Here is a 280,252-nt window from a genome sequence, read left to right as displayed (position 1 = left end):
ATACTGTACACCATTATAACATACCCAGTATGTTGTTTGTCCATATACTGTACACTAGTATGACATACCCAGTATGTTATTTGTACATATACTGTACACCTGTCTGACATACCCAGTATGTTATTTGTACATATACTGTACACCAGTATGACATACCCAGTATGTTATTTGTACATATACTGTACACTAGTATGACATACCCAGTATGTTATTTGTACATATACTGTACACCAGTATGACATACCCAGTATGTTATTTGTACATATACTGTACACCAGTATGACATACCCAGTATGTTATTTGTACATATACGGTACACCAGTATGACATACCCAGTATGTTATTTGTCCATATACTGTACACCAGTATGACATACCCAGTATGTTATTTGTACATATACTGTACACCAGTATGACATACCCAGTATGTTATTTGTCCATATACGGTACACCAGTATGACATACCCAGTATGTTATTTGTACATATACTGTACACCAGTATGACATACCCAGTATGTTATTTGTACATATACTGTACACCAGTATGAACATATCCCAGTATGTTATTTGTACATATACGGTACACCAGTATGACATACCCAGTATGTTATTTGTACATATACTGTACACCAGTATGACATACCCAGTATGTTATTTGTACATATACTGTACACCAGTATGACATACCCAGTATGTTATTTATCCATATACTGTACACCTGTATGACATACCCAGTATGTTATTTGTACATATACTGTACACCAGTATGACATACCCAGTATGTTATTTGTACATATACGGTACACCAGTATGACATACCCAGTATGTTATTTGTACATATACTGTACACCAGTATGACATACCCAGTATGTTATTTGTACATATACGGTACACCAGTATGACATACCCAGTATGTTATTTGTACATATACTGTACACCTGTATGACATACCCAGTATGTTATTTGTACATATACTGTACACCGGTATGACATACCCAGTATGTTATTTGTCCATATACGGTACACCAGTATGACATACCCAGTATGTTATTTGTCCATATACTGTACACCAGTATAACATACCCAGTATGTTATTTGTACATATACGGTGCACCAGTATGACATACCCAGTATGTTATTTGTACATATACTGTACACCAGTATGACGTACCTAGTATGTTATTTATCCATATACTGTACGCCTGTATGACATACCCAGTATGTTATTTATCCATATACTGTACGCCTGTATGACATACCCAGTATGTTATTTATCCATATACTGTACGCCAGTATGACATACCCAGTATGTCATTTGTCCATATACTGTACATCTGTCTGACATGCCTAGTGATTGACGAGACCATCCCAGGAATGGACCAGCCCTCATAACTAACTAGTTTCCAACTCTTTGAAATTTAGAGGTGCTCGTCACCCGAGAGGCCCCATAAGAAAACGACTTACTCGGTGCATTTCTGCCATCCATTCCTTTCTGAGGACATACTTGGAAAGCATGCATAAAATATAGTATAAAGATAGCTTTATCTTATGAAAATATTGATAAAGTTGTATCATACGGCTGTTTCGTCCATCTAGTACCCCGTCGGAGATTCTAAAATCTAAAAGTGAAGAAATCCAGAACAGAAGTTGGGTTACTGAGAAAAACTAAAACAGTCCTAAACGAGTGTTAGAATATAGAAAGAAAGTTCCCCATAAAAACAATTTGTACGGTAACATTTGACTTTTAGGAACATCAAACTACGTTTTCTGAAGCTGAACCACGACTTCAGTTAGCATAGGAACTTGGCATGTCTGGTAACCCCGGCGACACCCAACATCAGAACTCAGACATGACATGGCCGGTTACCCTGGCGACACCCAACATCAAAACTCAGACATGACATGGCTGGTTACTCCGGCGACACCCAACATCAGAACTCATGTATGCCATGGCTGGTTACCCCGGCGACATACAACATCAGAACTCGGACATGACATGGCTGGTTACCCCGCCAACATCCAACATCAGAACTCGGACATGACATGGCTGGTTACCCCGCCAACATCCAACATCAGAACTCGGACATGACATGGCTGGTTACCCCGGCGACACCCAACATCAGAACTCAGGTATCCGGCGACATACAACATCAGAACTCGGACATGACATGACCGGTTACCCCGGCGACATCCAACATCAGAACTCAGACATGACATGGCTGGTTACCCCGGCGACATCCAACATCAGAACTCAGGTATCCGGCGACATACAACATCAGAACTCGGACATGACATGACCGGTTACCCCGGCGACATCCAACATCAGAACTCAGACATGACATGGCTGGTTACCCCGGCGACATCCAACATCAGAACTCAGACATGACATGGCTGGAAACCCCTAACATCCAACATCAGAACTCGGACATGACATAACCGGTTACTCCGCCAACATCCAACATCAGAACTCAGACATGACATGGCTGGTTACCCCGGCGACATCCAACATCAGAACTCAGACATGACATGTCTGGTAACCCCGGCGACACCCAACATCAGAACTCAGACATGACATGGCTGGTTACCCCGGCGACATCCAACATCAGAACTCAGACATGACATGTCTGGTAACCCCGGCGACACCCAACATCAGAACTCAGACATGACATGGCTGGTTACCCCGGCGACATACAACATTAGAACTCAGATATCCGGCGACATCCAACATCAGAACTCAGATATCCGGCGACATACAACATCAGAACTCAGATATCCGGCGACATCCAACATCAGAACTCAGATATCCGGCGACATCCAACATCAGAACTCAGATATCCGGCGACATACAACATCAGAACTCGGACATGACATGGCCGGTAACTCCGGCAACATTTGACACAAGAACTCAGTCATGCATGTCATCTTGTTACTCCGGCGACAACCGCTAAGGGGACGTAAACAATGGTATCCTATATACGTAGGTATTACTGCATTTGCGACCTAAAGGCCTAGAAAAATACTACATTATTTTTGATTTGTTAATAAAACACAAATTACAGTAATCAGAAAGTATACTCGTTTTCAGTGAGATATAATATAGGAGTCAATAAGATCCGGAACAGAGGCACCGTGACGTATAACAGACATGTATAGAAAATCATTAGCATTTTATACATTGTTAATTTAACATTAGTCTTTAATGACACACTAAGCCTTCAGTTTTTTTCATATATAATAGAACCCTTTCCATAGGTTCGTCAGAGGTTATACTTGTTGGCTATAGGTAACGGCTGTATAGTAGGTTGAATGTGGGTGTACAGTACATCTACTGCCCAGATGCGGCACGACGATTTACCCAAATACACCCAAATACATACTCCAAAACACCCCAAATACATACTCCAAAACACCCCAAAACACATCTCTAAGATATATGTTATAGATGAGAACGAGAAATATAAATGTTTTTCTTGTATAAGATATCATTAAAGTTGTTTATTTCCCGGACTTACCGTCGTACTGCAATCTAATCAAAATCTAGATGGTCATTCTCACTACGTTACATGAACATCTAACAACTCCCATAAGGGGTCAAGTCAGGGTGACCTTTTGGAATAGCCAAGCAAATGACTACTTCCAGAATCTTGGAAGTGAATTTTATATGATAGCTTCTATCAATTTGTTTCAAGTCATTTCGTCCGATAAAGCATATAGCTATATACTGTGCCGAAATGGTTTGCTTCAGATGTATGCTGTGACGAAATGTTTTGCTTCGATGACATCGACAAAATGCCAATTCGCCCTGAAAGTGAAATACAGACATCTCAGAGGTCATCAGAACGTGACCCCTATGGGATGTTGTTAGATGTTGGTGTAACGTAGTGAGAATGACCATCTAGATTTTAATTAGATTGCGTCGTACTGTGGATGTTAACCACTCCACGTGCGAAGGGACGTAACTCTAACAGGTCAGCAGCACAACATGATACATAAACGTACATTAGGTAAAGTGATCGTAAGTCGGACACGATCTAGAGTCGGACATTTTCAGCACGTCATCCCGTCTACCCCATTATATACACTGCCCTATTTATACACAATAAATCCTCCACTTCCCAGAGTTGTCTCTCTTTGAAAACTCGCTCGTTTTCTGACCTTTGCAGTGTTTGACCCCGGCAAAGCAGAAAAGCGCCAAAATACAAGGAGTGCAAAGATAAACTTTTGTGATGTCAAACTGATATGAGCAGACAATACTTTGAATTCGTACGGCTTACAGCTGAGAGCTTCATTTCAACTGTAAGATTCGTTCATAATACATTCAAATATATCTTTATTTTATCAAAAGGCATTATTTTTTCATTTGAAATTTAGCTTCGAAGTCCGCCATATAATTTGATCTTGAGTCGGACACCAAAAACATACAAAATGATCATAACTCGGACAGTATCCAGCTCTATATCTTTTTGTATTAATCTAAAATACCTAAATAAGTTTTCAAGTTTTATTATAAAACATTACTTTTTTATTAATATTTTCATATATCTTATATTTAAAGTTATTTTCAATCATTCTATGTTTCTATACGATCCGCTCGATCATGGTAATCTCTCTTGGTACAGTCAAAGAAGTCATAAATCTCTCCTATGCGGTCAATCTGTGGTCCACTTGAGCGATTTATAACTATCCTAAAATAAGTGGTCATCTAGGTAACATGGCCAGCGGTCACAAAACGTTGGTCCGTTTTGTAAAGTAATTGGCATCAAGAATATCACAATATTTTCACATCTCAACAGAGCCAAGCTTATTACAAGATATTATTGAAATCCACAGGTAAGGTTTTGACACGTTAATTCATAATTGACAAATTGCTTACAAAGTGATGGTCAGCTTCCAAATTGGGACAAATCCTACAGACTAACCAACAGGGTTTATCAATCAGTTTGTGATTTTCAAAACATGTATGATTTGTTGTGGTAGCGGCCCCCTGCATGACTTCTATTGTAAATTTGATCTATTTTACAACATTTGCGAAACAACTTATATCTTCCCATCCCATATGAAATATCTGTATGTATTTTAAAGAGGCTTACCCGCAGACGGACCGGTAAACGGCACATCTCCGATCACTAAATAAACTTCAGTACACGTTTCTATGTGACAAAATTAGAGGCTTTCCGACTTTATTTCTTGAAAACAATTACAGAATATGTATTTAAAAGACGTTTTAAAACTCAACCTGAGAGGGAAATGTATGGAATATAACGGCAAATCTTCTTTGTAAATCGCCGCTGCCTTTGAAGTTATCACTGTGCGGCACTGTGCACGTGCTTGTTTCTTTGATGTGTCAATCAAATTAGACTTATTGCGGGTTGCGATTAAATAAATAATATTTAAAAATGAGGTTTTAATATCACTTTTCAGCGTTTTATAAGGAAAATGAAAACTCAACAATTCCAACAATCTGTCATGTGTAAAAAATCTTTTTCTATTAGCCAATTTTTCTGATCTCTCTGCGGGCAAGCCTCTTTAAGTATTTTGAGTATTGAATGAAGATATTGTTTAAACTAACTTATTTTAATCACCGTCGTTGGCCCAGATCGAAGCACACGAGAGGATTTACTGTGACATGCAGTGGACCGTTTAATGTTCAATCGGGGAATCGAACACCGACCACTTAGGTGAGAGGCAAGTGTGTTAATTACCACTGTGCCGTCCGATCAAGCTATTTAGTGGGCATTGGAGTGACTAAAATAGATCTTCTGCTTACATTACAAAACTTCAGATATAAAATCTTTCCTCTCTGCTCTTTCTTACTATACTTCTTCTTACTCTTGGTGTCTCGGTGAGACCCCTCCCCATATAAATATATGACACTGAGGACATTAAACCCAAAAGGAAAAGTTGTTTTTGTACATTGTGATTCATTTTCTACATTATATTTATTTGGTTTGTAAGAGGACATTCGTGTTAACCTTTTCATAGGTCACATAGGTGTTGTGAATAAAAGTATTCCTACGTTAGGTTGAAAACACAAAGATTCTTGCAAAGCTCTACATTTATTGAGCGATTTATTTATGAGTTAAGTAAATATCATTCCATTAGGAATTATTTAAAGTACATTGATCAGACTGCATCACAATGCAGATTTTCAGGTAGATGTTGATTCCAGTACCAGTGATCGTTGTTACAACTATCTGGTAGCACAAAAATGTATGTTTTGTACCCAACCAGTAAGATCTTCATTTCAAGAAATCAAACACCAACACATCTTTTTTTTTATGTTTATGCAACCAGCATATTGAGGTATCTAAATATTTAAGTATGAAATATTTTAATCATAGCCTTGTTGTTGAAGTAGGGACATACATTTTGTACATGTATATGAACGTCCCTGGTTTAAAGTAGAAAAATAAAGACTGAAATAAAACAATAATAATAACAAATAACATTCAGTAACCCGTGCTTAGAAGCTTTGTTTGCGATTTTCGGATGGAACAAGTTTTAGCAGACGCCAACATTATTTTCTACTTGATGGTGTTCCGAGAGGCATCATAAATACGATTAAGTTTGTGTTATTTATCAGATACATTATAACCGTTTGCAGATTGATCTAAGAAACACGTTATAACTGTTTTTATTATCAAAGATTCAATTGTTATTAGTTAAGAGTTGCACAAGAAGTTAACTCCGACTAACTGTCCGACTTAATATCGAAGCAAATATGAATGTCCGACTCAAAGTCGAACCCGTCCGACTTTCGATCGAATTGTTGGTTATGTACTTTATTCGCTCTGTATTGTATAATATGGAAAAAGACGAGAGTTTCAGAACGTTAACACGAAGAAGAAAGTGTAATCTCTCGGACGATACCCATTTCGTAAGCAGCGACCTTCATAGAGAGGGTGTCCGACTTACGATCACTTTACCCTACAATACATTTGGACAAGAATTGAATACGCGTGTCATTGTAACATATACGTTGATTATTTAAAAGTTACCATTTGTCTTTACATACGTGCTCAGAAGGAACTAGATGTGCAGACATACTGAGACATCAACCAAACAATAAAAGAAGATAGATATTGTTTTATTCTTTTCACAAATCTTACTTATGAGTGACATAAGATACATGCGATATACATTACAACATATTGTGCGGGTATTTAACAACACAATTAACAAATGTACAAGAAATATTCTGAACATCATGTATCTTTTTTTTTCGTCAAACATTTTTGAAATTTTTAAGTAAAAGACATGTAATATACTATGGCGTGGGAAGGATGTCATAATTAAATATTTTTGCCTTGGCAGAAATCAAGTTTTGCCTAGGCAAAAATAAAATATTGCGTAGGCAAAATTCGATTTTTGCCTAGGCAGAAATAATTTTGCCTGTGCAGAATTCGAATATTGCCTAGGCTGAAATATTTTTGCCTAAGCAATATTCGATTTTTGCCTAAGCAAAAATATTTAATTATGACATCCTTCCCGCGCCATAATATACCTATAACAACATTAATATGTACGTGATGATAGAGGTATTTTGCACCAAAATAACAAATGCGAAAGGAAAATATGCTGCAAGTAGGGCCTGAAATACAATACTCTAACCATGACTTAAAAAACAGTCCAGATCACAAAAAAAGTACTTCCTAATACCCGCATCTGAGAAGTCCACAGTCTTCAACCAAATCTTGACGATATTCTATGTAAAAAATACTTTGTTATTATACTAATCGGCTGGGTATTGAAGTGGTAACCCAACAGTGTCTGTGCCATAAGACTTCAAGTCCGACATCATCCGGTCTGGTACGGAATCAGTCCTCATGCCACCTTTCAAATAAGAATAAGAAGAGAATTTAATTTGAGTTGAATTATACCAATCAAATTATTCCTTTTGTAAAAAATGTTGTCATAAATACGTAGCAAATTTTCACACTGAAAATATTGGTCAAAAAGCAGAACAACAGCCAATTCATATTACTCACTATCATCTGAAAACGAGCTAGGTACAATATTTTTTAAAAAGATGGAATTTTCGGTTTTCGAACCGTGTGATCCACAGCCAGAAAAAAAACCCACTACACTACAAGCCAACGAGCTCACATTATAAGAAAAGGGTAACAAAAATCACTGCAGCACCAACTAATTTACAACACATCAAAACCTCGCAATTATAGAATACTCGGGACACAGGGAATCGGGGATTTCAAAACCACATGGCAATTCAAAAGCAGAGACCAACTATATAAGGACAGGGTCTCGTGTTCTGGACGAGTGTGCTTCCCTTGCTAAAAACAAACCAGCAACAGAAATGTGCTACCTTTTGACAAAAGACAACAGCATTCAGGGCCCAAAAGCAAGTAGACAAATTAGGGATAAAGTATAAAGGGACGAAAAGAAGAGCCAAAACGTAACAAAACTGGCAAACAATAAGATAACAGACGGCGGTTATTTCCGAATTACATTCCAACATTTTATACATTGGATGCATAGATAGATTGTAGTGTTGATCAAATATTTTAGCTCCATTCTAGAAGAGTTCCGACTGTTTACAGAAGGATACGCATACACGTGGCTTCTGAATCATCCGACAGACGCTACAGAGTAGTTTCGTCAGACTGTTCTTACGAAATATACAACATCCGTAATATTTAACCGGTTCCGACTTCTTCGCGAAGGATTATAATAATACTACAATATCGCCTAAACGTTTCGTGTATTTTCTGTTAGCGTTCAAACTTCTTTGAGACCCTGTATAAGGTCAGGTGATGATATCGAACGGGAGCACGACTGACGAAAACATCGGACGATCATTTTTTCGAAATCGGGTGATTCAGGTCTTTGGACAATCTGACTAAAGCTGGTATTTACACAGTAATTGTGACACTGTTTTTTTTCACGAAGGCAGCATTGACGCTGAGAAGTTCCATCAAGGTAACGGCGATTGTAATTAGTTGACCTATATTCGACTGGGTCGTGTTGACATTTGATTCTTGAAGTTGAACGGTAAATAGGCTACATGTTTTTGAATCATTTGTGATTACATTCTACTATAAACTATCCATACGAACTAAATTAGATTATTACTACAATGCCAATATTCCCCGTCCTTGTCTTAGCCTATCTCCATACCAACTGACCAAAAATACCCAATGTTGACCTGTGGCAGTATTGTGGGGCGAAGTGATCATGACCTGTTTCATTGACCGACATTTAGAATTATTTTCAAAACATCATAAGTTCTAATACTAGTCTAGAGTATATAACACTGTAGATAATCTACTGTGTTCTTTTAATTGTGCCAATTTAGTTCGGTTAAAGTCGGAAAAGCATACAATATTAATTATTTAAGACAATAATAGTAACTTAGTAAGTGATGATATTAGGCAAAACATGTAAGTTGAATAAATATCCTGTTAATGTACATGTTTACAGCCTTAATTAGAATAACCTGATAGTCATAAATTTTCAGAGTAATAATATTAAAGTTCATTAAATATAATATAAGATTATTTATTAACATTATTATTAAACATTGTTAATTGATAACAAAATAGCATATTTATTTATAATAAGTTTATTTTGATTCCGACATAAAGTACATTTGTAACTGATATTTAGTGATGTCAGATAGTAGATATATATGTAACCCAGGTAAATGCTAGCCGCAATATACCGCTTGACTAGAGAGATCTTAATTCTCTTTAGCTTGAACGGTTGAGCGTAAGACTAGTAATATAAGCCAGAGGTCCCGGGTTTGATCCCTAGCGGAGGCAGTGATTTATAAATTTAATTGATCATGCATGCGCTCTGTTACATATATATCTGATCTGATTCCTGAATGGAAGATATATGGACTCTAGCATAATTTAGAGTAATTTGTTATAATATGTGCTTTAATACATCTGCTTCAGATTCCACACACATAGTGACTATTTGAAACAAAATATAAGAAGTGACTGTTGTTGCAGTGTTGGAAAACAAACAATAGAATCTCGACATCACATTGAATATAGGAACTACACAAAAGATCCTGGGAACTGGTACACCAAAATACAAGTATTGACCATGAGTCAACTCAGTAAAGTAGATGCTGCTTTCCGTAGCGTCATTGTCTACAAATTCTTCAAAAATGGATGGGGGACGCCAGAGAATCTCAAAAAGTAAGTTTAACCCTTCAATCTCTAGTACAGATCCTGGTCAATTTTAATATATTTGTTTGAAATATGAATTTGTCATTCATCAGTACTTGGGAGTTACTTAGAAAATCCAGATATGTAAAAGTGTTAACAAATTGGTTTGCATTGATCATAATCCATGTTTCAGATTTCCTTCCTGGTTCACTTTCATGTATTCTTTAGTTTCTCATATGTATACACTATACTCTTGTTAGGCCTAAGAAAATACCTGTGTTCCCGCTAACCCTACCAACACTGTATTTTTGTGTCTACCTTGAATTTTTTTTGACCATTTTCAAGGAAGGACTATTTAAGTGAAGTTTGCGTGCCTATATATAACCTAAGTAAAAACTATTTGAAAAATAAATTAAAAAAAAGAAGATTTCCCTACCTAATTACCTTATTTCTGGCATATTAGCGGAAACATGTATTATTTTTTTAAGCCTTAGTATACACGGGTCACTGTGGAAGTTTATGAAATGTTGCATTGTACACGTGTAGGGATAAAAGTACGTAACCATAAAATGATTTTTTTTTCAGGATTTTTGATTTCCGTAAGAAGATCTCCAACAGAGATACCTGTAAATACATGGTGAACATGTCATTAGACAAAGTTATCATTGACAAGGTATGTGCATGTGTGTCTTATGTGTAGATGTTATTTGAACCCAGATAGATTTACAAAAAATCCCAATATATGAATAAAATAAAGCAGGACTGGAGGGTAATAATTATATTAATATTTCAATCGTGGAGTCAAAATTAAATTATACTTTTAGTGTTGACAAAAATTTAGTACCATATGTATACTGCAGATATATACATGTATACAGAGTTGTTGCCCTTGGTGTATTATTTCAAATCTGTCAAGACCATTGTAATTAATCTTTCGATGTGTTTGGAAATGAACTGTTGTATAATATATGACTTGACCATATGTAAGACGAGTCATTGACTCAGTAGGTTATCAAGTTTAAATAAAGCCTATTATTATAATCAACGCTGAGTTCTGTCATCAGACAACTCAGAATAAACATGTTTAAATTGGATCTACTCTAAATGGACGCAGTCTATAGACTTCATTAGAATATAATTTTCATTAAACATAGCACAATTTATTAATGCATTATTATATATCTACAAGTTCTTGCAGCTTGGTTACTATCTGTCATCTTTAAAGCATGAATAATATACATGTACTTTATGTTAAAGGAGGAAGTTGTGGAAAAGAAAAACATGAAAACCATTGAAGGCCATTTCACGTCACCATTTGAAAGACACTTACCTGGAGTGATGCCAGAGAAAGTGAGAACAGCTAAGTAAGTATGGAGCAGATACGCTTTTTCTCTCACCCTGGACAGGGATATCCACAGTTTTACCAGGGTTCTTATCTAATCCTAGGGAAAAGACAAGCTACACATGCTCTTTTCATGTTCACAACAATTGTATTTCGTCACATCAACAATACCACAAAGCTGTACTTATCTGCGTAGACATATTTAGGTAGATAATATGTGTTACTGTAATATTATATCAAACAAAGAAATGTATTGGTTTTGTAAAATATGGCAAATCAATTAGAGTTAGTTTCTTACTTCCCCATACTTCATCAAAGTAAAACTACAGGTAAATACAGTTAAATTAATCTGAAATCAACTGTAATCCCTCTAACGGCATTCCACCCTAAACAGCGACCTTAGGTCAAGACTGGCCGATTCAGTGCTATCACAAATGGTTATGAACCTTTCATTGTGTAATTTTGTTGTTTTTATGTTATTTTGTTGACAAGAAATGAAATGTATGAAAGGGATATTCCGATTGTCTTCTGCAGACACCCAACATTTCAATCCTTGATGGCGAGTGATTATAAACGAGGTCACAGAGCCCTGTTAGATTACAAGCTGCTGCTGAGATCTTGTTGAAAAACAAAGATCAACATTTATTTTTATTCTTAAATAAAATCTGTGTTAGATCAGCTAACATTTAGTTTTATGTAGGTTATAACAGAAATGCTGTATTCAATCCCATTATCAAAATTGTTCCAAACCCACACAGACCTATTTTTGATTTATTTTTGATCACCTATTGTTCGCATATTCCTCTGCATGATCCAATTGCCCCATTTATTATGTTGTGCATATTTCGTGCATACATCATGTGCACACCACACATGTAACAATGTACAATCTCACAACTGTACCAATAGACCAGAGAATATCGTAAACGTTATCTCACAACTGTACCAATAGACCAGAGAATATCGTAAACGTTATCTCACAACTATACCAATAGACCAGAGAATATCATAAACGTTATCTCACAACTGTACCATTAGACCAGAGAATATCGTAAACATTATCTCACAACTGTACCAATAGACCAGAGAATATCGTAAACATTATCTCACAACTGTACCGATAGACCAGAGAATATCGTAAACGTTATCTCACAACTGTACCGATAGACCAGAGAATATCGTAAACATTATCTCACAACTGTACCATTAGACCAGAGAATATCGTAAATGTTATCTCACTACTATACCAATAGACCAGAGAATATCGTAAACGTTATCTCACAACTGTACCAATAGACCAGAGAATATCGTAAATGTTATCTCACAACTGTACCAATAGACCAAAGAATATCGTAAACGTTATCTCACAACTGTACCAATAGACCAGAGAATATCGTAAACGTTATCTCACAACTGTACCAATAGACCAGGGAATATCGTAAACGTTAACTCACAACTGTTCCAATAGACGAGAGAATATCATAAACGTTATCTCACAACTGTACCAATAGACCAGAGAATATCGTAAACGTTATCTCACAACTGTACCAATAGACCAGAGAATATCGTAAACGTTATCTCACAACTGTACCAATAGACCAGAGAATATCGTAAACATTATCTCACAACTGTACCAATAGACCAGAGAATATCATAAATGTTATCTCACAACTATACCATTAGACCAGAGAATATCGTAAATGTTATCTCACAATTCTACCAATAGACCAGAGAATATCGTAAACGTTATCTCACAACTGTACCAATAGACCAGAGAATATCGTAAATGTTATCTCACAACTGTACCAATAGACCAGAGAATATCGTAAACGTTATCTCACAACTGTACCAATAGACCAGAGAATATCATAAACGTTATCTCACAACTGTACCGATAGACCAGAGAATATCGTAAACGTTATCTCACAACTGTACCAATAGACCAGAGAATATCGTAAACGTTATCTCACAACTGTACCAATAGACCAGAGAATATCGTAAACGTTATCTCACAACTGTACCAATAGACCAGAGAATATCATAAACGTTATCTCACAACTGTACCGATAGACCAGAGAATATCGTAAATGTTATCTCACAATCGTAAACGTTATCTCACAACTGTACCAATAGACCAGAGAATATCTTAAACGTTATCTCATAACTGTACCGATAGACCAGAGAATATCGTAAACGTTATCTCACAACTGTACCGATAGACCAGAGAATATCATAAACGTTATCTCACAACTGTACCAATAGACCAGAGAATATCGTAAATGTTATCTCGCAACTCTACCAATAGATCAGTAAAATCACTATTACGATTACAGATCCTTATAATTCTTGATAATAACAAGATAAAATAGTATTGTAGCTGATAGCAGTGTTCATATTGTAGGTATGCTTTTTGTGTTACATAAAAAAAATCAAAAAATAATTTCATATCATCAGAATCTGAATCTATACTTATTGCATTTTTTACCTTATACAACTTTTTGTTGTTTGCATATATACAATATGATTAATATCCAAAATAAATATAAATATTCTTTATCACTTTCAAAATTAGTTCATTGCTTTAAAATTGAGTAAAAATGTTGATATTCATGTCGCGCACAGATCTCCCTTATTTTAGGCAAAACTCCCTTAAAATAATCATCAATCTCCCTTATTGGTCTCCCAAAAATATGGCATGTATGTGATCATGATCAATAGAAATAATAAAAAGATAATCAATGACTGTTTAACTCTACATCACAGTCTAATGTATCTACTGTTTAATTTAAGTTTATACCAATATTCCACACTTTTGACTTCTATTTTCTCAGATTCAAGTTGATTCTTCCTACGAACTGGCAGACAGAAAATTACAAACCTGTTTGTTTACAACTGGCCGGTACAGGTGATCACGTAAGTACCCCGGTAGTTGTTACTTCACCTGGTCGGTACAGGTGATCATGTAAGTAGTTGTCAGTACACCTGGCCGGTACAGGTGATCATGTAAGTAGTTGTCAGTACACCTGGTCGGTACAGGTGATCATGTAAGTAGTTGTCAGTACACCTGGCCATACAGGTGATCATGTAAGTAGTTGTCAGTATACCTGGTCGGTTCAGGTGATCATGTAAGTAGTTGTCAGTATACCTGGTCGGTACAGGTGATCATGTAAGTAGTTGTTGGTACACCTGGCCGGTACAGGTGATCATGTAAATAGTTGTCAGTACAACTGGCCGGTACAGGTGATCATGTAAATAGTTGTCAGTATACCTGGCCAGTACAGGTGATCATGTTAGTAGTTGTCAGTACACCTGGCCGGTACAGGTGATCATGTAAGTAGTTGTCAGTACACCTGGCCGTACAGGTGATCATGTAAGTAGTTGTCAGTATACCTGGTCGGTACAGGTGATCATGTAAGTAGTTGTCAGTATACCTGGCCGGTACAGGTGATGACATAAGTAGTTGTCAGTACACCTGGCCGGTACAGGTGATCATGTAAGTAGTTGTCAGTATACCTGGCCGGTACAGGTGATCATGTTAGTAGTTGTCAGTATACCTGGCCGTACAGGTGATCATGTAAGTAGTTGTCAGTACACCTGGTCGGTACAGGTGATCATGTAAGTAGTTGTCAGTACACCTGGCCGGTACAGGTGATCATGTAAGTAGTTGTCAGTATACCTGGTCGGTACAGGTGATCATGTAAGTAGTTGTCAGTACACCTGGCCGGTACAGGTGATCATGTTAGTAGTTGTCAGTATACCTGGCCGGTACAGGTGATCATGTAAGTAGTTGTCAGTATACCTGGCCGGTGCAGGTGATCATGTAAGTAGTTGTCAGTACACCTGGCCGGTACAGGTGATCATGAAAGTAGTTGTCAGTATACCTGGTCGGTACAGGTGATCATGTAAGTAGTTGTCAGTATACCTGGCCGGTACAGGTGATGACATAAGTAGTTGTCAGTACACCTGGCCGGTACAGGTGATCATGTAAGTAGTTGTCAGTACACCTGGCCGGTACAGGTGATCATGTAAGTAGTTGTCAGTACACCTGGCCGGTACATGTGATCATGTAATTATAAGTAGTTGTCAGTATACCTGGCCGGTACAGGTGATCATGTAAATAGTTGTCAGTATACCTGGTCGGTACAGGTGATCATGTAAGTAGTTGTCAGTACACCTGGCCGGTACAGGTGATCATGTAAGTAGTTGTCAGTATACCTGGTCGGTACAGGTGATCATGTAAGTAGTTGTCAGTATACCTGGCCGGTACAGGTGATCACGTAAGTAGTTGTCAGTACACCTGGTCGGTACAGGTGATCATGTTAGTAGTTGTCAGTACACCTGGTCGGTACAGGTGATCATGTAAGTAGTTGTCAGTATACCTGGCCGTACAGGTGATCATGTAAATAGTTGTCAGTATACCTGGCCGTACAGGTGATCATGTAAGTAGTTGTCAGTTCACCTGGCCAGTACAGGTGATCATGTAAGTAGTTGTCAGCACACCTGGCCAGTACAGGTGATCATGTAAGTAGTTGTCAGTACAACTGGCCGGTACAGGTGATCATGTAAGTAGTTGTCAGTATACCTGGTCGGTACAGGTGATCATGTAAGTAGTTGTCAGTTCACCTGGCCGGTACAGGTGATCATGTAAGTAGTTATCAGTACACCTGGCCGGTACAGGTGATCATGTAAGTAGTTGTCAGTACACCTGGCCGGTACAGGTGATCATGTAAGTAGTTGTCGGTACACCTGGCCAGTACAGGTGATCATGTAAGTAGTTGTCAGTACACCTGGCCGGTACAGGTGATCATGTAAGTAGTTGTCAGTACAACTGGCCGGTACAGGTGATCATGTAAGTAGTTGTCAGTATACCTGGTCGGTACAGGTGATCATGTAAGTAGTTGTCGGTACAACTGGCCGGTACAGGTGATCATGTAAGTAGTTGTCAGTACACCTGGCCGGTACAGGTGATCAAATAAGTAGTTGTCAGTACACCTGGCCGTACAGGTGATCATGTAAGTAGTTGTCAGTACACCTGGCCGTACAGGTGATCATGTAAGTAGTTGTTGGTACAAATGGCCAGTACAGGTGATGACGTAAGTAGTTGTTACTTCACCTGGCTGGTACAGGTGATTACAGATAGCTGCCAGTACTGTACAACTGGCAGACAGAAAACAATAAATCTGTAGTTGTCAGTACACCTTGAAGTTAACACTCATGCTGAATATTTTGATACTTTACATGAGTTCTTTTAGATTAGCACAATTGAAAATATAAGAATATGAAAAAGGAATCTGTGACAGAAATATTCTGATTAAAGGAATCCATTCTTATTACTGGTATTAACTTAGAATAGAGTTAGATAGATATGCAGGCATCAAACACATACTCGAGTTACGATTTAATAACTCATTTTCCATTTCCAGGGTTTTAAAAACCGAGAAGAGAAGATGGCCATGCCTCTGTTACAGAAAGGGATCGCCTCCCTACTGTTGGAGAATCCTTATTGTATCCTTCACAGTGGATTAGTATTGTAGCATGTTTCTGTCATATTACCCAGGGATCACCCTGACAGACCATCGGTCATATTACCCAGGGATCACTCTGACTGACCATCTGTCATATTACCCAGGGATCACCCTGACAGACCATCGGTCATATTACCCAGGAAACACCCTGACTGACCATCGGTTATATTACCCAGGGATCACCCTGACAGACCATCTGTCATATTACCCAGGGATCACCCAGACTGACCATCTGTCATATTACCCAGGGATCACCCTGACAGACCATCTATCATATTACCCAGGGATCACCCTGACAGACCATCTGTCATATTACCCAGGGATCACCCTGACAGACCATCTGTCATATTACCCAGGGATCACCCTGACTGACTATCTGTCATATTACCCAGGGATCACCCTGACAGACCATCTGTCTGTCATATTACCCAGGGATCACCCTGACTGACCATCTGTCATATTACCCAGGGATCACCCTGACAGACCATCTGTCATATTACCCAGGGATCACCCTGACAGACTATCGTTTATATTACCCAGGGATCACCCTGACAGACCATCTATCATATTACCCAGGGATCACTCTGACTGACCATCTGTCATATTACCCAGGGATCACCCTGACTGACTATCTGTCTGTCCTATTACCCAGGGATCACCCTGACTGACCATCTGTCATATTACCCAGGGATCGCCCTGACTGACCATCTGTCTGTCATATTACCCAGGGATCACTCTGACAGACCATCTGTCATATTACCCATGGATCACCCAGCTGACTGACCATCTGTCTGTCATATTACCCAGGGATCACCCTGACTGACCATCGGTCATATTACCCAGGGATCACCCTGACAGACCATCTGTCATATTACCCAGGGATCACCCTGACTGACCATCTGTCATATTACCCAGGGATCACTCTGACAGACCATCTGTCATATTACCCATGGATCACCCAGCTGACTGACCATCTGTCTGTCATATTACCCAGGGATCACCCTGACTGACCATCGGTCATATTACCCAGGGATCACCCTGACAGACCATCTGTCATATTACCCAGGGATCACCCTGACTGACCATCTGTCATATTACCCAGGGATCACCCTGACTGACTATCTGTCATATTACCCAGGGATCACCCTGACAGACTATCGTTTATATTACCCAGGGATCACCCTGACAGACCATCTATCATATTACCCAGGGATCACTCTGACTGACCATCTGTCATATTACCCAGGGATCACCCTGACTGACTATCTGTCTGTCCTATTACCCAGGGATCACCCTGACTGACCATCTGTCATATTACCCAGGGATCGCCCTGACTGACCATCTGTCTGTCATATTACCCAGGGATCACTCTGACAGACCATCTGTCATATTACCCAGGGATCACCCTGACTGACCATCTGTCTGTCATATTACCCAGGGATCGCCCTGACTGACCATCTGACTGTTTAGTCATTTTCCACATTATTGTTTGTCAAACTGGGCATATAGCGTTTTATTTTTTATAAGAAAATATCACGATTACAGTTGAAACTTGATAACGGAAAACGAGGTACAATACACAGCATGTTTCCTTAACAGAGTTACAGATGGCTCAAGGAAGCCAAAGACACAAACGTAAGTCAGTAAACCAGCCGTCTCCTTCATACTTCACTCACTTTAATCAGATGTTGTCTTGATTTTTGTCGACATCATATATGTTTAGTTAAGAAATATGTTTTTGCTATAATAATTCTTGATGTTACAGGCGATCTTTCCTACTGCATGTCAACGATCTGTTTGTGATGGGGGCTGGCTTGACCCTGGAGTCGCTTGTCCTATTACGATGGTGTGAAAGTAGAGGATATGGACCTCTGGGTATCACCGGCATCTCGTTGGGAGGACATGTATGTAGTTACCATGAGGGGGCAAGGCATAAACTCTCAAATACCTCCTATAATGATAAGATGGCGGCTTTGTACTACCGTGTATAAGCTTTAGTGATCCTGTACAATTTTATATCTATTTATTAGCGCAAAAGTGTTTTAATGACAATGTACTTTTCCATCTTTCAATCTCTTGTGCTTCATTTCCATGTAAAAACTGCAACAAATGTTAACAGATTTTCTGTAAACTTGGTTACAAGATTTAAAGTCTTAAGAGCATAGCCAAGTTCAATTGCTACTTATGCCTGACTTTAGGAGTTATGGTCCCCTTGATTAAATAAAAATGTTGTTTTGTGTTGTTTCCATGAAGTATCTGGAAAGTTGTTAACAGATTTTCTTCAAACTAGATAACAAGGTTAAATGACCAAATTTAATTGCCACTTCTGTCCGACTTTATTTGACAGAGTTATGGCCCCTATGTCATGAGTAAAATAAAAGTAAAATGAAGATTTAAAAGGTGATGAGAAATGGGATCAATTGATCACATGTTTTTGTTTTTCTGACATTGTTGTGACTGTTTTCGTCCATAGATGGCGTGTTTAGCGGCTACTAACTGGCACAAGCCCCTTGTTTTGGTTCCCTGCCTGTCCTGGACCACAGCTTCCTCTGTCTATACCAGGGTAACTAGCAATTTACATGTATATCAAAGTACAAATATAAGAATTTGAATCATAAAGTCTTTACAAGAATTAGTCATTTAATTAGTTTTCTTTTCATTTTTGATAATTTTTTACCATTTTGCCAATATGCCAGTCTTTAAGAGCATTTTCTATACAAATTGGGTCACTCGGGCGTCTCAATACGCTTTCTTATCTTGTTTGATGGCTGGAGAATTATACTGGAATCAGGTTGTCCGTCCGTCTGTCCATCCGTCTGTAGACACATTTTGTCCGGACAACTCCTAAACCGATGGGCCGACTCTAGTGAAACTTCACACACATATTAATGATCATGTGTAGATGTGCATGCCACTTTCTTTTTTTCAAAATTATGGTTGCTATGGCAACTGGTCACTATAAACAGGTTTTCCGATAAGAACCATATCTTTAAGTTTGTTCGGACAACTCCTCCTAAACCGAAGGGCCGATTTCAATGAAACTTCACACAAATATAGAGGACCATGTGTAGATGTGCATGCCACTTTCTTTTTCTCAAAATTATGGTTGCTATGGCAACTGGTCACTATAAACAGGTTTTCCGATAAGAACCATAACTTTAAGTTTGTCCGGAACAACTCCTCCTAAACCGAAGGGCCGATTTCAGTGAAACTTCACACAAATATAGAGGACCATGTGTAGATGTGCATGCCACTTTCGTTTTCTTGAAATTATGGTTGCTATGGCAACTGGTCACTACAAACAGGTTTTCCAATAATGTATCGGCGCTGGGGAAGTGCCACTGCTAATAATAATGTCACTAATGGGTTACATATAAACTCAATCCAAAACACGTGTGACGTTTCCTCCTGTTTATTAACAACTAAAACATAAGCCAGATCCGGAAACATCCAGATTCCGGATATTTAGTAAAATATGAAAAAATAATCAATTGCCGGTAACGATTATCCGGAATATTATATACCCATACCACTCCACTCCTGACCAGTAAATAACCCATAATCATAACAATAGCAACCATAACTTTAAGTTTGTCCGGACAACTCCTCCTAAACCGAAGGGCCGATTTCAATGAAACTTCACACAAATATAGAGGACCATGTGTAGATGTTCATGCCACTTTCTTTTTCTCAAAATTATAGTTGCTATGGCAACTGGTCACTATATTACTGGGTTATCTTAGTTAGCCTCTAATTAACAGTTCCAATTCACCATTGACTTGTGCAGATTGCGGGGGTATTAGTCAGCCATCCTGGTGACAGTTCTAGTTTATTCTGACAGGTGTTTTGTGATAGTTGACATTCTCCTCTGTACATGTGTACACAACATTAATCTATGAAGTGGTTCAAACTAAATGTTTAATTTCTCATGTATTTATATCTAGGTAGTACCGAATGTTTTATACTTTTTTCTGTACAGGGAGTGCTAAGGAATGGTATCAATTGGAAGGTGTTGGAATCCCAGTACAAAGACGAAACAGAATATAAAGAAATGGTGGACCTCCTTACACAAGACAAGGTCAGTTATCACTCGGAGTTGTTCCCTGATGGAGGCCATACTGGTAATCCTTCAAAAACATCGTCATCTTAATAAATCATCCAAAATCCTTACAGTTTTCAAAATTCTCATGACTTAATCATAAAAAACAAGGTGAGACATGCATGTATTTTGATTTTGATTTTTTGAAGTAAATGACCTTGATCTAGTATTATTATGTGAATGAGTTTGACCTAGTTTTAAAATCACCAGGCTCATATCATCATACTATACTACTTAGAATCATGATGTCCCTAGATGTGAAAAAATGTGTGTTAACACAGATAAAACTAAAGTTATGTTAATCACATCACCAAGATTGAAAATCTCCAAAAACGTGCTGCCAGGGTTATTATGAAATGTGATCTAAATACAAATTCAGCCAATATGTTTAAAAAAAACTGAAATGGCTTGCTTTTAAAAAAAGGAATTTTATACAACAATTCTTTTCTGATGTACAAAGTCCTTAACAACGTGGACACTCTACTTAAAAAACTGTCATCCGAAATTCAGACACGATCATCAACACAGAATGTATTCTACATGCCATCTTTTAAAACAAATATGTTCTAAAAAGATCTTTTACATACCAAGGCCTCACATATAGAATAGTTTACCTTCTTATGTACAAAACTGTAAAAATGCCAAACAGTATTTTATGTTGAAGCAATGCAACATGTATATATTTTTTTTAGAAATGTAATTACATTGTATGCACATGGCTGAGACTATACAGTAGCCTCTAGTCTTTTAAAAATAGTGTTTCTAATTTAGGCTGAAATATTAAAGGTTGTATTATTTGTTATACATATTTAATAATTGGTTTAATCAATGTAGAAGGTGGTTAATCATGCTGATGATTCAGTGGACGCGGCAAGGGTTGATTTGACAAACACAGAAGCTGAGCCCTTGACAAAATTGATCAGGCTACCATGAACTAAGATATTAGTACAATATGTGATACTCTTTGCATAGAGGTTCTTTGGGTGTTGTTGCATTACTTTTGTACAGTTAAAAATGATTTTTTTTTTTTTTTTTTATAATTTTTGCGGTATTATGGACTAACTGTTTTTGCTGTATATATTCTTGAGGTTAAAGTTTTGGTTAAAGTTTTATAATGGCACACCATTCACTTAATATTGGTATTAGGATGCTGATTCTTTGCATAGAGGTTCTTTGGGTGTGTGGCATTACTTTTTGTACAGTTAAAAATGAAAAAATTATTTTCATTATTTGAATTGTTCTCTTGTTTATATTTCAATCCAAGGCTGTTATTACACATTTCACTTTAAATTCACTTTAGATTCTTTTACTCTGTACAGTAGACATACCAAAAGAATACCTGAATATCTTTTAGGGGCAGGAAACATTGTTTATTCGACCCAATAGAGTTGAATTTACACATTGTTTGGAATGAACTTATTTTCATAAAATGATCATGTTTCAGTTTTGGCTGAACTTTTTTACTCAAATTTGGCTGAAGTTTTAACTTGAGGGCGCCGGTAGGGGACATGTATTGGTTTAGCAATACTCACAGAATGCTTGTTATTTAAGTACCACTAAGTAGTGAAGATATTGATCACTAAACTTTTTCTTTGTAGTGGGATTTGTCTGCTTATTCAGAAGGTCGAAAAGCTGTATTTGATATAGAAAATCCTGAGGACCTGAAAAGAGGTTACGAAATGGCAGCAAATTATGTGTTAAACAATCATTCTCCTCCGGAACAGGAGAGCATTCCATCAAGTATCGAGGAGCCAGTGGGTGAGGAACAGGGTATTTGGAAAAGAACTATTCTGCCCGCAGTTTCCTCAATTAAAGCCCCAGACATAAGTCTGGAGCCCCTGTACCAGTCTATCAGCGACAAATGGATGGAAATAGGCAAACGAGATGAAGCTTCGCTCGCCTTCATGATTGGTGTCATGGATGAGTGCACACATCTAGGACATTATACAAAGCCAGTGGACCAGAACCTAATCATTATAGTGACAGCAAAACATGACGGCTACATTCCCCGTGATGAGGTGTTGGGTTTGGATAAGATCTGGCCGGGCGCTGAGATTCGTTATGTAGATGGGGGACATGTTGAGGCCTACATCCGCCACAAAGGAGTATTTATGTAAGTAAATCGAAGGATCTTGTAGAGTTACTGGTCTTAAGAGTTTCATTATCTCATAAAACATTTCATTTGTTAGTATCAAACTTATCTGTTTGGTATTACTTGAAAAAGGCAGTATTTAGATCGGTCAGTTAGCTTACGTACAATTGTTTTTGGTTTTCCTAGATGTGGCATAACTACAGTCCTGAAGCAGGTATAATTAACAGTAGGGAAATTTTCCTGTAAATCTTGATATTTAGTCAACCAAGCACTTTAGTAAAACATAACTTTACAGCTACAAATCTACTGGCCGTTCACTAGCCACATCTCTCATAACTGGTTCTGTTGATGTTGATTACATCACGTCTATTAAGCTCACTAAATTATTTTCCTTTCCTTACAGAAAAGCAATAACTGATGCATTTGACAGAAGTAAAGAGAAATTTCACAGTTGACGACGTGGTACAAGCGGACGTGTTGCCGGCAGACACAGAGTAGTTATTAATTCCGGGACGTTAAAGCGGAATCATGACTTTGTGATATCAAACAATTACTGTGTTGGATGATGAGAGCAGTATATACCATATCTATTCGACTAATACAGTGGAGATCAGTAATTTTCAGACTGGTACCTTCCTCAGTTACCTCCCTTACATATACTACACAGAGGACTGGTAGCGAACTAACCATCTTTGAGAATAAATTCTAGCATTTGCTCATCTTTATTGTGGATGTCATGTCATCATGGAGATGGTTACTTCAGCTGAAGAAACAAACGTCAGTAGTGTCATTGTCATTAGCTAATTGGATACTGTTTGCCTGAAGTCATTTTAAAAAGCAGAACTTAAATATCATCTTCGTTTATTTATATCAAAGGATATATTTACTCTTGACACTGAAATCCATCACTTCTTGTGTTTTGTGGGTTTCTGTGTCTTAAATTAGCGATACGTACATCACCGGATAATCCGATATAGAAATTAACCAATGAAATAATCAACAGGGTTACCCACTACCAGTCCTTTGTGAACAGAGCGCAGCCCTGGTGGAGAGTATAGAACTAAGGGAGGGAACCAGTCTTAAATAATTTTATATTTTTGCCAGCAATTCTTATATCAACTTTTTTACAGCTTTGTGGTATAGAAATGGCCATGAAGGCTTTAATCATTGAAGTGACTTGAGATGTTTTAATTTATTGATTATGAGTAACTTGTTAATTGGTTTTGGTTGTTATTATACTACATCCTGATATTGATTACAGTTTGTGTACAGAGATTGTACCTCCTTCCTTAATCCTATATTGATGGTTACTCAATACAAAAATAGATTGAAATTAAAAGATACAATATACAGCTGTTGTTGTAAGTCATAAATCTCATCATCCTATTGAATAGAACTTAAATAAGATCATCATATTTATGACTTCCAACAAACAGTTCAATATAACCTTCATAAATTCTTGAAGAGCTACAAGTCTATAAATAGGAATGACATACCTCAAGCTATTTAACAGTAAATGATCTGTAATCAGGTAGATGAGACTGCTGTACCTGGAATTTATATCCATGTTGTTAGAATGAACCACAAACTTGGAGACAATACCTATTGTGATACCGGTACCTTATATTGTTTTACCGGTACCTTGTATTGTTTTACCGGTACCTTGTATTGTTTTACTTCCTCAGGGAGCCAGTATTATTTGTATGACCAGTCATCATAACTACTAGGTTGTAGATTAAGATGTTGTGTAGCACTAAGTGGGCTATAGAATATGTGTAATATATTAATCAAATATCCACAAGTATCCCAAGAATTATTTGTCACTGAAAGGTTAATAAGGTTTACATGTTTGTATTGTTTTGATGTCTAACCAGATCACCTCTACAATTAATATTATACCGCTAGAGAAATATGTCACTAGAGCCTTGTTGTGTAGCACTGTGTCTCGGTCATTTGGACCAGGTTAGGTAGTATTGATGTAGTGTATGAGGTCTAGTCCAGATTATTATACTGAAAGCATTTCCAACTTTTACCTGTAGTACAGGTATATAATTGTATTACATGTTGATATGATGTATACCTCACTCATATTGTCATTAAGATTTCAATAGTAATACCCAAATGTTGACCTTGCTGTATATCAACGATATACCTCCCACCTGTAGTGCTAAAACACCCAAATTGATGACATCATCTTGCCAGTTCTACGAGTCAATGTTGAGCTCAGGAGATATTCTAGTCTGGTGTGGATTTTGTGCTGGTTTGTTGTTAGTCTGACTGAGAATTTAAATGTTAGGAACTTTATAATTGTGTGAAACAGAGACATTACAAAAGACTTGTCAAAAGATTTTTTTTTCTAAGTTTTTAGGAACGTGTGTAACAGTTGTGAGAACTATGTGTTATTGTGTTAATGATTCCAAACGAGTGATGGTGGATGATGGTGTTTATATATCGATCACAAGCGGATCCGTAATGATAGATGGTGGATGGTCGTGTTTATATCGATCACAAGCGGATCCCTAACGAGTGATGGTGGATGGTCGTGTTTATATCGATCACAAGCGGATCCCTAACGAGTGATGGTGGATGGTCGTGTTTATATCGATCACAAGCAGATCCCTAACGAGTGATGGTGGATGGTCGTGTTTATATCGATCACAAGCGGATCCCTAACGAGTGAGGTGGATGGTCGTGTTTATATATCGATCACAAGCGGATCCCTAACGAGTGAGGTGGATGGTCGTGTTTATATATCGATCACAAGCGGATCCCTAACGAGTGATGGTGGATGGTCGTGTTTATATATCGATCACAAGCGGATCCCTAACGAGTGAGGTGGATGGTCGTGTTTATATATCGATCACAAGCGGATCCCTAACGAGTAATGGTGGATGGTCGTGTTTATATCGATCACAAGCGGATCCCTAACGAGTGAGGTGGATGGTCGTGTTTATATCGATCACAAGCGGATCCCTAACGAGTGATGGTGGATGGTCGTGTTTATATCGATCACAAGCGGATCCCTAACGAGTGAGGTGGATGGTCGTGTTTATATCGATCACAAGCGGATCCCTAACGAGTGATGGTGGATGGTCGTGTTTATATCGATCACAAGCGGATCCCTAACGAGTGAGGTGGATGGTCGTGTTTATATCGATCACAAGCGGATCCCTAACGAGTAATGGTGGATGGTCGTGTTTATATCGATCACAAGCGGATCCCTAACGAGTGATGGTGGATGGTCGTGTTTATATCGATCACAAGCGGATCCCTAACGAGTGAGGTGGATGGTCGTGTTTATATCGATCACAAGCGGATCCCTAACGAGTGATGGTGGATGGTCGTGTATATATAGATCACAAGCGGATCCCTAACGAGTGATGGTGGATAGTCGTGTTTATATCGATCACAAGCGGATCCCTAACGAGTGATGGTGGATGGTCGTCTTTATATCGATCACAAACTCCCGGTTTCACCAAGTGTCTTATACTTATATTAGGTAATACATGATATAGATATAAACCTGCCGTCATGAGATTAAGGAAGTTTTGCCCAGAACTTTATTATATGTTCTTGTTAGAAATCTATTTACGCACAACTTTCTAAATTCTAGCCTTGGAAAAATATCATCAAATAAAAACAACAGCATTTTAATGATGTGGAAATTGAGTGTACACATAGTCTGTCCTCATTACCGTAATTGAGTGTACACGTAGTCTGTCCTCATTACTGTAATTGAGTGTACACGTAGTCTGTCCTCATTACTGTAATTGAGTGTACACGTAGTCTGTCCTCATTACTGTAATTGAGTGTACACATAGTCTGTCCTCATTACTGTAATTGAGTGTACACGTAGTCTGTCCTCATTACTGTAATTGAGTGTACACGTAGTCTGTCCTCATTACTGTAATTGAGTGTACACGTAGTCTGTCCTCATTACTGTAATTGAGTGTACACGTAGTCTGTCCTCATTACTGTAATTGAGTGTACACGTAGTCTGTCCTCATTACTGTAATTGAGTGTACACGTAGTCTGTCCTCATTACTGTAATTGAGTGTACACGTAGTCTGTCCTCATTACTGTAATTGAGTGTACACGTAGTCTGTCCTCATTACTGTAATTGAGTGTACACGTAGTCTGTCCTCATTACTGTAATTGAGTGTACACGTAGTCTGTCCTCATTACTGTAATTGAGTGTACACGTAGTCTGTCCTCATTACTGTAATTGAGTGTACACGTAGTCTGTCCTCTAGACTCAGAACTTTCCTGATGTACCCGAGTGATGTATATCCAAAACCACTGATCTGTTGGTGATAGTTGGAAGAACACTAATTGCTGGTATACTCCGACCAGAATGACCTGTTGTGTTGAACTTTGATTAGTTTATTGAATGTAGATGAGTCAATAATCATACAGGGAAATAGGTGCATTACATACTTGTATATAAGTAAGGGTTTGAAATGATGTACAAGACCATTCATGGGCTAATTAAGTGGTACGTTCCCGATGTACTGGTGACCCCAGTATAATAGGTTCGAATCCCGTAAAGTACTTTTCTCATTTTAAGAGATTTTTTGTTTGCATGTTGTTTCAAAGGGGCAGTGTGTATTTTTTTTTTTTTTTTTAATTCTACATTCAGTTATCATTGCCCTTCTGGTAACTTCACTATTTAACTTAACTGTTGAAATGTCAGACAATGATCAGTGAGATACGTTCTACCTTTTTTACGACCGAGAACATTTTTACAGGTTTTACAAATTTTAATAATAACAAGAAATATCTTTAAAAAAGATTAACGGCATAGTATTAATGCTGGTGGTTATAATGTAAAACTGCTGGTAAAATTAATTAACAAACTAATGCGTTTCAGCACGGATAACAAAATGATATCAGTTTGAATCATTTTTGGAGATAACAAGTCTGCATTTGAATCAGGAATATAATTTCATTAATGTGTCATTTGAAAAGATACATTCACTTATTCAGCTTACATTCAATCTTAACTTTGTTTTGATTTTAACTGCATATCTGCATTTTGCATTTACCTCTACATTGACCAATCAAATACTTCATCTTGACCAGTAATGCCACCTGTCGCGTCATATCTGGGTCAAAAGAATATTATACGGCTATGCCGAAAAAAAATTAAAATAGATAAATACATTTGCTTAGCTTAACTATTCAATGTTATTCAATACTGTAAATACCAATCTAAGACCGCATCTGTGTTGTTTTTCTTCAGTTTACCTTTTTGTATAGGAAACATTGAGCATTTGACAGAAAGACATGCTCAGCAATTATATTGTAACTTTTATTAGGCTTCTTATATTACTGTTAGCAGTTGGTTGCCCCGAGTTTTGTGAATAATTAGAATACAATATGCAGTATCCACAGAGTGTACACAGGCATTATGTACTTGATGCATCGAAACATCAACTAACAATTTGATATATACACCTATGCAAGTTCGACTACTGTGAATATTTCATGAAAAGTCAACAGGACAGGTCATTTTTATCAGACGATATTGTTGTTGCAGTTATTACTATTTATTTATTAAGTTTTTAATCATGTTTGTTTTTCACAGTAATGAAGCCAATACTTGTACAGATCTAGTGTATTCTGCTGTATAGAATCCTCAGGAATGAGGAACAATTTTATCTTCTTGAATATTTATCAACTTTGTTCTGACATTCATCAGTGTTTTATTCAGGCATTTTACGCTTTGTTATATTTGAAATTATTTTTATTTAGAGTTTTGTCCTCTTTTTGTTCTGTCATATATAAGTAATGCTATTCTTTACCTACTGGCTTAATCTTTTAGCTTAACACTGTTTGGTGAGTTGATGAGTTTTATTTCCTATCAGTACAGATATCATCGTGTGCCACAAATGTGGATATTAACTAACCCAAATGTTGTGATCTTAACTGAAAAAAGCGGAGGTCAATATCATAATCTCAGGGTTGATAAGTACTCGTATTCACCTCATGATGATTTTTTTATATGAAGTAATAATGGATATACTGTTCATTTCATGATGTCTTTAGAAAAGTATCTAAATGAATGGCCGTCATCCAATTACAAATGATAATTCCCAATGTCCTAACATCAATGACTGACGAGTCAAACCGGACAATTCTCCATCAGAGTCCAGGAATACTAGTCTAACATACCAATGGTAGCTATAGATATCTAACAGGGAGACACCATACAGTTAGTAATAAAATCATGAAATATATTTTATTTTCACAAACAAATTTTTGTATGATCACAATGAGTGCCAAAGTATGAAGTATGGATGGTATTACCTATGTATATTCTGTGTTGTAGATTGTTGTCTGTACAACTATTATGTATTTAAAATTCTAAAAAAAAACACCTAGTATCAAATTAAAAGTCAGATGTCAGTAATAAGAGATGTCAGTAAAGTCAGGTATCTGTAAAGTCAGGTGTCTGTAAAGTCAGGTATCTGTAAAGTCTGGTGTCTGTAAAGTCAGGTGTCAGTAAAGTCTGGTGTCAGTAAAGTCAGATGTCAGTAATAAGAGATGTCAGTAAAGTCAGGTGTCTGTAAAACCAGGTGTCTGTAAAGTCTGGTGACAAATCTATAGATCAGTGTGAAATTAATTTTATGATGATGGTATGAATTGGTGCATGTACACAAATTTGACATAATTTAAGCTTGTTTGATAAGTGCTAGTGTTTATATCTGTAGTGTCTATAATGAAGTCTTCCCAATGTGATCCCGATACTTAAATAGTGTTGTTCCTCTCTGCTCTGTTTAGGCACTGTCTTATCAGCTGTGAGAGGGCTGTCAGAGTCAATATGACATTAATAGAATTGCACCTCTCTTAGAAGACCTGGACTTGTTAGCAGTGCAAGCCTAAACCACTGTGACATTCCATGGTTCTACTGTAACACACTGGCCCAGAATGTGAACCTTATATTTTGGTGCTGATGAAGGTATTGATTTGTATGTTACATGTGTATGTGTACACATGTGTATAATCTGTTATATTTGTGTTAAGATGATGAGAGAAACTATAAAATGTAAAACAAACAAAAAACTGTTCTTGTTTTCTATTGACTATTGTATTAGCAGTAAAACCAAAATTGAAACCATAAAATGACAGTTAAAGAGCAATCTAAAAGGGACAAAATGTGATGTAGACAGGAAGTTGTAGGAACCATCTAAAGGAGGCCCAATGGGATGTAGACAGGAAGTGGCACTGGTCATCTAAAAGGAGGTCCGATGGGATGTAGACCGGAAGTGGTATAGGCCATCTAAAAGGAGGTCCAATGAGATGTAGACCGGAAGTAGTAGGAACCATCTAAAAGGAGGTTCAATGGGATGTAGACAGAAAGTAGTACAGGCCATCTAAAGGAGGTCCAATGGGATGTAGACAGGAAGTGGTACAGGCCATCTAAAGGAGGTCCAACGGGATGTAGACAGGAAGTAGTAGGAACCATCTAAAAGGAGGTCCAATGGGATGTAGACAGGAAGTGGTACAGGCCATCTAAAAGGAGGTCCAATGGGATGTAGACAGGAAGTAGTAGGAACCATCTAAAAGGAGGTCCAATGGGATGTAGACAGGAAGTGGTACAGGCCATCTAAAGGAGGTCCAATGGGATGTAGACAGAAAGTAGTACAGGCCTTCTAAAGGAGGTCCAATGGGATGTAGACAGAAGGTAATAGAAGCCATCTTAAGAGAGGCCAAATAGGATGTATACAGGGAGTAGTAGGGGCCATCAAAAAAGAGGGCAAATGGGGTGTAGACAGGAAGTAGTGGGGGCCATCAAAAAAGAGAGCAAATGGGGTGTAGACAGGAAGTAGTGGGGGCCATCAAAAAAGAGGCCAAATGGGGTGTAGACAGGAAGTAGTGGGGGCCATCAAAAAAGAGGCCAAATGGGATGTAGACAGGAAGTAGTAGGGGACCATAAAAAAGAGGCCAAATAGGATGTATACAGGGAGTAGTAATATTTAGACAGAAAGTAGTAGGGGCCATCAAAAAGAGGTCAAATGGGATGTAGAGAGGAAGTAGAAGGTGCCATCTAAAAAGAGGCCAAATGGGATATGGGATGTAGACAGGAAGTAGTAGGGGCCATCAAAAAAGAGGCCAAATGGGATATGGGATGTAGACAGGAAGAAGTAGGAGCCATGTAAAAGACGGAAGAAGTAGGAGCCTTCTAAATGGAAGCCCGATGAGATACAGGAAGAAGTAGGAACCATCTAATTTGAGGATCAATGGAATGTAGACAGGAAGTTGTAGGAACCATGTAATTTGAGTTTCAACGGAATGTAGACAGGAAGTAGTAGGAACCATCTAATTTGAGGGTCAATGGAATGTAGACAGGAGGTAGAGGCCCCAAATGGGATGTAGACTGGAAGTAATAAGAGACATCTAAAGAGGCCCAATTGGATATATATAGGAAGTAGTAGGGGCCATGTAAGAGGAGGGACAGGGTGGATATATAGAGAAAGCAACAGGGGCCATCTAAAAGGAGGTCCATTAGGATGTAGACAGGAAGTAGTAATGGCTATCTAAAGGGAAACCCAATAGGCTTTAGACAGAAAGTGGTAGAAGCCATCTAAAAGGAAGCTAAACGGAATGTACACTGTAGACCGGAAAAAGTAGGGACATCTAAAATGAAGTTCAAGGGGATGTGTACAGGAAGTAGAAATCTCTTAGCCCACAATCTGATGATGGAGGGCTTATCAAATCTCTCTTCCTCCGGTGTCCCTCTGTCCTTGAACAATTGTTATTATTGCTATTTCTCAGAAAATCCTTGATAGATCTTTCTTCACCTCTACGTTCCCGTTTGTTCCTGGTTGTCCATTTTGAGCTTTTCATTGATATTTCTCGAATTTCATTTAAAATTTCTCTTATGTTAGTTAAAGTTTGTCATCCTCATCTCTCAGAGAGTTCTTCGATGATCTTTCTTGGATTTATTATGTAGGTTCGTCTTGTTTTCAAATGATTAAGGGAATATATCAGTCTTACAGAGATCCAATAAAGGTCATTCGATAGTTGGCGCCAAGATCCCTTTTGGATCTCTTCAGTGTTAATTTGAGTCACGTGACCTTTTGTTTAATTCCAAACTCAATTAATTCAGGAAATCATAACAAAATAATTGAGCTGGAAATTTGACATGTGATGAGTTTAACATTCCCTACATACGACTTATTATCTGATAATAAGCCGAGTTTTACTTCTAACCATACATGTTTGTTCACTAGGCGATCGTTACCAAATTCACAGGTCATATGACTTTTTGTTTGATTTGAACAAGTTTTGCCAAAGATTACATAAAATCATCAATAAAAATACGAAGGGTGGTTATATCTCGATGACCTTGACCTTTGACCGTGTAACAGCCTTATGAATTGTACTCTGACTTCAATATGAATTTATCTTCATCATGTCATTAATCATTTACCTGTAATTCATTATTTCGTAAAATATTTACCAGTAAAATTTTGTATTCTGATAAAAATATCATTAATCTTTGATATGCTAACCTTGACCTTCAATTCATGTGCCTATGTTAGTACAGCGTTTGATTTGATGACTTTGACATTTGACCACTTTTACGTAATTTCTTGCTTTATTCGAACTTTGTTTCTGAATGTCACCAAAGTATTTGCTGAATTTATCATTTGATTTTGTGTGTCATTTATCTTTAAAATGTCTATCATAAAAGCTGCCCAGCTATTAGTAATCTACAACTGTAACCTTGACCTTTCAAATCTCTAAAACACGAACTGCGTGGAAATGACTAGTGGTTCTGTGGGATGATGTCTAGATTACTGCTGGCATATATAGACTTCAGAATAGAGTTGGTCGTTCGATTTGTTAATTAACTTCCGGATTTACGACCTATCAGTATATGAACCCAAGTACATTTAGATGATAGCGAAAAGTGCTGTACGGAATACATGGGAAAGCACAATGATATACGAGGACATTGTATATATGTCAGTTAAAAAATTAGAATTTAATACATGATGAGTATTTAGCTGACTAGCGCGTACGGGAGTTACTATATTAAATTGACATGGGCGCTCAAAGGTTCGATTTACTACATAGCGAAACCTCGTAGATCAAGTTTACTATGCATGGAAACGGACGCTTCTCGACTCTGACGGTGCGTTTTCACTACCATAAAAGCCGCCTGAAGTCCTATATTGTTAACGTCACAATAGTTTTAAATATTACACTCAAACTGAATGATTTATTTAGAATGTTGTGACCATGTAATTAAAATAGTATAAACGTTACCCCTCCGGTTCTTAGTTATGTGAGCAGTCGTGATTCGCGTCATACTTACGTTATTAAGTTTTTCATGTATTGTTTTGTCACGTGTTTACCAAATGATCGTACGAACAATGCTGGACTTTACAGTATTTTTACATTACATATTGATAACCCCATCAGTTTATGAACAATTGCATTATCCTATTATATAAGTAAATTGAACAACACATCATAAAATGAAAACTCGCGGCTTGTTATAGCTGACAGAATAATCGGGATGTGACAGTCTACCTGTTAATGTACTAACATAAACCACTAGAGAACATGACCAGGTATATAACATAAACCACTAGAGAACATGACCAGGTATATAACTTAAACCACTAGACAACATGACCAGGTATATAACTTAAACCACTAGAGAACATGACCAGGTATATAACTTAAACCACTAGAGAACATGACCAGGTATATAACGTAAACCACTAGACAACATGACCAGGTATATAACTTAAACCACTAGAGAACATGACCAGGTATATAACTTAAACCACTAGACAACATGACCAGGTATATAACTTAAACCACTAGAGAACATGACCAGGTATATACATGTAACTTAAACCACTAGAGAACATGACCAGGTATATAACATAAACCACTAGAGAACATGACCAGGTATATAACTTAAACCACTAGAGAACATGACCAGGTATATAACTTAAACCACTAGACAACATGACCAGGTATATAACTTAAACCACTAGACAACATGACCAGGTATATAACTTAAACCACTAGACAACATGACCAGGTATATAACATAAACCACTAGACAACATGACCAGGTATATAACTTAAACCACTAGACAACATGACCAGGTATATAACTTAAACCACTAGACAACATGACCAGGTAAATAACGTAAACCACTAGAGAACATGACCAGGTATATAACTTAAACCACTAGAGAACATGACCAGGTATATAAATTAAACCACTAGACAACATGACCAGGTATATAACTTAAACCACTAGAGAACATGACCAGGTATATAACATAAACCACTAGACAACATGACCAGGTATATAACATAAACCACTAGAGAACATGACCAGGTATATAACATAAACCACTAGAGAACATGACCAGGTATATAACGTAAACCACTAGACAACATGACCAGGTATATAACTTAAACCACTAGACAACATGACCAGGTATATAACATAAACCACTAGAGAACATGACCAGGTATATAACTTAAACCACTAGACAACATGACCAGGTATATAACGTAAACCACTAGAGAACATGACCAGGTATATAACATAAACCACTAGACAACATGACCAGGTATATAACGTAAACCACTAGAGAACATGACCAGGTATATAACGTAAACCACTAGACAACATGACCAGATATATAACTTAAACCACTAGAGAACATGACCAGGTATATAACGTAAACCACTAGAGAACATGACCAGGTATATAACTTAAACCACTAGACAACATGACCAGGTATATAACTTAAACCACTAGACAACATGACCAGGTATATAACGTAAACCACTAGAGAACATGACCAGGTAAACTTAAACCACTAGAGAACATGACCAGGTATATAACTTAAACCACTAGACAACATGACCAGGTATATAACATAAACCACTAGAGAACATGACCAGGTATATAACTTAAACCACTAGAGAACATGACCAGGTATATACATGTAACTTAAACCACTAGACAACATGACCAGGTATATAACTTAAACCACTAGAGAACATGACCAGGTATATAACGTAAACCACTAGAGAACATGACCAGGTATATAACGTAAACCACTAGAGAACATGACCAGGTATATAACTTAAACCACTAGAGAACATGACCAGGTATATACATGTAACTTAAACCACTAGACAACATGACTAGGTATATATAACTTAAACCACTAGACAACATGACCAGGTATATAACATAAACCACTAGAGAACATGACCAGGTATATAACATAAACCACTAGAGAACATGACCAGGTATATAACATAAACCACTAGAGAACATGACCAGGTATATAACGTAAACCACTAGAGAACATGACCAGGTATATAACATAAACCACTAGACAACATGACCAGTTATATAAATTAAACCACTAGACAACATGACCAGGTATATAACATAAACCACTAGAGAACATGACCAGGTATATAACATAAACCACTAGAGAACATGACCAGGTATATAACATAAACCACTAGAGAACATGACCAGGTATATAACATAAACCACTAGAGAACATGACCAGGTATACAACATAAACCACTAGAGAACATGACCAGGTATATAACGTAAACCACTAGAGAACATGACCAGGTATATAACATAAACCACTAGAGAACATGACCAGGTATATAACGTAAACCACTAGAGAACATGACCAGGTATATAACGTAAACCACTAGAGAACATGACCAGGTATATAACATAAACCACTAGAGAACATGACCAGGTATATAACTTAAACCACTAGAGAACATGACCAGGTATATAACATAAACCACTAGAGAACATGACCAGGTATATAACATAAACCACTAGAGAACATGACCAGGTATATAACGTAAACCACTAGACAACATGACCAGGTATATAACATAAACCACTAGAGAACATGACCAGGTAAACTTAAACCACTAGAGAACATGACCAGGTATATAACTTAAACCACTAGAGAACATGACCAGGTATATAACTTAAACCACTAGACAACATGACCAGGTATATAACTTAAACCACTAGAGAACATGACCAGGTATATAACGTAAACCACTAGAGAACATGACTAGGTATATAACATAAACCACTAGACAACATGACCAGGTATATAACTTAAACCACTAGAGAACATGACCAGGTATATAACTTAAACCACTAGAGAACATGACCAGGTATATAACTTAAACCACTAGAGAACATGACCAGGTATATAAATTAAACCACTAGAGAACATGACCAGGTATATAACATAAACCACTAGAGAACATGACCAGGTATATAACTTAAACCACTAGAGAACATGACCAGGTATATAACTTAAACCACTAGAGAACATGACCAGGTACATATAACTTAAACCACTAGAGAACATGACCAGGTATATAACTTAAACCACTAGAGAACATGACCAGGTATATGACGTAAACCACTAGAGAACATGACCAGGTATATAACATAAACCACTAGACAACATGACCAGGTATATAACGTAAACCACTAGAGAACATGACCAGGTATATAACATAAACCACTAGAGAACATGACCAGGTATATAACGTAAACCACTAGAGAACATGACCAGGTATATAACGTAAACCACTAGAGAACATGACCAGGTATATAACATAAACCACTAGACAACATGACCAGGTATATAAATTAAACCACTAGAGAACATGACCAGGTATATAACTTAAACCACTAGAGAACATGACCAGGTATATAATTTAAACCACTAGAGAACATGACCAGGTATATAACTTCAACCACTAGAGAACATGACCAGGTATATAACTTAAACCACTAGAGAACATGACCAGGTATATAACATAAACCACTAGAGAACATGACCAGGTATATAACTTAAACCACTAGAGAACATGACCAGGTATATAACGTAAACCACTAGAGAACATGACCAGGTATATAACTTAAACCACTAGAGAACATGACCAGGTATATAACGTAAACCACTAGACAACATGACCAGGTATATAGCTTAAACCACTAGAGAACATGACCAGGTATATAACTTAAACCACTAGAGAACATGACCAGGTATATAACGTAAACCACTAGACAACATGACCAGGTATATAACTTAAACCACTAGAGAACATGACCAGGTATATAACGTAAACCACTAGACAACATGACCAGGTATATAACTTAAACCACTAGAGAACATGACCAGGTATATACATGTAACTTAAACCACTAGAGAACATGACCAGGTATATAACTTAAACCACTAGAGAACATGACCAGGTATATAACGTAAACCACTAGACAACATGACCAGGTATATAACTTAAACCACTAGAGAACATGACCAGGTATATACATGTAACTTAAACCACTAGAGAACATGACCAGGTATATAACGTAAACCACTAGAGAACATGACCAGGTATATAACTTAAACCACTAGAGAACATGACCAGGTATATAACGTAAACCACTAGACAACATGACCAGGTATATAACTTAAACCACTAGAGAACATGACCAGGTATATAACTTAAACCACTAGAGAACATGACCAGGTATATAACGTAAACCACTAGACAACATGACCAGGTATATAACTTAAACCACTAGAGAACATGACCAGGTATATACATGTAACTTAAACCACTAGAGAACATGACCAGGTATATAACTTAAACCACTAGAGAACATGACCAGGTATATAACGTAAACCACTAGACAACATGACCAGGTATATAACTTAAACCACTAGAGAACATGACCAGGTATATACATGTAACTTAAACCACTAGAGAACATGACCAGGTATATAACTTAAACCACTAGAGAACATGACCAGGTATATAACATAAACCACTAGAGAACATGACCAGGTATATAACGTAAACCACTAGGCAACATGACCAGGTAAATAACGTAAACCACTAGAGAACATGACCAGGTATATAACATAAACCACTAGACAACATGACCAGGTATATAACTTAAACCACTAGAGAACATGACCAGGTATATAATTTAAACCACTAGAGAACATGACCAGGTATATAATTTAAACCACTAGAGAACATGACCAGGTATAATTAAAATGATTTTTTATTGGGGGGGGGGGGGGGGGGGGATATTTCAGTTGAACTGATTAACATGCGATTTTTAGAAGATAAAATAACATTTATAAAGTCATAAAAAATCGAGTTGTTTAACTAATAGCACAAAGAAAGGGACACAACTAAATATACCTCGATTTTGTGTTGGTTTTTCAAATGTTTTCTGTTTCTTTGAAACATCTAATGGTAGTCAAGTTTACTAATCAGTTCAATTACGATAAACGAAATATCCAGAATGAAAAATATTTTCATCGATAACGATTTAGACCCCTGTGGTATAGTATTTCTACTTATTATGTATAGAACAAATTTAAAGATTTCATTATAGAAGTAAAAGTGTATTTGTGCATCTCATACACTACAGTATTATTCCAGAACCTTTAAAAAAAAAGGGGGGGGGGGGGGGGGGGGGGGGGGGTACAATCGAGACCCGAAAATCGCAAGAGATAAATGTAATAGGACAGACATAAAAGTGCTTGGATTGATTTTTACATTTGGAAATGGAAATCAAAATGTCGAAACTTGTGATAATTGTATAGTTCTATTCTATGTCTATGTTGGATGTTTATCGGACGATTAACGTTATGCCTTAAATAACTAGAATATGATTTGAAATTATATTCCTTATTTCATTCAGGGTTGGGAATGTTAGTTGGAATGATGGGAAAAGAAGATGCCATTAAGGTGATTTTTTTTCTCAGTTGAAGCTGTACAACTCGGTTATTATGCTGTTATTCAGCTCAACTTACGTGTCATGTTGTTCGTGGCAGATGAATATGTTATGATATATGGAGCGAACCACTTCATTGTAAAACATAGTAATTAATTACAAATTATTTTTCTAATGATATTAACTTAAAATATAATTGTTTAATCGGGAACCTATATACGAGCGTACCAAGAAATATAGAGAAAATGATTTCATATCTTAACAGAAAAAGTAAAATAAATAGTCTACATCTAGTCTAATTATAATAGTCTATTATGATCCTTAGAAATCTAGTAAAGAATGTGTGTTTATCATATTTCATCTATAAATTCATTTACGGTCGGCTTCAATTTTAATACAAAAATCCTTGTCATGTGGGAGAGGGCTACGTGATATATTTTTTGAACACCCTCTATTCCCAACTTTCGACGTAAAGCCCTTTTTTTTTATCAAAAACCTTGTGTCAGTGTGTGATGCAAGAATAAAGTGAGACAGATTGAGCTCTGAAATGACGTTGATGCAGAGTTACACATGCGCAGTCCTTTCCTCTATGGTAATGGCGACATGTGCTCTTTGAGAAATTGCCTGATTTCTCATGCCATGTTAGCCAGAGGGTATCTTTGATATACAATACAAGACTACCTCCATTACGTGTCTGCAGCTGTGTAGTAGGTTTTTGCAGTACCCTAATTTTCGGACGACATTGTTAAGAGGTCGCACAACGGACGTAAACATCGGCTATATCGGACAACGTGGCCTGGGTCACGAAAAGAGCCAGTTTGACCCGAGGATCAGTTGATAACAATTTCACTGTTTTGAAGGTATTGTATTCAGTATGCCAGTCATAAATCCGTATATATAGGAGACCTTTCGCGGGTTGCCAAGATAACTGACGCAAGTCTGCACCAATTTTCGAGTTCAAATGGACCAGACTTATTGCATATGGTCATGATCTAAATCGAGGCTGAAGCCTGGCGTGACAATTTATTTGAGGTGTTGTTTACAAATAAATTTGCATCATTTTTCGATAATTTGTTGTTCTGACACTGATGTAAGACTAATTGTGGGAACTGTTATTGTTGAAATTTCTTTGTGTACGTGTTTGAACGTCACGACGTGTGTATTGAGGTCGTGAGTAATAAACAGCTGTTCGACAATGGCTGCGGCCGTTGGTACCACGACGAGGAGTGAACACTTTCAGTCGGATTCTGCAGAAATGCAAAATTCGGACAGTACAAGAAAGAGTTCTGAAGAAAGCCCAGAAAAACATGATTCCCAAACTCAACCACCCACATCAGATAGCAACAATTCAGATCCCGGGGCACCCGATTCAAATGAGGGGAAAAAAGACTCTGATGATAAATCTCAGTCAAAGGTCAAAAAATTTGACAAGAAAAACTTTGTTGAAGCACCAATTCCCAAAACTAATCCATGGAACAAGGGGAAGGGTCCAGCAGCAGCACCGAAACCAGTCTCTGTTGCTCCAGTAACTAAGGCACCTCCTGTTCCTGTGCCAGTGTCGCCTGTACAAGCCCCTGCCATTAAGAAAGAAAGTAAGTACAAGTGTATTTATCACTGTGTGTGAAAATTAACACCTGTCTGCCATGTCAAGAAGATCAGGTAAGTCTAGGGAACATTTGGTGACTTTCATGTTTCCTAGGATTATATAGAAACAGGTAACTTGTATATTTTATTTCTGAAAAAGACACTTGTCATTCATTTGCTATGCATATAATGAATATGAGATTGTAAAATTGTTATTCTGCTTCAGATATTCCTAGTACAATTTATCCTATATCATTTAGGTTGAGCAGAGCTATAGTACTACTAGTGCTATACATGTACTAATGGTGGATTAATATAGTTAGCACCATTTGTAATAAAGAATTTTAATTAAAGTTTAGATAATAATCACCAGTAATTCAGTGTGAACAAGCTTTAGGGGCTAGCAATTTCACAAGGGCTGATGTTTTTATTGTCTTTGTTGAATTGAAGAAGGCCCCATCCCAAATGTGTATGTTTATTTTTACTCAATGAAATCTGAAATTTTCTAATGTAGATATATAAAACATAATAACTGATGCTTCCCTCCTTCTCCTCTCCCTGAATTTCACACTTTTGCTTCAATTTCCTAAATTCCACCTAGTGACATTTTGCCTAAATGACCAAGATATTCTTGTACACACTGGCACTGCCCATGTATACACTGGTACACACTGCCCTTGAGTCTATGACTGTGTTTATATTTTTATATCAGAATCTTGTTTAATTTGTTCACTATATTGAAAGCTGATATATTTGATGATAAGATAGAATACAAAATATAGTGAGCTAAGTGAACCTCCTACCCTATAAACATTTATCCCAACAGATGAGTATGATTATTTTGGAGTTTCATACAGAGAAAAGTAGAAAAGCTGCTAAAGAAAATACACTTAACACATATATGTGGCCCGTTACTTTGGCCATATGACAGTTTTTTGTTTGTTTTTTTTGTATGAAATTTTCATTATATTTCTGACAAATCCTGAGCATGAACCTGAAAATCGCTGATTATGTCCATATAGATAATAATAATTATAAATATACATGTATGCATACATGTATACTCGTGATTTAATTGAAATGATTTAAAACGATTTGACTGACATTATATTTAGTGACAACTTGGACCTCTACCATTAACAGGGATATTGTCTATAAAATGGTATCAAAATCAAAGAAGTACATAACAAGTGGACAATGAATATGCACGGTGTTCAAAATAAGCCAGCGACCGGCGCATTTCACCGGCTACTTTGCTCCCGGCACCGGCTACTTTCAGATGTCTACTTACATATTAAAATGTTGTGAAACGTATTCTGACTTTGGGGAGTTCGGGAAACAAATAAAACACAACCTTATTTATATAATATTCAATGATTACTCATCGTCCACTTGTCCATGCTGTCAAAACACCGTCGGAAGAAAACAACAAGCTTCTTCACGACACCGATCAATGTTAATCTAGGTATTGTGTGTGATGCTTTTTTCGCGCTGTGATAAAAACGTCTTGACTGACCATGAGTTACAAGCACATGCTTCCGGTCCATCATGAAACGAATAAATGACTTTTTTGAAGTCTCTTCAAGGAAAAAACAAAAGGGTATGTTATTTAGATGCATTTGAACTGTTCATCGTCGCACAACGGTACAATATAACCGTATGATTAACTATGGAGTGCGATCCTCTAAAGAGAGATGATTACCAACGTCTGACGTGATTGACATGTAGTTTGGTCACACTACATTGTACGTAACTTACTGACACAGAATCGGCGTAATGAATTAAAATGATTACGCACACAACAAAGAAGTAAAATCACAGCCTTTAATAATGTATTTCGTGTTTTATATATCATTTTTCTTTAATTTGCGTTTTTGAAGTTGTTCAGTTACAGTTACGTGTTTTGGAACTGACCTTTCTATTAAAAATGACATGACTGTACAGCTATCATTAATTCTTCACAAAAACTTCTAAATAAAACAAAAACACCAGTTGGTACACTCAGAAGTTTTACAATACATATATATATATAAAAAATGTACATGCAAAAAGGTAAAAAGTGCATTTTTTTTATTGCTGAATTATTTCCAAAAACTACTGTTATATAGTGGGAAAACCCATATCTGGCCTCTTTGATTTAAAATTTTCCTGGGGGAGACCCCCCATACCCCCCTTATGAGAGGGGGCCATGCCCCCTCTCATACTCTCCCCCCACGACGCCTTTGGCGTCGCTGTTGGCTGCGTGCCAAAGGCACGCATGGTGCCACCTACTATTTCTATTGTGCCAGCTACTCTAAAATCTACTGAACACCCTGAATATGTATTGTATTTACAAAGGTACAGTTGCTCAACTTAGTGAATTTTTCTTTTGAGTGTTCTTATAAAAAAGTGTCTTTGTATTTTATCATTCCTGGTTTTTTTATTTGCTTTTTTCAGTGACTGAATAAATTATTGAAAAAATAATATTACCTTATTTTTTAAAAACTCATAATATGGTCGAACATGAATCCTGATTTTTTTTTTATATATTCCTTAAATTATTTTTGTAAGCTGAAACCCCAGGTAAGTGATCATGACTGTTAATTGACACCTGCACAATTCCTTTGCATCAATAATTATCAACAGCAGGCTCTGATCATGAGGTTGCTTACAGTCCATCAGTGCAGGTAATATTTCACACCTGACCTCTCAATCAAAACCGTAGAGTTCAAATCACCTACCTTTGCTGGTTGATAAGTTTCTTCATTATCAATTCACTTCAAATACAGACTAGACTTTTAAAAGTTAATTCAAGTGTGGTGATAAGAATTGTGTGTATTGAAGAGTAATGGAGGGATATTTCTCAAGCTTTACATAATTGTTAATTTGACTTGATCCTTCATTGTGCCCATTCAATTTTGATAGATAAACCAAAATGGCCTACATGTGGTCATCTTGGATTATGGAAAAAGAAATTTATTATATCACTATTTATTGAGAAGTACTTAAAGGATATTTTTCAATCTTGATATATAATTCCCCTTAATCAGTCCCTATAGCCAGTTAAAAACATTGTACCCATTCAATTTTGAGTCTTGAGAAAAACAAAAATGGGAAAACAAAATGGCTGACAGGCAGCTATCTTGGATTTTGACGTTTAAGTTTGTTATCGCTATTTCTCAGGAAGTTCTTAGATCTATCTAAATTCTTTCTTAGTAAAAAGAGGAAAGGAAGATATCAGTCTTATACAATTACAATACATGGAACCAATATATGTAAAGACCATTTTCAATGTTGGGTGCTAAGATCCTTCATGGATCTCTTGTTTACTTTTCATTGCATGAATGATCTGTTTCTTTTTATTGTGTCGCCTTGAAAAGGTGACAAAGGTATCAGGGCTTTTTTTGGGGCCGAATTTTGGCCCCATTCCCCACTGCAAAATTGGTTATTTTTCCCAATCCAACCAGAGTCCCAATCGAATGATCTATAAAAAAATTTTGTCTTTGAAAATCCGGGTGGTGCCATCCCGCCTACATTTTATTGGTTATTCTGGCCTGATAAAGGGAGATAATGCTCTAGAGTCTAAATAAATATAGCATAGATCCGTATTTGTGTCTACTTGTTATTTTTACCATTATGTCCTTTTACTATGTCGGCATCAGCGTCGTCCGTATAATGGTTTCTGTGCAATAACTTGAGTTCCCTTTGGCCAATCAAACTCAAAGTTCAAACAGTGCTTCCTTACCAAAAGTGCTTGCTTGGGATTGCTTTTTCAGGTTCAAAGGCCAAGGTCACTGTTATTATTAATATAAAATTGGTTTCCATGCCATAACTCAAGTTCCCTTCAGCCAGTCAAACTCAAACTTCACACAGTGCTTCCTTACCAAAAGTGCTTGCTTAGGGTTGCTTTTCAGGTTGAAAGGTTAAAGGTCAAGGTCACTTAGTATTAATAGAAAATTGGTTTCCATGCAATAACTCGAGTTCCCTTCAGCCAATCAAACTCAAACTTCACACAGTGCTTCCTTACCAAAAGTGCTTGCTTAGGGTTGCTTTTCAGGTTCAAAGGTCAAAGATCCTTGCCACTATAAATAGAAAATAGGTTTGCTTGCAATAACTTAGATCCCTTTGGCCAATCAAACTCAAACTTGATGCATTGCTTTCTTATAGGAAGTGCTTGCTTGTTTAAAAATTAAAATTCTAGCTTGCTTTGCAGGCGACACATCCACTTCGGTGGAATTCTTGTTTCATAAAACTGGAACATTTAGTCCAATATTATTTTGACTAATCCTGAAATCATGCCTCAGAATTAGCTGAGGTCTTGTACATGTCCAAGTGGCCACGTCAGCTTACAGCAGTTGCAATGTACGGCATCTCTCCAATATAAGTTTCCTTTTGAATGTTGGTATTTAGTTGGATGGTTCATTGGATTGACATCCGAAAAAGTTTGTGAAAATAAATGACTTGCGATGTCTTCACTGTATAGTACTGGGTCCCATTAACTACTCCATTGGCAATGTGTTTTAGCTTTTATTAGAAGTCCTTGGAGTGTTTTAATTTGACCTTTGACATGTGACCTTGAATATGGATCAAGGCAGTGTTTTTCCTTGGTAATTTTAGGAAGTCCAATTTGGCAAATACAGGAAAAATTACAGTGCAAAATTATTCTTTGTATAGTCTTAACTGGAAAAGGTTAACCAATTTTACTATCCAATTAAAATATAGAAGCTCATTCTCACTACGTTACATGAACATCTAATGACATCGCATACATGGTCACGTTCTGGTGACCTTTGTTATCTCACTATTTCACTTTCAGGTCGAATAGTCAATTTTGCAATGTCATCGATCTCACCCATTCGTTACATGTATCTAACCATTTCGGTACAGTTGGACGAAATGACTTGAGACAGATTGACACTGACAGGTTATACAAGCTACACTACACTACACTCTAGTCATGCTATTTCGCACATACAAAATTACTTCCAAGATTCTGTAACAGTAAGTAGTAATTTTAGGTCATCCTGACGTGACCCCTTAGGTGATGTCGTTAGATGTTCATGTAACAGTGATAATGACCATCTTGATGTTAATTAGATTGCCAATTTTATACTGTATAGTGTAGATTCCAGCTTTATGGAACACACTGATTTTGTCCCTTGATTCTCCTTACTTTCCGTTTCATGTAATATATACTGTTAATTTCTTAAAACAATATCACTGAATACTTTAAGTTTGCATTATTACTGGTCCATTTTTCCTGATTTTCCTGGATTTTAAAGTTCACTTTGGGTAAATAAAAGGCTTCTAGAGTAAAGATATTTAGCTGGTAGGTTCCCTGGATGCACTTGTATATATTTGCCTGACAAAGTTACAAAAAGAGATGACCTTGACAGGCAATACAGCCTTTGACACTAACTTTCCAGGCCTTGGAGACCAACGGTCTCCTGATACTTAAATTCTTGGTGCCCTCCACAGAATCTTGGAGCCCACATTTTCAACAACAAAAAATTATAAAAAGAAACTTATTTCACTTGTTCAAATATTTTATTATATTATTTCCATGAGGAGTTTAAAAGACTTCCGTTGAAGTTCAATAAGGTCCTGGTTATTGGCCAGTTTATCCTCCTCCTCCTGTAGTAAACGACCCGGTTTCTCCATGTTTACGACACAGTGTACAGTACATGTGTACATCGTCGTAGCCCAACCAATTAAACTGTGTTTGCAAGGAGTTCTGGAACTTTCTTTTCTTTCTCGTATTGATGCTGTTGAACCCGTCGTTCCTTCGATGTCTTGGCTTTTTTCGGAGGAGGCGACAGCCCCAACCACCGATGCATCTCTGTATGTACGTGTGTTGTTTACCCTAGGTCAATGCAAGTGAAGGTCACTTTCGCTTCGCGCCGACTTACCTTGGTCATATAGACGCTTGAAATAGTACTAGTTTATTGTCTAAAATTACAAGCGTTCCAAATACTCTGGCGACCGGAAAGACGGGAGTACACAAGTGCAGTTTTACATGCGTGCAACACATGGGTATAAACGACTGACGAATATTGAAATTAAATTGACAACTTTTTGGGTACATTTTACTAAAAATTCCTACATTTTAAGAACACCTCAATGTAAAAATCTCAGTGCCCGACGGTCTCCAGGTAAGTGCAGTTTTTGGAGACCTCCAAATATTTTGGTGGACTCGGGCACCAGGTCTACCGTTAGTGTCGAAGGCTGCAATATGCAACTTCTTAATGTTAGATTTATATTTATTACGGGTAAAGTTCACTTAGTCAAATGTCTTGTTCTGATTGGCTAAAAGACCTAGAGTGAAGGTATATATGCAGGCTTGTAGGTTGCTTAGTTGACACCCAACAAAATTTCTGAAAATGAATTATCTTAGTCCTGAAAAGAAGAAAACATTAATGGCTATATATTAATCCTACACTACTTGTCACAGGAATTCCATATTTTTGTATGGGTTACATTGGACTTCTAATGTTGCCTTCATAAATCATTGATATTACCAAATTTATTCACATTCATAATTTCATACCACCAAATGCAAACATTCATTAAGTCCAATTAGTTTCAACAAGAAATCATCTGTGCATCCTTGCATTTTTTTATATGATCTCATATCTTATGAGGGAATGTACCGGGTATAATATGCCGAAACAATCTGTTTTAAATGCCTTTGTCAAAAATATTACAATTTTTCAAACAAATTACATTTTGAGTAAAGGGAAAAATCTAGCTTGTAAGGTATTATTGTCCTTGAAATTGACTGGACTTGACCTTGGTAGTGACAGGACTTGACCTTGGTATTGACTGGACTTGACCTTGGTATTGACTGGACTTGACCTTGGTATTGACTGGACTTGACTTTTGTATTGACTGGACTTGACCTTGGTATTGACTGGACTTGACCTTGGTATTGACTGGACTTGACCTTGGTATTGACTGGACTTGACCTTGATATTGACTGGACTTGACCTTGACCATCTTGACTTTTGTGGTCTTTTATTGTCACTTTGATAATGAATTATCAATCTGAAATAGCCAGCAATGCCACTTATACCTTTTAATATTAGGTTGCCACAACATAGACTTCCTTGTCCTTGACCAGAGTTGTCTAGTTTTCCTAGTAAGAGTTTAGGGCTATGGCCTTTTTACCTTACATTGAAATGGGGTGTACTAACATTGTAGCATTTGTAGTTTGCATTAAACTGAAGTGACCAGCTGCTGTAAGGCCTTTGGGCTGTGGCACTTGTACCTTTCGTTAATCTGATTGGTCAGTATATATAGTCTTCAGGCTGTGGCACTTGTACCTTTCATTAATCTGATTGGTCAGTAAAGTCTTTAGGCTGTGGCACTTGTACCTTTCATTAATCTGATTGGTCAGTAAAGTCTTTGGACTGTGGCACTTGTACCTTACATTAAGCTGACATAGTATATAGTGTTTGGGAACAATTGCAACATGAAAGGCATTAAGACAAAACTGAATAAATAAAGCTAGCATATATTCATTGATTTTGTTAGTTTCGTATCCTGTTCTGTAGACTGGCTTGTATAAGCGTCATACAGTGAACATACACATACTGTGTCGGATGAGAAGTAAACTTGTGTGGGTGTGGCATGTACGACCAGTAGAAGCTACATTGTGACAGGTGTTTTACTGGCTCAGTGGGCTGGTGATGATGATTGTGGTGGTGACAGTCTGAAATGATGATGGATATTACCAACAGGTAAACATATGGCCAAGAAAACTTGTACCATACTTTATATACTGGTTACTGCAACAGGTGCATAGAAAAGTTTCCTTTGAATTTCAATAAGGGATTAACACATTTTGGTTCAAATCACAATACATGTCTGATGTCGGATCGTCTATGATAAGTAATTTTAACGAAAGTCTGTTTTGTGTGTGGACTGATTATTTCATAGAAATAATTAGATTGCTTGACCTTGTAACTTATGTATGTGTTTTGTACACCTGTATTTTTACCTGATACACAGCTCAGGTGTATTGTTCTAAGTAAGCTACATGTCAGCCAGCGTAAGGAATGTCAGATGTCATTTATACATTACTCAATAGTAATTAGGATCATTGTACATGTGGCTTAAGTTGGAATTTCACTATCAGGAATGTTATTGTCTGCATCAAATAAAAAGTTGTAAAACATTAATCCTTACGATATGTATAAGATATATATTATGACTGCACATGGTACGTATACATTGTAATTGCAAATGAAGCATTTTAAATGACTGACTGTGTTGTGTGACGAATGTAGATCAAGTCTTAATTTAGGAAACATCGTGAGCAGATCGTACAAATATAGATATAATGCACATGTATGTATGTCTAGTACAAAAAATGTATATAAAACTTATTTTAGTGTGTTGTGTTTTGATGATATAAGGTGTTTTATGCATTTTTCATCATCTGTCTACCAAAGTTTGATGTCCAGAGTGCTTCAGGAATGATGCATTTTTCATCATCTGTCTACCAAAGTTTGATGTCCAGAGTGCTTCAAGATTTATGTATTTCCAACTGACATCTGACAAGTTTGATGGTTATTCACTAATGGACGATTATTCAGTAATATACCTTGACTTCTTCAGTGTCGATGACATTGACCTAAAAATAGTTTTTCAAGCTGCAGGATTCAAACAAAAGATTAATAAACTTGTTTTCTGATCAGTAATGGATCCATAGTTTTTCAACATAAATCAGAATTTAGTGCTATTTTCTACATGGTTTCCAGTAGAAGCCAGTTAAGTGCATTAATTAAAAAAGATTATCAATTCTATTTCTTGCTCCTTTGTTCTACATTTTTGGAAAACTACACTAGGCTTTTTTGGGGTGTAGCCAAACGGCCTGTTTTAAAATCTATAGCATGATATAGAGATTCCATAATTTAATATTTATTTCTTATCAAAGCATATCTATGTACAATTCAATGCAATATTTTGATATATATATGAATAATTTGTTTCTGATTTTGAAAGTCTACAATTGTTATGGAAACATTAGCTATAGTGTTTGGACAGCAAATTTAAACTCTGGTTTGAGTGGCAATCCCAATATACCTCAAAACTTGTTATATCTCCAAAATCGCTGAAAACAGAAGGTGGCGATATAGCGAGGTTTTACTGTGTAGAGATTCCATATCCAAGCCAGTTATAGTGATAGTTAAGGCTATCACATGTACAGCATTTAATATGTCATGTCTACACTGTCTATAATGTTGAGTCTAAGTCATTAAGTGTCCATTTTGAGGTCTTTATAAGGTTGTTGTGCACATGATACACATTTGTATGCATGTGTTCTGTATGATTTAATATGAGATTAATGTTATGCTCCTCATTAAAGACAAGATAAATTGTGTCATACAGTTCAAAAATTACTCACGTGTGGTGAATCACATTTTGTAGAGTTTTTATCATTTTCATGAAAGTTTCCTGTACAGCCTGGAGACACATCATGTTCTATTAAACAGTGTAAAATAGAAGTCTAATGGATTTATTATTTGAACATTCTGGGGATTATCTTCCTATTCCCAGATATCAACAATGATTATGAAGAAATCATGCTCAACCTGTAATCTGAGATCTATAATGGGAAATACATGATGAATGATTTGGTTTATTATTAGAATCTGTGACTGTCATCAGTTGTAGTCACAGAATTATTCTGGAAATCAGATACTTTACATATAGTATTGTTTTGTATTTTCAGGTTTGTCTGTGGAGTCCAGGCCACTTAATGTGACAACAGAATCTACTGAGGCAAATAAGCCACGAGTAACCACACAGGTAAGGACTGGTTACCATAGAAACCACACAGGTAGAGACAGGTTAGCATAAAAACCACACAGGTAAGGACTGGTTACCATAGAAACCACACAGATTAGGACTGATTGACTACAAACCACACAGGTAGAGACAGGTTAGCATAAAAACTACAGAGGTAAGGACTGTTTAACATAGAGACCGAACAGGTAAGGACAAGGTGTTTTAGAAACCACACAGGTAGAGACAGGTTAGCATAAAAACCACACAGGTAAGGATTGGTTACCATAGAAACCACACAGATTAGGACTGATTGACCACAAACCACACATATAGGGACAGGTTAGCATAAAAACTACAGAGGTAAGGACTGGTTACCATAGAAACCACACAGATTAGGACTGATTGACTACAAACCACACAGATAGGGACAGGTTAGCATAAAAACTACAGAGGTAAGGACCGGTTACCATAGAAACCCAAACAGATTAGGCCTGATTGACTACAAACCACACAGGTAGAGACAGGTTAGCATAAAAACCACACAGGTAAGGACTGGTTACCATAGAAACCACACAGATTGGGACTGATTAACTACAAACCACACTGATAGGGACATGTTAGCATATAAACTACAAAGGTAAGGACTGGTTAACATAGAAACCAAACAGGTAAGGACAAGGTGTTTTAGAAACCACACAGGTAAAAAAACTGGTTACCAAAGAAACCACACTGGTAAAAACTGGTTATCAAAGAAACCATACAGTTAAAAACTGATTAACATATAAACCACACTCGTAAAAACTGGTTACCATGGAAACCACAGAGGTATTAAGGACTGGTTACCATAGAAACCACACAGATTGGGACTGATTGACTACAAACCACAGATAGGGACATGTTAGGATAAAAACCAGAGGTAAGGACTGGTTAGCATAGAAACCACAGAGGTAAAGACTGGTTAACATAGAAACCACACTGGTAAGGACTGGTTAACATAGAAACCACAGAGGTAAAGACTGGTTAACATAGAAACCACAGAGGTAAGGACTGGTTAACATAGAAACCACAGAGGTAAAGACTGGTTAACATAGAAACCACACTGGTAAGGACTGGTTAACATAGAAACCACAGAGGTAAGGACAAGGTGTTTAAGATTGGGACTGATTGACTACAAACCACAGATAGGGACATGTTAGGATAAAAACCAGAGGTAAGGACTGGTTAACATAGAAACCACAGAGGTAAAGACTGGTTAACATAAAAACCACACTGGTAAGGACTCATTAAGTAAGGGGTGAGGGTATGTATTTATCACTTTGTCTCTGATGTTTCATTCTTTGTAGAATTTTCTGTATAACCCCATTGACATATATCTGTCATTGTGGAAATACTATGAAATCTTGTTCACACATACAAAGATCCTAAAAGGGTTGAGTTTTCATTCTTTCAGCTGGTTATCATATATAGCTAACAGTATATGATATGTATCGTATCATGATATTAAGTTGCAATTCTTTTATATAGTGATACATATTTAAATAAGAGATAAGCAAGGCTATGTCTGATGAAAATTTTATTACAAGTTTTCTTAATCAGGTTGTTTTAAATCAGGTTGTTTTAAATCAGGTTGTTTTAAATCAGGTTTGACTTGGTCTTAAAAATAAACTTAAAACAATAATAAACAATTGCAATACAAATTGTGAATGCACATTTAAATATCTCCTTGTTTTCAATGCTGCCTTATGTCTGATGTTTGCTTTACACAAGGAATGGACATAGCTGTGTTGATCTTAATCTTTTAGGTGACACATCTCAATTTTCACAACAATACTGATAAGGGGAAGTAACAATATAATTATCAGAAAAATAAGAAATCCATATTTATGATATATCAATGAATTATTATAGCCTCTATGTATTATGACACTTGGTAAACGACTTGTAACTATGCTGTCCGTAACCGTAGAGACGGTAAACCTTACGACTTGTAACTATGCTGTCCGTAACCGTAGAGACGGTAAACCTTACGACTTGTAACTATGCTGTCCGTAACCGTAGAGACGGTAAACCTTACGACTTGTAACTATGCTGTCCGTAACCGTAGAGACGGTAAACCTTACGACTTGTAACTATGCTGTCCGTAACCGTAGAGACGGTAAACCTTACGACTTGTAACTATGCTGTCCGTAACCGTAGAGACGGTAAACCATACGACTTGTAACTATGCTGTCCGTAACCGTAGAGACGGCAATGCTTTGTCTGTATTTAGTGTTGACATTTGTTTCATTTCCTTTCTTTGTGATTTCAGAAGTCATTGCCACTAAGTGATGAGAACTGGCCTGCTCTCAATGAAGCTACAGAGGTAAGAAGCTAGAAGTGCTATACTAGTGAGTTAAACCAAGGTTTACATAAGGGATTGTAGTTGTATATAATATGTAGCTAAGTAGCATAGTCTATTGCAACAAGCTACAAACCACTACTAAAGAACATAATTCTACAAATGACCTCATTGGCAGCAGTGGGAGGGGGGGTGGTATGGCTTGGCCCCTGGACAACAGTTCTTGTTTGGAAAAGATGTTTTGCACAAGTTTTGACAAAGGGGCATTGTGACAAGTGTCAACTTCAAAAATAAGGTTGTTTTACATGATATACAGAATGTGAATAATATTTTTTCTGATGAAGGATGCTATCGTGGAACTTATCAAAAGAAGTAAATTTTCTGCTCGAATACAGTAATATAAAACCACAACTAGGTAGGGACAGGAGTAAAATGGTTTATGTACAATTCTGTTGATCCATACTTTTAGTCACCTGGCACAAAGAAACCTGTACCAATGAAGTCACTGCCGGGATTACCACAGGGCCAACAAACCCCACCTACTCAGCAGGCGCCCCCTGCTCAGGTGGATTCAGGAGGAGACGACTCTGCCAAAGAGAACAAAGAGAATGCAGAGGGACAAAAAACACCAAAGAACAGGAAAGGAAAGAAAGGTACTAAACATCAAAGATAGAAAACACTCTTGAAAAAATATTACACTATGGGAGGGTACTTATTTGAGGATAAATGTGGTACTAGACTTACACTAGGGGTAGGGGGCTGATTTATTGATGTACTTGCACTAGGAAAGAGGGTTTATTTGAGGATAAATACAGTACTAAATTTATACTAGGGGAAGGGGCTTATTAATGATAAATAATGTACTAAACTTATACTAGGGGAAGGGGCTTATTAATGATAAATCATGTACTAAACTTGCATTAGGGGAGGGGGCTTATTAATGATAAATACTGTACTAAACTTACATTAGGGGAGGGGGCTTGAGGATAAATACAGTACTAAACTTACATTAGGGGAGGGGGCTTGAGGATAAATACTGTACTAAACTTACACTAGGGGAGGGGGCTTGAGGATAAATACAGTACTAAACTTACATTAGGGGAGGGGGCTTGAGGATAAATACAGTACTAAACTTACATTAGGGGAGGGGGCTTGAGGATAAATACAGTACTAAACTTACATTAGGGGAGGGGGCTTGAGGATAAATACAGTACTAAACTTACACTAGGGGAGGGGGCTTGAGGATAAATACAGTACTAAACTTACATTAGGGGAGGGGGCTTGAGGATAAATACAGTACTAAACTTACATTAGGGGAGGGGGCTTGAGGATAAATACAGTACTAAACTTACATTAGGGGAGGGGGCTTGAGGATAAATACAGTACTAAACTTACACTAGGGGAGGGGGCTTGAGGATAAATACAGTACTAAACTTACATTAGGGGAGGGGGCTTGAGGATAAATACTGTACTAAACTTACATTAGGGGAGGGGGCTTGAGGATAAATACGGTACTAAACTTAAACTAGGGGAGGGGGCTTGAGGATAAATACTGTACTAAACTTACATTAGGGGAGGGGGCTTGAGGATAAATACAGTACTAAACTTACATTAGGGGAGGGGGCTTGAGGATAAATACTGTACTAAACTTACACTAGGGGAGGGGGCTTAAGGATAAATACAGTACCAAACTTACATTAGGGGAGGGGGCTTGAGGATAAATACTGTACTAAACTTACATTAGGGGAGGGGGCTTGAGGATAAATACTCTACTAAACTTACACTAGGGGAGGGGGCTTAAGGATAAATGCTGTACTAAACTTACACTAGGGGAGTTGGCTTATATGAGGATAAATACAGTACTAAACTTACACTAGGGGAGGGGGCTTGAGGATAAATACAGTACTAAACTTACACTAGGGGAGGGGGCTTGAGGATAAATACAGTACTAAACTTACACTAGGGGAGGGGGCTTGAGGATAAATACAGTACTAAACTTACACTAGGGGAGGGGGCTTGAGGATAATTACAGTACTAAACTTACACTAGGGGAGGGGGCTTATTAATGATAAATAATGTACTAAACTTACATTAGGGGAGGGGACTTGAGGATAAATACAGTACTAAACTTACATTAGGGGAGGGGGCTTGATGATAAATACAGTACTAAACTTACACTAGGGGAGGGGGCTTGAGGATAAATACTGTACTAAACTTACACTAGGGGAGGGGGCTTATTAATGATAAATAATGTACTAAACTTACACTAGGGGAGGGGGCTTGAGGATAAATACAGTACTAAACTTACACTAGGGGAGGGGGCTTATTAATGATAAATAATGTACTAAACTTACATTAGGGGAGGGGGCTTGAGGATAATTACAGTAGATAGGTCTTCAATACTGTGATATATGAACCAAGATTTTGTATTCATTTGTGATAGATATTGTTAGAACCGAGAGTTTCACAGACATATTGTGATAGATATTAACATGTTAGAACCGAGAGTTTCACAGACATATTGTGATAGATATTAACATGTTAGAACCGAGAGTTTCACAGACATATTGTGATAGATATTAACATGTTAGAACTGAGAGTTTCACGGACATATTGTGATAGATATTAACATGTTAGAACCGAGAGTTTCACAGACATATTGTGTTAGATATTAACATGTTAGAACCGAGAGTTTCACAGACATATTATGATAGATATAACATGTTAGAACCGAGAGTTTCACAGACATATTGTGATAGATATAACATGTTAGAACCGAGAGTTTCACAGACATATTGTGATAGATATAACATGTCAGAACCGAGAGTTTCACAGACATATTGTGATAGATATAACATGTTAGAACCGAGAGTTTCACAGACATATTGTGATAGATATTAACATGTTAGAACTGAGAGTTTCACAGACATATTGTGATAGATATTAACATGTTAGAACCGAGAGTTTCACAGACATATTGTGATAGATATTAACATGTTAGAACCGAGAGTTTCACAGACATATTGTGATAGATATTAACATGTTAGAACCGAGAGTTTCACAGACATATTGTGATAGATATTGTTAGAACCGAGAGTTTCACAGACATATTATGATAGATATAACATGTTAGAACCGAGAGTTTCACAGACATATTGTGATAGATATAACATGTTAGAACCGAGAGTTTCACAGACATATTGTGATAGATATAACATGTCAGAACCGAGAGTTTCACAGACATATTGTGATAGATATAACATGTTAGAACCGAGAGTTTCACAGACATATTGTGATAGATATTAACATGTTAGAACTGAGAGTTTCACAGACATATTGTGATAGATATTAACATGTTAGAACCGAGAGTTTCACAGACATATTGTGATAGATATTAACATGTTAGAACCGAGAGTTTCACAGACATATTGTGATAGATATTAACATGTTAGAACCGAGAGTTTCACAGACATATTGTGATAGATATTAACATGTTAGAACTGAGAGTTTCACAGACATATTGTGATAGATATTGTTAGAACCGAGAGTTTCACAGACTCATGTCAGCTAATCTACCCTCCTTATCATGTCCAGTACTATATTACTATTACCATTACTGTTTGTCCAGGTTGATGTATATATTATTATGTCTCCAGAATCGAAACAGAAATGGGTACCTTTGGATATAGAGCCTCCAAAGTCTGGCCGTCGAAGCAGAAGTCAGGGGAGACTACCCCCACGTCGAGAGTCTGCCAAAGCTCAGGAGAGGATGCTCAAGGGAGGTGATAAGAGGGAAGAAAATCGTGGAGAAAACAGTAAGTCTTAGGTTTGGAATAGGTGACACAATAAAGACCAGTTTATTAGCTCACCTGGATTGAAGGTCCGGTGAGCTTATGTATCAACTTCTTTTTAGGTCATCTGACCCAAAGGGTCAGGATGACCTATAGCCATCGTGTTCCGTCTGTCGTCGTCCGCCTTGGGCCATGCGTAAGACTTTCTTTCAAAATGCCACTCCTCCTTAACCCTTGGGTGGATTATTTCCAAATTTGGTTTGAAGCATCATTGGGGGAGGGCAATCATATTTTATATAAATGAGGCTGGTTTGACCCTTGGGGCCTGAGGGGCGGGCTCCAAAAGGGGAACTTTGGTAAATATTTGCTATGAAATCCTACTCTTCCTTTACCCTTGGATGGATTACAACTAATTTGGTGTGAATCATCATTGTAGGAGGGCAGCTATATCTTATATAAATGAGGCTGGTATGAGCCCTGGGGCCAGAGGGGCGGGAGCCCCAAAAGGGGAACTTTGCTGAAATTTTCCTTTAAAATCCTACTCCTCCTTAACCCTTGGTTGGATTACATCCAAATTTGGTTTGAAACATCATTGGGGGATGGCAATTCACAATTTTTATAAATGATGCTTGTTGGGCCCCTAGGGACAGAAGAGTGAGGCCCCAAAATGAAAACTTAACAAAAATTTTGCTTTGAAATCATACTCCTTCTAAATGGCTTCATTGATTACAACCAAATTTGGTTTGAAACATTTTAAGGGAACAGCAATCATAATTTATATAAATAAGACAGGTCTGAGCCTCGGGGAAAGAAGGATTGGGCGCCCAAAAGGAGCACTTCGGTTAAATATTGCTTTAAAATGCTACTCCTTATTAATGCCTTAATCGATTACAACAATATTTAGTATGAAACATCATTGGGGAAAGGAAATCCCTAATTGATATAAATGAGGCTTGTCCGACCCATTGGCACAAGGACATGCCCCAAAAATGGGAACTTGGCTGAAATTTTGCTTTAAGATGCTGCTCCTCCTTTAAGCAAAGAGAATAAAAACCAGATTTGATCTGAAACATAACTGGCTGGGTATAAATAATTTATGGTTATTATATAATGATGCTGGATTGAGGGGTGTGTCCCAGCTGTAAATGTTTGCCAGATGACCGTTAAGGCCCATGGGCCTCTTGTTATAAATCAGTACTAGTCCTGAACACCTGAATGGATTTGAATAAAATTTGGTCTTGAGCAATATTGGGCAAAGGGGATCAAACGTCGTATAAACAGAGGGTGTGGCTCCCCCGGGGCCAGAGGGAAATTGAGGGTAAGTCTTTAAATCCCTACTAGTCCTGAACTCTTGAATGGATTTTGATGAAATTTAGTCTGGAGCATTATTGGGCAAATGTGATCTAATGTGGTGTAAACGGATGGTGTGAATTATATAAAAATGTCCATGTTATAGTCGAACCATGATCGATCATAGAAATCATGATTGATTAGTCAAAATCAGAGGTAAAATGACTAATCATCGATTAAATTGATTAATCGGAACAACACTATGGCTTAGTGAGGTAGATGCCAACTACTACAAAGAGACCCCTGGCTGTTTATGAGGTGATAAAACCCAGTAAACAACCATACCGGATAAGAGAGGAAAGTGGTAAACAAAAGCTGGTGTCATATGAAGCCAAGAGGCCAGAACGGTATAATAGTATGATAATACTGTTAGTGAAATAGTGATAAATTACAAATGTTTGTCATACTTTATAATTATAAACACATTTGTGTTGGGACATACTGCTCATATTGAAGCATTTATGTAAAAAACTCGACCAGAATCATCGTGACTGGTGTGTTACAGTCTTTGATTTACTTGGAGTTATCCCCCTTATTATGATATTTTGTGTAATTTCTTAAAGCCACTTGGTCACAACACACATGGTGTCACTACCTAATAGTACTTGTTAATAATGATGAGATTTTATAAAAATTATTTCAAATGTTGGCTTGGAAAATACTTATGATGTGACAGATTCGAAGGTTTCCAAGTCTAGATTCAAGATTCTATAAAAAATAGTGAAAATCTTCCAAAAAATTCATTGATAAAACAGCAAAAATAATTCATTGATAAAACTGCAAAAATGTCAGGTAAAAGATTTTGTGAGGTGATTCAGATTGATAAATCTCTACTTCTATCATCATTTTTGCCAATTTTCACTGTCATTCTGTTTTATGCTTTTTATCTCTAAACATATACTGTTAATATATAAGTCATAATTAATGAAGAGCAGTTATCCAGACCCCTTAGGCCTCTTGTTTTTCACTGAGGATACCATTGACAAGAATAATATTAATACTGTACAGTATTTAAATAGTGAAACCCAGTGGAGGAGAAAACATTTACCACAATGTTTCTTGGTTTTAAAATGGTAAAATAAGCAAATGAGGTGTTTCTTGGTTTTAAAATCTTGAAATAAGCCAATGAGGTATTTCTTTGTTTTAAAATCTTGAAATAAGCCAATGAGGTATTTCTTTGTTTTAAAATCCTGAATAAGCCAATGAGGTATTTCTTTGTTTTAAAATGGTGAAATAAGCCAATGAGGTATTTCTTTGTTTTAAAATCTTGAAATAAGTCAATGAGGTATTTCTTTGTTTTAAAATCTTGAAATAAGCCAATGAGGTATTTCTTTGTTTTAAAATGGTGAAATAAGCCAATGAGGTATTTCTTGGTTTTAAAATCTTGAAATAAGCCAATGAGGTATTTCTTTGTTTTAAAACCTTGAAATAAGCCAATGAGGTATTTCTTTGTTTTAAAATCTTGAAATAAGTCATTGAGGTATTTCTTTGTTTTAAAATCTTGAAATAAGCCAATGAGGTATTTCTTTGTTTTAAAATGGTGAAATAAGCCAATGAGGTATTTCTTGGTTTTAAAATCTTGAAATAAGCCAATGAGGTATTTCTTTGTTTTAAAATGGTGAATTAAGCTGATGAGGAAATATTTATCCATGTTTCTTAGCTTTCAATCTGTGAAATAAACTAATGAGGACAAATTTATCAAAAACACAACCACTAAATTTTGTAGCATTCGAATGATGAAATAAGTTGATGAGGAAAATGAAACCAAAATTCAACCGTAAAATTTTAATTGTAGTTTTCCAATGATCAAACTTTGCACCAAAACGACAACTCTTTTAATTTGAACACTCGGATAACTCAAAATTTGTTCTTGGTCCCGTAGAGTTCAAGTTAACAAAGTTCCACTGTATTTAAACTGTCCTTGTCATTTTAGTCAATTTTGAAAACTGAATCAACAAAAACCAGATAGTTTTATAGAGCTCTGGCAAATGGTGAAATAAGGTGTTGAAGAAAATGTAACCAAAATGCAACCAGAGAATTTCAATTGTAGCTTTCAAACAGTGACAACTTAAACTGATATGGAAAACATAATAAAAACGCAGCCACAAAGTTCTCTAGCTTGCAAACAGTGAAAGAAGCGAGGAAAAGGTAACCAGATAGATTTGTAGTTGGCAAACAAAGAGATAAGCTTATGAGGAAAATGTAACCAAAATGAAAGTGGAAAATTTTTATTGTAGCTTTCAAATGGTGACATTTTAAGCTGATGAAAGGGAAAATGTAACCAAAAAGCAACCAGATAGTTTTTTTGCTTTCAAACAGTGAAATAAGCTGTTATGAAACCACATCTCTTTATGCCATTCAAATGGCAATGTTAATGAAAACAGCAAAAAGTGACAGTCTAGAGGTCATCCTTCAGGACAGAGTTACTGTGTATTGCCCTGACCAGACAGTCAGATCACAGCAAGCTTATGTAACGTAGATAATGACATGTGGAGGACCTGTGTATATAAGAGCTAATTAGTGTAATCTGATTCTTGACTCCCTTAACCTGCCTAGCTGTAGGTCAGCATAAGCTCATTTCTATACCTGCTGTCTTTTATATGTGAGGTGACATACACGTTTCACGACAATATGTGGGCAAAAAGTGCAGGCTGTGGGCCACGAGAGCAGTTCGAGTAGGAGAGTTAGTACACCATTAGTCTGTGGAGATTTAGGTCATTATGGAAGCCCTGATGCCCCAGGCCATAGCTCTGGTTGTTACCTGGCGGCCCAGGTGAGAGGCGTTCATGCGTGACCAATGATGGAACTTATCATGTACATTTGTTTATGAATGACAGCTCGATGCCGCAATCATTCAGGAAACTGCTTAACTAGGGACTTACATGTGTGTAGCATGTGCGGACAGAATCACACGTCACCATATGTTGCAGGGTTTTATTGCTGTTTGATTAACAACCAAAACATGGTCTTTTAAAGACTTTGATTTCAACTGGTTGAAGTGTATGGACTATTGTGCTGGCACAGTTCCTAAGACATTTTATTGCTTGTGATTTAATGTGGTTAACGAGGACTGAAGATTTGTTATTTGGTAAAGTGCATAGATCAGTGAGCTGGCGTAATAAAACAGATTAGTGAGCTGGCGTGATAAAACAGATTAGTGAGCTGGCGTGATCAAACAGATTAGTGAGCTGGCATGATAAAATAGTAGACATTTCTATTGGTTAAGCAAAGTGCACAGATTAGTGAGCTGTTGTGATAAAATAGTACAGACATTTCTATTGGTTAAACAAGATACAAGGATTAGTGAGCTGGCATGATAAAAAGTGCACAGACTAGTGAGCTGGTGTGATAAAACACTAAAGACATTTCTATTGGTTAAAGTGGACAGATTAGTGAGCTGGCGGGATAAAACAGTACAGAGTTTTCTATTGGTTAAATATGGTGCAGTAAGCTTATGTCATTACCCAGACTCCAGATTTTCCGTGTGTTAAGTCTATACTAGTGTGCATTTTTGATACACAACTGTGAAAGTCTCGGGACTAGTCAGCAGGAGTGGTTACAGAGGAGATTTTCATGTCGGTTTAAAACCACAAACTATAGATTGCTGGCCTGGTTACCAAGGACAGTGGCTTTGTTGGTTACCAAGGACTGGAGATTTTATTTGTTGGTTAAAATCCAAGGACTAGTGAGCTGGCGTGGCTACCTGGACAGGAGCTGGACGACCTTGGTCAGGTCACTATCCAATGTCCAGTGGTTAATATGTGGATAGAAGTGACCGTGGTCCAGCCGATGTTCCCATCACACAAAGGTTGTATAAGATAAGACATAGAACAGAATATATCTTATAAATATAATTGTTATAAAGGTCAAACTTGTTTATGAAGGTCACATGGTTTATATGTCAAGCCTATTATGTGAAGATCACACTTCGTGTAGTTGTATAGGTAGTAAAATTAAACCAGTTTATATAAAGGTCAGAGATGATATAAAGGTCAAACCTGTTTAAATGAACGTGACAGATACAATGTAGTTTAAAGGTCAAGTCTGTTAATGGGTAGGTCAGACATAATATAAAGGTCAAACCTATTTATAGGAAGGTCAGAGATAATATAAAGGTCAAGCTTATTTACAGGAAGGTCAGACATAATATAAAGGTCAAACCTATTTATAGGAAGGTCAGAGATAATATAAAGGTCAAACCTATTTATAGGAAGGTCAGAGATAATATAAAGGTCAAACCTATTTATAGGAAGGTCAGAGATGATATAAAGGTCAAGCCTATTTATAGGAAGGTCAGAGATAATATAAAGGTCAAACCTATTTATAGGAAGGTCAGAGATAATATAAAGGTCAAGCCTATTTATAGGAATGTCAGAGATAATATAAAGGTCAAGCTTATTTACAGGAAGGTCAGACATAATATAAAGGTCAAACCTATTTATAGGAAGGTGAGAGATAATATAAAGGTCAAGCCTATTTATAGGAATGTCAGAGATAATATAAAGGTCAAACCTATTTATTAGAAGGTCAGAGATAATATAAAGGTCAAACCTATTTATTAGAAGGTCAGATATAATATAAAGGTCAAACCTATTTATAGGAAGGTCAAAGATAATATAAAGGTCAAACCTATTTATAGGAAGGTCAGAGATAATATAAAGGTCAAATCTATTTATAAGAATGTCAGAGTTATTAAATATAAAGGTCAAACCTGTATATAGGAAGGTCAAATATGTTTATATATATACTGGTCACAGATAATTTGTAGATAAAAGTTATTTATAGGAATATCACTGCAGGTATGTCACTATAATTTTTCTTATCAGCACATAAGTTATCTCAGGATACTAATCAGTAATATGCTTATCATGTCTCCAGTTTTCCTTCCAGTTTGCCTACCAGTATGTTTCGGTTAATTTGTATAGCTGCCATTGCCAAAAAAAAATGACTCAAACTGGAGATTTCCTTTTTAATCTTAAATTTCAACTTATCTAAAATGTTTTATCCTTCAGTTATTCAGATTGAATTAAATTTACGAACAAAAAGTCTCCAGTTTTGAAAAAAAAACCATCCCAAATTGGAGGTTTTGAGTTTTCCAGTTTTGGCCCCTTGACAGATATGCAGTGAGCCTTTATTACTTCAATTGTAGATTGAAGGAAGTGTTTTGTTATTTTACAAGACCGATAAAACTTATAAGTAAAATTAGTACTGATATCTACAGGTGAGGACCTGGTGCCAGCTATAAGGTGTGGAGATTCACTCCAATAACTGGTACTTACACAAGCTGATGACAGTAAATAGCTGTAAGGATATTAGGTGTTTACTGATCACAGCTGGATGTCAACATTAGAGGGAAGTGTTCCTGACTTGTGTTAGGTTGCCTGCAGATACAGTTATATTGGTGTCTGTCACCTAGCACCACACAACACTAACATGACTTGACCTCAGTACAGGTCAGAATGGGGGTTGTAAACCTCCATATCTAGGCCAACTAGCTATATCTATAAAGCAGCTAAACTGTCCGGCACATCTAGCTGGGCCATGACTATATCTTAGAGAACTTTCATCAAGGTCAATACCCCTGACTCCACAATGTTACCCTGAGAAAACTTATTATGTAGACATCTACAAGATAGTAAACCAGAGTTCCTGTAACTTATGTTACATGCAAATATTCTATAATTGGATATTGGAGCTGGTTTAAAAGGTTAATAAGATATACAGTCGAATCTGTATTAAGCGACCACTCAAGGGAAGTTGAAAAACGGTCTCTTAATGGAGAGTGGTCTCTTAATAGAGATGGTATCTTAAATTTAATGAATGTTCATAAGCTTTTTATTCGCTTTATAAATTGGCAATAATGATTTATAATATATATGAAAAATGAACCACCACTTTGAATAAAACAAAACAAATTTTTTTTTTTTTTGTATTTTTTTTTAATAATTATTACTGTGCTAATTTTTCATCACTATATGTATTTTTTGAAATTCTTTCAGCATAGCAAAATACATCGATTTAACATGAGAAATATATTTCATTGGTTAATTAGAATACTTTCAAATTATTTATATATATTTTTTTTAATTCCTGAAATCTTGGTCCGAATTTCCGCTCCGATTATTATTTACGTTCCTGCATTTCCTACTTTAAAAACGGCGACTTTTTCACTGGCAAATATCTGTTTTAATGTCTCAAAAAAGATAACAATTCACGATTTAACAGTAAGTTAACTGTTTATGCATTCCTTCATTGTTATATTTCGCATGCAAATTGATATATCGTATATAAAACGTCTGAAAATCGTCAGAATTCCAGACGGTCACTTCGCCTCATCTCCCGTCCTTTTGCACGAAAAGTAAAAATACTTGGGTGTTATTATTACGAAAATGGTTATGGAGACTTCTGGTCGCTTATTGGAGAGTTATTTTTATCACGGGAACGAAAAATTGTGGTCGCTGGTCGCGTAAAGAGAGGGTCGCTTAATAGAGTTAAAATATATAGCGAAAACGCTCGGGAGGAATTGAAATGGTCGCTTAGAACAGAGGGTCACTAAATAGAGATGGTCGTTTGGACAGATTCGACTGTAGTTTGGTTCTATAATTGGATATTGGAGCTGGTTTAACAGGTTAATTAGATATAGTTTTGTTCTATAATTGGATATTGGAGCTGGTTTAACAGGTTAATAAGATATAGTTTGGTTCTATAATTGGATATTGGAGCTGGTTTAAAAGGTTAATAAGATATACCGTATTTATTCTAATAAACGCCCCCACTCTAATAAACGCCCCCCCCCCTTTTTTTTGGAAAAAAAATTCCTCAATTCGAGAAAAAGAACTTACCGTGGCACAGTTATATATCCATCCACATGTGTCCAGAGGTTATTATTTAAAGGATATCCAACATAAAACTAACACAAACCACAAAACAAAGTTTCAGTAACTATATACACAGTACCACTACATCGTATCAACAAACGTCAATGTCCCGGGCTGTCATACGCGCCACTGTCCTCGCTGTCATCATCACTTCCGGTGGATTCACTTTCGCTTTCACTGAGTTCAACTGCACATGCACCTCCCATTAAATTTTCCAGTACATCCTCAGCTTCCTGGACGTCACTTTGGTCAAATCCGTCAAATTCATCCCCACTGTCATGCTGGAATAAGTCGTCCTCACTGCCGTCAATGGCATTCGTGATTCCGCATTTTTTGAAGGAATGCTGGATGGTAGTTGGGGTGATACTGTCCCATGCAGCTTTTATCCATACGAGCATTGTAGCCTTAGAGGGGGCTTTTCTATTCCCACCTTTGGTTTTCTCAACGGGACCGCTAAAGCACCACTCATCGTAAAATTCACTCAACTTTTGTTTGAATGGTTTGTTCCATGAGACATCTGCTGGTTGCAGTTTACAGGTGCACCCGCCCGGAATCACACACATGTCTGTGTTGTATTTGCCTCGGAGTAGGGACTTAACATGCTGAGTAAGATGTCCCCGAAAAGAATCCCACACTAGCAAACGTTTGTGGGTATTATTGACACCCCAGATTTTATTTAACCAAAATTTGATACTTTCTTCGTTGGCCCACGACTTAGCTCCGGCCCCGCACATGTAGACGACAACCCCGCTGGGTATATCAGTTTTTGGTAGGGGACGAATACCAGGCAAATGTACAAGTGGAGCCATTTTAGTTCCGTCACCATACGCTGCAAGTGTTACAGTTATTTTTTGTTTGTCGTGACCAGTACTGGTCACACGGACCTCCTTTTCACCCTTTAATGCCAATGTTGATTTCCCAGGCATATCGAACCATACCGGGGTTTCGTCCATGTTTGCTATATACATATGACGGTACTCTCGTAGCCTACGCATTCTTAGAACGAAATTAAGGAATCTGTCAACACGGTTATCAATTAAGGACACCGAATGTTGGGCGACATGTGTGGATCGGCGGAATGAAATGCCGTGTCGTCTTTTAAATTTTGTGAACCATCCAGCGGAGGCCTTAAATGACTGGCTGCCATTTTCTTTATGCATTCGCAGGGCCTCGTAGCGCAAGGCTTTCCCAGTCACACGGACACCTGCTTCACGGCGATCTTGAAGCCATTTCATTAATTCCGTGTCAATATTTTGGAATTTTACTGGCCTTCCTCCTCCCTTACATCGTTTTGATGATTTAGAAATGTTTTTTAGTTTTTCTTTGTTTTGGCACCAGTCCCGCACTCGTTTCCGGTCAACTCTAAACACAGTAGCTGCTGCATGTTTTCCCTTTTGCTCGGCGTAGTTTACAACTTTGAGTTTGAAATTTACCTCATAACTTCGCTTCAAACCCGACATGATTGATAGCAGATATGATAAACTACAAGTGATGAGAGTAAACTGGATCATAACCGATTTATGACGCAATTTAACACACTCGACCGCGTGTTTCAAACAATGTTCATGTATAATATATGTTATAGATCTACGTAATGTACAACTACCGTAGGTATAAATAACAAAGTTTATATTTCTTGCAATTTCATACACGGGTGTCAAAATGTTTGTCACTTAGTTTTACAATGTTTTGGATACATATACACATGTTTCATGGTGTGAAATGAGTACATACAACAGATCTCACAACTTACCGACTCTGAAATTTTGATCTCCATTAAACGCCCCCCCTTGGAAAAATTTCACGCCCCCGGGGCGTTTATTAGAATAAATACGGTAGTTTGGTTCTATAATTGGATATTGGAACTGGTTTAAACAGGTTAATTAGATATAGTTTGGTTCTATAATTGGATATTGGAGTTGGTTTAACAGGTTAATTAGATGTAGCTATATATAGTTTGGTTTTATAATTGGATATTCCTTAATAAGAAGCATTTTTTTGAAATTAATCTGGACATATTTAATAATTAGGCAGCTGACCTTTATTCTATCTACATATTATTATTATTATTATTTTAATTGTCTCAATGTTTAGAATTTAAAGCTAGAAGTACAAAAAATTGTTCACTTTAAATGTTCAGTTTGGATGTGTTATACATGTATAGTTAGTTGTGTATTGCCAACAGCTGTTGTGATGGCCTGAGGGTGTCCTCACAAAAATCAATACAGACATTACACAACCACTCATAAATCACCACTCCTACATGTCTCAAGGTGCAATGTATGTAAAAGTTATTCCTGTTCTAATGGTGTCTAATTGGCTGCATGTGTTACCGACACTACCTATAGATACTAGTGTACACTTGTCATTAGTACCCACACTACCTATAGATACTAGTGTACACTTGTCGTTAGTACAGACACTACCTATAGATACTAGTGTACACTTGTCATTAGTACCCACACTACCTATAGATACTCATGTACACTTGTCATTAGTACCCACACTACCTGTAGATACTAGTGTACACTTGTCATTAGTACCCACACTACCTGTAGATACTAGTGTACACTTGTCATTAGTACAGACACTACCTATAGATACTAGTGTACACTTGTCATTAGTACCCACACTACCTATAGATACTAGTGTACACTTGTCATTAGTACCCACACTACCTATAGATACTAGTGTACACTTGTCATTAGTACAGACACTACCTATAGATACTAGTGTACACTTGTCATTAGTACCCACACTACCTATAGATACTAGTGTACACTTGTCATTAGTACCCACACTACCTATAGATACTAGTGTACACTTGTCATTAGTACAGACACTAACTGTAGATACTAGTGTACACTTGTCGTTAGTACCCACACTACCTATAGATACTAGTGTACACTTGTCATTAGTACCGACACTACCTATAGATACTAGTGTACACTTGTCATTAGTACCCACACTACCTATAGATACTAGTGTACACTTGTCATTAGTACCCACACTACCTATAGATACTAGTGTACACTTGTCATTAGTACAGACACTACCTATAGATACTAGTGTACACTTGTCATTAGTACCCACACTACCTATAGATACTAGTGTACACTTGTCATTAGTACCCACACTACCTGTAGATACTAGTGTACACTTGTCATTAGTACCCACACTACCTGTAGATACTAGTGTACACTTGTCATTAGTACAGACACTACCTATAGATACTAGTGTACACTTGTCATTAGTACAGACACTACCTATAGATACTAGTGTACACTTGTCATTAGTACCCACACTACCTATAGATACTAGTGTACACTTGTCATTAGTACCCACACTACCTATAGATACTAATGTACACTTGTAATTAGTACCGACACTACCTATAGATACTAGTGTACACTTGTCATTAGTACCCACACTACCTGTAGATACTAGTGTACACTTGTCGTTAGTACAGACACTACCTATAGATACTAGTGTACGCTTGTCATTAGTACCCACACTACCTATAGATACTAGTGTACACTTGTCGTTAGTACCCACACTACCTATAGATACTAGTGTACACTTGTCGTTAGTACAGACACTACCTATAGATACTAGTGTACACTTGTCGTTAGTACCCACACTACCTATAGATACTAGTGTACACTTGTCATTAGTACCCACACTACCTATAGATACTAGTGTACACTTGTCATTAGTACCCACACTACCTATAGATACTAGTGTACACTTGTCATTAGTACCGACACTACCTATAGATACTAGTGTACACTTGTCATTAGTACCCACACTACCTATAGATACTAGTGTACACTTGTCGTTAGTACCCACACTACCTATAGATACTAGTGTACACTTGTCATTAGTACCCACACTACCTGTATATACTAGTGTACATTTGTCATTATGTTTCTTTATATTACAGGAATATGACTGGTTTCTGTTATTGTTTATTAAGAAATTTGGCTCCAAATTTCCTTTCAAGTCATCTGAGACACTAGTATACCAGAACTGTAGTATACCCCTCCCCCCAACAGAATTACTCTTATTTCATAGGAAAATTTACAACAAAAATCACCTTCCAGGTATTTGTGAAACACCTGTGCAGTTTTGCAGATGGCCACATGCACTCTGTATTGGTAAACTGATTTTTTCGGTGACAGGTCACTCTGGTTAGTGTGTATCCTTGTTGACCACTGTCAGTGTTGGTGTATCGTTGTTGACCGCTGTCAGTGTTGGTGTATCCTTGTTGACCGCTGTCAGTTTAACCTTATGCATTAATGTCAGTTTTATCTATTGGAGATCACACTGTATACCATCTACATGAATGGGTTTGTGTGGTGTGACATGTGTTTTTTTTTCTCCTTTTATTTTATATCCAGACCTAGTAAAGGAGGGTAGTAAACCTTACCAAACTTGGAAGTTCTCATCCCGCAAAACTTACCAAACTTGGAATTCTCATCCCGCAAAACTTACCAAACTTGGAGTTCTCATCCCGCAAAACTTACCAAACTTGGAATTCTCATCCCGCAAAACTTACCAAACTTGGAGTTCTCATCCCGCAAAACTTACCAAACTTGGAGTTCTCATCCCGCAAAACTTACCAAACTTGGAGTTCTCATCCCGTAAAACTTACCAAACCTAGAATTCTCATCCCGCAAAACTTACCAAACTTGGAATTCTCATCCCGTAAAACTTACCAAACTTGGAGTTCTCATCCCGTAAAACTTACCAAACTTGGAGTTCTCATCCCGCAAAACTTACCAAACTTGGAATTCTCATCCCGTAAAACTTACCAAACTTGGAATTCTCATCCCGTAAAACTTACCAAACCTGGAGTTCTCATCCCGCAAAACTTACCAAACTTTGATTCTCATCCTGTAAAACTTACCAAACTTGGAGTTCTCATCCCGCAAAACTTACCAAACCTGGAGTTCTCATCCCGCAAAACTTACCAAACCTGGAATTCTCATCCCGCAAAACTTACCAAACTTGGAGTTCTCATCCCGCAAAACTTACCAAACTTGGAGTTCTCATCCCGCAAAACGTACCAAACTTTGATTCTCATCCTGTAAAACTTACCAAACTTGGAGTTCTCATCCCGCAAAACTTACCAAACCTGGAATACTCATCCCGCAAAACTTACCAAACTTGGAGTTCTCATCCCGCAAAACTGGCTGCCAGTGCACTTTCACATTTAGAATACAGGATTTCACGAAAGATGATCTAGTGATGACTTTAAATTTGTGAAACATGAACTAGTAGGGTCATGAACTCTACAAGACTACACTATTAGTAACCAATGGAATAGCTGTCATGTCAAGGTGTTACAATTTAACTCGTTTATGACGAACTTAAAGAACCTGGAAATTTAATTTATTATACCCGTAGTTTGATGTATAGATAGAATGAATGGGAAAAAATTGATACAAATTTCATTGTGAGTTTAATGAATAGCATTAGTCCAGATATAGTTAACCTCTGGTCAGTTCAAATCGATGGATAGTTCAAACATTCTTTTCAATAAAAACAATAATTTGGTAGGTAGTCCTAGTTTTGGACTATGACTGACCCTATTTTGGCTAGTTTGAACTTGAACTTGTCAAATGAAGAATGCAAAGTAAGACTTTTTTGGCAAACTCCATTGAAAGCTTGCGACAGTCGTCACCAGAAAACTGCTAAGACATGTAAAATGTAATGGGTTATATGTGTGATCTTTGCATTACATATGTGACAGAAAAACCTTAACTATATGGGTACGTGAGTATTTTGTCTTCAATCAGTATCTGTTGTATTTCAGGAGCTGATCATTCCAAAAACTGGCGGGATGACATGAGACCCCTGAGTCCACGTGACACCCGAGGGGGCTACGGAAACTTCAACAGAAGGGGTGGACGAGGTGGACGGGGCAGAGGAAGGGGCCGTGGAGGGGGAAGGAGTAGAGGAGTGGATTCTAACGTAGAAAACTTCACAGGTAAAAGTGATACATATACAGGTAATAGATGGGGTGAGGGAGTGATACATATACACAGGTAATAGATGGGGTGAGGGAGTGATACATACACAGGTAATAGATGGGGTGAGGGAGTGATACATATACAGGTAATGGATGGACTGAGGGAGTGATACATATACACAGGTAATAGATGGGGTGAGGGAGTGATACATATATACAGGTAATAGATGGGGTGAGGGAGTGATACATATACAGGTAATAGATGGGGAGAGGGAGTGATACATATACAGGTAATAGATGGGGTGAGGGAGTGATACATATACAGGTAATAGATGGGGTGAGGGAGTGATACATATACAGGTAATAGATGGACTGAGGGAGTGATACATATACACAGGTAATAGATGGGGTGAGGGAGTGATACATATACAGGTAATAGATGGGGTGAGGGAGTGATACATATATACAGGTAATAGATGGGGTGAGGGAGTGATACATATACAGGTAATAGATGGGGTGAGGGAGTGATACATATATACAGGTAATAGATGGGGTGAGGGAGTGATACATATACACAGGTAATAGATGGGCTGAGGGAGTGATACATATACAGGTAATAGATGGGGTGAGGGAGTGATACATATACAGGTAATAGATGGACTGAGGGAGTGATACATATATACAGGTAATAGATGGGGTGAGGGAGTGATACATATAAACAGGTAATAGATGGGCTGAGGGAGTGATACATATACACAGGTAATAGATGGGGTGAGGGAGTGATACATATACACAGGTAATAGATGGGGTGAGGGAGTGATACATATACAGGTAATAGATGGGGTGAGGGAGTGATACATATATACAGGTAATAGATGGGGTGAGGGAGTGATACATATACAGGTAATAGATGGGATGAGGGAGTGATACATATACAGGTAATAGATGGGATGAGGGAGTGATACATATATACAGGTAATAGATGGGATGAGGGAGTGATACATATATACAGGTAATAGATGGGGTGAGGGAGTGATACATATATACAGGTAATAGATGGGGTGAGGGAGTGATACATATATACAGGTAATAGATGGGGTGAGGGAGTGATACATACACAGGTAATAGATGGACTGAGGGAGTGATACATATACACAGGTAATAGATGGGGTGAGGGAGTGATACATATATACAGGTAATAGATGGGGTGAGGGAGTGATACATATACAGGTAATAGATGGGGTGAGGGAGTGATACATACACAGGTAATAGATGGGGTGAGGGAGTGATACATATACACAGGTAATAGATGGGGTGAGGGAGTGATACATATATACAGGTAATAGATGGGGTGAGGGAGTGATACATATACACAGGTAATAGATGGGGTGAGGGAGTGATACATATACACAGGTAATAGATGGGGTGAGGGAGTGATACATATACAGGTAATAGTAACACCACACTTGTGTGGTCCACCACAAGACATAATAAAAACATTTAATATTTTAGTTATTTCTACATATAATTAGTTGTAACACTTTCTGTCACTGACACAAACCTACAATGATACAGGATTTTAGATACATCTAAGTTAGCTAACATTATTTTCTCTTTTGATCTATTAACAGGCCAGGATTTTAAATACTTCTATGACGAGCAGTACTATCAAGATCAGCCCCAGCCGAGTGTTGTTACCCCTACTGGAGGTTTTGGCACTGTGTACTTCAACACACCCTTTGTTGATGACAGCACTCTCAAGGATTTCATTAAAAAGCAGATGTAAGTAGGTGAAGGAGAAAGTTTAAATTCTTACAAAGTGCTGTCATAATCAAACCTGGATTATACTTTCATGTAAACATGGGTATACTTACACACATTTCAGATTTTGGATATTCTACAGATGACTGTTAATTGGACACTGTTAATTTACTGTACATTGTTTAAATTTTTCTGTTAATTTACTGTACATTGTTTAAATTTTTCGATTAGCTTGTGTTTGAGCTGAATTTCTCACTTTTTATATTTGGAGAAATACATTGTAGCAATAAAAAAGACTTAAAAAATCTTAAGGTATTTACAACAATAAATTTCACATGTTGAATTGATTTAAATGATATATAGAAATTGAGACATATAATTACATGTAATTGTTATAATGACAATGTACGACTTGCTGTATTATTGCTATACTTGACAATGTACGACTGGCCGTGTATTTTATGACGATAACATGTTGTTTTACAGTGAGTACTACTTCAGTGAAGAAAACTTACAGAAAGATTTCTTCCTGCGACGAAGAATGTCCAAAGAAGGCTGGCTCCCAATTAGCCTCATTGCCGGTTTCCATCGCGTCCAGAATCTGACCCGAGATATTCAGGTCATAATTGATGTAAGTGTCGCGCACATAACTGCTCTGTATCTGGAGATAGGAGGTAAGGAACGAGCAACTAAATTATATGTTAATTTACATTTCCTATCAAATATGATTACTATGTGTGATTACGCTTTAATTCAGTTAAATCTATATTACTCGTCTGTCAGAAATATATTTGTCAAATGACACAGTTCTGTCACACTAGTTGTTAATTAGATATTTACAATAAATCATGTTGCTAACCCAAACCCAGATCAACATAACAGATAAAATCTGGCATTCCCCAGACAAGTACATACATCTTAAGGGTACAATTGATACTTGGACTAAAATCTAATATCAATAAAATCTGGCATTCCCCAGGCAAGTACATATATCTTAACGGTACAATTGATACTTGGACTAAAAGTGATGTCGATTCCACATTAGCCACTTGGTCCAGATGTTGATGTGTTTCTTTATTGTTTGTTTCTGATAATTTTGATGTTACAGAACAATTACATTCTATATTTCTTTATTGCAAAAAGTGCCAAATTTCTTCTCATATTAAACCAATACTCGGTGCTAATCCTTTCACATAAAGGACGTCTGGATTTGTCTGTTTCAGTCTGTTTCTGGCAGTACAGCAGTGGAGATATCAGAGGATTTTACAAAGATGCGTAGTGGTGTGGACCCAGAAAAATGGCCGCTAGAAGGCCAACCACTGGATCTTACTGTGTCCTCAACACTACATGCAGATGTGCCAGAATTTGTTCCCGGCCAGGCCTACACTGGACCCAGTATTTTAAGTGGTAGGTTTCCATGTTTATTATCAGATGGTGGGCTATTTAAATCGCCTTCATCTCCATGGTTTGTGGTCTGTCTGTCAATCGGTAAACATCCTTGTTATCGCTATTTCTTGAATAGTAACGGAAGGATATTTCTCAAACTCTGTACCAATGTTTACCAGAACATATGGAGAGGTAGGTAAGAAAAAAGTGAGAGGTAAAGAAAATGAATATTGAATATCGTCTTCACAGCCCTAAAGTGTTTGTACTATTAAGATTGCCTTCTACCAGATATTTGAAGCAAAAATGGTTGTAATTTTACAAATACTATAAAACAGACCCTAATTTTCTCAGTGTTTTTTCAATGTAAATATTCTCCAGAATTGTATTCTATTCTCAAAAATTGCCAATAAAACCCTTTAAACATACAACTGTTAGAGTAAGCAGTTGTCATACTATTGGTTTGCTGAGAGTTGTCTTTATTTCTGTTTGTAAAGGTACCACTAAATATGATGAGGGTGGGGACCACAATAAGACCTATGACAGTAGTAACATCCAGTCGGAGCAGGATGATGAATTCAGCTTCATGGCTCTAGGACTCAGTACCGGACTTCTGTCCTCAAGTGCCCCCCAACTCCAGGGTGACTGGCGGGAGGTCAAGCGCAAAATCAGAATACCTAAAAAGTCGGAAGAAAAGGTTGGTAGACAGTAACAGTTACAAAGGTCTGGAAGGAAATGGAAGTGGATAATAAATATGCCCACGTTATATCGATGATAAGGATGCCCAGATTATATTGATAATAAAGCAGCTGTAATCCAACCACTCTAGGCACTGATATGGCTTCATGTTATTTCGACAATCTAGCAATGCTACAATATGGTCACTTTTGGCTGGGAAACCACTTATCCTGCTATTTTCACAATTCACAAACGTTTCATAAATGTACTTTGATAAAGCTGACCTTTTAATGCTTACTTACTGCAAAACCTCATAAAAACATTCCCTTTCAAAGTAAAGATTAGCTTTACTCACGCTTGCCCAACATTGATCATCTTCAATCATTTAAGTCGTAATCTCACTGTTCTCTGATGAAGTTGTCCAAGATCTGACCTTGAATGACTTTTTACAGAAGGCCGAGGTTGATGTCTCTGTGGACAAAGAGGAGAAAGAGGAACTTGACTTCATGTTTGATGAAGAAATGGAGGAACTCAACATTGGACCTAGGCGCAACAACTTTACAGACTGGTTAGTAAAGATCTGGGAGGGGAACAGTGAATTAGGGTATTAATCTCGTACTTAAGGTACCAGAGGAAATTACATAAGTTGTTTATTTTCTGATTTTGAATGATTTATATATCATATGAAGGGGAAATTATGTTGTTTGATATTAGTTTCAGCCGATAATACAATCATTGTAAATATATCCAGGTCGGATGACGAGTCTGATTACGAGATCTCTGACAGTGAAGTCAACAAGATTCTGATAGTGACTCAGACCCCACCGTCCCTACGGCGTCATCCACAGGGGGACCGGACAGGTGACTACACACCTCGCTCTAAGATCACTTGTGAGATGACCAAAGTGATCAACGATGGCCTCTACTATTACGAGAAGGACCTTATTGATATGGAGGTACGTCAAACGGGATTCAGAGTGATTGTTGGGATATCTGAACTTTTCTCTACCAATTGTTGAGACATTTGAACTTGTCTCTACCGATTGTTGATACATTTTAACTTTTCTCTACCAAAGTAACGGTGTGATGTAGTAAATAAACTTAATTATTACATTTTTTACCATTTCTCTGGTAAAAGTGATTACCATTAGTTATGATATTCATAGATTTCTGTACAAATCTACAGTCATACTCTTTGAAAATATATCTATATGTTCAGTGGGAAACATTGATTATCCTCTACATATTGTACAGTGAAAGTGGTTTTCATATTTTGTATTATGTCTTACAGGATGACTTCAAAAGCTTCAAGACTGTGACCATGATAAGTAAAGAGGAGTTTGACAGTATGACACCATCACATGTGACGACGTCCAAACAAACCCCTCCGCCACCTCCTCCCCCAGTCTCTCTTCAGTCAGGTAAGTTACCTCCCCTTACCATCCAAATAAACTCTTCACCACCTCCTCCCCCAGTCTCTCTTCAGTCAGGTAAGTTACCTCCCCTTACCATCCAAATAAACTCTTCACCACCTCCTCCCCCAGTCTCTCTTCAGTCAGGTAAGTTACCTCCCCGACCATCCAATAAACTCTTCACCACCTCCTCCCCCAGTCTCTCTTCAGTCAGGTAAGTTACCTCCTCTTAACATCCAAATAAACTCTTCACCACCTCCTCCCCCAGTCTCTCCTCAGTCAGGTAAGTTACCTCCCCGACCATCCAATAAACTCTTCACCACCTCCTCCCCCAGTCTCTCTTCAGTCAGGTAAGTTACCTCCCCTTAACATCCAAATAAACTCTTCGCCAACTCCTCATTTAGTCTCTCTCTTCAATCAGGTAAGTTACCTCCCCGACCATCCAATAAACTCTTCACCACCTCCTCCCCCAGTCTCTCTTCAGTCAGGTAAGTTACCTCCCCTTACCATCAAATAAACTCTTCACCACCTCCTCCCCCAGTCTCACTTCAGTCAGGTAAATTACCTCCCCTTACCATCCAAATAAACTCTTCACCACCTCCTCCTTCAGTCTCTCTTCAGTCAGGTAAGTTACCTCCCCTTACCATCCAAATAAACTCTTCACCAACTCCTCCTTCAGTCTCTCTTCAGTCAGGTAAGTTACCTCCCCTTACTACATATCTGAACAAATATATTTTGTTAAAACAAATTTTGTTATGGTAAAACATCAGCCAGTGTTCTGGATACTCTATTGATGTCAAAGTTATCTGTTGACATCACAAGATACTTTAACATCAGCCAGTGTTGTCCACAGTTCTGGATACTCTTTTGATGTCAAAGTTACTTATTGACATCACGACATGGTAAAACATCAGCCAGTGTTTTCCACAGTTCTGGGAACTCTTTTGATTTCCAAGTTACGTCACAACTACATCCCAATGTTGTTTACAGACATGTATTTTAATTTTTTATGTCATAAATGTGTTACAGAATCTAAAAAGGTACAACTACCACCAGCTGCTCAACCTAGTCACCCTGACATCGCCCGCTCACTGCCAGCGTATGTCCCTAACACACCCGGCACAGGTAGTCGTACACCTCGCAGTCGGAAAGAGGACACCGCCCCACGTTTCTACCCTGTCATGAAGGACTCTACACGACCTCCAGATCCACAGGTATGGGGAGACCAGGGCATTAACACCAGTAAATCAAGGGGTATTAGATATAAATAATATATAAGGAAACATAATTACTGTAGTTGACCGATGTATTTGATTTAAGTTTGGTCTTCTACTAGCAAAAAGTTATTCTCTGTACGTAACACCAAAATTTGATGGTGCTCTAGCGACAATATTCCTCGAGCTTTTTGGATCAAACTTCAGGTACTTGTTAAGACCTTAATAGCTAGTAGTAGTCGGTAGGCACTGTAAGTAGACCTTGTAAGGCAAAATGAAAAGTTCTACTTCTAAATTGTAATTAATATGTAGATGTTGTCTATTATCAGATTATGTAGCATTTATATGATCCTGATGAACATATTTGACAGACACCACGCAAGTGGAAGACAAAACATTCGAGTAATCCACCTGTGGAGAGTCACGTTGGATGGGTAATGGATGCCACCGAGCATAGACCGTCACGATCACACAACAACTCAATGTCTCAGAGGTAATGTCTCCCAACTCAATGTCTCGGAGGTAATGTCTCCCAACTCAATGTCTCGGAGGTACTGTCTCCCAACTCAATGTCTCGGAGGTAATGTCTCCCAACTCAATGTCTCAGAGGTAATGTCTCCCAACTCAATGTCTCAGAGGTAATGTCTCAGAAGTAATGTCTCTCAACTCAATGTCTCGGAGGTAATGTCTCCCGACTCAATGTCTCCCGACTCAATGTCTCCCAACTCAATGTCTCCCAACTCAATGTCTCAGAGGTAATGTCTCCCAACTCAATGTCTCAGAGGTAATGTCTCCTGACTCAATGTCTCGGAGGTAATGTCTCCTGACTCAATGTCTCAGAGGTAATGCTCCTAACTGGATAAAAACCTCAGCCCCTGGTCATCATACAATTTAATGTCTCCCCACAGTCTCACTAAATCTCGGTCCCCTGGTCATCACACAACTTAATGTCTCCCCACAGTCTCACTAAATCTCAGTCCCCTGTTTTGTATAAGAATGATGGAATCAACCGAGTCTTGTATGTGATTGACTTGGTGATCGTTATGTTATAGCTACTAACTTGTTGAGTTTTGTTTACAGTCCAACAGACAGTGCACTGTCTACGAGTTATGGCAGCTACAGTTCAACTACTCATGCATTCCCCAACTTCCAGCATCCATCACACGAACTGCTGAAAGAGAACAACTTTGTCTGGCATGTTTACCATAAATACCATGCCAAGTGTCTCAAGGGTATGTCGTTCATAATGTCATATATACCACCAAGTGTCTCAAGGGTATGTCATTCATAATGTCATATATACCACCAAGTGTCTTGAGGGTATGTCGTTCATAATGTCATATATACCACCAAGTGTCTCGAGGGTATGTCATTCATAATGTCATATATACCACCAAGTGTCATGAGGGTATGTCATTCATAATGTCATATATACCACCAAGTGTCTCGAGGCTATGTCATTCATAGTGTCATACCACCAAGTGTCATGAGGGTATGTCATTCATAATGTCATATATACCACCAAGTGTCATGAGGGTATGTCTTTCATAATGTCATATATACCACCAAGTGTCTCGAGGTAATGTTTCATTTGTAATACTATAATAGATGTAGATAAATAGAATCTCATTTGGATCTATCTCGCATCTTTCATAATGTCATATATACCACCAAGTGTCTCGAGATAATGTTTCATTTGTAATACTATCATAGATGTAGATAAATAGAATCTCATTTGGATCTATCTCGCATCTTTCATAATGTCATATATACCACCAAGTGTCTCGAGGTAATGTTTCATTTGTAATACTATCATAGATGTAGATAAATAGAATCTCATTTGGATCTATCTCGCTGACAGGAAACTTCGACCCAAGTGTAAGAGATTGGTTAGTAAGCATGAAAGGGAAGTGACTTATCATGTTTGATTTTTTTTTTTCCCGCATACTTTCAAATAAACAAGTTCCAGTCAGAGTAAACATTGCTGTAATTTGTCTGCCAAAAGTCCAATGGTTGAGATGGAATATTCTCCATTCACAACAATTGTAAGACATCATGAAAACTATCCATTTTTATAGCGTCATATTGCTGGTTGTCGACTGTCTTTACCTACCTTTTCCCTAGCAACCAAGGGATCACCTGGTGAAATATTATGATCGCTCGTGTCTCTGGAGATATTACTCAGTTGTGGGAATAAGGTCAATTTGAAGTTATAGTAAAATTTAAATGCAAAACTGGCAGATTTCTGATGTTATACAACTACATATCATTATAATTATACTGTTTGCCTAGGTATACTGTATTAGTACTGGCTATTTATTTGACTACAATATTCATGTTTAAAGCATTCATTACAGTTGATGTTTTGTGTATTTCAGAACGCAAGAAAGTTGGTATTGGCCTTTCACAAGAGATGAATACCTTGTTTCGGTTTTGGTCTTTCTTTTTGAGACAACATTTCAACAAGAAAATGTACCAGGAATTCAAAGCTCTGGCTGTCGAGGATGCCAAGTCAGACTACAGGTAACTACGGTTACTGTTGTAATAACTGGTTACCATGGTGATCAGGTCATCATTAGCCATGGTAATAGGGTCATCATTAGTCAGGGTGATCGGGTCATCATTAGTCAGGGTGATCGGGTCATCATTAGTCAGGGTGATCGGGTCATCATTAGTCAGGGTGATCAGGTCATCATCAGTCATGGTGATCAGGTCATCATCAGCCATGGTGATCAGGTCATCATCAGTCATGGTGATCAGGTCATCATCAGCCATGGTGATGGGGTCGTCATTAGTCAGGGTGATCGGGTCATCATCAGCCATGGCGATGGGGTCATCATCAGCCATGGTGATTGGGTCAACATCAGCCATGGTGATGGGGTCATCATCAGCTATGGCGATGGGGTCATCATCAGCCATGGCGATTGGGTCATCATTAGCCATGATGATGGGGTCATCATCAGCCATGATGATGGGGTCAACATCAGCCATGGCGATGGGGTCATCATCAGTCGTGTGACCAGGTCATCATCAGGCACTTTACCAACCCTTGTTTACATGAATACCTAGCTATATATGGAAGGCACTTTACCAACACCTTGTTTACATGAATACCTAGCTATATATGGAAGGCACTTTACCAACCCTTGTTTACATGAATACCTAGCTATATATGGAAGGCACTTTACCAACCCTTGTTTACATGAATACCTAGCTATACATGGAAGGCACTTTACCAACCCTTGTTTACATGAATACCTAGCTATACATGGAAGGCACTTTACCAACCCTTGTTTACATGAATACCTAGCTATATATGGAAGGCACTTTACCAACCCTTGTTTACATGAATACCTAGCTATATATGGAAGGCACTTTACCAACCCTTGTTTACATGAATACCTAGCTATATATGGAAGGCACTTTACCAACCCTTGTTTACATGAATACCTAGCTATATATGGAAGGCACTTTACCAACACCTTGTTTACATGAATACCTAGCTATACATGGAAGGCAGAAACTTTACCAACCCTTTGCTGAGGCACACAACCACCTCAGCACACACTGATTGATTTCTATTGTCAGCTCTCTTGAGAAACACCAACTACCAAGGGAAGGGAGTGTCAAACATCTCAGATCTTCACCCGCTATTAAATACTATAATTTGAATTTTATGTATGAAATGTAATAAGATATCTGTAATTGCTAACAAGTGTTTTCTGTTTTGTACTAGATATGAATAATTTGAATTTCAGGGAATAATCATTACTTGTCAAAGCATTAAGTCAAACAAATAGCCTATTTCATGTATGTAAACTTTGGTCACAAACTCCACGAAAAAACTTTTTTATTACTTTAATTAACTAGACTTAAAAGTAGTTCTAATGCAAATGATCAATGTTTTCCAAATGGGAAAACAAATTGTTATTGGAAATATAGTTTATTTTTAAAAAGATGTATTGCAAGGCATTTTACATTTCATTAAAATCGGGCTGTGTAGAGAAATGACATTAAGAACAAAGAATTACATGTATGTTCTATGTTTCAGATATGGCTTGGAGTGTTTGTTCCGGTTCTTCAGTTATGGCCTTGAGAAACGTTTTAAACCCGACCTTTTCCAGGACTTCCAGGAGGAAACCATCAGAGACTATGAAAGTGGTGAGTATGTCGGCCAACACCATCGATACCAAATTCAGTGTCGGTATTATGATCAATTAAATTGGATTGTTCGTAATGTGCAATAGGGTTTTTTTGATTGTTATAGGTAGTAGGTTTTTTAAAAAGACTTTAACGAGACTTTAAAATTGCACCAGAATGATTGATGTACCCTGTTCCCGTTATAGGTCAGCTGTATGGACTTGAGAAGTTCTGGGCCTACCTGAAATACACCCGTAAACATATTGACGTGGACCCCAAGCTACGTGGCTGGTTGTCCAAATATAAACGTCTGGAGGACTTCAAAATAGATGTAAGTTGTTTGTCACATTCAAACAGATTTTTACTGCCACAGAAAGGACATACCGTAAGAGAATTTGACAAGCGAGGAACCAGCTACAGATAATGGGATAATTCGAAGTCGGCGGGACCAAGCAAAATATTCGTCTTATATGATGGTTCGACTTATCTGTGTTCGTGTGTATACAGAGACAGAATGACATTTTACTGACCCGAGTATCATCGGCTGTATGCTGAATACATGCTCCATAAGATGGTCTAAAAGAAATGATAACTAACAAATTAGATTTACATGATAAGAAATATTTCCTTATTTTATAAGCAATGTTATGCACGGATACAGATGAAAACAAAGTACATGTATACAATTATTTTTGCCGTAGACACGTGATTTACACATCGATAGTCATACAGACTCTGTACACATTACAACATAATATTCTATGAAAATGATACATATGGAATAAGAATGTATATGATATGTTTATATTGCGCTCCTATTATTTATCTTAAAATCCGTCTATATTGTTCTACAATTAAACAATAAGAAACAATAAACAGTTCGGAAAATTTGATCAACCTCACTGATTTTGTACAAAAGGTCGTGTCCACTGAAGCATAATCAGTGATTATCGGCTGCATGTAGATTCTTAAATAAATCAATGGCAGACAAGTATTTTAAATGTACCTGTTAAGGCATGATATGTAATTTATCGTTTATTTTTTCCTTCTATTTTTCAGCGGCCATGTGTATCAAAACAGTTAATGTGAAAAAACCATGATGTTATGGTTTGTAGATTAAAACGTGTACATTTTATTCTAAGTTATTTACGCCTTAACGGTTTACTTCACCTGTACACTGTCTAAATAAAGGGATGATGTTCGACTGACAGTCAGAAACTAACAATAGGCTCTGGTAACACCGTTATGGCTGATCAGTCACACTCATCCGCATTTAATTAACTAAGATAGAGAAGGGGGGAAATCAGGACTGAACAAAACATTCGACTCGGATGAATTCGATTCAAGCATGTTCGACACAAGTGAGTTTTACTGTTTATGTTCAAATAGTATCTCTTTAGGTCAAGCTTACTGGTGACGTTTCTAAAGATAGAACGGGAATCCCAAAGGATAGTCAGACACACTACGTTGACATGTCCGTGTTCTAACATAAACATTGATATATTGGTTGTATTTATGTTAGTAATATCACACATTGGACATTTCACTGATTCTATTTTCCAGAACGTGGAGGAGCAGAGAGGAGCTCGAGGACGACAGAGACATATGTCAGGCCCCCGTGAAAGGCATTTATCTGGCTCTAAAGGGTCCAAAGGCCAGTCTCATGGTGTCAAGCATGGCCTCGCACGACAGACATCTCGGGAATCCAGCCATTCACATAGTACAAAAACAGACTCAAATAGCCAATCACAGACATCAAAGCATAGTTCGTCAGATAACAGCCAATCACAACAAGTGACACAAAAAGTTGATAGTGTTGTGAAAGATGCTGTGTCTAGTGGAAAAGCATGAAACCTACAAAACTGGACTAAAGTGACTTTCAACATGATTTTTTATTGAGTAACAATACCAAATAATTCTTGGTATTAAAAATTTGGATCCAGAAAAAAGAATGATTGAAAACTTGCATTTTCTGGGTACTTTAAACAAGAAAAAGATAACTGCCTTGATGGATATCTGACAATGTGATGATGGATTATCTAATATTGGAGTTTCCCGATTTTTGTCCCAAGGACACTCTTTGGATTTTATAGGCTGTGAGGCCACACCAATTGGCTTCCTTTGCTGTCTAAGTGTGACAAATGAGTCCACCCATTAACAGGTTGGCACTAGTTGATGGCAGCAATGCAGATATGGCTGAATTAAAATGGGGAAAAAAAAGAGCTGTTTTGTTTCTGCTATATAGTCGAGCCATGCTCAACATTTCACTGTACTAGAGACTGCATGCATCATCCCGCTGATCCGTTTCGAACCTCGCCCAGATTTTGTGTAAATTCAAACCTCTATGAGGCGGCACATGACCTGAGAAATGACAGCTAATGCAGGGACTTTTCTCCGGTGGTATAGGCATTTTATTCGGTGTTTCCAGTCACGGACATACTATGAGTGTTTCCGATCACATGCGGAGGCACAGTATCAAACCCAACTGACAAACAATCTGTGATTTATCTCATTAATTAATTGGGTATTTGGCACATACATGTATCATTAAGATTTGTATAAAGTCTTCTATAAATAAATATATATATATATATCCACATTAATCATACCAAGTAGTTAATTTGTAGTTAGCATGTGTAAAAAATCATTCTGGTTTTATCTGCCTTTAGGTAGAACTCTGTAATCTAGATCTTTTAGCACTTTATACAATTTCTTACTACTGTTAAATGGAAAAACAGAAAAAAAAATTACATTGATTTTTCAAGCAACTTTCAACCAAATACCAGGTACATAACTTATGTAGGTTTAAATTAGGAATTAATTTTTCTCTTTTTTTAAAAAAAATTAATTATGAAGAGATGAATTGTTGTATTTTGTTGATTGAAAAAAATATGTGTATATGCAATATTTGTTTTCAGACTAGATAAAGCTTGATGGGTTCTGGATCTTAACATTATAATTAAATCTGTTGTTTAGACATATTTTACTGTTTTTACAGATTGTGAAGTTTCTATTTTTTCAGATGGAATTATTTTAAGTCTTCATTGTTAAGAATTTGCTGATATTTTACAACTTTTTGTATACACTAGTACTGATTCTGGTGTTTGATTTTCTAGGGCATTCAAGTGCTAAACATAACAACAATTAATCCAGGTTTTATGTTTCTACAATCAAGTGTTCCAGCTTAAAAGTAAGGATATCTGTGTTGTTTATTCAGATGTTTTGTTGGAATTGACACTGCGAAATTTTGAAATGTGTTTTTGCCTTATATTGAGTTAAGTTGAAACAGAGGCAAAAGAAACCCTGTACTTAGAGACCAGCAAGTCTAATATAGTGCTGCTCAGCTGCTGTAACTTGTATTTAAACACATCAATTTGACCCTTCCTGGACGAACGATTCATATGGTTGGTTAATACCTGATGTATTTCAAGTTAACCCAGCCGAATGGTAACAAGTTAACCCAGCCTAATGGTAACAAGACAGAATTCAGTACAGATGTGTGTTACAGGGAGTACATATATACAAGGACAAGTAACTGACAGTCGGTCCAAAACAATGGTAACCATGCAACTATGAACTGGCCCAAACTATGGTAACCATGCAGTTGACCCAAAACTATGGTAACCATGCAGTTGACCCAAAACTATGGTAACCGTGCAACTGGCCCAAACTATGGTAACCATGCAACTAGCCCAAACTATGGTAACCATGCAGTTGACCCAAAACTATGGTAACCATGCAGTTGACCCAAAACTATGGTAACCGTGCAACTGGCCCAAACTATGGTAACCATGCAACTGGCCCAAACTATGGTAACCATGCAACTGGCCCAAACTATGGTAACCATGCAGTTGACCCAAAACTATGGTAACCATGCAGTTGACCCAAAACTATGGTAACCGTGCAACTGGCCCGAACTATGGTAACCATGCAACTGGCCCAAACTATGGTAACCATGCAACTGGCCCCAACTATGGTAACCATGCAACTGGCCCAAACTATGATAACCACGTTCACACACTTTTGTCCTAAGGAATGCAATAAGTTATTGGCGAAAATTACTGACAGTTGTTGAAAAACCTTTAACAGACTTCCATGATATTTTAAAATGATACCTGGGTTATTTTGAATTATTTTAAACCTAAATGTGGCACCACATTTGTTGATGTACCATACACTGTGTTCATATCAAACCACATATATTTTGTTAGGTAATGAGACTGTAGTCATGTGAGTGACCTATACACATAGTTACGCGTGTGTAGAGTTATATTGACACTAGTCAGTCTGGGTCTTTCACTTCTATACCTCCAGAAAGAGTTATTTAAAGAATAGAGATTCTTGTGTAAATTTGATTCTTTTTGACCAGAAGTGAAAAGAGAGAACTGTCTGTTAAAAACCAGTCATTATAACTGTAGTACTGTTATTTTGGACACTTTTACACCTGTTAGATACTTTTATGCACAAGTTGTTCACTTGAAGTTTTCACCCTATTTACTTACCAATAGCCCTGTGTGTCTGACCATTGACCCTCAATTTAGTAATCATGTTTGCTTTACCTTTCAACCTGAATTTGCAAATTGCTTTCTTGACCTTTGAACCTTATTAACATTTGAAGGTGTCTTGTGATATCATGCATTTATATGCCAAATTTCCAGTCTCCTCAGTTTTCTCCTTTCTCCCAAAATTATCTCCCATAACTGAAACATTTAAAATAATCAATTTTTTTGTGATCAGTTTGATCTCGTACCTATTTCGTTCATATAAACTGTTGTCCGTTGCAACATAATTTTGTTTCTCTTCTATTAACAGAAACAAATGCTATTTGTGTGAAATATTACCGAAAGTATAACAATATTTGAATGTGCTTGATTTTGATGTCAACAGCATTTTTTTTCAAATATATAAAATGATTAAAAAAAAAAGAAAACATTTGAGTACATATGTACTCTATTATATTATTAATTATGTTAAATACGGAGTTTGCTATCTTAAATAAGCTATTTAAATGAGTGTGTGAATCTTAAAAGTTATAATTTTTATATATTATTTGTGAAACATCATCATTTAAACAATGTGATTATTCAGGAAAAACAATAGATTGGAGGATCAATTCAAGTCTTAATGTCTGTATATAGTCTGATTAGTGACAATTTATAATTTATAATTCATCTTTCGCTACTCTTTTATATCTCAAACCTGTCTGTTTTATATATATAGTACCCCGATCATCAAGTCAGTCGGCCCAGACCCCGATCATCAAGTCAGTCGGCCCAGACCACTGGGTAGTAAGTCTGTGGGTAACACAGCCAGCGTCACCATCAGGAGTGTGAGGCTGATCAGGGCCCTAAGTAAGTCTGTGGGTAACACAGCCAGGGTCACCATCAGGAGTGTGAGGCTGATCAGGGCCCTCAGTAAGTCTAGGTAACACAGCCAGGGTCACCATCAGGAGTGTGAGGCTGATCAGGGCCCTCAGTAAGTCTGTAGGTAACACAGCCAGGGTCACCATCAGGAGTGTGAGGCTGATCAGGGCCCTCAGTAAGTCTGTGGGTAACACAGCCAGGGTCACCATCAGGAGTGTGAGGCTGATCAGGGCCCTCAGTAAGTCTGGGTAACACAGCCAGGGTCACCATCAGGAGTGTGAGGCTGATCAGGGCCCTCAGTAAGTCTGTGGGTAACACAGCCAGGGTCACCATCAGGAGTGTGAGGCTGATCAGGGCCCTCAGTAAGTCTGTGGTTAACACAGCCAGGGTCACCATCAGGAGTGTGAGGCTGATCAGGGCCCTCAGTAAGTCTGGGTAACACAGCCAGGGTCACCATCAGGAGTGTGAGGCTGATCAGGGCCCTCAGTAAGTCTGTGGGTAACACAGCCAGGGTCACCATTAGGAATGTGAGGCTGATCAGGGCCCTCAGTAAGTCTGTGGGTAACACAGCCAGGGTCACCATCAGGAGTGTGAGGCTGATCAGGGCCCTCAGTAAGTCTGGGGGTAACACAGCCAGCGTCACCATCAGGAGTGTGAGGCTGATCAGGGCCCTCAGTAAGTCTGTGGGTAACACAGCCAGGGTCACCATCAGGAGTGTGAGGCTGATCAGGGCCCTCAGTAAGTCTGGGTAACACAGCCAGGGTCACCATCAGGAGTGTGAGGCTGATCAGGGCCCTCAGTAAGTCTGTGGGTAACACAGCCAGGGTCACCATCAGGAGTGTGAGGCTGATCAGGGCCCTCAGTAAGTCTGTAGGTAACACAGCCAGGGTCACCATCAGGAGTGTGAGGCTGATCAGGGCCCTCAGTAAGTCTAGGTAACACAGCCAGGGTCACCATCAGGAGTGTGAGGCTGATCAGGGCCCTCAGTAAGTCTAGGTAACACAGCCAGGGTCACCATCAGGAGTGTGAGGCTGATCAGGGCCCTCAGTAAGTCTGTGGGTAACACAGCCAGGGTCACCATCAGGAGTGTGAGGCTGATCAGGGCCCTCAGTAAGTCTGTGGGTAACACAGCCAGGATCACCATCAGGAGTGTGAGGCTGATCAGGGCCCTCAGTAAGTCTGTGGGTAACACAGCCAGGGTCACCATCAGGAGTGTGAGGCTGATCAGGGCCCTCAGTAAGGCAAGGCATCAGGGAGGTACAGTTTCGGTAAGAAGCTTGATGACAGAACAATCGGGTGTTACAGTGAACATATTTCGTCTCCACACTTCGTATGACATTCCCCTGTGATGCAGTATTTGACTTGAATACCCGAGATGTTATGTAAAACAGACAGGTGTGAAGTATTGGTGAAATTGTCTTTTTGGCAATTCTTTTGACACATTTTTGCTTCTCATTTGGCATGACAGTGAGGGTCGGGAATCCAACTGGGCCCTCTGCCTCACATTCATCTACTGGGGGGAGGCCATCACTCGATTCTCATGGTGCTTCGACCAACATTGGTCATCGTTAGTGGACATAGATTTTCCATCTTTATCAAAATCACTTTTTTTTGGTCATGTTAACAAGGATTTGATGGGTTGTATGAAAACAGAAAAAAAAAATTGCTTTGTTATTACTTTAATTTCCTAGATAGTAGATACTATAATTAAACAATTGTACATAAAGCGAGTGTTTGTTTTTATTACTTGGGCAGGTGAGCTTATGGCATGGTGCAGCGTCTGTCGTTTGTCAACATTTCCTTTAAAATTGGTCTGGAGCATTATTGGGCAAAGATGATCCAATGTTTTATAAACGTAGCTAGAGACTTGTGGACTAGCGACCTCTCAATACAGACGTGTGAACTAGTGACCTCTCACTACAGACGTGTGTGAACTAGTGACCTCTCAATACAGACGTGTGTGAACTAGTGACCTCTCGCTACAGACTTGTGAACTAGCGACCTCTCACTACAGACGTGTGAACTAGTGACCTCTCACTACAGACGTGTGAACTAGTGACCTCTTACTACAGACGTGTGTGAACTAGTGACCTCTCACTACAGACGTGTGTGAACTAGTGACCTCTCGCTATAGACGTGTGTGAACTAGCGACCTCTCACTACAGACTTGTGTGAACTAGTGACCTCTCGCTACAGACGTGTGTGAACTAGCGACCTCTCGCTATAGACGTGTGTGAACTAGTGACCTCTCACTACAGACGTGTGTGAACTAGTGACCTCTCGCTATAGACGTGTGTGAACTAGCGACCTCTCACTACAGACTTGTGTGAACTAGTGACCTCTCGCTAAAGACTTGTGTGAACTAGTCACCTCTCGCTACAGATTACAGACGTGTGTGAACTAGTGACCTCTCGCTACAGACGTGTGTGAACTAGTGACCCTCTCACTACAGACTTGTGTGAACTAGTGACCTCTCACTACAGACGTGTGTGAACTAGTGACCTCTCACTACAGACGTGTGTGAACTAGTGACCTCTCGCTACAGACTTGTGTGAACTAGTGACCTCTCACAACAGACGTGTGTGAACTAGCGGCCTCTCACAACAGACGTGTGTGAACTAGTGACCTCTCGCTACAGACTTGTGTGAACTAGTGACCTCTCACAACAAACGTGTGAACTAGTGACCTCTCACTACAGACGTGTGAACTAGTGACCTCTCACAACAGACGTGTGAACTAGTGACCTCTCACTACAGACGTGTGAACTAGTGACCTCTCGCTACAGACTTGTGTGAACTAGTGACCTCTCACAACAGACGTGTGAACTAGTGACCTCTCACTACAGACGTGTGTGAACTAGTGACCTCTCGCTACAGACGTGTGAACTAGTGACCTCTCACTATAGACTTGTGGACTAGCGACCTCTCACTACAGACGTGTGTGAACTAGTGACCTCTCACTACAGACTTGTGTGAACTAGTGACTTCTCGCTACAGATGTGTGTGAACTAGCGGCCTCTCACAACAGACTTGTGAACTAGCGACCTCTCACTACAGACGTGTATGAACTAGTGACTTCTCGCTACAGACGTGTGTGAACTAGTGACTTCTCGCTACAGACGTGTGTGAACTAGTGACTTCTCGCTACAGACGTGTATGAACTAGTGACCTCTCGCTACAGACGTGTGTGAACTAGTGACCTCTCGCTACAGACGTGTGAACTAGTGACCACTCAATACAGACGTGTGTGAACTAGTGACCTCTCACTACAGACTCATGTGAACTAGTGACCTCTCGCTACAGACGTGTGAACTAGTGACTTCTCGCTACAGACGTGTATGAACTAGTGACCACTCAATACAGACGTGTGTGAACTAGTGACCTCTCACTACAGACGTGTGTGAACTAGTGACCTCTCACTACAGACGTGTGTGAACTAGTGACATCTCAATACAGACGTGTGTGAACTAGTGACTTCTCGCTACAGACGTGTGTGAACTAGTGACCACTCAATACAGACGTGTGTGAACTAGTGACTTCTCACTACAGACGTGTGTGAACTAGTGACCTCTCACTACAGACGTGTGTGAACTAGTGACCTCTCACTACAGACGTGTGTGAACTAGTGACCTCTCACTACAGACGTGTGTGAACTAGTGACATCTCACTACAGACGTGTGTGAACTAGTGACCACTCAATACAGACTTGTGTGAACTAGTGACCTCTCGCTACAGACGTGTGAACTAGTGACCTCTCACTACAGACGTGTGTGAACTAGTGACCTCTCACTACAGACGTGTGTGAACTAGTGACCTCACTACAGACGTGTGTGAACTAGTGACCTCTCGCTACAGACGTGTGTGAACTAGTGACCTCTCACTACAGACGTGTGTGAACTAGTGACCTCTTGCTACAGACGTGTTTGAACTAGTGACATCTCACTACAGACGTGTGTGAACTAGTGACCTCTCGCTACAGACGTGTGTGAACTAGACCTCTCACTACAGACGTGTGAACTAGTGACCTCTCACTACAGACGTGTATGAACTAGTGACCTCTCACTACAGACGTGTGTGAACTAGTGACCTCTCACTACAGACGTGTGAACTAGTGACCTCACTACAGACGTGTGTGAACTAGTGACCTCTCGCTACAGACGTGTGTGAACTAGTGACCTCTCACTACAGACGTGTGTGAACTAGTGACCTCTTGCTACAGACGTGTTTGAACTAGTGACATCTCACTACAGACGTGTGTGAACTAGTGACCTCTCGCTACAGACGTGTGTGAACTAGACCTCTCACTACAGACGTGTGAACTAGTGACCTCTCACTACAGACGTGTATGAACTAGTGACCTCTCACTACAGACGTGTGTGAACTAGTGACCTCTCGCTATAGACGTGTGTGAACTAGCGACCTCTCGCTACAGACTTGTGTGAACTAGTGACCTCTCACAACCGACGTGTGTGAACTAGTGACCTCTCACTACAGACGTGTGTGAACTAGTGACTTCTGACTACAGACGTGTGAACTAGTGACCTCTCGCTACAGACTTGTGTGAACTAGTGACCTCTCACAACAGACTTGTGTGAACTAGTGACCTCTCGCTACAGACTTGTGTGAACTAGTGACCTCTCACAACCGACGTGTGTGAACTAGTGACCTCTCGCTACAGACGTGTGTGAACTAGTGACCTCTCGCTACAGACTTGTGTGAACTAGCGACCTCTCACTACAGACTTGTGAACTATTGACCTCTCACTACAGACGTGTGTGAACTAGTGACTTCTGACTACAGACGTGTGAACTAGTGACCTCTCGCTACAGACTTGTGTGAACTAGTGACCTCTCACAACAGACGTGTGTGAACTAGTGACCTCTCACTACAGACGTGTGTGAACTAGTGACCTCTCACTACAGACGTGTGTGAACTAGTGACCTCTCGCTACAGTCGTGTGTGAACTAGTGACCTCTCGCTACAGACGTGTGAACTAGTGACCTCTCACTACAGACGTGTATGAACTAGTGACCTCTCACTACAGACTCGTGTGAACTAGTGACCTCTCGCTACAGACGTGTGTGAACTAGTGACCACTCACAACAGACGTGTGTGAACTAGTGACCTCTCACTACAGACGTTTGTGAACTAGTGACCTCTCACAACAGACGTGTGAACTAGTGACCTCTCGCTATAGACGTGTGTGAACTAGTGACCTCTCACTATAGACGTGTGTGAACTAGTGACCTCTCACTACAGACGTGTGTGAACTAGTGACCTCTCGCTACAGACTTGTGGACTAGCGACCTCTCGCTATAGACGTGTGTGAACTAGTGACCTCTCGCTACAGACTTGTGAACTAGTGACCTCTCGCTACAGACTTGTGGACTAGCGACCTCGCTACAGACTTGTGAACTAGTGACCTCTCGCTACAGACGTGTGAACTAGTGACCTCTCGCTACAGACGTGTGAACTAGTGACCTCTCGCTACAGACTTGTGTGAACTAGTGACCTCTCGCTACAGACGTGTGTGAACTAGTGACCTTTCACTACAGACGTGTGTGAACTAGTGACCTCTCACTACAGACGTGTGTGAACTAGTGACCTCTCGCTACAGACGTGTATGAACTAGTGACCTCTCACTACAGACGTGTGTGAACTAGTGACCTCTCGCTACAGACGTGTGTGAACTAGTGACATCTCGCTACAGACGTGTGTGAACTAGTGACCTCGCTACAGACGTGTGTGAACTAGTGACCTCTCGCTACACACTTGTGAACTAGTGACCTCTCGCTACAGACTCGTGTGAACTAGTGACCTCTCGCTACAGACGTGTGTGAACTAGTGACCTCTCACTACAGACGTGTGTGAACTAGTGACCTCTCGCTACAGACGTGTATGAACTAGTGACCTCTCGCTATAGACGTGTGTGAACTAGTGACCTCTTACTACAGACGTGTGTGAACTAGTGACCTCTCACTACAGACGTGTGTGAACTAGTGACCTCTCACTACAGACGTGTGTGAACTAGTGACCTCTCGCTACAGACGTGAACTAGTGACATCTCGCTACAGACGTGTGTGAACTAGTGACCTCGCTACAGACGTGTGTGAACTAGTGACCTCTCGCTACAGACGTGTGTGAACTAGTGACCTCTCACTACAGACGTGTGTGAACTAGTGATTTCTGACTACAGACTTGTGAACTAGTGACCTCTCACAACAGACGTGTGTGAACTAGTGACCTCTCACTACAGACGTGTGTGAACTAGTGACCTCTCGCTACAGACGTGTGTGAACTAGTGACCTCTCGCTACAGACGTGTGAACTAGTGACCTCTCACTACAGACGTGTGTGAACTAGTGACCTCTCACTACAGACGTGTGTGAACTAGTGACCTCTCGCTACACACTTGTGAACTAGTGACCTCTCGCTACAGACTCGTGTGAACTAGTGACCTCTCGCTACAGACGTGTGTGAACTAGTGACCTCTCACTACAGACGTGTGTGAACTAGTGACCTCTCGCTACAGACGTGTGAACTAGTGACCTCTCGCTATAGACGTGTGTGAACTAGTGACCTCTCACTACAGACTTGTCTGTTTCATTACTACTAAATGAATGTTAGGGAAGTTTGACGTATCAATTATGTCCCGGTGTTAACTGTAATGTATTATGAAATAGATATACGATATAACAATAATAATACATATTACATACCTGCATATTTGAGATGTTTGGGACAATTTATAGGTTTCGCCAGCTTCTTTTATTCGGTAATACTACAAATTGAAAGTTAACTATAGTGACCTCACTCTCTGAGGAAATCCTATACCTAGCCTAAATGTAAAAAAATCTCAGTAATAGCAGTTTGTAAGGTGACCTATACTCTCTACTTTTACATTACTCCCTCCTTCACAAAGTGTTTGTCCCCGAAGTCAAACAACCCAGGTTCTATCGCCCCAAGAAATCACCTCAATCTCTTATAGCTTTCACTTGGAGTGATATCGGCACCAAATCTGTAATAGGAAAGACTAATGAAAAACACCCTGCCCACACTCGGGCTCGACTTGACCCCTCTCACCCTCAAGGAAAACAATCACAAGTCTGAGCTAGTCAGGTGATGATTTATATAGTACTCTATATTTTTTCAATACTACCTATTTGAGATGTTTAAATCTGTATTCTCTGTAAATTAATAAAACCTACATTTTGTACTCGAGATATATTTCCAGAAACAATGTCTGTGATATGGATAGATTTGTGCGTGGGCAAAAATGATAAAACACGACTTTCTGAAAAGGCTGAGCGTCGAACACCTTGAGCTTGTGGTATTTAAATCAATAAAGGGAGATAATCAGTGTGCGGTTCAGGTCCAGCGACCCTTCAATAACGACTACATTCTATTTAGATCTGGCTGTGGTTGTACTAGATACTATATATTTGATAATAGTTGGTAAAACGTGTTGTGGACACGTACATGTATCGTTGACCTATAGTTATCGTATATATCTGTTGAGCTGTGGCCTGGTACGCTACGTTTATAAATAGACTGGCTGGGTTATATTAACTGTGTTTGCTGTTCGCCTTCCATCACCAAAGCCGGCAAAGGTATGTCGTACGTAGGTAGATCTATACGTTCATATCCTGTACAGGGTACACACGTACGTCTCCTGTACCGACTACACACGTATCCGGCCTGTACTGACTACACACGTCTCCTGTACCGAGTGCACACGTACCCGTCCAGGCGTCCTTGTATATTAACGCAACATGTACTACTATTCCCCTACAAATTAACATTTAATTAAGATCGTCAGCCAGAGTTAGCTCCCTTGTCAAGATTCTGTATGTTAGTTCTCGCTGTCCTGTACCCGTTGGTGAGTTAGGGAGTGATGGTTGACCAGGATTAGAGATCTGATTTAAACCAATATGACGAGTCGGAGGGACTCACTAAAGCCATCCAGTTTTAACTAATATGATGAGTCGGAGGGACTTCCTGAAGACATTCGATTTTAACCAATATGATATCTTATAAACGAAAGAACACAATTTTGTTAACGTCACATACTTCCAAAATATGTATCTATATAGACAGAAAATGTTATGGATTGATTCCAAACATCTTGGTTACCGACTGGTCTCAAATAATGGCTGGAATTGGAATACATCTGAAGATGACAGAAATTATATTGTATATATACAAAATAATGTATATCCAGTACACTTTATAACTTCGGTTTCATTTTCACATCTAATTTAAACAGTGTTAACTTTATCTTTATTGTCAGAGAGACTCTCCAGATACATAAATCGGTATTTTCCCGATTTCTGTGTCCGCGGTTAATTCGGACGATCCGTAACCATGGCGCATCGTTTTCTTGGAACCAATCTATAACATATCACAACAAAGTTTTGGCAGACCAGTCCGTAATATCTAAACAAAATTGTTTTCCTTCATTTTTGTAAATGTTGTAACTTGCAGATATTTGTAATATAAAATAATGGTGTCTCGGTCAGTGTTCTTATGAATACGTGATTTTGTAGCTTAAAGTGTAAAGCTACCTTTTGTCTTACTCCTGGTCAGATGTCTTGAAACGACCATTCGAATTCCCTACCGGGTCCATGACAGTGGTCCTTGGTCCGTGACAGTGGTCCTTGGTATAAGTATTACATACATAACTCGTCCACCAATGTAAAACGCTAATGTGTGCTCGTCAACGCGCATATTACGTAGGACAATAGACACTTACATTGTCACACGCTACAGTACAGTTTTTGACACTTACATTGTCACACGCTACAGTACAGTTTTTGACACTTACATTGTCACACGCTACAGTACAGTTTTTGACACTTACATTGACACACGCTACAGTACAGTTTTTGACACTTACATTGTCACACGCTACAGTACAGTTTTTGACACTTACATTGTCACACGCTACAGTACAGTTTTTGACACTTACATTGTCACACGCTACAGTACAGTTTTTGACACTTACATTGTCATACGCTACAGTACAGTTTTTGACACTTACATTGTCACACGCTACAGTACAGTTTTTGACACTTACATTGTCACACGCTACAGTACAGTTTTTGACACTTACATTGTCACACGCTACAGTACAGTTTTTGACACTTACATTGTCACACGCTACAGTACAGTTTTTGACACTTACATTGCCACACGCTACAGTACAGTTTTTGACACTTACATTGCCACACGCTACAGTACAGTTTTTGACACTTACATTGTCACACGCTACAGTACAGTTTTTGACACTTACATTGCCACACGCTACAGTACAGTTTTTGACACTTACATTGTCACACGCTACAGTACAGTTTTTGACACTTACATTGTCACACGCTACAGTACAGTTTTTGACACTTACATTGTCACACGCTACAGTACAGTTTTTGACACTTACATTGTCACACGCTACAGTAAAGTTGGGCATGAGTCATTGATCGTACAACATTTTGATATTCTGGCCGGGAAAGCAAAATGGCAGTCAGGCGGCCATCTTGGATTTTAAGTTTATGATTTTATTGCGTATACTACATGGATCGTTCCCAAAAGACAATACGATGGTTGGTGCCATAAACAAAATAAGATAATAGACGTATCTGCTAGGTCAGGTACACATAAAACACCAGACCGTGTTTAGAAGCTAAACATCAATGCATTTTGTGGATTCGCTAAGTCCGACATCCGGGTACCAGGGACCAGTTCGTGTCATGTACGTGTACAGTATGTTTCTAAAGTCTTTTATTTCTTTGTAGAAACCAGCATGATACTGACGCTGTACTTGACTGTTTGGCTGGCATCAGCTTCAATAGTCTCCGCGAGTCAGCCCGTCCCATTGGTCCACACTCCTTCTGGCACCATCCAGGGTATAGTTGTCCCGGTCCAAGGACGTGACATTGTACAGTTCCGGAACATTCCCTATGCTAAACCTCCCGTGGGGGAGCTCAGGTTTGAAAAGCCTGTTCCAGTTGAACCATGGGCCAACACATTGGACGGTACTAAGTTCGGGCCATCCTGTATCCAGAACGACAAGTTTTTACCAGAAATGTGGGAACCGCTAGACAATAAGGACATTTCAGAAGATTGTCTACAGCTGAATGTGTATGTACCGGACTCGGTATCAGAAACTGATAAAAAGCCTGTGATGGTTTGGATCCACGGCGGGGGGTTTACCGGCGGGTCAGCCGCGCTCTACGATTCTTCCTACTTCGCATTAAAAGATGTCTTGGTTGTGACCATTCAGTACCGTGTAGGACTGTTTGGGTTCCTTAGTACCGGAGATGCCACGCTTCCAGGTAACTATGGACTTTGGGACATCATTGAAGCATTAAGATGGGTAAATACCAATATAGCAGGCTTCGGAGGCGATCGAGACACGGTCACAGTTTTTGGAGAGTCGGCAGGAGGCTTTTGTGCAACCTTCCTGTCTGTCATTCCCAGTACCAAAGGACTTTTCAAGAGGGTTATAGTCCAGAGCGGCTCTGCAGCAGGTAACATGTTTATAAGCAAGGATCCGTTCCGAGTCGCGGAGAGGGTGGGCAGACATAACGGATGTATAACGGACACCGAGACAGCCATCGATAAGGAGGCTCTCGTAAACTGTCTCAAGGGTAAATCTGCTCAAGATTTGCTCAACGCACAGTTAGACCCTACCACATTGTTCTTTGGGGGGTTCTCGATGGAGGTGCATCTGTGGCCGGTCGTGGATGGTGACCTCCTTGTAAGGAGACCCATAGACATTTTAAATGATCCCAGGTCCAAGGAATTCCAGTATTTTCAGTCTATAGATTTGATAGCGGGAACTACCGACAACGAAGCGTCGCTGCTTCCATTTATAGCGTACCACCTCCAGGGTCCGATGAACTTTAACCTATCGGACGGTATACCTACCTCGGTTTTGTGTGACCTGTTCGCCCCAGCTATAGCCAAAGACATATATGAGGACAACACCATAGTGGCCGGCATTCTCTGTCAACGTTACAAAAAGGACAACTTGGCCGACCAAGCCAGAAGCTTGTCCGCTTTGTATGGAGACGCCCAATTTGTCGGCCCAGCTGTCTCTCTTCTCGACTTTCATTCCAAGGGGAGAGCTCACTCTAACACGTACCAGTACTTGTTTACACAGGAAATCGACTTTTATTTTCTGGCCCCAAGTTTCCCCTGGTCCGAGGGCGCGGGCCATGGCGTCGACTGTCTGTACATGTTCGGTCCTGCCGGCTTCAGTCAATACGAGTCCATTTTAACACCGGAAGGGACGTCACTTAGGGACGCCATTGTAACCTACTGGACTAACTTCGCCAAAACAGGGTAAGTCTTTTTACCGTATTGTAGCGGATACTGTATATGTTGTAAAATTTCAAAAAAAAATATCATCGATCTTGTCCGAGGAAACATTTAATTTTGAATTAAAGAAAACAATTAAATAGATGAAATAAAATATACTGAACCAATACCGGCAAGAAAATACACATTTTTATTGCACATTTCAACATTAATTATAAACAGTATCCATTGGTCCCTATGTCCCAAATTAATCGTAGTATTTAGTAGTATGTGCCACCGGACGTACAAATATAGAAGTCGCGATTCAGGAAGACATGCGACTTAGAGGCATACCACATCAATCTGTCTAATATGGTGGCTCGTTAGGGCCAAGTATCAAATCTCGCATTCTCGCACTCTCGACCTTAGGTCGAAAACGCGAGAATGCAAAAACGCGACGGCGAGGGAGCGAAAACGCGAGAATGCGAAAGAGCGAAAACGCGAGAATGCAAAAACGCGAGGGCGAAAACGCGAGACTAACCTCGCACTCTCGCCGTCCCGATTTCGCATTCTCGCCGTCGAGTTTTCGCATTCTCGCGTTTTCGACCTAAGGACCTAAAGAACGCGAGATTAGGTTTAAACGGCCGTCCTCGCACTCTCGCTTCCTCGCATATATATATATATATATATATATATATATACCAAGGTAATGTATATCCCTATATCTGTTCCTCCAGAAATTAAGCGAACTTCCTTACGCCAGGGAGCGTGAGTGCGAGGGCGGCCATTAAGGCATAATCTCGCATTCTCGCACTCTCGACCTTCGGTCGAAAACGCGATAATGCAAAAACTCGACGGGGAGAATGCGAAATCGCGACGGCGAGAGTGCGAGATTAGCCTCGCGTTTTCGCCGTTGCGTTTTCGCATTCTCGCCGTCGAGTTTTCGTATTCTCGCGTTTTCGCTCTTTCACATTCTCGCGTTTTCGCTCCCTCGCCGTCGCGTTTTCGCATTCTCGCGTTTTCGACCTAAGGTCGGGAGTGCGAGAATGCGAGATTTGATACTTGGTGTATAAACCAGACTAGGAGTGGTGTATAAACCAGACTAGGAGTGGTGTATAAACCAGACTAGGAGTGGTGTATAAACCAGACTAGGAGTGGTGTATGATTTCTACACGTGTACGGCGTCACGATAAACGTAATACCAGACTAGGAGTCGTGTATGATTTCTACACGTGTACGGCGTCACGATAAACGTGATACCAGACTAGGAGTCGTGTATGATTTCTACACGTGTATGGTCGTCACGATAAACGTGATACCAGACTAGGAGTCGTGTATGATTTCTACACGTGTATGGTCGTCACGATAAACGTGATACCAGACTAGGAGTCGTGTATGATTTCTACACGTGTATGGTTGTCACGATGAACGTGGTACCAGACTAGGAGTCGTGTATGATTTCTACACGTGTATGGTCGTCACGATAAACGTGGTACCAGACTAGGAGTCGTGTATGATTTCTACACGTGTATGGTCGTCACGATAAACGTGATACCAGACTAGGAGTCGTGTATGATTTCTACACGTGTACGGCGTCACGATAAACGTGATACCAGACTAGGAGTCGTGTATGATTTCTACACGTGTACGGCGTCACGATAAACGTAATACCAGACTAGGAGTCGTGTATGATTACACGTGTACGGTGTCACGATAAACGTGATACCAGACTAGGAGTCGTGTATGATTTCTACACGTGTACGGTGTCACGATAAACGTGATACCAGACTAGGAGTCGTGTATGATTTCTACACGTGTACGGCGTCACGATAAACGTGATACCAGACTAGGAGTCGTGTATGATTACACGTGTACGGCGTCACGATAAACGTGATACCAGACTAGGAGTCGTGTATGATTTCTACACGTGTACGGCGTCACGATAAACGTGATACCAGACTAGGAGTCGTGTATGATTTCTACACGTGTACGGCGTCACGATAAACGTACTAGGAGTTATATACTCAGAGTCAATGCAGAAGTTCCTCTAATTAAGTTTATTGTAAAATAATTCCTTTATTTACTTGATATACATTATTTTCAGAAACCCAAACGGTCCCGGTTTGATTCCATGGAAGACCTATGGACCTGGAGGTCGCCATTACATGGACCTGAACTATGAGCCAGTCCTTAGTCAGGATATTTACCAACAACGGATCCAGTTTCTTTTGGAAGAAATTCCGAACAAACTCCGTCAAAGTTCAAAGACTGAATTGTAGAATAATCAGCTGTATGTATGACGCATGACATTTATCTGTATGTATGACACATGACATTTATCTGTATGTATGACACATGTCATTCAGCTGTATGTATGACACATGACATTTATCTGTATGTATGACACATGACATTCACATGTATACGTATGACATGTGACATTCAGCTGTATGTATGACGTGACATTCAGCTGTACGTATGACATGTGACATTCAGCTGTACGTGTGACATGTGACATTCAGCTGTACGTGTGACATGTGACATTCAGCCGTATGTATGACATGTGACATTTAGCTGTATGTATGACATGTGACATTTAGCTGTATGTATGACATGTGACATTTAGCTGTATGTATGACATGTGACATTTAGCTGTATGTATGACATGTGACATTTAGCTGTATGTATGACATGTGACATTTAGCTGTATCTATGACGTGACATTCCGCTGTATGTATGACACGTGACATTCAGCTGTATGTATAACACATGACATTCAGCTGTATACGTATGACATGTGACATTCAGCTGTATGTATGACGTGACATTCAGCTGTACGTATGACATGTGACATTCAGCTGTATGTATAACACGTGACATTCAGCTGTATGTATGACATGTGACATTCAGCTGTATACGTATGACATGTGACATTCAGCTGTATATATAACATTCCGCTGTATGTATGACGTGACATTCAGCTGTATGTATAACACGTGACATTGAGCTGTACGTGTGACATGTGACATTGAGCTGTATGTATGACACGTGACATTCAGATGTATGTATGACATGTGACATTCAGTTGTACGTGTGACATGTGACATTGAGCTGTATGTATGACACGTGACATTCAGCTGTACGTGTGACATGTGACATTGAGCTGTATGTATGACACGTGACATTCAGATGTATGTCTGACATGTGACATTCAGTTGGACGTGTGACATGTGACATTCAGCTGTATGTAGGACACGTGACATTCAGCTGTACGTGTGACATGTGACATTCAGCTGTACGTGTGACATGTGACATTCAGCTGTACGTGTGACATGTGACATTCAGCTGTATATATGAAATGTGACATTCAGCTGTATGTATGACATGTGACATTTAGCTGTATGTGTGACATGTGACATTTAGCTGTACGTATGACATGTGACATTTAGCTGTATGTATGACATGTGACATTTAGCTGTATGTGTGACATGTGACATTCAGCTATATGTATGACATGTGACATTCAGCTGTATGTATGACATGTGACATTCAGCTGTATGTATGACACGTGACATTTAGCTGTATGTATGACACGTGACATTTAGCTGTATGTATGACATGTGACATTTAGCTGTATGTATGACATGTGACATTTAGCTGTATGTATGACATGTGACATTTAGCTGTATATATGAAATGTGACATTTAGCTGTATATATGAAATGTGACATTCAGCTGTATATATGAAATGTGACATTTAGCTGTATGTATGAAATGTGACATTTAGCTGTATGTATGAGCCATGACAGATACAACAGCCATGAAGTTGTGTCACAGAACAATCAGACATTTATAACTGGTGATTGTCTATCCTCACAGTGGTATAGTCCCAGAGCTAGGACATCTCAGGTGGATTAAGTCGGATGCCTTATAGTTTGTAAGTCACCACTACTTCAGTCCCTTGGAAAGTTGTGATATTGAAAGAAAGTTGTGACAAACAGGGAGTGGGGTGTGAACAATAACATTAAAGTGAGGGAGAAGTCTGAAAAATGAAGCACTCCCAACATCAAACAGAACATTATTTTCTATTTGTTGGACAACATGTGTACTGTATGAATTGTATAGCTGTGTGCCTTACCATGTCAAATTCTTATAGACTGTCAATATAAATAAATCTTAAGGTTGCTTGCTTCGTCTTTCTGTCAGAATCAAACCTTTGTATAGGCAATCAGGATCAGCTAGGTTATGGTGGTGAAGGGGGAGGGGCTGTGATGGTGGTGTAGAGGGGAGGGGCTGTGATGGTGGTGTAGAGGGAGGGGCTGTGATGATGGTGTAGGGGGGAGGGGGGCTGTGATGGTGGTGTAGGGAGAGGGGCTGTGATGATGGTGTAGGGGGAGGGGGGCTGTGATGGTGGTGTAGGGAGAGGGGCTGTGATGATGGTGTAGGGGGAGGGGGGCTGTGATGGTGGTGTAGGGAGAGGGGCTGTGATGGTGGTGTGGGGGGAGGGGCTGTGATGGTGGTGTAGGGGGAGGGACTGTGGTGGTGTAGGGGGAGGGGCTGTGATGGTGATGTAGGGGGAGGGGGGCTGTGATGGTTGTGTAGAGGGAGGGGCTGTGATGGTGATGTAGGGGGAGGGGCTGTGATGTGGTGTAGGGGGAGGGGCTGTGATGGTGGTGTAGGGGGAGGGGCTGTGATGGTGGTGTAGGGGGAGGGGCTGTGATGGTGGTGTAGGGGGAGGGACTGTGGTGGGTGGTGTAGGGGGAGGGGCTGTGATGGTGGTGTAGGGGGAGGGGCTGTGATGGTGGTGTAAGGGGGAGGGACTGTGATGTGGTGTAGGGGGAGGGACTGTGGTGGTGATGTAGGGGGAGAGGCTGTGATGGTGATGTAGAGGGGAGGGGCTGTGATGGTGGTGTAGGGGGAGGGGCTGTGATGGTGGTGTAGGGGGAGGGGCTGTGATGGTGGTGTAGGGGGAGGGACTGTGGTGGTGTAGGGGAGGGGGCTGTGATGGTGATGTAGGGGGAGGGGCTGTGATGGTGATGTAGGGGGGAGGGGCTGTGATGGTGATGTAGGGGGAGGGGCTGTGATGTGGTGTAGGGGAGGGGCTGTGATGGTGGTGTAGGGGGAGGGACTGTGATGGTGGGTGAAGGGGGAGGGGACTGTGATGGTGGTGTAGGGGGAGGGGGGCTGTGATGGTGGTGTAGAGGGAGGGGCTGTGATGGTGGTGTAGAGGGAGGGGCTGTGATGGTTGTGTAGAGGGAGGGGCTGTGATGGTGATGTAGGGGGAGGGGCTGTGATGTGGTGTAGGGGGAGGGGCTGTGATGTGGTGTAGAGGAAGGGGCTGTGATGGTGGTGTAGGGGGAGGGGCTGTGATGGTGGTGTAGAGGGAGGGGCTGTGATGGTGGTGTAGGGGGAGAGGCTGTGATGGTGGTGTAGAGGGGGAGGGGCTGTGATGGTGGTGTAGGGGGAGGGGCTGTGATGGTGGTGTAGGGGGAGGGACTGTGATGGTGGTGTAGAGGGAGGGGCTGTGATGGTGGTGTAGGGGGAGGGGCTGTGATGGTGGTGTAGGGGGGAGGGGCTGTGATGGTGGTGTAGGGGGGAGGGACTGTGATGGTGGTGTGGGGGAGGGGCTGTGATGGTGGTGTAGAGGGGACTGGCTGTGATGGTGGTGTAGGGGGAGGGACTGTGATGGTGGTGTGGGGGAGGGGCTGTGATGGTGGTGTAGAGGGGAGGGGCCGTGATGGTTGTGATGTAAATGACATAGGTTAGACTACATGTTTATCTCCGTAGGAAGTTGTTATTGATTGTTGTGACATTAAATGTTATTAAAACTACATGTATACATCTATGAATAGGTGTTATTAGTTCTCTGGCCACATTTACTTTCAATATGGCCACCACAGCAGCCGTTTTCAAACTTTAGAAATATCCTTATTATTATCATTACATTATCATTACAACAGCCCATAAAATGGTCAATGGTGGTTAATAAAGGGTGTCAAAGAAAACATCAAGCAAAATATGTAAACTATGTTGGTATATTTAACAAGATGTTCACTCACCTGGTTCTACAGCAACTTTGAAGTTGAATTAGGTCATTTCTGCATTAGATTTAAGCCTATTTGACCCATGTGATCTTAAATGTAGGTCAAGGTCTTTCGTTTGAACAAATTTGGCAGCCCGTCTCACAAACACACTACAGGCCAAATATCAAGTACCTGTGCCTCTTGGTAATTGAGAAGTAGTCATTTGAAGATGTTAGCCTATTTGACCACTGTAACCTTGATTGTAGGTCAAGGTCCTTCATTTGAAAACTTGTAGGCCTTCATCCCAGCATGCTACAGGCCCAATATCAAGACCCCCTGGGTCTCTTGGTTATTGAGAATAAGTCATTTAAATATCTTAGCCTATTTGACCCCTGTGACATTGAATGTAGGTCAAGGTCTTTCAATTGGCCAAACTTGGTAGCCCTTCACCCTAGCATGCTACAGGCCCAATATCAAGTCCCTGGGCCCCTTGGTTATTGAGAAGTCATTTAAAATGTTTAGCCAATTTGACCCCTGTGAACTTGAATGCAGGTCAAGGTCTCTCATTTGAACAAATTTGGTAGCCCTTTACCTCAGCATGCTACAGACCCAATATCAAGTCCCTGGCCCCCTTGGTTATTGAGAAGAATTTGTTTAAAGATTTTAGGCTTTTTGACACCTGTGAACCCTTTAGGCAGGTGAGCTAAAAATAGATAAATGTGGCTATGGTAAGTCTTATGAAATAGGTCGACAATTTTCATATTGTTCAAACCGTTTTGAATAGAAGTTTTGCAGTGATATAAACGATCTCTGGTAGGTTGTAGGTCAGTAAAATCCAATAAGATATGTTTAACAGTAAGTGATACACTGAGTTAGTCCCCACACTTCAATAAGTAAGAACATGTTATATATATATGATTTATTCAAAGATGACCATGGACAACTTTGTCTCGGTAACTGTCTCTATAACAAGGAGATAATTTGTTGTTTATACATAAAGACCCCCAGTCATTTTACCACTGTCATGTTTAAAGTTTACGTATAAATGGCTATAAAATGGTTTAAATCGATAAAATGAGGTTTAAAAACAGTTGGTTGAAGTGATACGTTTAAGGTTGGGAAACTGTAACTAGCTATAAGAAATAAGACAACAAGCTGGCAGTATTCAATATTGTTTATTTATTGTTTATATTGAATATATAAATGGCACATTTGATGTTGTGTTTCTAGTCAATATGTGAAATTATAATATATATATATCTATATTAATAATAAATGATTTTATTAAATAACATACATATCTCTTGGTAGTAAAAAACAAAAGAAAATATAGAATTCTGTACATAATACAACAATAAGGCAATTATAGTGAACTGAAAACACACATGTGAAACTGATCATCTAAAAATAGGTGATACAGCAAAATGTAATACAGACATATAGATACAGACAGGTAAACGGACGGATCATTAACCTTACCTACACTCATCAACCTTACCTACAGTGGAGACCAGTGACATTCACAGACAGGTAAACGGACGGATCATCAACCTTACCTACAGTGGAGACCAGTGACATTCACGGACAGGTAAACGGACGGATCATCAACCTTACCTACAGTGGAGACCAGCGACATTCAGACAGGTAAACGGACGGATCATCAACCTTACCTACAGTGGAGACCAGCGACATTCAGACAGGTAAACGGACGGATCATCAACCTTACCTACAGTGGAGACCAATGACATTCATACACAGGTAAACGGACGGATCATCAACCTTACCTACAGTGGAGACCAGTGACATTCACAGACAGGTAAACGGACGGATCGTCAACCTTACCTACAGTGGAGACCAGTGACATTCAGACAGGTAAACGGACGGATCATCAACCTTACCTACAGTGGAGACCAGTGACATTCACAGACAGGTAAACGGACGGATCATCAACCTTACCTACAGTGGAGACCAGTGACATTCAGACAGGTAAACGGACGGATCATCAACCTTACCTACAGTGGAGACCAGTGACATTCACAGACAGGTAAACGGACGGATCATCAACCTTACCTACAGTGGAGACCAGTGACATTCAGACAGGTAAACGGACGGATCATCAACCTTACCTACAGTGGAGACCAGTGACATTCACAGACAGGTAAACAGACGGATCATCAACCTTACCTACAGTGGAGACCAGTGACATTCAGACAGGTAAACGGACGGATCATCAACCTTACCTACAGTGGAGACCAGTGACATTCACGGACAGGTAAACGGACGGATCATCAACCTTACCTACACTCATCAACCTTACCTACAGTGGAGACCAGTGACATTCAGACAGGTAAACGGACGGATCATCAACCTTACCTACAGTGGAGACCAGTGACATTCACAGACAGGTAAACGGACGGATCATCAACCTTACCTACAGTCATCAACCTTACCTACAGTGGAGACCAGTGACATTCAGACAGGTAAACGGACGGATCATCAACCTTACCTACAGTGGAGACCAGTGACATTCACAGACAGGTAAACGGACGGATCATTAACCTTACCTACAGTGGAGACCAGTGACATTCACGGACAGGTAAACGGACGGATCATCAACCTTACCTACAGTGGAGACCAGTGACATTCAGACAGGTAAACGGACGGATCATCAACCTTACCTTCAGTGGAGACCAGTGACATTCAGACAGGTAAACGGACGGATCATCAACCTTACCTACAGTGGAGACCAGTGACATTCACAGACAGGTAAACGGACGGATCATCAACATGACCTACAGTGGAGACCAGCGACAAAGGCATTTTGACATACACAACCAACATCATAATTGTCCAGTTTATACCAGAAAAATATCAGTAATATTTTGGTAGTCTGACTGAGGGATCAGTTTACCTGGGTATTTTAACCATATCTCCAACACCTGTCCCTGAGACACCTGTACTTTCTGTTAAATTGAGTCAGACACAAATTCCAGCATGGTTTGGACACCAACTGAAAAATAATCCTCAATCATTCTTCTCGTTCTTCATTCTGGCTTATCTGAGTCAAACACAATTCAAATTTTTGACATTTCATTAAATCTGAGTTTAGGTGCAACATTAACTAAGTACAAACACTAGAGTAAGTTACATGTACCTTATGATACACTATGAGTGACAAATGTATGGTAATTTATCGTGATACATTCTCTGGCCATCTTTGTAACACTCTGACATCTGTTATCACACTACTTTGTCCTAGCTCTATATTCTTTCACACTTGAATAAAATTCTGTCACCCATCTATATTTTCCTCTTTCCCGTCATTTTACGCTCTGTTGCCCTCAAGACCTTCCACCAACATGCAGCATTTTACTGCCCAACAATGTTCTCAAATCCTCCCATTTTCCCCTCAGATTCTTGTACCTTCTACTTTCTCTCACTCCCGTTCCTCAGATTCTTGTACCTTCTACTTTCTCTCACTCCCATTCTCTCTATCAGAAATTCCATTTTCTGTCACTATTTTCCTCTTACCTACCATATTGTCTTAATTTCTTTCTCTCATATCTTCCTCATTTTCATTCTCTTGATCACATTTCCGTTTTCTCCAGCTTCCTTTCTCTCACCTTCCTTCAAGTTTCTCTCACTCTCAGATGTTCTTCAACTTTACCATCTTATTTCTACTATTCTAAAAATTTAACACTGAACAGCACTTATTTACATTTATACGTCTTTGGCAAATAAAAAAGATGGGTAGTACAGACCATTTAGGTATGGTCCAACGTAGTGAACCACATCACAGATTGTCAACATGTCTGACTTCTAAGTCACCTAAAGTGATGGTGATTGGTGTACAATAAGATGGACGATCTTAGCTGTAATGCTGTCTAACAATCAGTACTAAGATTGTTGCTGTATACATATTGTTTACAGCAGACTTTTATTCTATCATTTTGCTGAGGCCCGAGACATATACGTGTGGAGAAAAAGATGCCATTCTATAAACATTGATATTTCTTTTTAACTCGGTGATATATCACTCACAACAATAAGTTTTCTGTCCGTCAATGTAATCCCGATCAATTCCGCCCCTCCTCCACATTGAACCAAGGACCACTGGCTTATTAGACTCTACTGAAGAGAAATTCTTCCTATCCGAGTAGGCAGGTCCTTCGGGGTGATATATAATATTATATGGAATGTATTTGCCACAATAAAATCCACATATTTAGACAAGAGATCTTGAAATATTATGAGTTACAAATGTCCTTCAATATTATAGGTATCCTCTGATACAACACACAGAATGAAGATTTTCGTGAAAAATAACGGCAACCAAGTCGAGGTAGAAAGGAATGTGTGAACAAATCTATGGAGGGAATGATATATCTATTTATATATAAAAAAGAACAATGAATACTGTGTCAGGAACTAGTGAGTATGTTCTTCAGAATCTAAAATAAATTAAATACATCAGATTTCAGAATCTACACCGATATGTCCGACATAGGACAGACATATCTGTACGTCAGATAGGACAGACATATCTGTACGTCAGACAGGACAGACATATCAGTATGTCAGACATAGGACAGACATATCAGTATGTCAGACATAGGACAGACATATCAGTATGTCAGACATAGGACAGACATATCAGTATGTCAGACATAGGACAGACATATCAGTACGTCATAATTAGGACAGACATATCAGTATGTCAGACATAAGAATGTATACTGATACAAGTATGTCAGACATAATAATGTATACTTATACAAGTATGTCAGACATAATAATGTATACTTATACAAGTACGTCAGACATAAGAATGTACACTTATACAAGTATGTCAGACATAAGAATATATACTGATACAAGTATGTCAGACATAAGAATCTTTACTTATATAAATTGGACAGACAATAAGGACAGATACCTTCACTGTTAGTAGTACCTTAATTTTGTACAAGCTTCATGGTACATAGAAACAGAATTGTAGCCGACTACTTCTAAATGTAACCGACCATTTCTAAATGTAACCGACCATTTCTGCCATTTCAGTTTTATTGTGTTGGATATAATTTGCTTCAACCAATTACAAGTATAGAAATGTCCATCATCATTGTTAATACCTAAAGGTGAATGACTGACCAGTTGTACACGGCCCTGGATATGGACAAGTGCAAATTTTTACAGTTATAAATTACTTGTGAATTTTTAATCTTATCCTACTTGGCAAAGTCCAGACTAATTCTTATGATAATCATTATCAATCATCCGATCTGATATTACGTGGTTTGTATGTGATCAGGTATGTTACAGAGAAAATGAGTACCATAGATATGTAATGCCTTGTCTAGTTCTCATACAATCAATAGATAATAGTCATATTATTAGTAATATTAGTCTTATATCACAAATACATTCAATACAAACAATTCATTTCGCTGTGAAATTATTACAGATATTTATTTATTACAAAATGCATTATAACGGTATCAGTCTGGATAACCATGTACAATAATTATAATATTTTCTTACAGTATTTAATTATTATTCTAATTTCGGCAAATAAAGATATTCTTAAACTTCACAAACATCTATATCTGATTTTTCTGTGTATATAAGATAAATATTTTCTATATATTTTGGATTAAATATAAATATATAAATAATGTAAAATTTCTTGTCCAACCTTAGGAACAATGTAATCTCTTGCCATTCTGACAACAAAACAGAATTTTTGATTTGGTTTATGAGTATGTGAGTAAAACTATATAGAGACATTTGAAGATTTTCTCGCAAGGTTAACAGTAATACAGTGGAGTAAAACATAGAAACCATTCTTACCAAAGTTTGTACGTGTAAACCATGAAAGAGCAAATGATAAATGCATGTCTGATGAACAAATTATCAGAATAATCTTGTCTCTCCTGCTGCTAAACTTTCATACTAATCTCGCGTTCCTCGTAAATCCATATGGTGCCGACCCTGCTTGCCTCCCTTGAGAGACTTGAGCTCAGTCGGTTCCCTAGGTGTGTAGTGATATATGTCTGAGGAATCGTCTCCCAGTACAGACTGTGGCCGAGACATCCAGCCTGTACGAAGGTCTGTTCCCGCATTGTTTACGAGACGTGTGTCGGAGTCGGACTTGCCATGAGAGTGGTGCCCATGCCATACAGGGTCCATGGTGCCACCACCGGCACTGCTTCCTGGAGCTAGACTCCCCAGGTGTGGCGGGGGCTTCTGGAGGGGCTGCAGTCTGGTCCCCTATAACACAGATAACAAAAATATATGGAACTTACTGTACATACATCTCAACTAGCAATTATTACCTTACAATATCCTGTGATAACCTGTTCTCCCATCATTCACAGGTTTGCTCCCCATTTTACCCAGATTTATCTGTCACCATGGGTTGTTTGTGGAGGGAGGTCACTGTCTAGGTGTACCTTATTGACTGGTGTGGGGGTTTGTTTGTGGAGGGAGGTCGCTGTCTAGGTGTACCTTATCGATTGGTGTGGGGGTTTGTTTGTGGAGGGAGGTCACTGTCTAGGTGTACCTTATCGACTGGTGTGGGGGTTTGTTTGTGGAGGGAGGTCACTGTCTAGGTGTACCTTATCGACTGGTGCGAGGGTTTGTTTGTGGAGGGAGGTCCCTGTCTAGGTGTACCTTATCGATTGGTGTGAGGGTTTGTTTGTTGAGGGAGGTCACTGTCTAGGTGTACCTTATCGACTGGTGTGGGGGTTTGTTTGTGGAGGGAGGTCACTGTCTAGGTGTACCTTATCGACTGGTGTGGGGGTTTGTTTGTGGAGGGAGGTCGCTGTCTAGGTGTACCTTATCGATTGGTGTGAGGGTTTGTTTGTTGAGGGAGGTCACTTTCTAGGTGTACCTTATCGATTGGTGTGAGGGTTTGTTTGTGGAGGGAGGTCACTGTCTAGGTGTACCTTATCGACTGGTGTGGGGGTTTGTTTGGGGAGGGGGGTCGCTGTCTAGGTGTACCTTATCGATTGGTGTGAGGGTTTGTTTGGGGAGGGAGGTCGCTGTCTAGGTGTACCTTATCGATTGGTGTGAGGGTTTGTTTGTGGAGGGAGGTCGCTGTCTTGACATACCTTATCGACTGGTGTGAGGGTTTGTTTACGGAGGGAGGTCACTGTCTAGGTGTACCTTATCGATTGGTGTGAGGGTTTGTTTGGGGAGGGAGGTCACTGTCTAGGTGTACCTTATCGACTGGTGTGGGGGTTTGTTTGGGGAGGGAGGTCACTGTCTAGGTGTACCTTATTGATTGGTGTGAGGGTTTGTTTGGGGAGGGAGGTCACTGTCTAGGTGTACCTTATCGACTGGTGTGGGGGTTTGTTTGTGGAGGGAGGTCACTGTCTAGGTGTACCTTAATATTGATTGGTGTGGGGGTTTGTTTGTTGAGGGAGGTCACTGTCTAGGTGTACCTTATTGATTGGTGTGGGGGTTTGTTTGTGGAGGGAGGTCGCTGTTTAGGGGTACCTTATCGATTGGTGTGGGGGTTTGTTTGTTGAGGGAAGTCACTGTCTAGGTGTACCTTATTGACTTGTGTGAGGGTTTGTTTGTTGAGGGAGGTCACTTTCTAGGTGTACCTTATCGATTGGTGTGAGGGTTTGTTTGTGGAGGGAGGTCACTGTCTAGGTGTACCTTATCGACTGGTGTGGGGGTTTGTTTGTGGAGGGAGGTCACTGTCTAGGTGTACCTTATCGACTGGTGTGAGGGGTTTGTTTGTGGAGGGAGGTCACTGTCTAGGTGTACCTTATCGACTGGTGTGGGGGTTTGTTTGTGGAGGGAGGTCACTGTCTAGGTGTACCTTATCGACTGGTGTGGGGGTTTGTTTGTGGAGGGAGGTCACTGTCTAGGTGTACCTTATCGACTGGTGTGGGGGTTTGTTTGTGGAGGGAGGTCACTGTCTAGGTGTACCTTATCGACTGGTGTGGGGGTTTGTTTGTGGAGGGAGGTCGCTGTCTAGGTGTACCTTATCGATTGGTGTGAGGGTTTGTTTGTTGAGGGAGGTCACTTTCTAGGTGTACCTTATCGATTGGTGTGAGGGTTTGTTTGTGGAGGGAGGTCACTGTCTAGGTGTACCTTATCGACTGGTGTGGGGGTTTGTTTGGGGAGGGGGGTCGCTGTCTAGGTGTACCTTATCGATTGGTGTGAGGGTTTGTTTGGGGAGGGAGGTCGCTGTCTAGGTGTACCTTATCGATTGGTGTGAGGGTTTGTTTGTGGAGGGAGGTCGCCGTCTAGATGTACCTTATCGACTGGTGTGAGGGTTTGTTTTGGGAGGGAGGTCACTGTCTAGGTGTACCTTATCGATTGGTGTGAGGGTTTGTTTGGGGAGGGAGGTCACTGTCTAGGTGTACCTTATCGACTGGTGTGGGGGTTTGTTTGGGGAGGGAGGTCACTGTCTAGGTGTACCTTATTGATTGGTGTGAGGGTTTGTTTGGGGAGGGAGGTCACTGTCTAGGTGTACCTTATCGACTGGTGTGGGGGTTTGTTTGTGGAGGGAGGTCACTGTCTAGGTGTACCTTAATATTGATTGGTGTGGGGGTTTGTTTGTGGAGGGAGGTCACTGTCTAGGTGTACCTTATTGATTGATGTGGGGGTTTGTTTGTGGAGGGAGGTCGCTGTTTAGGGGTACCTTATCGATTGGTGTGGGGGTTTGTTTGTTGAGGGAAGTCACTGTCTAGGTGTACCTTATTGACTTGTGTGACGGTTTGTTTGTTGAGGGAGGTCACTTTCTAGGTGTACCTTATCGATTGGTGTGAGGGTTTGTTTGTGGAGGGAGGTCACTGTCTAGGTGTACCTTATCGACTGGTGTGGGGGTTTGTTTGTGGAGGGAGGTCACTGTCTAGGTGTACCTTATCGACTGGTGTGAGGGGTTTGTTTGTGGAGGGAGGTCACTGTCTAGGTGTACCTTATCGACTGGTGTGGGGGTTTGTTTGTGGAGGGAGGTCACTGTCTAGGTGTACCTTATCGACTGGTGTGGGGGTTTGTTTGTGGAGGGAGGTCACTGTCTAGGTGTACCTTATTGACTGGTGTGAGGGTTTGTTTGTGGAGGGAGGTCGCTGTCTAGGTGTACCTTATCGACTGGTGTGGGGGGTTGTTTGTGGAGGGAGGTCACTGTCTAGGTATACCTTATTGATCGGTGTGGGGGTTTGTTTGTGGAGGGAGGTCACTGTCTAGGTGTACCTTATCGACTGGTGTGGGGGTTTGTTTTTGGAGGGAGGTCACTGTCTAGGTGTACCTTATGGACTGGTGTGAGGGTTTGTTTGTGGAGGGAGGTCACCGTCTAGGTGTACCTTATCGACTGGTGTGGGGGTTTGTTTGTGGAGGGAGGTCACTGTTTAGGTGTACCTTATTGACTGGTGTGGGGGTTTGTTTGTGGAGGGAGGTCGCCGTCTAGGTGTACCTTATCGACTGGTGTGAGGGTTTGTTTGTGGAGGGAGGTCACTGTCTAGGTGTACCTTATCGATTGGTGTGGGGGTTTGTTTGTGGAGGGAGGTCGCCGTCTAAGTGTACCTTATCAACTGGTGTGAGGGTTTGTTTGTGGAGGGAGGTCGCCGTCTAGGTGTACCTTATCGACTGGTGTGGGGGTTTGTTTGGGGAGGGAGGTCACTGTCTAGGTGTACCTTATCGACTGGTGTGGGGGTATATTTGTGGAGGGAGGTCACTGTTTAGGTGTACCTTATCGACTGGTGTGGGGGTTTGTTTGTGGAGGGAGGTCACTGTTTAGGTGTACCTTATCGACTGGTGTGGGGGTTTGTTTGTGGAGGGAGGTCGCCGTCTAGGTGTACCTTATCGACTGGTGTGGGGGTTTGTTTGTGGAGGGAGGTCACTGTCTAGGTGTACCTTATCGACTGGTGTGGGGGGTTGTTTGTGGAGGGAGGTCACTGTCTAGGTGTACCTTATCGACTGGTGTGGGTTTGTTTGTGGAGGGAGGTCACTGTCTAGGTGTACCTTATTGATTGGTGTGAGGGTTTGTTTGTGGAGGGAGGTCACTGTCTAGGTGTACCTTATCGACTGGTGTGGGGGTTTGTTTGTGGAGGGAGGTCACTGTTTAGGTGTACCTTATTGACTGGTGTGGGGGTTTGTTTGTGGAGGGAGGTCGCCGTCTAGGTGTACCTTATCGACTGGTGTGGGGGTTTGTTTGTGGAGGGAGGTCACTGTTTAGGTGTACCTTATTGACTGGTGTGGGGGTTTGTTTGTGGAGGGAGGTCGCTGTCTAGGTGTACCTTATCGACTGGTGTGAGGGTTTGTTTGTGGAGGGAGGTCACTGTCTAGGTGTACCTTATCGATTGGTGTGGGGGTTTGTTTGTGGAGGGAGGTCGCCGTCTAAGTGTACCTTATCAACTGGTGTGAGGGTTTGTTTGTGGAGGGAGGTCGCCGTCTAGGTGTACCTTATCGACTGGTGTGGGGGTTTGTTTGGGGAGGGAGGTCACTGTCTAGGTGTACCTTATCGACTGGTGTGGGGGTATATTTGTGGAGGGAGGTCACTGTTTAGGTGTACCTTATCGACTGGTGTGGGGGTTTGTTTGTGGAGGGAGGTCACTGTTTAGGTGTACCTTATCGACTGGTGTGGGGGTTTGTTTGTGGAGGGAGGTCACTGTCTAGGTGTACCTTATTGACTGGTGTGGGGGTTTGTTTGTGGAGGGAGGTCGCTATCTTGACAAACCTTATCGACTGGCATGCGGGTTTGTTTGTGGAGGGAGGTCACTGTCTAGGTGTACCTTATCGACTGGTGTGGGTTTGTTTGTGGAGGGAGGTCACTGTCTAGGTGTACCTTATTGATTGGTGTGAGGGTTTGTTTGTGGAGGGAGGTCACTGTCTAGGTGTACCGTATCGACTGGTGTGGGGGTTTGTTTGTGGAGGGAGGTCACTGTTTAGGTGTACCTTATCGACTGGTGTGGGGGTTTGTTTGTGGAGGGAGGTCGCCGTCTAGGTGTACCTTATCGACTGGTGTGGGGGGTTGTTTGTGGAGGGAGGTCACTGTCTAGGTGTACCTTATTGATCAGTGTGGGGGTTTGTTTGTGGAGGGAGGTCACTGTCTAGGTGTACCTTATCGACTGGTGTGGGGGTTTGTTTGTGGAGGGAGGTCACTGTCTAGGTGTACCTTATGGACTGGTGTGAGGGTTTGTTTGTGGAGGGAGGTCACTGTTTAGGTGTACCTTATTGACTGGTGTGGGGGTTTGTTTGTGGAGGGAGGTCGCCGTCTAGGTGTACCTTATCGACTGGTGTGGGGGTTTGTTTGTGGAGGGAGGTCACTGTTTAGGTGTACCTTATTGACTGGTGTGGGGGTTTGTTTGTGGAGGGAGGTCGCCGTCTAGGTGTACCTTATCGACTGGTGTGAGGGTTTGTTTGTGGAGGGAGGTCACTGTCTAGGTGTACCTTATCGATTGGTGTGGGGGTTTGTTTGTGGAGGGAGGTCGCCGTCTAGGTGTACCTTATCGACTGGTGTGAGGGTTTGTTTGTGGAGGGAGGTCGCCGTCTAGGTGTACCTTATCGACTGGTGTGGGGGTTTGTTTGGGGAGGGAGGTCACTGTCTAGGTGTACCTTATCGACTGGTGTGGGGGTATATTTGTGGAGGGAGGTCACTGTTTAGGTGTACCTTATCGACTGGTGTGGGGGTTTGTTTGTGGAGGGAGGTCACTGTTTAGGTGTACCTTATCGACTGGTGTGGGGGTTTGTTTGTGGAGGGAGGTCACTGTTTAGGTGTACCTTATCGACTGGTGTGGGGGTTTGTTTGTGGAGGGAGGTCACTGTCTAGGTGTACCTTATTGACTGGTGTGGGGGTTTGTTTGTGGAGGGAGGTCGCTATCTTGACAAACCTTATCGACTGGCATGCGGGTTTGTTTGTGGAGGGAGGTCACTGTCTAGGTGTACCTTATCGACTGGTGTGGGTTTGTTTGTGGAGGGAGGTCACTGTCTAGGTGTACCTTATTGATTGGTGTGAGGGTTTGTTTGTGGAGGGAGGTCACTGTCTAGGTGTACCTTATCGACTGGTGTGGGGGTTTGTTTGTGGAGGGAGGTCGCTATCTTGACAAACCTTATCGACTGGCATGCGGGTTTGTTTGTGGAGGGAGGTCACTGTCTAGGTGTACCTTATCGACTGGTGTGGGTTTGTTTGTGGAGGGAGGTCACTGTCTAGGTGTACCTTATTGATTGGTGTGGGGGTTTGTTTGTGGAGGGAGGTCACTGTCTAGGTGTACCTTATCGACTGGTGTGGTGGTTTGTTTGTGGAGGGAGGTCACTGTTTAGGTGTACCTTATTGACTGGTGTGGGGGTTTGTTTGTGGAGGGAGGTCGCCGTCTAGGTGTACCTTATCGACTGGTGTGAGGGTTTGTTTGTGGAGGGAGGTCACTGTCTAGGTGTACCTTACCGACTGGTGTGGGGGTTTGTTTGTGGAGGGAGGTTGCTGTCTTGACATACCTTATCGACTGGTGTGCGGGTTTGTTTACGGAGGGAGGCTGCTGCCTTGGCGTACTGATGACGACTGCTGTAGAGACCATCCTTAGCCGAGTATTCCCAGTTCTGTAACGGTTCACGGGCAGAGATCTGACCCTCATCCACATCCTCATCATAGTCTAAGTGACTTGCCCTTGACTGATTCAGGTGCAGACGGGTTGTAGGGGTCATTCTCCCAGCATTCTCATTGGCTAGAATCTGTCATGTGATACAATGTGTGATCATTTTAACTAGGTTTTTTAGTTAAAATGTATGAACTAATTCTAAGTGTTAATAGTTATCATACCATTGGTATGGTATAGGGAGGGTTAGGGTTAGAGTTCTTTGAGAATAAACATTGATGTCATGTAAATTATGAGATTGATGTAGAGGAGTTCCTTTGAGAATAAACATTGATGTCATGTAAATTATGAGATTGATAGTATCTAAATTAATTACCTGCAAGAACTTTTTCTTTTTCTTCTTGCGAGTCGCTTGTGTCTGCCAGTCTTGGTTACTATCTGTTGCTCGCCTGCAGGTTAGTAAAACAACTGATCAACCTCTACATTCCAACTTATTTCTAACTATTGACAACCAGACAAAACATCATTAATGAAATAAGGAAAGTATCTGAATGTAATGACCAAGATTTACTGCTGTCTCCTGTTTATACTAACCAATTATCCTGCTGATATGCCCCACCCCCAGGGCCGCCCCGCTGGTGGGAGGAGTAGCCTGGGGACTGACCAGGATCAGCATTGTTCTGGTAAGTCTGCATGGATATGTATTTACTGTGAGTACGTGTCTGGACGGCCGGAGTGTGAGCGTAAGAACTCGGCTCCCGATGAAAGTTCAGGTCTGCAAAAAATAGGTCAGATGTGTCATGAATATTATAGACATCATAAATATTATAGACATAATAAAATATTAGACATCACAAAAATAACAGACATCATAAAATATTATAGACATCATAAAACAGACATCATAAAATATTACAGACATCATAAAATATTATAGACATCAATTATAGACATCATAAATATTATAGACATCATAAATATTAAAGACATCATAAATATTAAAGACATCATAAATATTATAGACATCATAAATATTTTATACATCGATTAGACATCATAAATATAGACATTGATTATAGACATAAATATCATAGACATCATAAAATATTTTACACATCATTAATATAGACATCGATTATAGACATCATAAAATATTTTGAAAATAAACATGGTTAAAATTCTACAACAATCCAGATGACAAACAGCAGTACTGCAGGGCAAAACAATATGTCTCCTTAAGAGTGGCAATCTGGCATACTATCAATTTTACTTTTCACTACAAAGTCAATATTTAATTTTCTGACAGTTTGAGGAAAACAAGTACTCAATTTTCAAACTCTTTTTATGGTCTTCACAAACCATGAACTCATAATTTGCCAAACTTGCGTAAATTATACCAAGATCAATACAATTTTATTTATCTTATATACAATATAAAATTCAGATGATAATTACTTTATTGTAGGAAATCTATAAAGACTACTGAATAAATATACATGTATGGCATATAGAAGAGAATTCTAAACACCTTATCATCTACAGAAATAAAATATATAGTCAGGTTATTAATGCAGGTTCAGCCATTATAGGTGAGCTGTGGTTGGTATATCTAGACTGGTAATCTAATCCAGTGTGAGCAACATCAAATCAGAAAATATCACAGTATATAGTACGAGTAATGTCACCCCTATACACCACAGGTAATGTCACACCTGTATATACACCACAGGTAATGTCAACCCTGTATATACACCACAGGTAATGTCACCCCTGTATATACACCACAGGTAATGTCAACCCTGTATATACACCACAGGTAATGTCACACCTGTATATACACCACATGTAATGTCACACCTGTACACCACAGGTAATGTCACCCCTGTACACCACAGGTAATGTCACCCCTATACACCACAGGTAATGTCACACCTGTATATACACCACAGGTAATGTCACCCCTGTATATACACCACAGGTAATGTCAACCCTGTATATACACCACAGGTAATGTCACCCTTATATACACCACAGGTAATGTCACACCTGTATATACACCACAGGTAATGTCACACCTGTACACCACAGGTAATGTCACACCTGTATATACACCACAGGTAATGTCACCCCTGTACACCACAGGTAATGTCACCCCTGTATATACACCACAGGTAATGTCACACCTGTACACCACAGGTAATGTCACACCCGTACACCACAGGTAATGTCACACCTGTACACCACAGGTAATGTCATACCTGTACACCACAGGTAATGTCACACCTGTACACCACTACCTAGACACTAAGAAGCAGAGACAACACTACATGGTACAGGGAGTATATATCTGTCTCGAGTAGTTTGGCATTTTGACCTCTGTGATAAAGATACCCCGGGGGAGTCGGGGAGTAGGGGAGTAGGGGTAGGGGGTTGTCATTTCACCATAATTTTTTTACCCCAAGGGTCATTTTAATAGGTTTCAAAATACCATACTACACTGACTTGTCCCTGGGAAATCCTTTATTTCATTACATATATAATATATAGGTTTGGAGAGCTACACAATGTAAGGACAGTGTAATGTTATTGTTAAATCAACATAGGATCAAAACAATAATAAATTCAACAGTAATCTGAAAAAGATCAATTTTAATTCTTCTTTCAGCTACAACTTTTTATAATTTACAGTTGATGTGTACACATGTGAGCTGTCTTGTACACATGTGAGCTGTCTTGTACACATGTGAGCTGTCTTGTACACATGTGAGCTGTCTTGTACACATGTGAGCTGTCTTGTGTACACATGTGAGCTGTCTTGTGTACACATGTGAGCTGTCTTGTGTACACATGTGAGCTGTCTTGTACATATGTGACCTGTCTTGCACACATGTGAGCTGCCTTGCGTACATATGTGACCTGTCTTGTGTACACATGTGACCTGTCTTGTGTACACATGTGAGCTGCCTTGCGTACATATGTGACCTGTCTTGTGTACACATGTGACCTGTCTTGTGTACACATGTGACCTGTCTTGTGTACACATGTGACCTGTCTTGTGTACACATGTGACCTGTCTTGTGTACACATGTGAGCTGTCTTGTGTATACATGTGACCTGTCTTGTGTACATATGTGACCTGTCTTGTGTATACATGTGACCTGCCTTGTGTATACATGTGACCTGTCTTGTGTAAACATGTGACCTGTCTTGTACACATGTGACCTGTCTTGTGTAGACATGTGACCTGTCTTGTACACATGTAACCTGTCTTGTACACATGTGACCTTTGTGTTGTGTACACAATTATAACCGATGTCGTGTGTACACAATTATAACTAGTGTCGTGTGTACACAATTATAACCGTCATGTGTACACAATTATAACCGGTGTCGTGTGTACACAATTATAACCGGTGTCGTGTGTACACAATTATAACCGGTGTCGTGTGTACACAATTATAACCGGTGTCGTGTGTACACAATTATAACCGGTGTCGTGTGTACACAATTATAACCGGTGTCGTGTGTACACAATTATAACTGGTGTCGTGTGTACACAATTATAACCGGTGTCGTGTGTACACAATTATTACCGGTGTCGTGTGTACACATTTATAACCGGTGTCGTGTGTACACAATTATAACAGTCATGTGTACACAATTATAACCGGTGTCGTGTGTACACAATTATAACTGGTATTGTGTGTACATGTGTGAACCCAATATACCAATTGATTCAAGTTATTTTCACTTCAGTCTGTTTATATACGGGAGGATTACAATGTGTGCGCTGTCTTTAACTTGATGTATAAAGGATTTCCTGAGAATTGTCGATTATGAGATCTACAATTTCTAGAAGAAGCGATAATTACCAACAACACTAAGCATCAGTGATCCTGAAATATAAACATAACATAAGAACAGTAATGACAGGTGTTCTCAAGATCCACAAGTGTTCATTTCTAAGATTATGTGTTAAGGCCAGAGATTTATATGAATCTTGAGAATACTGGTAAATAAATAATTATGTTATAAAATGATTAGGAAAGTTCATTTTTTTTTTCTTTTCTTTTTAATATTTACCTTTTGAAACATGGCTACACAGGTGTGTCCATTTATCATTGAATATTTGGAATGATGAAGATCACACAGAATTGACAAAGAAACAAGAGGTCTATCTGGCCTGTATCCCTCACTCATTATATATATACAGTTATATAGAAAGCTATCATCTTTACAGTGAGTATCTCACAGCTCTCATATCTACAGTGAGTACAGTATCTCACAGCTCTCATCTTTACAGTGAGTTCAGTATCTCACAGCTCTCATCTTTACAGTGAGTACAGTATCTCACAGCTCTTATCTTTACAGTGAGTACAGTATCTCACAGCTCTCATCTTTACAGTGAGTACAGTATCTCACAGCTCTTATCTTTACAGTCAGTACAGTATCTCACAGCTCTCATCTTTACAGTGAGGACAGTATCTCACAGCTCTCATCTTTACAGTGAGTACAGTATTTCACAACTCTCATATTTACGGTGACTACATTATCTCACAACTCTCATCTTTACAGTGAGTACAGTATTTCACAACTCTCATCTTTACAGTGACTACATTATCTCACAACTCTCATCTTTACAGTGAGTACATTATCTCACATCTCTCATCTTTACAGTGAGTACAGTATCTCACAGCTTTCATCTGTACAGTGAGTACAGTATCTCACAGCTCTCATCTTTACAGTGAGTACAGTATTTCACAACTCTCATATTTACGGTGACTACATTATCTCACAGCTATCATCTTTACAGTGAGTTCAGTATCTCACAGCTCTCATCTTTACAGTGAGTACAGTATCTCACAGCTCTCATCTTTACAGTGAGTACAGTATTTCACAACTCTCATATTTACGGTGACTACATTATCTCACAACTCTCATCTTTACAGTGAGTACAGTATCTCACAGCTCATCTTTAGTGAGTACAGTATCTCACAGCTCTCATCTTTTCAGTGAGTACAGTATTTCACAGCTCGCATCTTTACAGTGAGTACATTATCTCACATCTCTCATCTTTACAGTGAGGACAGTATCTCACAGCTCTCATCTTTACAGTGAATACAGTATCTCACAGCTCTCATCTTTTCAGTGAGTACAGTATTTCACAGCTCGCATCTTTACAGTGAGTACATTATCTCACATCTCTCATCTTTACAGTGAGTACAGTATCTCACAGCTCTCATCTTTAGTCAGTACATTATCTCACAGCTCTCATCTTTAGTCAGTACATTATCTCACAGCTCTCATCTTTACAGTGAGTACAGTATCTCACAGCTCTCATCTTTAGTCAGTACATTATCTCACAGCTCTCATCTTTAGTCAGTACATTATCTCACATCTCTCATCTTTACAGTGAGTACAGTATCTCACAGCTCTCATCTTTAGTCAGTACATTATCTCACAGCTCTCATCTTTAGTCAGTACATTATCTCACAGCTCTCATCTTTACAGTGAGTACAGTATCTCACAGCTCTCATCTTTACAGTGAGTACAGTATCTCACAGCTCTCATCTTTACAGTGAGTACAGAATCTCACAGCTATCATCTTTACAGTGAGTACAGTATCTCACAGCTCTCATCTTTACAGTGAGTACAGTATCTCACAGCTATCATCTTTACAGCGAGTACAGTATTTCACAACTCTCATATTTACGGTGACTACATTATCTCACAACTCTCATCTTTACAGTGAGTACAGTATTTCACAACTCTCATCTTTACAGTGACTACATTATCTCACAACTCTCATCTTTACAGTGAGTACATTATCTCACATCTCTCATCTTTACAGTGAGTACAGTATCTCACAGCTTTCATCTGTACAGTGAGTACAGTATTTCACAACTCTCATCTTTACAGTGACTAATTATCTCACAGCTCATCTTTAGTGAGTACAGTATCTCACAGCTCTCATCTTTTCAGTGAGTACAGTATTTCACAGCTTGCATCTTTACAGTGAGTACATTATCTCACAGCTCTCATCTTTACAGTGAGTACAGTATCTCACAGCTCATCTTTAGTGAGTACAGTATCTCACAGCTCTCATCTTTTCAGTGAGTACAGTATTTCACAGCTTGCATCTTTACAGTGAGTACATTATCTCACATCTCTCATCTTTACAGTGAGGACAGTATCTCACAGCTCTCATCTTTTCAGTGAGTACAGTATTTCACAGCTCGCATCTTTACAGTGAGTACATTATCTCACATCTCTCATCTTTACAGTGAGGACAGTATCTCACAGCTCTCATCTTTACAGTGATCACATTATCTCACAGCTCTCATCTTTTCAGTGAATACATTATCTCACAGCTCTCATTTTTACAGTGAGTACAGTATCTCACAGCTCTCATCTTTAGTGGACAGTATCTCACAACTCTCATATTTACAGTGAGTACATTATCTCACATCTCTCATCTTTACAGTGAGTACATTATCTCACATCTCTCATCTTTACAGTGAGGACAGTATCTCACAGCTCTCATCTTTACAGTGAGTACAGTATTTCACAGCTCTCATCTTTAGTGGACAGTATCTCACAACTCTCATCTTTACAGTGAGGACAGTATTTCACAGCTCGCATCTTTACAGTGAGTACATTTTCTCACAGCTCTCATCTTTATAGTGAATACATTTTCTCATAGCTCTCATCTTTACAGTGAGGACAGTATTTCACAACTATCATCTTTACAGTGAGTACAGTATCTCACAGCTCTCATCTTTATAGTGAATACATTATCTCACAGCTCTCAACTTTACAGTGAATACAGTATCTCACAGCTTTCATTTTAAGATCGAGTTTCTCACAGCTTTCAAAGACTTCAAAGTGCTTTGAAATATTTATTTAGCCCTCCATCCTAAAAGTGCTTCAGTTTCAGAAACCTGTGACTTTAATTAGGCCCTTTTGTTTTCCTGAATATTTTATTTATTTGATCTGGATAATGGGTTATAGTAATTTAAAAAAAAATCCCCAATCAAAACCTGATAGCTGATTATGCTACTTCTAACACTATACAAAGGTTGTTTATCAGTAAAGACCGAGGTTTCGGTGAAGGCCACTAACAATCTTGCTTGTCCTTCAGCCCAGGTCTAAATGCTACAGACCAATAACCCTGCTTTGTTTAAATCAAAAGTCAATAAAGACACTGCACTATGTCATAATCTTACACTGCCTTCAAGCACATGGGAGGGCAATTTTCTTAAACCACCTTCAAGCAGAGGAGGGAATAAATTTAAACTTCCTTCAAGCAGATGAGAGCGTAATCTTACACTCCTTCAAGCAGATAGAGTGCAATTTTCTTCAACCGCCTTTAAGTAGATGAGAGTGCAATTTTCTTAAACCTCCTTCAAGCAAAGGAGGGAGTAAATTTAAATTTCCTTCAAGCAGATGAGAGTGTATCTTCCACTGCCTTCAAGCAGAGAAGCTAAAACACCATAAGCACGGCATATTTACAGGATTTGAAGTATCAGGATGTAAGTGATATGAGGAGGGTCTGAGGGTCTGTGAGGGTCTGTGAGGGTCTATGAAGAGGGTCTATGAGGGTCTGAGGGTCAATGAGGAAGGTCTGAGGAGAGTCTATGAAGAGGGTCTCTGAGGAGGGTCAATGAGGGTCTGAGAGTCTATGAAGAGGGTCTCTGAGGAGGGTCAATGAGGGTCTGAGGGTCTATGAAGAGGGTCTCTGAGGAGGGTCTCTGAGGAAGGTCTCTGAGGAAGGTCTCTGAGGAGGGTTTCTGAGGAGGGTCTCTTGAGGAAGGTCTCTGAGGAGGGTCAATGAGGAAAGCCTATGAAAAAGGTCTATGAAGAGGGTCTATGAGGAAATATGGAAAAAGAAAATTTAATCATAGCTGGACTGATAGAATTATGAGGTTTTGTGAGAAAAAAAAAATTATCATGTTTTCATATAACTGGTTAAACTGGGGAAAAAAGTAAAATTCTTTCAAAGCAAAAGTCACTTGTAGTCTCATTATTGAAAAGGTTCTTGAAGTTATAAAAGTATGCTCTGGAAACTGTATCAGAGAGATGGGTATAACTTGTATGTATCTCGTGCTAACATTTGTTGGGCAGGGGAATATATACATGTATATGACTGTGTTGGTGATACTGGTAATACAGAACTCAGAGAAACTGCAGGAAACAACACACAGTGCAATGATAGCGATATCAAACAAAGTGTTTCTACACACACACCGGCCACAACAAACAGTGCAGCTCAAAAAACGGTGTGTCAAAAATACCTGGGGTTGGGCTGTAGCTACCCGCACGCTCTCGTGCAGTCATGCTTCCGTCTGTTAATATACATAATACAACATTTACTTAACATACAATACACTTAAATACATACTACACTGTATACGTAATACAACATCTACTTAACATACAATACACTTAAATACATACTACACTGTATACTCTTACACCACACACTACTAAACAATAACATGGAGGTTAAGACTTCATCATAGTTTAAGATTTGTATGATCATCATTTTATATCTGGTGTGTTACCAACAGGCCAAGGAAGGATTTTATAACTGGTGTGTTACCAACAGGCCAGGGAAGGGTTTTATAACTGGTGTGTTACCAACAGGCCAGGGAAGGACTGTATAACTGGTGTGTTACCAACAGGCCAAGGAAGGACTGTATAACTGGTGTGTTACCAACAGGCCAAGGAAGGACTGTATAACTGGTGTGTTACCAACAGGCCAGGGAAGGATTTTATAACTGGTGTGTTACCAACAGGCCAAGGAAGGATTTTATAACTGGTGTGTTACCAACAGGCCAAGGAAGGACTGTATAACTGGTGTGTTACTAACAGGCCAAGGAAGGACTGTATAACTGGTGTGTTACCAACAGGCCAAGGAAGGATTTTATAACTGGTGTGTTACCAACAGGCCAAGGAAGGATTTTATATCTGGTGTGTTACCAACAGGCCAGGGAAGGGTTTTATATCTGGTGTGTTACCAACAGGCCAGGGAAGGATTTTATAACTGGTGTGTTACCAACAGGCCACGGAAGGACTGTATAACTGGTGTGTTACCAACAGGCCAAGGAAGGACTGTATAACTGGTATGTTAATAACAGGCCAGGGAAGGACTGTATAACTGGTGTGTTACCAACAGGCCAGGGAAGGACTGTATAACTGGTGTGTTACCATCAGGCCAGGGAAGGATTTTATAACTGATGTGTTACCAACAGGCCAAGGGAAGATTTTATAACTGGTGTGTTACCAACAGGCCAAGGAAGGATTTTATAACTGGTGTGTTACCAACAGGCCAAGGAAGGATTTTATAACTGGTATGTTACCAACAGGCCAGGGAAGGGTTTTATAACTGGTATGTTACCAACAGGCCAGGGAAGGATTTTATAACTGGTATGTTACCAACAGGCCAAGGAAGGATTTTATAACTGGTGTGTTACCAACAGGCCAAGGAAGGATTTTATATCTGGTGTGTTACCAACAGGCCAAGGAAGGATTTTATAACTGGTGTGTTACCAACAGGCCAAGGAAGGATTTTATAACTGGTGTGTTACCAACAGGCCAGGGAAGGATTTTATAACTGGTGTGTTACCAACAGGCCAGGGAAGGATTTTATAACTGGTGTGTTACCAACAGGCCAAGGAAGGATTTTATAACTGGTGTGTTACCAACAGGCCAGGGAAGGATTTTATAACTGGTGTGTTACTAACAGGCCAGGGAAGGATTTTATAACTGGTGTGTTACCAACAGGCCAGGGAAGGATTTTATAACTGGTGTGTTACCAACAGGCCAAGGAAGGATTTTATAACTGATGTGTTACCAACAGGCCAAGGGAAGATTTTATAACTGGTGTGTTACCAACAGGCCAGGGAAGGATTTTATAACTGGTGTGTTACCAACAGGCCAAGGAAGGATTTTATAACTGGTGTGTTACCAACAGGCCAAGGAAGGATTTTATAAGTGGTGTGTTACCATCAGGCCAAGGAAGGATTTTATAACTGGTGTGTTACCAACAGGCCAAGGAAGGATTTTATATCTGGTGTGTTACCAACAGGCCAGGGAAGGATTTTATAACTGGTGTGTTACCAACAGGCCAAGGAAGGATTTTATAACTGGTATGTTACCAACAGGCCAAGGAAGGATTTTATAACTGGTGTGTTACCAACAGGCCAAGGAAGGATTTTATATCTGGTGTGTTACCAACAGGCCAGGGAAGGATTTTATAACTGGTGTGTTACCAACAGGCCAAGGAAGGATTTTATAACTGGTATGTTACCAACAGGCCAAGGAAGGATTTTATAACTGGTGTGTTACCAACAGGCCAAGGAAGGATTTTATATCTGGTGTGTTACCAACAGGCCAGGGAAGGATTTTATAACTGGTGTGTTACCAACAGGCCAAGGAAGGATTTTATAACTGGTGTGTTACCAACAGGCCAAGGAAGGATTTTATAACTGGTGTGTTACCAACAGGCCAGGGAAGGATTTTATAACTGGTATGTTACTAACAGGCCAAGGAAGGATTTTATAACTGGTATGTTACCAACAGGCCAAGGAAGGATTTTATAACTGGTGTGTTACCATCAGGCCAGGGAAGGATTTTATATCTGGTGTGTTACCAACAGGCCAAGGAAGGATTTTATAACTGGTGTGTTACCAACAGGCCAAGGAAGGGTTTTATAACTGGTGTGTTACCAACAGGCCAAGGAAGGGTTTTATAACTGGTGTGTTACCAACAGGCCAAGGAAGGGTTTTATAACTGGTGTGTTACCAACAGGCCAAGGAAGGATTTTATAACTGGTGTGTTACCAACAGGCCAAGGAAGGATTTTATAACTGGTGTGTTACCAACAGGCCAAGGAAGGGTTTTATATCTGGTGTGTTACCATCAGGCCAAGGAAGGATTTTATAACTGGTGTGTTACCAACAGGCCAAGGAAGGGTTTTATAACTGGTATGTTACCAACAGGCCAGGGAAGGATTTTATAACTGGTGTGTTACCAACAGGCCAAGGAAGGATTAAATAACTGGTGTGTTACCAACAGGCCAAGGAAGGGTTTTATAACTGGTGTGTTACCAACAGGCCAAGGAAGGGTTTTATAACTGGTGTGTTACCAACAGGCCAAGGAAGGATTTTATAACTGATGTGTTACCAACAGGCCAAGGAAGGATTTTATAACTGGTATGTTACTAACAGGCCAAGGAAGGATTTTATAACTGGTGTGTTACCAACAGGCCAGGGAAGGACTGTATAACTGGTTTGTTATACCAGCAGGCCAGGGAACGATTTTATAACTGGTGTGTTACCAACAGGCCAAGGAAGGACTGTATAAGTCGTTTGTTATACCAACAGGCCAGGGAAGGATTTTATAACTGGTGTGTTACCAACAGGCCAAGGAAGGATTTTATAACTGGTGTGTTACCAACAGGCCAGGGAAGGGTTTTATAACAGGTGTGTTACCAACAGGCCAAGGAAGGATTTTATAACTGGTGTGTTACCAACAGGCCAGGGAAGGATTTTATAACTGATGTGTTACCAACAGGCCAAGGAAGGATTTTATAACTGGTGTGTTACTAACAGGCCAAGGAAGGATTTAAAGTGGGATCTTACCATCAATTTTAATACATTAAGTTAGTTAGTTAAATTTATATAGTCCAGATCTATACATCAGTATATAACCTGTATAAAATACAAATGCAGGAGTCCAGGTTGCTTTCTGGATTTAAATATTAATATGGCAGAGCATGCCAGTTTTATAATGAATTGATACACATCATACTAACAGTAATCTTCTCCCCTATATAAGATATTGTAAATCATACACGTCACAGTGATTACCTCCCCTACATAACATATTGTATATCATACACATCACAGCGATTACCTCCCCTACATAAGATATTATAAATCATATACATCACAGCGATTACCTCCCCTACATAACATATTGTATATCATACACGTCACAGCGATTACCTCCCCTACATAAGATATTGTATATCATACACGTCACAGCGATTACCTCCCCTACATAAGATATTGTAAATCATACACGTCACAGCGATTACCTCCCCTACATAAGATAATGTATATCATACACGTCACAGCGATTACCTCCCCTACATAAGATATTATAAATCATACACGTCACAGCGATTACCTCCCCTACATAACATATTGTATATCATACACGTCACAGCGATTACCTCCCCTACATAAGATATTGTAAATCATACACGTCACAGCGATTACCTCCCCTACATAAGATATTGTATATCATACACGTCACAGCGATTACCTCCCCTACATAAGATATTGTATATCATACACGTCACAGCGATTACCTCCCCTACATAAGATATTGTATATCATACACGTCACAGCGATTACCTCCCCTACATAAGATATTGTATATCATACACGTCACAACGATTACCTCCCCTACATAAGATATTGTATATCATACACGTCACAGCGATTACCTCCCCTACATAAGATATTGTATATCATACACGTCACAGCGATTACCTCCCCTACATAACATATTGTATATCATACACATCACAGCGATTACCTCCCCTACATAAGATATTGTAAATCATACACGTCACAGTTATTACCTCCCCTACATAAGATATTGTATATCATACACGTCACAACGATTACCTCCCCTACATAAGATATTGTATATCATACACGTCACAGCGATTACCTCCCCTACATAAGATATTGTATATCATACATGTCATAGCGATTATCTCCCCTACATGAGCTATTAAGCCTGCCCTAATTAAGGTATTGTAAATCTTATAATTTGCAGCAATTTGTTTACATTGGTTTCCTTTCTCTTGAATACTTTTTTTCTGAATAGAGTTGAACTCTAGGTTGTTTTCGTTACAGTCCACTGAATACCAAATGTGTTCCTTGTCTATGGCCTACCCTACACACTGACCAACTGAGTAACCTCCATGATTCTAATTCCTCCAAAAACAACATAGAAACTCAGAGACAGATTTACTGGGATTAAGAGATTGGGAAATAAAAAAAAATTACCATCACCAAATTGTTAAAAAGATGGATTAAACAAAAGGATTTAAAATGATACAGAAACGTTACACAACATGTACAGGTGGACGGCATTGGTACCAAGGTTCACATCTAGCATTGAAGTATCACCCATAGCTGAGAAATCGTTGTTCAATATAACTACAGATTTTTTTTTTTTGTATAAATAAGGGAAAATAATGTGAAAAAAAAACAAAAAAATGTAACTGATCATGTAAGCAAATGCACTTCTATATTAATAGCAGGGATAACTGCCATCGCCAGAAAAAAACAAGGGACCAAAAATATTACTGTTCTCATTATCGCTTTGCCCGTCCTCATAATCGTCAGCATGCATGTATTTTAAACTAGGGAAGACGATATTGGGCTGAGGTTTCCGCGCGGATTGACGGGATCTTGATGGCCGCGGACTGCCGGTAGACAGAATGCTTATCAAAGTCTTCTGGTCTTCTGTGTAGTAAGGTATACACCATATTAGATTTGGATGGAAAGATGGCTTAACATCTGATACCAAAACCTAACATCAATCTGAACCACATGGGTTGTGGGTACCATAACTTCCTGTGTATTACTTACTCCAGGGTATAGCCCAAGGGAATTAAATTAAACATTTTTGATGCTTTTGTAAAATAGATTCCAGACAGCCCTCACCGACAGATTGTGTTATATGTCGATTACACCAGGACAATCTGGATGTATTTAAAAGCGATTCTGAGCCATTAGACTTCTACAGATTATGGTGACTTTGCGATTGATGACATTTGATGGAAATGTTGTGTTTATTTTGTAAATACATATGTATAATTAAAGCTATATATAGATTGATCAACGATTTGTTTTGTTTACAAATAGTATAAATCTAGCCTACATGTGCATGGATATTTAGGCATTGAAATCAATTACTTCATCTGCTGTTTCAATCAAAATGGACATATTTAACAATGTATAGCTCGCATCTTTTAAAATTTGGTTAAAAATGTCCACATATAGCCCGCACTAGGCCTCTTCAAATGTAAACAATTGTATAGCCCGGGCAATACCCTGGAAATAAGGTACATCAGATTTACTTATAGCCCGGGCAATACCCTGGAAATAAGGTACATCAGATTTACTTATAGCCCGGCAATACCCTGGAAATAAGGTACATCAGATTTACTTATAGCCCGGGCAATACCCTGGAAATAAGGTACATCAGATTTACTTATAGCCCGGCAATACCCTGGAAATAAGGTACATCAGATTTACTTATAGCCCGGGCAATACCCTGGAAATAAGGTACATCAGATTTACTTATAGCCCGGCAATACCCTGGAAATAAGGTACATCAGATTTACTTATAGCCCGGGCAATACCCTGGAAATAAGGTACATCAGATTTACTTATAGCCCGGCAATACCCTGGAAATAAGGTACATCAGATTTACTTATAGCCCGGGCAATACCCTGGAAATAAGGTACATCAGATTTACTTATAGCCCGGCAATACCCTGGAAATAAGGTACATCAGATTTACTTATAGCCCGGGCAATACCCTGGAAATAAGGTACATCAGATTTACTTATAGCCCGGCAATACCCTGGAAATAAGGTACATCCGATTTACTTATAGCCCGGGCAATACCCTGGAAATAAGGTACATCAGATTTACTTATAGCCCGGGCAATACCCTGGAAATAAGGTACATCAGATTTACTTATAGCCCGGGCAATACCCTGGAAATAAGGTACATCAGATTTACTTATAGCCCGGGCAATACCCTGGAAATAAGGTACATCAGATTTACTTATAGCCCGGGCAATACCCTGGAAATAAGGTACATCAGATTTACTTATAGCCCGGCAATACCCTGGAAATAAGGTACATCAGATTTACTTATAGCCCGGGCAATACCCTGGAAATAAGGTACATCAGATTTACTTATAGCCCGGTGTCATGCATAATATGTACCTCCTGCATAATAAGTATCCGGATACTTTTTATTCTGCATAAAAAGTAACCGGATACTTTTTATACCCCTACCAAAACGTACCCCCCTTGCATAAAAAGTACCCCCCTACCAAAAATCTTTAATTTTGACTTTATCAATCTGAAATTGGGAAGATATGATAAGAGGACCCAAGGGATGTCATTTTCAATGTTTCTCACCCCATCCCACCAAATCCCCACCCCAGGGCCAAAAAAATGAAAAATTTTTTTTTTTGCTTAAACTTCCAAATATGACTAAGGATCAACATAGGAAACCTTCAAATGCATATAAAAGACAATTCGCAAATTCCCCACCCCCCGGATACTTATTATTCTTCTGCATAAAATGTACCCCCCGGATACTTTTTATTCTCCTGCATAAAAAGTACACCCCTACCAAAAATCTTTAATTTTGACTTTATCAATCTGAAATTGGGAAGATATGATAAGAGGACCCAAGGGATGTCATTTTCAATGTTTCTCACCCCATCCCAACAAATCCCCACCCCAGGGCCAAAAAAATGAAAAATTTTTTTTTTTGCTTAAACTTCCAAATATGACTAAGGATCAACATAGGAAACCTTCAAATGCATATAAAAGACAATTCGCAAATTCTCCACCCCCCGGATACTTTTTATTCTTCTGCATAAAATGTACCCCCCGGATACTTTTTATTCTCCTGCATAAAAAGTACCCCCCTACCAAAAATCTTTAATTTTGACTTTATCAATCTGAAATTGGGAAGATATGATAAGAGGACCCAAGGGATGTCATTTTCAATGTTTCTCACCCCATCCCACCAAATCCCCACCCCAGGGCCAAAAAAATGAAAAAAAAAATTTTTTTGCTCAAACTTCCAAATATGACTTGGAATCGACACTGGAAACCTTCATATGCATAGAAAAAACATCTCGCAACTTCCCCACCCCCCGGATACTTTTTATTCTCCTGCATAAAATGTACCCCCCGGATACTTTTTATTCTCCTGCATAAAAAGTACCCCCCTACCAAAAATCTTTAATTTTGACTTTATCAATCTGAAATTGGGAAGATATGATAAGAGGACCCAAGGGATGTCATTTTCAATGTTTCTCACCCCATCCCAACAAATCCCCACCCCAGGGCCAAAAAAATGAAAAATTTTTTTTTTTGCTTAAACTTCCAAATATGACTAAGGATCAACATAGGAAACCTTCAAATGCATATAAAAGACAATTCGCAAATTCTCCACCCCCCGGATACTTTTTATTCTTCTGCATAAAATGTACCCCCCGGATACTTTTTATTCTCCTGCATAAAAAGTACCCCCCTACCAAAAATCTTTAATTTTGACTTTATCAATCTGAAATTGGGAAGATATGATAAGAGGACCCAAGGGATGTCATTTTCAATGTTTCTCACCCCATCCCACCAAATCCCCACCCCAGGGCCAAAAAAATGAAAAAAAATTTTTTTTGCTCAAACTTCCAAATATGACTTGGAATCGACACTGGAAACCTTCATATGCATAGAAAAAACATCTCGCAACTTCCCCACCCCCCGGATACTTTTTATTCTCCTGCATAAAATGTACCCCCCGGATACTTTTTATTCTCCTGCATAAAAAGTACCCCCCTACCAAAAATCTTTAATTTTGACTTTATCAATCTGAAATTGGGAAGATATGATAAGAGGACCCAAGGGATGTCATTTTCAATGTTTCTCACCCCATCCCAACAAATCCCCACCCCAGGGCCAAAAAAATGAAAAATTTTTTTTTTTGCTTAAACTTCCAAATATGACTAAGGATCAACATAGGAAACCTTCAAATGCATATAAAAGACAATTCGCAAATTCTCCACCCCCCGGATACTTTTTATTCTTCTGCATAAAATGTACCCCCCGGATACTTTTTATTCTCCTGCATAAAAAGTACCCCCCTACCAAAAATCTTTAATTTTGACTTTATCAATCTGAAATTGGGAAGATATGATAAGAGGACCCAAGGGATGTCATTTTCAATGTTTCTCACCCCATCCCACCAAATCCCCACCCCAGGGCCAAAAAAATGAAAAAAAATTTTTTTTGCTCAAACTTCCAAATATGACTTGGAATCGACACTGGAAACCTTCATATGCATAGAAAAAACATCTCGCAACTTCCCCACCCCCCGGATACTTTTTATTCTCCTGCATAAAATGTACCCCCCGGATACTTTTTATTCTCCTGCATAAAAAGTACCCCCCTACCAAAAATCTTTAATTTTGACTTTATCAATCTGAAATTGGGAAGATATGATAAGAGGACCCAAGGGATGTCATTTTCAATGTTTCTCACCCCATCCCAACAAATCCCCACCCCAGGGCCAAAAAAATGAAAAATTTTTTTTTTTGCTTAAACTTCCAAATATGACTAAGGATCAACATAGGAAACCTTCAAATGCATATGAAAGACAATTCGCAAATTCCCCCCCCCCCCCCCCCCCCCCAGATACTTTTTATTCTTCTGCATAAAATGTACCCCCCCCGGATACTTTTTATTCTCCTGCATAAAACGTACCCCCCTACCAAAAATCTTTAATTTTGACTTTATCAATCTGAAATTGTGAAGATATGTTAAGAGGACCCAGGGGATGTCATTTTTAATATTTCTTGCCCCCAAAAAAAATGTCCTTTTAAAAATGTAGTTTTTTGGCTATATATATATACACTGTTTGAATTACTTCTTTGCCCCACATATATATATATATATATATATATATAGTCATCAGTCCATTTTTGTTTCAGGAGAAATAAATGAAACCTTAATATGTATTAAATTCCACAACATCCCAGGTGTTCTTTATTCTCTTAAAGTAATATAAAAGGTTGTCATGACAGCACTTATTGAAAGAAATTAAATCAATTGTACAGTACCTCTCTGGAGTACCATGGTTATTGCATGTCAGACTGGTAATGAGTGACATCAATTAGGGTAGAGACAAGAAGTCTCCCCAGGTAAGGACCAGGGAGTTGACTGGACTGACAAATAGTTGAATCCTATTTACCTATAGATTGATATACAATTAAAATGACGTGATGTGCTATTGTCTAAGAGTTCCCCTAAGACAGGGAAGCCATGCACCCATTAACACCTTTACCGTGGGAACAGGGTGGGGATAGGGTGGGGCAGGGGATACAGGTGATCCCCAAACTATAGGATTATCCATTCACTTTCAAACGCACCACTGTGAACACAACATGGATCCAGATGAATATCGAGATATAGTGACATTTCTACAAAGTTCAACTTTGAAGAAGAGAATTTGGCCAGAAAACATTGTGGTAAGTATATATCACTGTAATTACTAGAATTGTTATTTTTTAAATATCCATGTTCTATTGAATTTTTTTTTATCTTAGAATAAGCATATAATGTTATGATATTTCTGGTTATAATTATAGGCACTATCAGAAATTCTTCATATCCAGAAATTAAAATACTGACAAATATCGATAAATAATGTACATTATTTTTTTTTATCTGAATTATAGATGACACATTTAAGATTAATATGAGTCACTATCTGTTTACTCTGAAGTTACAGGTGATAACCATAGCAAGTTAATTTTTCCAAACTTGCTCAAAGATCAATATTGTAAAAACAATAAATAAATAAATAAAAAAAAAAAAAAAAAAAATAATTTCTTTTATTTACACTAGGAAAAGTTTAAATAATATCAGTTTATATGAGATATCATGTTATTCTGGAGTAAATGTCATTCTTGATATTCAGTCTTCTTTTTAAAGTACATATTTATTCTCAGTTTTTGAACATGATAAACAATATATATAATGTTCTTATATAGTACTATTGTACCACACTTTTACTACATTTCCTTTCTTACATGTATAACAGTTGGCGGTATCTAAAACTGATGATTAAAAAATGGCTATAGATTGTTCAATTTTAATTGTTTGCATTTTTTAATATTTATATCAAGTAATAAACTAAATGTATTTGCTAGTTTCTAAACTTAATATCTTTAGAACAATGAAATAAAGGCATTACAAGTTAAAACTGTTTCTTTTAATACCTGATGATCAATTCTCGACTCTGTATCAGTTTAATTGATCAGTTTAATTCATTTCAGATATCCTTATGTAAACTCTACAAATCAGTACATCACTAAATTATGTTAAATAGGATACTAGAAACTATGTAAATATAGGAACAATGCTATATATCGTGATCACATTTTAGATATTATGGATACATTTGATCTTGTAGATATCAGGCGAGAATAAATCGAGAAGTACATTTATAAACTTGGCATATGGTCCAAATAATGAACAAGCAATGTTAACTTATTTTTTAGTATATTCAGATTTGGCTCCATTAGATAATATATGATACAAAGAGATAAGTTACAAGTCAGATAGTCCAGAGACCTATTTACTTATAAGTATAAATCTATATGCAGAAAATCCAGAAATAGATAATAAGGACTTATTAATTTTTAGAATCAGCAACTCTTTACTAATTTATTATAAGAATTCAGTGTTAGGTGAATGACTATTGCTTATAATATATATGGCACAGAAAAAAAGAGATGGGTGAAGGAATTTTAGGAGAAGCAGTTAGAATCCAGATATAGACAAGTAGAACATATACAGTAATTAGAAAATGAATTAAAATTACTAAGAGAAAAGAATATTAATGGTACATATTATCCAAAAGTAAAAGCAAGATGGAAGGTTGATAAAAGTACTAAATATTTTTGTGATTTAGAGAAAAGACAGGAAAAACTAATTCTAAAAATCATAACAGATGTCTTACTTGAACACAAATTCTAATATGAAAAAATATAAATGATTGATATGATTAAAATAAACTGTTTTTAAAAGAATTGGAACTTTTTTCCATTTTTTATCATTTGACCTCAGTGATCTTAAACAAAAGTCAAGATAAAATTTAAGGAAAAGCAATAAGTGTGTAGGCCACAAACATGGTGTCACTGTGCCAAATATCACTTTAATATTGTTTATTTGGTCACATATCGAAGGACATATAATTTTGAAGATGCATGAAACGTTTCAAGGCCGCATCATCAAAAATAACATAAATAAAAATGTTAATATCATAATAATACATGATACCGAACATTGTGCTGTTCATATTACACCAACATTTTGGTGATCATTATTTCAAAGATCAGTGTCACAGATCCAAAAACAGATTTAAAAAAATGTTTTTTGAACAACCATAACCTTGTCAACGTTTGTGCTATTTCATGCATGCTAATATGTGTCATGTATATTACAGTCAGTGCTAAACTTGTTCCATGCTATATGTTATAATAGAATGTGTCAATTAAGGTCTAGACCTCGTTAGGGGGGTTAAAAATAAAATCTTAAATTAAGTGATTTCTTTTATCGGATATGAAAGAGCATCATCAAAACAAATTCTTTCTAATAAGGTTCTTTAAGGAAGGAAAATCCAAGATGTATATGAATTAAGAATCAAGAGGCCCATGTAACACTCTTAAACTTTAATAATCTACTTTTTCAAAAAGAATGAGGAAAATTTAGGCACTCTTAAAAGTATTATGCAAAAAGATTTTATAAAAGGAAGATATATTGGTGAATGTAATAGATTAATTGCAGATTTGTTTGAAAAAAACAGAATAAAACTAGTATGATTGTATAATAAATAGGGACCACTACAGGTGTCCCCAAACTCCCCTGCAGTGGTAATGGTATTAATAGTTCAGCATATATACCCCACACCCCATATATTAATTGTTGTTCATCATATCTCATAACCCCTAATTTTTAGCTCACCTGGTCCGAAGGACCAAGTTGAGCTTATGCCATACCGTGGCGTCCGTCGTCCGTCTTCATAACCCCAGATCGGAATTTGACCAAATTTGGTCAAAAGCATCCCTATGAGGTGGGGACTCAAAATTGTACAAATGGTAGGCTGACCCCCTGAGGTCTTAGGGGCAGGGCCAAAAGGGGTTGATTTGGCTATATTGATATAAACGACTTCCCCTCTAAAACTAAGCAATGGATATTGCTCATATTTGCCTGGTTGCATCTCGGGGTAGGGATTCAAAATTGTACAAATGGTGGGGCTTACCCCCTGGGGGTCTTAGGGGCGGGGCCAAAAGGGGTCAATTTGGCTAAATTGATATTAACAACTTCTCCTCTTAAACTAAGCAATGTATATCTCTCATATTTGCCTGGTAGCACGCCCTTGGGGTAGGGATTCAAAATTGTTCAAATGGTGGGGCTTACCCCCTGGGGGTCTTAGGGGCGGGGCCAAAAGGGGTCAATTTGGCTAAATTGATATTAACAACTTCTCCTCTTAAACTAAGCAATGTATATCTCTCATATTTGCCTGGTAGCACGCCCTTGGGGTAGGGATTCAAAATTGTACAAATGGTGGGGCTTACCCCCTGGGGGTCTTAGGGGCGGGGCCAAAAGGGGTCAATTTGGCTAAATTGATATTAACAACTTCTCCTCTGAAACTATAAGTATTTCCCTCATATTTGCCTGGTCAATTAAGCACCCCCTTGGGTTAGGGATTCAAAATTGTACAAATGGTGGGGTTGACCCCCTAGGAAACTTAGCGGCAGGGCCAAAAGGGGTCAATTCGGCTAAAATGATATACAGTGTAAAGACTTCTCTGAAACTAAGCAATGCATATCTCTCATATTTGACTTGTAGCATCCCCTTGGGATAGGGATTCAAAATTGTACAAACGACGGGGCTGACCCCCCTGGGGGCTGAGGGGCGGGGCCAGAAGGGGTCAATTTTGATAAATTAACATTAACAACTTCTTCTCTGAAACTAATTATAAGCAATGTAAATCTTTCATATTTGCCTGGTAGCATCCCCATGGGTCGGGGATTCAAAAATAAAGGTTTTAGAATATTTGGAAATGCAATATTTTTGTCTATAGCTAATTCATTCAGGACTTAAATTCACTTATTCATTTATTTACGTTATGAAAAATGGTAGGTCATTGAGTATGTGTTTATTTGAAGCATACAGTAAAATGTGATCTATGATCAACAAGATGAATAATACCACATTCAGTGCTTTTAAATCATAATAATACATAATTGAGATGATATTCATGGAATATAATTACACTTTAGGCACTTCATGGCAGCCAGAGGAGACAGGAGGACATGGCAGACTGGGGACAACACTTCCAACTAACAGATGGATGGAAACGCATGTGGTGTATTTGTCTTAATGGTAAGCATTCCATTTTAAATTTCTTTTTTCCCTTTATAACATTAAGGTACTGAAAGATTGAACATGTTTTAGTAAATTTCTTATTGTTAGGGACATAATTCAGTCATCTAAACAATGATCAGGAACACAAGATGTCTTATTCTTTTTTATATCCCACAAATCTTCCCTAACATGAAAACAAGTTGATATCATACAGTAATAATTAATTTCGTTGCTTTCATGGTAAATACTCAAATGTGATTGGTCGAAAATTTCTTTTCATTCTTCTATGAAAGAAATTCCTAGAATGGCGCGAAAAATGTGACGTCACAATATTGCAATTGACGTTGTGTATTGATTTGAGAAAAAGAATCCCATTTAAAACCAGTAAAATTTTACATAAAACATGTTTTAAATTTGAAAATCACTTTCAAAAATTGCGGGTTCTTACATAAGTTTGCAAACAAAATTTGTTTCATACCCCAATGAAACTAAAAAAAATTGACATCAACGCTGAAATGAAAATGTTAAATCTTGAATATTTCGCAAGTTGTACACCTGTATCTAATATTCTTGCTCCTTTTGTTTTGAATTTAGTATAATGTTTACTCTTTCACCACACAGAATGCAGAAGCAATCATCAAGAAGACCTCAACAAAAGTCATGAGGCACTGCCATGTTGGTTACTTCAGGAAGTATGTGATGAAGAGACTCTTACAGGATCCGTCAAGAGCCAATGATGCTGCCTGTGATTTACCATTTTGTGCAAACACCGACAGACATCTTCATAGAAACCAGTGTGATAGATGTGACAAGTGGGCTCACCCCAAGTGTTTGGGACTTCATCAAGACAAGACAAGGTCACCTTGTGTGTTTTGTTAAAACAATCGTTGTATCCACCTATTTCTGGCAGTTTACCCTTTTCCAGTTTTATAGTACTAGGGAGAATCTGCTCAGAAAAATTCCTCTACAAAGTTGAATATTTGGGCTAATTAGTCCCCTACCGGTGAAACCTGGGGGACTATAGGATTTGCCTGTGTCCATCTGTCTGTCTGTTTGGTTGAAGTTTTATAATGGCACACCATTGTATTAGGATGCTGATTCTTTGCAAAAAGTTTCTTTGGGTGTGTGGCATTACTTCTGTATGGTTAAAACTGAAAAAATATTTTCATTTTTTGAAATTTCTGGCATAATATGCACTTTTTTCTCTGTATAAAAGTTTTGGTTAAAATAGAGGATCTATGGATGTGTGGCATTACTTCTGTACAGTTAAAAATGAAAAAAATAATTTCTTTTTTTTGGGGGGGGGGGGGGGGGGGGGGGGGATTTTTTGCCATATTATTGACTTAACTGTTTTTGATGTATTCTTGAGGTTAAAGTATTGATTAAAACTGAAAAAATATTATTTTCCTTTTTTGATTTCTTTTCGATATTATGGACTTAACTGTTTTCTCTGTATTCCTGGGGTGAAAGTTTTGTAATGGCCCTCCATTCATCAAACAAATCCAACTAAAGACTTAAGTTGTGTTTTATGAATTTGTCATTATTGGATCTTGTAATTTTGCTGGCTGTTTTGCCTCTTGCTTACATTTACAGACAGAATCTTCATGTGGATTAATAGGACGAAGTCATCTTGTATATTATGTTTTGATTGAGTATATATTGTTATAGTTAAATTGTTCTTATAATACAATTAATGTATATTACTGAAACCTAAAACTTGTTACCTTGTTAAAATTGTTACTACTGATTAAAAATTGAAAATTGAACTACAGGTTTGGTTTTGTTACTTGCTACTTATGTTCCGTTTTTATGTGTAACAGCCTATTCTTTTCGCCCTGCTGAAAGTTTCCCAGTAGCAACAATTGACTGGCTGATTTTTTTCCCCAAGGAAAGAATCAGTTCGCCAATTGCCCCCCTCCACACACACACAGTTGAATCAGGAGAATAAAAGTATCCTAGGAGTTCGGCAGTTGCGAGATGTTTTTTCTATGAACATGAAGGTTTCCAATGTTGATTCCAAGTCATATTTGGAAGTTTGAGCAAAAAAAATTTTTTTTCATTTTTTTGGCCCTGGGGTGGGGATTTGGTGAGGTGGGGTGAGAAACATTAAAAATGACATCCCCTGGGTCCTCTCAACATATCTTCCCAATATCAGATTGATAAAGTCAAAATTAAAGATTTTTGGTAGGGGGGTACTTTTTATGCAGGAGAATAAAAAGTATCCGGGGGGTACATTTTATGCAGGAGAATAAAAAGTATCCGGGGGGTGGGGAAGTTGCGAGATGTTTTTTCTATGCATATGAAGGTTTCCAGTGTCGATTCCAAGTCATATTTGGAAGTTTGAGCAAAAAAATTTTTTTTTCATTTTTTTGGCCCTGGGGTGGGGATTTGGTGAGGTGGGGTGAGAAACATTAAAAATGACATCCCCTGGGTCCTCTCAACATATCTTCCCAATATCAGATTGATAAAGTCAAAATTAAAGATTTTTGGTAGGGGGGTACTTTTTATGCAGGAGAATAAAAAGTATCCGGGGGGTACATTTTATGCAGGAGAATAAAAAGTATCCGGGGGGTGGGGAAGTTGCGAGATGTTTTTTCTATGCATATGAAGGTTTCCAGTGTCGATTCCAAGTCATATTTGAAGTTTGAGCAAAAAAAAATTTTTTTCATTTTTTTGGCCCTGGGGTGGGGATTTGGTGAGGTGGGGTGAGAAACATTAAAAATGACATCCCCTGGGTCCTCTCAACATATCTTCCCAATATCAGATTGATAAAGTCAAAATTAAAGATTTTTGGTAGGGGGGTACTTTTTATGCAGGAGAATAAAAAGTATCCGGGGGGTACATTTTATGCAGGAGAATAAAAAGTATCCGGGGGGTGGGGAAGTTGCGAGATGTTTTTTCTATGCATATGAAGGTTTCCAGTGTCGATTCCAAGTCATATCTGGAAGTTTGAGCAAAAAAAATTTTTTTTCATTTTTTTGGCCCTGGGGTGGGGATTTGGTGAGGTGGGATGAGAAACATTAAAATTGACATCCCCTGGGTCCTCTTAGCATATCCTCCCAATATCAGATTGATAAAGTCAAAATTATAGATTTTTGGTAGGGGGGTACTTTTTATGCAGGAGAATAAAAAGTATCCGGGGGGTACATTTTATGCAGGAGAATAAAAAGTATCCGGGGGGTGGGGAAGTTGCGAGATGTTTTTTCTATGCATATGAAGGTTTCCAGTGTCGATTCCAAGTCATATTTGGAAGTTTGAGCAAAAAAAATTTTTTTTCATTTTTTTGGCCCTGGGGTGGGGATTTGGTGAGGTGGGGTGAGAAACATTAAAAATGACATCCCCTGGGTCCTCTCAACATATCTTCCCAATATCAGATTGATAAAGTCAAAATTAAAGATTTTTGGTAGGGGGGTACTTTTTATGCAGGAGAATAAAAAGTATCCGGGGGGTACATTTTATGCAGGAGAATAAAAAGTATCCGGGGGGTGGGGAAGTTGCGAGATGTTTTTTCTATGCATATGAAGGTTTCCAGTGTCGATTCCAAGTCATATTTGGAAGTTTGAGCAAAAAAAATTTTTTTTCATTTTTTGGCCCTGGGGTGGGGATTTGGTGAGGTGGGGTGAGAAACATTAAAAATGACATCCCCTGGGTCCTCTCAACATATCTTCCCAATATCAGATTGATAAAGTCAAAATTAAAGATTTTTGGTAGGGGGGTACTTTTTATGCAGGAGAATAAAAAGTATCCGGGGGGTACATTTTATGCAGGAGAATAAAAAGTATCCGGGGGGTGGGGAAGTTGCGAGATGTTTTTTCTATGCATATGAAGGTTTCCAGTGTCGATTCCAAGTCATATTTGGAAGTTTGAGCAAAAAAATTTTTTTTTCATTTTTTTGGCCCTGGGGTGGGGATTTGGTGAGGTGGGGTGAGAAACATTAAAAATGACATCCCCTGGGTCCTCTCAACATATCTTCCCAATATCAGATTGATAAAGTCAAAATTAAAGATTTTTGGTAGGGGGGGTACTTTTTATGCAGGAGAATAAAAAGTATCCGGGGGGTACATTTTATGCAGGAGAATAAAAAGTATCCGGGGGGTGGGGAAGTTGCGAGATGTTTTTTCTATGCATATGAAGGTTTCCAGTGTCGATTCCAAGTCATATCTGGAAGTTTGAGCAAAAAAAATTTTTTTTCATTTTTTTGGCCCTGGGGTGGGGATTTGGTGAGGTGGGGTGAGAAACATTAAAATTGACATCCCCTGGGTCCTCTTAGCATATCCTCCCAATATCAGATTGATAAAGTCAAAATTATAGATTTTTGGTAGGGGGGTACTTTTTATGCAGGAGAATAAAAAGTATCCGGGGGGTACATTTTATGCAGGAGAATAAAAAGTATCCGGGGGGTGGGGAAGTTGCGAGATGTTTTTTCTATGCATATGAAGGTTTCCAGTGTCGATTCCAAGTCATATTTGGAAGTTTGAGCAAAAAAATTTTTTTTTCATTTTTTTGGCCCTGGGGTGGGGATTTGGTGAGGTGGGGTGAGAAACATTAAAAATGACATCCCCTGGGTCCTCTCAACATATCTTCCCAATATCAGATTGATAAAGTCAAAATTAAAGATTTTTGGTAGGGGGGTACTTTTTATGCAGGAGAATAAAAAGTATCCGGGGGGTACATTTTATGCAGGAGAATAAAAAGTATCCGGGGGGTGGGGAAGTTGCGAGATGTTTTTTCTATGCATATGAAGGTTTCCAGTGTCGATTCCAAGTCATATCTGGAAGTTTGAGCAAAAAAAATTTTTTTTCATTTTTTTGGCCCTGGGGTGGGGATTTGGTGAGGTGGGGTGAGAAACATTAAAAATGACATCCCCTGGGTCCTCTTAGCATATCCTCCCAATATCAGATTGATAAAGTCAAAATTATAGATTTTTGGTAGGGGGGTACTTTTTATGCAGGAGAATAAAAAGTATCCGGGGGGTGGGGAAGTTGCGAGATGTTTTTTCTATGCATATGAAGGTTTCCAGTGTCGATTCCAAGTCATATTTGGAAGTTTGAGCAAAAAAAATTTTTTTTCATTTTTTTGGCCCTGGGGTGGGGATTTGGTGAGGTGGGGTGAGAAACATTAAAAATGACATCCCTTGGGTCCTCTTATCATATCTTCACAATTTCAGATTGATAAAGTCAAAATTTAAAAAAAATTGGTAGGGGGGTACTTTTTATGCAAGGGGGGTACGTTTTATGCAGGAATAAAAAGTATCCGGATACCTTTTGGTAGGGGGGTACATATTATGCATGACACCGGGCAATACCCTGGAAATAAGGTACATCAGATTTACTTATAGCCCGGGCAATACCCTGGAAATAAGGTACATCAGATTTACTTATAGCCCGGGCAATACCCTGGAAATAAGGTACATCAGATTTACTTATAGCCCGGGCAATACCCTGGAAATAAGGTACATCAGATTTACTTATAGCCCGGGCAATACCCTGGAAATAAGGTACATCAGATTTACTTATAGCCCGGGCAATACCCTGGAAATAAGGTACATCAGATTTACTTATAGCCCGGGCAATACCCTGGAAATAAGGTACATCAGATTTACTTATAGCCCGGGCAATACCCTGGAAATAAGGTACATCAGATTTACTTATAGCCCGGGCAATACCCTGGAAATAAGGTACATCAGATTTACTTATAGCCCGGCAATACCCTGGAAATAAGGTACATCAGATTTACTTATAGCCCGGGCAATACCCTGGAAATAAGGTACATCAGATTTACTTATAGCCCGGGCAATACCCTGGAAATAAGGTACATCAGATTTACTTGTAGCCCGGGCAATACCCTGGAAATAAGGTACATCAGATTTACTTGTAGCCCGGGCAATACCCTGGAAATAAGGTACATCAGATTTACTTGTAGCCCGGGCAATACCCTGGAAATAAGGTACATCAGATTTACTTGTAGCCCGGGCAATACCCTGGAAATAAGGTACATCAGATTTACTTATAGCCCGGGCAATACCCTGGAAATAAGGTACATCAGATTTACTTATAGCCCGGGCAATACCCTGGAAATAAGGTACATCCGATTTACTTATAGCCCGGGCAATACCCTGGAAATAAGGTACATCCGATTTACTTATAGCCCGGGCAATACCCTGGAAATAAGGTACATCCGATTTACTTATAGCCCGGGCAATACCCTGGAAATAAGGTACATCCGATTTACTTGTAGCCCGGGCAATACCCTGGAAATAAGGTACATCAGATTTACTTGTGCACACTGACTTCCTGAGACCAAAACTCTTTTGAAGAATACAATAGTTTAATGGAAAATTTAACGTCACCAGCCAAGAAGGGGCCAGTTCAGACATGTAATGATGAAATAAAACATTAAATATGTAGTGAATACAATCCAAGTTGTGATCACCTCAGTCAGCTTATTCATGCTTCCTATCTAACATTCTGTTACAGATTTACTTTAGTAAGTTGTGATCACCTGTCAGCTTATTCATGCTTCCTATCTAACATTCTGTTACAGATTTATTTTAGTAAGTTGTGATCATCTCAGTCAGCTTATTCATCCTTCCTATCTAACATTCTGTTACAGATTTACTTTAGTAAGTTGTGATCATCTCAGTCAGCTTATTCATCCTTCCTATCTAACATTCTGTTACAGATTTACTTTAGTAAGTTGTGATCACCTGATCAGTCAGCTTATTCACGCTTCCTATCTAACATTCTGTTACAGATTTATTTTAGTAAGTTGTGATCATCTCAGTCAGCTTATTCATGCTTCCTATCTAACATTCTGTTACAGATTTACTTTAGTAAGTTGTGATCACCTCAGTCAGCTTATTCATGCTTCCTATCTAACATTCTGTTACAGATTTACTTTAGTAAGTTGTGATCACCTGTCAGCTTATTCATGCTTCCTATCTAACATTCTGTTACAGATTTACTTTAGTAAGTTGTGATCACCTGTCAGCTTATTCATGCTTCCTATCTAACATTCTGTTACAGATTTACTTTAGTAAGTTGTGATCACCTCAGTCAGCTTATTCATGCTTCCTATCTAACATTCTGTTACAGATTTACTTTAGTAAGTTGTGATCACCTGATCAGTCAGCTTATTCATGCTTCCTATCTAACATTCTGTTACAGATTTATTTAGTAAGTTGTGATCTCCTCAGTCAGCTTATTCATGCTTCCTATCTAACATTCTGTTACAGATTTATTTTAGTAAGTTGTGATCGCCTCAGTCAGCTTATTCATGCTTCCTATCTAACATTCTGTTACAGATTTACTTTAGTAAGTTGTGATCACCTGATCAGTCAGCTTATTCATGCTTCCTATCTAACATTCTATTACAGATTTACTTTAGTAAGTCGGGATCATCTCAGTCAGCTTATTCATGCTTCCTTAACTAACATATGCTTTTGTTAACAGACAAAACACAACTTTCAACAAACATGCAAAACTTTTACATGCACTTACATAAAGACAATTGATCATTATACCAATATCGTCTTTAGGTAAAACTAACTTGGAGTATCGACTAGTATACAACTGTAGACATCCACGACTTACCGTAATATTGATTGCGATTCCGTTTGTTGACAGCTTTGTTTGTTCCGTTATAGTTTACGAAACTGCTCTCTCTGTATTTGGAATCCGCTGTTTGGAGCTAGAAAGACATCAAAGAAATATGTAGTAAAGACAATTGGCTTGTGGTAAGTTGAACTCAGGTATGATAAAGGGAAAGCATTATGGGCAACTTTCAAGAAAATACAAATACATCATGTATAGCTCAAAACCAAATGGACCACAATTCAGATAGAGAGCATGGTTAAATGTCATAGGGCATTGCCAGACAGGGGCTTACAATATAGGTCTATAAGGGGGTCTTACACAGTACCGAGGGGGGAGGAACGTCTTACACAGTACCGAGGGGGAGGAACATCTTACACAGTACCGAGGGGGAGGAACGTCTTACACGGTACCGAGGGGGAGGAACGTCTTACACGGTACCGAGGGGAGGAACTTCTTACACGGTACCGAGGGGGAGGAACGTCTTACACGGTACCGAGGGGGAGGAACGTCTTACACGGTACCGAGGGGGAGGAACGTCTTACACGGTACCGAGGGGGAGGAACGTCTTACACGGTACCGAGGGGGAGGAACATCTTACACGGTACCGAGGGGGAGGAACGTCTTACACAGTACCAAGGGGGAGGAACGTCTTACACAGTACCGAGGGGGAGGAACGTCTTACAGAGGGGGAGGAACGTCTTACACAGTACCAAGGGGGAGGAACGTCTTACACAGTACCGAGGGGGAGGAACGTCTTACAGAGGGGGAGGAACGTCTAACACAGTACCAAGGGGGAGGAACATCTTACACGGTACCGAGGGGGAGGAACATCTTACACGGTACCGAGGGGGAGGAACGTCTTACACGGTACCAAGGGGGAGGAACGTCTTACACGGTACCGAGGGGGAGGAACATCTTACACGGTACCGAGGGGGAGGAACGTCTTACACGGTACCGAGGGGGAGGAACATCTTACACAGTACCAAGGGGGAGGAACGTCTTACACGGTACCGAGGGGGAGGAACATCTTACACAGTACCGAGGGGGAGGAACGTCTTACACAGTACCAAGGGGGAGGAACGTCTTACACAGTACCAAGGGGGAGGAACTTCTTACACAGTACCGAGGGGGAGGAACGTCTTACAGAGGGGGAGGAACGTCTTACACAGTACCAAGGGGGAGGAACGTCTTACACGGTACCGAGGGGGAGGAACGTCTAACACAGTACCAAGGGGGGGAACATCTTAACACGGTACCGAGTGGGAGGAACATCTTACACGGGTACCGGGAGGGGGAGGAACGTCTTACACGGTACCGAGGGGGAGGAACGTCTTACACAGTACCGAGGGGGAGGAACGTCTTACACAGTACCAAGGGGGGAGGAACTTATCTTACACGGTACCGAGAGGGCGGAACATCTTACCCGGTTACCGAGGGGAGGAACGTCTTACACGGTACCGAGGGGGAGGAACATCTTACACGGTACCCGCGGGGGAGGAACGTCTTACACCGGTTAACGAGGGGGAGGAACATCTTACACAGTACCGAGGGGGCGGAACGTCTTACACGGTACCGAGGGGAGGAACTCCTTACACAGTACCGAGGGGAGGAACGTCTTTACCACAGTCCGCGGGGGAGGAACGTCTTACACGGTTAACGAGGGGGAGGAACGTCTTACACGGTACCGAGGGGGAGGAACGTCTTACACGGTACGGGGGGGGAGGAACGTCTTACACGGTACCGAGGGGGAGGAACGTCTTACACGGTACCGAGGGGGAGGAACGTCTTTACACGGTACCGAGGGGGAGGAACGTCTTACACGGTACCGAGGGGGAGGAACGTCTTACACGGTACCGAGGGGGAGGAACGTCTTACACGGTACCGAGGGGGGAGGAACGTCTTACACGGTACCGAGGGGGAGGAACGTCTACACCGGTACCGAGGGGGAGGAACGTCTTACACGGTACCGAGGGGGAGGAACGTCTTACACGGTACCGAGGGGGAGGAACGTCTTACACGGTACCGAGGGGGAGGAACGTCTTACACGGTACCGAGGGGGAGGAACGTCTTACACGGTACCGAGGGGGAGGAACGTCTTACACGGTACCGAGGGGGAGGAACGTCTTACACAGTACTGAGGGGGTAATATGTTGGTAATATTTTGGTATATGACATCTGGCATAAAAGCAACAAATTTTGACACACCAAATTATAGCAATGTCAGTATCAAAACGCCAAATATTCTGGACATACTCTTTTTTGGCTCAGTAAATTAGGTAATGTGGTTTTATTTCTATAACAAGAGGCCCATGGGCCTTAACGGTCACCTGATTTTTGAAATATTTCAGTAAATTTGAATGAAAGAATGAATTTCAAAACAAATAAAACAAATGATAGTCAAAAATGTGATTTCCCTATAACTCCCATTGGGCAAACGCAAGACCCCAGGGCTAGGAAATTCACAATTATGGTAAAGCACCTTAAGACCCTTCGATCTGTGAAGAGTATTTAATTCTACCTTATTTGGGCTGTAAGAAGAAGATTTTTAAAATTTCTGTTAATTTGACCCTTTTTGGCCCCGCCCATCAGCCCCTGGGGGTCAGTCAGGGCCAACATGTACATACCATCAAACTGTCATCCCAAGCTGATAATGTTAAGGAAGTTAGAATGAATTCCAATAAAAATTCAACAAATAATAGTCAAAAATGTGATTTCCCTATATAAAGGAGGGATGTTGCCAGGGGCAAACATGAGACCCTAGGGTCATGAAATTCACAATTTTGGTAAAGCACCTTAAGATCCTTCCATCTATGTAGAGTATTTGATTCTACCATATCTGAGAGTAGAGAAGAAGATTTTTGAAATTTTAGTCAATTTGACCCTTTTTGGCCCCACCCATCAGCCCCTGGGGGTCAACTAGGGCCAACATGTACATACCATCAAAGTGTCATCCCATGCTGATAATTTCATACAAGTTAGAATGAATTCCAATACAAATCCAACAAATAATAGTCAAAAATGTGATTTCCCTATATAAACTATAGTAAAGTTTACCCCCTCCCCAGGGGCAAACATGAGACCCCAGGGTCATGAAATTCACAATTTTGGTAAAGCACCTTAAGACCCTTTCATCTATGAAGAGTGTTTGATTCCACCTTATCTGAGAGTAGAGAAGAAGATTTTTGAAGTTTTAGTCAATTTGACCCTTTTTGGCCCCGCCCCTCAGGCCCCTGGGGGGTGGGGACCATATAATTCACAATTTTGGTTCACCCTCAGCCATGGAAGCTTCCTGTAAAATTTCACTGAATTTAGTTCAGCAGTTTTTAAGAAGAAGTTGAAAATGTAAATTGTTTACGACGCACGACGGACGACGCACGACGCCGGACAAAAGGCGATTGCAATAGGTCAACTGAGACTTCGTCTCAGGTGACCTAAAAAACAACAGAGGATTTTTATCAGTGATTCTGATAAAAAATGTGTCAGTTTGTCATTCTTCAATGAAGGTTCATGTATGATTCAAGAACATGGTGTTAATAATGTTTTACTTGTAATTTTCGTTTTGAATGCTGTTTGTGTAAACATGAGTGCTGCTGTTTGTGTACACATGAGCACTGCTGTTTGTGTACACATGAGCACTGCTGTTTGTGTAAACATGAGCACTGCTGTTTGTGTACACATGAGCACTGCTGTTTGTGTACACATGAGCACTGCTGTTTGTGTAAACATGAGCACTGCTGTTTGTGTACACATGAGCACTGATGTTTGTGTAAACATGAGCACTGCTGTTTGTGTACACATGAGCACTGCTGTTTGTGTACACATGAGCACTGCTGTTTGTGTACACATGAGCACTGCTGTTTGTGTAAACATGAGCACTGCTGTTTGTGTACACATGAGCACTGCTGTTTGTGTAAACATGAGCACTGCTGTTTGTGTACACATGAGCACTGCTGTTTGTGTACACATGAGCACTGCTGTTTGTGTAAACATGAGCACTGCTGTTTGTGTACACATGAGCACTGCTGTTTGTGTACACATGAGCACTGCTGTTTGTGTAAACATGAGCACTGCTGTTTGTGTACACATGAGCACTGCTGTTTGTGTACACATGAGCACTGCTGTTTGTGTACACATGAGCACTGCTCATACTGTAGGCTCGGCCTCGGGTATGTTCTAATGGTTTACATCGATTGAAAAACATAACTGTGATTTTAATTGGTGATTAATGGAACATTACCACACAGCAGATCTGTGTACTGAAGATTTGGATGTGGTGTGTAAATAAGGATGACAATAAAGGTCAAGGGAAAACACATTATAAAGGTCAAGGGAAAACACATTATAAAGGTCAAGGGAAAACACATTATAAAGGTCAAGGGAAAACACATTATAAAGGTCAAGGGAAAACACATTATAAAGGTCAAGGGAAAACACATTATAAAGGTCAAGGGAAAACACATTATAAAGGTCGAGGGAAAACACATTATAAAGGTCGAGGCAATTAAAACACATTTCTGGCTCAGAGAGTTGGTATTACAGCATGGACATTGGAATACGCCCAAAATTTGACACAGGGTTGATGAAACGCCAAATTTAGAAAATAAAATATTCCAATTTGTGGTAAAATCAATGAATCAATGATGACAAACATGACAGTGAGAGTAAGAAAAGCTACTCACTTTGGCATCCGAGAGCTTGTCTGTGATTGTCTGTATAAACGATCCCTGATGAATCTTGTCCTGGCTCTTCTTGCGGCCAAGAGTACTTGACTTGATTCGTTTTAACTCCTCCTGCATAGCTTTATCTAGGAACTATATCAACCGTACATAAAATAAATATCACCTGTATATCAAATTTACAACAGTTGTACTTAATTAACATATCATCAAAATACATGTAAAACATAACATGCACCATTCCTAGTTAAACAATACCTTGACATCATATTTATTTTTGTAACATTCTATGCATCGTTTATCACTTCAAAAATCAGATCATTTAATTTCATTCACAAATCAATTTTTCTTTAGCAAAATAATGCAACCAACCTTTTTCCGCTCAACCTGGGGACTACCAAATTGGCCTTTGGAATTTTCTGATGATTCTTGACTATGATTTGGTGCCTGTAAGTTGACAGTGTATGTGGATGATTTATACTGGGAGTTACCCCCCTTTGTTTCCCGAGGTGTGATTGTTGGCGAATCTGACAGACTCTCTTTGGAGTATGATTGTTTTACAACCTTTGTCTCACCAGACAAGTCTGGCACAACTTTAGCATTGTCTTTACGCTTGAGGTACTTTGACTCGCTATGTAATCCAGGCGAGTCGAGATCTTCTGTACGTGGAGAAGCACTGTCTATGTTTGATGAGCTGGTTTGACTATGGGCAGTGGTTAATGTAGATGCACTTTGTAAGCCACCTTCCAACACGTTTGCGTTGCGGAAATCGGCAAATGTGCTGTGATGTCGGCTTTCTTGACTAGTTCTTGACACTGACCTATTGTTGGTGTCCACTGTTCGTTCACTCGTAGTACTGTTATGCCTCCCTCCCTTTGTCACACTCTCCTCTACACCAGGCGATTTGTCAGTTGTCATTCTTATCTTGTATCCGTTATCGAGCACCAGAGTTTTCTCACGGTCAAACTGACTACCACTGTCCTGTGACTGGCCTTTCATGTCCCCTCTCTCTAATGCAGGTTTGGGGGTCCGTGAGCGAGAGTCATATTTATCAGCACGAGTCGCCTCCCTTTGCACAGGTTGTGGCGCTGGCTGTTTGTTTGTCTCTTGCTGACTGGCCATATTGTCAGTGTTACTTTTGGATAGTTTGTCCGCATTGCTTTTAGACAAGTTTTTAGCCTGTTTAATGTATTTACTGGTGACAGGCATTTGTATATAACTGTCCTCACTAGTGTCCATTTTCTCCTCCTGTGCAACCATCACTCGCTGCACTTGTGGTGCACCTTGGGACGGCTTTGTTTCCTCTGACACTGCTGTGTCAGGTCGACTTTTATGGAGATTCTTTAAATTTTCACTACAAATATCAATAATACACTCATCATATCAGTAAAGGGTGGAACAATATACATCAGATGCCATATATTGTTATATACTATATATTGGTATAGAATATCTTGTATTAAAATATAATTGTCAATATTTAATTTCCTGAAAATTTGAGGAAAACAAGTTTGCAACATCAGAATTTGACAGCAAGAACTTTTAGAAAAACAGTTGACTCAGACTTTCTTAGGGGAAACCTTACTTTATATCATGACTCTAATACATACTATACAAAGAAATCAGTCAAATAATATCGGAGGAAATCATGATTACAAAGCCTACCAAGTCTGAATCACACTTCTCTTCAGGGAGACACAACTTCTTAACTTTATCATAATGTATTCCATGTTTCAAAGAGAATGATTGTAAATCGTAGGAGAATGCCTGACAAATGAAAGTTTATGCCAGACCTAGGGACAACGCCATACCATAATACGTCCAATTTGATGGGCGTATAAAAATAAAAAATAAAATAAGTCCAGAAGAAAGAATCTGTATAAAGCATGTATTAATAAGTCTCCACAGAGAATGTTATCACATACGTAAGTCTGCCTCCGAGCTGTAATGTTAGGATCACTCACCTGTCTATGTTATCACATACGTAAGTCTGCCTCCGAGCTGTAATGTCAGGATCATTCACCTGTCTATGTTATCACATACGTAAGTCTGCCTCCGAGCTGTAATGTTAGGATCACTCACCTGTCTATGTTATCACATACGTAAGTCTGCCTCCGAGCTGTAATGTTAGGATCACTCACCTGTCTATGTTATCACATACGTAAGTCTGCCTCCGAGCTGTAATGTTAGGATCACTCACCTGTCTATGTTATCACATACGTAAGTCTGCCTCCGAGCTGTAATGTTAGGATCACTCACCTGTCTATGTTATCACATACGTAAGTCTGCCTCCGAGCTGTAATGTTAGGATCACTCACCTGTCTATGTTATCACATACAACAATGTACGTAAGTCTGCCTCCGAGCTGTAATGTTAGGATCACTCACCTGTCTATGTTATCACATACGTAAGTCTGCCTCCGAGCTGTAATGTTAGGATCACTCACCTGTCTATGTTATCACATACGTAAGTCTGCCTCCGAGCTGTAATGTTAGGATCACTCACCTGTCTATGTTACTGTCAGGAAACTCTTTCTTGCGTTTTTTACTGCTGCCAGTGCGGGCATATTTGATGGGAATGTTGTGTGTGCGATTGAGTAGCTGCTCGGTCTGGAAGGCCGGGTGGTTTATACATTCCTCTATAAGGAAGCGGTCAGTAGGGTCAAGCTGCAGGGTGTTCTGTAGGGAGAGATCAGCTGGTCAAACAATATGGCAACCAAAGCTATAAGGGTACTTCAGATATCTGATTCCTGGTTATATAAAATAGATCATTAGTCTCCATATGTCATATGACAATAGCTAAGGGCATGTATTGTAGGGCAATAGCTGATTGAAAACACATAATATTTACTAATCGAGTCCAAAGGTGGTTAATTATTTACAGTCAAACCTCGATGATTCGAACTTCGTTGATTCGAATTTCTCGCTGTATCGAGTGTGCTTGGTCCCGAATTTCCTTACTATATAACGCTACTAACGAACCTATGCACGATTCGAATTTTTATAAATCGAAGTTTTCGATGTATCAAACTTTTTTCATGGCCCGTTAGCTATTATGTCATAGGTAATTGACATCTCATGATTCGAACAAAAGTTTACCTGTACTGACCACTGGACAGGTGTTGGTCGTGACCCCCGCGGCAAGATTTCACACTCCTCCCCTAGATGCCCTGACTGACAATAGGGATAACGATAGCGTGTGTTGTCACTCCCGATCATGGGGTTAATTAATAATCAGACCAAATTGATAGATAAAAGGTGTATTTAGAAGCCATGACATTTAATCACTCCGGTAAAACATTTCGGTAGTCGTCTCTGATAATCTTCGCCGCCATTGAAATCAGCGGTCGGTGAGTAAATTTTACGGAACTATAAAAGAAGCGGACCAATTTTAACCACAAACAATTAGCGATGTCTTCACTCATTAGTGTCACATTGCAAACTTATACATAAATATCCAAGTAAATCGATTATTTGTCATTCAATCATGCATTCTCCAACCGATCGGCATTCCGTATTTTATATGCACATAACGTAACCGCACGTGTCTTTAGCAGAAAAGCCTAACGACTTACGTGTGCATTGTACTTCTTTTGCTTTATCTGTTAAACGCGATATAAGTGTTTTGTAACCGATACATAGTTTGTTTAATTAATTAAATGCTTAGGTATAATTAATGAAAAGTATTTTTATTTTGTTGTGTTTGAGGTATAAATTAACTTTTGAGCCTGACAGGCGACGATCATCACGAAGACACCAAGGACATGTAACGTTAACATATATGGTCATTATCAAGAAAACATCGATCTATTGTCAACCATGAATAATTTGAAGTCCCGCTGTTTCGAAGTTTTTCTGTTAGTCCCTTGAACTTCGAAACATCGAAGTTTGACTGTACTAAGATGGATAGACTGTAGTAGGGACACATATTAGAGTCCAAAGCTGGTTATTTACACCGAAGAGATGAGGAACTTAATGGTGTAGGTAGTCACATCGGTCAGTATAATATATTACCTCCATGAAGTCTAGGTAAACGCTGCTGAGAACTCCTTGGTACCTCTTTTGTAGTGTCTGGGGTTTAGTTACCGATGGGAACTGTAAATACAAACATAACATGGCTGTAATAGTTACCGATGGGAACTGTAAATACAAACAAAAGTCTCTCATAACATGTCTGTATCATTCGGATTTCTATCACTTTGTAGAGTTGAGGTATTACAAGTTTTGTTCTATAAATAACAAATATGTGACTTATCTTCTGTACTTGACAGATCTAGATTCATACAATTGACAATGTGGTATAAAGAGGTTACACAACGAGTGATTGTTGGATATGAACTTTATTTCACACGAGTAAGTTATTTTTAAAAGTTACAAAAGACACAAGCTTAAGCGAGTGTTTTTTGTAACTTTAAAAAAATAACTTACTCGTGTGAAATAAATTCCATATCCAGACCTGTTTTGATCACAATGATATCGGCTTGAATCAAAGGGAAACGTGGCCAAATCTTATTTCGCATATGCAAATAAGGTATACAGGTGATGACCGGGACCCGGTGATGTGACGTCATTCGATTATTGATGATGTCAATAACAATTGCAGCTCGGATCAATATTCGAATTCTTGACCAATCATATTCCAATAGTGGAATATAACATATATCTATCCAACAGTCGGCACATTTATGCAATGGCTTGAGAGTGGAATAACACAGCATATTGTGGTAGAAGATTATTTAATCATTATCTCGGTTCAACCATGATATACTTAACACAAAGATGGGGGACTGCCTAATTACCTTCAGGCCAGAGAAGCGAGGGTTGTGGAAAAACATGTTCATTTGCTCCGAGGGCAGTTGACCCATGACTTTTTGTATAACGTAGAGTTGGTCGATCTCACTCTCTCCGGGGAACAGAGGCTGACCATCACAAAGTTCCCCCATTATACAACCAATGGACCATATATCTACTGATTTACCGTACGCTGACCTGGAAAAAATGTCAAACATTATTACTGTATGGTTGGTAATGTTCAAGGGGGATTTGATTGGCTTTATTTACTGTTAGTAGAGAGAAAATAAATACCCAGTGTATATTGATATAATAGGTACACACATGTATAGAAGTATCTACTGCAGAATTTTCACAAGGCATACGAAATACCTGTGAACAAGTTTTGATTTGAAAAAACACAAAATGATAGCCTTATGAAACTATATAATGTTCAGAGTAATATTTTCATCAATCAAACAGTGTTTTCGTAATAAAAACGAAGTGGGTGAGAACTTGTGACAATAATTATCATCCCTTCTCTAACCCTGATCTCATGATATATACCATTTATTACTACTTTAATATTGAAATATGGTCCGCAGTGACTTTTGACCCTTCATTCTCCGCCGAAGACCAGCTTATCTAATCAGGTGAATAAGTTGTTGTTACCATAGTAAGAACTGTTGGGGGTTCATCAACTTTTAATTTTTAATTTTATCAGCTGGACTCGTAGGCAACTCACCCAAGGAGGAGTTCCGGGGACCTGTACCATCGCGTTGCCACATAGTCCGTGTAGACTCCAACCAAACCTCCGGTTATACTCCTGGCAAAACCTGGGACACAAACAAGGTAAGTTAAGATCACCTAGCATATCACATGTAACATCATCAAACTATATACAGAATGACAGTATATATCACCTAGTATATCATATGTAACATCAAACTATATACAGAATGAGAGTTTATATCACCTAGTATATCACATGTAACATCATCAAACTATATATATCACCTAGTATATCATATGTAACATCATCAAACTATATACAGAATGACAGTATCTATCACCTAGTATATCACATGTAACATCAAACTATATACAGAATGAGAGTTTATATCACCTAGTATATCACATGTAACATCATCAAACTATATATATCACCTAGTATATCATATGTAACATCATCAAACTATATACAGAATGACAGTATCTATCACCTAGTATATCACATGTAACATCATCAAACTATATATATCACCTAGTATATCACATGTAACACCATCAAACTATATACAGAATGAGAGTATATATCACCTAGTATATCACATGTAACACCATCAAACTATATACAGAATGAGAGTATATATCACCTAGTATATCACATGTAACACCATCAAACTATATACAGAATGAGAGTATATATATCACCTAGTATATCATATGTAACACCATCAAACTATATACAGAATGAGAATATAATTAATTAATGTCAATAATATCAGACAGTTTTAACAGTTCCAGGGTTTATCTATTTGACAACTTATTGTAGTTTCAGTGATGATGAACATTATAATATTAGTATTCATGACACAAAAAATGTCAAGGCTTATCAAACATGAACCTCAATTAACCTTCCGACCTTGTACCACATACTTACCAAAGTCACACAACTTGAGGGTATCTTGTTTACTAATCAGCAAGTTTTCAGGTTTGATATCTAATGAGAGATAAAAACACACATTTATAATTAGAAAATCAATACTGCATCAATGTGGGTACATCTCAGCAAGACTGTGTCCGACCAGTATAAAAACAGGCTGTAACAAGTACTGATTGTAGTAGGGACCATTACAGATGTCCCCCATACACCCCCACAGTCAAACCATTGTGGTCGGTATCACTCAAAAGGCAAAAAAAAAAAAAACTACAGTTGGTTTGACGTAACCCCCTGACCCAGAAAAAAATGTGCCGACTCAAAAAACATTTTTTTTACGATTTGACCGTTCCGGATATTCATGTCCTGAAGTTACTGTACAGGTTTGAAACTATGTCTCTCAAACCCAAATAAGGTTGGTGTGTGTGGAACACAAAATAAATAATGATTTCCATATTTTGATTAGCTTTTTTGTATTATATTCTTATTCACTTCGTTCAAACGAACATAAAACATTTATCATATATAACTCAACACCAATGTATGGGCCTGGCCTTCAACGGTCCATACATACCTGTGTACTACTACTACCCCCTACATACCTGTGTACTACTACCCCCTACATACCTGTGTACTACTACCCCCTACATACCTGTGTACTACTACCCCCTACATACCTGTGTACTACTACCCCTATAAACCAGTGAGCTGGGAAATCTTAATCTCAGAGGCTAGTGTGTGATCCATTACAGATCAATACAATACAGTATCCACAACCTGAATAAATAAAGACCTTCTTTGAGCCTAATTTTCCATACCATATCCATAATTTACTACCTCCTACATCAGGGAGCTCCAATGGCGCCACAGTAAAATCTATGCCCTGACTAGTGTCCATTGGTGATAAGATTTCCAGGAAGGAAGATTCTTTATGGGCATTTTGATAATAATGATGATCATGTGTGTATTTGAGAACAGGAAGACAATAGATATTTGGGATGATATTGTATATAACTGACATCAGCACACTGTTCCTACTGAAACTGTCTATAAATAAGTAATACAGCCGTAGACTCTGTTGTACAACTTGCTATAGGTCCTATCTAAGATACCCTGACCTGTGGTTGTCTACTGATCATTAGGTCCTATCTAAGATACTCTGACATGTGGTTGTCCACTGACCATTAGGTCCTATCTAAGATACCCTGACCTGTGGTTGTCCTCTGACCATTAGGTCCTATCTAAGATACCCTGACATGTGGTTGTCCACTGACCATTAGGTCCTATCTAAGATACCCTGACGTGTGGTTGTCCTCTGACCATTAGGTCCTATCTAAGATACCTTGATGTGTGGTTGTCTACTGACCATTAGTTCCTATCTAAGATACCCTGACGTGTGTTGTCCTCTGACCATTAGGTCCTATCTAAGATACCCTGACGTGTGGTTGTCCTCTGACCATTAGGTCCTATCTAAGATACCCTGACATGTGGTTGTCCTCTGACCATTAGGTCCTATCTAAGATACCCTGACCTGTGGTTGTCCTCTGACCATTAGGTCCTATCTAAGATACCCTGACCTGTGGTTGTCCTCTGACCATTAGGTCCTATCTAAGATACCCTGACATGTGGTTGTCTACTGACCATTAGGTCCTATCTAAGATACCCTGACGTGTGGTTGTCCTCTGACCATTAGGTCCTATCTAAGATACCCTGACGTGTGGTTGTCCTCTGACCATTAGGTCCTATCTAAGATACCCTGACGTGTGGTTGTCTACTGATCATTAGGTCCTATCTAAGATACCCTGACCTGTGGTTGTCCACTGACCATTAGGTCCTATCTAAGATACCCTGACCTGTGGTTGTCCTCTGACCATTAGGTCCTATCTAAGATACCCTGACCTGTGGTTGTCTACTGACCATTAGGTCCTATCTAAGATACCCTGACAATCAATGTGGTTGTCCTCTGACCATCTAATATAAGGGAAGGCCTGCTTTAAACCTAGGAAAAGTACCATAACATCAGCTCACTTCTATCTTATCCTGGGATGATCCTATCAATGTAATGACTTTGATGAACATCTGTATAACAGAACTCTATGTATGATGTATGTGACACCACTGTATGGCCTTACACAGTTGGTATGTATAACTGACCTCTATGTATGATGTCCTGGCTGTGACACCACTGTATGGCCTTACACAGTTGGTATGTATAACTGACCTCTATGTATGATGTCTGTGACACCAATGTATGGCCTTACACAGTTGGTATGTATAACTGACCTCTATGTATGATGTCCTGGCTGTGACACCACTGTATGGCCTTACACAGTTGGTATGTGTAACTTCTCACTTTCTCCAGTGGGACACCATTTGGCATCTCCTCCAGTAACTCCAACATATTCTACAACAACAACAGTTCAGTTATATGACTGATTCGAAGGGTTGTACAAAACACACATCAGAAAATGGCGAGACTAAGTTTGATTTTTTTTCTACTTTTCTCATCTTTCCTCACTTGATTTTAGAATGAAATTTGAAAAAAAAATCTATGAAATAATTTCTGAGAAGTAGAGTTCATCAAGCAAACTACCACTATCAAATTCAACTGATTCATAAAGAACTTTTTGAATTTTAACTGTCAAAATTCAAAATTGCTCCCTGTTGGGCAATTTTGTACTCTTGTTTCTCTCTCTAAATGTTTTATTCAATAGTTTACCATGATATTCTCTTTACAACATGTATCTATCATTATATTGGTAACTACCTTCTCTGTAACACTGACCAGTGATTTCTATATTTCAAATATCTCACCCTTTCCACATATTCGAACACAAGGTAGAGTTTGCCTTTCCGTCGGAATGCTTCCCGTAGCTCCACAATATTTTCCTGTTTGAGGGTACGGAGCATCTTGAGCTCGCGAAGGGTTGTTCTCTTGACATCTTCATTTTCTGAGAGAAAAAGTAATAGATAGAATGTAGCATTCCTGAGGAATCGTACTTATAAATCATAGTGCTTCCATGTACAAGGAATAGACTAAAGTTGATAAGAAAATGAAAAAGAAGACATTTTCTGATAAAACCCAGGGTACATCAGGTCATGTGTAAAGGAAACCTCTAATACCAGTCTGTAATATATAAACATGGCTTCCCTTTAAGATCTTTCTTTCATTGTCCTATTTATTTTAATTGCCATAATTCACCTCATAACATGCCCCTATAAGCTCATCCCCACCTTATTCAGGAAAACAGGATGAGTGCACAAATTGAAAAACATAAAAAGTTTAATAACCTTACTGATCTGCCCATATAATCTTCAGTCTTTTCACCAAAGATTAGATTGTTTAATTTTCACTACATCAATTACGGTATATAAATGAGATAAAAAGTTGTTATTTTCTCCACCTAAATTTCCTGTGGAAATTTTTCTCTGTATATGGTTTTATTAAGGGCACCTTGTTTGTGTATTTGTCAGTGTAAAGTACGCTTATTAGGTGAAGTACAGTAACAAATTCACAAGTCTTCTATAATTACTATGTACATAATAGAGTAAATATATACTCATGATTACTATACTACCTATATCTATACCTACATATCTTTCAATGACATTTCTTCATATAACAGAGCTTTATATGTAACACTAACTTTCAACTAACCAAACATAGCAGATTTTTTTACAATCTTTGCATCCAATTGAAATTTAACTCCTGCAGACCCTAGCCATGCATACTTAAATCATTCAAACTTATCACTCTGAAATCTTTTAATACATTTTTACTTTGAATGACCAGACAAACAAGGATATATTTCCACAGAGAGCCTTTTCTATACATCTCAGAATTCTTGTATTGGCTGTATACAAACAGTTGAAGTGAGATTTAAGGCCTGCAAACACACCTCTCTATGTACTGTTACACATACTTAAGCCTTCGTGAGCAGACACAATGCCACAATGTTATTTCATTCTGACTTTCACTAAAACTTTCACAACATTCTGTGATTACCAGTGGTATACTGGATACTATGTACCAACTGACCTCTGACCTGTACCAAATTTGACTTCTGACCTGTACCACAGTTAACGTACCTCTATGTCTTGTACCACAAATTATACCTTGGTCCTGTTCCTACAGATGACCTATGCCTACCTCTGGCCTTACAACAGATGATCTCTGACCTGTATCAATGAACCACTTAGTGAATCTATTTAAATATATCAAACTTTCTTTTCATGACTTACAACTGACTTATAATTTACAACCAACTTAATATTCTGATCGATACTTACAACCGACTTAATATTCTTATAATTAAAACCGACTTAATATTTTGATACTTACAACCGACTTAATATTCTGATACTAACATCAGACAACATTCTGATACTAACATCAGACAACATTCTGATACTAACATCAGACAACATTCAGATACTAACATCAGACAACATTCAGATACTAACATCAGACAACATTCTGATACTAACACCAGACAACATTCGGATACTAACAACAGACAACATTCTGATACTAACACCAGACAACATTCGGATACTAACATCAGACAACATTCGGATACTAACATCAGACAACATTCGGATACTAACAACAGACAACATTCTGATACTAACACCAGACAACATTCGGATACTAACATCGCAGACAACATTCGGATACTAACACCAGACAACATTCGGATACTAACAACAGACAACATTCTGATACTAACATCAGACAACATTCCGATACTAACACCAGAAAATATTCTGATACTAACACCAGACAACATTCGGATAATAACATCAGACAACACTCTGATACTAACATCAGACAACATTCGGATACTAACATCAGACAACATTCTGATACTAACACCAGACAACATTCTGATACTAACATCAGACAACATTCTGATACTAACACCAGACAACATTCGGATAATAACATCAGACAACACTCTGATACTAACACCAGACAACATTCTGATACTTACATCAGACAACATTCTGATACTAACACCAGACAACATTCGGATACTAACATCAGACAACATTCGGATACCAACACCAGACAACATTCGGATACTAACATCAGACAACATTCGGATACTAACATCAGACAACATTCCGATACTAACATCAGACAACATTCCGATACTAACATCAGACAACATTCCGATACTAACACCAGATATTGTAACAGGTGTTTGTTGGTAGATTGTACTCAGAATCACTGCGGTGATATTAACAGTGTTTTAAATAACCCTGAGTGTGTAGTCCTGACTATACAGCTATAAGTAACATGGATGACAGGTGTTTGATAGGTAGAGACTTGATGGTCACTATGACCACATCAGTAATATTGGTCCATAAAATCATTGCAACCCACTTAAACCTCAACAAAGTCAATAAAAACAGAAGTGAGCGGGTCTCATAATTACCCCTGAACACTCACCAATAAACTGTGTATATAACCTGCAATATAACTGGGAGATGTTAGAGGTTTGATGGGCGATGTTAGAGGTTTGGTGAGATGTTAGAGGTTTGATGGGAGATGTTAGAGGTTTGGTGTGAGATGTTAGAGGTTTGGTGGGAGATGTTAGAGGTTTGGTGGGAGATGTTAGAGGTTTGGTGTGAGATGTTAGAGGTTTGATTGGAGATGTTAGAGGTTTGATGGGAGATGTTAGAGGTCTGGTGTGAGATGTTAGAGGTTTGGTGTGAGATGTTAGAGGTTTGGTGTGAGATGTTAGAGGTTTGGTGGGAGATGTTAGAGGTTTGGTGGGAGATGTTAGAGGTTTGGTGGGAGATGTTAGAGGTTTGGAGGGAGATGTTAGAGGTTTGATGGGAGATGTTAGAGGTCTGGTGTGAGATGTTAGAGGTTTGGTGTGAGATGTTAGAGGTCTGGTGGGAGATGTTAGAGGTTTGGTGGGAGATGTTAGAGGTTTGGTGGGAGATGTTAGAGGTTTGGTGGGAGATGTTAGAGGTTTGGTGGGAGATGTTAGAGGTTTGGTGGGAGATGTTAGAGGTTTGATGGGAGATGTTAGAGGTCTGGTGTGAGATGTTAGAGGTTTGGTGTGAGATGTTAGAGGTCTGGTGGGAGATGTTAGAGGTTTGGTGGGAGATGTTAGAGGTTTGGTGGGAGATGTTAGAGGTTTGGTGTGAGATGTTAGAGGTTTGGTGGGAGATGTTAGAGGTCTGGTGTGAGATGTTAGAGGTTTGGTGTGAGATGTTAGAGGTCTGGTGGGAGATGTTAGAGGTTTGGTGGGAGATGTTAGAGGTTTGGTGGGAGATGTTAGAGGTTTGGTGTGAGATGTTAGAGGTTTGGTGGGAGATGATAGAGGTTTGGTGTGAGATGTTAGAGGTTTGGTGGGAGATGTTAGAGGTTTGGTGGGAGATGTTAGAGGTTTGGTGTGAGATGTTAGAGGTTTGGTGTGAGATGTTACAGGTTTGGTGTGAGATGTTAGAGGTTTGGTGGGAGATGTTAGAGGTTTGGTGGGAGATGTTAGAGGTTTGATGGGCGATGTTAGAGGTTTGGTGTGAGATGTTAGAGGTTTGGTGGGAGATGTTAGAGGTTTGATGGGAGATGTTAGAGGTTTGGTGGGCGATGTTAGAGGTTTGATGTGAGATGTTAGAGGTTTGGTGTGAGATGTTATAGGTTTAGTGGGAGATGTTAGAGGTTTGGTGGGAGATGTTATAGGTTTAGTGGGAGATGTTAGAGGTTTGGTGGGAGATGTTAGAGGTTTGGTGGGAGATGTTAGAGGTTTGGTGTGAGATGTTAGAGGTTTGGTGGGAGATGTTAGAGGTTTGGTGGGAGATGTTAGAGGTTTGGTGAGATGTTAGAGGTTTGGTGGGAGATGTTAGAGGTTTGGTGGGCGATGTTAGAGGTTTGATGTGAGATGTTAGAGGTTTGGTGTGAGATGTTAGAGGTTTGGTGTGAGATGTTAGAGGTTTGGTGGGAGATGTTAGAGGTTTGGTGGGAGATGTTAGAGGTTTGGTGGGCGATGTTAGAGGTTTGATGTGAGATGTTAGAGGTTTGGTGTGAGATGTTAGAGGTTTGGTGGGAGATGTTAGAGGTTTGGTGGGAGATGTTAGAGGTTTGGTGTGAGATGTTAGAGGTTTGGTGTGAGATGTTAGAGGTTTGGTGGGAGATGTTAGAGGTTTGGTGGGAGATGTTAGAGGTTTGGTGTGAGATGTTAGAGGTTTGGTGTGAGATGTTAGAGGTTTGGTGGGAGATGTTAGAGGTTTGGTGGGAGATGTTAGAGGTTTGGTGTGAGATGTTAGAGGTCTGGTGTGAGATGTTAGAGGTTTGGTGGGCGATGTACTAGTTTACTGTAAAGACCCTACCTTCCCCTGTCATCAGTGTGATGTTTTAGGCTGTACTAGTTTACTGTAAAGACCCTACCTTCCCCTGTCATCAGTGTGATGTTTTAGGCTGTGCTAGTTTACTGTAAAGACTCTACCTTCCCCTGTCATCAGTGTGATGTTTTAGGCTGTACTAGTTTACTGTAAAGACTCTACCTTCCCCTGTCATCAGTGTGATGTTTTAGGCTGTACTAGTTTACTGTAAAGACTCTACCTTCCCCTGTCATCAGTGTGATGTTTTAGGCTGTATTAGTTTCTGTAAAGACTTCCCCTGTCATCAGTGTGATGTTTTAGGCTGTACTAGTTTACTGTAAAGACTCTACCTTCCCCTGTCATCAGTGTGATGTTTTAGGCTGTACTAGTATCTGTAAAGACTTCCCCTGTCATCAGTGTGATGTTTTAGGCTGTACTAGTTTCTGTAAAGACTTCCCCTGTCATCAGTGTGATGTTTTAGGCTGTGCTAGTTTACTGTAAAGACTCTACCTTCCCCTGTCATCAGTGTGATGTTTTAGGCTGTACTAGTCTCTGTAAAGACTCTACCTTCCCCTGTCATCAGTGTGATGTTTTAGGCTGTACTAGTTTACTGTAAAGACTCTACCTTCCCCTGTCATCAGTGTGATGTTTTAGGCTGTACTAGTTTACTGTAAAGACTCTACCTTCCCCTGTCATCAGTGTGATGTTTTAGGCTGTACTAGTTTACTGTAAAGACTCTACCTTCCCCTGTCATCAGTGTGATGTTTTAGGCTGTACTAGTTTACTGTAAAGACTCTACCTTCCCCTGTCATCAGTGTGATGTTTTAGGCTGTACTAGTTTACTGTAAAGACTCTACCTTCCCCTGTTATGAGTGTGATGTTTTAGGCTGTATTAGTCTCTGTAAAGACTCTACCTTCCCCTGTCATCAGTGTGATGTTTTAGGCTGTACTAGTTTACTGTAAAGACTCTACCTTCCCCTGTTATCAGTGTGATGTTTTAGGCTGTATTAGTCTCTGTAAAGACTCTACCTTCCCCTGTCATCAGTGTGATGTTTTAGGCTGTACTAGTTTCTGTAAAGACTCTACCTTCCCCTGTCATCAGTGTGATGTTTTAGGCTGTACTAGTTTCTGTAAAGACTCTACCTTCCCCTGTCATCAGTGTGATGTTTTAGGCTGTACTAGTTTCTGTAAAGACTCTACCTTCCCCTGTCATCAGTGTGATGTTTTAGGCTGTACTAGTTTACTGTAAAAACTCTACCTTCCACTGCCATCAGTGTGATGTTTTAGGCTGTACTAGTTTACTAACACAGTATCGACAAGTATGACCAACGCAAGGAAAAGCATTAATTACAAGTTCACACAATGAGTTCAGTCTCAGAAAGTGTAGAAGTTCCTGTGACAGTCATTAAAGTTAGACTCCAATCAAGATTATTGATACACGTACATGTAACCACTAATCTACAGCTCCACGATGTTTACAGTGAAACTCAATACGATTATTGATACACGTACATGTAACCACTTAATCTACAGCTCCACAATGTTTACAGTGAAACTCAATACGATTAAGTTGCCGCTACCATTGCTCCATTATATCAATATTTATTTTAGGTGTAACACACTAAACCTCCACCACTACTAATACCAGGTACACTAATAAATTAAGATAAACCAACCTCATTTATACATTCTATAAAATCTCAATAGCGGTTCAATATCTGGAATGTCGACTCATCTCCTTTAATTATATCGCTAATTAATAAATGTACCAACTTGTCTATAAGAGAACAAAAAGATTTTCTGTCAATGCTGGCATGGCCATTGAGTCGTTCAGGTGTAAATGTTGTACACCGGTTATTTCACTTTAAGGTTCAGTGATCCCAGTAAGTTAGTATTAAACAGGTCAATAGATACTAGGGTCTCAGTAAGTCAGTATTATATACAGGTCAATAGATACTAGGGCCTCAGTAAGTCAGTATTCCATACAGGCCAATAGATACTAGGGCCTCAGTAAGTCAGTATTACATACAGGTCAATAGATACTAGGGCCTCAGTAAGTCAGTATTCCATACAGGTCAATAGATACTAGGGCCTCAGTAAGTCAGTATTACATACAGGTCAATAGATACTAGGGTCTCAGTAAGTCAGTATTACATACAGGTCAATAGATACTAGGGCCTCAGTAAGTCAGTATTATATACAGGTCAGTAGATACTAGGGCCTCAGTAAGTCAGTATTCCATACAGGTCAATAGATACTAGGGCCTCAGTAAGTCAGTATTCCATACAGGTCAATAGATACTAGGGTCTCAGTAAGTCAGTATTACATACAGGTCAATAGATACTAGGGTCTCAGTAAGTCAGTATTCCATACAGGTCAGTAGATACTAGGGCCTCAGTAAGTCAGTATTACATACAGGTCAATAGATACTAGGGCCTCAGTAAGTCAGTATTATATACAGGTCAATAGATACTAGGGCCTCAGTAAGTCAGTATTACATACAGGTAAGTAGATACTAGGGCCACCGTAAGTCAGTATTACATACAGGTAAGTAGATACTAGGGCCTCCGTAAGTCAGTATTATATATACAGGTCAATAGATACTAGGGCCTCAGTAAGTCAGTATCACATACAGGTCAATAGATACTAGGGCCTCAGTAAGCCAGTATTACATACAGGTCAATAGATACTAGGGCCTCAGTAAGTCGGTATTACATACAGGTCAATAGATACTAGGGTCTCAGTAAGTCAGTATTACATACAGGTCAGTATACGTAGATACTAGGGCCTCAGTAAGTCAGTATTCCATACAGGTCAATAGATACTAGGGCCTCAGTAAGTCAGTATTCCATACAGGTCAATAGATACTAGGGTCTCAGTAAGTCAGTATTACATACAGGTCAATAGATACTAGGGCCTCAGTAAGTCAGTATTCCATACAGGTCAATATATACTAGGGCCTCAGTAAGTCAGTATTACATACAGGTCAATAGATACTAGGGCCACAGTAAGTCAGTATTCCATACAGGTCAATAGATACTAGGGCCTCAGTAAGTCAGTATTCCATACAGGTCAATAGATACTAGGGCCTCAGTAAGTCAGTATTCCATACAGGTCAATAGATACTAGGGCCTCCGTAAGTCAGTATTACATACAGGTCAATAGATACTAGGGCCTCAGTAAGTCAGTATTACATACAGGTCAATAGATACTAGGGCCTCAGTAAGTCAGTATTACATACAGGTCAATAGATACTAGGGCCTCAGTAAGTCAGTATTACATACAGGTCAATAGATACTAGGGCCTCAGTAAGTCAGTATTACATACAGGTCAATAGATACTAGGGCCTCAGTAAGTCAGTATTCCATACAGGTCAATATATACTAGGGCCTCAGTAAGTCAGTATTACATACAGGTCAATAGATACTAGGGCCTCAGTAAGTCAGTATTACATACAGGTCAATAGATACTAGGGCCTCAGTAAGTCAGTATTACATACAGGTCAATAGATACTAGGGCCTCAGTAAGTCAGTAATACATACAGGTCAATAGATACTAGGGCCTCAGTAAGTCAGTATTACATACAGGTAAGTAGATACTAGGGCCACCGTAAGTCAGTATTACATACAGGTAAGTAGATACTAGGGCCTCCGTAAGTCAGTATTATATATACAGGTCAATAGATACTAGGGCCTCAGTAAGTCAGTATTACATACAGGTCAATAGATACTAGGGCCTCAGTAAGTCGGTATTACATACAGGTCAATAGATACTAGGGTCTCAGTAAGTCAGTATTACATACAGGTCAGTATACGTAGATACTAGGGCCTCAGTAAGTCAGTATTCCATACAGGTCAATAGATACTAGGGCCTCAGTAAGTCAGTATTCCATACAGGTCAATAGATACTAGGGTCTCAGTAAGTCAGTATTACATACAGGTCAATAGATACTAGGGCCTCAGTAAGTCGGTATTACATACAGGTCAATAGATACTAGGGTCTCAGTAAGTCAGTATTACATACAGGTCAGTATACGTAGATACTAGGGCCTCAGTAAGTCAGTATTCCATACAGGTCAATAGATACTAGGGCCTCAGTAAGTCAGTATTCCATACAGGTCAATAGATACTAGGGTCTCAGTAAGTCAGTATTACATACAGGTCAATAGATACTAGGGCCTCAGTAAGTCAGTATTCCATACAGGTCAATATATACTAGGGCCTCAGTAAGTCAGTATTACATACAGGTCAATAGATACTAGGGCCACAGTAAGTCAGTATTCCATACAGGTCAATAGATACTAGGGCCTCAGTAAGTCAGTATTACATACAGGTCAATAGATACTAGGGCCTCAGTAAGTCAGTATTACATACAGGGCAAACTTTTGGTAGATGCATCTTGTGGTTATATAGATACACCTTGTGGTTATATAGATACACCTTGTGGTTATATAGATACACCTTGTGGTTATATAGATACACCTTGTGGTTATATAGATACACCTTGTGGTTATATAGATACACCTTGTGGTTATATAGATACACCTTGTGGTTATATAGATATACCCTGTAGTTATATAGATACACCTTGTGGTTATATATAGATACACCTTGTGGTTATATATAGATACACCTAGTGGTTATATAGATACACCTTGTAGTTATATATAGATACACCTTGTGGTTATATAGATACACCTTGTAGTTATATAGATACACCTTTTGGTTATATAGATATACCTTGTGGTAATATAGATACACCTTGTAGTTATATAGATATACCTTGTGGTAATATAGATACACCTTGTAGTTATATAGATACACCTTGTGGTTATATATAGATATACCTTGTGGTTATATATAGATACACCTTGTAGTTATATAGATACACCTTGTGGTTATATATAGATATACCTTGTGGTTATATATAGATACACCTTGTAGTTATATATAGATACACCTTGTAGTTATATATAGATACACCTTGTAGTTATATAGATACACCTTGTGGTTATATATAGATATACCTTGTGGTTATATATAGATACACCTTGTAGTTATATAGATACACCTTGTGGTTATATAGATACACCTTTTGGTTATATAGATCTATACACCTTGTGGTTATATAGATATACCTTGTGGCTATATAGATACACCTTGTGGTTATATAGATACACCTTGTGGTTATATAGATACACCTTGTGGTTATATGTAGATACACCTTGTGGTTATATAGATATACCCTGTGGTTATATAGATACACCTTGTGGTTATATATAGATACACCTTGTGGTTATATAGATACACCTTGTAGTTATATATAGATACACCTTGTGGTTATATAGATACACCTTGTGGTTATATAGATACACCTTGAGGTTATATAGATACACCTTGTGGTTATATAGATACACCTTGTGGTTATATAGATATACCTTGTGGTTATATAGATACACCTTGTGGTTATATAGATACACCTTGTGGTTATATAGATATACCTTGTGGTTATATAGATACACCTTGTGGTTATATAGATACACCTTGTGGTTATATAGATACACCTTGTGGTTATATAGATATAGCTTGTGGTTATATAGATACACCTTGTGGTTATATAGATACACCTTGTGGTTATATATAGATACACCTTGTGGTTATATATAGATACACCTTGTGGTTATATAGATACACCTTGTAGTTATATAGATACACCTTGTAGTTATATAGATACACCTTGTGGTTATATAGATACACCTTGTGGTTATATAGATACACCTTGTAGTTATATAGATACACCTTGTGGTTATATAGATACACCTAGTGGTTATATAGATATACCTTGTGGTTATATAGATACACCTTGTGGTTATATAGATACACCATGTGGTTATATATAGATACACCTTGTAGTTATATAGATACACCCTGTGGTTATATAGATACACCTTGTGGTTATATAGATACACCGTGTGGTTATATATAGATACACCTTGTGGTTATATAGATACACCCTGTGGTTATATAGATACACCGTGTGGTTATATATAGATACACCTTGTGGTTATATAGATACACCCTGTGGTTATATAGATACACCTAGTGGTTATATAGATACACCTTGTGTTAAAAATTGATAAAAAAAAACTCAAACAACCTTGTGAAAATGTCTGATTATTCACGCTTGACCGATAAAACACCACCGATGGAATTTAAATTTCAGTTTGAATCGTTTTTGGTACAGGACTGTTGTGTTAAAGGGTAAACAAACAGTAAATTATAAAGATCTGTACGTAAACAGGTCCTGGCACATCAAATAGCTGGCCTGTTTTGTGTTGAGGAGACAGTGATACAGAAGGCCCAGCTCACGTAAAACCGTGATCAGACATGTTGGAAATGTTCAACAACACATTCAGGATCAAACCTATTCTATGAATCACTTTTTTTCAAACTGACAAATGACACAATACGGTAACGTATTGTATGTTAAGATATCAACTTTGAATTAGAGACTCGCATTAATGTGATCTAAATTATTCTGTGTTGCTAGTTAAAACTGACGCATTCATCTCAAATGAAAAATTTGATCTCAATAGGATTTGAATGAGCAATCACGGTTACAAACCAACTCTACAAAACACTTCTATCGAGAGTGTTACAAACCAACTCTACAAAACACTTCTATCAAGAGTGTTACAAACCAACTCTACAAAACACTTCTATCAAGAGTGTTATATCCTGATTTCCTAATCACGATTACAAACCAACTCTACAAAACACTTCTATCAAGAGTGTTACAAACCAACTCTACAAATCACTTCTATCAAGAGTGTCATATCCTGATTTCCTAATCACGATTACAAACCAACTCTACAAATCACTTCTATCAAGAGTGTTACAAACCAACTCTACAAAACACTTCTATCAAGAGTGTTACAAACCAACTCTACAAAAAACACTTCTATCTAGAGTGTTACAAACCAACTCTACAAAACACTTCTATCTAGAGTGTTACAAACCAACTCTACAAAACACTTCTATCAAGAGTGTTACAAACCAACTCTACAAAACACTTCTATCTAGAGTGTTACAAACCAACTCTACAAAACACTTCTATCTAGAGTGTTACAAACCAACTCTACAAAACACTTCTATCTAGAGTGTTACAAACCAACTCTACAAAACACTTCTATCAAGAGTGTCATATCCTGATTTCCTAATCACAGTTACAAACCAACTCTACAAAACACTTCTATCTAGAGTGTTATATCCTGATTTCCTAATCACGGTTACAAACCAACTCTACAAAACACTTCTATCAAGAGTGTTACAAACCAACTCTACAAAACACTTCTATCAAGAGTGTCATATCCTGATTTCCTAATCACAGTTACAAACCAACTCTACAAAACACTTCTATCAAGAGTGTTACAAACCAACTCTACAAATCACTTCTATCAAGAGTGTTACAAACCAACTCTACAAAACACTTCTATCAAGAGTGTCATATCCTGATTTCCTAATCACAGTTACAAACCAACTCTACAAAACACTTCTATCAAGAGTGTCATATCCTGATTGCCTAATCAGGTGAAAGTAGCAACCAATGTCAGACATCATTATAGGGAATGGTGTAGACTGTTGATTCAGACTTAATACTTTAATAACCATACATATTAAATACCAATTAACAACAGAACGGCCTGTGTAAGGACAGTGTGTATCCCAGGATTACAATTTAAGTATTTACTAAGCTCTTAATCATTAACCTCATTTTTATAGCTCAACTGTGTACATTTAAATTTGTACAAAGTGATATCAATCATTGTGTTAAGAAATCTTACTGCAGCGATTCATTTGACATACATATTTCTCCATTACACACCCTGTTATTATTACAATACATACATTGTTTATGGTAGTATACTGTTAATATAGTGTTTAGTGTAATAACCGTATATGTATTACACATTAGTAATGATCAGGCTTATTATCATACCCAATTCTATATAGGTTTACTGTGGAGTTATTTACAATCCTAAGATAAGTAATTTAAAGGTATAGGCAAGCATACAAATTCAAATGATCAGCCTTAAATCTAAATATCTCGACTCAATTAATTGGTGTATATTGGAGGATCAGGAAGGGTGCATGCATCAAGGAAACTGAATGGATATCAACAATAAAGTAAAATAAATTATCTGACAGGTATGCCAATGATTTACATACTCTAAAAACGCTCAAACAAAACATTCAACACTGAAATCCTGTGTAATTCTACACACAGGGTACATATCCTAATATTTATAAAAACTTGTATGGTTTACAGAGATAGGTAGAGAAGGTAATAAAGGTATTGATTCTGTTAAATCTCCCTGTACGCAAAGCATTCACTTTACTTTCCAGAAAACAATGTGTAGATATCAGATTATTTTTGTACCGACTAGAACTTTCTCCAGGATTGTTTGTTTTTGTTTAACGTCCTATTAACAGCCAGGGTCATTTAAGGACGTGCCAGGTTTTGGAGGTGGAGGAAAGCCGGAGTACCCGGAGAAAAACCACCGGCCTACGGTCAGTACCTGGCAACTGCCCCACATAGGTTTCGAACTCGCAACCCAGAGGTGGAGGGCTAGTGTTAAAGTGTCGGGACACCGTAACCACTCGGCCACCTCGGCCCCAGGATAACTGATTTTTGTACAATTAGAACTGTCCCCAGGATGGCTGATTTTTGTACAGACAAGAACTGTCCTGAGGATGACTGATTTTTGTACAGACAAGAACTGTCCCCAGGATGGCTGATTTTTGTACAGACTAGAACTGTCCCCAGGATGACTGATTTTTGTACAGACTAGAACTGTCCCCAGGATGACTGATTTTTGTACAGACAAGAACTGTCCCTAGGATGACTGATTTTTGTACAGACTAGAGCTGTCCTGAGGATGACTGATTTTTGTACAAACTAGAACTGTCCCCAGGATGGCTGATTTTTGTACAGACTAGAACTGTCCCTAGGATAACTGATTTTTGTACAGACTAGAACTGTCCCCAGGATGGCTGATTTTTGTACAGACTAGAACTGTCCCCAGGATGACTGATTTTTGTACAGACTAGAGCTGTCCCCTGGATAGCTGATTTTTGTACTGGTCACAGGACCTCCAAGCTATTGAGAAGAATTTGTCTGAAGTTTTAACATATTTTACCCCTGTGAACTATATCAAGTCTTAAGTCCTCTTTGTTATTGAGAGTTATTTGAGATTTTAGCATTATAGAATTTATTCCAATTTGACTAAAACCTCATTTGTAAGTCAATCGGTGAAGCATTGAAAAATTGAAACCAATTTCTCCTAATCTAAAATTTCAATCTAAAAATACGTTAAAAAAAAACAATCCATGTAATGATTTAGGGCATGTTGCAATGTCCATACTACATGTTACTATATTCCAGGTTTGGTTGAGGGGGGAGGGACAATAATAAGCTAAAAATATAAGATTGCTAAATATACAGACCCATTTGGTTAGTCAGCTACCTGGGTATTTGTGTATTTAACAAATTTAACCATATCATTTAAATAGTTCAAGCTTGTTAGCACTTCCATGGCAGCTAACATTAAGCAGTACTGGATAAATATCAACATTTTCGGCTTTTGGTTCCCAAGTAGTTTTAATGGTTTTTTTCTCTCTTCTTTTTCTACATAATGATTCCTTCTGACCTTGCACGTAGAGCACCTTTGGGGACAAGTAAAGATCACAGACCTAGATGTGTGGTGTATTACCGGGTTGTAAATCTGTCACGTAAACAAAGTTTTATAACCGGTCACTGCCATTCCCGTTACTCACACAAGTTGTAAACTTAACTCCCAGTATTTAAACTCCAGAACTAGTTTTTAAATTTTCTTTTCAGCTCAGCAAAGCCTTTAACTTCTAGGGTCCGATGAGATTTATTTTATATGTTTCAGGAAATAAAAACCTTGTTTCAGATTTTTCATATTGATGATTTATGGCAGAATGTACATTTTAAGTAATGCGAGTCCTATACCAATAGACAAGATCTAGAGTACAAAGACCAGCTGAATATGGCTCAGTTATCATAATATACAAGGTACCATGACTCCTCTAACACCTCAGGGCTCCGCTAACAATCCAAACTCCTCTTACTCTCGAGGACTCCTCTAACACTCCAGGACACCTCTAACACTCCAGGACACCTCTAACACTCCAGGACTCCTCTAACACCCCACGACTCCTCTAACACTCCAGGACTCCTCTAACACTCCACAACTCCTCTAACACTCTAGGACTCCTCTAACACTCCACGACTCCTCTAACACGACTCCTCTAACACTCCACGACTCCTCTAACACTCCACGACTCCTCTAACATGACTCCTATAACACTCCACGACTCCTCTAACACTCCACGACTCCTCTAACACTCCACGACTCCTCTAACACTCCAGGACTCCTCTAACACTCCCACAACTCCTCTAACACTCTAGGACTCCTCTAACACTCCACGACTCCTCTAACACGACTCCTCTAACACTCCACGACTCCTCTAACACTCCACGACTCCTCTAACACTCCACGACTCCTCTAACACTCCACGACTCCTCTAACACTCCACAACTCCTCTAACACTCCACGACTCCTCTAACACTCCACGACTCCTCTAACACCCCACGACTCCTCTAACACGACTCCTCTAACACTCCAGGACACCTCTAACAGTCTCCACGACTCCTCTAACACTCCACGACTCCTCTAACAATCCACGACTCCTCTAACACTCCACGACTCCTCTAACACTCCATGACTCCTCTAACACGACTCCTCTAACACGACTCCTCTAACACTCCACGACTCCTCTAACACTCCACGACTCCTCTAACACTCCAGGACTCCTGTAACACTCCACGACTCCTCTAACACTCCACGACTCCTCTAACACTCCACGACTCCTCTAACACTCCACGACTCCTCTAACACTCCACGACTCCTCTAACACTCCACGACTCCTCTAACACTCCACGACTCCTCTAACACTCCACGACTCCTCTAACACGACTCCTCTAACACTCCAGGACTCCTCTAACACTCCAGGACTCCTCTAACACTCCAGGACTCCTCTAACACTCCACGACTCCTCTAACACTCCACGACTCCTCTAACACTCCACGACTCCTCTAACACTCCACAACTCCTCTAACACTCCACGACTCCTCTAACACTCCACGACTCCTCTAACACTCCACGACTCCTCTAACACTCCACGACTCCTCTAACACTCCACGACTCCTCTAACACTCCATGACTCCTCTAACACTCCACGACTCCTCTAACACTCCACGACTCCTCTAACACGCTAGGACTCCTCTAACACTCCAGGACTCCTCTAACACTCCACGACTCCTCTAATACTCCATGACTCCTCTAACACTCCACGACTCCTCTAACACTTCAGGACACCTCTAACACTCCACGACTCCTCTAACACTCAAGGACTCACTCCATGACACCCTCTAACACCCCACGACTCCTCTAACACTCCAGGACTCCTCTAACACTCCAGGACTCCTCTAACACTCCACGACTCCTCTAACACTCCAGGACTCCTCTAACACTCCACGACTCCTCTAACACTCCACGACTCCTCTAACACCCCACGACTCCTCTAACACTCCAGGACTCCTCTAACACTCCAGGACTCCTCTAACACTCCACGACTCCTCTAACACTCCAGGACTCCTCTAACACTCCACGACTCCTCTAACACTCCACGACACCTCTAACACTCCACATCTCCTTTAACACGTGGATACCTTGTAAGAGGAGTGCCAGTTTTCTGTCTATGACACTTTGTCATACAAGCCAACATGCTTTAAACTTGTTTAATTGATTAAGATAATTCTTAGGAGGTGTAATACCCCTGTACAATTTATTCATTTTTCAAACAGTAGTCATTCAAATAGTTTGAGAACATAGTTAATGTATAAGTAACTGGCCATCATGCTTTTCAAAATTCTTCAAACCTCAAAACAAATGAAACTTTTAACTGTTATAACCAACTTCAAAGTAAGCGTAGCCTTTTCCAGGCCAGGAGTTGGTACATACCAAAATATACATCATCAAAATCTACATCAGCCCTGCTTCCTGAAATAAAATGTCCAGTTATTGTAGTAAATTTTATCAAATTTCAACAGATACTTATAGCATATTTATGAAATGGCCAACCAACATCAAAACTATGAAATTCCTAAATAAAAGAGATGACACTAATTCTGAACAGACATTGCTAACACTCCCCCATCCCGACCCCTACTGGGAAAAGCCAAGGTAAGATAAACTGTAAAAGTCGGAGGCTCTGTTTAATCCCGACAACTTGATTAAGTCGAGGCTCTGGCTCGCAGTTTAAAGGACCATAATGCATCAGCACAAACCTTCACTGTCTTTGAACTTCTTCACAGCAACCGTCTCACCAGACTCCTGAAAATTCAGAAAAGATCATTTTTAATACATTCAAAACAGGACAGTTGTTGATCTGTATTTGGAACCAGCTTACACAACATCACCTACAATAAACAGCTAATTGTAGTACCACACACACAGTTAATCACGTAAACAATTAATTATGTATGGCGAGAACACTACAGGTAGAACCAATGATCTCGCCTTGGCATCACACATAACATCAAAAGCGCATCCGAACGATTTCTCGCATGGAGCCCCAAATATAGACCAAAGTAGCATGGCCAGTATGGAGTGTGTATGGCACGAGTACAGGGGCAGCAGTTGCCTAGCAAGGTCAATATTATATCCAAACAGACGTGGTTACAGTCATTAATAGCTGTACTCGGTACGTCCCTTAATACAGATCACACTTCATTACCTCGCGTACTGATTCATTCCATTTGATTTCTTGATGGAAACTTTTATTACAAAACCATATCTTATGTCCTATCTACAAAATTAGCTTTGTTTTTCCACCAAGTATATTGTGTTTATCATCAGTGACGTAAGTGTTAATCAATCTGGCATAAATGGAAGTACGACTCAGGCAATCAAACACTTCTATAATTCCTAATTGAAAAAATCTACCTCCAGTTGAAGTAATTATGACCACTGTTTTAGAATAAAGAATGATGTTAGTATCAGAAAGCAACTCTCAGCTTTGATCTAATATTGAACTTCCTATAAATTATAAAACACCAATGATAAGACTACCAGGCATTCAGCTTTATGATAAAACAATGAAAACAGATAAGGAAGAAAGCAAGTACTGGCCAAACAGCCAATGTTATTATAATATCTGCTGTCTGTCAGCAGTCCGATGACATTTTTATAGAGACGGGTGGCTGATGGGGAAGTCAAGTTTATAACAACGATAATAAAACACACAGTAAAAAACAGCTTTTATGTCCCCCCCCCCCCCCCCCCCCCCCCCCTAATTTTTCCCTGTAAAATGTTGGTGATAAAATATCCATTAACAGCACTATAAAGTATCAAATTTATCTCCAACACTGCAATAGTGAATGTTTAAGTGTATTGTATGTTCTGTATAACAGCGAACAAGTCAATATTACATCATAGTAACACATTTAGGTCCCCAACAAGTCAATATTACATCATAGTAACACATTTAGGTCCCCAACAAGTTAATATTACATCATAGCAACACATTTAGGTCCCCAACAAGTTAATATTACATCATAGTAACACATTTAGGTCCCCAACAAGTGTTTGTGTATCTATCTTAATCAGGTCCTAATGATTTATATTACACAGACAATATATCATGTGTAAGAAGGTACTCCATAATATTTCATGTGCACCTGCATTTATATATATAGTTCAAATAAGAGGAACACTTTATATATATATGATACCTCACATCTTAGTGGTTATTCAATTCTGATGAATTCTTCATATTATATATAATTATATGGAAAAAAAAAAAAAATCAAGGCATTCATTGTTATTTAAAGGATTTTTTTTAGATTTGTGAAGTTTATTACAAGGTTGATCAATTAATGATAGAATGTTGTTGTGAAGGCCCTAGGCATGATGAGGCATTAATGATGTAGCTAACATTTAAAGCATTTAGTTCACTTAAAAAAAGTATAGCGTGACTTGAAATCAAATTAAAAGCATGTTATCTAAACAGTTGTTAGACCTGCCTTTAGTGTAGTCCGGTGTCTATCAATATACGGCTGTATTTCAGCACCTGTGTGTGAAATAACCACAGACTGGCTTTCAACTGCCTGCAAACTTATGAATACTTGTTTTTATAAAAACTAATCAGCTGAATGGTCAACACTAATAATATCAAACTACAAAGAGTGTAGGATCCAGTGTATAATCTGGCCATTCTCCAGGTATCATGTACAGACCTGCAGCTCTATAACTTTACTCCTCATTACCACTGTAATCCAATTTCACTGCGAGTTTTATACCAGATTAGGCACGGTCTCTATCACAGCCCTTCTCACATTTAGACTCCTGGAAGCAATCTTATAAATAGATCTCATCAAAAATGAAAATGATTTCTTCAAGTTGACAAATAATGTCATGATGTCCATTACATGTCAGTTAGGTCTGATATATGAGTGTCCACATCAAATTGAATTTATTTCACCAATCCAATAATTTGATATAAGACACCTTGTCATATGAAACTATTAAATTACTTTAATTCAATTATAACAGGAACACTAATGATTTTATTTTTCTGTATACTTTACAACCCGTACTCCAGGGACATACAACCCATACTCCAGGGACGTACAACCCGTACTCCAGGGACGTACAACCCGTACTCCAGGGACGTACCACCCGTACTCCAGGGACGTACAACCCGTACTCCAGGGACGTACAACCCGTACTCCAGGGACGTACAACCCATACTCCAGGGACGTACAACCTGTACTCCAGGGACGTACAACCCGTACTCCAGGGACGTACAACCCGTACTCCAGGGACGTACAACCCATACTCCAGGGACGTACAACCCGTACTCCAGGGACGTACAACCCGTACTCCAGGGACGTACAACCCGTACTCCAGGGACGTACAACCCATACTCCAGGGACACACAACCTGTACTTCAGGGACATACAACCTGTACTCCAGGGACGTACAACCTGTACTTCAGGGACATATAACCTGTACTCTAGGGACGTACAACCCGTACTCCAGATATATATGTGGGTATACTGAGGGTGGTATGTTAGTTGTGACTGCCCCTCTATATCTGTGTGGGTATTATTAACTGAGGGTGGTATGTTAGTTGTGACTGCCCCTCAATATCTGTGTGGGTATACTGAGGGTGGTATGTAAGTTGTGACTGCCCCTCTATATCTATGTGTGTATACTGAGGGTGGTATGTTAGTTGTGACTGCCCCTCTATATCTGTGTGGGTATACTGAGGGTGGTATGTTAGTTGTGACTGCCCCTCTATATCTGTGTGGGTATACTGAGGGTGGTATGTTAGTTGTGGCTGCCCCTCTATATCTGTGTGGGTATACTGAGGGTGGTATGTTAGTTGTGACTGCCCCTCTATATCTATGTGTGTATACTGAGGGTGGTATGTTAGTTGTGACTGCCCCTCTATATCTGTGTGGGTATACTGAGGGTGGTATGTTAGTTGTGACTGCCCCTCTATATCTGTGTGGGTATACTGAGGGTGGTATGTTAGTTGTGACTGCCCCTCTACATCTGTGTGGGTATACTGTGTGGGTATACTGAGGGTGGTATGTTAGTTGTGGCTGCCCCTCTACATCTGTGTGGGTATACTGAGGGTGGTATGTTAGTTGTGGCTGCCCCTCTATATATATGTGGGTATACTGAGGGTGGTATGTTAGTTGTGACTGCCCCTCTATATCTATGTGGGTATACTGAGGGTGGTATGTTAGTTGTGACTGCCCCTCTACATCTGTGTGGGTATACTGAGGGTGGTATGTTAGTTGTGACTGCCCCTCTACATCTGTGTGGGTATACTGAGGGTGGTATGTTAGTTGTGACTGCCCCTCTACATCTGTGTGGGTATACTGAGGGTGGTATGTTAGTTGTGGCTGCCCCTCTACATCTGTGTGGGTGTACTGAGGGTGGTATGTTAGTTGTGGCTGCCCCTCTACATCTGTGTGGGTATACTGAGGGTGGTATGTTAGTTGTGGCTGCCCCTCTACATCTGTGTGGGTGTACTGAGGGTGGTATGTTAGTTGTGTCTGCCCCTCTACATCTGTGTGGGTATACTGAGGGTGGTATGTTAGTTGTGGCTGCCCCTCTACATCTGTGTGGGTATACTGAGGGTGGTATGTTAGTTGTGGCTGCCCCTCTACATCTGTGTGGGTATACTGAGGGTGGTATGTTAGTTGTGACTGCCCCTCTACATCTGTGTGGGTATACTGAGGGTGGTATGTTAGTTGTGGCTGCCCCTTTACATCTGTGTGGGTGTACTGAGGGTGGTATGTTAGTTGTGACTGCCCCTCTACATCTGTGTGGGTATACTGAGGGTGGTATGTTAGTTGTGGCTGCCCCTCTACATCTGTGTGGGTATACTGAGGGTGGTATGTTAGTTGTGGCTGCCCCTCTATATCTGTGTGGGTATACTGAGGGTGGTATGTTAGTTGTGACTGCCCCTCTACATCTGTGTGGGTATACTGAGGGTAGTATGTTAGTTGTGTCTGCCCCTCTACATCTGTGTGGGTATACTGAGGGTGGTATGTTAGTTGTGGCTGCCCCTCTACATGTGTGTGTGTATACTGAGGGTGGTATGTTAGTTGTGGCTGCCCCTCTATATCTGTGTGGGTGTACTAAGGGTGGTATGTTAGTTGTGACTGCCCCTCTATATCTGTGTGGGTATACTGAGGGTGGTATGTTAGTTGTGACTGCCCCTCTACATCTGTGTGGGTGTACTGAGGTTGGTATGTTAGTTGTGGCTGCCCCTCTATATCTGTGTGGGTATACTGAGGGTGGTATGTTAGTTGTGGCTGCCCCTCTACATCTGTGTGGGTATACTGAGGGTGGTATGTTAGTTGTGGCTGCCCCTCTATATCTGTGTGGGTGTACTAAGGGTGGTATGTTAGTTGTGACTGCCCCTCTACATCTGTGTGGGTATACTGAGGGTGGTATGTTAGTTGTGGCTGCCCCTCTACATCTGTGTGGGTATACTGAGGGTGGTATGTTAGTTGTGGCTGCCCCTCTACATCTGTGTGGGTATACTGAGGGTGGTATGTTAGTTGTGACTGTCCCTCTATATCTGTATGGGTGTACTGAGGGTGGTATGTTAGTTGTGACTGTCCCTCTATATCTGTGTGGGTGTACTGAGGGTGGTATGTTAGTTGTGGCTGCCCCTCTACATCTGTGTGGGTATACTGAGGGTGGTATGTTAGTTGTGACTGCCCCTCTATATCTGTGTGGGTATACTGAGGGTGGTATGTTAGTTGTGGCTGCCCCTCTATATCTGTGTGGGTGTACTGAGGGTGGTATGTTAGTTGTGACTGCCCCTCTACATCTGTGTGGGTATACTGAGGGTGGTATGTTAGTTGTGACTGTCCCTCTATATCTGTGTGGGTATACTGAGGGTGGTATGTTAGTTGTGACTGCCCCTCTATATATGTGTGGGTGTACTGAGGGTGGTATGTTAGTTGTGGCTGCCCCTCTACATCTGTGTGGGTGTACCGAGGGTGGTATGTTAGTTGTGGCTGCCCCTCTACATATTTGTGGGTGTACTGAGGGTGGTATGTTAGTTGTGGCTGCCCCTCTATATCTGTGTGGGTATACTGAGGGTGGTATGTTAGTTGTGGCTGCCCCTCTATATCTGTGTGGGTATACTGAGGGTGGTATGTTAGTTGTGACTTTCCCTCTATATCTGTGTGGGTATACTGAGGGTGGTATGTTAGTTGTGGCTGCCCCTCTATATCTGTGTGGGTATACTGAGGGTGGTATGTTAGTTGTGACTGTCCCTCTATATCTGTGTGGGTATACTGAGGGTGGTATGTTAGTTGTGGCTGCCCCTCTACATCTGTGTGGGTATACTGAGGGTGGTATGTTAGTTGTGACTGCCCCTCGATATCTGTGTGGGTATACTGAGGGTGGTATGTTAGTTGTGACTGCCCCTCTATATCTGTGTGGGTATACTGAGGGTGGTATGTTAGTTGTGGCTGCCCCTCTACATATTTGTGGGTGTACTGAGGGTGGTATGTTAGTTGTGACTGCCCCTCTACATGTGTGTGGGTATACTGAGGGTGGTATGTTAGTTGTGGCTGCCCCTCTATATCTGTGTGGGTATACTGAGGGTGGTATGTTAGTTGTGACTGCCCCTCTACATCTGTGTGGGTATACTGAGGGTGGTATGTTAGTTGTGGCTGCCCCTCTATATCTGTGTGGGTGTACTGAGGGTGGTATGTTAGTTATGGCTGCCCCTCTACATCTGTGTGGGTATACTGAGGGTGGTATGTTAGTTGTGTCTGCCCCTCTACATCTGTGTGGGTATACTGAGGGTGTTATGTTAGTTGTGGCTGCCCCTCTACATATTTGTGGGTGTACTGAGGGTGGTATGTTAGTTGTGGCTGCCCCTCTATATCTGTGTGGGTATACTGAGGGTGGTATGTTAGTTGTGACTGCCCCTCTATATATGTGTGGGTGTACTGAGGGTGGTATGTTAGTTGTGACTGCCCCTCTATATCTGTGTGGGTATACTGAGGGTGGTATGTTAGTTGTGACTGCCCCTCTATATCTGTGTGGGTATACTGAGGGTGGTATGTTAGTTGTGGCTGCCCCTCTATATCTGTGTGGGTATACTGAGGGTGGTATGTTAGTTGTGACTGCCCCTCTATATCTGTGTGGGTATACTGTGTGGGTATACTGAGGGTGGTATGTTAGTTGTGACTGCCCCTCTATATCTGTGTGGGTATACTGAGGGTGGTATGTTAGTTGTGACTGCCCCTCTACATCTGTGTGGGTGTACTGAGGGTGGTATGTTAGTTGTGACTGCTCCTCTATATCTGTGTGGGTGTACTGAGGGTGGTATGTTAGTTGTGACTGCCCCTCTATATCTGTGTGGGTGTACTGAGGGTGGTATGTTAGTTGTGACTGCCCCTCTATATCTGTGTGGGTATACTGAGGGTGGTATATTGTTAATTTCTGTCCTTAGGAGAGCCATGAGTGTTTATGGTGTCACACATCTGACAGTGTAGTTGATCAACTGTAACATATCCACTGATGTACATGTTAAAAGGGTTTATAACAATTGACAATAAAAAAGCCACTGTATTAGGTGAAGATTGACACAGTATATATATATATAATACATATACTGATAGGTAAAATCTTATACACCTGTTTTACTGATTACCTTTAAAGTTGTTACCTGACTGACAGGAATTCGTCAATAATCAATTCATTCTTACTACAGGAAACCCCATTAGGTTTTATGTCAATACCAGATAATCTACCTGTGTGGTGTATAAAAACCCAGTCTTAGTACAATTTACAGCCCTTAAGTCATAACAAAGTGAGTCTTGAGTACAATTCACAGTCGGTAAGTCATACCAGCCCAACCTTGAGCACAAATTAGAGCTGTTAATTATATATGTCATAATGACCCAGCCTTGAGTACAAATTACAGCTGTTAATTATATGTCATAATGACCCAGCCTTGAGTGCAGTCACACCAATGTATGTCAATATAATAAGACAATACCTGCTTCCTATAGCTACCAACTTGGCTTAAGGGAGTACGTCACCCTGGTAAGATACTAGCTGCTTCCTACTGACTCAGGTAGGGAGTATGTCACTCTGGTAACAATACCAGCTGCTTCCGACCAACTTTCCTTAAGGGAGTTTGTCGCCCTGGTAAAAATACTAGCTGCTTTGGACCAACTTGGCTTAAAGGAGTATGTCACCCTGGTAAGATACTAGCTGTTCCCTACTGACTCAGGTAGGGAGTATGTCACCCTGGTAAGATACCAGCTGTTCCCTACTGACTCAGGTAGGGAGTTATCACCCTTGTAAGATACTAGCTGCTTCCTACTGTCTCAGGTAGGGAGTATGTCACCCTGGTAAGATACTAGCTATTCCCTACTGACTTAGGTAGGGAGTATGTCACCCTGGTAAGATACTAGCTGTTCCCTACTGACTCAGGTAGGGAGTATGTCACACTGGTAAGATACTAGCTGTTCCCTACTGACTCGGGTAGGGAGTATGTCACCCTGGTAAGATACTAGCTATTCCCTACTGACTCGGGTAGGGAGTATGTCACCCTGGTAAGATACTGGCTGTTTCCTACTGACTCAGGTAGGGAGTATGTCACCCTGGTAAGATACTAGCTGTTCCCTACTGTCTCAGGTAGGGAGTATGTCACCCTGGTAAGATACTAGCTGTTCCCTACTGACTCGGGTAGGGAGTATGTCACCCTGGTAAAATACTAGCTGTTCTCTACTGACTCAGGTAGGGAGTATGTCACCCTGGTAAGATACTAGCTGTTCCCTACTGTCTCGGGTAGGGAGTATGTCACCCTGGTAAGAACTAGCTGTTCCCTACTGACTCGGGTAGGGAGTATGTCACCCTGGTAAGATACTAGCTGTTTCCTACTGACTCGACTAGGGAGTATGTCACCCTGGTAAGATACTAGCTGTTCCCTACTGACTTGGCTAGGGAGTATGTCACCCTGGTAAGATACTAGCTGTTCCCTACTGTCTCAGGTAGGGAGTATGTCACCCTGGTAAGATACTAGCTGTTCCCTACTGACTCAGGTAGGGAGTATGTCACCCTGGTAAGATACTAGCTGTTCCCTACTGACTCAGGTAGGGAGTATGTCACCCTGGTAAGATATATACTAGCTGTTCCCTACTGACTCGGGTAGGGAGTATGTCACCCTGGTAAGATACTAGCAGTACGTAGACAGTATCTGATACCAGGTTGGGTCACTGATTTGACAAGCCTAATGGTAATGTTAAAACTTACAGATATCATTCTTATAGTAAGTTAAACTCCTGATAAAGCTACTCTTCAAACACAGAAATCCTCTGGGCCGTTTTGAAATGTTACAGTACACAGTGTAGGGGGATGATAATGGAGAAACTAGGGTGGTTTTAACCTGTCTGGATATACTAATGTTTACATAGTTCATAGGTCAATGCTGTCCATACAAATTAGTCAGTGTGTTAGTTTTCAGTTACAACACAGGAGCTGGGACTGGGAACCTTCCAACCTAAATCTACACCACACTAATAACTTATAGACATCTACATACGTTAACTTATAGACATCTACACCACACTAATATCTTATAGACATCTACACCACACTAATAACTTATAGACATCTACATACATTAACTTATAGACATCTACACCACACTAATAACTTATAGACATCTACACCACACTATCAACTTATAGACATCTACACCACACTATAACTTATAGACATCTACATACGTTAACTTATAGACATCTACACCACACTATCAACTTATAGACATCTACACCACACTATCAACTTATAGACATCTACACCACACTAATAACTTATAGACATCTACACCACACTATCAACTTATAGACATCTACACCACACTAATTACTTATAGACATCTACACCACACTAATAACTTATAGACATCTACACCACACTATAACTTATAGACATCTACACCACACTATCAACTTATAGACATCTACACCACACTATCAACTTATAGACATCTACACCACACTAATAACTTATAGACATCTACACCACACTATCAACTTATAGACATCTACACCACACTATCAACTTATAGACATTTACACCACACTAATAACTTATAGACATCTACACCACACTATAACTTATAGACATCTACACCACACCATCAACTTATAGACATCTACACCACACTATAACTTATAGACATCTACATACGTTAACTTATAGACATCTACACCACACTAATAACTTATAGACATCTACACCACACTATCAACTTATAGACATCTACACCACACTATCAACATATAGATATCTACTGGGTATACCTGTCTTATAAACCATCATTACTGGGTATACCTGTCTTATAAAACATCATTACTGGGTATACCTGTCTTATAAACCATCATTACTGGGTATACCTGTCTTATAAACCATCATTACTGGGTATACCTGTCTTATAAACCATCATTACTGGGTATACCTGTCTTATAAACCATCATTACTGGGTATACATGTCTTATAAACCATCATTACTGGGTATACCTGTCTTATAAACCATCATTATTGGGTATACCTGTCTTATAAACCATCATTACTGGGTATACCTGTCTTATAAACCATTATTACTGGGTATACCTGTGTTATAAACCATCATTACTGGGTATACCTGTCTTAATTATAAACCATCATTACTGGGTATACCTGTCTTATAAACCATCATTACTGGGTATACCTGTCTTATAAACCATCATTACTGGGTATACCTGTCTTATAAACCATCATTACTGGGTATACCTGTCTTATAAACCGTCATTACTAGGTATACCTGTCTTATAAACCATCATTACTGGGTATACCTGTCTTATAAACCATCATTACTGGGTATACCTGTCATATAAACCATCATTACTCGGTATACCTGTCTTATAAACCATCATTACAGGGTATACCTGTCTTATAAACCATCATTACTGGGTATACCTGTCTTATAAACCATCATTACTAGGTATACCTGTCATATAAACCATCATTACTGGGTATACCTGTCTTATAAACCGTCATTACTGGGTATACCTGTCTTATAAACCGTCATTACTGGGTATACCTGTCTTATAAACCATCATTACTGGGTATACCTGTCTTATAAACCATCATTACTGGGTATACCTGTCTTATAAACCATCATTACTGGGTATACCTGTCTTATAAACCATCATTACTGGGTATACCTGTCATATAAACCATCATTACTGGGTATACCTGTCATATAAACCATCATTACTGGGTATACCTGTCATATAAACCATCATTACTGGGTATACCTGTCTTATAAAACATCATTACTGGGTATACCTGTCTTATAAACCATCAATACTGGGTATACCTGTCTTAGAAACCATCATTACTGGGTATACCTGTCTTATAAACCATCATTACTGGGTATACCTGTCTTATAAACCATCATTACTGGGTATACCTGTCTTATAAAACATCATTACTGGGTATACCTGTCATATAAACCATCATTACTGGGTATACCTGTCTTATAAACCATCATTACTGGGTATACCTGTCTTAATTATAAACCATCATTACTGGGTATACCTGTGTTATAAACCATCAATACTGGGTATACCTGTCTTATAAACCATCATTACTGGGTTTACCTGTCTTAATTATAAACCATCATTACTGGGTATACCTGTGTTATAAACCATCATTACTGGGTATACCTGTCTTATAAACCATCATTACTGGGTATACCTGTCTTATAAACCATCATTACTGGGTATACCTGTCTGATAAACCATCAAGATTTCTGTTTAATTCTTCAGGACCACAATATGAATCAAGAGTGAAGATAGATCAATCCTGTTTTTGATGTTTACTCTGACTGTACACCTTTGCAGAGGATATATATAATATCATTAACAGAAAATATATAGATTCTACACTCTAGATTTATTTCCCCACAATGATATTAATTGTTATCAGAAGGTGTTATAATGCACAAAGGTGCCACAAATCTACTTTAGCACAGGATCTCAACATGTGGTACAAGAGGAGGGCAAATAGACAGTGTGGCCTGATCAAACAATGGTATCACACTGTGATAAACTACCTTCTTATGATCATCCCGGTGTCTACACAAACAACACATTCTGAAGGGCACTTACAAGTGATCTTTTACTTGTTACACAGATAAAGGAGGTATGAGGTAAACGAGGGACACATTCCTTTTTTTAATCTGTGATTATATTAAGTAAAAGTGTAACAATATTTAAATTTCAAATTTAGCAAGAGTTGGAAACTGATATTTATCAGTCAGACAACTAAGAGAAGAAAGGGCTGTGCATGGTTACCACAGCCCCCTCATGTAACCACATATCCCTCATGTAACCACAGCCCCCTCATATATAACTACAGCCCCCTCATGTATAACTACAGCCCCCTCATGTATAACTACAGCCCCCTCATGTATAACTACAGCCCCTCATATATAACTACAGTCCCCCCCCCCCCCTCATATATAACTACAGCCCCCTCATATATAACTACAGCCCCCTCATATATAACTACAGCCCCCTCATGTATAACTACGGCCCCCTCATGTATAACTACAGCCCCCTCATATATAACTACAGCCCCCTCATATATAACTACAGCCCCCTCATATATAACTACAGCCCCCTCATATATAACTACAGCCCCCTCATGTATAACTACGGCCCCCTCATATATAACTACGGCCCCCTCATATATAACTACAGCCCCCCTCATATATAACTACAGCCCCCTCATATATAACTACAGCCCCCTCATATATAACTACAACCCCTCATATATAACTACAGCCCCCTCATATATAACTACAGCCCCCTCATATATAACTACAGCCCCCTCATGTATAACTACAGCCCCCTCATGTATAACTACAGCCCCCTCATGTATAACTACAGCCCCCTCATATATAACTACAGCCCCCTCATATAAACCTACAGCCCCCTCATGTATAACTACAGCCCCCTCATGTATAACTACAGCCCCCTCATGTATAACTACAGCCCCCTCATATAAACCTACAGCCCCCTCATGTATAACTACAGCCCCCTCATATATAACTACAGCCCCCCTCATGTATAACTACAGCCCCCTCATATATAACTACAGCCCCCTCATGTATAACTACAGCCCCTCATATATAACTACAACCCCCTCATGTATAACTACAGCCCCCTCATATATAACTACAGCCCCCTCATGTATAACTACAACCCCCTCATGTATAACTACAGCCCCCTCATATATAACTACAGCCCCCTCATGTATAACTACAGCCCCCTCATATAAACCTACAGCCCCCTCATATATAACTACAGCCCCCTCATGTATAACTACGGCCCCCTCATATATAACTACAGCCCCCTCATATATAACTACAGCCCCCTCATATATAACTACAGCCCCCTCATGTATAACTACAGCCCCCTCATATATAACTACAGCCCCCTCATATATAACTACAGCCCCCTCATATATAACTACAACCCCCTCATATATAACTACAGCCCCCTCATGTATAACTACGGCCCCCTCATGTATAACTACGGCCCCCTCATATATAACTACAGCCCCCTCATGTATAAATATAACCCCCTCATATATAACTACAACCCCCTCATATATAACTACAGCCCCCTCATATATAACTACAACCCCCTCATATATAACTACAGCCCCCTCATATATAACTACAGCCCCCTCATGTATAACTACGGCCCCCTCATATATAACTACAGCCCCCTCATGTATAACTACAACCCCCTCATATATAACTACAACCCCCTCATATATAACTACGGCCCCCTCATATATAACTACAGCCCCCTCATGTATAACTACAACCCCCTCATATATAACTACAACCCCCTCATATATAACTACAACCCCCTCATGTATAACTACAGCCCCCTCATATATAACTACAGCCCCCTCATGTATAACTACAACCCCCTCATGTATAACTACAGCCCCCTCATATATAACTACAGCCCCCTCATGTATAACTACAGCCCCCTCATATAAACCTACAGCCCCCTCATATATAACTACAGCCCCCTCATGTATAACTACGGCCCCCTCATATATAACTACAGCCCCCTCATATATAACTACAGCCCCCTCATATATAACTACAGCCCCCTCATGTATAACTACAGCCCCCTCATATATAACTACAGCCCCCTCATATATAACTACAGCCCCCTCATATATAACTACAACCCCCTCATATATAACTACAGCCCCCTCATGTATAACTACGGCCCCCTCATGTATAACTACGGCCCCCTCATATATAACTACAGCCCCCTCATGTATAACTACAACCCCCTCATATATAACTACAACCCCCTCATATATAACTACAGCCCCCTCATATATAACTACAACCCCCTCATATATAACTACAACCCCCTCATATATAACTACAGCCCCCTCATGTATAACTACAGCCCCCTCATGTATAACTACGGCCCCCTCATATATAACTACAGCCCCCTCATGTATAACTACAACCCCCTCATATATAACTACAACCCCCTCATATATAACTACGGCCCCCTCATGTATAACTACGGCCCCCTCATATATAACTACAGCCCCCTCATGTATAACTACAACCCCCTCATATATAACTACAACCCCCTCATATATAACTACAGCCCCCTCATATATAACTACAACCCCCTCATATATAACTACAACCCCCTCATATATAACTACAGCCCCCTCATGTATAACTACGGCCCCCCTCATATATAACTACAGCCCCCTCATGTATAACTACAACCCCCTTATATATAACTACAACCCCCTCATATATAACTACGGCCCCCTCATGTATAACTACGGCCCCCTCATATATAACTACAGCCCCCTCATGTATAACTACAACCCCCTCATATATAACTACAACCCCCTCATATATAACTACAACCCCCTCATATATAACTACAACCCCCTCATATATAACTACGGCCCCCTCATATATAACTACAACCCCCTCATGTATAACTACAACCCCCTCATATATAACTACGGCCCCCTCATATATAACTACAACCCCCTCATGTATAACTACAACCCCCTCATATATAACTACAGCCCCCTCATATATAATATAACTACAGCCCCCTCATGTATAACTACAGCCCCCCCCCCCCCCTCGACAAAAGCCAGGAGCTAACATGCACTTGGCCATCTTAATCGCCCTGAATAATTGATGGCTGTATTCTAACATCTATCAGTCTCAAGATGTTATTGCATCAAATGCTAGCAAGTCTTGTAAAATCAATTGATTTTTTTTTTATCAAGGCCTGTGTCAGTCATTACCTCTGACATAACAAGGCGAAGTAGACGAGGCAGGCTTAACTTTATTGTCACTGAAATTACTTAGGTAAATAATGGACATTTCCTCATTTATCAAAATAAGTCTGCTTCTTTACATTTAACATTTAATTTACATTTAAGTGGATATTGAGTTTTGAAAATAAAACAGAAAGCGCTATCCAAAGTATGTAAAGTTGTGTTGAGTGATTAGTTATAACAATAATTAAATGTATATAGAACTGTCAGCTGATGTTGGTTTATAATGACAGAAAGCTGAGGATGTTACTGGGTTCAGACACCAGAGGCCACTGGGATCCCATCACTGACCGCTGTATACTGATACTGTAAAAGTGGATATTTTCGCATGTGGAAATTTTCGCTTAGCCAGCTTCCAAAGTGTTCGCGGTGTGGATATTTTCGCGCCGTCAAGATATTTTTGTGCTTACTTGTATCTTTTATATTTAGTATTTTTATGTGTTAATATATTCGCGTGTGGAAATTTTCGCGGAGATTAATTACTGATAGCGCAATAAGCGAAAATTTCCACACCGCGAATATTTCCACTTTTACAGTAATTATAAATTCCTTCCTTCAACACTCCAGTCATAATCTTGATAGTAAAGATATTTTTTTTCCTATTTAAAAAAAAGATAGGAAATATTTACTTTGACATAATTGGGCAATACACATGCCCCATGCCCCCCCCCTCCAATTGCCCACACACTGCAGTCCTCTAACAGGACTAAGATGATTTAGGAATCTATCCTCTTGTCATTTACTTCAAACCATGTATCACTACTGATACTGGTATATTGTGTAATTAGAATATCACTAAAGTAATTACTATATATAACAGACTCCCCATTGGTACATGTCCCTGTGACTTACCTTATGTCTAATAACTAATTACTATATATAACAGACTCCCCATTGGTACATGTCCCTGTGACTTACCTTATGTCTAATAACTAATTACTATATATAACAGACTCCCCATTGGTACATGTCCCTGTGACTTACCTTATGTCTAATAACTAATTACTATATATAACAGACTCCCCATTGGTACATGTCCCTGTGACTTACCTTATGTCTAATAACTAATTACTATATATAACAGACTCCCCATTGATACATGTCCCTGTGACTTACCTTATGTCTGCATTTTAGAACCACACCATAGGCCCCTACAAAATATAAAGATAACATCTGCATTGTCATTTAATCATTACTAGCACATGAACAAGTACTCAAAACAATAAACTTCATGTTTTATCTATAAAAAAATATTTTTAAAAATCCCTATTAAATTGCCAACATCTATCACTGAAATAAAATCCTGATCTTGGTGTAAATATTGACGCCACACATCGTTTACATGCCTTAACACACAGCTGTTTAAGTGTACAGATCGGATGTATTTGTTTAACAGGGATTGAAAAAAAAGAACATTAAATTGACATTTTGAAGTGAGCAAACATTCAGGAATATTTGAAAATACAAACTACATAATATTGAAAACTTAATAGTAAATACTAAAAGGGGAAGGGAGGGGAATCTCCCTAAAGTAGTCATTCCTATACCAATGATTAAAGGGGGAGGGAGGGGAGTCTCCCTAAAGTATTCATTCCTATACCAATGATTAAAGGGGGAGGGAGGGGAGTCTCCCTAAAGTAGTCATTCCTACCAATGATTAAAGGGGGAGGGAGGGGAGTCTACCTAAAGTAGTAATTCCTATACCAATGATTAAAGGGGGAGGGAGAGGGAGTCTACCTAAAGTAGTCATTCCTATACCAATGATTAAAGGGGGAGGGAGGGGAGTCTCCCTAAAGTAGTCATTCCTACCAATGATTAAAGGGGGAGAGAGAGGAGTCTACCTAAAGTAGTCATTCCTACCAATGATTAAAGGGGGAGGGAGGGGAGTCTCCCTAAAGTAGTTATTCCTACCAATGATTAAAGGGGGAGGGAGGGGAGTCTCCCTAAAGTAGTCATTCCTACCAATGATTAAAGGGGGAGGGAGGGGAGTCTCCCTAAAGTTGTCATTCCTACCAATGATTAAAGGGGGAGGGAGGGGAGTCTCCCTAAAGTAGTCATTCCTACCAATGATTAAAGGGGGAGGGAGGGGAGTCTACCTAAAGTAGTCATTCCTACCAATGATTAAAGGGGGAGGGAGGGGAGTCTACCTAAAGTAGTCATTCCTACCAATGATTAAAGGGGGAGGGAGGGGAGTCTCCCTAAAGTAGTCATTCCTACCAATGATTAAAGGGGGAGGGAGGGGAGTCTCCCTAAAGTAGTCATTCCTACCAATGATTAAAGGGGGAGGGAGGGGAGTCTCCCTAAAGTAGTCATTCCTACCAATGATTAAAGGGGGAGGGAGGGGAGTCTCCCTAAAGTAGTCATTCCTACCAATGATTAAAGGGGGAGGGATTGGAGTCTCCCTAAAGTAGTCATTCCTATCAATGATTAAAGGGGGAGGGATTGGAGTCTCCCTAAAGTAGTCATTCCTATACCAATGATTAAAGGGGGAGGGAGGGGAGTCTACCTAAAGTAGTCATTCCTATACCAATGATTAAAGGGGGAGGGAGAGGAGTCTACCTAAAGTAGTCATTCCTACCAATGATTAAAGGGGGAGGGGGGAGGGAGGGGAGTCTCCCTAAAGTAGTCATTCCTACCAATGATTAAAGGGGGAGGGAGAGGAGTCTACCTAAAGTAGTCATTCCTACCAATGATTAAAGGGGGAGGGGGGTAGGGAGGGGAGTCTCCCTAAAGTTCTCATTCCTACCAATGATTAAAGGGGGAGGGGGGGAGGGAGGGGAGTCTCCCTAAAGTAGTCATTCCTACCAATGATTAAAGGGGGAGGGGGGGAGGGAGGGGAGTCTACCTAAAGTAGTCATTCCTACCAATGATTAAAGGGGGAGGGGGGGAGGGAGGGGAGTCTACCTAAAGTAGTCATTCCTACCAATGATTAAAGGGGGAGGGGGGAGGGAGGGGAGTCTCCCTAAAGTAGTCATTCCTACCAATGATTAAAGGGGGAGGGGGGAGGGAGGGGAGTCTCCCTAAAGTAGTCATTCCTACCAATGATTAAAGGGGAGGGGGGGGAGGGAGGGGAGTCTACCTAAAGTAGTCATTCCTATACCAATGATTAAAGGGGGAGGGAGAGGAGTCTACCTAAAGTAGTCATTCCTATACCAATGATTAAAGGGGGAGGGGGGGAGGGAGGGGAGTCTCCCTAAAGTAGTCATTCCTATACCAATGATTAAAGGGGGAGGGAGAGGAGTCTACCTAAAGTAGTCATTCCTACCAATGATTAAAGGGGGAGGGAGGGGAGTCTACCTAAAGTAGTCATTCCTACCAATGATTAAAGGGGGAGGGGGGGAAGTCTCCCTAAAGTAGTCATTCCTACCAATGATTAAAGGGGGAGGGAGGGGAGTCTACCTAAAGTATTCATTCCTATACCAATGATTAAAGGGGGAGGGAGGGGAGTCTACCTAAAGTAGTCATTCCTACCAATGATTAAAGGGGGAGGGAGAGGAGTCTACCTAAAGTATTCATTCCTATACCAATGATTAAAGGGGGAGGGAGGGGAGTCTACCTAAAGTAGTCATTCCTACCAATGATTAAAGGGGGAGGGAGGGGAGTCTCCCTAAAGTAGTCATTCCTACCAATGATTAAAGGGGGAGGGAGAGGAGTCTACCTAAAGTAGTCATTCCTACCAATGATTAAAGGGGGAGGGAGGGGAGTCTACCTAAAGTAGTCATTCCTACCAATGATTAAAGGGGGAGGGAGGGGAAGTCTCCCTAAAGTAGTCATTCCTACCAATGATTAAAGGGGGAGGGAGGGGAGTCTACCTAAAGTAGTCATTCCTACCAATGATTAAAGGGGGAGGGAGGGGAGTCTATCTAAAGTAGTCATTCCTACCAATGATTAAAGGGGGAGGGGGGGGAAGTCTCCCTAAAGTAGTCATTCCTACCAATGATTAAAGGGGGAGGGAGGGGAGTCTACCTAAAGTAGTCATTCCTACCAATGATTAAAGGGGGAGGGGGGGAAGTCTCCCTAAAGTAGTCATTCCTACCAATGATTAAAGGGGGAGGGAGGGGAGTCTACCTAAAGTAGTCATTCCTACCAATGATTAAAGGGGGAGGGAGGGGAGTCTCCCTAAAGTAGTCATTCCTACCAATGATTAAAGGGGGAGGGAGGGGAGTCTACCTAAAGTAGTCATTCCTACCAATGATTAAAGGGGGAGGGGGGGGGGGGGAGGGAGGGGAGTCTCCCTAAAGTAGTCATTCCTACCAATGATTAAAGGGGGAGGGGGGGAGGGAGGGGAGTCTACCTAAAGTAGTCATTCCTACCAATGATTAAAGAGGGAGGGAGGGGAGTCTACCTAAAGTAGTCATTCCTATACCAATGATTAAAGGGGGAGGGAGAGGAGTCTACCTAAAGTAGTCATTCCTACCAATGATTAAAGGGGGAGGGGGGGAGGGAGGGGAGTCTCCCTAAAGTAGTCATTCCTACCAATGATTAAAGGGGGAGGGAGGGGAGTCTACCTAAAGTAGTCATTCCTACCAATGATTAAAGGGGGAGGGAGGGGAGTCTACCTAAAGTAGTCATTCCTACCAATGATTAAAGGGGAGGGAGGGGAGTCTACCTAAAGTAGTCATTCCTACCAATGATTAAAGGGGGAGGGAGGGGAGTCTCCCTAAAGTAGTTATTCCTACCAATGATTAAAGGGGGAGGGAGGGGAGTCTCCCTAAAGTAGTCATTCCTACCAATGATTAAAGGGGGAGGGAGGGGAGTCTCCCTAAAGTAGTCATTCCTACAAATGATTAAAGGGGGAGGGAGGGGAGTCTCCCTAAAGTAGTCATTCCTATCAATGATTAAAGGGGGAGGGAGGGGAGTCTACCTAAAGTAGTCATTCCTACCAATGATTAAAGGGGGAGGGAGGGGAGTCTCCCTAAAGTAGTCATTCATATCAATGATTAAAGGGGGAGGAATTAGGAGTGAATTGAGAATTAAGCTCATGCAGTAGAGCAGCAGACCAATAGAGAAGACATTTACAATTATTCTACAAAACATACACAGACCTGACAATATGTACCGAAATGTACAGTGCTCCCTAGTGACAGTGATCAACAAGCCGTGTTGATTTCCTCCTATAGTTCAGTAACAGCTACTCAATACCCTTTGTTTACATTTACAGCTGTAATTGATGGTACACACCAACGCCCTTGTACGATATGCATTAAACCTCAATTACACTGTGATTCAAGGACACACTACCAACTAAGGGAGAACAATAGCAGTCACTCAACAACTTCAAATACACATGTAAATTAATTATTATAGACTTAGATCCGGTGATTATAGGATAGTAAAAATGAAAACATTGACTTACTAATTGTCCAGACTATGATCAAATGTGAAATTTAATTCTGGGCCATACAAATTATGTTTAAAAGAAAATTTTGAATATTACAAGGAAATTAAACATATCAGATATATCAAATAAAAAAGTATTAATATCTATATACATATACTGTATATTTCATTGAGAGGCTTCAGGACATTTTATACATTGTAGTCAGGCTCCAGGACATTTACAATAATATATATATTATAGAGAGGCTCCAGGACAGTGATAGAGAGACCCCAGTCATTGAAATGGTGCCATTTTTTGCCATTTTACAAACAGAACCAGAAAATCACCTTGTCATTGATTTCTAATCACATGTTAAGTTCTTTGGTCTGCTTGTGTGAGGGTGATAGTTATATAACCAGTGGGTCTATATACATATTTCCTGTCAGATCCTTACACCATGGCTGTCACCCAACAACTGTAAGATGGTAAAGTGTACAGGCCACCTCAATCAAGATCTATCTATAAGTTAGTTTTAGCACTCAACTAACCTAGAGCTCACCAAAACTTGCTCAACTTGTTCATTGAGCTGTAAAATGCGTAAAAATCACAATTTTTTTTCTGCATGATTTTGCCATAACATCACTCCTAGACCTCTAATGAATGTATAAACCAAATTAGAAGGGCATGAGGTGTATACTTTTGGACTAACAAGCTTTCCAAAAACTTACCCCAAAAACTTTAAAGTTTTGGGGTGCGACGCCGACACCGGGGTGACAGCATTAGCTCTCGGTTATTCGTAACCGGTGAGCTAATAAAACTGAAGGTGAACAACAACAGGGGTCAATAAAACTGAAGGTCAATAACAACAAGGGTCAATAAAACTGAAGGTCAATAACAACAAGGGTCAATAAAACTGAAGGTCAATAACAACAAGGGTCAATAAAACTGAAGGTCAATAACAACAAGGGTCAATAAAACTGAAGGTCAATAACAACAGGGGTCAATAAAACTGAAGGTCAATAACAACAGGGGTTAAAAAAACTGAAGGTCAATAAAACTGAAGGTCAATAACAACAAGGGTCAATAAAACTGAAGGTCAATAACAACAGGGGTCAATAAAACTGAAGGTTAATAACAAGGGTCAATAAAACTGAAGGTCAAAAACAACAAGGGTCAATAAGACTGAAGGTCAATAACAACAGGGGTCAATAAAATTGAAGGTCAATAACAACAGGGGTTAAAAAAACTGAAGGTCAATAACAATTGAGGTTAACAAAACTGCAGGTCAATAACAACAAAGATTAATGAAACTGAAGGTCGACAACAATGGAGGTTAATAAATCTGGAGGTTAATAAAACTGAAGTTCGTAAACAATAGAGGTTAATAACACTGGAGGTCAATAGAACTAAAGCCCTACAGCAATGGAGGTCAGTAACAATAGAAGATAGCAACATGTGCACTCAGTCTGATACTTGATAGTGCTGTAGCTACGTCAATAACATTTGAAATTAATTGGATGTAGAATGTATTTATCGTAAAAAATAAAGATTTAAGAAAATATTGAATAACCTATCTTATCTGACTCAGTATGACATCTGGTGAGTTGGTGACCCTTTTATATCCATATATAATTGGTGTGGGTTTTATAGGGGCCCACAAAGAGTTATCTCAAACCTCCTGTCTTAAGTTGTCGCACCTGTTGCTGAAGGGATTGATTTTAACAAAGTTAAATACTACAGTCCGTACAGAATTGAAGATAATTGTTGGAACTAGCTGTTTATAAATGACAGATATCTATAAATCAATGCTACAGCACAGTATATATTATATATTGGTCTCATGAAATGTGTTTTTCTCTGATAAAGCCTCCCTGTACAATATATGGACCAATAATTGTATCCTGTCTGTGGCTGATACTCTGTATCAACTGACACTTCTAAAGGAAATCACAAATCAATAATTGTTTCTTGTTGTTTAAGTTGTATTTTAGACCACAACTCCAATCTACAAAGACCAGGAGGTCTTGTCACAATAGAAATTTGACATAGGTTACAATTGATAGGCCATTTAATGATTTAAATATCTGTGTAACTACACATAGCAACTTTTATTGACATCCTGTATTTAACAGGCATCTGAAATGTGGATCAGAATGTAGCATCGCCACACAACAGGTTTACAGAGCCACAGCATGAATGATTCAGTAGAATACTAGTAATTTACATAGGACACGATATATACATAAACGTACACAAAAAGCTGTTGGCTGTGGTTACAGGAGCCTCTATAAGGAACAACATTTAAAATGTATCTGCTTTAGATATAAACTCCAGACACAATCTCATACATTACATTTCTTTTTTCAAACTGCTCAATTGTATCTCTGTAAATTCCTCTTTTAAATTAAATTTCATATTTGCCAGCAATTCACATCTGATAGGGAGTTGTTCTTGTGTCAGTTTACAATAAAAATAATGGTTATACAATATGATTTGGTTACGAAGAAAAAGAATCAACCAACAAATCTGTGATATGATAATAAAATTAATGTACCTACCTTCACCTACAACCCGGGTACTCCCAGGAATAACCCACAACACCATATCATTATATACCTATCTTAACCTACTACCCGGGTACTCCCAGGAATAACCCACAACACCATATCATTATATACCTACCTTCAACCTACTACCCGGGTACTCCCAGGAATAACCCACAACACCATATCATTATATACCTACCTTAACCTACTACCCGGGTACTCCCAGGAATAACCCACAACACCATATCATTATATACCTACCTTAACCTACTACTCGGGTACTCCCAGAAATAACCTACAACACCATATCATCATATACCTACCTTAACCTACTACCTGGGTACTCCCAGGAATAACCCACAACACCATATCATTATATACCTACCTTAACCTACTACCTGGGTACTCCCAGGAATAAATTAACCCACAACACCATATCATTATATACCTACCTTAACCTACTACCCGGGTACTCCCAGGAATAACCCACAACACCATATCATTACACCTACTACCCAGGTACTCCCAGAAATAACCCACAACACCATATCATTATATACCTACCTTCAACTACTACCCGGGTACTTCCAGGAATAACCCACAACACCATATCATTATATACCTACCTTAACCTACTACTCGGGTACTCCCAGAAATAACCCACAACACCATATCATTATATACCTACCTTAACCTACTACCCGGGTACTCCCAGGAATAACCCACAACACCATATCATTATATACCTACCTTCAACTACTACCCGGGTACTCCCAGAAATAACCTACAACACCATGTCATTATATACTTACCTTACCTACTACCCGGGTACTCCCAGGAATAACCCACAACACCATATCATTATATACCTACCTTAACCTAATACTCGGGTACTCCCAGAAATAACCCACAACACCATATCATTATATACCTACCTTAACCTACTACTCGGGTACTCCCAGGAATAACCCACAACACCATATCATTACTTACCTTCACCTACTACTCCCAGAATTTCGTACTTGTTCATCACATAGCAATCTTTCTCCCTCCCTATCACACATCAAATGGCCGATAATCCAGCTCATAAATCCTGAAATCAAAACAAAGATGTTCATAGATTACAATGTTGCATTGAAATTACAATACTAATAAAATATGTCAGAAATATATTGCCCCTGTAACAATGCATTGTAATTATAAGAAATATATACATACAATGATGCATTATTCAAAGCAAATCTTTGCAAAATCACTAATTCTCAAAATTTCCCTAAAATCTTACATTCTTTCACGAAAAATATCACCCCTTGAATTCGAAAGAAGTTAGAAGACAACATGTCTTTTATTACAAAACTTGTTTCAATTTGACTATAAAACTATAATCTAACTTGAAAGTCAAATATTGAAGATTAGGAATAAATCTTATCAATTTCTCAAAATCTAAGATTCTTACCCCAAAAATGTAATTCTTTTTTTCTATTAATATTCCATATGGTGGACAGGTTGAGATGTCCATACTAGAGTATTTAACTAAGGAGTAACATTCCAGATTTAGTTGGACAATGGATACACCAGGTACAATCCGAGAAACTGATCAAAACACAAAACTTTTAAGTTGCAGTTGCAAGCATCCCTATAATTCCTAGAGTCACTATATAGCTAGATACCATAAACTCTGGATGACATACCAACCACATTGAGACCCAGGTAAAAAAAGCATGTATAATAATATACAGGTACATATATATATATATATATATATGTATATGTACTAACATACACTGACTTCCAGGTAAACAGCATGTATGATAATATACAGGTACATATGTCCTAACCTACACTTCCAGGTAAACAGCATGTATGATAATATACAGGTACATATATGTACTAACATACACTTCCAGGTAAACAGCATGTATGATAATATACAGGTACATATGTACTAACAACCTATATCAAACACATGCATTGAGACATATATACTTCCAGGTAAACAGCATGTATGATAATATACAGGTACATATGTACTAACAACCTATATCAAACACATTGAGACATATATACTTCCAGGTAAACAACATGTATGATAATATACAGGTACATATGTACTAACAACCTATATCAAACACATTGAGACATATATACTTCCAGGTAAACAACATGTATGATAATATACAGGTACATATGTACTAACAACCTATATCAAACACATGCATTGAGACATATATACTTCCAGGTAAACAACATGTATGATAATATACAGGTATATATGTACTAACATACACATCCAGGTAAACAGCATGTATGATAATATACAGGTATATATGTAGTAACATACACTGACTTCCAGGTAAACAGCATGTATGATAATATACAGGTATATACAATCATGTTCTAACAACATAATATCAAACACATTGAGACACAGCTGCAGTGAGAAATCTGTATCACATGATAAATGGCTCTAGACAAGGATTTTTACCCCATCTTAAACTTTAATTACAGTCAATGATATTGATAATTTCATTCCAAATCTGACAAACCTGAAAAATCAATACCATATTTAGATTTTACTGCATTTCCCCATCAGATTCAGATTATTTTATCCCTTCACACAGACAGCATTCTGATTGGTTGGCTTCAAAATTCTCCAGATTCTTGGCATGAAGGACAGACTAGTGTAACTACATGTATAGATATTCTTAATGTAATGTAATTGGCTACAGAGAATTTTCTATAGTTTGATTGGTTGAGCTTTAGACTAGTAATCCAAAGGTCCGAGTTTGATCCCTTATGGAGGCATTGAAATAAATCTAATTAATCATGCACATGTGTCAAATTGATATTAAATGAACAAAGTTTAATCTATACCTTGATTTTATATAGTATGCATACTAATTTTCTATGACATTTTAAATAGGAATTCAATATTAAAAGGTATTTTTATATATGTTTTAATACAAACCATTTTGGAAACATATTTCAATAACCTCCTACCATTCAAATCCAAATGATTCATTAGAAACCAGTGTCCTGATATAAAGTCTCTAATATATGAACACAGTTGACATTTAAAACCTGCTAATTGTCTATTCAGCAAGAACATGTCATGATGATGTACATATAAAAAATGAGTTCATGTTGTTCTTGTTTTGTGTGTATCATAACTGTAAAATAGACATTAAATTTCAATGGATGCAGCCCCAAAGTGTTTTCATCCTCTGCTGGAGCAGCTTTCACTTTGGAGAAAACATTGTGTAACTTCTAATTGACTTATTAATTGCTATCAGTGTTACCCATTACACATTAAGGTAGCACCTCACTGAACCCCAGGCGATGAAAACTGCTAATAAACACCATTTATCTCAATGACAATAATGTCAACAACAATCTGTGTCAGGTCAATTACCAGAGAATCGTGTGGACGTGTTTACACTTATGGTAGGTTGTTTGTTTACAGTCTACACACAATGGAGTAACAAACACCAATACACAGTTATAGAATAGGTAAAACAGAATTACTCAACACAGAACCATTCCCCACTGTTTACACCACGTTGAATCTCCCTCCTCCCATATAGAATTACTCAATGTTAGTAACTAAGTATTGAGGACAAGGTTAAACTGAAATCTACATTACATTGGTACCTGATTTAACAGTTATAGGCCTATTTTAAGGTTCACTGATAAAACTAGTGTAACTATACCAAAGATATTAATTAGTAACAAGATTGCAAGAAATATATATAATATTCTTATTATGATCAGTGTTGTTGTTTTAAAGCCGATTTAGACATTGTGTTTCTATATTGAGTTAACTTCATCCCATACAAATTGTGACAAATAATATTACACTAACAGTGATAAAAACTAATTTATATAAACAGTATTAATGATACGGTGATTCCTACAATGTAAATGTTTTCAACACAATAAAATGCATTGTATGTTTCAAGATCATGCACAGAAAATTCTTGATTTAAATCACATGTGCCATTGAATAATGAAATTAAAAATCTGTCTACAATGTACATGTATGTACCTACTCTAACTCTTGTATGCAAACATGCAAGTATAACTCAGATTGAAAGACATAGTCCTAGCGTCAATTTATTTGAGCCCAAGTGGTTAGATTCCATTGATTATATCTGAGTATACATGCAGTTAAATTGCCAAAAGATTAAGACCAAAAGACAAGCAAAATAAGAAGTGATTTATACAATCTGTGATTCAATCAAGGGCTGAAGATTATTTTCATCTTGCTTATTTTTATTGCCATTCAAAAACTTTGGTCTGATTCTTTAATTTATCAGGTAGTTTATTATTGTTTTATTCTTAAAGGCTCATCAACATAAAAAAAAGTCACTGGGGCCCATAACAGGTGGATAAAACGGATGAAATCACATCCCTTTATGTTTTGTAGCCTATTTTAAGTCAATTTATAAAACGTTTTCAACACTTATGAAGCATAGATATATGAGAAAACCATCTTATAGTTCATTCGTTCCATGGTTAACTGCTGCTGTTGCTTCTTGGGACACATTTAAATAATTTGTTTAAAAACTAGAATACACTGATTTCGTTCGTTGGTGAAGCAGTTAAATTATATATCCACAAATTTTATCAATAAACCACAACATTAACAAACAAGGAACAAAACTAAAAATGAAACCATTTCTTGATGCATATATATATAAGTTAAGTTAAATTTTAAAACTTGTTCCACATTATTTTCAGTTATTTTTCAAAACAGAAAATCAATAAAAAAATAATATTTTCATATATTGCATGAAAAAGCTGTAATATGGAATGTATGAAATTAAGAAATGACATGGTTTGAATTATTTCAGATCGCAGAAGGCTAGCACTAAAAACTTGGCGAACTTTGTGTACTCATCAAGTCATTCACGGGACATTTCATCTACCGTTAACTAAAGCTTACTCTCTAAAACACAGTACAAACTTCGTATAAAACACATAAATGATTCACATTTACCTTGAAGGACAAATTGACTAATGTCATCTGTGACATGAATCGGGAGATATCATAGTTCAGAAAAGTCTCGGAGACATTATTTGTCACGCTCCTGTACAGCACACGAACGGCTCCAAAAGTAGAAACTTACAAGCGGTAAATTCCTTTGACAAACCTCCAAACTACATTATAATACAATTTTAAGTAATTGCAACATTCAGAACTATATCCCTGTTAGTACAGTTAACACCATCTCTTTTCAAATCAAACACAAAGCCGTATATATCCAAGTGAATGGCAACTCATGTAAACAACTCCCTCTCACGACTTCACCTGTCCGCCATGAATATTTTCCTTGCCAACATACCCAGAATGCATTGCAAGCATGGACCGCTTCGAAAGGTCATGATACTTTTCAGGGGCTCACCAAAGGTTTTACCTACGAAGAACATTAACTAAATTAATAAGATCTTTTGATCGTGTGCACTAGACATTTTTTTCAAGCAAAAGGTAAATGAAAAAGGAATATACACGTGATTAATAGATTTGTTACTATGATACATGAAATGAGTGTTTGAATGTCTCCTTAACAAAATAATAATAATAAAATAAAATTAGAAACACCTGTGTGTCATCAAGACGTGTCAGAGACACACACATATATAGATATATATATATATATGTCTCTGGACGTGTGAAATCGATCTTTTATTTCAAATTCCGATCATATATTTTTTCTAACTTTAATTAAATTTGATATTTTGTTTGCTATTCATTTACATCGTTCAATCTAATTTGCAGCTGAAATTTTAACTTATTGAACATTGGAATAGTTTATGCAAATTTTCCATGACGACTTGACGTGAACGGTCTATACACTATACTGTACATGCATAAATTTACCTTTTGATATTTGGCCTACTTCAAGCTCAAGCTTATTCCACAGACGATATTCACATAATAGAATAAATAAATAAATAGATAAAATCAACGTCAAATTGACATGCATCTAGGGTTGTTTATTGGGACGTATGCGTCACAAGGTCGTTAACATTTAGTTATTATCATAAAGATATTTTTGGCCATGTTGATGAATATCTTCATTATAATACAAGTCAAATTCTAATATGAATTTTATTTATATGTGCATTTGGAAAGCAGTTTTAATTTATAAACGTTAATTATTTCAACGATATGTATCATACATTTAAAACGTGAAAGGTAAAATCCACAAACTAATTAGGTAAGAAATGGTAAAACACTGTACAAACGGGCCATAAATAGATCCCTGCGGTGTGTTTTCTACAGAAAGGGCGTATAGGAACTAGCCAGGTAGGTAGGGGTGCGATGTCCATTCGGGGGTGCGATGTCCATTCGGTGGTGTGGCGGATGAGGCTGTGCCCAGCTCAAGTTTTCAAGTTTTATTTCACTTCTCTTCACAAAATTAGATGTACAGAGAAAAACATATTTACAATGTACAAACAAAGCAATGTGGGGTACATACAGATCATGAGACTTTTTGAAACATAATTTTTATAAATCTACATATTTCTTAACTTTTTGACATTTTTTTGTGTCTTTATTTCTGACAATTTAATAACATTTGGTCATTCGTATTCATTCTTATCTAGATATGTTTTTCTTTCTGTATTCAAATAAGGACTTTTCAATAAATAGTGGAATTCATCCGATTTCATGTGTATTGCAATAATGACAAATTCTATTTGATATTCAATATTATGCCATATCCCAGTTTCTACTATAAGTTTATGATTACAGGTTCTAAAAATTTACACAATAACCTTCTCTCAATGTCATTTTGTAACAGAGCGCATGCTTAATTAAATTTAAATCACTGCCTCCGCTAGGGATCGAACCCTGGACCTCTGGCTTACTAGTCTTACGCTCAACCGATCGAGCTAAAGAGAAAATCTCTCTAGCCGAGCGGTATATTGCGGCTAGTATTTACCAGGGTGACCATCTAGATTTTAATTAGATTGATGATTACAGGTTCTAAAAATTACACAGTAACCTTCTCTCAATGTCATTTAATAATTCTAAATAATTTTAAAAATCACGATTATTTTTATATATTCTATAACAAACAGATTAAGAGGAATTAAAAACTTCACTGCTAAATTATCAAGTTTTATTCAAAACTTTAGGCCATCGGACCATCAGTATAACAGACAACATACTGGTACGTGGCGTTAAGAAATCCGATTTCTGATGTTTTAGAGTGCGCTCGTGGTGTATAAATGAAAAGTTTGGTCGACTCCAACAGCCCACTATATATGACTATATATGACATTGTCCACTACAATACTAGTGTACATAGTGTGTGAGTGAGAAAGCATCACATCATCGTACAGGTTACAGACAACAATCTAATAAATATTTGATCAACTGGCCATACGCATGTCGAGTAACGAACGTACCTGTATCGATCTGGACCATCTGTCTTAATGCACCATATCACAGAATATACTGGTGCACGTGCAGTGTAATGTTCCGACGTTCCTGAGTGAGAAGACCTTTGACGTGGGCCGACCTGATGCACCATTGACATGCTATTATCGATGTACTACCTGGACAATCTCCAGCGTTTAGTCATTTTTGTTGGGTTTGAAACAAGTAGGCCATGTTGTCAGTCTCCTCGTCCGACACCACCACGTCCGACACCAGCGAATTCTACTATGTCGACAAAAGAAAACTCCTGGAAAAGAAAACTCACAAAATATTTAGGGATTACCTTTATGTTCCGAAGAAATCTAGAACGCGGGTAGGATATATATATATATATATATATGGTTTTTTTTTTACAATGCAAATGTTTTAATTTGGCAACTCTATTTTTTGCCCCATGCATTATTGGCGTTACATCTGATCAGGTAAAAGCCAACCGTCTCGGGTTATAACACACACCAATCAAAATCCCCTCTGATGTACATGTACCATAGTTTTATGTCTATGATAAAATTAAAATAGAATCTATTTCGGAATTTCCGCTCAACTTCTTTTTCGTTTTTAAAAAATAGTTTTATCAATTTAAAAAGAATGATTGTGTTTACAATTTTCTGTTATTAGATTTGATTAGATTATTGTATCTGTTTCAAGTGTAGGATAGAAATCCTCCAGACTCAAGACGATTTAATTATATTAAATATTTCCTGAACTTTTGATACTTTTTAACTATAAATTATTCCATTAAAATATGAATGACTACTTAAATTATTACAATGATGTGTGTATGAGTGTATGTGCAAGTGTTACAAATAACCCTAATTATATAGTTCTATTGTTCAATTTGTCAAGAAAAATTCTATCAATATTATTTTATCAAAATGTCATTTATGTGGGAGAAGACTGATATAGGCAAAGCCTGTTGTCAAATCCCTTTGTACTATAACATCTTGTATAATAAAATTTGTTGAAATGAAAATTATACGCCCCAGTATTAATATTTCCTCGGAGATGTAACGCGTGAGAAAAACCCCTTGGGAAGCCTCTTTGGGTTTTAGCCAATCAAGGAATTCAGAACCATTTAGTCCGATGTAAACAAAGCGCAATTATTTGAAACATGGCTGACAGATAAAAACTATTCTCGTTTCTGAAACTCAATGAAGCACTTGCAATGAAATGATGTCGGAATAGCTTTGTATGTGTTTTCAAAGGATGAATTTCTTTACACTGACCGTTCGATAGGCTGGGTAACTTTAGACTAGAACCCAGAAATGGATAAGGAAGCGCCCGAGTACTTGTCAGCCGAGGAGCTTCGGAATCGGCTGTATCACAGCCTCCGTGATCGTGGTCTGGTCGATAATATCAAGGTGATAGTTAACTTTATGTTTATTTTCATTTTGTCAATCCAGGTGTAAATATAAAACTAACATTTCAATTTATTTTCACCTTCGTAAACTGCTCCTTTTAACTGATGACAATGTACTTATCTGGGGCCCGCCATGCGTGAAAAACGTGTTTACACTTGTCACATGAACTGTAGTAACTGTTTAGGGTATATAAACTTAAATAACGGTTATGATCTATATGACGTATTGAATTTGGGTAAAATAGCGAATAAAGTTGTCGGGAATTTGGAAAATAATATGTAAGATGTTTCAAAGATTATACTGTAAGGCTGCCATTGGAATGCAATTTTATTTTATCTCTATGTACAGTCATATCAAAAGTCTTTCGGCACATTAATGATTACCTTAATCATTTAAAAAAAAAAATCAAAGATTTTTCCTGGATTTGTTAATGGGCTGATTTTAGCAAAAGTTTGTATGATGAAAAAGATTTTATTAAAATTTCATTTGATGATATTTTCATATACATATTTGATTTATGCATCAAAATTTTACATGAAGGTTGCCTAGATATTTCTTTTTCACCACTCAAAATTTTGATAAAATACAACCATGAATGAAAGCAGTGCAAGTGATTGAAAAAAGTTGAAAATACAAACAAGTTGTAGCAGAATATGGTTGAGCAGAAAGACTTGAAATATATTTAAATAACACATTCAAAATTATTAGAACAAACTAGCTATATATAGACAATTTTAAATAGTCTTTGAACATGAAAATATATACATATTTGTATTTATAATATATACGTACACTGATAATATAAAAATTACATGATAATGTTAACTACATGTAAGATATGTGACCTCTTATAATTACCTAACACATTTTAATACCGAAAATATCAACTACACTAGCTATATAGCTGTATCTTGTATTTAATTAACTGATCAGACCTAACTGCGACTGCCTGTCTCCATCGATCACTATATATAATGAACATTTGGTTAAAGTTTTATATCATAATCACTGAGTATGCTAGTACACACTGTACAAGTACGATCATGGTATAATAGTGAAATACATGTATCAAAATTTAGTATATTCTGTGAATGCATGACGTATTGTGAATAAAATAAAATGTTGGTAATACAATATCATGTTTGGCATATGACAGTGAGTAGTGCAATATATAGCCGCAATGACTAGTTCATATATGGATACAAGGTTTAAGAAGTATACAGAATTCAAATCTAATAAAGATTATTTTTTTTATTTCAGAGTCAGCTTAGAAACAGTATTGTCACAGAACTACAGCAAACAAGCCGGGGACAGGGTCAGTTAACACTAAGGGACTTAAAAGTACCAGAGGAAGGAACCCTACTTCATCGTGCCTCTAATAGCCTCATCGCCGACCACCTACGTCGCTGTCAGTATGAGTATTCACTCAGTGTCTTCCTCCCAGAGAGTGGCATCAGTAGAGATAAGGTTTGTACAACAGAGATTAAGGTTTGTACAACAATAGAGATAAGGTTTGTACAACAGTAGAGATAAGGTTTGAACAATAGAGATGAGGTTTGTACAACAGTAGAGATGAGGTTTGTACAACAGTAGAGATAAGGTTTGTACAACAGTAGAGATGAGGTTTGTACAACAGTAGGGATAAGGTTTGTACAACAGTAGATATAAGGTTTGTACAACGGTAGAGATAAGGTTTGTATAACAGTAGAGTTAAAGTTTGTACAACAGTAGAGATGAGGTTTATACAACGGTAGAGATAAGGTTTGTATAACAGTAGAGTTAAGGTTTGTATAACAGTAGAGATAAGGTTTGTACTATAGAGATAAGGTTTGTACAACAGTAGAGATGAGGTTTGTACAATAGTAGAGATTAGGTTTGTACAGCAGTAGAGATGTTTGTACAACAGTAGAGATGAGGTTTATACAACAGTAGAGATAAGGTTTGTACAACAGTAGAGATGAGGTTTATACAACAGTAGAGATGAGGTTTGTACAACAGTAGAGATGAGGTTTGTACAACAGTAGAGATGAGGTTTGTACAACAGTAGAGATGAGGTTTGTACAACAGTAGAGATAAGGTTTGTACAGCAGTAGAGATGAGGTTTGTACAACAGTAGAGATGAGGTTTGTACAACAGTAAAGATGAGGTTTGTACAACAGTAGAGATGAGGTTTATACAACAGTAGAGATGAGGTTTGTACAACAGTAGAGATAAGGTTTGTACAACAGTAGATATAAGGTTTGTACAACGGTAGAGATAAGGTTTGTACAACAGTAGAGATAAGGTTTGTACAATAGAGATAAGGTTTGTACAACAGTAGAGATGAGGTTTGTACAGCAGTAAAGATAAGGTTTGTACAACAGTAGATATATATGAGGTTTGTACAACAGTATATATGAGGTTTGTACAACTGTAGATATTAGGTTTGTATAACAACAGTTGTAAAATTCTTTACAATTATCCGTTCCTATGTCAAAATGTCAAGTAAAATTGAACTTGTTATAAGAATTTAGGTAACTGAAATGTTTTTATTTGTTCTAATTTTAGGTATTTGGAACACCCGACCTTCTGCAGCTCCTGGGAATCAGCTCTCAGTCTCGACTGTACAGAAAGATGGTGAGTTTTAGCTCTGTGAAATACTGTTATCATTCAGACATAGAGTGTATCAACTTCTGACAATCAAAAATATTATGTCACTAGATGTGTCACATGACCACTGCTGTAATTAATAGGTATTAATATATTTTTTAAGGTTTTAATCTAAAACTTTGTTATTCCACAGGCCTCGCCTAAAGGGGAACATCATAAGAAAGGTAATAATTCTAGAACTCTCTTTAACTCCAGGCTAATATCAAAGATAATATAATTGTACCAATTATACTGTACTTCTTAGACATATTCTTACAGAATATATGTATTGTGCCTTGTATTCTGGAAAGTCAGTGGTAGTATCGTCACCTTGTATGGAAGTCAGTAGTAGTATATCGTCACCTTGTATGGAAGTCAGTGATAGTATATCGTCACCTTGTATGGAAGTCAGTGGTAGTATCTTCACCTTGTATGGAAGTCAGTGATAGTATCTTCACCTTGTATGGAAGTCAGTGATGGTATCGTCACCTTGTATGGAAGTCAGTGATAGTATCTTCACCTTGTATAAAAGTCAGTGATAGTATATCGTCACCTTGTATAATAGTCAGTGGTAGTATATCGTCACCTTGTATAATAGTCGGTGATAGTATCGTCACCTTGTATAATAGTCAGTGATAGTATATCGTCACCTTGTATGGAAGTCAGTGGTAGTATATCGTCACCTTGTATGGAAGTCAGTGATAGTATCTTCACCTTGTATGGAAGTCAGTGGTAGTATCCTCACCTTGTATGGAAGTCAGTGATAGTATATCGTCACCTTGTAGTATCTTCACGTTTTACTATAAGCCAGTAGTAGTATCCTTAGATATTGAATTGCCATGATTGTGATTAAATGTTATAGAGTATAAACATATCGTTCTTTTGGTAGGATTCCTGTGGCAGCTCCTCAGTGAAGTTGCCAGTCTCCACGCCAACGCTGTCCAGGACTTTGGCACACAGACTGACCTCATCAAGGTCGGACCTATCACCTCGCTAGGTAAGATACTTGGACTGTCCTGATCAAGGTCAGGTCCATCACCTCAGTAGGTACCCAACCTGAGCTGATCAAGGTCACACCCATCACCTCAGTAGGTACCCAAACTGACCTCTCAAGGTCACACCAATCACCTCTGTAAGTACACAAACTGACCTCTCAAGGTCACGCCCATCACCTCACTAGGTACCCAAACTGACCTCATCAAGGTCACACCCATCACCTCAGTAAGTACATAAACTGACCTTTCAAGGTCACGCCCGTCACCTCACTATGTGCCCAAACTGACCTCATCAATGTCGCACCAATCACCTAAGTAAGTACACAAACTGACCTCATCAAGGTCACACCATCACCTCAGTAAATACACAAACTGACCTCTCAAGGTCACGCCCATCACCTCACTAGGTACCCAAACTGACCTCATCAAGGTCACACCATCACCTCAGTAAGTACCCAAACTGACCTCATCAAGGTCACACCATCACCTCACCATGTACCCAAACTGACCTCATCAAGGCCATATCCATCACCTCACCATGTACCCAAACTGACCTCATCAAGGTCACACCCATCACCTCAGTAAGTACCCAAACTGACCTCATCAAGGTCATATCCATCACCTCAGTAGGAACCCAGACCGACCACTTTGTAAATGCATTCTTTTTTAACTGAAATCAAATATCATTTTTCACTTGAAGATGAGAAGCTGGTTGGGGTTGATGACTTTTACTCCTCCAAGAGAGATGACCATCACAAGGTTGGAGTGACCGCTGTGGAGGACAGGCTGCTTTCCTTTCAGCGTCAGTTAGAGGAGCGTTATAGATCTGATCTACAGCTCGAGGTGAGGCTGATGAGTGGTGATATAAACTGCCCTTATAATAACAACTGCTTTAGTGTGAAATAGGTGGCTGTGGTTTATTAAATTAACAGTAAACCTCAGGTCATTTCCAATAGGTAGTTTTTTCAATAAAACAATAATTAGGCCGTTATAAGTTAATTCCTAGATTCTCATCCCTGCCCGCCCCCACTTTCTGGCCGCACTCCATTTTTTTTCTCACTTCTGTGGAAAAAAAATTAATCTACATATTTTCATGTCTCAACTTTTTGCTGACCATCTAAGTCTGTGTGTGTGTGGTCGCAATATAATGACATGTCAGAAATACTGCTGACTTCCAGTGAAAAATAATCATGCTGATTTTCTAAAGCATAATTTCATATGATATGAACAAGTTCATAAATATTTAAATTTGTTCTAACTGACTGAAGGTTTACTGTAATTATTGCCGATTTTAACAAAAAGTTTTTTTTTTGAAAGCTTGCTCGGATGAAGGACAATGAGATTGCCCGGATTCGTGTTGAAGAGAAGGAGAATGGTCGTCGTGAGATAGATCAACTGAGAAGAGAGGTACAGACTGGCTAACAGATTAGGTTCTAAAGTAAATTGAGGATTTTCGTATAGACTGGTTAACATATTAGGTTCTAAAGTAAATTGAGGGTTTTCGTATAGACTGGCTAACAGATCAGGTTCTAAAGTAAATTGAGGATTTTCGTATAGACTGGTTAACATATTAGGTTCTAAAGTAAATTGAGGATTTTCGTATAGACTGGCTAACATATTAGGTTCTAAAGTAAATTGAGGGTTTTGGTATAGACTGGTTAACAGATTAGGTTCTAAAGTAAATTGAGGATTTTCGTATAGACTGGCTAACAGATTAGGTTCTAAAGTAAATTGAGGGTTTTTGATTAATTGACTTGGCGAAAACTTTACACAGTAGTGCAGAGATTTCCTTTGGGAGTTTTGAATAGAAAATTTGACATCACAGAGACCTGATGATTCATTACACTAAAATAGACAAAAACAATTACCCAATACACAAAAACAATTACCCAATACACAAAAACAATTGCCCATTACACTAAAACAATTACCCAATACACCAAAAGAATTACCCAATACACCAAAAGAATTACCCAATACACCAAAAGAATTACCCAATATGCATCATACCAGTATATGATGTCTTGCTCTAATGCTCAAATTTCAATTTTTTCTGACGTATATTGTTAGGATTAATCAATAAGATTAGAATTTAGTAAATGTTTTTGGGTTATATCTACTATACATATATATGATGTTTATTGTTCATCTTTTACTACAGTATTATCTCGGTATAATCTACGTTTGTGTTGGGTTACTGACTCGTTAGTTACCGTATCATTACTGACTCGTTAGTTACCGTATCATTACTGACTCGTTAGTTACCGTATCATTACTGACTCGTTAGTTACCGTATCATTACTGACTCGTTAGTTACCGTATCATTACTGACTCGTTAGTTACCGTATCATTACTGACTCGTTAGTTACCGTATCATTACTGACTCGTTAGTTACCGTATCATTACTGACTCGTTAGTTACCGTATCATTACTGACTCGTTAGTTACCGTATCATTACAGCTGGAGAGAACCTACCAGAATAAGATTGACTCCATGACAACAAGGGAACGTAACTCTATAGAAAGGATGCAGAAGGAACAGGAGGTATATAACCTTTATCATTTTAGATTTTATGACAAAATTAAGTATCATTTGTAAAAATCACATGAGTTTCAAGTGATACTGCCATCAGTAACTTTTAAAACTGTTCCCTGCCAGCAAGTTCTGTTGGATAGGTGTATATAGATTTAGATACACATATTAGTTATATTTCATAGATGCATGAGAAGGAGATATACACCCAGCGTCAGACCATACTGGAGGAAATTGAACAGCTACGAAGGCGGGAGGCTGATGTCAAACGGCAGGCTGACATCAACGACAGGTAAAATTACATATAGTAAGAAGTATGGGTATTTTTGTGCCACCCTTGTCTATCATACATACAGTAAGGAGTATGGGTATTTTTGTGCCACCCTTGTCTATCATACATACAGTAAGGAGTATGGGTATTTTTGTGCCACCCTTGTCTACCATACATACAGTAAGGAGTATGGGTATTTTTGTGCCACCCTTGTCTACCATACATACAGTAAGGAGTATGGGTATTTTTGTGCCACCCTTGTCTACCATACATATAGTAAGGAGTATGGGTATTTTTGTGCCACCTTTCTCTATCAGTCAGATTTTGGAACTCTTCAACAAGATAAAATATTATAGACAGTACGAGGCTATCTTGGTGTCAAGCTCATCCCATCCTTATGTGATCCTACATTTTTAGCTGCTGTGAGGATGTTAAACAATATACAACCAAAAATTACAAAGTTCAACATCAATTTTGATAAGTGAAAAGATGAAATTAGTTTTTAATTGTTCTTAAAATAAACCGCTAACAGATTGGTTAGTCTTCGTGTTTATTTCAATCAAAGGTGAAGAAGGGATGTTTTACAGATAATATTTTGGTTTTATTGTGAAAGTGTACATTGAAGTAACATATCCTTTATACTGTCAATGACATTTCAATGGTTTACGTTTATATTTCTTTGTTAATATTGACATTTTATGTTTAATGTTTTAAAATGTCATTTCAATGTTTATAATGTCATTTCAATGTTTATATTGACATTTCAATTTTTGTGTTGACATTTCAATGGTTATGTTTTGATTTCAGTGTTTGTGTTGACATTTCAATGTTTGTGTTGATATTTTAATGTTTATGTTGACATTTCAATGTTTGATAACGACATTTCATTGTTTAATATTGCCATTTCAATGTTTGCAGGGAAAAGCAGCTGATGGAAGATCGTTTACGAGACAAAGAATCTAACCTCAAACATCGGGAACATCTAGTCAATCGACAGGAGACGGAGTATGAACAGAAACTAGCCAATGAAATGACAAAGTGAGTACAAACAAACTAGAGTATCCATGAAATGACAAAGTGAGTACAAACAAACTAGAGTATCCATGAAATGACAAAGTGAGTACAAACAAACTAAAGTATCCATGAAATGACAAAGTGAGTACAAACAAACTAGAGTATCCATGAAATGACAAAGTGAGTACAAACAAACTAGAGTATCCATGAAATGACAAAGTGAGCACAAACAAACTAGAGTATCCATGAAATGACAAAGTGAGTACAAACAAACTAAAGTATCCATGAAATGACAAAGTGAGTACAAGCAAACTAGAGTATCCATGAAATGACAAAGTGAGTACAAGCAAACTAGAGTATCCATGAAATGACAAAGTGAGTACAAACAAACTAGAGTATCCATGAAATGACAAAGTGAGTACAAACAAACTAAAGTATCCATGAAATGACAAAGTGAGTACAAACAAACTAGAAACCAAAGATAAACAGAAAAATTGATTCTGACAAAAATGAATAGGTGTCCTCAATTAATCTGGAATTAAAATTATTCAAACAGAAATATTCTGGGATGAATTTTAGCATCAAGTGTTTTTGGTTTGGTTTGGTTTCCAGATCTGTTTCTTATGTGAGGTAAATATGTATATCGAGGCATGACAACAGTGATTAATCAACCTGAAGTTAGAACTGCACTGTTATATCAGAATGTGCTGTTTAGCTTGAGTTTTGGTTTATACATCACATGTTCTACATTATATCTTGTTTTATCTTCACACCACACTCACTGAACACGCAAACAAGACTATGTTATATTGGTCGTAGTTCACTGAACACACAAACAAGTCTGTGTTATATTGGTCGTAGTTCACTGAACACACAAACAAGACTATGTTATATTGGTCGTAGTTCACTGAACACACAAACAAGGCTATGTTATATTGGTCGTAGTTCACTGAACACACAAACAAGACTATGTTATATTGGTCGTAGTTCACTGAGCACACAAACAAGGCTATGTTATATTGGTCGTAGTTCACTGAGCACACAAACAAGGCTATGTTATATTGGTCGTAGTTCACTGAACACACAAACAAGACTATGTTATATTGGTCGTAGTTCACTGAACACACAAACAAGACTATGTTATATTGGTCGTAGTTCACTGAACACACAAACAAGACTATGTTATATTGGTCGTAGTTCACTGAGCACACAAACATGATTATGTTATATTGGTCGTAGTTCACTGAAAACACAAACATGATTATGTTATATTGGTCGTAGTTCACTGAAAACACAAACAAGACTATGTTATATTGGTCGTAGTTCACTGAACACACAAACAAGACATACATGTAGTGGTCGTAACATGGTTGTTTAATTCTGGTTTATCTTAAGCTAATTACAATCAATTATAATGTGTAAGTTTGTCAAATCGCACATAAAAAACATAAATATTGATAAAGATGTTTGACCTTTTCAGATTTAAGGTAGAGGAACAAGCCAAGTTTATGGCGAGGACACAGAACCTTGAGATCAGGGAGGCCAAACTGAGAGGTGGGTCCAGCATTCAGTTTAGTTTTAATTAGTTTAATATTCCAATACAGCATCTAAAGATCCTCTATATATATCTGGAGTATGACTCGGGGTCAGGGTTGTATGACCTGGGATCAGGGTTGTATGACTCAGGGTCAGGGTTGTATGACCTGGGATCAGGGTTATATGACTTGGGGTCAGGGTTATATGACTTGGGGTCAGGGTTATATGACTTGGGGTCAGGATTATATGACGTTGGGTCAGGGTTGTAAGATTCAGTGTCAGGGCTGTATGACTTGGGCAGATCAAAAGAAAACTTAGTACATCATTTACTACTGGAATTGCTTGTTGTGGTTTTGTTTTTAAGGTTTGAAGGTTGAAGTAGAAGGTCACTGTTACTATTGAATACCTGAATTTTTACACAATTTTATACCTCAGTATCACAAATGCATCCCTATCGTCTCTGTTCAAAAGACATGTATGAAGAATTAGTTTGTTTGATGATACTCTGGTAACTGATTGTTGATCTGTCGCAGAGGATGAGCGGCGTGTAGGCGAGGATAAGGATCATCTCCAGGGACTCAAGGACACACTTAAAGACAGGGAGGTCCGCATCAACGAACTCGAGGTAAGTAATTTAGGGACAGAGAGGTCCGCATCAACAAACTCGAGGTAAGTAATTTAGGGACAGGGACGTTCTCATCAACAAACTCGAGGTAAGTTAATTATTACAAGGATTTGTATTCTTTTCTTTTTACTTTTGTTTTCAAGTCCAAACTCAATAAATTGTGAACTAATTTTTCTGTAAAATTCATCCCAAGACATGTGTCTTATGTTTTATTGGTAATAATTGAATTGTTTTACTTGTAGACAAAGATCCAAGAGGAAAAACATAAAGAAGTTTCAGCGTCTAGACAGAATGAACTTCTTCATGGCAAGTTACGGGATGTAAGTAAACACTCCGACAGCCCTTAGAATTGCCAGCTCCGTCCTTGAATCATCATGTGTAAATAGTTCCCCACCCATTAAACATATTACTGTTTACTAAGCTTGGAGACATGAATACAATTATGCTACCAGAATAAGCTCAAGAGTTCTGGCCTAACACATTGAGGAGAAGTTCCAGGTACATTACAGAGTAGACATTGATATACCCTCACCCTACAGCGGTACAGATAGTTACTGTTGTACATACCCAGGGGGCTGCAGTGGCCGAGTGGTTAAGGTGTCCCGACACTTTATCACTAGCCCTCCACCTCTGGGTTGCGAGTTCGAAACCTACGTGGGGCAGTTGCCAGGTACTGACTGTAGGCCGGTGGTTTTTCTCCGGGTACTCCGGCTTTCCTCCACCTCCAAAACCTGGCACGTCCTTAAATGACCCTGGCTGTTAATAGGACGTTAAACAAAAACAAACCAAACAAACCAAATCTGTTGTACATACCCAGACATGTTTTTTATGGAGTATATTTTTTTATACCAATCTACTAGATAAGTTACTGTGATCTACTATATAAGTTACTCTGTGATCTACTATATAAGTTACTCTATGATCTATGATCTACTATTATAATATAAGTTACTCTAGATCTATGATCTACTATATAAGTTACTCTATGTTATAGATGGGAGATTACAAGGTACTACAGGAGAGTAATGCTGTGATGAAGAACGAGCTGGAAACTTTGAGAACGTAAGTTGTCACTCTCTTGTGTGGCTAAGGAAATTGTTAGATTTACATATTATGTTTCTATAATAATATCGAGTTGACATAGAATGATAGATAATTTTAGTACCACATGTTATTGGTAGAATCCAGTGGTACAGTATTATAATAGATAGTAGAATCCAGTGGTACTATATTATAATAGATAGTAGAATCCAGTGGTACAATATTATTATATATAGTAGAATCCAGTGGTACAATATTATAATAGATAGTAGAATCCAGTGGTACAATATTATAATAGATAGTAGAATCCAGTGGTACGATATTATGATATATAGTAGAATCCAGTGGTACAATATTATAATATATAGTAGAATCCAGTGGTACAATATTATAATAGATAGTAGAATCCAGTGGTACTATATTATAATAGATAGTAGAATCCAGTGGTATGATATTATAATATATAGTAGAATCCAGTGGTACAATATTATAATATATAGTAGAATCCAGTGGTACAATATTATAATAGATAGTAGAATCCAGTGGTACAATATTATAATAGATAGTAGAATCCAGTGGTACGATATTATAATAGATAGTAGAATCCAGTGGTACAATATTATAATAGACAGTAGAATCCAGTGGTACTATATTATAATAGATAGTAGAATCCAGTGGTACAATATTATAATAGATAGTAGAATCCAGTGGTACTATATTATAATAGATAGTAGAATCCAGTGGTATGATATTATAATATATAGTAGAATCCAGTGGTACAATATTATAATATATAGTAGAATCCAGTGGTACAATATTATTATATATAGTAGAATCCAGTGGTACGATATTATAATAGATAGTAGAATCCAGTGGTACGATATTACAATACTGTAGATAGTAGAATCCAGTGGTACAATATTATAATAGACAGTAGAATCCAGTGGTACGATATTATAATAGACAGTAGAATCCAGTGGTACAATATTATAATAGATAGTAGAATCCAGTGGTACGATATTATAATATATAGTAGAATCCAGTGGTACAATATTATAATAGATAGTAGAATCCAGTGGTACAATATTATAATAGATAGTAGAATCCAGTGGTACGATATTATAATATATAGTAGAATCCAGTGGTACGATATTATAATAGATAGTAGAATACGGTGGTACGATATTATAATAGATAGTAGAATATGGTGTACCATTCTTTGTTTTCCGATAGTTATGTAGAATACGGTGGTACGATATTATAATATATAGTAGAATACGTTGGTACCGTTCTTTGTTTTCCGATAGTTATGTAGAATACGGTGGTACCATTCTTTGTTTTCCGATAGTTATGTTCCTTTTATCTGTGTCAGTGCTGGTATTATCTCAATATTTTCTGACTTTAAACTTATAATGGTGTATTCTTTCTTGATTTAAGAAGCTATGTTTGTATAAAATTCTAATTGTTTTAAATTTGTATGTAAATTTTACTGAATCATCAAATGAGAGATTTTTATGGGAGATACAGACTGAAAATTAATCACATTTATAATGTACACAGATGCTGAATGATCTGATTAGTTCAATTTCTTTTATTTTAATTTTCTGTTTTGTTCCCCTCATTTTAGGAGACTTGCAGAGTTGTTGCAAATGAACGAACGTGAAAGAGGAAGTAAGTTATAATTTATTTTATATGTCAACTTGATTTAATGTCAGATAGTTTCTACCTAAACTTTTAGAGATGTATATTTTTTTGTTTCTCATTATAAAATCATGGTAGAGGCACAGTCTGTCATCTATACATTATTACCAGTAAATTAGGTTATGTCACTGTGACAATTTGTAAAGGAATTGTTTGTCCCCTGACATACTGATTGTGTAGTGTAAAACCTGGATCAGTTGTAGTTGATTAATGGATCTCAGTAATTAGAAAGACAAACTAGAATTTGGGTTCAAATCTCCAGGTTTTGTTGTTAATGGTTGTCAGGCTAAAGAGGTGAACATTTCATGTTTTACTAACATTTATAAATTTGTTTTATCAAGGACAAGAGGAGATGATGAGAGAGCTGCGCCGACCCTCCCCAGAAACCCTCATGTTACAGCGGGACCTGGAGAAAACCAAGGAGGCACTACGTCAGGAAACCACTCTCTCCAGCGCCCAGACGTCACAGCTGGAGAAACGCCTTCAGGAAGAGGTCAGTTATCTCCCCTGTTAAAGTATTCGTACTGAATCTGTTTTAAAGTTTTTTGTGATGAAAATGCAAACACCACTTCCTGATAATGAGGGCTATTCCTGGACCAGTAAAATATATATCCCATGAGAGAACTTCACAAATACAGAAACTCTATTCCTGGACCAGTAAAATATATATCCCATGAGAGAACTTCACAAATACAGAAATTTCTGGTAGACATGAAAATTAATTTGCCTTGAACAATAAGGTTTTCTATGATTAACAAATGTGGATTCCTAGTGTTAGGTAAATATAACGGAGTAACCCTGTTACATTATGTACCTGGATTATTGTTTATAGAGTTGAATCCATAATCAGTAGGTCATGATCTTGTATTCTGTGTGGAATTTTTTCCATGTAGATGGACCGGAACCGTGACCTGCTACGTAGGTTTGAGGACCAGACGTCTCAGATGAAGGATATGAACCGGGAACTAGTCGACCTCCGTTCACAGCTGTCTATCACTCATCAAGGTAACTCGAGTCTTACTTTTGTCTGAAAACATTGTACAAAACAAATTACTTAGAAATATGTAAAAACTCATTGAGAATCTTTGTAAAGTCTTTTGGAAAATATAAAATGGAATAAGTATAAAATGTTATTTAAGTATGAAATGAAAGAAGTTTACACACTGTTGATTTAAGTATGAAATAAAATTAAGTTTACACATAGTTGTTAGATTATGAGAGTATAGATAAGACATGATAACTGTGTGGTTTACTTATGATTTGATTCAGCCCTCACCAATGAAGTGTACAGGAAGCCAGTCCGCCCTGGCAGTGACAGGTATGTGGTTAAAGGGAGGTAAATCGAAGAAAATTTCAATTGTGAAGTCTTCATTAGGTCAGATGTTATATTCTGTCCCATGATGCCAAATATGACTGGTGCTTGGTAACTGTCTTTAACACCTGTACTTGTGTGATCGTAGACTACACCTGCCATTGTCGGCATTATAGATATTGAGTATATAACATTGTATATTTGGTCATCTGTTACAACAATACTGTTAAATGTTTAAGGTATTTCTTCAAGTTTTTATAGTTAGATATTTTTTTGTTTGTCCCACACAGCCGTGGTGGATCTCTCCACACTTCTAGACAAGTACCAGAAAACATGGAGGGTGCTGATGATGTCCAGAAAATTCCGACAAACCTCTCGCCCCGACTTGATGTCCTGAGCCCGCGGCGGGCATCACGGCGACCCAGGTTTGAGGACAATGATGTGTACAATGACATTGATGTAGAGTTTGGTTTACTGCCCTCTAGTGGTGGAAAAGTTTATACAGATCTATCCGAGGAGGACCTTGATAACGGCTCCCTGGGATCAGCTGACATTGTAGCCGAGGCTAAATATAGACTTCGGAGTCTGGAGAAGGAAGCTTTGGTATGTCTGACCTTACAACCCCCATTGTTTTATGGATATTAAACGTTTGTTTGACATTAAGATTACAATTTTCCTTATGTAATTTTTATGAAATTTAAGTGATTTTTTTTCTTCATCGATCTCCCACTGTTACCAGACAGAATTATGTTAACTATATGTTAACGCTGTTTATCCACTGTCACTCTTTCTGTGTGTCACATTGTTTGTTCCTCCCTCTATCATTCTGTGTGTCACATTGTTTGTTCCTCCCTCTGACATTCTGTGTGTCACATTGTTTGTTCCTCCCTCTATCATTCTGTGTGTCACATTGTTTGTTCCTCCCTCTATCATTCTGTGTGTCACATTGTTTGTTCCTCCCTCTATCATTCTGTGTGTCACATTGTTTGTTCCTCCCTCTATCATTCTGTGTGTCACATTGTTTGTTCCTCCCTCTATCATTCTGTGTGTCACATTGTTTGTTCCTCCCTCTATCATTCTGTGTGTCACATTGTTTGTTCCTCCCTCTATCATTCTGTGTGTCACATTGTTTGTTCCTCCCTCTATCATTCTGTGTGTCACATTGTTTGTTCCTCCCTCTGACATTCTGTGTGTCACATTGTTTGTTCCTCCCTCTGACATTCTGTGTGTCACATTGTTTGTTCCTCCCTCTGACATTCTGTGTGTCACATTATTTGTTCCTCCCTGACATTCTGTGTGTCACATTGTTTGTTCCTCCCTCTGACATTCTGTGTGTCACATTGTTTGTTCCTCCCTCTGACATTCTGTGTGTCACATTGTTTGTTCCTCCCTCTATCATTCTGTGTGTCACATTGTTTGTTCCTCCCTCTATCATTCTGTCTGTCACATTGTTTGTTCCTCCCTCTATCATTCTGTGTGTCACATTGTTTGTTCCTCCCTCTATCATTCTGTGTGTCACATTGTTTGTTCCTCCCTCTATCTTTCTGTGTGTCACATTGTTTGTTCCTCCCTCTGACATTCTGTGTGTCACATTGTTCCTCCCTCTATCTTTCTGTGTGTCACATTGTTTGTTCCTTCCTCTGACATTCTGTGTGTCACATTGTTTGTTCCTCCCTCTATCATTCTGTGTGTCACATTATTTGTCTCTCCCTGTCACTCTTGTCACATTGTCACCACAAGACAACTGGGACACAATGACAGCAAGTCTAGAAACCTGTCGTCATGTCATCAGTAGCTGGATGAACTTAAGTATATGCTCAAGCTCAATCAGGAAAAGACAGAATTAATAGTCTTTATCCATACGTGTCAGCACACCTAAGGTCTCAGGTTGTGAGGAATCTTCGTGTATACTTTGATAGTTCTCGGAACACGGGAGAAACCGCAAGTTCCTGATATTACCAAATCAGAAACATTAGGTGTATCTGGCAGTTCATTACCACAGATGTATGCAAGGCCTTGTACATTCGCTTGTTACTTCTTGATTAGACTATGGTAATGCTTTGCTCTTTGGTGTATCTGATGCACTGATTAGCCACCTGCAGGAGGTCAAGAACACTGCAGTATGCATGGTTTCTTGTACTCGAAAGAGTGGGTACATCATACCAGTGCTTTATTCATTGCATTGGCTACCTGTGTGTTTCAGGTCACAATAAAAAATTTTGATGTATAGTACCCTGACAGAACAATGACTATAGTCGGGGAGACAGTAAACCTGGTAATAGGTGGAGTCATGGAGACAGTAAACCTGTAACTAACTGTAGGGACGTACCCCGACAGAACAATGACTATAGTCGGGGAGAGTAAACCTGTAACTAACTGTAGGGGCGTACCCCGACAGAACAATGACTATAGTCGGGGAGAGTAAACCTGGTAATAGGTGTAGTCATGGAGACAGTAAACCTGTAACTAACTGTAGGGACGTACCCTGACAGAACAATGACTATATTCGGGGAGAGTAAACCTGGTAATAGGTGTAGTCATGGAGACAGTAAATCTGTAACTGTAGGGACGTACCCCGACAGAACAGTGACTATAGTCGGGGAGAGTAAACCTGGTAATAGGTGGAGTCATGGAGACAGTAAACCTGTAACTAACTGTTGGGACGTACCCCGACAGAACAATGACTATAGTCGGGGAGAGTAAACCTGGTAATAGGTGGAGTCATGGAGACAGTAAACCTGTAACTAACTGTAGGGACGTACCCGGACAGAACAATGACTATAGTCGGGGAGAGGAAACCTGGTAATAGGTGGAGTCATGGAGACAGTAAACCTGTAACTAACTGTAGGGACGTACCCTGACAGAACAATGACTATAGTCGGGGAGAGTAAACCTGGTAATAGGTGTAGTCATGGAGACAGTAAACCTGTAACTAACTGTAGGGACGTACCCCGACAGAACAATGACTATAGTCGGGGAGAGGAAACCTGGTAATAGGTGGAGTCATGGAGACAGTAAACCTGTAACTAACTGTAGGGACGTACCCCGACAGAACAATGACTATAGTCGGGGAGAGTAAACCTGGTAATAGGTGGAGTCATGGAGACAGTAAACCTGTAACTAACTGTAGGGACGTACCCCGACAGAACAATGACTATAGTCGGGGAGAGTAAACCTGGTAATAGGTGGAGTCATGGAGACAGTAAACCTGTAACTAACTGTAGGGACGTACCCCGACAGAACAATGACTATAGTCGGGGAGAGTAAACCTGGTAATAGGTGGAGTCATGGAGACAGTAAACCTGTAACTAACTGTAGGGACGTACCCTGACAGAACAATGACTATAGTCGGGGAGAGTAAACCTGGTAATAGGTGGAGTCATGGAGACAGTAAACCTGTAACTAACTGTAGGGACGTACCCCGACAGAACAATGACTATAGTCGGGGAGAGTAAACCTGGTAATAGGTGTAGTCATGGAGACAGTAAACCTGTAACTAACTGTAGGGACGTACCCCGACAGAACAATGACTATAGTCGGGGAGAGGAAACCTGGTAATAGGTGGAGTCATGGAGACAGTAAACCTGTAACTAACTGTAGGGACGTACCCCGACAGAACAATGACTATAGTCGGGGAGAGGAAACCTGGTAATAGGTGGAGTCATGGAGACAGTAAACCTGTAACTAACTGTAGGGACGTACCCCGACAGAACAATGACTATAGTCGGGGAGAGTAAACCTGGTAATAGGTGGAGTCATGGAGACAGTAAACCTGTAACTAACTGTAGGGACGTACCCTGACAGAACAATGACTATAGTCGGGGAGAGTAAACCTGGTAATAGGTGGAGTCATGGAGACAGTAAACCTGTAACTAACTGTAGGGACGTACCCCGACAGAACAATGACTATAGTCGGGGAGAGTAAACCTGGTAATAGGTGGAGTCATGGAGACAGTAAACCTGTAACTAACTGTAGGGACGTACCCTGACAGAACAATGACTATAGTCGGGGAGAGTAAACCTGGTAATAGGTGGAGTCATGGAGACAGTAAACCTGTAACTAACTGTAGGGACGTACCCCGACAGAACAATGACTATAGTCGGGGAGAGTAAACCTGGTAATAGGTGGAGTCATGGAGACAGTAAACCTGTAACTAACTGTAGGGACGTACCCCGACAGAACAATGACTATAGTCGGGGAGAGTAAACCTGGTAATAGGTGGAGTCATGGAGACAGTAAACCTGTAACTAACTGTAGGGACGTACCCCGACAGAACAATGACTATAGTCGGGGAGAGTAAACCTGGTAATAGGTGGAGTCATGGAGACAGTAAACCTGTAACTAACTGTAGGGACGTACCCCGACAGAACAATGACTATAGTCGGGGAGAGGAAACCTGGTAATAGGTGTAGTCATGGAGACAGTAAACCTGTAACTAACTGTAGGGACGTACCCCGACAGAACAATGACTATAGTCGGGGAGAGTAAACCTGGTAATAGGTGGAGTCATGGAGACAGTAAACCTGTAACTAACTGTAGGGACGTACCCTGACAGAACAATGACTATAGTCGGGGAGAGTAAACCTGGTAATAGGTGGAGTCATGGAGACAGTAAACCTGTAACTAACTGTATTATTACACTTTGTCAGTTGTCTATACAACATCATTCAATTTTATATTATTACACTTTGTCAGTTGTCTATACAACATCATTAAATTTTATATCATTGCACTTTTTCAGTTGTCTATACATCATTAAATTTTAAGTTATTTATTCCAGAATCTAGAGAAGGTGTACAGAAATTTCCAGTATCAGATGATTAATCCAGTGGCGGACACAGAACCAAGTCGTACCCCTAGAGGGAGCCACCAGTCTGGCCCAAAGGATGTGACGAGTAAGTATTATCTGTCTACACTCTCTGTTCTACTGAGGTAAAATCATGTGACAATGAATTGGTGGAAAGCTATACCTATATTTGTCACTGTAATATCCTAAGACTCAGGAATAATTGGTCAGTGCAATATACTGATAATTTACATATAACTGGAGTTATAGTAATATGTATTGCATTTGGTATCACAGAAAAATGCTTATTTCAGACTCTTTGTAATTTGGATTTTATTCTCTATGCTAACTTGATTGACAGGCCAAAAGAAGGTAGAAATAGTGGCGTCCCCGGGGGAAAGTCCTATCCACCGCCCCATGTCGTCCACTCCATACCAACAGGCTGGCCGCAGCTCTTCACAGCTGGCAGGCGAGTACTCATATTGTACATCAACAAGTTACAGTGTTACATTTAGACTTGTATATAAAGTAAACCTAGTTAACATAAGTAAATCTGATGAAAGTCTTTAAATGTTTGATCAATGGCTTAGAGAAAATCAGGATTGAAGTACATGAGTTTTATTATACCCCAGTAATGTACTGTTATTATACCCCAGTAATGTACTGTTATTATACCCCAGTAATGTACTGTTATTATACCCCAGTAATGTACTGTTACAGACAGTCTACATGAACTGACAGGATCCCGCGACAGAGAGCACCCTCCCCCGAGGTTTGACATCTCTAACATGTCTGATGATGGTGAACAGTGAGTATTACACTGCCGATTTTCTGGTGACAACCTTTTAATTTATAATGATGGCACCTTTCTCAAATCCAATTCCATCCTCATATTTCCTTTACAGTAAACACTACCGAGGAATAGATAAGGTCCTGAATATTATGAAAGAGTTTCAGGATTTTGAAGAATGAAGGAGATTTTCTGATGTAATATATAGCTAAATGTGTATTATGAAAATCCCTAGAATTAGTCACCTGCCTGACCACGTGGGTTTTTTTCCGGGTACTCCAGTTTTCTCCAACAGTAAGACCTCTCACGATTTCGTCCGGGCCAAAAGACTGATTGATGTATGTTGGTACATGAATTGTTTTGTAGTTATTGTGTACAGTAAAATAAATAAGATGTACATTTTTGAAACACTTTAGCTATAAAAACAGAACTATTTCTATAGAATGTCACCTTCACAGCTGGCATCTGTCGAGGTTTTAAGTCGTATATTAGCAGTATATGTTGATAATATAAGTAACAAAAAAATATGATTTTCCTTCACCATTACATGCATTCATTAGACTCCTTATCACAGGAGATATCTTCAATCACTCAATGTTTTGATGTGTCCAATGTTTTGATGTGTCCAATGTTTTGATGTGTTCAATGTTTTGATGTGTCCAATGTTTTGATGTGTTCAATGTTTTGATGTGTCCAATGTTTTGATGTGTTCAATGTTTTGATGTGTTCAATGTTTTGATGTGTTAAGCCACCAGGATGAGAGGATAGAGAAACCCCGACCAATCACAGTATCTGACCTTGAGGCTCGGCCAGGGTCGCCCAGTATCATGGTGGTGCCGGGATCTGGGGCGTCGAGTGAGGACAACATCCCAGCTGCCAGGGGTACGCAACACTAGTACTATGTTTCTCTCTGTACTAATGAAATGAGACCTATTTCACTGAATTCAATTCCGGAATGACAAATGATCAGCGTTTATTTGTAATTAACTTCTGACTAGCTATTAACTGTTTTAGGTGATATAGTTTCCAATTTTGTTTCCTTTAAACATTTAGATGGCCTTCTGTTTTGATATACAAGCTGGGTGGTAAAATGTCTGGTGCTAATATTTTTGTGAAATATTTTTCTGTGAAATATTTGAGTTTAACTAGGGGAGGGAACATCAACCTTGGATGTTTAAGGTCACAGATAGAACATTGGGCTGGTAAATTATCCATTCTGATAACACATATACTGTTGTTAACCACAGACCCAGGGAAAGCAAGTCCACTCCCTCCCCTAGGTGCGGCCAAACTCGCGCCCATCAGACAGGAGTCCCCAGCCACTCCTAATAGGCCTCCTCCTGGTGGAAAACTTGTCCCGATGTCATTGGACGATGCCTGGAAGGCTCCTTCACTAGAGGACGCCTGGAAATCTCAGCCAGGTGTGTATAATGTCGGGAATAACGAACAGGTGTGTATAATGTCGGAAATCTCAAGACAGGTGTGTATAATGTTAGGAATAACGAACAGGTGTGTATAATGTCAGGAATAACGAACAGGTGTGTATAATGTCAGGAATAACAAACAGGTGTGTATAATGTCGGAAATAACGAACAGGTGTGTATAATGTCGGAAATCTCAGACTGGTGTGTATAATGTTGGGAATAACGAACAGGTGTGTATAATGTCGGAAATCTCAAGACAGGTGTGTATAATGTCAGGAATAACGAACAGGTGTGTATAATGTCGGAAATCTCAAGACAGGTGTGTATAATGTTAGGAATAACGAACAGGTGTGTATAATGTCAGGAATAACGAACAGGTGTGTATAATGTCAGGAATAACAAACAGGTGTGTATAATGTCGGAAATAACGAACAGGTGTGTATAATGTCGGAAATCTCAGACTGGTGTGTATAATGTTGGGAATAACGAACAGGTGTGTATAATGTTGGGAATAACGAACAGGTGTGTATAATGTCGGGAATAACGAACAGGTGTGTATAATGTCAGGAATAACGAACAGGTGTGTATAATGTCAGGAGTAACGAACAGTTGTGTATAATGTCAGGAATAACGAACAGGTGTGTATAATGTCGGGAATAACGAACAGGTGTGTATAATGTCAGGAATAATGAACAGGTTTGTATAATGTCAGGAATAATGAACAGGTGCATATAGATAATGTTGGGAATAAGGAACAGGTGTGTATATTACTTTACTTACTGTACTATCATATGTAATGCAAACATTGTCATAAATATGTCTTCTTTGTTGGCAGCTGTGAAAGAGGTAGCTAGCACTGAAGATGATGACAGATGGGAGGAGGAGAGGAGGAAAAAAGAAGCTGAGAGAAAGAAGAAGGAAGAAGAAGCATGGGAGCGAGAGCAGAGGGAACTGGAGAGACTACAGGGAAAGGTAGTAACACATATTACAGTTAGGACTGGATTGATTTGTGTTAAAATATTTCTTATAATTTAGATTTCATAAAACTTAAATCACTGCAGATGACGTTATACATTAATTTAGGATTTATAGGTAGACCAATAAATATGGATGAATTAGCTAATATTGTGATGGATTGATCACACATTTAGTTACCTAGAACTGACTTGTCTATCTGTAGAGAGGCTCAGCTGACTTGTCTATCTGTAGAGAGACTCAGAAGAGGATTTTTAGTTACCTAGAACTGACTTGTCTATCTGTAGAAAGGCTCAGAGGATTTGTCTATCTGTAGAAAGGCTCAGAGGATTTGTAGTTACCTAGAACTGACTTGTCTATCTGTAGAGAGGCTCAGCTGACTTGTCTATCTGTAGAAAGGCTCAGAGGATTTGTAGTTACCTAGAACTGACTTGTCTATCTGTAGAGAGGCTCAGAGGATTTTTAGTTACCTAGAACTGACTTGTCTATCTGTAGAGAGGCTCAGAGGATTTTTAGTTACCTAGACTTGTCTATCTGTAGGGAGGCTCAGAGGATTTGTAGTTACCTAGAACTGACTTGTCTATCTGTAGAAAGGCTCAGAGGATTTGTAGTTACCTAGAACTGACTTGTCTATCTGTAGAGAGGCTCAGAGGATTTTTAGTTACCTAGAACTGACTTGTCTATCTGTAGAGAGGCTCAGAGGATTTTTAGTTACCTAGACTTGTCTATCTGTAGGGAGGCTCAGAGGATTTGTAGTTACCTAGAACTGACTTGTCTATATGTAGAGAGGCTCAGAGGATTTTTAGTTACCTAGACTTGTCTATCTGTAGAGAGGCTCAGAGGATTTGTAGTTACCTAGAACTGACTTGTCTATATGTAGAGAGGCTCAGAGGATTTTTAGTTACCTAGACTTGTCTATCTGTAGAGAGGCTCAGAGGATTTTTAGTTACCTAGAACTGACTTGTTTATCTGTAGAGAGGCTCAGAGGATTTTTAGTTACCTAGACTTGTCTATCTGTAGAGAGGCTCAGAGGATTTTTAGTTACCTAGAACCGACTTGTTTATCTGTAGAGAGGCTCAGAGGATTTTTAGTTACCTAGAACTGACTTGTTTATCTGTAGAGAGGCTCAGAGGATTTTTAGTTACCTAGACTTGTCTATCTGTAGAGAGGCTCAGAGGATTTTTAGTTACCTAGACTTGTCAATCTGTAGAGAGGCTCAGAGGATTTTTAGTTACCTAGAACTGACTTGTTTATCTGTAGAGAGGCTCAGAGGATTTTTAGTTACCTAGACTTGTCTATCTGTAGAGAGGCTCAGAGGATTTTTAGTTACCTAGACTTGTCAATCTGTAGAGAGGCTCAGAGGATTTTTAGTTACCTAGAACTGACTTGTTTATCTGTAGAGAGGCTCAGAGGATTTTTAGTTACCTAGGCTTGTCTATCTGTAGAGAGGCTCAGAGGATTTTTAGTTACCTAGAACTGACTTGTCTATCTGTAGAGAGGCTCAGAGGATTTTTAGTTACCTAGAACTGACTTCTCTATCTGTAGAGAGGCTCAGAGGATTTTTAGTTACCTAGAACTGACGTGTCTATCTGTAGGGAGGCTCAGAGGATTTTTAGTTACCTAGAACTGACTTCTCTATCTGTAGAGAGGCTCAGAGGATTTTTAGTTACCTAGAACTGACTTGTCTATCTGTAGGGAGGCTCAGAGGATTTTTAGTTACCTAGAACTGACTTGTTTATCTGTAGAGAGGCTCAGCTGACTTGTCTATCTGTAGAGAGGCTCAGAGGATTTTAGTTACCTAGAACTGACTTGTCTATCTGTAGAGAGGCTCAGAGGATTTTTAGTTACCTAGACTTGTCTATCTGTAGAGAGGCTCAGAGGATTTTTAGTTACCTAGAACTGACTTGTCTATCTGTAGAGAGGCTCAGAGGATTTTTAGTTACCTAGAACTGACTTGTTTATCTGTAGAGAGGCTCAGAGGATTTTTAGTTACCTAGAACTGACTTGTATATATGAAGAGAGGCTCAGAGGATTTTAGTTACCTAGAACTGACTTGTCTATCTGTAGAGGGGCTCAGGGGATTTTTAGTTACCTAGAACTGACTTGTCTATCTGTAGAGAGGCTCAGAGGATTTTGAAGATGACCATCACTCTGAACAATCCAAAAAGGAAGAAAAGGGTGTAGATGATGATGGAATTGACCCCACTATGAAACAGTACATGGCCATGGTGGCTCAACAAAAGGAAAAAGAAATGGAGGTAAGAAAGTCAATACCCCAGGTGTAAGTGTGACAGGGTTACAGTCAATACCCCAGGTGTAAGTGTGACAGGGTTGTAACAGTCAATACCCCAGGTGTAAGTGTGACAGGGTTGTAACAGTCAATACCCCAGGTGTAAGTGTGACAGTGTTGTTACAGTCAATACCCCAGGTGTAAATGTGACAGGGTTGTAACAGTCAATACCCCAGGTGTAAGTGTGACAGTGTTGTTACAGTCAATACCCCAGGTGTAAGTGTGACAGGGTTGTTACAGTCAATACCCCAGGTGTTAATGTGACAGTGTTGTTACAGTCAATACCCCAGGTGTTAATGTGACAGGGTTGTTACAGTCAATACCCCAGGTGTAAGTGTGACAGTGTTGTTACAGTCAATACCCCAGGTGTAAATGTGACAGGGTTGTAACAGTCAATACCCCAGGTGTAAGTGTGACAGTGTTGTTACAGTCAATACCCCAGGTGTTAATGTGACAGGGTTGTTACAGTCAATACCCCAGGTGTAGGTGTGACAGTGTTGTTACAGTCAATATCCCAGGTGTAAGTGTGACAGGGTTGTTACAGTCAATACCCCAGGTGTAGGTGTGACAGGGTTACAGTCGTCAATACCCCAGGTGTAAATGTGACAGGGTTGTTACAGTCAATACCCCAGGTGTAAATGTGACAGGGTTGTTACAGTCAATACCCCAGGTGTAAGTGTGACAGGGTTGTTACAGTCAATATCCCAGTGTAAGTGTGACAGGGTTGTTATAGTCAATACCCCAGGTGTAAGTGTGACAGGGTTGGTATAGTCAATACTCCAGGTGTAAATGTGACAGGGTTGTTACAGTCAATACCCCAGGTGTAAATGTGACAGGGTTGTTACAGTCAATATCCCAGGTGTAAATGTGACAGGGTTGTTACAGTCAATACCCCAGGTGTAGGTGTGACAGGGTTACAGTCGTCAATACCCCAGGTGTAAATGTGACAGGGTTGTTACAGTCAATACCCCAGGTGTAAATGTGACAGGGTTGTTACAGTCAATACCCCAGGTGTAAGTGTGACAGGGTTGTTACAGTCAATACCCCAGGTGTAAGTGTGACAGGGTTGTTACAGTCAAAAACCTAAGTCTAATTGTGACAGGATGTTTGTCAAAAGCCCAGGTCCTATTGTGACAGGATGTTTGTCAAAAGCCCAAGTCTTATTGTGACAGGATGTTAGTCAAAAACCCAAGTCTAATTGTGACAGGATGTTTGTCAAAAACCCAGGTCCTATTGTGACAGGATGTTTGTCAAAAACCCAAGTCTAATTGTGACAGGATGATTGTCAAAAACCCAAGTCTAATTTTGACAGGATGTTAGTCAAAAACCCAGGTCTAATTGTGACAGTATGTTAGTCAAAAACCCAGGTCTAATTGTGATAGGATGTTAGTCAAAAACCCAGGTCAAAGTGGTTGTTCTGATAGAAGAGAGCTGTGTAGTTTTCTATCATTTTACAGGTGAGTTTGTCTACAGGAAAGCATCATTGGAATTAATGACAAAATCACAATTAAAGTATATGCTTTCCTATGGAAATTTTAAGCACTCTGCTATGTTAAATGTTTGTGTAATTAGTCAATAGACTTGATGGGTAGTTATTAGGAGACACTTGTCAAGCTATATACAGTGTACATAGAGAGAAACTAGGCGTGTTTGACTGTTGAACTCATACAGGAACAATAAGAAATGTAAATTGTTTTGTTTTTGTTTTGTACAGCCAAGAAAGGTAACAATACATGCATATAGGCTTGGTGTGTATCATGCTATCACGACACTCATTGTTGTCATTGTATCTTAGACACTTTTGATTTTCAGACACCCATAAGAGGCCACCTTTTAATGTCTGCAGAAGATTAGGGTTACAGGTCTACCTTTGGCACACCTTACTTTCTGTTCTGTTTAATTTTTGTTTCAACTCTATAACTTCTATTCACATCATTAGCTGACTCGTACTCAATCAAACTTCAGTATACTAACTGACCAGAGGGGTACATAGTTGTATAGCTCCCAGAGACAGCTGATTCCTTAGCTCCCTAGAACAGCTGATTCCTTAGCTCCCAGAGACAGCTGATTCCTTAGCTCCCAGAGACAGCTGATTCCTTAGCTCCCAGAGACAGCTGATTCCTTAGCTCCCAGAGACAGCTGATTCCTCAGCTCCCAGAGACAGCTGATTCCTCAGCTCCCAGAGACAGCTGATTCCTTAGCTCCCAGGGACAGTTGATTCCTTAGCTCCCAGAGACAGCTGATTCCTTAGCTCCCAGAGACAGCTGATTCCTTAGCTCCAAGAGACAGCTGATTCTTTAGCTCCCAGGGACAGCTGATTCCTTAGCTCCCAGAGACAGCTGATTCCTCAGCTCCCTGGGACAGCTGATTACTTAGCTCCCAGAGACAGCTGATTCCTTAGCTCCCAGAGACAGCTGATTCCTTAGCTCCCAGAGACAGCTGATTCCTTAGCTCCCAGAGACAGCTGATTCCTTAGCTCCCAGAGACAGCTGATTCCTCAGCTCCAAGGGACAGCTGATTCTTTAGCTCCCAGGGACAGCTGATTCCTTAGCTCCCAGGGACAGCTGATTCTTTAGCTCCCAGGGACAGCTGATTCCTTAGCTCCCAGGGACAGCTGATTCCTCAGCTCCCAGGGACAGCTGATTCCTCAGCTCCCAGGGACAGCTGATTCTTTAGCTCCCAGGGACAGCTGATTCCTTAGCTCCCAGGGACAGCTGATTCCTTAGCTCCCAGGGACAGCTGATTCCTTAGCTCCCAGGGACAGTTGATTATTTAACTCCCAGGGACAGCTGATTCCTTAGCTCCCAGGGACAGCTGATTCCTTAGCTCCCAGGGACAGCTGATTCCTTAGCTCCCAGGGACAGCTGATTCTTTAGCTCCCAGGGACAGCTGATTCTTTAGCTCCCAGGGCCAGCTGATTCCTTAGCTCCCAGGGACAGCTGATTCCTCAGCTCCCAGGGACAGCTGATTCCTTATTAGCTCCCAGGGACAGCTGATTCCTCCGCTCCCAGAGACAGCTGATTTCTCAGCTCCCTGGGACAGCTGATTCTTTAGCTCCCAGGGACAGCTGATTCCTCAGCTCCCAGGGACAGCTGATTCCTTAGCTCCCAGGGACAGCTGATTCCTTAGCTCCCAGAGACAGCTGATTCCTTAGCTCCCAGAGACAGCTGATTCCTTAGCTCCCAGGGACAGCTGATTCCTCAGCTCCCAGAGACAGCTGATTCCTTAGCTCCCAGAGACAGCTGATTCTTTAGCTCCCAGAGACAGCTGATTCCTTAGCTCCCAGGGACAGCTGATTCCTCAGCTCCCAGGGACAGCTGATTCCTCAGCTCCCAGGGACAGCTGATTCCTCAGCTCCCTAGAACAGCTGATTCCTTAGCGCCCAGGGCCAGCTGATTCCTCAGCTCCCAGGGACAGCTGATTCCTTTAATTACGAAGATATTGCACAAAAAGAGGGGCATTTAGATGAGGTATTAAAAAAGAGGGGCATTGATGTGAGTTAGTAAAAGGAGGGGCATTTAGATGAGGTAGTAAAAAGAGGGACATTCAGGTGAGGTAGTAAAAAGAGGGACATTCAGGTGAGGTAGTAAAAAGAGGGGCATTCAAGTGAGAAAGTAAAAATGAGGGGCATTCATATGAAGAAATGTTACATCTTGGACAAAGTATTGCTACTATAGATATAAAACCCTTAATTTATGATGGCCTGCTTGTCTGATTTTTGTGTTTGAAAGTTTACACAAGACATCAACTCTTTCCTCTAACCATCTGCATGGTTAATTTGTTTTTATAGTAATCTTCCACATTCAACTTGGACATAGAACAATGTTACATGACCATTAATTAGTACAGCCAGTTACAGTATATCAGGTAAATTAGTACAGCCAGTTACAGTATGTCAGGTGAGCCCTGATCTACAGGTACAGCCAGTTACAGTATGTCAGGTGACACCTGATCTACAGGTACAGCCAGTTACAGTATGTCAGGTGAGCCCTGATCTACAGGTAAATTAGTACAGCTATTTACAGTACAGTTAGTATGTAGGGTTCAGAAAGTGTATGCGAGTAAGTATGTAGGTTTCCAGCTGTAGACATGTCTAAGTCTTAAGATTGTTTTTATACCCCCCGCAACGAAGTTGGGGGGTATACTGGAATCACCATGGCTGTCCGTCTGTCCATCCGTCTGCCACAAAATTTGTCCGGCTATGCATTCACTCATTTCTTTATGGATTTCACTCAAATTTGGTATATAGTTAGAAGACCATATGAACTTGTGTCCCTTGAAGTGATTTTGCGATTTAGCCCTTTTTAACAGAGCTATATGCCCCTTTTTCATACAAAATGTGTCATAATTTTGTCCAGCTATGCATTCACAGTTTTTGATGGATTTTCTTGAAACTTTATACAGAGTTGAAGGATGGCATGAAGTTGTGTCTCCAGTACCGGCTTCTTCCGAAAAAACCCTTTTTACAGAGTTATGCCCCTTTATGTAAAAAATGGTTACTAGTTTGTCCGGCTATGCATTTGCTTTGTTTTCAATGGATTTTACTAAAATTTGGTATGTAGTTAGAGGACCCTATGAGGCTTAGCTCTATGCAAAGATTTTGCGGAATTACCAGTTCTAATAGAGTTATTCCCCTTTTTCTTTAAAAACGAGCAAAATTTTGTCCGTCTATACATACACTTAGTTTTTGATGGATTTTCTTGAAACTTTATACAGAGTTGAAGGAATGTAATTTGTCACCAGGAACAGCTTTTTCCTATAAAACCCAGAGTTATGACCCTTTATGTAAGAAATGGTTACAAGTTTGTCCCGCTATGGATTTATTTTGTTTATTGTAACAATATCTTTCTCATTTGAGCTCATTTGTTCTTACCTAAACATAGAACATGTTTGATTTGGTTATAGTACCATAAATAGGCAGCTTCACAAAGTATCCAAACCAATCATGGAAAAGCGGGGGGTATACTTGTCACCCCCTCAGTGACAGCTCTAGTTATATCTATGACGTATATTATTATGTGTAGGATGTATGTTTCTATATCTATGAAGTATGTTTTTAGGTCATCTGACCTGAAGGTTCAGGATGACCTAAGTCGTTGTGCTTCGTCCGCCGTTGTGTGCTGTGCGTAAACTTTCCACATTTCAAACTTCTTCTCAAGTTCTATCAGTGGGATTCAGCTCTAACTACATGAATGATCCTGAGATGGTCCTGACCAAGTGTAAATATTTTTTTGGTCGGTCCCAAAATCCAAGATGGCAGCCATGGCCAACAGTGCTACTATATTTGCTACTGAGTATGTATACTACAATAGTACAAGGGTCTTTAGAGGCAGATGACCATTAAGGCCCATGGGCCTCTTGTTATATCTATGACTATGTTTTTATATCTATGATGTATGTTTTTATGACCTACACCTCTGTGTAAGTAAATGTAAGTACCAATGGTCAGTATCTAATGTTTGATTTTCAGCTTGCCAAAAAAACTACAGATACCTGGTCCAAAGGGAGGAAATTCTCACAAGCAGTAAGTTGTAGCTTTGATTGGCCACAAGTGTAGAACATTAACATGTATGACTACGTAATAACCAGTATCATAATGGGATAAACCTTATAAACAAAGAAGTATTTATCTTTATTTTGTCTGACAAAAAATGACATTTGATAATGTTACTAGGTGATATTTTGTGTTTATAAATCTTACATGGATTGTCTCCCTTGACTTTTGACGTGTGATATTTTGTGTTGATCTTACATTGATTGCCCCCCTTTGTTTGGCTAATCTTACATTGATTGTCTTCCTTGATTTTTGATGTGATATTTTGTGTTGATGAATGGTTTTGTTTGAATTTTCAGGACACTCCCACCCAGTCCGAGCAGGAAATGTCGGGGGCCGATGTGCACAGGTACGATTTCTTTGGATGTTTGACACATGTACAGAGTACTTGAATATTCTATCAGACTGAGTTCATTCTTCTGGCATATTGTTTAGATTTATTGGACTGACATTTCAAATAACCTTCCTTTCATTTAAAAGAGAAGATAATTGGAAAGCTTGTTACCTCAAAACTTATCCTGAAGATAACAACAGATGTGATAAAGTACGCAGTACTGCTGAAATAAGATCTTATTTTCTATTCTATTAGGTCATCTGACCTGAATGTCAGTATTGACCTTCAGTACTGCTGAAATAAGATCTTATTTTCTATTCTATTAGGTCATCTGACCTGAAGGGTCAGTATTGACCTTCAGTACTGATGAAATAAGATCTTATTTTCTATTCTATTAGGTCATCTGACCTGAAGGGTCAGTATTGACCTTCAGTACTGATGAAATAAGATCTTATTTTCTATTCTATTAGGTCATCTGACCTGAAGGGTCAGTATTGACCTTCAGTACTGATGAAATAAGATCTTATTTTCTATTCTATTAGGTCATCTGACCTGAAGGGTCAGTATTGACCTTCAGTACTGATGAAATAAGATCTTATTTTCTATTCTATTAGGTCATCTGACCTGAATGTCAGTATTGACCTTCAGTACTGCTGAAATAAGATCTTATTTTCTATTCTATTAGGTCATCTGACCTGAATGTCAGTATTGACCTTCAGTACTGATGAAATAAGATCTTATTTTCTATTCTATTAGGTCATCTGACCTGAAGGGTCAGTATTGACCTTCAGTACTGATGAAATAAGATCTTATTTTCTATTCTATTAGGTCATCTGACCTGAAGGGTCAGTATTGACCTTCAGTACTGATGAAATAAGATCTTATTTTCTATTCTATTAGGTCATCTGACCTGAATGTCAGTATTGACCTTCAGTACTGATGAAATAAGATCTTATTTTCTATTCTATTAGGTCATCTGACCTGAATGTCAGTATTGACCTTCAGTACTGATGAAATAAGATCTTATTTTCTATTCTATTAGGTCATCTGACCTGAATGTCAGTATTGACCTTCAGTACTGCTGAAATAAGATCTTATTTTCTATTCTATTAGGTCATCTGACCTGAATGTCAGTATTGACCTTCAGTACTGCTGAAATAAGATCTTATTTTCTATTCCATTAGGTAATCTGACCTGAATGTCAGTATTGACCTTCAGTACTGATGAAATAAGATCTTATTTTCTATTCTATTAGGTCATCTGACCTGAAGGGTCAGTATTGACCTTCAGTACTGATGAAATAAGATCTTATTTTCTGTTCTATTAGGTCATCTGACCTGAATGTCAGTATTGACCTTCAGTACTGATGAAATAAGATCTTATTTTCTATTCTATTAGGTCATCTGACCTGAAGGGTCAGTATTGACCTTCAGTACTGATGAAATAAGATCTTATTTTCTATTCTATTAGGTCATCTGACCTGAATGTCAGTATTGACCTTCAGTACTGCTGAAATAAGATCTTATTTTCTATTCTATTAGGTCATCTGACCTGAATGTCAGTATTGACCTTCAGTACTGATGAAATAAGATCTTATTTTCTATTCTATTAGGTCATCTGACCTGAATGTCAGTATTGACCTTCAGTACTGATGAAATAAGATCTTATTTTCTATTCTATTAGGTAATCTGACCTGAATGTCAGTATTGACCTTCAGTACTGCTGAAATAAGATCTTATTTTCTATTCTATTAGGTCATCTGACCTGAATGTCAGTATTGACCTTCAGTACTGATGAAATAAGATCTTATTTTCTATTCTATTAGGTCATCTGACCTGAAGGGTCAGTATTGACCTTCAGTACTGATGAAATAAGATCTTATTTTCTATTCTATTAGGTCATCTGACCTGAAGGGTCAGTATTGACCTTCAGTACTGATGAAATAAGATCTTATTTTCTGTTCTATTAGGTCATCTGACCTGAATGTCAGTATTGACCTTCAGTACTGATGAAATAAGATCTTATTTTCTATTCTATTAGGTCATCTGACCTGAAGGGTCAGTATTGACCTTCAGTACTGCTGAAATAAGATCTTATTTTCTATTCTATTAGGTCATCTGACCTGAAGGGTCAGTATTGACCTTCAGTACTGATGAAATAAGATCTTATTTTCTGTTCTATTAAGTCATCTGATCATGACCTGAAGGGTCAGTATTGACCTTCAGTACTGATGAAATAAGATCTTATTTTCTATTCTATTAGGTCATCTGACCTGAATGTCAGTATTGACCTATAGCCATTGTGTTTCATCAGTCATCATGCCCGTGCTAAACTTTTACTTTCAAATAGCTCCTTAACGATACAGCTGATTCCAACAAATTTTGGTCTGAAACGTTATTGGGAAAGAGCAATCATAATTTATATAAATTAGGCTGGTCTGACCCCTGGGGACAGAGGGATGGGACCCAAAAATGGGAACTTGGCAGAAACTTTGCTATAAAACGCAGCTCCATCTTTATGAAATACAATCAAATTTGGTCAAAAACATCATAGGGAAGAGCAGAACGGCTGGGCCGACCCCTTGGAATAGAGGGGCAAGGTCCCAAAAGAGGAACTTTGCTGAAAGACTGGTCGCTACTGTAAGTCTTTGTCAGATGACCATTAAAGCTGACAGTGCAAGTTAAAAAGCATCCAATTGAGATTAAAAAAAAATAATACATGTACAGATTTCCAAAAATCATTTCCGAGACATCCCCCAATTATGGTTGTGTCGTATCTAAGGACGGGCAGACATTTTTGTTTTTTTGTTATGCGTAGATACGAGCCGCTATAAAAGCGCGTGCGTTCATTGAGACAAGTATCAGTCTATCGATACATGCGCATAGTGACACATCTCTCCATTATACATAGTATACGTTCTCAATACAAACGCAAATGAGTTTTTGTTCACATTACGGAACTTGAATATGGAATTTGAAGAGGTAACTTTATATATATATTTTATTTTACAATAAAAGAAAGAAAAGAAAGTATTGACAACACAAACTATTTGGGCCCCAACAAAACATGTACCTAATGAAATTATAAACAGAGTAAATATGAGTAAATTCCTACCTGAGTCTTTCCAGTGGGATATGCAGCAAGAACAACTTTACAACTGTTACATCATTATATCCATAGTTTCCATCGAAATATTTTCCGTATCTTCGTACAAATGTATTATTTGTGCACGTGCCATAACGCAATTAAAACGTGATAAAACCGCACAACAGCCCTAGTGTAGTGTAGACAATAGGAAAACATCCGAGGAGTGCTAGTGTAGGATACGAGTAAAAATCGGAACTCCTCTGACTGTTTACTTGTTATGAAAATGGCTGCACCCACGAAAAACACGTGAGAAGATGGATAGAGTATTTGGGATTAATTCGTTATGCATTTTCAAGCACTTATTTGGAGACTTTATTTTCAACAAGATTTGAAAGATAATTGAGAGACACTGACCATCTTTCTGCTCAAGTTACAGATAAGTGCTTCTGTTTGGTGTCGTTCGCGAATACAGTTGTAGGTCACGTGGTGTACAGATATAGTGTAGAAGATACAGGTGTGTCACCATGAACAACGGATGTTAGAGTGAATGCGAGTGTGACGAAGCACGTTCTTTTTATAGCAGCGGCGGCTTGGTTGTATCCACGCATAACAAAAAAGAAAAATGTCTGCCCGTCCTTAGATACGACACTACCATAACTGGGGATTGTCTCGGAAACGATTTTTGGAAATCTGTACATGTATTATTTTTTTTTAATTTCAATTGGATGCTTTTTAACTTGCACTGTCAGCTTTAAGGCTCATGGACCTCATGTCTTTCATTTCTGCCATAAACGCGATATACAAGGTGTCAGAAACAGGAACAGCTAAATATTCAATGATTGATATATGAGAACCTGCTTTGTTTGTATTTTCAGTAATGACGGCTCAGAGGCTGATTTCCAGTGGTAGTCATTGTAGAGAGATGGAATAGATGATAGCAGTACAGTATAAGACTGTGTCAGATCAACTGGTGGTGTCTAATTACAGGACTGGGTAACAGGTCAACTGGTGGTGACTAGTTACAGGATTTGATATCGGGTCAACTGGTGGCGACTAGTTACAGGATTCTGTATCAGATCAACTGGTGGTGACTAGTTACAGGACTGTGTATCAGGTCAACTGGTGGTAACTAGTTACAGGAGCCTGTATCAGGTCAACTGGTGGTGACTAGTTACAGGATTCTGTATCAGGTCAACTGGTGGTGACTAGTTACAGGATTCTGTATCAGATCAACTGGTGGTGACTAGTTACAGGACTGGGTAACAGGTCAACTGGTGGTGACTAGTTACAGGATTTGATATCGGGTCAACTGGTGGCGACTAGTTACAGGATTCTGTATCAGATCAACTGGTGGTGACTAGTTACAGGACTGTGTATCAGGTCAACTGGTGGTAACTAGTTACAGGAGCCTGTATCAGGTCAACTGGTGGTGACTAGTTACAGGATTCTGTATCAGGTCAACTGGTGGTGACTAGTTACAGGATTCTGTATCAGATCAACTGGTGGTGACTAGTTACAGGACTGTGTATCAGGTCAACTGGTGGTGACTAGTTACAGGAGCCTGTATCAGGTCAACTGGTGGTGACTAGTTACAGGATTCTGTATCAGGTCAACTGGTGGTGACTAGTTACAGGACTCTGTATCAGGTCAACTGGTGATGACTAGTTACAGGAATCTGTATCAGGTCAACTGGTGGTGACTAGTTCAAGGATTCTGTATCAGGTCAACTGGTGGTGACTAGTTACAGGAATCTGTATCAGGTCAACTGGTGATTACTAGTTACAGGACACTGTATCAGGTCAACTGGTGGTGACTAGTTCAAGGATTCTGTATCAGGTCAACTGGTGGTGACTAGTTACAGGATTCTGTATCAGGTCAACTGGTGGTGACTAGTTACAGGATTGTGTATCAGGTCAACTGGTGGTGACTAGTTACAGGAGCCTGTATCAGGTCAACTGGTGGTGACTAGTTACAGGACTCTGTATCAGGTCAACTGGTGGTGACTAGTTACAGGACTCTGTATCAGGTCAACTGGTGGTGACTAGTTACAGGACTCTGTATCAGGTCAACTGGTGGTGACTAGTTACAGGAATCTGTATCAGGTCAGCTGGTGGTGACTAGTTACAGGAGCCTGTATCAGGTCAACTGGTGGTGACTAGTTACAGGAATCTGTATCAGATCAACTGGTGATGACTAGTTACAGGACTCTGTATCAGGTCAACTGGTAGTGACTAGTTTCAGGACTGTGTATCAGGTCAACTGGTGGTGACTAGTTACAGGAATCTGTATCAGGTCAACTGGTGGTGACTAGTTACAGGAACCTGTATCAGGTCAACTGGTGGTGACTAGTTACAGGATTCTGTATCAGGTCAACTGGTGGTGACTAGTTACAGGATGTTAGTTGATAAATTGTATTCTGGTATGTACCTGTATGTACCTCTAAATGCCAGCTACAGAAGTTTGAAGTTATCTAAAGGAAATAGTTTTGTTTTCTATATGAAAACATAAAAATTTTAGAATTACTTCTACACTAACTGCTATATAGATTTATATTAATAGTAACATAAAAGTAAACAAACAAACTAAAATACTGATCTATATTGTCACATGTTGGTGTGATCATGTGTGTTGTTTATGAGGGAAATCAGGGAGAAACATGCACATGTGGCCTGAGGTAGGATGTGTTTGTGTGTGTGAGGGTGGACGTTTGCACGGTGTACATCTATGGTGCTGTGTTAGGATGAAAGTGTATGAGGACATGTAAATGGTGATTGAACATGAATCTGAGACAAACATTTGTGATAATTTCATCGTTTATTAAGGACAGTAGATTGTATTTTTACTTAGAATGCTTTTACTTTAGTGTTAAGATAACTAATTTGATTTTGGAGATTATTCTCTGTTTTTTGTTAGTTTGGATACAAGTTTGTTGACGATAGCTGTGTACCATGACTGAGTGGTGTAATGTGATAGTTCATGTGAAGATAAGTCAATGTAGTGATAATGAACGAGTGATTTACTGTAGCTAGGTAGGATTATTATTTTATAAACAATACATTATTTCAGCAAGCTATATATATATGAAAACTATTTCATTTGTGTATAATTGTTAATAATATTAATTACATGAAAATAAAAACTGGATCTGTGTTGGAAATTTTCTGTCTTATTTATTGATAAATGGCTCTAACAAAGCGTCCTTCATTCTCTCAAAGGTTGTAGCTTCAGACATCACATTTATCAATACTGTGTCATAAATATATTCACCATGACTAGACTCTAACCTCCCATGTGAGCTCTGTGTCGGTACTGCGATAGCTTAGTCGGTTAGAGTGACAGCCACGTAACCTCAGGTGAAGATCTGAGGTGTGTGGTTTGACACTCCGTACCAGTGTAAGTTTGTGTTTCTCAGGAAGCTGAGATATGGACCAGTCTCTATTGTTGTGCTTGTGTCCTAGCGCAACACTTTGCCCTCATTGCTCTGGATGGCAAGTGACGGGCCTCCCGTATGATGTTCAGTGAGGTAATCACCAACTTCTACAAGGAAACCACCATCAAAATGACCCTGGCAGTGCATGGGGTAATAATTCCGCAAAAAAAAAAAGAAGAAAAAGATAAAAAAAAATCAAAATAAACAACAAACAGACTGCTTCAGTAATGTAATATAACTTTATATAGGTCACTCTTATCGTGTCTGGATTGAACAATAGGCAGGTGTTGTTTAAGGAAACAATAAAGAGTCAATTATATACTGCTTCATGTTAGCTGTCTTTCTCGCATCTATATTTACCTGGACATGAAACAGACAGACTGGACATGAACCACACAGACCGGACATGAACCACACAGACTGGACATGAACCACACAGACTGGCCATGAACCACACAGACTGGACATGAACCACACAGACTGGCCATGAACCACACAGACTGGACATGAACCACACAGACTGGACATGAACCACACAGACTGGACATGAACCACACAGACTGGACATGAACCACACAGATTTGACATGAACCACACAGACTGGACATGAACCACACAGACTTGACATGAACCACACAGACTGGACATGAACCAAACAGACTGGACATGAATCACACAGACTTGACATGAACCACACAGATTTGACATGAACCACACAGACTGGACATGAACCACACAGACTTGACATGAACCACACAGACTGGACATGAACCACACAGACTTGACATGAACCACACAGACTGGCCATGAACCACACAGACTGGACATGAAACAGACAGACTGGACATGAACCACACAGACTTGACATGAAACAGACAGACTGGACATGAACCACACAGACTTGACAGAAAACAGACAGACTGGACATGAACCACACAGACTGGACATGAACCACACAGACTGGACTGAACCACACAGACTGGACATGAACCACACAGACTGGACATGAACCACACAGACTTGACATGAAACAGACAGACTGGACATGAACCACACAGACTGGACATGAACCACACAGACTGGACATGAACCACACAGACTGGACATGAACCACACAGACTTGACATGAACCACACAGACTGCACATGAACCACACAGACTGGACATGAAATACACAGACTGGACATGAACCACAGACTTGACATGAACCACACAGACTGGACATGAACCACACAGACTGGACATGAACCACAAAGACTGGACATGAACCACACAGACTGGACATGAACTACACAGACTTGACATGAACCACACAGACTTGACATGAACCACACAGACTGGACATGAACCACACAGACTGGACATGAACCACACAGACTGGACATGAACCACACAGACTGGACATGAACCAGACAGACTGGACATGAACCAGACAGACTGGACATGAACCACACAGACTGGACATGAACCACACAGACTGGACATGAACCACACAGACTTGACATGAAACTAGACAGACTGGACATGAACCAGAAAGACTTGACATGAACCACACAGACTGGACATGAACCACACAGACTGGACATGAACCACACAGACTGGACATGAAACAGACAGACTGGACATGAACCACAAAGACTGGACATGAAACAGACAGACTGGACATGAACCACACAGACTGGACATGAAACAGACAGACTCGGCATGAACCACACAGACTGGACATGAAACAGACAGACTGGACATGAACCACACAGACTGGACATGAAACAGACAGACTGGGCATGAACCACACAGACTGGACATGAACCACACAGACTGGGCATGAACCACACAGACTGGACATGAAACAGACAGACTGGACATGAACCACACAGACTGGACATGAAACAGACAGACTTGACATGAACCACACAGATTGGACATGAACCACACAGATTGGACATGAAACAGACAGACTTGACATGAATCACACAGACTGGACATGAACCAGACAGACTTGACATGAATCACACAGATTGGACATGAACCACACAGATTGGACATGAAACACACAGACTGGACATGAACCACACAGATTGGACATGAAACAGACAGACTTGACATGAATCACACAGACTGGACATGAACCACACAGACTTGACATGAACCACAAAGACTTGACATGAACCACACAGACTGGACATGAAACAGACAGACTGGACATGAACCAGACAGACTGGACATGAACCAGAAAGACTGGACATGAACCACACAGACTGGACATGAACTAGACAGACTTGACATGAACCACACAGACTGGACATGAACCACACAGACTGGACATGAACCACACAGACTGGACATGAACCACACAGACTTGACATGAACCACACAGACATGACATGAACCACAAAGACTGGACATGAACCAGACAGACTGGGCATGAACCACAAAGACTGGACATGAACCACAAAGACTTGACATGAACCACACAGACTGGACATGAACCACACATACTTGACATGAACCACACAGACTGGACATGAACCACACAGACTGGACATGAACCACACAGACTGGACATGAACCACACAGACTTGACATGAACCACACAGACTGGACATGAACCACACAGACTGGACATGAACCACACAGACTGGACATGAACCACACAGACAGGACATGAAACAGACAGACTGTACATGAACCAGAAAGACTGGACATGAACCACACAGACTGGACATGAACCAGACAGACTGGACATGAACCAGACAGACTGGACATGAACCACACAGACTGGACATGAACCACACAGACTGGACATGAACCAGACAGACTTGACATGAAACAGAAAGACTGGACATGAACAGACAGACTGGACATGAACCACACAGACTGGACATGAACCACAAAGACTGGACATGAAACAGAAAAACGCTGGGTAAGGGTGAGATTTCAGTGTATGACAACCGCTATTTTGCTCCATTTCAATTCACCCACAATGAAGAAGAGTGTGTATTATGTACGCATTTGTAGTAATAGATAACGATACTTTGTACAAATGTTATTTGGGGTGAAAAGAATTCTAATCGGGACATTAAATATTTTTAGCCAAAATCTCTTGCATTGGCGTCACATTTCATGATGAAATTTTGTGTTTAGACAGGGATGTATTCGCTTTAACTCAACTTATATTTAGATCACGCATATTTTTTGTCCGGGGACTTTGAGAATTAGGGACACTTTAATTAGATATTTATTCTCCTCTCAGCTTAGATTTTTAGCCCACCGTCATCATATGGTTGCCTATTCCAATCGCCCTGCGTCCGCGGTCAGTCCGTCTGTCCGTAAACAATCCTTGTTGTCGCTATTTCACAGAAAGAACTGAAGGGATCTTACTAAAATGTCATATGTAAGTTCCCATTGGTACCTAGTTGTGCATATTGCATTTTGGGACTGATTAGGTAAAAACATGGCCCACAAGCGACAATCTTTGATTTTGATCATTGAAGTTTAGTATCACTATTTCTCAGAAAGTCCTTAAGGGATCTTTCTCATATTTCATATATAAGTTCCCCTTGGTCCCTATTTTTGCATATTCACTGTGTATATCTGTACACCGGAAATTGCTATCAGCGAAGTGAAACTGCTGAGTGGATGCGGTCAAACACACGTTAGTTTTTCAATGTTTTTCATAAGGTTGATCGATCCGTGTACGGAAATTATAAACTTTATCAACCTATCGTGCACCTGGTTAATTTATTTTTTGCTATGACGCAATTATTTAAAGCTTTAACTTGGTCAAACATGCACGTATATTATATTTGGATCTTATTTAGTGTATTATTGGTGTGAGGGACATTTAAAACGTGCGATATAATAAATTATCGTTTCCTGTTGATGTTATCACATTGCATTTAGTGGTACCAGACAGCATGTTATAAGCTTAAACAGACGTGTTCTGAATGAAAATGTCACATTCAGAGTTTCTATGGCATGCATATATAATAGGCTTTATATAGATACATGTACAATTTATACACCATATAAAAATATCTAATTATGAAAAACTTACATGTGTTTGACCGCGTCCACCCAGCAGTTTCGCTTTGGTGGTAGCAATTTCCGTTGTACGGGTATACACAGTGATATTGCATTTTGGGACAGATCAGAAAACAACATGGCTGACAGGCGGCCCTCTTGGATTTTGACAATTGCAAGTTGCTTCTGCTATATATATAGATATCGTGTTATATAAAGCTATTCAATGTTTTGAAGGAAGAGTGAAAGAAGAGATCAGATCAGCCTTTCATTTGACCGATACGGATCATTCAGTTGTGGGCGCCAAGATCCCTCTGGGATCTCTTGTTTCAGAAAGTACAAGTGCCACTGAAACCTGAAACCTGGTTCCATTGTAGTACGGAAACCACAACCTGTCATATAGCTGACGTACATCAGGGTATATTTAGACGTATTTCAAGAAACTGATTGCTTCACATTAAAGTCAAACTGAAACAACTCCATTTTGGGGGTAAAAAACGTCATATTCACGAAAAATTAAGATTTTGATTAAACTCTGACTAAATTTTGCGTTTAGCTCCATTTACGCTAAAGGAGTTACGGAATGAAGATGGAGAAATGACTGGGCCTCAAGGAAATGTTACAGGCGGTTCGAACCAAAACTAATGCACCCAGAGCCGTTCGGTTAAATTCATATATGTCGACCAGTCCTAATTTTGCTCTAAAATTTCAATATCCACTAAAGCGTACATTATTAAGCTCAACGCTCGCTGGAATAAATACACATAATAATATAGACGTGGTAGTTCTTGTATAATTTAATTACAATAACCGGCAATGTATGGAGCCATATTGTTAGATAGCGATATCCTTGTTACGTGGAGATTGAGCATGAAATTAAATTACATTGACACTTCCCATCAAGTTAGTTTAAAGACAACGACCTGTCGGGTATTCCGAGTGTCATCGTCGGCCCCCAACACCACCCACCGGGTTAGTTAAAGACAACGACCTGTCGGGTATTCCGAGTGTCATCGTCGGCCCCCGACACCACCCACCGGGTTAGTTAAAGACAACGACCTGTCGGGTATTCCGAGTGTCATCGTCGGCCCCCAACACCACCCACCGGGTTAGTTAAAGACAACGACCTGTCGGGTATTCCGAGTGTCATCGTCGGCCCCCGACACCACCCACCGGGTTAGTTAAAGACAACGACCTGTCGGGTATTCCGAGTGTCATCGTCGGCCCCCGACACCACCCACCGGGTTAGTTTAAAGACAACGACCTGTCGGGTATTCCGAATGTCATCGTCGGCCCCCGACACCACCCACCGGGTTAGTTAAAGACAACGACCTGTCGGGTATTCCGAATGTCATCGTCGGCCCCCGAACACCACCCACCGGGTTAGTTAAAGACAACGACCTGTCGGGTACTCCGAGTGCCATCGTCGGCCCCCGACACCACCCACCGGGTTATTTAAAGACAACGACCTGACGGGTATTCCGAGTGCCATCGTCGGCCCCCGACACCACCCACCGGGTTAGTTAAAGACAACGACCTGACGGGTATTCCGAGTGCCATCGTCGGCCCCCGACACCACCCAATGGGTTAGTTAGAGACAACGACCTGTCGGGTATTCCGAGTGCCATCATCGGCCCCAACACCACCCACCGGGTTATTTAAAAACAACGACCTGTCGGGTATTCCGAGTGCCATCATCGGCCCCCGACACCACCCACCGGGTTATTTAAAGACAACGACCTGTCGGGTATTCCGAGTGCCATCATCGGCCCCAACACCACCCACCGGGTTATTTAAAGACAACGACCTGTCGGGTATTCCGAGTGTCATCGTCGGCCCCCGACACCACCCACCGGGTTAGTTAAAGACAACGACCTCTCGGGTATTCCGAGTGTCATCGTCGGCCCCCAAGGAGTCTTCTCTACGTTTTACTCGTTTGAAGACGGAACACGTGGGTACCGCTGATGTCCGAGTTAGTCTGATTCCCTGACCCTTATTTCCGTTACCGTTGGACTACAATATAGGGTCAATATTATAGTCCAACGGAAACGGAAATAAGGGTCAGGGAATCAGACTATGTCCGAGTATGAGGTTACTGGTGGTGATTAGATAGCTTGAAGTCGTTTGGGTTACCTCTCTTTGTACTGTGTGTCGCAAAAATACAGAAAACGTAAATTGATTGAAGAAATCGTTTTCCATTTTGTCGTCAAGAGTTCAGTCTACTATTCTTACTCAAGGGTGGTACATACAAAACGTTTTCTTACTATTTTAATAAGTAAACAAACAAACGATCATCTTCAAGGGTATCTGGCGGCTCTGTGATAATATTGTCAGTGTTCTTAGACAAGAGGTGATATTGTCAGTGTTCTTAGACAAGAGGTGATATTGTCAGTGTACCTAGACAAGAGGGGATATTGTCAGTGTTCTTAGACAAGAGGGGATATTGTCAGTGTTCTTAGACAAGAGGGGATATTGTCAGTGTTCTTAGACAAGAGGGGATATTGTCAGTGTTCTCAGACAAGAGGGGATATTGTCAGTGTTCCTAGACAAGAGGGGATATTGTCAGTGTTCTCAGACAAGAGGGGATATTGTCAGTGGTCGTAGACAAGAGGGGATATTGTCAGTGTTCTTAGACAAGAGGTGATATTGTCAGTGTTCTTAGACAAGAGGGGATATTGTCAGTGTACCTAGACAAGAGGGGATATTGTCAGTGTACCTAGACAAGAGGGGATATTGTCAGTGTACTTAGACAAGAGGTGATATTGTCAGTGTTCTTAGACAAGAGGGGATATTGTCAGTGTACCTAGACAAGAGGGGATATTGTCAGTGTTCTTAGACATGAGGGGATATTGTCAGTGTACCTAGACAAGAGGGATATTGTCAGTTGTCGTAGACAAGAGGGGATATTGTCAGTGTTCTTAGACAAGAGGGGATATTGTCAGTGTTCTTAGACAAGACGGGATATTGTCAGTGTTCTTAGACAAGAGGGTATATTGTCAGTGTTCTTAGACAAGACGGGATATTGTCAGTGTTCTTAGACAAGAGGTGATATTGGCAGTGTTCCTAGACAAGAGGGTATATTGTTATTGTTCTTAGACAAGAGGGGATATTGTTAGTGTTCTTAGACAAGAGGGTATATTGTTAGTGTTCTTAGACAAGAGGGGATATTGTCAGTATTCTTAGACAAGAGGGGATATTGTCAATGTACCTAGACAAGAGGGGATATTGTCAGTGTTCTTAGACAAGAGGGGATATTGTCAGTTTTCGTAGACAAGAGGTGATATTGTCAATATTCTTAGACAAGAGGGAATATTGTCAGTTGTCGTAGACAAGAGGGGATATTGTAAGTGTTCCTGAACAAGAGGTGATATTGTCAGTTGTCGTAGACAAGAGGGGATATTGTCAGTGTTCCTAGACAAGAGGTGATATTGTCAGTGTTCTTAGACAAGAGGTGATATTGTCAGTGTTCTTAGACAAGAGGGGATATTGTCAGTGTTCTTAGACAAGAGGGGATATTGTCAGTGTTCTTAGACAAGAGGGGATATTGTCAGTTGTCGTAGACAAGAGGTGATATTGTCAGTTGTCGTAGACAAGAGGGGATATTGTCAGTGTTCCTGAACAAGAGGTGATATTGTCAGTTGTCGTAGACAAGAGGGGATATTGTCAGTGTACCTAGACAAGAAGTGATATTGTCAGTGTTCTTAGACAAGAGGGGATATTGTCAGTGTTCTTAGACAAGAGGGGATATTGTCAGTGTTCTTAGACAAGAGGTGATATTGTCAGTTGTCGTAGACAAGAGGTGATATTGTCAGTTGTCGTAGACAAGAGGGGATATTGTCAGTGTTCTTAGACAAGAGGTGATATTGTCAGTGTTCCTAGACAAGAGGTGATATTGTCAGTTGTCGTAGACAAGAGGGGATATTGTCAGTGTTCTTAGACAAGAGGGAACATTGTCAGTGTTCTTAGACAGGAGGGAATATTGTCAGTGTTCTTAGACAAGAGGGGATATTGTCAGTGTTCTTAGACAAGAGGGGATATTGTCAGTGTACCTAGACAAGAGGGGATATTGTTAGTGTTCCTGGATAAGAGGTGATATTGTCAGTTGTCGTAGACAAGAGGGGATATTGTCAGTGTTCTTAGACAAGAGGTGATATTGTCAGTGTTCCTAGACAAGAGGTGATATTGTCAGTTGTCGTAGACAAGAGGGGATATTGTCAGTGTTCTTAGACAAGAGGGAACATTGTCAGTGTTCTTAGACAGGAGGGAATATTGTCAGTGTTCTTAGACAAGAGGGGATATTGTCAGTGTTCTTAGACAAGAGGGGATATTGTCAGTGTACCTAGACAAGAGGGGATATTGTTAGTGTTCCTGGATAAGAGGTGATATTGTCAGTGTTCTTAGACAAGAGGGAATAGACACGTTTATAGCTTACAATCCTGTGTGAATTGAACATCACAAACCGAAAAAATAAAACTATTCAACACAAACTGAACTGTTCAACACAAACCGAACGATTCAACACAAACCGAACTATTCAACACAAACCGAACTGTTCAACCCACAAAGTGAACTGTTCAACACAAACCGAACAGTTCAACACAAACCGAACTGTTCAACACAAACCGAACGATTCAACACCAACTGAACTATTCAACACAGTTTTTGTAATTTATTCACTTCAATGGTCAGATAACAAAACAGGTGTTTCGTGCCTCATCAGTCAACAGTCAAAACAGTTTTCACTCAGTGTTGGTACTGACCAGGTGAACTGTTTCCCTCGGCCTTCGGCCTCAGGGAAACAGTTCACTGGTCAGTACCAACACCTCGTGAAAACAGTTTTGACTGTTGACTGATGAGGCATGAAACAACTGTAAACTGTTCAACACAAACCGAACTGTTTAACACCAACCAAACTGTTCAACACAAACCGAACTGTTCAACACAAACCGAACTGTTGAACACAAACCGAACTGTTCAACACAAACCGAACTGTTCAACACAAACCGAACTGTTCAATACCAACCAAACTGTTCAACACAAACTGAACTGTTAACCAATCTGTTTTACCTTCCAACACCATTGTTATATTGACCCAAATAATGAAATGCCTAATTACGTTGGCGGAAAGTTGTTATTTCAATACGTGTATAAAACCATAGCAACGACCGCAATCCAAAAATTGTTCTTACTCATATTTATGTGAAAACTTGAAACAAATCTATTAAAAACTCCATTAGCTGTTTCTACTGAACAGCTGCTCCATGACCTACAGCTTACCTATTTCTGTCACGACTCAAGTGAAAGCTTACTGAGGAAAGAACAGATTTTAATTTGAAATGTCAAAGCGTCAACACTCCTCGATTTTTACTAAAAAATACACATACTTGGAGCCTTGTGTCGACGATAATACAAATTGCTTCGTAAACACGTCTCGGCGGTAACATGGTCTTCGTGTCTCGGTAATGATTGCCCAGAAAGGAAGGAAACATGTTTGAATACGAGGTAGATTATTTCATTGGTCAATAATCGCTGATATTTCCCAAATACAGTTGTGACCGGACATAGACTTCTGTCCGTACAATTCCACTTCAGCACGTCTGGACCCTATCTGAGCACTTCCTGTCTTACCACTTCCTGTCTTACCACTTCCTGTCTTACCACTTCCTGTCTTACCACTTCCTGTCTGAACACTTCCTGTCTGTACACTTCCTGTCTAAACACTTCCTGTCTGTACACTTCCTGTCTGTACACTTCCTGTCCGTACACTTCCTATCTGTACACTTCTTGTCTGAACACTTCCTGTCTGTACACTTCCTGTCTGAACACTTCCTGTCTGTACACTTCCTGTCCGTACACTTCCTGTCTGTACACTTCCTGTCTGAACACTTCCTGTATGTACACTTCCTGTCTGAACACTTCCTGCCTGTACACTCCCTGTCCGTACACTTCCTGTCCGTACACTACCTGTCCGTACACTTCCTGTCTGTACACTTCCTGTCTGTACACTACCTGTCTGTACACTTCCTGTCTGTACACTTCCTGTCTGTACACTTCTTGTCTGTACACTTCCTGTCTGGACACTTCCTGTCTGGACACTTCCTGTCTGTACACTTTCTGTCTATACTCTTTCGTTCCTGTCCCTACCTTACCATCTCAGGACATCTGATTACTGTCTTAAGACTTCCACCTCCGGGAGTCTAATCCCTATCCGAACGTCTACTCCGGTTCCTGTCCGTCTCAGAACGGCTGCTCCGGTTCCTGTCCGTCTCAGAACGACTACTCCGCTTCCTGTCCGTACGTGCCCGTCTCAGAATGTCAACTACGGTTCATGTCCGTTTATGTCCGTCTCAGAACGTCTATTGAGTCTCGTGTTTTTGTCTGTACAAGTCCATCCAAGAATGTCTACTCCGGTTCCAGTCCGTTCACGCCCGTCTCAGAACGCCTACTCCAGTTCCTGTCTGTACACTTCCGTCCTAGAACGCCTTTTCCGGTTCCTGTCCTACATGGTCGTCTCAGTACGTCTTCTCTTGTACATCTATGTTCCAGTTCCTGTCTGTACTTTTCGGCCTGAAGGAGCGTGTTTCATATAATATTGACTGTTTTCAAATTAGCAAGCCATGAAACAATTGTATATATGCTGTTTCGCGTGCAAAACAAACCGAACTGTTTAATACGGTGACTGATTTGTGCCATTACGTCTTTTCGACTTTTCGCCCCGACAAGATAAAAATTAAATTAACAAACCTTCATTTTCGTCTTTTCGACTTTTGCCCCGAAAAGACGAAAATTAACAAACCTTTAATTTCGACTTTTCGCCCCGAAAAGCCGAAAATTAAGCTTACTAATTTAATGTAAGGTTTATCTAAGGTTTATCAATTTTCGTCCTTTCGGGGTGAAAAGACGAAAATTTGAAACCTTAATTTTCGTCTTTTCGGGGCAAAATGTCGAAAAGACGGAAATTAAGGTTAATTAATTTCGTCTTTTCGGGGCGAAAAGACGAAAGGACGAGAATTAAGATATTTGATTTTCGTTTTTTCGGGGCGTAAACACGAAAGGACGAAATGGCACAAATCAGCCACCGTAGTTTTTATTCCAATTTTTCAACACACAAAGCAAACTTTTCATTACGCAAACCGAAATGTTCAATGCACAAACCGGACCGCAAAGATTTTGTATGCGTTATCTATCCCTTTTTATCGGCAGAAATAAAAACTGTATATATATATATATATATCCACGTGTATGTTATTTCTTTTAATGGAAATGGACATACATTGGCAAAACTCGATCATTTCCGCGTTGTTGCCGTAAATTGCGACTTGCAGTCACTGGTGCGTATAAATCCGTCATGCACATCCGAAGTGCGTTCGGTTCAGTCATGTCTTTAATGGGGTGCGTTCGGTTCAGACCTATCCGTTCTGAAATGCTTGGTTTCCTGTCTCGTAGAGAAAGGCATGTCACGGCCTCTTCGCTTGTTATCGGTTTTAATTAATGATTGCATTAACACGACTGGTCGGGACCCTTACCAAGGACGGTCGCAATGAATGACACGCTTTTATCAATCTTCGTCTCAACATGACTAGAGACACATCGGGCCTACGGGAACATCGGGGATATAAACAAACCGAACGGAGCCTCCTTGGTGATCTGGAATAGAATATTTTATGATATAATCATTGATCGGTCTCATTATTTCAAAAACAACGTTATAACAGAGACGTTATAATTATGGACGTCAAGGTAACGACCTTGTAACTTGTAGAATATCAAAGAAAAGACAGTATATCGGTACTTCATTATAAATAGTTGTGCTTAAAAAAAATGTCGTAAACCCTGCCTAAACTTTTTTGAAGGTTCAATAATCTTTATTTCCCTGTTGGCCATCATCTTCAAGTCTTTTCAAACTGACCAATCGAATGAGACGATGACACCTACAATTTTCAAAAAATATATGTCACAATGAAACCTGTCTACACTGACCATTATTGTAGTTACCACTGTCTAAACTACACGTAACATTCAAACCTGTCTACACTGACCATTATTGTATTTACCACTGTCTTAACTACACGTCACATTAAAACCTGTCAACACTGACCATTATTGTATTCACCACTGTCTAAACTACACATAACATTAAAACCTGTCTACACTGACCATTATTGTATTTACCACTGTCTAACTACACGTCACATTAAAACCTGTCTACACTGACCATTATTGTATTTACCACTGTCTAAACTACACGTCACATTAAAACCTGTCTACACTGACCATTATAGTATTTACCACTGTCTAAACTATACGTCACATTAAAACCTGTCTACACTGACCATTATTGTATTTACCACTGTCTAAACTACACGTCACATTAAAACCTGTCTACAATGACCATTATTGTATTTACCACTGTCTAAACTACACATAACATTAAAACCTGTCTACACTGACCATTATTGTATTGACCACTGTCTAAACTACACGTCACATTAAAACCTGTCTACACTGACCATTATTGTATTTACCACTGTCTAAACTACACATAACATTAAAACCTGTCTACACTGACCATTATTGTATTTACCACTGTCTAACTACACGTCACATTGAAACCTGTCTACACTGACCATTATTGTATTTACCACTGTCTAAACTACACATCACATTAGAACCTGTCTACACTGACCATTATTGTATTTACCACTGTCTAAACTACACGTCACATTAAAACCTGTCTACACTGACCATTATTGTATTTACCACTGTCTAAACTATACGTCACATTAAAACCTGTCTACACTGACCATTATTGTATTTACCACTGTCTAAACTACACGTCACATTAAAACCTGTCTACACTGACCATTATAGTATTTACCAGTCTAAACTACACGTCACATTAAAACCTGTCTACACTGACCATTATAGTATTTACCACTGTCTAAACTATACGTCACATTAAAACCTGTCTACACTGACCATTATTGTATTCACCACTGTCTAAACTACACGTCACATTAAAACCTGTCTACAATGACCAGTATTGTATTCACCACTGTCTAAACTACACGTCACATTAAAACCTGTCTACACTGACCATTATTGTATTTACCAGTCTTTACTAAACGTCACATTAAAACCTGTCTACACTGACCATTATAGTATTCACCACTGTCTAAACTACACGTCACATTAAAACCTGTCTACACTGACCATTATTGTATTTACCACTGTCTTAACTAAACGTCACATTAAAACCTGTCTACACTGACCATTATTGTATTTACCACTGTCTAAACTACACGTCACATTAAAACCTGTCTACACTGACCATTATTGTATTTACCACTGTCTAAACTACACATAATATTAAAACCTGTCTACACTGACCATTATTGTATTTACCACTGTCTAACTACACGTCACATTAAAACCTGTCTACACTGACCATTATTGTATTTACCACTGTCTAAACTATACGTCACATTAAAACCTGTCTACACTGACCATTATTGTATTTACCACTGTCTAAACTACACGTCACATTAAAACCTGTCTACACTGACCATTATTGTATTTACCACTGTCTAAACTACACGTCTTATTAAAACCTGTCTACACTGACCATTATAGTATTTACCACTGTCTAAACTATACGTCACATTAAAACCTGTCTACACTGACCATTATTGTATTCACCACTGTCTAAACTACACGTCACATTAAAACCTGTCTACACTGACCATTATTGTATTCACCACTGTCTAAACTACACGTCACATTAAAACCTGTCTACAATGACCATTATTGTATTCACCACTGCCTAAACTACACGTCACATTAAAACCTGTCTACACTGACCATTATTGCATTTACCAGTCTTTACTAAACTTCACATTAAAACCTGTCTACACTGACCATTATAGTATTCACCACTGTCTAAACTACATGTCACATTAAAACCTGTCTACACTGACCATTATTGTATTTACCACTGTCTTAACTAAACGTCACATTGAAACCTGTCTACACTGACCATTATTGTATTTACCACTGTCTAAACTACACGTCACATTAAAACCTGTCTACACTGACCATTATAGTATTCACCACTGTCTTTACTACACGTCACATTAAAACCTGTCTACACTGACCATTATAGTATTTACCACTGTCTAACTACACGTCACATTAAAACCTGTCTACACTGACCATTATTGTATTTACCACTGTCTAAACTACACGTCACATTAAAACCTGTCTACACTGACCATTATTGTATTTACCACTGTCTTTACTACACGTCACATTAAAACCTGCCTACACTGACCATTATTGTATTTACCACTGTCTAAACTATACGTCACATTAAAACCTGTCTACACTGGCCATTATTGAATTTACCACTGTCTAAACTACACGTCACATTAAAACCTGTCTACACTGACCATTATTGAATTTACCACTGTCTTTACTACATGTCACATTAAAACCTGTCTACACTGACCATTATTATATTTACCACTGTCTAACTACACGTCACATTAAAACCTGTCTACACTGACCATTATTGTATTTACCACTGTCTTTACTACACGTCACATTAAAACCTCTCTACACTGACCATTATTGAATTTACCACTGTCTAAACTACACGTCACATTAAAACCTGTCTACACTGACTATCGTTGTACAAATGATTCCTTGCTTATCTCAACACACCAATGTCTGTCGGTTCCTTACACATTCATGGGAAAGCTACCATCCAATATAAGAAATAACAAAACAAAACAAATAATCATTTTTTTCGCTTCTTGTTCGTGAATTGGTTTAGAACAGTTTTTAATTTATCTAAACTATATTTATATCGTATTTACAACGCGAGGATCAAATCAAGGACACTCAAGACCTCGACTTACTGACAAATGTATGAAAAGCGCGATGATTTCCATTTCCTTATTGTTAATTGTCCATTTCTAGGTAGTAACACCTCTACTTCATCTATCTATGGTGATTTTTTCACAGTATAACGATTTTCATGACAGAATGATACAAGTTGGTGAAGACCATAGGAAAGTTGTATGGTCGACAACATGTTTCATTTGGAAGTATTCTATGTTGAGTATATCAAGCCGTATTCGAGGCTCTTACATGCCTAGTCATCAATTATCATCACCCAAGTCTGTCCATTATCATCACACAAGTCTGTCCATTATCATCAACCAAGTCTGCCCATTGTCATCACCCAAGTCTGTCCATTGTCATCACCCAAGTCTGTCCATTGTCATCACTCAAGTCTGTCCATTGTCATCACCCAAGTCTGTCCATTATCACCACCCAAGTCTGTCCATTCATCATCACCCAAGTCTGTCCATTGTCATCACCCAAGTCTGTCCATTGTCATCACCCAAGTCTGTCCATTGTCATCACCCAAGTCTGTTCATTGTCACCAACCAAGTCTGTCCATCATCATCACCCAAGTCTGTCCATTATCATCACCCAAGTCTGTCCATTATCATCACCCAAGTCTGTCCATTATCATCACACAAGTCTGTCCATCATCATCACCCAAGTCTGTCCATTATCATCACCCAAGTCTGTCCATTATCATCACACAAGTCTGTCCATTGTCATCACACAAGTCTGTCCATTGTCATCACTCAAGTCTGTCCACTGTCATCACGTAAGCCTGTCGTTTGTCATCACTCAAGTCTGTCCATTATCATCACCCAAGTCTGTCCATTATCATCACTAAAGTCTGCCCACTGTCATCACCCAAGTCTGTCCATTGTCATCACACAAGTGTGTCCACTGTCATCACCCAAGTCTGTCCATTGTCATCACCCAAGTCTGTCCATTATCACCACCCAAGTCTGTCCACTGTCATCACGTAAGCCTGTCGTTTGTCATCACTCAAGTCTCTCCATTATCATCACATAAGTCTGTCCATTGTCATCACCCAAGTCTGTCCACTGTCATCACACAAGTCTGTCGTTTGTCATCACTCAAGTCTGTCCACTGTCATCACTCAAGTCTGTCCATTATCATCACACAAGTGTGTCCATTGTCATCACCCAAGTCTGTCCATTATCACCACCCAAGTCTGTCCACTGTCATCACTCAAGTCTGTCCATTATCATCACACAAGTCTGTCCATTGCCATCACCCAAGTCTGTCCATTGTCATCACTCAAGTCTGTCCACTGTCATCACGTAAGCCTGTCGTTTGTCATCACTCAAGTCTGTCCATTATCATCATTCAAGTTTAACCATTATCCTCACCCAAGTCTGTCCATTATCATCACTAAAGTCTGTCCACTGTCATCACCCAAGTCTGTCCATTGTCATCACACAAGTGTGTCCACTGTCATCACCCAAGTCTGTCCATTATCATCACACAAGTGTGTCCATTATCATCACTCAAGTCTGGTCATTGTCATCACGTAAGTCTGTCCATTGACATCACCCAAGTCTGTCCATTATCATCACTCAAGTCTGTCCATTATCATCGCGTAAGTCTGTCCATTGACATCACCCAAGTCTGTCCATTGACATCACACAAGTCTGTCCATTGTCATCACTCAAGTCTGTCCATTGTCATCACTCAAGTCTGTCCAATGTCATCACACAAGTCTGTCCATTATCATCACCCAAGTCTGTCCATTATCATCACCCAAGTCTGTCCATTATCATCACACAAGTGTGTCCATTGTCATCACACAAGTGTGTCCATTGTCATCACACAAGTCTGTCCATTGTCACCACACAAGTGTGTCCATTGTCATCACTCAAGTCTGTTCATTGTCATCACACAACCTGTCACACATATAAGTTAATTTCAATATTATGAGATTCTTGAGTAGAAGTAATATAGACATGAATTGTATAATGATTTCTTTACCATTATTACAGTCACGGTGTCACATGCTAAATTCTATATTTCATTTGCTTTGAATCTGAACTGTTCAGCATACACGGCTCAAGCAATGTGCTGGCTTACGTAAGTTCTCTTGGCCCCAGGTTGAAAACAACAACATGATTTATATACAGGCTGTGACAAATGGAGAGTAAAACCACGTCCCTCCAAAAACACCAATAATCTAACAGAAACGGTGCAATCAATGCTAGTATAGAAAAACAATGGAACAAAAATGGCGGCAGATTCACCAGCTACATAAATCGCCACGCCAAAGCTCTTCCTACTGAAGCATTTAGATTTTAGCTTGACATCAGTAATACATAGACGTACAGTCGTGGATTCTCCCTGCCAGGAACGTCGTGGGGAAACAAAATGCCTCAAACGCCATTACCATTAAACAATAGCATGACTAGCAAGGCTCGCTGACAATCGTACGTGCGTTGCATAAAAGGAAGGGTCGTTCTAATATGGTGAAATGAATTCCATCACATCACCACAGTCTTCACGGCGGGGCGGTTAATAGGTCAGAAATTGTCGACTGTAAGCTTTGAATACCCAGTGATAATTCTGAAATCTCGCTTCATGGGTAGAAAAACAAATCTACCTCCTGTCGTGATGTGAGATTCGTCCATAACGTCATGGAGGTATTGTATACAAGTAAACAGTTTAATTGTTCGCGATAACTGTCAATCATAACTGAAACTGTAAGCTTGAGGAGCAATTCGAGAGAATTTACACGTGGTTGTCGTCATGTGGACCTATCGCCTTCTGTCAGCGTTTCGCCTTTGATTGGCCTCGTTCTGACACAAGATACCAAATAAATTTCCGATGTTGTCATATATGACGTGACAGCTATAAACCTGGAATGGTCCATATGCAATGGTTGTGATATTTGAGACTAGTGCGTGGTTTGCGACCTATTGGAAATCAGGAAAGCTGACGAACTTTCGGATGGAAACATGAACACCACTATGGGTTGTGTGTAACATGTTTAAATTTATATAAATAAACATCTAAACCCCCCGCCAACACACCCTACCGCACCCCAACCACCCACGCCTGCCTACCCACCCCACTCACCCCCACACCCCCACAACCCTCACCACATACACATACCCATCCTCGTCATCCCCACGCCCACTCACCCCCATCCCTACCCACACCCATACACACACACCCAGACGTCCACACAAACACCAACCCAGCCCCATCCACTCATACACACTCCCTCACAACGTGTAACGCCTGTAACAACATGTAACACACGTAACACCTGTAACAACATGTAACACATGTAACACATGTAACCCCTGTAACCCCTGTAACACCTGTAACCACCTGTAACACCTGTAACACACGTAACACCTGTAACACCTGTAAAAACATGTCACACATGTAACACCTGTAACAACATGTAACACCTGTAACACCTGTAACAACATGTAACACCTGTAACACATGTAACACCTGTAACACATGTAACACATGTAACCCCTGTAACACCTGTAACACCTGTAACACCTGTAACCACCTGTAACACCTGTAACAACATGTAACACCTGTAAACACCTGTAACCACCCGTAACACCTGAAACATCTGTAACTACATCTTACCACATTCCTTTTTGTAACTCTTACATCTTGTATTGAAGTGGATCTTAGAGTATCATAGAGGAGCGGAAATAACAAATCTAATGTCATTCAGATTGGCTTGTTTCTTTTCCCGCCCCGTATAATCCTGGTAGCTCGCTTGTTTCTTTTCCCTCCCCGTATAATCCTGGTAGCTCGCTTGTTTCTTTTTCCTCCCCGTATAATCCTGGTAGCTCGCTTGTTTCTTTTCCCACCCCGTATAATCCTGGTAGCTCGCTTGTTTCTTTTCCCACCCAATATAATCCTGGTAGCTCGCTTGTTTCTTTTCCCGTGTAGCGGGACTGGACTGGGTCGATCATCGATGACCAGGTAGCTCAAATGGTAGAGCATCCGGCTAGTGTTCGGAGGTCCCGGGTTCGAACCCCGGTCTGGCCGCTACATTTTCTCCTCTCCTGTTACAAAATTGGCGCCCAACTAAAATACCCACGGTGGTGGTATAAGGGTAGCTCGCTTGTTTCTTTTCCCGTCCCGTATAATCTTGGTAGCTCGCTTGTTTCTTTTCCCTCCCCGTATAATCCTGGTAGCTCGCTTGTTTCTTTTCCCGCCCCGTATAATCCTGGTAGCTCGCTTGTTTCTTTTCCCTCCCCGTATAATCGTGGTAGCTCCCTTGTTTCTTTTCCCTCCCCGTATAATCGTGGTAGCTCCCTTGTTTCTTTTCCCTCCCCGTATAATCGTGGTAGCTCGCTTGTTTCTTTTCCCTCCCCGTATAATCGTGGTAGCTCCCTTGTTTCTTTTCCCACCCCGTATAATTCTGGTAGCTCGCTTGTTTCTTTTCCCTCCCCGTATAATCGTGGTAGCTCCCTTGTTTCTTTTTCCGTCCCGTATAATCGTGGTAGCTCCCTTGTTTCTTTTCCCTCCCCGTATAATCGTGGTAGCTCGCTTGTTTCTTTTCCCTCCCCGTATAATCGTGGTAGCTCGCTTGTTTCTTTTCCCTCCCCGTATAATCGTGGTAGCTCGCTTGTTTCTTTTCCCTCCCCGTATAATCGTGGTAGCTCGCTTGTTTCTTTTCCCGCCCCGTATAATCCTGGTAGCTCGCTTGTTTCTTTTCCCACCCCGTATAATCCTGGTAGCTCGCTTGTTTCTTTTCCCGCCCCGTATAATCCTGGTAGCTCGCTTGTTTCTTTTCCCTCCCCGTATAATCCTGGTAGCTCGCTTATTTATTTCCCCTCCCCGTATAATCGTTGTAGATCGCTTGTTTTATTCCCGGTCCCGTGCCCATAGGTTCCATGTTTGCTTCTCAGTCAGCGCTAACTTATAATTGATATATCATTCTAGGAAAATCTAATAAAAATGATTTAAGTACTTTTTATCCTGGAAATTTACGAGTAGATGAATATTTCATGTGTGAGGTTTCCCTTAGTTTGTTTACCTTGTATGATAAAACACTTTATCAACTCCTTTCGGTGTAGTTATCAGCTTTACTAAGACCGTAAGCTGTCATTGATAAGCGCAGTGATGATGGCGAGCTTGTCCTCGGAAGTCGAGATAAGCTTCGAAATGTCGTCAACATGCCTACCCTACCAAACCAACGGTAACGTATGTTTCCTTGGGGACAGATATCGTGACGTCACGACCGTGTTTTACAGCGTCTGACAGTCGATATGACTGGGAGTATCCCCTTGTGTAGAGATTATGTGGGTATATCCCGTCTATCTGATACTCTGGTTAGAGATTATGGGGGTATATCCGTCTATCTGATACTCTGGTTAGAGATTATCATAGTGTATCCTGACCTGTTTTCCTACAATCATTGAGAAGTACTCCGTATCGCCAGGGGATAACAATACGTGTATTTATTACAGGTATTTCCCATCAGCGTCAGTACTCATCAATGAATGAAACAAAGGAATTCATCAACCTTATTCCATGGATGACGAAGTCCACTTACCTGATTACGTCATATGTAACCCGCAGCAAGTGCGCATGCACTAGTACTGCAGGGGTGCCATTCCAACAAGGTATCGGCCGACCAGCGGCCTCTTATGTTACAGGGCTGTTCTAGCTCTGGGTTCTAATTCAGAGTACATAAATAGAAAAGGATGTAAATTAAACTGCGACGAATTAAAACGGACTCTACAGATAACATTCAACAATAAAACGCGTAAAATAATATTCAACATGCAAATAAACCGGCGTGGGGCCGTGAGAGTGGCTTACTGGTTCTTAACTAACTGTGGATGTTTAACATGTACCTCAGTGATATTATACCTGGACCAACCACAGTTTTAACACTGTCAGTATATGAAACAGCATTTTAAATCTGAGTCTTGAAAACTTTACAGTTCTAGCCATTCCACAATTAGCTATAATCACTCGACTTTTCCTCCGTTCCAAACTCCCTGCAGGTACACGACGTAAGAATCTGTACCTGATGCCCAATAGCATGATGATAAAAGGTTTCAAAATGGCCTAAGGGGTAAACACGATATCTTGTATGTGCTATTGGTAGCCTCCGTAGTCCTACTTTACAAATAGGCATATAAACCCAAACATGAAAACGAAAAATGAAAAAAGTTAGTGTTTTGGGGGAAATGCTACAATATCATCCTTCATTTTTTTGAGAAAACTAAACGTGAAAATGATATAATAACATGTTAGATGTCATCCTTGCAAAGCAAGAAGTTACAATTTTGAATACATTAGGAACAGGAGATAAAAATATGATGGATTTTGAGTAAGAACACGCTCTTTTTACATTTAGCGAAATTTTCTGAAGGTCAAAAATACAACTTCCTTTTGCAGTCTAACAGCATTATCCTCTTGCGACAGTTACCGAAGAATATCACATGACCAGTCTTCATATATTCGCTTCAGGACGATCCAAAACAAAACTAATTATATTGTCGCTACGTCATATTTGTACGACACCACGACACACATGGATGACACCATGGCGCATTTGATGACACGTCACACATGGACGACACCATGGCGCATTTGATGACACGTCACACATGGACGACACTTAGTTTATCATTTGGACACAAGCCAGGAACGCGGAAAACGAATTAATGTAAAGCTTTCTCGGCATTTCCCCTCTGACATATTACCCTATACAGCTATTTTATTCCGCCGATTCAAATTTAATCAGAGTCAAACTGGTGATCTCTACAACATAGGGCAGTCAATCAATCCGCCCCCAAACCGAGTCCATAGTTCGGGAGTTTACGGAAATCATATAACCCAATCAAATTAAGTCTACTACAAACGAAATTTACCGAACAGCGGTGCAACCTCCGGGATATCCACAGAGAGTTTCTTAGTGACTTTTGCAGATTAAATGCATTAGCTTAATAAAAGAAGGCCTGTGTATCTATTTTGATATCTATTTGTTGAAGCCGGAAAATTAATAATGTTGACTGACGAGACGGGAAGGCATTATTAGGAAAGAGGTTCTGTCGCTCGTCAGTGGAGCCGGGGGAATACGATCCGGTTTATAAGTGGTTTATTCCACGTCTATTTCCAATGAAATTACTTTAGATGTATATTTCAAATTTCAAGTTGTCATTGAAGTCCTAGGGACATCAGGGTTCCATGATATATCTGCCTAATCACATTGTGCCCATTTTACAAATCAAATTAGTTTTCTACTTCGGCCTAAAGGCCTCAAAACTATTAACAATATATATTTCAATGCCACGGAATAAGTTGATTAGGAAAACAGTTGAGATAATAGACTTTCCCAATACCGGGGAATCAGATGATGAGGGAAATAGTTGTGATAATAGACTCTCACAATACCGGGGAATCAGAGGACGATGAAAACAGTTGAGATAATAGACTCTCACAATACCGGGGAATCAGACGACGATGAAAACAGTTGAGATAATAGACTCTCACAATACCGGGGAATCAGATGACGGGGAAAACAGTTGAGATAATAGACTCTCACTATACCAGGGAATCAGATGACGATGAAAACAGTTGAGATAATAGACTCTCACAAAACCGGGGAATCAGATGATGAGGGAAATAGTTGAGATAATAGACTCTCACAATACCGGGGAATCAGAGGACGATGAAAACAGTTGAGATAATAAACTCTCACAATACGGGGAATCAGAGGACGATTGAAAACAGTTGAGGATAATAACTCTCACAATACCGGGGAATCAGACGACGATGAAACAGTTGAGATAATAGAATCTCACTTACCAGGAATGATTACCCATTGAATGAAACACACTTTGATTAATAACGTACCCACTATACCGGGACGTAACTTTGATAACACAGTTACCACTTGATTAACCGAATGTTACCCACTTTGATTAAGCCGGGTACGTTACCCACTTTGATTAAGCCGGGCACGTTACCCACTTTGATTAAGCCGGGCATGTTACCCACTTTAATTAAGCCGGACACGTTACCCACTTTGATTAAGCCAGACACGTTACCCACTTTGATTAAGCCGGGCACGTTAACCACTTTGATTAAGCCGGGCACATTACCCACTTTGATTAAACCGGGCACATTACCCACTTTGATTAAGCCGGGCACGTTACCCACTTTGATTAAGCCGGACACGTTACCCACTTTGATTAAGCCGGACACGTTACCCACTTTGATTAAGCCGGACATGTTACCCACTTTGATTAAGCCGGACACGTTACCCACTTTGATTGAGCCGGGCACGTTACCCACTTTGATTAAGCCAGACATGTTACCCACTTTGATTAAGCCGGACACGTTACCCACTTTGATTAAGCCGGACACGTTACCCACTTTGATTAAGCCGGACACGTTACCCACTTTGATTAAGCCGGGCACATTACCCACTTTGATTAAGCCGGGCACATTACCCACTTTGATTAAGCTGGGCACTTTACCCACTTTGATTAAGCCAGACATGTTACCCACTTTGATTAAGCCGGGCACGTTACCCACTTTGATTAAGCCGGGCACGTTACCCACTTTGATTAAGCCGGGCACATTACCCACTCAATCTAATTAAAATCAGACTTGTAATTTCCGCTCCTCTACGATACACTGCAATGTGCAGTATACGTAGAAGAAGAAGAAGAAATACAACGAAAGCAATGGAGATTTTCATCCGAAATGGAAATCCCTCGTAATGACCTCATAATATATGTATCATGACATAAAATGTAACGTCTTTAACATTTAATACAGCAGGCCGCAGGACGCTATCTATTAAGGATAATTTTCTAAATCAATTATGGAAAGTGTAGCTGATCCATTTCATCAGTCATAAAATAATGATCGTCTTTAGCTGCGGTTACCATGGATATTCATTAACTCTTAGATTGCACTATTGATTTACATTTTGGCTCGGTTTACATGACAACGTTAGGGTTAATAAATATCAATATTCCTCTTAAAGCGATAATTTAATATTTTCATATGCATATACTTTTTTATAATGCTTCAGTGTTTTGTTTCAGAGAAATCAGAAATTAAGAATATTTTCAATTGTTATCATTTGTTAATTGAAATCGTCCATTTCAATTAGTAACGTATTATCTAGGTTACTGACGGTTAGGTATAATTGGTACTGACGGTTAGGTATAATTGGTACTGACGGTTAGGTATAATTGGTACTGACGGTTAGGTATAATTGGTACCGACGGTTAGGTATAATTGATACTGACAGTTAGGTTTAATTGGTACTGACAGCAAGGTATAATTGGTACTGACGGTTAGGTATAATTGGTACTGACGGTTAGGTATAATTAGTACTGAGGGTTAGGTATAATTGGTACTGAGGGTTAGGTATAATTGGTACTGACGGTTAGGTATAATTAGTACTGAGGGTTAGGTATAATTGGTACTGAGGGTTAGGTATAATTGGTACTGACGGTTAGGTATAATTGGTACTGACGGTTAGGTATAATTGGTACTGAGGGTTAGGTATAATTAGTACTGAGGGTTAGGTATAATTGGTACTGAGGGTTAGGTATAATTGGTACTGACAGTTAGGTATAATTGGTACTGAGGGTTAGGTATAATTGGTACTGACGGTCAGGTATAATTGGTACCGACGGTTAGGTATAATTGGTACTGACAGTAAGGTATAATTGGTATTGACGGTTAGATATAATTGGTACTGAAGGTATAATTGGTACTGACGGTTAGGTATATTTGGTACCGACGGTTAGGTATAATTGTTACCGACGGTTAGGTATAATTGGTACTGAGGGTTAGGTATAATTGGTACCGACGGTTAGGTATAATTGGTACTGACGGTTAGGTATAATTGGTACTGACGGTTAGGTATAATTGGTACTGACGGTTAGGTATAATTGGTACTGACGGTTAGGTTTAATTGGTACTGACAGTAAGGTATAATTGGTACTGACGGTTAGGTATAATTGGTACTGACGGTGAGGTATAATTGGTACTGACGGTCAGGTATAATTGGTACTGACAGTAAGGTATAATTGGTACTGACAGTAAAGTATAATTGGTATTGACGGTTAGGTGTAATTGGTACTGACGGTGAGGTATAATTGGTACTGACGGTCAGGTATAATTGGTACTGAAGATATAATTGGTACTGACGGTTAGGTATAATTGGTACCGACGGTTAGGTATAATTGTTACTAACGGTCAGGTATAATTGGTACTGACGGTTAGGTATAATTGGTACTGACGGTTAGGTATAATTGGTACTGACGGTTAGGTATAATTGGTACTGACGGTTAGGTATAATTGGTACTGACGGTTAGGTATAATTGGTACCGACGGTTAGGTATAATTGGTACCGACGGTTAGGTATAATTGGTACCGACGGTTAGGTATAATTGGTACTGACAGTAAGGTATAATTGGTACTGATGGTTAGGTATAATTGGTACTGACGGTTAGGTATAATTGGTACCGACGGTTAGGTATAATTGGTACTGACGGTTAGGTATAATTGGTACTGACGGTTAGGTATAATTGGTACTGATGGTTAGGTATACTTGGTACTGATGGTTAGGTATAATTAGTACTGACAGTAAGGTATAATTGGTACTGACGGTTAGGTATAATTGGTACTGATGGTTAGGTATAATTGGTACTGACGGTTAGGTATAATTGGTACTGAGGGTTAGGTATAATTGGTACTGACGGTTAGGTATAATTGGTACTGAGGGTTAGGTATAATTGGTACTGACGGTTAGGTATAATTGGTACTGACGGTTAGGTATAATTGGTACTGACGGTTAGGTATAATTGGTACTGAGGGTTAGGTATAATTGGTACTGACGGTTAGGTATAATTGGTACTGACGGTTAGGTATAATCGGTACTGACGGTTAGGTATAATTGGTACTGACGGTTAGGTATAATTGATACTGATGGCTAGGTATAATTGGTACTGACGGTTAGGTATAATTGGTACTGACGGTTAGGTATAATTGGTACTGACGGTTAGGTATAATTGGTACTGACGGTTAGGTATAATCGGTACTGACGGTTAGGTATAATTGGTACTGACGGTTAGGTATAATTGGTACTGACGGTTAGGTATAATTGATACTGATGGTTAGGTATAATTGGTACTGACGGTTAGGTATAATTGGTACTGACGGTTAGGTATAATTGGTACTGACGGTTAGGTATAATTGGTACTGATGGTTAGGTATAATTGGTACTGACGGTTAGGTATAATCGGTACTGACGGTTAGGTATAATCGGTACTGACGGTTAGGTATAATTGGTACTGACGGTTAGGTATAATTGGTACTGACGGTTAGGTATAATTGGTACTGATGGTTAGGTATAATTGGTACTGATGGTTAGGTATAATTGGTACTGACGGTTAGGTATAATTGGTACTGATGGTTAGGTATAATTGGTACTGACGGTTAGGTACATTCAGTTCCAGGGATTGATACCATCCTCTACAGAATAAATACCAGTATCTAGATAAAAAACACTTTTATATGGAATATAATTTCGTAATATGATTTGATTAGTTATCAGATATGAGGTGAAAAGAAAGTAACATAAAGTGATTGTTAATAGGGAGAAATTGACCTCTGGGTCAATTACATGGTCAGGTGTTATCTTTGACCACCAGAGTCTGGTGATCCCTGCCAGTACCGTGTCAGACAGCTAAATTGAGTTACAACGGATGTCAGGTGTCCCATGCTGATGCTGCTGGACCCTTATCACAGTACCTCATTAGCTGGCATCCCATCCATGTCATTTTAATCATTATAATTGCTATGTATGTTTAGACTGGGTGAACAGGCCCAGATAGAGTCAGTCCTGGTGTGGCCTTGGAAGGGGTAACGTGTAAGCTCGATACTCAGGCCATACATGTTACCAATGTCTGTAGAATACTTATAACTAATACTCAACATTTATACTTAGAACAGTTGTTGCTGGTTGTTTATTATCTTAAGTGCAGCATAGAGGTTAACAGTGATATATCGTGTTACTGTTAGCATCGGTATACACGGATCATACTGATATCAAATTGATTTAAGGAAATATACATAAAATATTTACTCCAAATAAAGTATTGATTCCCTATTGACATCAAGGCACGTTGTACAGACTTTATTCTGTATGGACACTAAGACATCTTCTACTGGTAAATTGTCTCCTTCCCTCGGGACTTGTGATATAGGTACATTGTCCCCTCCCTCGGGACTTGTGATATAGGTACATTGTCCCCTCACTCGGGACTTGTGATATAGGTTCATTGTCCCCTCCCTCGGGACTTGTGATATAGGGAAATTGCCCCCTCCCTCGGGACTTGTGATATAGGTAAATTGCCCCCTCCCTCGGGACTTGTGATATAGCTAAATTGTCCCCTCCCTCGGGACTTGTGATATAGGTACATTGTCCCCTCCATCGGGACTTGTGATATAGGTAAATTGTCCCCTCCCTCGGGACTTGTGATATAGGTGCATTGTCCCCTCCCTCGGGACTTGTTATATAGTTAAATATTACATTGCTCCCTCCCCTGTGATATCCTGTATACACCTCGCGACGCCACTCCGGGCCGTACACCACTTATCCCTAAGTACAGCCGCTCCCCCGTAAAGTACCTTGGTCGTGTCATCATCTCTCTAATCACTACACAGAACACATAGACATTTTAAAACAGACGAGTGAGTCTAGTCAATGATCCCGCCGGAAGACGTATGTTTTCTTCATCTCAGCTTGATTGCTTTTCACCGGAAGACGACGATCATTGGTTGGATTTCAGTGGTTCATGTGACGTCATCACAACATGGCAAAAGTACTTTGCTTAGCAACTTCAATTGTATACAGATGAAGATAAACTGTCTGTTAGATAACGCGATTTTCTTTTTAGGAAAAACACAATTTACACTTAAGTTTTTTCAACTAAAATATTACACACATTGCTACATGCATAATTTTTCAAATAAGTGATGAAATAAAATAACATAAATCAGAACACCAAATGATTACTCTATAATCATCATAACACCTGATCCTATTTCGTGTAAGATTTAAGGGCCCTGGATCCTATTTCGTGTAAGGTTTATGGGACTTGGATCCTATTTCGTGTAAGGTTTATGGGACATGGATCCTATTTCGTGTAAGGTTTATGGGACTTGGATCCTATTTCGTGTAAGGTTTATGGGACCTGGATCCTATTTCGTGTAAGGTTTATGGGACTTGGATCCTATTTCGTGTAAGGTTTATGGGACTTGGATCCTATTTCGTGTAAGGTTTATGGGACCTGGATCCTATTTCGTGTAAGGTTGATGGGACTTGGATCCTATTTCCAGTAAGGTTGACAATAACGCAGATGGTTCGCTACCGTCAGGCATGGTAACGTGTTCGCTTTCCTTTTGTATATTTATAGATGTGTTACTGAACATGGATGTACGGTACACTTAAAAATAACCCACAATGAAAACCAAAAGAAGGATCTCGATGTAATTCGGGTCTATTCATTCAATTAGTGGCGAGTTTACAATTAGGAAACCTAATTATGGTTGTTCCTGCCAGCAGTCCAGACCTTCTACACTAGAGCACTCTCACACCCGTATAACGTCAGTTTAAGAATTAGCCGTAGACAGTACCCCTTAATGAGAATTGTTTCGTTTTTACATAAATTTACGCCAAACACACTATTTCCGTTTTATAATTAAGGCAACGCATGTTAAAGTCCGTCATTTAATTACTACCGGGAGGGATGTCACCGGATCTCGTTAATTAAAAGAAACATTTCTCATTACCAGATACCGTTATCAATTACCCACGTTTAATGACGAGACTTCGGGTTTGTTATTACATAAACCCATTAAAGGCTTTGTTTGCATGCATAGGTATGGTAACATTACTTTGGTGACGTAATAAGACAAAAACAATTTGTTATAAATTCCTAAAACCCTAGACATGCATGCAATAATATTTTAGAAAACTTCTAATTTAAAAAAAAATCTCTACATTTGGGATCGGTAAACTTTTATTCAAAGAATAAAATTTGTAGAGTGTTTGTAACACTGGGGCAGAGATAACTACCTCTTACTGTATACCTAACTCACGCAGATAAGTACAGTCTACCCCACTCCCGTACAGTCTACCCCACTCCCGTACAGTCTACCTCACTCCCGTACAGTCTACCTCACTCCCGTACAGTCTACCTCACTCCCGTACAGTCTACCCCACTCCCGTACAGTCTACCCCACTCCCATACACTATACCCCACTCCCGTACAGTGTCCCCCACTCCCGTACAGTCTACCCCACTCCCGTACAGTCTACCCCACTCCCGTACAGTCTACCCCACTCCCGTACAGTCTACCCCACTCCCGTACAGTCTACCCCACTCCCGTACAGTCTACCCCACTCCCGTACAGTCTACCCCACTCCCGTACAGTCGACAGATAATTACAGTGTACCCCACTCCCGTACAGTCTACCTCACTCCCGTACAGTCTACCCCACTCCCGTACAGTCGACAGATAAGTACAGTCTACCCCACTCCCGTACAGTCTACCCCACTCCCGTACAGTCTACCCCACTCCTGTACAGTCTACCCCACTCCCGTACAGTCTACCCCACTCCCGTACAGTCTACCCCACTCCCGTACAGTCGACAGATAAGTACAGTCTACCCCACTCCCGTACAGTCTACCCCACTCCCGTACAGTCGACAGATAAGCACAGTCTACCCCACTCCCGTACAGTCTACCCCACTCCCGTACAGTCGACAGATAAGTACAGTCTACCCCACTCCCGTACAGTCTACCCCACTCCCGTACAGTCTACCCCACTCCTGTACAGTCTACCCCACTCCCGTACAGTCTACCCCACTCCCGTACAGTCGACAGATAAGTACAGTCTACCCCACTCCCGTACAGTCTACCCCACTCCCGTACAGTCTACCCCACTCCCGTACAGTCTACCCCACTCCCGTACAGTCTACCCCACTCCCGTACAGTCTACCCCACTCCCGTACAGTCGACAGATAAGTACAGTCTACCCCACTCCCGTACAGTCTACCCCACTCCCGTACAGTCTACCCCACTCCCGTACAGTCTACCCCACTCCTGTACAGTCTACCCCACTCCCGTACAGTCTACTCCACTCCCGTACAGTCTACCCTACTCCCGTACAGTCTACCCACTCCCGTACAGTCTACCCCACTCCCGTACAGTCTACCCCACTCCCGTACAGTCTACCCCACTCCCGTACAGTCTACCCCACTCCCGTACAGTCTACCCACTCCCTACAGTTACCCCACGTACAGTCGACAGATAAGTACAGTCTATCCCCACTCCCGTACAGTCTACCCCACCCCCGTTACAGTCTACCCCCCACAGTCCCCTGTACGTCTACCCCATCCGTAAGTCTACCCCACTCCCGTACAGTCATAACCTCACCCACTCCCGTACAGTCTACCCCACTCCCGTACAGTCCTTACCTCACATCCCGTACAGTCTACCCCACTCTTACTCTCTCTCCAGTAGTCTACCTCCACTCCCGTACACGTTACCCCACTCCCGTACAGTCCACCCCACTCCCGTACAGTCTACCCCACTCCCGTACAGTCTACCTCACTCCCGTACAGTCTACCCCACTCCCGTACAGTCTACCCCACTCCCGTACAGTCGACAGATAAGTACAGTCTACCCCACTCCCGTACAGTCTACCCCACTCTCGTACAGTCTACAGATCCCGTACAGTCTACCCATCGTACGTACCCCACTCCCGTACAGTCTACCCACTCCCGTACAGTCGACAGATAAGCACAGTCTACCCCACTCCCGTACAGTCTACCCCACTCCCGTACACTGTACCCCACTCCCGTACAGTCTACCCCACTCCCGTACAGTCTACCACACTCCCGTACAGTCTACCCCACTCCCGTACAGTTGACACATCCCGTACAGTCTACCCCACTCCCGTACCAGTCCTAACTCCCACTCCCGTACACTGTACCCCACTCCTGTACAGTCTACCCCACTCCCGTACAGTCTACCCCACTCCCGTACAGTCGACAGATAAGTACAGTCTACCCCACTCCCGTACAGTCTACCCCACTCCCGTACACTGTACCCCACTCCCGTACAGTCTACCCCACTCCCGTACAGTCCACCCCACTCCCGTACAGTCTACCCCACTCCCGTACAGTCTACCCCACTCCCGTACAGTCTACCCCATTCCAGTACAGTCTACCCCACTCCCGTACAGTTACCCCACTCCCGTACAGTTACCCCACTCCCGTACAGTCTACCCACTCTCGTACAGTCTACCCCACTCCCGTAAGTCGAACCAACTCCCGTACAGTCTACCCCAGCTCCCTTTACAGTATACCCCACTCCCGTCCAGTCTACCCACTCTCATCAGTCTACCCCACTCCGTACATTCTACCCACTCCCGTACCGTCTACACACTCCCGTACAGTTTACCCAACTCCCGTACAGTTACCCCACTCCCGTACAAGTCTACCCCACTCCCGTACAGTCACCCCTCCCGTACAGTCTACCCCACTCCCGTACAGTCGATAGATAAGTACAGTCTACCCCACTCCTGTACAGATCCTACCCCACTCCCGTACAGTCTACCCCACTACCGTACAGTCTACCCCACTCCCGTACAGTCTACCCCACTCCCGTACAGTCTACCCCACTCCCGTACAGTCGACAGATATGTACAGTCTACCCCACTCCTGTACAGTCTACCCCACTCCCGTACAGTCTACCCCACTCCCGTACAGTCTACCCCACTCCCGTACAGTCTACCCCACTCCCGTACAGTCTACCCCACTCCCGTACAGTCGACAGATAAGTACAGTCTACCCCACTCCCGTACAGTCTACCCCAATCCCGTACAGTCTACCCCACTCCCGTACAGTCGACAGATAAGTACAGTATACCCCACTCCCGTACAGTCTACCCCACTCCCGTACAGTCTACCCCACTCCCGTACAGTCTACCCCACTACCGTACAGTCTACCCCACTACCGTACAGTCTACCCCACTCCCGTACAGTCTACCCCACTCCCGTACAGTCTACCCCACTACCGTACAGTCTACCCCACTACCGTACAGTCTACCCCACTCCCGTACAGTCTACCCCACTCCCGTACAGTCTACCCCACTCCCGTACAGTCTACCCACTCCCGTACAGTCTACCCCACTCCCGTACATTTCACCCACTGTACATTTACCCACTCCGTACTTACCCCACTACCTGTACAGTCTACCCCACTCCCGTACAGTCTACCCACCCGTACATCTACCCCACTCCCGTACAGTCTACCCCACTCCCGTACAGTCGACAGATATACTCACCCACTCCGTACAGTACCCACTCGTACAGTACCCACCCGTACACTCCACCCGTACAGTCTACCCCACTCCCGTACAGTCTACCCCACTCCCGTACAGTCTACCCCACTCGCGTACAGTCTACCCACTCCCGGCGTCTACCCACGGTACAGTCTACCCCACTCCCGTACAGTCTACCCCACTCCCGTACAGTCTACCCCCCCCGTACAGTCTACCCCACTCCCGTACAGTCTACCCCACTCCCGTACAGTCTACCCCACTCCCGTACAGTCTACCCCACTCCTGTACAGTCTACCCCACTCCCGTACAGTCTACCCCACTCCCGTACAGTCTACCCCACTCCCGTACAGTCTACCCCACTCCTGTACAGTCTACCCCACTCCCGTACAGTCTACCCCACTCCTGTACAGTCTACCCCACTCCCGTAGAGTCTATCCCACTCTCGTACAGTCTACCCCACTCCCGTTCAGTCTACCCCACTCCCGTACAGTCGACAGATAAGCACAGTCTACCCCACTCCCGTACAGCCGACAGATACGATCACAGAAAGCTCCCTATGGGAACCTGTTCGATGTGGAACGCCGTCCTCCTGAATCCTGTTCGGCGCGGGCCATTGACTTCTGGGAACGTGATCGGCACAGAACGCGTTCCTTTGAGAACGTGATCGGCACAGAACGCGTTCCTTTGAGAACGTGATCGGCACGGAACCAGTTCCTTTGAGAACGTGATCGGCACGGAACCAGTTCCTTTGAGAACGTGATCGGCACAGAACGCGTTCCTTTGAGAACGTGATCGGCACGGAACGCGTTCCTTTGAGAACGTGATCGGCACGGAACCCGTTCCTTTGAGAACGTGATCGACACGAAACGCGTTCCCTTGAGAACGTGATCGGCGCAGAACGCACAGAACACACAGAACGCGCAGAACGCTGACCCTCAGGTAATTCAACTAGACAGAGCTATCTTTTTGTAGAGGAAACACGACCAGGCAGGTGCAACCACGGCCATCAGACTTTGGAACACGAATTAACAGGTGTAATTACTATGATCAGACTTTGAAATGTCAATGGGCGTAATGTATGTAATGATGGCCATCAGACTTGTAGTGCAGATCTAACCTCCCGCCATTCTGGTGCATCCAACATGTTTACGGCATCCATTGTCCGATTCGATTTCAAACAACATGAAACAGTCTGGGCCTTTCGCCATTGTCGTGCTCACTTGTTGTAAACCAGACAGCATATATCCTTTGACATGTCTAGCTCCAGTGCCACAGTGTTTCGCTTTCGGCGAAGGAGATGTCTGAACCAACGTTCCATGTCGAGGACCCTATATTGGCTGTATAACACAGAACCGGAAGCAGTAACGCAATCTATTGGAGGGCGGAAGCTGATTACCGTGACGTAATCGGATTATACCAGCGACAGACGTGTAGTAGGTGAGTTCCTGTCTGACTGACCGGATGATTGACCAATCTAAACTGGACAATTATCCGACCCCGGGCATCTGACTGTGTTTTAGACAGAATCAGAGGGTTCTAACGCATAATGAACCCATACAGATGTAACCGAGTTCTTAGAATGTCATCACAGTGCACGCTGTGAATGAGACTTGTGTAAGAAGTGAATGGGAAAGTCGCGCATGCGTTGTGCTGTCCCTCACCCGACCGGCACCTAGCTCCTTCGTAAGAGTCTCGTGATTAAATCGTGTCACATTTTGTACACAGTCAAGCTTTACATCTTTATTGAAGGTTTCCGTGTAGAAGTATCATTACACTTCCTCCAGTCTCTGTCTTCATTGACCAGAATTTTCAAAATGTAAACTACATGTATATTGATTTTATAACAATTGCGAAACAAGTTATAGTAACCACGTTTATTAGTCCAGATGGAAGCGCGCGAGGGGTATTACTGTGGATGGAAACCGGAGTACACGGAGAAAACACGTGGTCGGGCAGGTGACCCACAATATATACTTTTCACGTTAAATTACAGGGGAATGGATTCCAGGCCCCCTAGGTGTAAAGGCTAGTGTGCTATCACTGTGTCACCCGACCACCCTTATAGACCCCAGGAGGAGGTTACTGTATGACAACAGAGCCTCAGGATAGACACTCAAGTTTAGTCCCTATATGTTGAGATTTTATTAATGTTGCACCTCAAAATGGGAGATAAATAAGTGAATGATGGACTGCCATAGAGAGGGTAAAGGATCCCATATAATGCTTGGTGCCAACGTCTATTGTTACAGACACTGACTTTGAGATAACACTGTATGACTGTATAGATTGATTGAGCTATTATAATTGTCAGTAGAACCACTCCTTCTTTTTGTTTAAGTCACTCGCGACATTTCAAGTTATTTCAATTTTTTGAGTGTAATCAATAAGGTTCCAACATGTACGGTCAGCCTTATTTTTCATGCCAACGTGTTTAAATAAATCTTCCTCGCTCATTATATCGATACCATTTCATCGACGATAGAAAATGGATCCCCAATTTGTTTTGGGCTTTTATTGTCCCCATATTGGAGTTAAAAAATCTTCGCTTTGTAAACCGTACGATTAAGGGCGAGGTCATTACATTAGGACATCAGGTCAGGATAACATTACGTAGATAGAACTACGGACAGATATTAACCTCAGGTCAGGATAACATTACGTAGATAGAACTACAGATATTGACCTCAGGTCAGGATAACATTACGTAGATAGAACTACAGACAGATATTAACCTCAGGTCAGGAAAACATTACGTAGATAGAACTACAGACAGATATTAATCTCAGGTCAGGATAACATTACGTAGATAGAACTACGGACAGATATTGACCTCAGGTCAGGATAACATTACGTAGATAGAACTACAGACAGGTATTAACCTCAGGTCAGGATAACATTACGTAGATAGATGTATATCTGTCTCTGATAGAACTACAGACAGATATCAACCATACACAATTTACCTGGTGCTGCTTAAACGCCGGGAAAACAACATTAGAAA

General features: G+C 39.6%; 6 protein-coding genes across 16 annotated transcripts; 4 read left to right on the top strand and 2 right to left on the bottom strand.

Annotated features, from left to right (window-relative positions):
• The first annotated feature begins 8,760 nt into the window (after nucleotides 1-8,760).
• LOC117328692 (protein ABHD18-like) lies at nucleotides 8,761-28,044 on the top strand. 2 transcript variants are annotated; one of them, XM_033886179.1, is made up of 12 exons: nucleotides 8,761-8,936; nucleotides 9,974-10,165; nucleotides 10,721-10,808; nucleotides 11,393-11,499; nucleotides 14,309-14,390; nucleotides 16,901-16,982; nucleotides 18,610-18,637; nucleotides 18,768-18,906; nucleotides 19,476-19,565; nucleotides 20,982-21,080; nucleotides 22,700-23,214; nucleotides 23,597-28,044. In XM_033886179.1, exons 2-12 carry the CDS (start codon nucleotides 10,071-10,073, stop codon nucleotides 23,646-23,648), a joined length of 1,377 nt encoding a protein of 458 aa, XP_033742070.1. In that variant the 5' UTR covers nucleotides 8,761-8,936; nucleotides 9,974-10,070; the 3' UTR covers nucleotides 23,649-28,044. The 2 variants fall into 2 exon arrangements, with proteins under 2 accessions (XP_033742070.1, XP_033742069.1); XM_033886178.1 differs by having other exon boundaries at nucleotides 9,917-10,165.
• An 11,546-nt stretch (nucleotides 28,045-39,590) lies between these two features.
• On the top strand, nucleotides 39,591-84,484 carry LOC117328691 (la-related protein 1B-like). Its single transcript, XM_033886177.1, has 20 exons — nucleotides 39,591-40,599; nucleotides 50,307-50,383; nucleotides 52,671-52,724; nucleotides 53,170-53,353; nucleotides 56,357-56,515; nucleotides 70,538-70,711; nucleotides 72,325-72,475; nucleotides 72,941-73,085; nucleotides 73,678-73,861; nucleotides 74,335-74,534; nucleotides 74,968-75,083; nucleotides 75,267-75,471; nucleotides 75,807-75,936; nucleotides 76,957-77,141; nucleotides 77,513-77,634; nucleotides 78,222-78,373; nucleotides 79,520-79,664; nucleotides 81,193-81,302; nucleotides 81,488-81,612; nucleotides 82,845-84,484. The coding sequence occupies exons 1-20, from the start codon at nucleotides 40,203-40,205 to the stop codon at nucleotides 83,130-83,132; spliced, it is 3,303 nt and encodes a 1,100-aa protein (XP_033742068.1). The 5' UTR covers nucleotides 39,591-40,202; the 3' UTR covers nucleotides 83,133-84,484.
• A 9,580-nt stretch (nucleotides 84,485-94,064) lies between these two features.
• LOC117328689 (liver carboxylesterase 2-like) lies at nucleotides 94,065-102,129 on the top strand. Of its 2 annotated transcripts, XM_033886175.1 has the most exons (3): nucleotides 94,065-94,252; nucleotides 96,434-97,985; nucleotides 100,045-102,129. In XM_033886175.1, exons 2-3 carry the CDS (start codon nucleotides 96,442-96,444, stop codon nucleotides 100,217-100,219), a joined length of 1,719 nt encoding a protein of 572 aa, XP_033742066.1. In that variant the 5' UTR covers nucleotides 94,065-94,252; nucleotides 96,434-96,441; the 3' UTR covers nucleotides 100,220-102,129. The 2 variants fall into 2 exon arrangements, with proteins under 2 accessions (XP_033742066.1, XP_033742067.1); XM_033886176.1 differs by lacking the exon at nucleotides 94,065-94,252 and having other exon boundaries at nucleotides 96,269-97,985.
• Nucleotides 102,130-102,178: 49 nt separating this feature from the next.
• On the bottom strand, nucleotides 102,179-103,699 carry LOC117329938 (extensin-like). Its single transcript, XM_033888169.1, has one exon. The coding sequence runs from the start codon at nucleotides 103,697-103,699 to the stop codon at nucleotides 102,179-102,181; it is 1,521 nt and encodes a 506-aa protein (XP_033744060.1).
• Nucleotides 103,700-106,886: 3,187 nt separating this feature from the next.
• LOC117328688 (cyclin-dependent kinase-like 5) lies at nucleotides 106,887-205,125 on the bottom strand. 5 transcript variants are annotated; one of them, XR_004533009.1, is made up of 21 exons: nucleotides 204,798-205,125; nucleotides 200,792-200,891; nucleotides 193,049-193,083; nucleotides 177,250-177,295; nucleotides 160,294-160,430; nucleotides 159,763-159,883; nucleotides 157,483-157,542; nucleotides 156,565-156,655; nucleotides 155,849-156,038; nucleotides 155,064-155,144; nucleotides 153,556-153,728; nucleotides 151,423-152,404; nucleotides 151,054-151,185; nucleotides 146,372-146,468; nucleotides 124,803-124,853; nucleotides 120,381-120,404; nucleotides 117,103-117,283; nucleotides 116,885-116,957; nucleotides 116,411-116,644; nucleotides 107,427-110,233; nucleotides 106,887-107,386 (listed from the first exon to the last, which is right to left on the bottom strand). XR_004533009.1 is itself a non-coding variant. In XM_033886171.1 (20 exons), exons 2-20 carry the CDS (start codon nucleotides 200,826-200,828, stop codon nucleotides 109,916-109,918), a joined length of 3,063 nt encoding a protein of 1,020 aa, XP_033742062.1. In that variant the 5' UTR covers nucleotides 200,829-200,891; nucleotides 201,255-201,368; the 3' UTR covers nucleotides 107,635-109,915. The 5 variants fall into 5 exon arrangements, 4 of the variants coding, with proteins under 4 accessions (XP_033742062.1, XP_033742063.1, XP_033742064.1 ...); XM_033886171.1 differs by lacking the exons at nucleotides 106,887-107,386; nucleotides 204,798-205,125 and adding an exon at nucleotides 201,255-201,368 and having other exon boundaries at nucleotides 107,635-110,233; XM_033886172.1 differs by lacking the exons at nucleotides 106,887-107,386; nucleotides 120,381-120,404 and having other exon boundaries at nucleotides 107,635-110,233.
• A 3,238-nt stretch (nucleotides 205,126-208,363) lies between these two features.
• Nucleotides 208,364-244,906, top strand: LOC117328687 (oral-facial-digital syndrome 1 protein homolog). Of its 5 annotated transcripts, none has more exons than XR_004533008.1 (31): nucleotides 208,364-208,606; nucleotides 209,867-210,073; nucleotides 211,154-211,222; nucleotides 211,389-211,419; nucleotides 212,124-212,231; nucleotides 212,930-213,072; nucleotides 213,547-213,636; nucleotides 214,690-214,773; nucleotides 214,947-215,053; nucleotides 215,951-216,070; nucleotides 217,527-217,600; nucleotides 218,116-218,207; nucleotides 218,450-218,527; nucleotides 219,202-219,269; nucleotides 220,876-220,919; nucleotides 221,291-221,442; nucleotides 221,843-221,954; nucleotides 222,219-222,267; nucleotides 222,552-222,864; nucleotides 227,043-227,157; nucleotides 227,410-227,517; nucleotides 227,769-227,856; nucleotides 228,587-228,720; nucleotides 229,086-229,259; nucleotides 230,098-230,234; nucleotides 232,355-232,495; nucleotides 234,242-234,250; nucleotides 237,998-238,051; nucleotides 238,381-238,430; nucleotides 242,378-242,472; nucleotides 242,511-244,906. XR_004533008.1 is itself a non-coding variant. In XM_033886169.1 (30 exons), the coding sequence occupies exons 1-30, from the start codon at nucleotides 208,511-208,513 to the stop codon at nucleotides 242,409-242,411; spliced, it is 3,081 nt and encodes a 1,026-aa protein (XP_033742060.1). In that variant the 5' UTR covers nucleotides 208,364-208,510; the 3' UTR covers nucleotides 242,412-244,906. The 5 variants fall into 5 exon arrangements, 2 of the variants coding, with proteins under 2 accessions (XP_033742060.1, XP_033742061.1); XR_004533006.1 differs by having other exon boundaries at nucleotides 242,378-242,540; nucleotides 242,617-244,906; XR_004533007.1 differs by having other exon boundaries at nucleotides 242,378-242,654; nucleotides 243,339-244,906.
• Nucleotides 244,907-280,252: the final 35,346 nt, after the last annotated feature.

The sequence above is a fragment of the Pecten maximus genome, chromosome 6 (genome assembly GCF_902652985.1).
Source record: "Pecten maximus chromosome 6, xPecMax1.1, whole genome shotgun sequence".
NCBI classification, from domain to species: domain Eukaryota; kingdom Metazoa; phylum Mollusca; class Bivalvia; order Pectinida; family Pectinidae; genus Pecten; species Pecten maximus.
Note: the sequence above shows the minus strand (reverse complement) of the source record. Positions and strands in the feature narration are given on the sequence as shown.

Excerpts from the sequence above, each read along its gene's own strand:
- LOC117328692 (XM_033886179.1), top strand. The coding sequence starts at position 10,071 with ATGAGTCAACTCAGTAAAGTAGATGCTGCTTTCCGTAGCGTCATTGTC. Across the intron at positions 16,983-18,609 it reads ACTGTTGGAGAATCCTTATT|ATGGCTCAAGGAAGCCAAAG; the intron begins GTATCCTTCACA and ends ACAGAGTTACAG. Across the intron at positions 18,638-18,767 it reads AGGAAGCCAAAGACACAAAC|GCGATCTTTCCTACTGCATG; the intron begins GTAAGTCAGTAA and ends TTGATGTTACAG.
- LOC117328691 (XM_033886177.1), top strand. The coding sequence starts at position 40,203 with ATGGCTGCGGCCGTTGGTACCACGACGAGGAGTGAACACTTTCAGTCG. Across the intron at positions 56,516-70,537 it reads AGAAAATCGTGGAGAAAACA|GAGCTGATCATTCCAAAAAC; the intron begins GTAAGTCTTAGG and ends GTTGTATTTCAG. Across the intron at positions 75,937-76,956 it reads CCCAGTCTCTCTTCAGTCAG|AATCTAAAAAGGTACAACTA; the intron begins GTAAGTTACCTC and ends AATGTGTTACAG.
- LOC117328689 (XM_033886175.1), top strand. The coding sequence starts at position 96,442 with ATGATACTGACGCTGTACTTGACTGTTTGGCTGGCATCAGCTTCAATA. Across the intron at positions 97,986-100,044 it reads ACTAACTTCGCCAAAACAGG|AAACCCAAACGGTCCCGGTT; the intron begins GTAAGTCTTTTT and ends CATTATTTTCAG.
- LOC117329938 (XM_033888169.1), bottom strand. The coding sequence starts at position 103,699 with ATGTCATTTACATCACAACCATCACGGCCCCTCCCCTCTACACCACCA.
- LOC117328688 (XM_033886171.1), bottom strand. The coding sequence starts at position 200,828 with ATGAACAAGTACGAAATTCTGGGAGTAGTAGGTGAAG. Across the intron at positions 156,656-157,482 it reads CCTCAAGTTGTGTGACTTTG|GTTTTGCCAGGAGTATAACC; the intron begins GTAAGTATGTGG and ends TTTGTGTCCCAG. Across the intron at positions 153,729-155,063 it reads TTTACCTAGACTTCATGGAG|AACACCCTGCAGCTTGACCC; the intron begins GTAATATATTAT and ends CTCTCCCTACAG.
- LOC117328687 (XM_033886169.1), top strand. The coding sequence starts at position 208,511 with ATGGATAAGGAAGCGCCCGAGTACTTGTCAGCCGAGGAGCTTCGGAAT. Across the intron at positions 213,637-214,689 it reads TAGATCAACTGAGAAGAGAG|CTGGAGAGAACCTACCAGAA; the intron begins GTACAGACTGGC and ends GTATCATTACAG. Across the intron at positions 227,518-227,768 it reads CAGCTCTTCACAGCTGGCAG|ACAGTCTACATGAACTGACA; the intron begins GCGAGTACTCAT and ends GTACTGTTACAG.